General features: G+C 38.9%; 5 protein-coding genes across 10 annotated transcripts in view; 3 read left to right on the plus strand and 2 right to left on the minus strand.

Moving 5' to 3' along the window:
* The first annotated feature begins 14,677 nt into the window (after window positions 1-14,677).
* On the plus strand, window positions 14,678-139,783 carry Usp32 (Ubiquitin specific protease 32). Of its 3 annotated transcripts, none has more exons than XM_071695365.1 (32): window positions 14,678-14,872; window positions 29,456-29,583; window positions 30,994-31,099; window positions 37,362-37,483; window positions 40,214-40,373; window positions 44,646-44,827; window positions 45,687-45,852; window positions 49,167-49,330; window positions 51,532-51,699; window positions 51,835-51,977; window positions 60,451-60,651; window positions 69,278-69,413; window positions 72,244-72,384; window positions 74,417-74,561; window positions 74,747-74,925; window positions 80,798-80,963; window positions 86,432-86,676; window positions 86,975-87,148; window positions 90,026-90,200; window positions 93,791-93,942; window positions 97,061-97,244; window positions 107,037-107,158; window positions 109,389-109,553; window positions 115,180-115,278; window positions 118,602-118,693; window positions 121,700-121,907; window positions 122,023-122,202; window positions 126,165-126,389; window positions 126,536-126,642; window positions 126,792-126,966; window positions 131,461-131,553; window positions 134,804-139,783. In XM_071695365.1, exons 1-32 carry the CDS (start codon window positions 14,815-14,817, stop codon window positions 134,972-134,974), a joined length of 4,932 nt encoding a protein of 1,643 aa, XP_071551466.1. In that variant the 5' UTR covers window positions 14,678-14,814; the 3' UTR covers window positions 134,975-139,783. The 3 variants fall into 3 exon arrangements, with proteins under 3 accessions (XP_071551466.1, XP_071551467.1, XP_071551468.1); XM_071695366.1 differs by having other exon boundaries at window positions 60,454-60,651; XM_071695367.1 differs by lacking the exon at window positions 60,451-60,651.
* An 8,516-nt stretch (window positions 139,784-148,299) lies between these two features.
* ND-B8 (NADH dehydrogenase (ubiquinone) B8 subunit) lies at window positions 148,300-152,145 on the minus strand. Its single transcript, XM_071695369.1, has 3 exons — window positions 151,988-152,145; window positions 150,131-150,237; window positions 148,300-148,453 (listed from the first exon to the last, which is right to left on the minus strand). Exons 1-3 carry the CDS (start codon window positions 152,077-152,079, stop codon window positions 148,365-148,367), a joined length of 288 nt encoding a protein of 95 aa, XP_071551470.1. The 5' UTR covers window positions 152,080-152,145; the 3' UTR covers window positions 148,300-148,364.
* A 1,331-nt stretch (window positions 152,146-153,476) lies between these two features.
* LOC139766562 (FIGNL1-interacting regulator of recombination and mitosis-like) lies at window positions 153,477-194,664 on the plus strand. Of its 4 annotated transcripts, XM_071695371.1 has the most exons (17): window positions 153,477-153,633; window positions 154,823-154,948; window positions 156,842-157,054; window positions 160,044-160,186; window positions 162,351-162,505; window positions 164,088-164,305; window positions 167,197-167,342; window positions 169,495-169,621; window positions 172,246-172,399; window positions 174,082-174,310; window positions 175,218-175,390; window positions 176,232-176,380; window positions 179,441-179,553; window positions 181,297-181,405; window positions 188,114-188,252; window positions 190,337-190,434; window positions 190,992-191,698. In XM_071695371.1, the coding sequence occupies exons 2-17, from the start codon at window positions 154,832-154,834 to the stop codon at window positions 191,430-191,432; spliced, it is 2,724 nt and encodes a 907-aa protein (XP_071551472.1). In that variant the 5' UTR covers window positions 153,477-153,633; window positions 154,823-154,831; the 3' UTR covers window positions 191,433-191,698. The 4 variants fall into 4 exon arrangements, with proteins under 4 accessions (XP_071551472.1, XP_071551473.1, XP_071551475.1 ...); XM_071695372.1 differs by lacking the exon at window positions 154,823-154,948 and having other exon boundaries at window positions 153,488-153,633; window positions 156,808-157,054; XM_071695374.1 differs by lacking the exons at window positions 153,477-153,633; window positions 154,823-154,948 and adding an exon at window positions 194,501-194,664 and having other exon boundaries at window positions 156,407-157,054; window positions 190,992-191,082.
* Window positions 194,665-196,845: 2,181 nt separating this feature from the next.
* Window positions 196,846-208,155, plus strand: LOC139766563 (probable RNA-binding protein EIF1AD). The gene is made up of 3 exons (XM_071695375.1): window positions 196,846-197,064; window positions 198,328-198,448; window positions 206,334-208,155. Exons 2-3 carry the CDS (start codon window positions 198,329-198,331, stop codon window positions 206,739-206,741), a joined length of 528 nt encoding a protein of 175 aa, XP_071551476.1. The 5' UTR covers window positions 196,846-197,064; window position 198,328; the 3' UTR covers window positions 206,742-208,155.
* A 14,387-nt stretch (window positions 208,156-222,542) lies between these two features.
* The window catches only part of Edem2 (ER degradation enhancer, mannosidase alpha-like 2), a 96,929-nt gene continuing 31,113 nt past the window's right edge, over window positions 222,543-288,358 (minus strand). Inside the window, exons 5-17 of the mRNA XM_071695376.1 lie at window positions 287,714-287,930; window positions 279,786-279,901; window positions 276,166-276,291; window positions 275,939-276,043; window positions 247,611-247,798; window positions 245,142-245,301; window positions 242,546-242,836; window positions 240,598-240,795; window positions 239,914-240,033; window positions 232,609-232,831; window positions 231,183-231,319; window positions 230,965-231,066; window positions 222,543-230,791 (exon numbers count right to left, since the gene is read on the minus strand). Of these exons, the coding sequence (XP_071551477.1) occupies window positions 230,219-230,791; window positions 230,965-231,066; window positions 231,183-231,319; window positions 232,609-232,831; window positions 239,914-240,033; window positions 240,598-240,795; window positions 242,546-242,836; window positions 245,142-245,301; window positions 247,611-247,798; window positions 275,939-276,043; window positions 276,166-276,291; window positions 279,786-279,901; window positions 287,714-287,930 (2,556 nt within the window). The 3' untranslated portion in view covers window positions 222,543-230,218. The remainder of the gene's footprint in view (window positions 230,792-230,964; window positions 231,067-231,182; window positions 231,320-232,608; window positions 232,832-239,913; window positions 240,034-240,597; window positions 240,796-242,545; window positions 242,837-245,141; window positions 245,302-247,610; window positions 247,799-275,938; window positions 276,044-276,165; window positions 276,292-279,785; window positions 279,902-287,713; window positions 287,931-288,358) is intronic.

Genomic DNA, 288,358 nt, shown 5'->3' on the forward strand with positions numbered 1-288,358 from the left:
TTTTATAGATAATCATGAAGTTGGTCCCTGGTTCATCCAGCCCGGAAAACCTCTCTCTCTCTCTCTCTCTCTCTCTCTCTCTCTCTCTCTCTCTCTCTCTCTCTCTCTCTCTCTCTCTCTCTCTCTCTCTCTCTCTCTCTCCCTTGACAAAAGCCATCTTGTGATGATTATTTCAATGCTGCGTCTCGCCACGAGAGTCGAAGTGAAGAGGAAAACGAGCTGAATGACAGACAAACATACGAGTCACAACAGAGGACTTAACATATAAGCGTGCCCCGCCCCCCCTCGGGTGAATAATCCCACCGTTCACAGCAGTCATCTTGCCTGTGGTTCCACTCCAGCAGTGCCTGGCTGAAAATCTTGGGTGTTTGGTTGGGTTGATTTATGTCCACTCGTCCGACCAGGCGGAAGGAGCAGCCAGGCGGTCCTAACCACACTTTCCCCTGGCCTACCCTGAGCACTGGAGCAACCCTCTGTATGTGACCCGTCCCCTTATGGTCCTCCTTTTCATATTACATAACACATTTATCCCTACCCGTCCAGGCGGGCCTACGGTCACTTTATCCTCCCACCACACTGATACCACACCAGCCTCCCACAATGGTACTATATCGGCCCGCCACACTGATACCACACCAGCCCACCACACTCATACCACATTGGCCCACCACACATACCACATTGGCCCACCACTTGTACCCCGCACTCTGCCAGTCCTCTCACCCTTATACCCCGCACCTACACCCACCTCTATTTCACTTCACCTTTCTCATGTACACCGTTACTACCCTCATACACCCTAAGTCACTGTCACCAGCCCTGTATACCCTAAGACACTGTTGCCACACTCCAGTACACACCGAGACACCGTTACCACCCCAGCACACCCTAAATCACTGTTACCACAACAATGATTTTTTTTTCTACCAATGTACAACATAAAAAACTTTCGTCTCCATCATGAGAGGTACATGAAAACGCTATGCACCTTTCATGCCTTGCTCTGTTTGCTCGAGTATCCCTCCTGCTCACTCTGTCTCCTAACTTTAAGAGATCTATTGCTTTAATGTACACTCCTCCTGTTAAGGTATCATGTTATCCGCCTCTCAAGACCCAGTCAAACTTGAGAGCTTCCGATAACTGCTCTTTATTGCCTCATTCAAAGCACTCAGCACCTCGTTTACCATTAACCTCTTAATTACTCATTCGGGTTCCTGTTCCAACCCTATGAATTTCAGAAGCCATATCTGCACTTTCATTACAATAATGTCGAGTTAGTTCTGTTCACTACGAAGGACAGCTCTCTCATCCAGTTCCATTCATGCCTTTCCAGCATCGTCCCCTTCCAAAAGTTACCAGCCAGTACATCCCTGACAACTTCCTCTGGAAGAAACCAAACACCAACGCCGTTCAACTCTGCTTAACCGTGTCACCTGAATTAATGCTACATCCTCACAGTAAAAGTCAACTCTGTTCTTTATCTTGGAATGCTTAAGTAGTAAATGAAGTAAAATCAACATATATTGTAAAGATAGATGTTTACATAACAGAGTAAAGCATTCCATAAAAGAAGGTAAGAGTTTATTTCTGTAAATCATAAGGTTTCACAGAAGTTTTAGTTTATGCTACAATTTCATTTTCTTTGAGACGATGAAGTATACTAGAAAACGGAAACTGAGATGGGAATATGGCACCTATCTCCCTGAACCAGTGTATCTGTCATTAATAACCTCTCTGTCGATACTGGCTTATTCTACCTATTAGAATTCTACTGGCAGGTTTTAATAAGATGTATGTTAATAAGATGTATGTAATGTATCAAGGTATTTTTACATATGTAGACGTAATCTGTTATCCCTTATAGTCCGATACTTATAATAAAAAATCAATATTTTCTCTTAATAAAGTTGATTTTCGCGATATTTTTCCAACTTACTGACTTTCCATTAAAAATATATCAAAATCTTTAGCTTTATGAAGTCGTTGAACGATATTTTTGCTTTTACCAATGAGGGCTTAGTGTGTGTGTGTGTGTGTGTGTGTGTGCAAGATTCGCGAATACTAAGCTTACCAAGGAGCCTTTGTCATTGGCAGCCCATTCTCTAGGTGTGCCAATACCGACACAGGTCATGTGTGTGCCATTACTAGCACAGAGCGGCCCATGGTTAATTGTAGTGTAGCTGGTTCTAAGCTGGACGTATGTGTTGTATAAAATGATTCACGGCTTCATCGCATATAAATTCAGTTCATGAAAGATCAGGCCTTGGTATCTTATCTTTGCTACCACTACTGATGACATAGAGCAGATCAAAAGAAAAGAAGCGGATAAATGAAAATTAGAAAAGAAAAAATCGAGCAGTCACATCAGTGAAAGTGAAAGCAACTAAATTCATGGAGTGAGGTGCCTGGTGGGTTGAAATATTCATTCAAAAAACTCTTTCGCGTAGTAAACCATTATATAAGAGGAGCCCGCGTGTCTAAAGTTTTAAGGTAGATCTATAGACGAAATTTAAATCTCGTATAAAATAACATATTTACATAAGTCTGGTTTGGCCTTAATTCTAATTACTCGTGTCATGCGTTTACTTGATAATATAAATAGTAGAAACTTTAAAGGTTTGTCTACCTTTACATCGAAGTTGGGTCATCATGAGAATTTACAGACTCGTTTATATCCTACATCAAAAACTGAATACAGGTTGTCAGGGAGGTTTTATTCTGGACCAGCTTCTGTAATACCCGCAGTACCTCAGGGAGACATTGTGTGTGTGTGTGTGTGTGTGTGTGTAGAGTCGCCAGGGCCGATCCTGATACGAATTCTTATCATTGATAGCCTGTTCTCGGGTGCTGTTACTGGCACAGATCGGATGTGCGTTCTTTAGGGGAGCCATTATTGCCGGAGGTCAGGGTGTGTTCTCGGGGTGCCATTACTGAAGAAGGACGAGTGTGTCTGTGAATATATAGATGCTGTTTCAGTGATGCGGGTGTTGCATATGATATAGGTAACATTTTTGGACCTCTGTCATCTTTATGCTTTGTACAGATACGGGAATTAGTATGGACCATGACTGTAAATTCATTTCATCTAAAGATGATGGGTATATCTTATTTTCACATAAACCATGACTTTATTTCTACAAAACCTGACAGTCTTAGAATCAAGCTTTTCTGAGCTTGAAAATAACAAACTGTCTTATCATCTTGGTAGAACAATATTAATCACATGGAGCAATGAAAAAAAAAAAAAAAACAATGAAGGGCAAGCTTGAAACCTTTTAATATCTAGTATTGGTATTATCATATTCTCGACGATCGAATAGCACCACAAGATCTTAACAATGACAACTTTTTATCTACAGACAGTTGTTTACAATATCATTACAAATGTTTAATAATGTCAGGTGTAAATATTTGTACAAAGTGAATGACTTACAATCCGCTCAAGAATATTGTTCTTTTCGATGTCAGTTGAACATCAATTTGACTCATTGTTCATCTTGGTCTGATCTATTAGAACGAAACCTAAAGAAAAAATGCAAGTTACGCAGAACACGTTCGGTAGATCTATTGACAAATATAAACCGAAAACAAAAATGTCTTTTAATGGTTTACCATTGTGTTGGGAATGTTGAAAACAATCCGACAGCTCAGACTGAACCTTTGTTTTCAAAGTCTACTACAATAAACGTCCTCTTAATGGAAAGACCTTCACGGAAATAATATAAGGTCAAGCCAACCTGAACGTATCGTATCTCATTATCTGGATGTTAAAAAAATACACTCTTTTTCTTACAATGCTGCTCAAGGTTGAAACATATCATCTGGTGATAACATAGCAACATGCGACATTCACAGGAGAGACCCAAGATGCTGCTGTTAAGGGTTATTGTACGAATCTTTGTATATGTGAACACCGCAGTATCCAATGACTGATATAATATTGCCGTTTGATATCATGTGATGAACTGTATATCATGTTTTCTGTGGTAGTTTATTGGTAACTGGTGAATTCCTTCCTTTCTTAATAAGCATATGTAAATATAAGAACAATCTGTGATACTTTTATCTATACTTATAACTATAATCCTGTACTGTACTGGTTATCCTTGTACCAAGATATTAATCTCATTTCATACACGCAACTCAGTAAAAAACTGTTTCCTTGAGTTACCTCGCCAATGCGGGAGACAGCGACTAAGTATAATAAATATATATATATATATATATATATATATATATATATATATATATATATATATATATATATATATATATATATACACACACACGTAATGCCTTAAGGAACATAGACTGGAATGATGATAATTTAACTGGTTGAGCTGAGTAATAATGAATATATGAGCAAACAGTGGTGGGTTTTCTGTATATGCTAAACTTAAACATGTTTCTATCCCTGTGGATCATGCAATCTAAAAATGGCAACATAATTTTTCTATACTTCCACAGTAAAGTTGACAGAAGGTACTACACTGTTAAGGGAGAATTGTAAGTTTTCGTTTGTTGGCCAAACACAAAGAACATCATCTACATACCTTAACCAACTTGCCTTAGAGAGTAAGATATCCCTTGGTAATTTTGTTTCAAAGAATTCCAAGTAAAGATTTCTTGATACTGGTGAGAGAGGGTTACCCATCGCCATACCAAATTTCTGAGCATAATATTCTCCAATAAACTGAAATACAGAGTCTTGTATACACAATTTTATCAATTCAGTAAACACAAAATTTGAAAGAGGTTAATCAATATAACCCAAGACATAAACCAAATATTCTAAGAGGTCATCAACTAGAATTTTTGTGAACAAGAATGAAAAAAAAAAAAACATGTTTGAAATCAAAATAAATACAACGAAAATAACCATTTTGATAATTCATATGTAATGAAGCCTACTTAACTCACTATGGGTCTCGTTGTAAAATTTGGCTTATTTGTTTTGATAAGTCCATGCATATGAAGGGAATCCAAGTAAAAGCATCCCAGATCTTTCATCGATAAATCCCTTAAGTTGACAATCATTTTACAAAGTAAAACTCAAATCTCCCCTTGATACCAAGAATCCTTCAGTTCTCTCTTTTAGTGATAATTCTACATTACCTCTTAGGTTGCTGGAATCTTTTAATGTAAATGTAGCCTTCAGCTATATCAATACCATGATGATTGCTTTTAAAACTCACCGAAAATTCTGCGGGCTGTTTACAGAGTTCCCCGTAAAAACTGCACTGTTTTATGTTGAGCAGACTGGTAAGGATCTTTATGTTGGACTTAAGCAACATAAATATAGTGTAAGAACAGGACAAGAATCAAATGCTTTGGTTAATCATGTTAAAAAGTATGACCATTGTACTGGCTGGTGTAAAGCCAATTCAATCATTGACTGTAACTCCTTTATCACTATAAACATCACTGAATCTTCTATCATTAAATATACAAAGAATTGTAACATTATTAGTGAAGGTTTATAAAAATTTGGTAGTTTTGTCATAAGCAAAGTTTGTCAACAGTTCCCATTCCTGTCCACATAATAATCTTATAACATTATATATACAAAGAATTGTAACATTATTAGTGAAGGTTTATAAAAACTTGGTAGTTTTGTCATAGGCAAAGTTTGTCAACAGTTCCCATTCCTGTCCACAAAATAATCTCTAACAGGTATGATGCCAGACCCCAACACCACCAACCTTGGCGAACACCACCATCCGCTTGTTCACAAATGGCGTTCAGCTTAGCTACGTCTCTGGTTTGTATATCAACTGAATGTTCTACGTCTTCTTATCTCATCCTTGTATCCCTCCTGACAATGGGATCATTACAAAAATGTGAACTTTTTCAATCAAAAACGTATCATGTTTCAATTCCCCATGGATTAGGAAAAGATTATATATATATATATATATATATATATATATATATATATATATATATATATATATATATATATAATATATATATACATATAATTATCCCTAGGGATAGGGGAGAAAGAATACTTCCCACGTATTCCCTGCGTGTCGTAGAAGGCGACTAAAAGGGGAGGGAGCGGGGGGCTGGAAATCCTCCCCTCTCGTTCTTTTTTTTTTTTTATTTTGCAAAGGAAGGAACAGAGAAGGGGGCCAGGGGAGGATATTCCCTCAGAGGCCCAGTCCTCTGTTCTTAACGCTACCTTGCTAATGCGGGAAATGGCGAATAGTTTGAAGGAAAGAAATATATATATATATATATATATATATATATATATATATATATATATATATATATATATATATATATATATATATATATATATTGGAAAGGATCACAATTTTGCGCGTGATCAAGTATATTCCTAAGAGTCCACTGGGAAAATGAAACACAATAAGCTCCCAAGTGCACTTTCGTGTAATAATCACATCATCAGGGGAGATACGAGAGAAATATAACAATTAGTTGATATACAACGAAAAGACGTAGCTAGGACGCCATTTGGTAAACAGGTTTATCAAATGGCGTCCTAGCTACATCAGTTGATATACAACGAAAAGACGTAGCTAAGACGCCATTTGGTAAACAGGTTTATCAAATGGCGTCCTAGCTACATCTCTTGTCTATCCCCACGTGATTCTAGCGCTTTCGTGTATTAACATATCTTCAGATTGGAAAGTATCACAATTTTGCGCGTGATCAAGATATTCCTATGAGTCCACGGGGAAAATGAAACACGATAAGTTCCCAAGTGCACTTTCTTCTAATAATCACATCATCAGGGGAGGCACAAGAGAGAAATATAACAGTCAGTTGATATACACCGAAGAGACGAAGTTAGGGCGCCAAATGGTAAACATGCGATTGTCCAATCGCATGTTTACCAAATGGCGTCCTAGCTTCGTCTCTTCGATGTATATCAACTGTTATATTTCTCCCTTGTGTCTCCCCTAATGATGTGATTATTACACGAAAGTGCACTTGGGAAGTTATCGTGTTTCATTTCCCCAGTGGACAGGAAGGTCAAGAGAAAGGTGCAAGAGGTGAAAAAAAGGGCAAATGAGAGTTGGAGTGAGAGAGTATCATTAAATTTTAGGGAGAATAAAAAGATGTTCTGGAAGGAGGTAAATAAAGTGCGTAAGACAAGGGAGCAAATGGGAACTTCAGTGAAGGGCGCAAATGGGGAGGTGATAACAAGTAGTGGTGATGTGAGAAGGAGATGGAGTGAGTATTTTGAAGGTTTGTTGAATGTGTTTGATAATAGAGTGGCAGATATAGGGTGTTTTGGTCGAGGTGGTGTGCAAAGTGCGAGGGTTAGGGAAAATGAGTTGGTAAACAGAGAAGAGGTAGTAAAAGCTTTGCGGAAGATGAAAGCCGGCAAGGCAGCAGGTTTGGATGGTATTGCAGTGGAATTTATTAAAAAAGGGGGTGACTGTATTGTTGACTGGTTGGTAAGGTTATTTAATGTATGTATGACTCATGGCCAACAATGTTGTATGGTTGCGAGGCGTGGGCTATGGATAGAGTTGTGCGCAGGAGGATGGATGTGCTGGAAATGAGATGTTTGAGGACAATGTGTGGTGTGAGGTGGTTTGATCGAGTGAGTAACGTAAGGGTAAGAGAGATGTGTGGAAATAAAAAGAGCGTGGTTGAGAGAGCAGAAGAGGGTGTTTTGAAGTGGTTTGTGCACATGGAGAGAATGAGTGAGGAAAGATTGACCAAGAGGATATATGTGTCGGAGGTGGAGGGAACGAGAAGAGGGAGACCAAATTGGAGGTGGAAAGATGGAGTGAAAAAGATTTTGTGTGATCGGGGCCTGAACATGCAGGAGGGTGAAAGGAGGGCAAGGAATAGAGTGAATTGGAGCGATGTGGTATACCGGGGTTGACGTGCTGTCAGTGGATTGAATCAAGGCATGTGAAGCGTCTGGGGTAAACCATGGAAAGCTGTGTAGGTATGTATATTTGCGTGTGTGGACGTATGTATATACATGTGTATGGGGGGGGGGGGCCATTTCTTTCGTCTGTTTCCTTGCGCTACCTCGCAAACGCGGGAGACAGCGACAAAGTACAATAAAAAAAAAATGACTCATGGTGAGGTGCCTGAGGATTGGCGGAATGCGTGCATAGTGCCATTGTACAAAGGCAAAGGGGATAAGAGTGAGTGCTCAAATTACAGAGGTATAAGTTTGTTGAGTATTCCTGGCAAATTATATGGGAGGGTATTGATTGAGAGGGTGAAGGCATGTACAGAGCATCAGATTGGGGAAGAGCAGTGTGGTTTCAGAAGTGGTAGAGGATGTGTGGATCAGGTGTTTGCTTTGAAGAATGTATGTGAGAAATACTTAGAAAAGCAAATGGATTTGTATGTAGCATTTATGGATCTGGAGAAGGCATATGATAGAGTTGATAGAGATGCTCTGTGGAAGGTATTAAGAATATATGGTGTGGGAGGCAAGTTGTTAGAAGCAGTGAAAAGTTTTTACCGAGGATGTAAGGCATGTGTACGTGTAGGAAGAGAGGAAAGTGATTGGTTCTCAGTGAATGTAGGTTTGCGGCAGGGGTGTGTGATGTCTCCATGGTTGTTTAATTTGTTTATGGATGGGGTTGTTAGGGAGGTGAATGCAAGAGTTTTGGAAAGAGGTGCAAGTATGAAGTCTGTTGGGGATGAGAGAGCTTGGGAAGTGAGTCAGTTGTTGTTCGCTGATGATACAGCGCTGGTGGCTGATTCATGTGAGAAACTGCAGAAGCTGGTGACTGAGTTTGGTAAAGTGTGTGAAAGAAGAAAGTTAAGAGTAAATGTGAATATGAGCAAGGTTATTAGGTACAGTAGGGTTGAGGGTCAATTCAATTGGGAGGGGAGTTTGAATGGAGAAAAATTGGAGGAAGTGAAGTGTTTTAGATATCTGGGAGTGGATCTGGCAGCGGATGGAACCATGGAAGCGGAAGTGGATCATAGGGTGGGGGAGGGGGCGAAAATTCTGGGAGCCTTGAAGAATGTGTGGAAGTCGAGAACATTATCTCGGAAAGCAAAAATGGGTATGTTTGAAGGAATAGTGGTTCCAACAATGTTGTATGGTTGCGAGGCGTGGACTATGGATAGAGTTGTGCGCAGGAGGATGGATGTGCTGGAAATGAGATGTTTGAGGACAATGTGTGGTGTGAGGTGGTTTGATCGAGTAAGTAACGTAAGGGTAAGAGTGATGTGTGGAAATAAAAAGAGCGTGGTTGAGAGAGCAGAAGAGGGTGTTTTGAAATGGTTTGGTCACATGGAGAGAATGAGTGGGGAAAGATTGACCAAGAGGATATATGTGTCGGAGGTGGAGGGAACGAGGAGAAAAGGGAGACCAAATTGGAGGTGGAAAGATGGAGTGAAAAAGATTTTGTGTGATCGGGGCCTGAACATGCAGGAGGGTGAAAGGAGGGCAAAGAATAGAGTGAATTGGAGCGATGTGGTATACCGGGGTTGACGTGCTGTCAGTGGATTGAATCAAGGCATGTGTATGGGGGTGGGTTGGGCCATTTCTTTCGTCTGTTTCCTTGCGCTACCTCGCAAACGCGGGAGACAGCGACAAAGCAAAAAAAAAAAAAAAAAAAAAAAAAAATATATATATATATATATATATATATATATATATATATATATATATATATATATATATATATATATTCTCTATTTCCTCAAATTCCATTTTATAGTGATGCTCTACCTATACTACGTTTCATTTTGATTGTAATGTGTATATGAACACTTTGAAATGTCTGGACTTTGACCCAAAAGTTTCTATAGATAAATGAATGAACAGATATATAGAGGGGCAGATGAGATATGAACACAGTAGCGAGCCAACGCAATCTCTGAGAGGAAGTATCTCACTCCCACTTCTATTGCTGTAACATTTATTTACACCATCCGTTTTATTTTTCTGATTGTTTTAGAGCAAATTTCAACTCCACATCCTTACCTCATCCATATATTTTTCTCCATTTCTTTACCAAATTTGCTCCTTACACCAATACCTTCCGCCGAGTGAAACATCTTCCAAATATACGGAAGTCGTGCTGGCTGGTGTGGTCATCCTGGAAAAAAGGAGTGTTTTTACACCTACTCTGTACTGAAGTCACAATCAAGATTTTATCTCATTCAGAACAAGTACACTTTATATTCTTCCTATGACAGCATTATACCTCCCGTGTTCACGTTATTGTCCTCACAACTGGTAGCTGGATCCACTGGACACCAATTGTGATTATCATTCATTATGGCGTTGTTCTGATGTGTTGCTCGGCACATCTTGTATGAATGTACAGGGTAATGGGTGTTCTTGCTGGAGCAGTGTAGCTGTAGCCTACCCTACATTGGTCCGGATGGAGGTAATGAACGTCGGAAGGTATGCCAGCCTCATGCGCTGTCGGCAGACGCACTAGTTTGTCTGGCTGGCTGGTTATTTGGTGGCTGGCTTGTTGGCAGGTAAGCTAGGCGGGCTGGCTGGTAGGCAACATGGCAGGTAGTGTGGTTGGGTGACAGGCAAGCGGGTTGATTGTTGTCAGATGCTTACTGATGGGCAGCAGGCTACCTGGCTGGTTGGCGGATAGCGTGGATGGTGCAGCAGGCGAGTTGGATGGTTGACAGGTGGTATGGTTGGGTGGCAGGCGAGCTGGCTGGTTGACAAGTGGTATGGTTGAGTGGTATGCGAGCTGACTGGTTGACAGGTGGTATGGTTGGGTGGCAGACGAGCTGGCTGGTTGGGATGTGTAGTTGGGTGGTAGACGGGCTGGTTGGTTGACAGGTGGTGTAGCTGGTTGGCAGAGGTGAAGAACGTCACTGCTCGGATGCCACACAATTCTCCACGGTGGCCAGTGGTCACGTTCCGGACTCTTGTGTGTCACCATGTTCTTCTGAATCATCACCTTTATCTATCTTGCCTATTGTGCACTTCATGATGCCTTACATGTCTTATCATAAATCAAAATGTCTAATATTCGTTATCTTGTCTAATGTTCATGACTACGTTTTACTTGTGTCTTGTAGTATATCACATACACACGTGAAGCTCTGATTTAGTAAACTCGCGGGAAAAATAAACATAAGCTCCAGGCATTCGATTGTTTCAAGCTAATTTCAAAAATGGCTTGAAATACTGTCGAAAGCTTGAAGTTATATTTGTCTTATTCATGCACGTTATTTCGCCCAATGCTTTAGTTCTTGAATATTTGTTGAATAGATATACATGAAAAAAAAAAAAAAGCATCTAATGAGAGTATGGGTGAAGGGCACATCTAAGGGTAGGTGAAGGCGAGCACAGAGCGTACAGTGACGAGTGGTGCCCAGAGACCCCAAAGGGTCCTCCTCCCGTCAGGGGTGGAGGGAAGTCTAGGATATACCGAATCATGATATATAGTTATAGTGTTGTAAGTAAAGCTGGCGGTAACAATATCTGGGTAATGCACAGTGTCTGAAATGCCATACATATGCATATCTTGTTAACACTCAAATTACAGTGGATAAACAAAAATTACATATACACAGGTGTGTTTTTGAAACAGGACACAATATAGTGCATCATATCTTAATTTTCAAATCTATATTGTGATAAATTCTTAAATCTTTGTTCACTTTTTGTTCTCACGTCCTATATTCATTATCACATTCTATATTAGTTCCCATTCCTTAAGAGTGTTTGGGTAAGAAATTATTCAGACTACTAAATCTCATCACAACAGAGCTAACTAAAGAGGTTTAATGAGGAGTCCTTAATTATAAGATCACAAGATTGCCATTTCATAAATACGTGATAAAAAGAAATGCAAAAGTAAACTGCAGTAGGATAATGAGTTCAAAAGAATAGTGTATCTACTGAGACTTACATAATTTGGTAAATACTAGGCATTTCTCTTGCTTTTTTGCATGGACCTTTCCATGACTTTCCGCAGGTACACTTGCTCTTCAGCTGACACACCTCAAGGGCGGTGCCTTCGTAAGTCCAAAGAAACAGGGGTCATGGTCTGGAAGAGATGCCAAATGGTGTGTAACCCAGATTATTGCCTGCTATGGAACACCTGTTGAGCATGGGTATGTCACGCTTCGTGTGCTGGTGGCATACATTCCACATCCTGAGCTTCTGGGTAAACATGTTTATGTTTGGGGTTGCCTTCCCAGTATCGGATGTTGCATAAGAAAGTGGCACAGGAAATATTCACTCACCTCGAAATTACCTTCCTCTAAAGGCTGGAAAGGCCTTGGCATAATTTTTCAAATCTCTCTGGCATGGATATATCTCCAAGTTGTCCAAACAAAGTCACTTAACGCTGTCCTCATTCAAGCTGGAGGGCGATGCGTCACAAAAATGAGTTACTGTTTCCAAACCTATTTGCCCGACGAAAAGTTCATATATTAGAATCGATGGTCTCTACCACATTCAATATCAACTGTAGGATTTTGTCAGTAAACGCTGGAACCATCCCATGATAATGACAGTATGATTATCATTTGTTTTGACTAAAATGGAATCGTTTAAAAAATATCACACAACTACTAGTTATCGTTTGATATCATGTAAAGATTTTTTGTCGGGACAGTCGTGGTATTTCACGCCTTAATTTGATTTTCTATCTTTGAGGAACGTGTAAGAATCTAGTTCTATTTGTTTCAACCATTAAGAAATTTTGCCGAAGCACTTGCTTGTGGTATTCTCCCACCTGCAGCCTCAGTCCTCTCGTTTCTTTCTCTTCCTTTGGTGACCTGTCTCACACGGCGTCACGCCACTTTATTAATTCTAATAAGTACCGTAAGTGAAGACCAAACACCATGAAGATATGTAATAATCGAAAGTCAAAAAAGTTGGCCTGGGAAACATGATGCGAGTGTGAGCACAACCATCAAAAACTGTTGCTTCACTTTCTGGAAGGTGAAATATTGCTGCTATCGTCTTCCACTTGATTCTGGCTTACGTAAATGATACAGCGGTAGTCTTCAGCCTTGTGGTAAGTAGCATTCATTGCAGCGTGTTCATACAATGTGTTGACCAATAAAAGTATGTTTGTTTTGAATGAAATAAACTTTCAGGAAGCTGTCTTTTTCCACTGCTTATTGTACATGAGAGATCTCACAACTTATTTCTTCCGATCGAGTCTGCGTTTACGAATAGTTCCAACAGTTTTCGTTTGTCTTTATGTCACGCATTTCCTTCATCATAAGGGTATTCCAGTCAACATTTACCATCGCCACTTTATCGTGGTGCAGCCTGTCAGCAAATTCCATTGTAGTGTGCTTGATCATAGCACATTCATTCTTTTGTGTAATGTAAGAACATAGTTATGTCTCTAAAACATTTGTTTTATCAAAACATTCATTTTGATACCCAGCATTACTATTTTTGTTAATAACTGACGTAAGAACTCTGACAAAATTTTGTCAAATCCTAGCCAAGCTTGTCAAAACGCCACCAATTGTAGTAGTTGAGTGTTTGTCTTAAGCTGTTTATGTGGTAATAAATATGTTAAAGTTTAAAACTAAAAACTGACCTATACAAACTCTTACAGGTGTGAGCTGTTTGGGTTTACCTTCGGATTCTTGCTCCATGGGAGCAAATTAGTATGTTTGCTGAACAAATCCCTTTCACACGCGTAGTAGGTAACTCTGGTGTCCTTGACCCCTCCACTATCACCCACAGGATAAAAATGGGCGGCACAACGGCGGAAAAACTGAATTTGCGAAATGCTAAACGCCCTCCATATACGACTCGCACCACTTTTTTGTGTTTGGCCTCATGATGGACGGTCTCGGGTAATTGCAGTTTTAAATTTTACGCAAACGAATTTCTTAGAACCTGTTGCTGAATTTCATATACTCGACATGCTATTGAATATTTAGTTAATTTTTTCTTCTCTCTTTCCTCCTGCAGATCCAGTATGCTTTGCGCTGTTAAAGAGACATCATTTTCCATTTACATTTATAATCTATAAGGGTTCTCTCCATGCGTGTCATTGAAGATACTCTACACTGATCGTAACAAAAAAATCTACATGACTATTGCAAAATATACTCACTTAATGTTATTATATCGACAAAGTCTAATCTTATAAATGTATAGAAGAATTCTTGTTTCAATGGAATTATAGCATTGGGAACACACTTATCATTGCAGACACTGTTATTGTTGATTAAACATGAGGCGCCTAGTGATAAACATAGATTTTACAGTGAAATCTATGATGAATGCTTAATTTAATATTAAAGATATTATTGTATTAATCTAAGTCACATTATATAATTTTTGACGAATGATTTACGCATTCTTGAAAATGAATTAGAACAAAACATTGAAGCTCGTCAGGTATTGGTAAAAGATTCTACACAGTCGTCATTCTTTTGGTCCCCAACACTTTTCATGAAACTTACGAGTTTTTCAGACATTGCTAGAAAAATAAAATTATAAATACAAAAGACTTTAATGTAATCAGAAAATTATTCTAGACGTAATTTAGCTTGCACGATTCTAATGAATTGGCAATTTGTCTCATTATCCGATGATATTGATTACTAATCTGTGTGTCCGACTTTCGAGGATTGGATGAATAATGGATGCTTTTTAATGAATAACGAAGAAAATACCTGGAACGATATCTGGGGTTCCGACAGAACAATTATCAATGCCACTTATGCGTGCCTGGCAAACGCAGTGGCAGTAGGGTGGGGAGAGCCAGTGTCCTGTCTTCACGTAAACAGCGAAAGTTATCACGAGAATAACTGCGCAGGGTAAATCTGTGATGTTTAGTATTTCTTAAGACGTTACTAGTGATTGTTAATACTCAACTCTTCTGCAATGTCGAAATGGGTGGAAAGGAAAGCAAACCAATATCCCTTTCCTATGAAGAAGCAATAAAAAGAGGTAAGAATCTCCCTACTGATTTCTAATGTAGTGTAAGAAAACAGCGATGACATTAAGTGGTGAGAATTCCTCCCCTTGATTAGTAATGAACTTAATAACTCATTGATACCTTGTCGACTCCTGAGGTCTATTACTCCAAGTAACTTTTCATATGAAGGGAGAAATACTTGATTGCAGAATCGAGAAATATTGTTGCTCAATTTTCCTTAGGGTCTACCTATATGCTATACACTAGCCAGTGTGACCTTAGAAGAATGTGAGGTTCTGTTAATCACCATCAGGATTTCCTTCCATTAACTTTTATGCTTTCTTTAGATTGGGTTAGGTTATGATGGATTATGGAAGAGTAACCTGACCACACTTTTTTTTTTTTTTTTACCAACTGGTGCTGTGTATAACACATGGATCAGTATGCATTGCTGATATGTGGTAGTTGTCCAGAATAGCTTCACAGTGCGTTTAGCTTTAAATATTGACTAAATGTGTTCTGCAATGTGTGTGTGTAAGGCTTAGAGAAATAAGCAACAGTTGTGGAGCATGAATTCAAGAATTTTATTTCATTGAACTGTTTTGAATAAGACTAGGGGTTGTGTATATCAGGGAAAGTTTTGGATTGTTAAATGTAAAAGTATGGTAATATGTAACAGGGAAACTTTGGGTTTTATAAATGTAAAAGCATTTTAAGTAATATCATAACACTTGTTTAACTACGTCCAAACACGCAGTGGGAAATGGCCTACTTATGTTATAGGTATATAATATAGTGAATTTTGGTTACAGAAATACTAGTAGAATATGATATGGAGTATTATATTTTACTGAATGGTATTAGATCAAGCAACATTTGTATGTCTGGGGAAAATGTGAGTAACTAAAGTAATTGAGTACACTTCTAAAAAACAACAGAACTTATGAAGACCTCGCATAACCATTCTTGCATTCAAGATTTATCTTGATTTCCAATAACATAGTTGTGATATACCAGTCATTTATGAAAATGAATTGCAATTGTACTTATGGATGTAAATTTACATAAGACAGTGTAAGCATCACCATACGAATATAAAGTTGAAATATTTCTAATATTTTGGCAAATTGGTTCTTACAGGTTCTGACAGTATTTTACAGGTGTATCACTAACTTTTACAGTAATCAACCTCGCATTTTCCTGGGGACACTGAGTTAGCCATTTCTGAAAGCTAGTTTCAACTTGGAGATAAACTGATAGTGCACTCGTAGAATATCATTAGAACTTTTATGAACCAGAAATGATAGTCCAAATATTCCAAAATTAAATTCTCCTGCTGGGGATCATATAGTTGCTCACTGTGTTGTGTATGAAGACATAGATAGTTCCATATTAATGATGCATTTTCTTAAATGGGACTGGTATATTTCAACAAGAATATTGATTATTAAGGTATATCTTGATGCCTTGGAAGGTTGGGTTAGGTTTCCAAAGGTTCTTTTGATTTTTACATTTGCATTATAAGTATCAAAAGTAAGGCAGAGATTAATGGCTGTGTATCGCCTCCCACCCCCCCCTTTTTTTTTTTTGTCTTGCTTCATAAGGCTGTAATGGAGCTCAAATTCAGTTACCCTAGCATAAGCCTTCCAAGAGCATTAGTGCTCCTTGCATGGCTTCTTTTTCAGTTGCGTCTTTTAGGAATCGAAGTATAAGAAGGGAAGGGTTTCTAGCCCTTTGCTGCTGCCCCTCTTAGTCACTTTCTGTGACACACAGTTAGTACATGGGTATAATTCTTTCTCTCCTACCCTCAGGGATATGATGATATACATGAAAAAATAAAGAAACTTTCAGTATGATTTTCATGTGCCTCTTTGTTTTTTAAGTTTTTCTAATTTTTCTCTAGAAAGTTGCTGTTGGAAATCATAAAGTTAACAGGAAATTTGATTTTCATTATCTCCGATACATTTTCCATATTTACATTTTTAGCGTTTTATGAAAATATTTTACCATAGTTGGCTCTTTCTGTTTTATCAGTTTTGTTGCCATTTTATTGTCGACAATAATTTTTTTTTTTATGTTAACTGAGACATCACAGGGAACTGAGTACCTCAATCAAGGCTTTCCAATGACAGCTAGACTGAGTGTGAATGAATGTAGCCTTTTTTGTCTGTTTTCCTGGCACTACCTCACTGAAGCAGGGAGTAGCGATGCTTTTTCCTGTGGGGCAGGGTAGCGACAGGAATGGTTGAAGGTAAACAAGTATGAATATGTATATTTGATATATCTATGTGTGTATGTATATATATGTATATGTTTAAATGTATATGTATGTATATGTGCATATATGGGCATTCATGTGTATGTGTATATGAGTGGACGGGCCATTCTTCGTCAGTTTCCTGGGGCTAACTTGCTGACACAGGAAACAGTGATTATGTATAATGATAATAATAATAATAATATATATATATATATATATATATATATATATATATATATATATATATATATATATATATATATATATATATATATGGGTATGTTTGAAGGAATAGTGGTTCCAACAATGTTGTATGGTTGCGAGGCGTGGGCTATGGATAGAGTTGTGCGCAGGAGGATGGATGTGCTGGAAATGAGATGTTTGAGGACAATGTGTGGTGTGAGGTGGTTTGATCGAGTGAGTAACGTAAGGGTAAGAGAGATGTGTGGAAATAAAAAGAGCGTGGTTGAGAGAGCAGAAGAGGGTGTTTTGAAGTGGTTTGGGCACATGGAGAGAATGAGTGAGGATATATGTGTCGGAGGTGGAGGGAACGAGGAGAAGAGGGAGACCAAATTGGAGGTGGAAAGATGGAGTGAAAAAGATTTTGTGTGATCGGGGCCTGAACATGCAGGAGGGTGAAAGGAGGGCAAGGAATAGAGTGAATTGGATCGTTGTGGTATACTGGGGTTGACGTGCTGTCAGTGGATTGAATCAGGGCATGTGAAGCGTCTGGGGTAAACCATGGAAAGCTGTGTAGGTATGTATATTTGCGTGTGTGGACATATGTATATACATGTGTATGGGGGGGGTTGGGCCATTTCTTTCGTCTGTTTCCTTGCGCTACCTCGCAAACGCGGGAGACAGCGACAAAGTATAAAAAAAAAAAAAAATATATATATATATATATATATATATATATATATATATATATATATGTATATATATATATATATATATATATATATATATATATATATATATATATATATATTGTTTATTTATTATTTATTTTGCTTTGTTGCTGTCTCCCGCGTTTGCGAGGTAGCGCAAGGAAACAGACGAAAGAAATGGCCCAACCCACCCCCATACACATGTATATACATACACGTCCACACACGCAAATATACATACCTATACATCTCGATGTACACATATATATACACACACAGACACATACATATATACCCATGCACACAATTCACACTGTCTGCCTTTATTCATTCCTCTTTCTTTCTTTCGTACTATTTGCCATTTCCCGCGATAGCGAGGTAGCATTAAGAACAGAGGACTGGGCCTTTGAGGGAATATCCTCACCTGGCCCCCTTCTCTGGTCCTTCTTTTGGAAAATTGAAAAAAATGAGAGGGGAGGATGCCACCCGCTCCCTCCCCTTTTAGTCGCCTTCTACGACACGCAGGGAATATGTGGGAAGTATTCTTTCTCCCATATCCCCAGGGATGTATATTTATATTTATTTATTTTCCTTTGTCGCTGTCTCCCACATTTGCGAGGTAGCGCAAGGAAACAGAAGAAAGAAATGGCCCAACCCACCCCCATACACATGTATATACACACACATCCACACACACAAATATACATACCTATACATCTCAACGTACACATATACACACACAGACACATATACACACACCCATGCACACAATTCACACTGTCTGCCCCTACTCATTCCCCTATTCACCTGGGGATAGGGGAGAAAGAATACTTCCCACATATTCCCTGAGTGTCGTAGAAGGCGACTAAAAGGGGAGGGAGCGGGTGGCTGGAAATCCTGCCCTCTCGTTTTTATATATATATATATATATATATATATATATATATATATATATATATATATATATATATATATATATTGACAAAGAGGATAAGCATGTCAGAGTTGGAGGGAATGAGAAGTGGGAGACCACATTGGAGGTGGAAGGATGGAGTGAAAAATATTTTGAGTGATCGGGGCCTGAACATGCAGGAGGGTGAAAGGCGTGCAAGGAATAGAGTGAATTGGAACAATGTAGTATACTGGGGTCAACGTGCTGTCATTGGAGTGAACCAGGGCATGTGAAGCGTCTGGGGTAAACCATGGAAAGTTTCTGTGGGGCCTGGATGTGGAAAGGGAGCTGTGGTTTGGTGCATTATTACATGACAGCTAGAGACTGAGTGTGAATGAATGGGGCCGTTGTTGTCTTTCCTAGCGCTACCTCGCACACATGAGGGGGGGAGGGGGTTGTTATTCCATGTGTGGCAAAGTGGCGATGGGAATAAATCAAGGCAGACAGTATGAATTATTTACATGTGTATATATGTATATTGAAGTATTTTGAAGGTTTGTTGAATGTGTTTGATGATAGAGTGGCAGATATAGAGTGTCTGGGTCGAGGTAGTGTGCAAAGTGAGAGGGTTTGGGAAAATGATTTGGTAAACAGAGAAGAGGTAGTAAATGCTTTGCGGAAGATGAAAGCCGGCAAGGCAGCTGGTTTGGATGGTATTGCAATGGAATTTATTAAAAAAGGGGGTGACTGTATTGTTGACTGGTTGGTAAGGTTATTTAATGTATGTATGACTCATGGTGAGGTGCCTGAGGATTGGCGGAATGCTTGCATAGTGCCATTGTACAAAGGCAAAGGGGATAAGAGTGAGTGCTCAGATTACAGAGGTATAAGTTTGTTGAGTATTCCTGGCAAATTATATGGGAGGGTATTGATTGAGAGGGTGAAGGCATGTACAGAGCACCAGATTGGGGAAGAGCAGTGTGGTTTCAGAAGTGGTAGAGGATGTGTGGATCAGGTGTTTGCTTTGAAGAATGTATGTGAGAAATACTTAGAAAAGCAAATGGATTTGTATGTAGCATTTATGGATCTGGAGAAGGCATATGATAGAGTTGATAGAGGTGCTCTGTGGAAGGTATTAAGAATATATGGTGTGGGTGGCAAGTTGTTAGAAGCAGTGAAAAGTTTTTATCGAGGATGTAAGGCATGTGTACGTGTAGGAAGAGAGGAAAGTGATTGGTTCTCAGTGAATGTAGGTTTGCAGCAGGGGTGTGTGATGTCTCCATGGTTGTTTAATTTGTTTATGGATGGGGTTGTTAGGGAGGTGAATGCAAGAGTTTTGGAAAGAGGGGCAAGTATGCAGTCTGTTGTGGATGAGAGAGCTTGGGAAGTGAGTCAGTTGTTGTTCGCTGATGATACAGCGCTGGTGGCTGATTCATGTGAGAAACTGCAGAAGCTGGTGACTGAGTTTGGTAAAGTGTGTGAAAGAAGAAAGTTAAGAGTAAATGTGAATAAGAGCAAGGTTATTAGGTACAGTAGGGTTGAGGGTCAAGTCAATTGGGAGGTAAGTTTGAATGGAGAAAAACTGGAGGAAGTAAAGTGTTTTAGACATCTGGGAGTGGATCTGGCAGCGGATGGAACCATGGAAGTGGAAGTGAATCGTGGGGGGGGGGAGGGGGCGAAAATCCTGGGAGCCTTGAAGAATGTGTGGAAGTCGAGAACATTATCTCGGAAAGCAAAAATGGGTATGTTTGAAGGAATAGTGGTTCCAATAATGTTGTATGGTTGCGAGGCGTGGGCTATGGATAGAGTTGTGCACAGGAGGGTGGATGTGCTGGAAATGAGATGTTTGAGGATAATGTGTGGTGTGAGGTGGTTTGATCGAGTAAGTAATGTAAGGGTAAGAGAGATGTGTGGAAATAAAAAAAGCATGGTTGAGAGAGCAGAAGAGGGTGTTTTGAAATGGTTTGGGCACATGGAGAGAATGAGTGAGGAAAGATTGACCAAGAGGATATATGTGTCGGAGGTGGAGGGAACGAGGAGAAGAGGGAGACCAAATTGGAGGTGGAAAGATAGAGTGAAAAAGATTTTGAGTGATCGGTGCCTGAACATGCAGGAGGGTGAAAGGCGGGCAAGGAATAGAGTGAATTGGATCGATGTGGTATACCGGGGTTGACGTGCTGTCAGTGGATTGAATCAGGGCATGTGAAGAGTCTGGGGTAAACCATGGAAAGCTGTGTGGGGCCTGGATGTGGAAAGGGAGCTGTGGTTTCGGGCATTATTGCATGACAGCTAGAGACTGAGTGTGAACGAATGAGGTCTTTGTTGTCTTTTCCTAGCGCTACCCGCATACATGAGGGGGAAGGGGGATGGTATTCCATGTGTGGCGAGGTGGCGATGGGAATGAATAAAGGCAGACAGTGTGAATTGTGTGCATGGGTATATATGTATGTGTTTGTGTGTGTATATATATGTGTACATTGAGATGTATAGGTATGTATATTTGCGTGTGTGGACGTGTGTGCATATACATGTGTATGGGGGTGGGTTGGGCCATTTCTTTCGTCTGTTTCCTTGCACTACCTCGCAAACACGGGAGACAGCGACAAAGAAAAATATATATATATATATATATATATATATATATATATATATATATATATATATATATGTATATGTCTGTGTGTGTATATATATGTGTACATTGAGATATATAGGTATGTATATTTGCGTGTGTGGACTTGTATGTATATACATGTGTATGTGGGTGGGTTGGGCCATTCTTTCGTCTGTTTCCTTGCTCTACCTCGCTAACGCAGGAGACAGAGACAGAGCAAAATAAAATAATAATAATATATATACTGGAGGGAGTAAAGTGTTTTAGATATCTGGGAGTGGATCTGGCAGCGGATGGAACCATGGAAGCGGAAGTGAATCATAGGGTGGGGGAGGGGGCGAAAATCTTGGGAGCCTTGAAGAATGTGTGGAAGTCGAGAACATTATCTCGAAAAGCAAAAATGGGTATGTTTGAAGGAATAGTGGTTCCAACAATGTTGTATGGTTGCGAGGCGTGGGCTATGGATAGAGTTGTACGCAGGAGGATGGATGTGCTGGAAATGAGATGTTTGAGGACAATGTGTGGTGTGAGGTGGTTTGATCGAGTAAGTAACGTAAGGGTAAGAGAGATGTGTGGAAATAAAAAGAGCGTGGTTGAGAGAGCAGAAGAGGGTGTTTTGAAATGGTTTGGGCACATGGAGAGAATGAGTGAGGAAAGATTGACCAAGAGGATATATGTGTCGTAGGTGGAGGGAACGAGGAGAAGTGGGAGACCAAATTGGAGGTGGAAAGATGGAGTGAAAAAGATTTTGTGTGATCGGGGCCTGAACATGCAGGAGGGTGAAAGGAGGGCAAGGAATAGAGTGAATTGGATCGTTGTGGTATACTGGGGTTGACGTGCTGTCAGTGGATTGAATCAGGGCATGTGAAGCATCTGGGATAAACCATGGAAAGCTGTGTAGGTATGTATATTTGCGTGTGTGGACGTATGTGTATACATATGTATGGGGGTGGGTTGGGCCATTTCTTTCATCTGTTTCCTTGCGCTACCTTGCAGATGCGGGAGACAGCGACAAAGCAAAAAATATATATATATATATATATATATATATATATATTTATATATATATATATATATATATGATGTATATACATGTGTATGTGGGTGGGTTGCGCCATTCTTTCATTGTTTCCTTGCGCTACCTCGCTAACACAGGAGACAGTGACAAAGCAAAATAAATAATAAATGAATATATATATATTATATTATTATTTTTTTTTTTTTTTTTTTTTTTTTTTTTTTTTTTTTTTGCCGCTGTCTCCCGCATTTGCGAGGTAGCGCAAGGAAACAGACGAAAGAAATGGCCCAACCCACCCCCATACACATGTATATACATACGTCCACACACGCAAATATACATACCTACACAGCTTTCCATGGTTTACCCCAGACGCTTCACATGCCCTGATTCAATCCACTGACAGCACGTCAACCCCGGTATACCACATCGCTCCAATTCACTCTATTCCTTACCCTCCTGCATGTTCAGGCCCCGATCACACAAAATCTTTTTCACTCCATCTTTCCACCTCCAATTTGGTCTCCCTCTTCTCCTCGTTTCCTCCACCTCCGACACATATATCCTCTTGGTCAATCTTTCCTCACTCATTCTCTCCATGTGCCCAAACCATTTCAAAACACCCTCTTCTGCTCTCTCAACCACGCTCTTTTTATTTCCACACATCTCTCTTACCCTTACGTTACTTACTTGATCAAACCACCTCACACCACACATTGTCCTCAAACATCTCATTTCCAGCACATCCATCCTCCTGCGTACAACTCTATCCATAGCCCACGCCTCGCAACCATACAACATTGTTGGAACCACTATTCCTTCAAACATACCCATTTTTGCTCTCCGAGATAATGTTCTCGACTTCCACACATTCTTCAAGGCTCCCAGAATTTTCGCCCCCTCCCCCACCCTATGATCCACTTCTGCTTCCATGGTTCCATCCGCTGCCAGATCCACTCCCAGATATCTAAAACACTTCACTTCCTCCAGTTTTTCTCCATTCAAACTCACCTCCCAATTGACTTGACCCTCAACCCTACTGTACCTAATAACCTTGCTCTTATTCACATTTACTCTTAACTTTCTTCTTTCACACACTTTACCAAACTCAGTCACCAGCTTCTGCAGTTTCTCACATGAATCAGCCACCAGCGCTGTATCATCAGCGAACAACAACTGACTCACTTCCCAAGCTCTCTCATCCCCAACAGACTTCATACTTGCCCCTCTTTCCAAATCTCTTGCATTCACCTCCCTAACAACCCCATCCATAAACAAATTAAACAACCATGGAGACATCACACACCCCTGCTGCAAACCTACATTCACTGAGAACCAATCACTTTCCTCTCTTCCTATACGTACACGTGCCTTACATCCTCGATAAAAACTTTTCACTGCTTCTAACAACTTGCCTCCCACACCATATATTTTTAATACCTTCCACAGAGCATCTCTATCAACTCTATCATATGCCTTCTCCAGATCCATAAATGCTACATACAAATCCATTTGCTTTTCTAAGTATTTCTCACATACATTCTTCAAAGCAAACACCTGATCCACACATCCTCTACCACTTCTGAAACCACACTGCTCCTCCCCAATCTGATGCTCTGTACATGCCTTCACCCTCTCAATCAATACCCTCCCATATAATTTACCAGGAATACTCAACAAACTTATACCTCTGTAATTTGAGCACTGACTCTTATCCCCTTTGCCTTTGTACAATGGCACTGTGCACGCATTCCGCCAATCCTCAGGCACGTCACTGTGAGTCATACATACATTAAATAACCTTACCAACCAGTCAACAATACAGTCACCCCCTTTTTTAATAAATTCCATTGCAATACCATCCAAACCTGCTGCCTTGCCGGCTTTCATCTTCCGCTAAGCTTTTACTACCTCTTCTCTGTTTACCAAATCATTTTCCCTAACCCTCTCACTTTGCACACCACCTCGACCAAAACACCCTATATCTGCCACTTTATCATCAAACACATTCAACAAACCTTCAAAATACTCACTCCATCTCCTTCTCACATCACCACTACTTGTTATCACCTCCCCATTTGCGCCCTTCACTGAAGTTCCCATTTGCTCCCTTGTCTTACGCACTTTATTTACCTCCTTCCAGAACATCTTTTTATTCTCCCTAAAATTTAATGATACTCTCTCACCCCAACTCTCATTTGCCCTTTTTTTCACCTCTTGCACCTTTCTCTTGACCTCCTGTCTCTTTCTTTTATACGTCTCCCACTCAATTTCATTTTTTCCCTGTAAAAATCGTCCAAATGCCTCTCTCTTCTCTTTCACTAATACTCTTACTTCTTCATCCCACCACTCACTACCTTTTCTAATCAACCCACCTCCCACTCTTCTCATGCCACAAGCATCTTTTGCGCAATCCATCACTGATTCCCTAAATACATCCCATTCCTCCCCCACTCCCCTTACTTCCATTGTTCTCACCTTTTTCCATTCTGTACTCAGTCTCTCCTGGTACTTCCTCACACAAGTCTCCTTCCCAAGCTCACTTACTCTCACCACCCTCTTCATCCCAACATTCACTCTTTTTTTCTGAAAACCCATAAGTAAATTCTCGATTAATATGGGTAAAACTGAAAGTTGATGGAGAGAGATGGGTGATTATTGGTGCATATGCACCTGGGCATGAGAAGAAAGATCATGAGAGGCAAGTGTTTTGGGAGCAGCTGAATGAGTGTGTTAGTGGTTTTGATGCACGAGACCAGGTTATAGTGATGGGTGATGTGAATGCAAAGGTGAGTAATGTGGCAGTTGAGGGAATAATTGGTATACATGGGGTGTTCAGTGTTGTAAATGGAAATGGTGAAGAGCTTGTAGATTTATGTGCTGAAAAAGGACTGATGATTGGGAATACCTGGTTTAAAAAGCGAGATATACATAAGTATACTTATGTAAGTAGGAGAGATGGCCAGAGAGTGTTATTGGATTACGTGTTAATTGACAGGCATGCGAAAGAGAGACTTTTGGATGTTAATGTGCTGAGAGGTGCAACTGGAGGGATGTCTGATCATTATCTTGTGGAGGCTAAGGTGAAGATTTGTATATTATATTTATTTTCATATATATATATATATATATATATATATATATATATATATATATATATATATATATATGTTTTTATTTTTTTTTTTATTTGCTCTGTCACAACTTGGAGGTGTAAAGATGGAGTGGAAAAGATTTTGAGTGATCGGGGCCTGAGCATGCAGGAGGGTGAAAGGTGGGCAAGGAATAAAGTGAATTGGATCGATATGGTATACCGGGGTCAACGTGCTGTCAGTGGATTGAATCAGGGCATGTGAAGCGTCTGGGGTAAACCATGGAAAGTTGTGTGGGGCCTGGATGTGGAAAGGGAGCTGTGGTTTCAGGCATTATTGCATGACAGCTAGAGACTGAGTGTGAACAAATGGGGCCTTTGTTGTCTTTTCCTAGTGCTACCTCGCACACATGAGGGGGGAGGGGGATGTTATTCCATGTGTGGCGAGGTGGCGATGGGAGTGAATAAAGGCAGACAGTGTGAATTGTGTGCATGTGTATATATGTATGTGTCTGTGTGTGTATATATGTGTGTACATTGAGATGTATGGGTATGTATATTTGCGTGTGTGGACGTGTATTTATATACATGTGTATGGGGGTGGGTTTGGCCATTTCTTTCGTCTGTTTCCTTGCGCTATCTCGCAAACGCAGGAGACAGCGGCAAAAAAAAAGAATATAAAGATACATATACATATATACAGAAGAAGGAGTCACGCGGGGAGTGCTCATCCTCCTCGAAGGCTCAGAGTGGGGTGCCTAAATGTGTGTGGATGTAACCAAGATGTGAAAAAGGAGACATAGGTAGTATGTTTGAGGAAAGGAACCTGGATGTTTTGGCTCTGAGTGAAACGAAGCTCAAGGGTAAAGGGGAAGAGTGGTTTGGAAATGTCTGGGGAGTGAAGTCAGGGGTTAGTGAGAGGACAAGAGCAAGGGAAGGAGTAGCAATACTCCTGAAACAGGAGTTGTGGGAGTATGTGATAGAATGTAAGAAAGTAAATTCTCGATTAATATGGGTAAAATTGAAAGTTGATGGAGAGAGGTGGGTGATTATTGGTGCATATGCACCTGGGCATGAGAAGAAAGATCATGAGAGGCAAGTGTTTTGGGAGCAGCTAAATGAGTGTGTTAGCGGTTTTGATGCACGAGACCGGGTTATAGTGATGGGTGATTTGAATGCAAAGGTGAGTAATGTGGCAGTTGAGGGAATAATTGGTATGCATGGGGTGTTCAGTGTTGTAAATGGAAATGGTGAAGAGCTTGTAGATTTATGTGCTGAAAAAGGACTGATGATTGGGAATACCTGGTTTAAAAAGCGAGATATACATAAGTATACTTATGTAAGTAGGAGAGATGGCCAGAGAGCATTATTGGATTACGTGTTAATTGACAGGCGTGCGAAAGAGAGACTTTTGGATGTCAATGTGCTGAGAGGTGCAACTGGAGGGATGTCTGATCATTATCTTGTGGAGGCTAAGGTGAAGATTAGTATGGGTTTTCAGAAAAGAAGAGTTAATGTTGGGGTGAAGAAGGTGGTGAGAGTAAGTGAGCTTGGGAAGGAGACCTGTGTGAAGAAGTATCAGGAGAGACTGTGTACAGAATGGAAAAAGGTGAGAACAATGGAAGTAAGGGGAGTGGGGGAGGAATGGGATGTATTTAGGGAATCAGTGATGGATTGCGCAAAAGATGCTTGTGGCATGAGAAGAGTGGGAGGTGGGCTGTTTAGAAAGGGTAGTGAGTGGTGGGATGAAGAAGTAAGAGTATTAGTGAAAGAGAAGAGAGAGGCATTTGGACGATTTTTGCAGGGAAAAAATGCAATTGAGTGGGAGAAGTATAAAAGAAAGAGACAGGAGGTCAAGAGAAAGGTGCAAGAGGTGAAAAAAAGGGCAAATGAGAGTTGGGGTGAGAGACTATCAGTAAATTTTAGGGAGAATAAAAAGATGTTCTGGAAGGAGGTAAATAGGGTACGTAAGACAAGGGAGCAAATGGGAACTTCAGTGAAGGGCGTAAATGGGGAGGTGATAACAAGTAGTGGTGATGTGAGAAGGAGATGGAATGAGTATTTTGAAGGTTTGTTGAATGTGTCTGATGACAGAGTGGCAGATATAGGGTGTTTGGGTCGAGGTGGTGTGCAAAGTGAGAGGGTTAGGGAAAATGATTTGGTAAACAGAGAAGAGGTAGTAAAAGCTTTGCGGAAGATGAAAGCCGGCAAGGCAGCAGGTTTGGATGGTATTGCAGTGGAATTTATTAAAAAAGGGGGTGACTGTATTGTTGACTGGTTGGTAAGGTTATTTAATGTATGTATGACTCATGGTGAGGTGCCTGAGGATTGGCGGAATGCGTGCATAGTGCCATTGTACAAAGGCAAAGGGGATAAGAGTGAGTGCTCAAATTACAGAGGTATAAGTTTGTTGAGTATTCCTGGTAAATTATATGGGAGGGTATTGATTGAGAGGGTGAAGGCATGTACAGAGCATCAGATTGGGGAAGAGCAGTGTGGTTTCAGAAGTGGTAGAGGATGTGTGGATCAGGTGTTTGCTTTGAAGAATGTATGTGAGAAATACTTAGAAAAGCAAATGGATTTGTATGTAGCATTTATGGATCTGGAGAAGGCATATGATAGAGTTGATAGAGATGCTCTGTGGAAGGTATTAAGAATATATGGTGTGGGAGGCAAGTTGTTAGAAGCAGTGAAAAGTTTTTATCGAGGATGTAAGGCATGTGTACGTGTAGGAAGAGAGGAAAGTGATTGGTTCTCAGTGAATGTAGGTTTGCGGCAGGGGTGTGTGATGTCTCCATGGTTGTTTAATTTGTTTATGGATGGGGTTGTTAGGGAGGTAAATGCAAGAGTCTTGGAAGAGGGGCAAGTATGAAGTCTGTTGGGATGAAGAGTTGAAGTGAGTGTTGTTGTGCACTGATGATACAGCGTTAGTGGCGGTTATGTGAGAAATGCAGAAGTGGTGACGGAGTTGGTCAAGTGTTGAAGGAAAAATTGGTAATAATGGGGTTTTAGGTACAGTAGGACTGTGAAGAGTGTCAAGTTTAATGTCTGAAAGGCGATATTGGAACCTGGTAAGCGAGATACATAAGTATATTATGAATAGGAAAATGGCAGAGAGTGTAATTGGTTACGTGTTAATTGACAGGATGCGGGAGACTTTTGGATCTTGTGCGAGGATGGTCCAACTGGAGGATGCGACATTATCTTGGAGCTAAGGTGGGTTTGTAGGGTTGGATTATTAATATATTATGGAATTTTCTATGAATAATATGTGGAAGTAAAATTATCGAAAGCATAAATGTTTTATGTTTGAATGAATAGTGTTCCAACAAGTTGAGGTTGCGAAGGCATGGGTATGGAAAGAGTTTGTGATCAGGGGCCTGGATGCTGTGGAAATGAGATGTTGAGGACAATGTGATGTGAGGTGATTGATCGAGTAAGGTAACGGGGTAAGATGATGTGTGGATTAATCAAGAGCGTGGTTGACTTGAGAGAGTAAAATTGGTTTAAAATTGGTTTGGGCACATGGAGAAGAGTGAGGAAAGATTGACAGAGATTATTGTCGAGTGAGGAACAGAGAGGGAGACAATTGGAGGTGGAACAAATGGAGTTTGTAAAGATACATATATACATACATACACATACAAATGCTTATATACACCACATCAGCCAGAATGTAAATGAACAAAGGAACAACATGACACCTTGGTCCCAGCCCAAGCTTTTGAAGTTGAAGAATTCAAAATTTGTCATACAGTATATATAAGGTAATGTAAAGTAAGATATACTTCACAACCGTTAGTTGGTAAGGTTAATTAAAATATGAAAAAATATCTGAACTCATTTTCAGTCAGTGATGCAGAGTTCAATCGCCTGAAAGATGCCTACAAAAGAACTGCAACACTCAATGGTGCCATCACTAAGCAGGCTTTCATCAGGGAGGTTTTGGGAGAAGGAGTTCCTTTACAGCTGGCTGAGGTAAGAAATTAACCATATTTCATTTATTTTACACTTATAACATTTACTTACAATTACCTGGCAGCATGGTGTTCATTGTTGTTTGATGTAAGAGATTCATTTCAAATTAATCCAGCAAAATGATGCCTTCTACTATACCTCTAATGGTATACCAGCTATATAACTTAAGATATCTTGAGCCTGTATCATTAAATGCAGAATTATTGAATCTAAGAATACCCTGGAACATACCAAACATGATAGATAGAAATATATTAAAATCCATCCAGAAAGCTAGAACAAATTTTCAGTGTATGGCTAGGAGAAATAAGAAACAGGTATGTAAGAACTACAGAAACATTTGAAAAAAGACTTGACATGTGGTAGAAATCAGTAGATCAACCCAGAATCAACCACTTGAGGATTGACCATTGTTACCTCCTTTCCTCGAACAGCTAAGCTGTGGGACTCTTTTCCTCTTTTCTTTTTGCCCTCTTCCCATAACATTTCTGTCTGGACAAGCCCTGATTAAATTTTATATTCCTTTACTTTTTTCACCTGTGAAGGCATTGATTGGGGCATGTTTTGCAGAGCCATATCAGCCATTGTTGAAAAAGAAAATGGACTTGCTGATTATTAAAAGATGAATGTGTACATGTGTACAGATTGGAAAATGCCCCTTTTCTTCTGATACCTTTTGCCTCCTTTGTTGAATTTGGTTAAATCACCCAAAACTTTTATCATCCAATGTAAGTTATGTCAACCAGAATATTGATTACTCTTACTGTAAGCCACTGATATTCCCAGACTTTGTCTGCAAGTACTAACATCATAAGGGAAAAGTCACTTTTGATGAGGATGTAACATAATTAATGGACAAAAGAATAGTCATCAAGGAACTTCCTGGGTGAATTGTAGCTTTGAAGCTTTTGGAGCCTCATAAAAAGTGACCTAGAATAATAATTTGAGCCAACTCAGTTGCTGATGTACATGTTTTGACGTGCACTTTTTTTTTTTTCTCTGTATTGTTCTGCATTTCTCCTTATCACCTTAATGCTACATACATGCACCTTCATCCTGAATTAGATATCATATGGAAAAAACTTGGTTTTGTACAGAAACCTCTTGTTCTCACTCTCCTCATTGATGTCCTGAAAATGGATGAGCATTGGTTTTCTTTTGACCTTCTGAAGGGTCTGTAGTACTTGGACAAAAAGGGAGTTAGTGTTATCTTTCTGATGATGCATACCTTGTGTCTGATGGAATTTTTAATTCTGTTTATGGAAATGGCTAGGTAGCTCATTCTGGTAGACTTAAAACCATCATGAAAGTGAACTGCCATTTCTGACAGAGAAAATATCCTTTCCTTTCTCAAAACTGGTTTCCTTATTCACTGTAGTAGTATTTTACAATGTTGGTCTTTCATTCCAGCTTATATTTTTGGCTTGTGGAGGAACAGTAAAGGGCATTACATTTAAGGACCTCCTGTGCAGCCTGGTACTTTTGACACGTGGCAGTAAGGAAGAAAAGATCAAATGTGAGTTCCTTGTTTGTTGTTTGTTTGTCATACATTGTTTGAAAATGCAGTTTATTTACCTTTCATTATAGTTGTGGTGTAGTCCTCACAAAAACATAGGAAAACCTTACTGATGTATGAATATCTTCATTCATATCTTTCCTAGGTGTCTCACTCAGGTACATATAGTCAGTCATTATCTCCACATACATTATTCTCCCATGTCTATATTTCTTCAGTACTCTTATCTTCTACATCTTTCCATGATTCTGTATCTCATTTTGATATCTTCATGCTTCACGTACTCTCTTAGTTTTACCACTACTACTTTAAAAATCTTTCTTCGCTGATTGGACTTTACTAGGCACTGGAATAATATACATTCATCTTTGAGTAGTGTATAGAGGTGAAAGTTACACCAATCTTAATAACATATGTAGCCATAACAAGTAGGTATTTTCCCCATTTCATTGCTGTCTTAAAGTTAGAAACTGTCTTTTGATGCTCTGGTGCCTCTACTTCTTTTCTGTTGTCCTTTCTAAACTTACTTTGAATATTTTGAAAATATTCAGACTCTTGCAACCTCTCCGTTTCCATTCCATCTAATCATATTCTATGCTCATGTTGAATTTGAGAAACAACCTCCAGTTTACTTTTACTTTCATACCTAAAATTTTTTCTTCTCCCTGTAAGTGAGTCCCTTGAGTGATGACATCAAATGGATCACGTTGGGGTTAGATCTCTCTAAACTTGTTCCATTTTGGTGGAAATATCCATGTAGGAATCATACTGTTTTAAAATGTCTGTTTCACACACCTGCATATACCATATGTAGTTGATTAAAAACAGATGAAATATCCTTTGATACCCTTAGAAAAGGACCTGTGTATGGGAGGAATAGAGATGCATTCTCCACATCTTCCAAAGTCCCCCTTTTTTCATTCTTTTAATGAGAAAAAACTATGCACCAATTTTGCAGAGATGATTCACATATAGAGCCTTTGCACATGAAATGTGTATATTTCTGGCTTTAATTTCCTACTCATATCACGAAGTTTTACTCCGTATTGTCACTCAAAGGGTGTCTCACTTTTGTCATATTCCTAGTATTTGGTGTGCTTAACTAAGCCATGTTGTTTTCATTTTCTGTGCCTCCAGAACTGTCAGTATACTAGATATAGGATGGCAACAGACTCACTAATAGGCCATTTGGTGATCCCATATATTATTTTTGATAACAGTACGTTTTGGATCATTATGTTGCAAGAACATAATCCAGAAAGTGTAGTTTTAGTATTAGAAATGAAGTATTGAATTAATAAACAAAGATCAGAAAAGAAAGGTGAATGAATCTTTTAACTGGACCAGACTTCTCTATATAAGGAGTGTTTTTTTCTTTGACTGGCAATTTAGCTTTAACTTGAGTTTTTCTTTGGTGTCAAAAGCAAGCATGGGTAGTAGCTCATAGGCAGCTAGTGACCAGGGAGGTATATTACCAGTGCTACCTGCCTAGGTGTTGCGAAGGTTAGTGATGTCTTATAGTAAACCAGCACTTCAGCACTTGTCAAGTTGCACTTCATTGATCTAGGTAGCTGTCTTTTCTTTCTGCCTCATCCACATGTGGACTTTTGGCATACTGTCCACAAACATGCAGTCTCTCCTTGTCAGGTATAATACTTGATAACACTTAACTCATACAGCTCATTTTGTGTAACTCTAGATTTTTCTGCTGTGATACTTGACAACATTTAACTCACACAGCTCATTCTGTGTAACTAGATTTTCCTGCAGTGAGCACTATGTGCTAGCCCTTAACTTCGGTAAAATGTTAGGAGCAGTAGATAATATGTAGTAGGTAGCAACATTTAGGCAGGGGCATTAGGTAGAAACATTAAGTAGAAATAGTTTGTAGGAACATTAGGCCAGAGCATTAAGTAGAAGTATTCAGTAGGAACATTATGTAGGAGCCTTTGCAAACACTTTGCTAGGCTTGTCCTCTGCCATTGGCCTGTTAATGTTAAGGGACTAAAGGCTAAGAAGCTGCACTGGAGTTCACTACTTATGGAGACCCTATTGCTGTGGCCACCCCCATGAAGGCATTCCAGTTGGGAACAAATGTCAAAGATACAGAGAGATAGATAGATGCCAAAAGCAAGCAATTACATCAACTACATACTGACTAATAGTTATAAACAGTTGCAAGTAGCAGAGTAGCCTCGGGAACAGATGGACAGTGGCCTCACTTGCAGACAACGACAAGCTACATCTCCTGCATGATGCACTGAAACTAGAGGCTGCCATCTGTAGCCAAGTTCTGTAGATTATTCTTTCTGACTGCTTCATATGTAAAAAAAATTTCAGTCCACAGAAAAAGTCCATTCACATTTCTTGGCTTCAATGTGTTTGTTTATTAATTTGATGCTGCATCTTTTTATTACTGAAAAGGAGGCTTTGTTGGTGTCTTATGTGTGAAAAACGCTTATCCCTGCATTCCTCCAACCCCACCCCTTATCCCATGGCCCAGTCCTTGGCAAAATACCCTTCCCATCACAGCCCTCACCTACTTCTACATGGTCTTTTGTTTCATTTATTGGCAGTTCATAGAAGCACGTACAGCAAAAAACAGCATTAAATGAAGTTGATATATTGTAGCATACATACTGTACCCTCTTTCATCTGCTTTACAAATATAGGTTAGTACTTTAATAATGATCTAAAGAGTAATTGTTTTATGTTTGCTGAAAAGACATGGGGAGTTGATGCCCTTATCAAAATTATCAAACTAATTTTTGCAATACTTTTTGAGGTTTCCTACATTGTGAGTGGCACCAGGAACAAACAATGAATGTCCTCCAACAGTCATATTCACTCTCAATATGTCATGTACAAAGTGCCAAAACCAGAACCCCCCTATTCACATCCAATCCCCACAAAAGACTTCTTGCTGGTTACCATTGGGTGTTTCATATGCTGCATATATTTTTGTACAGGTTGAGCATCTCTAATCCGAAAATCCAATATCAGAAATGATCCAGAATCCGAAACTTTTTGAACTGCGACATAATATTACAAGTGGAAAATTCCACACATGACCTCACTTGCCTATGCTGGGCTCTGACACTTTGTTGGCGCCAGTTTGGTACAAACCATCGTCACCACCAGACCTATGTGCATTTTGTACTGTTTTTTGCTTAGTCTCTGCTCTGCATGAATATGTGTAAAAAAAATGATTGCTTATCAGTAGCATATAAATTCAGTCAGGAATGAAGGTGATGCTAAACAACTGCAGATTGTCCAAATGGCTGGTTGAGGTTGTGACACCTTAGCTTTCTGATGGTTCACAGTTACACAAACTTTGCTTCATATGCAAAATTTATTATTAAAGATATTGTATACATTACTTTCAAGCTCTGTGTATAAGTGTATATGAAACATAAATGTATTTTGTGTTTAGGCATGGATCCCATCCCCAAGATATCTCATCATCTATTATTCATCATGACATATATGGAAAACAGGATGGTATGGAAACAAACAGGTTAAAGCTGAGACATACCTCAGTGTTACAGTGCCTTGTCATGTAGTTGTCTAATTGGATCTCTTGTCCTGCTGTCTCCACCTGTTCACAGCGATCTCTGCTGCCTGATGTGACTAGCAGATGGACCCAGACCTTATTTTAATGTTGTTTTTAATCCTCTCCTCTGGGTAAGTTTTCACACTATCACTAAATGGTCGATGCCATGGCAACTACAGGCAAGTGACAAACTGTTTAGCGATAGTGTGAAAGCTTACCTGGAGGAAGGGATCAAGAACATTAACACTAGGTCTGGGTTCACCTGCTGGTCACATCAGGCAGTGGAGATCACTGTGAACGAGTGGAGGCAGTGGGAGAAGCGATCCAATCAGAGAGCAACATGCCAAGGCATCCAACCAGGTGACCATCACTTGTCAGGGAACATAGTCCCACCGAATGTTGGAATTAGTATCTCTTGAAGAAGACAGTTGAATGGTCAAAACATAGAGGTATGTCTCAGCTCTAATCCATTTGTTTCCATACCATCCTGTTTTCCACATATCTCATTATGTGTATGCAAATATCCCAAAATCTGAAAAAATCCAGAATGCCAAACACCTCTTGTCCAAGGCATTTCAGATAAGGGATACTCAACCTGTATTAGAATTCCCCAGTTTCTAATTTTACCATCACAAATGTGGATAGGAAGCCGTGGTTTTGATGTGTTACACATGGAAGCTAGAGAATGGACATGTGACCATTCTTCCTATGTTCCTGTTGCTAACTCACTCTCATGGGAAATGGTGATCAGGAAAAAAAAGATTTCATGAATTCTAGAAGAGATGAGAACGACATACCAAGAAATAAAATTCTCTGTATATTTTCCTTATGTCACCATACTTCATTGGCTTGAATTATTCACAGTGTGTTTTTGCTTACTTGGATATGCCTTTGCTATATTAGCCATTTCCATGGTCACAACTATGGTGATTTAAGAAAAATGTATCTTTAGTTAAGATGTTTGACTCTCTTGTTGTAGGTCTTGACAGTATAGTAGAAATGAAGTAGATATTCATTGGCATTTATTTTGAAAATAGTAATAGTTGACTGCAAGCTTGACAAGAAAATAATATTGGGTACTGGGGCATTGAAGGAAAGGAATAAGTAAGGAGTTCAGAATTGAGAGTAGCACAGGGACCCAAAATCTGTCCCAATCCCTGATCGTAGGTCAGGCTAGGGAAATGCACCTCACCTTCCCTAATGCTTACCATGTATAAATGAGACTAACCCTTTGTCTTCTGGAACATGATTAACAAAAATAAAACATGCATGGGTGAATCAGTGCAGGATGCTTGAAAGGTGTATTCAGAATATTTGAATGAATAAGTATTCTGCCTTCAACTTTGTTCATTGCTCAAGTGAAGCAGGTACTGTCCTACATTAGCTAAACAGAAGAAAGCAAAGTTAGCAGGTTGTATACAGCAGACACCAAGGGAAGCACAACCATCCTGACTTAGGAGTGCTGACCTAGTGTCTGGAACTGTCCCACACCTTCCTTGTTAGAAGTTCTGGCCTTACTCTCTTTCTCATTGATTAAGGCTGCTGAGTTAGTCTTTATGTCTCTCCACTATACACCTGTCATAATCTTTCAGTCCTCACATTTTCTTTTACCTACCTTTTTTATGTTGTGAATCATTAATTAAAGTTACTTTGGTAATGTAAGCACAGAGTGTGTAAAGAGCTAGCATGTAGGGGTAGTGGTCCTAGTGCTGATATATGGCTGTGAAACCCAAGCTTATATAGATCAGAATTAACAGAAAAAAAGAGTAGTAGAGGTAGGCAATGTGTATAGTGTGGTTAGACTTTAGAGAATGCTTAGGATAAAGATGTGAGAAGATTACTTGACATGAAGTCATCAGGAAGGCACATGGATGGGAAGTGTCTGAGGATAGTATATTCATTTATAACATATGATGGTCAGTCTTGTGATGGTTGTCTTTGTCACTTATGATATTGGTAATGGACTGCATTTTAAGGTATCTAAATTTGCAGATACTAGGTTGGGATGTAAATCTACAACTGAAATTGAACAGGTAGGGCTGTAGAACTTAATTCAAGGGAAATTATCTTAACTCCTTAAAAGTCATTGTTCTGTCCCCTTTTGAGTGTTGTTTTGTTTTGATCTCCCTACTTGAAAGAAGACATGGATAGAATGGAGAGAGTACATCGGCAAGCTACCAAGCTACATGGACTGAGAAACATATTCCATGAGAGCTATCTAAAAGAATGAAATCTATGTAGCATTAAAAAAAAGGTTAAGAGGTGTTCAGTATTATCATTGGCTTCAATAATCTCAATCTAACAAGATATTTAAAGAGGGATTCATCTTATTTCACTCATAGTAATGGTTACAGACGTGTGGGCAAACATTTTACCTTGAATACAGTAACACAGTAATCTTCATGCACAGAAATTACTTTACTTACCAGATTAGTTATTGTTGTTGATAACAAGCATGAGTTGCTTTGGAGTGTCATGAGATATATAGGACCATTTCTGATACCTCAGATAATATCCAACCAGGCTTTGGGGTCCCATGAAGCCAATATCTGATATTTACAGTGTTTGATGTAGTGAGGGATCTGTGAACTGTACTTGGAAGATAATATTAGCTGTTCAAGGGAAAACATTGAAAAATTAGAAATATAAAATGCCTTATAGTATATAGCATTCATTATACTTATTTGATTGTACCCTTGTACTTTTCAGTTATTTTTGGAGTATATGCCAATGAAAGTGGGACTCATGTTGTGCGAAGTGAAATGCTTCGGCAATTGCAAGCCACAGAGGGTGGCTACACACCAGAGATTCTGCACAAGTGTTTTGGTCAGGTGAGAAGTTGTTTTTGTAAACTTGGATTGAAATAAACATCTAAAACAATTTTTAGTCTATTTTCTTCATACTTGTTCACCATTTCCCATGTTAGTGTGGTAGAATTAGAATCTGATGAATATATGGCCTCATTAGCTCACATCCCCTGGCTGCCATGTATAATGTCCTGAAACCAAACCCCCTATCCATGATTAGGCAACTTTCCCCACAGATTTTTTCCTAGTTTCCCATAACCACTTCATATGACCTGGTTCAGACCATTCAGAGCTCATTGTCCCCCATAAAGCACATCTCTCCATTTAGCTCTATCCCTTGTATGCTTTGCACACTCTTGTATGTTTACACCCCAAGCCTTCATAGCATATATTTTTTTTTCTTATTATTATTATTATACTTTGTCGCTGTCTCCCGCGTTAGTGAGGTAGTGCAAGGAAACAGACAAAAGAATGGCCCAACCCACCCACATACACACGTATATACATGCACGTCCACACATGCACATATACATACCTATACATCACAACGTATACATATATATATGCACACACAGACATATACATATGTACACATGTACATAATTCATACTGTCTGCCCTTATTCATTCCCGTCGCTACCCTGCCACACATGAAATGACAACCCCTCCCCTCGCATGTGCACGAGGTAGCGCTAGGAAAAGACAACAAAGGCCACATTCATTCACACTCAGTCTCTAGCTGTCATGTATAATGCACCGAAACCATTAAGATGGGTAGATCAAGTGCATGGAGGTATACACCTTTTGAGGTAATTGATTTTGTAAAGCTGGGGTCTTCAACCCTAGTCATTTACATTAGCGAAGGGAAATGATTCCAGATTCCCTTGTTAGCTTTCTAGCTAGCTTCTTCCCACTTTTCGTAAATAGCAGTTTTTTAAGTCACACACCACCTGCCACATACTTTCACCTGGAACCACTGAAGCTCCTCTCTGCCCACTCACACATGCCTTATTCTCTGGTAAAATATCTTCATGGCTTTGAATATCTCTCATACCACTCTGTATTTATTATTATTATACTTGATCGCCGTTTCCTGCATCAGCAAGGTAGTACCATGAAACAAAGAAAGACCCATCCACTCATATACACACATAGAATGCACATAGAATTGAATGTGATAGCATATTTATAGTAATTAATCTTCTTTCTTATGTTCTCTAATTTTCTCTGTATTATTCTACCATTAGGTGAGTGCTCATACACCATTTGTCCATAGTCCATCATTTGATATTCAAACTTTTGCCTTCACAGTGGCAGCAACAGGAATCTACAAAAAGAGAAAAACACTGTCACAAAACTTGGAAAAGAAAAGTAAAATGCTAACAAAATCTGAAGACACTTTTAAAAACAGATTGTACATAAAAGTAAGGTAAACACTAAACAATTTAACACTTTCATGAAGAGTAGTACAATCTAAGTACAACATATTGAAACAGAAAAATAGAAAACTTACAATCAAGGAAAAACACACAGCAATATTACACAAGAAAGTCCATCAGTAAATATACTAAGAAAAGCCAAGCAGGACTGTTATGGATGTGAAACTCAGGTCAGGTTGGGCTTGTCTGATTCTCTCAGACCTCCGTAATGTTGGACCATATTCTTGACACCCAGCACTAGGACCATATTTAGTGTCTTCTCTCACAACTTTCTAATACATTTAGGAAACCTCAACATGAAGGCCCTTTCATATACATATGACCTCACAGTTACATCACAACTCCCTGTTACCACAGTAGCAGCGACAGATGTGCAACCATACATTACACAGTTAATACAGTAGCAGAGAATAGACTGTCTACATTGTTGGAGAAGTCTTCAGTTACTCTTTTAACCCCATCTGGGGAGTGTTGTTTCAGATGGATAGATGTCTGGTGGAGTGGTGTTTAAGACAGAGTTGGGAGGAGGATTGTTTATTGCTTGTCAGGCCATTTCATTGTGTAAGAATTTTCAGCTGCAGATCTCACTATTCATGGTAAAGTAGCATGAGGATGTGGGTGTAAAGGAGGTATCAGTCTATGGCCTCTGTCTGTATGGCTGGCTTCTCACATTGTTCAGCATTGTTTACTTTTCACTATCACTGCTGTCTTTTTCTTCTCTCTCAACCTCTGGATCTGATTAGTTACCAGTATCAAAGAGCTTGTTCTAGTCAATCAAATCATTTTTTGTAATGAATCAGGAACATAATATTTTAGTGTGGTACACTTTGACATATGATGAACACTGACTAGCAAAGACTAGATATACTGACCTAAATTATAATGGAGTTGGTGACATCATATTGAGCATCTTTGCTACTGGCATGGAAATTCAAATTTATTGTTTGTGTATCATTCACCTGAAGTGTACCAAAAAAAAAAGTTTCCTGTGAAAAGCTTAAATGAATATAAGGACAGATTTCACCTCTGTATTATCCCTGTTCTATTTCCAAATGCCTCACTTTTTTCTTCAGCTGCTGAGATCTTGCCTGACTCATATTGTAAAATCCCTTTACTGTCTTGAGCAACTTCCTCTTAACGCACAAATTTTAATCATGCAGCACAAACCATTACTATCACCTGCATCATATATTTTTTCAAATCCTTAAGTGCTGCACATGTACATTTTTATTTTCCAGCCCATTTTGTGATAAGTATCTGATTCATGTTTGAATTTATGAAAATGTGATGATAATGTTAAGTCTGATTTCTTTCAGAATGAGCGGGTTACATATGAAGAATTTAAAGAATGGCTTTTGATGTATCCTGATGCCACAACAGTCACATGCTGGCTGTTGGCTGAGCCATGCCATGTGTCTCTCTCAAATGACCTTGAGACTCCCACCTTCTATCAAACACTTGCTGGTGTTACACACTGTAGGTTTTGTTTCTTATGTTGATAAACAGCCTTTGGATTTGTAAGCTGAAAAAGGACTGGTGATTGAGAATACAGGTTTTAAAAGGGAGACATACACAAATCATATATATGCAAGTAGGAAAGATGGTCAGCAAACATTATTGATAAGCATTCAAATGGTAGAATTTTGGATTTGAATGTGCTGAGAGGAGCAGCTGGTGGGATGTGTGATCATTACTTTATGAGGGCAAGGGTCAAGAATTGTAGAGGTTTTTGGAAAAGAGGATACTTTGTGTGTGAGAAGATAGTGGTGAAAGTAAGTGAACTTGGAAAAAAGTCTTGTGTGAAGAAATACCAGGAGAGATTGAGTGTAGAATGGCAAAAGGTGAGAGTAAACAAAGGTTGAGGAGTGGGATGAGGAATAGTAGGCATTTAGGGAAGCAGTGCTGGCATGTATGTGGTATGTGTAAGGTTTGGGAGTTGGGCAGATTAGAAAGGGTAGTGAGTGGTGGGATGATACACTAAAGTTGATAGTGAAAGGATACAGAGAAGTATGTTGGCAGTACTTACTGGAATGGAATGCATATGGCTGGAAGTTGTGTAAGAGAAAGGTGACAAGAGGTATAGAGAAAGAGGGGTTCAAAAAGAAGGCTAATGAGTGGTAGGATGAGTGATTATCATTAAACTTCAGGGAGGATAAGATGTTGTGGAAGGAGGTTGATAGTGCGAGAAAAATGATAAGTAATGGGAACATTGTAAAGAAGGAAAATGGGGAAGCATTAGCAAGCAGTGATGCTGTGAGGAGGAGACATGATTAACAGTGTGAGAAGAACAAGATAAAAAATGGGAACATAATGAAGGAGGAAAATGGGGAAGTATTAACAGGTAGTGATGAGGTGAAGAGGAGACATAATGATTATATTGAAGGACTGTTGAATGTAGTTGATGATAGGATCACAAATGTAGGGAGTTTGTGTCAGGATGATATGCAGAGTGAGAGAGTTAAGGGGTGAAGAGAGAAGTGCTAGTGAAAGCCTTGCTTAAAATGAAATGTGGCAAGGCAGTAGGAGTGGAAGTTATTGCAGCTGAGTTTCCTAAGAAAGAGGATTTTGTGTTGTTGATTGGTTTGTTGGGATTTTCAGTGTATGTATGAATCATGATGAAGTACCTTAGGATCGGCAGAATGCTTGAATAATATCACTGTATAAAGGCAAGGGGGACACAAATTAGGTGTTTAGGGAAACATTTCTGGCATGGGCAAGAAATGCATGTGGCATGTGAAAGATAGGAGGTGGGAAGATTAGAAAGGTAGTGAGTGATGAGATGAAGTAAAGGGAAAGGAAAAAGCAATGCTTGTGTGTGTACTTAAAGGGAATTAGTGCATATGATTGAGGAATGTATAAGAGAAAGGTAGGAGCTAAAGAGAAAGGTGCAAGGGTTGAAAAAGAGGGAAATGAGAGTTGGGGTGAGCAAGTATCACTAAACCTTAGGGAAAATAAAAAAAATGTTTTGGAAGAAGGTTGCTAATGTGTGAAAAATGATAGAACAAGTGGGAACATTGTTGAAGAGAGCAAAAGGAAAGTTGCAGCGATGAAATGAGGAGATGGAGTGATTCCTTTTAAGGACTGCTGAATGTGTTTGATGAAAGGGTGGCAGATTTAGGATCTTTGGTTCAAGGTGTTATGTGAGGTAAGAGAGATATGGAGAGTGGTGTGGTGAAGAGAGATGTGGTGAAAGCCTTATGAAAGATGACATGTGGCAAGGTGGTTGAATGGATGATATTGCTGTTGAATTTATTAAGGCATTCTGCCTGAGGATTGGCAGAATGCCACTGTATAAAGGCAAGGGGAATCAAGGTGAGTTTTCTTATGACAGAGGTATAAATTTGTTGAGTGTACCTGGTAAGTTGTATGGGAGGATAGTGATTAAAAGGGTGAATGCATGTATACAGCATCAGATTGGGGAGGAGCAGTGTGGTTTCAGAAGTGGTAGAGGATGTATGGATCAAGTATTTGCTGTAAAGAATATGCATGAGAAATACTTAGAGAAATTGATGGATTTGCATGTGGCATTGGTGGATCTGGTTAAAGCATATGATAGAGTTGACACACATGCCTTGTGAAAGGTTTTAAGAACATATGGTGTGGGAGGAAAGCTGTTTGAAGCAATGAAAAGTTTTTATCAAGGGTGTAAGACATATGTACAAGTAGGAAGAGAGGAGAGTGAATGATACCAAGTGAAGGTTGGTCTGCGGAAAGGGTGTGTGATATCACCATGGTTTTATGATTTTCTATGGATGGAGTGGTAGGGGAGGTACATGCAAGAGCCTTGAAAAGAGGGACAAGTTTGCAGTCATCAAGGGATGAGAGAGCCTAGGAAGTGTCAGTTGTTGTTGCTGATGATTCAGCATCAGTGGCAAATTCAAGTGAGAAATTTAAGATAATGGTGACTGAGTTTGGAAGAGTGTGTGAATGGGAATAAAAGCATGGTTATTAGGTTTGGCAGGGTTGAAAGACAGGTTAGTTGGGGTATGAATTTGAGTGAAGAAAAATTGGAGGAAGTTTAGAGTTTTAGGTATCTTGGAGAGAACATGGGTGCAAATGGAACCATGGGAGTGGGTCACAGGATGGGTGAGGGACAAAGGTTCTGGGAGTATTGAAGGATGTGTGGAAAGAGTGAATTTTATCTGGTAAGGCAAAAATTGGTATGTTTGAAGGTGTAGCATTCCCATCGATGCTATATGGATGCAAGGCATGGGCTGTAAATAAGGCTATGCAGAGGGGAAATGAAATGTTTCTGGACAGAATGTACTGTGAGTGATTTGATTAAGTAATGAAAGGGTAAGAGGTGAGTTGATTAAAAGAGTGTTGTCGGGAGAGACGAAGAGGTTGTGCTGAAATTATTTGGACATGTGGAGAGAATGATTGAGGAAAAGTTGACAAAGAGGATATATTTGTCAGAAGTGGAGGGAGCATAGAGAAGGGGAGACCTAATTGGAGATGGAAGGATGGAGTGAAAAAGATTATGGGGAATCAGGGCCTGAACATGCATGAGGGTGAGAGGTGTGCATGGGATAGAGTGAATTGGAATGATGTGGTATACAGGGGTTGACACTGTTTCCTGTTTTACAGGGTAGTGCTGGGAATGGTTGAATGCAAGCAAGTATGAATATGTACATCTTTTCATGCTGTCCACCATTTCCCGCATTAAATATGTACATGTGTATATATATATATATGTGTATGTCTGTTTTATTTATTTATTTATTTTGCTTTGTCACTGTCTCCCGCGTCTGCAAGGTAGCGCAAGGAAACAGACGAAAAAAAAATGGCCCAACTGACCCCCATACACATGTATATACATACACGTCCACACACGCAAATATATATACATATGTCTGTTTATGTTTATATATATGTATGTATATGTTGATATGTATATGCATGTATATGTGCATGTTATGGACATTTATGTGTATGTATGTGTACATGAGTGGATGGGCCATTCTTTGTCTGTTTCCTGGCCTTACGACGCTGACTCAGGAATCAGCGATCAAGTATAATAATAATATGTATGTATGTGTACATATATGGTGGAGATAGATAGTCTTACATTGTGGTTCAGTTTTAATGATCTATAAAATAAGACCAGCAGTCCTGGCACAAAGGAAGTATAATGGTCACAGGCATCACTTTTACTTTCTTAAATTGGACTGGTAGTCCTTTGGATGGTTTTTACTGAGAGGAAAATATCATAGAGAATGAATTGTAAGATGGATGAAATATTAATATATCTTATGGTCTGGATATGAAAAATTTTTATTTTTTGAAAAGATGAAGAATAATTACAAGTGAAATAAAGGAAGGAGAAAAATTATGGTAATGAGGGGAAGGTAGAATGATAAAGTGAGGCATTAAGTAGGTTTATATGTGGAAAGTATGGTGGAATGTAATGTATTCTTCAGGGATATGGAAGTGAGGGAGAGAGATTCACCATGGATCAGATAGCAGAAGGCATTATATCTGTTATTTTCCAGAGTTAGACAGAAGCACATGTTCACTTTCATTCTTAATTGGTTTTGGAGTGGAAGCTCATGTCAGTATTCATGTCATAATAGAAATTTACGGAAAATCAGATTAACATAGTTAAACTTATACGTTACTGTAGAGAACTGGAATATCCTTTACTTTTTATGATAGTGTCGGTGATGCTTGTTTGACATGTAGCATCTTGATAACAAGTAACAAGGAAGTTTGAGAATTGATTTGCTGATTGATGTTCTTATATTTCAGTGGAAGAGACGGACATTTTGGAACTTGAGAAGCGATATTGGTACTTGAAAGGCTCTTCGCCAACAGGAAAACTAGATCCAGACACTCTTGTTCCCATGATTTCTCCACCTCTTCCTCCAATGTTGGCAAGAGGGGTATTCAATGCTTTTGATGAAAATAGGGATAACCATATTGATTTCAAGGTACTACTTATTGATTTATGTTGGTATATTTTTATTTTCTATCTCAAATATCCATTTTGGTTCTGTATGTTTATATTCACTCAGGTATCAGGGACTTGGTAAAGCACCAGAATAGAGTGAATTGGAACGATGTGGTATACCAGGGTTGATGCGCTGTCTATGGACTGAAGCGGGGCACATGGAATGTCTGGGGTTAACCATGGAAAGGTCTGTAGGGCCTGGATGTGGATAGGGAGTTGTGGTTTCGGTGCATTACACATGATAGCTAGAGACTGAGTGTGTGTGTGTGTGTGTATGTTTACATGAATGGGTGGCCCATTCTTTGTCTGTTTCCTGGCACTACCTCACTGACACAGGAAACAGGGGTTAAGTATAATAAATAATGATGGGTGTATGTGTAACTGTATAATTTTTATCAGAAAAGAAAGCTCTTTCAAGTGGTAAAGCAAGACACTATGTATTTTTTATTTTTTTATTTATTGAAACATGATGGGCAGAGGGCACACACTATATGTAGAGTAGATGCAGTCAGTGGGTTAACCTACCTTGGATCTCATATTTTTACTTCAGATATTTTCTATGATTATCAAATAAACTGGATACTAATTTCTTTTGAAGAAATGATATATGAAAAGATTTAGTGCTACACAAGTGGATATTTAGAAAGAAAAAGTTAATATCCAGAAACATGAAAGATAGCAGAGGAGATTAATTACTTTGAGTAGCTTTATGATGTTTCAAAATAATGTACCAAAGGATATTTGGAAAATGTTCTATTTGTTGGTGACTTAGGAGGTGCTTTAGTTGTTTGAAAAGGAAAGGAATTGGTGTAACAAAGACTTCTTAATATTTTTTTCAGGAAATGGCATGTGGGATTTCTGCTGCTTGTCGTGGTCCACAGACAGAACGGCAGAAATTTTGTTTCAAAATATTTGACCGTGATAGGGATGGGCGACTCTCAAATGATGAACTAACAGCTATGGTGCAGGCTCTTTTGCTTTTACGAGATGAAGAACAGGAAGAAGGTAAAAGTATGATTGTGGAGTATGTAGTTGTAATGCTTATTTTCTTAATTGTAAATACAGTGTTAATTAATCATTTATAAGATGAAACTAATGTCTGTCTAAGGTTTTGTGTTTATATCCATGGAGGTGAAAGAATGGTATAAGATATGCTAAAGGTGAGTATTATAGCTATAGAAACAGGAACATGATTATTATATAATAGGTACATTATTAAGACATAAACATATTTATTTTTAGGGAAACAGCAATGGCTTAATAAAACGTTTAGTGTACCATACAGAAATATTGATATGGTCTTTGTGGATACACTGGGTCCTCATGAAAAGGTAGGTTGGAGATTTGAAAGCTTTGTGTTTTAGTTAAAGATTTTATATTTATTTATTTTGCTTTGTCGCTGTCTCCCGCGTTTGCGAGGTAGCGCAAGGAAACAGACGAAAGAAATGGCCCAACCCACCCCCATACACATGTATATACATACACGTCCACACACGCAAATATACACACCTATACATCCCAATGTACACATATATATACACACACAGACACATACATATATACCCATGCACCCAATTCACACTGTCTGCCTTTATTCATTCCCATCGCCACCTCGTCACACATGGAATACCATCCCCCTCCCCCCTTATGTGTGCAAGGTAGCGCTAAGAAAAGACAACAAAGGCCCCATTCATTCACACTCAGTCTCTAGCTGTCATGCAATAATGCCCGAAACCACAGCTCCCTTTCCACATCCAGGCCCCACACAACTTTCCATGGTTTACCCCAGACGCTTCACATGCCCTGGTTCAATCCACTGACAGCACGTCAACCTCAGTATACCACATCATTCCAATTTACTATATTCCTTGCATGCTTTATACCCTCCTGCATATTCAGGCCCCGATTGCTCAGAATCTTTTTCACTCCATCCTTCCACCTCCAATTCGGTCTCCCACATCTCCTAGTTCCCTCCACCTCTGACACATATATCCTCTTTGTCAATCTTTCCTCACTCATTCTCTTCATGTGACCAAACCATTTTAATACACCCCCTTCTGCTCTCTCAACCACACTCTTTTTGTTACTACACATCTCTCTTACCCTTTCATTACTTACTCGATCAAACCACTTCATACCACATATTGTCCTCAAACATCTCATTTCCAGCACATCCACCCTCTTCCGCACAACCCTATCTTTACCCTCTGCCTCACAACCATATAACATTGTTGGAACCACTATTCCTTCAAACATACCCATTTTTGCTTTCCAAGATAATGTTCTTGCCTTCCACACATTCATCAACACTCCCAGAACCTTCGCCCCCTCTCCCATCCTGTGACCCACCTCCGCTTCCCTGGTTCCATCCACTGCCAAATCCACTCCCAGATATCTAAAACACTTCACTTCCTTCAGTTTTTCTCCATTCAAACTTACCTCCCAATTGACTTGTCCCTCAACTCTATTGTACCTAATAACCTTGCTCTTATTCACATTTACTCTCATCTTTCTTCTTTCACACACTTTACCAAACTCAGTCACCAGCTCCTGCAGTTTCTCACACGAATCAGCCACCAGCGCTGTATCATCAGCGAACAACAACTGACTCACTTCCCAAGCTCTCTCATCCACAACAGACTGCATACTTGCCCCTCTTTCCAAAACTCTTTCATTCACCTCCCTAACAACCCCATCCATAAACAAATTAAACAACCATGGAGACATCACACACCCCTGCTGCAAACCAACATTCACTGAGAACCAATCACTTTCCTCTCTTCCTACATGTATACATGCCTTACATCCTCGATAAAAACTTTTCACTGCTTCTAACAACTTCCCCCCCCACACCATATATTCTTAATACCTTTCACAGAGCACCTCCATCAACTCTTATCATATGTCTTCTCCAGATCCATAAATGCTACATACAAATCCATTTGCTTTTTTAAGTATTTCTCACATACATTCTTCAGAGCAAACACCTGATCCACACATCCTCTACCACTTCTGAAACCACATTGCTCTTCCCCAATCTGATGCTCTGTACATGCCTTCACCCTCTCAATCAATATCCTCCCATATGATTTCCCAGGAATACTCAACAAACTTATACCTCTGTAATTTGAGCACTCACTCTTATCCCCTTTGCCTTTGTACAGTGGTACTATGCAAGCATTTCTCCAATCCTCAGGCACCTCACCATGAATCATACATACATTAAATAACCTTACCAACCAGTCAACAATACAGTCACCCCCTTTTTTGATAAATTCCACTGCAATCCCATCCAAACCCGCTGCCTTGCCGGCTTTCATCTTCCGCAAAGCATTTACTACCTCTTCTCTGTTTATCAAATCATTTTCCCTAAACCTCTCACTTTGCACACCACCTCAACCAAAACACCATATATCTGCCACTTTATCATCAAACACATTCAACAAACCTTCAAAATACTCACTCCATCTCCTTCTCACATCACCACTACTTGTTATCACCTCCCCATTAGCGCTCTTCACTGAAGTTCCCATTTGTTCCCTTGTCTTACGTACTTTATTTACCTCCTTCCAAAACGTCTTTTTATTTTTATTTGGTAGACACTGTTATTATTATTATTAATGATAATCAAGTCTTGGGGGTTAGGCAGGTCACCCTCAGATGTAAATCTTGCTAGTGGCTATGGTATATGTATGCAAACCAGATTTGCAGTCACAGACTTCTGTAGGTGGTATGATGGGATTAGGGAAAACCTAGTATTTATGTTAGTATTAAGGAAAACGAAGTTGTTATAATGGTATAAGGAAAACCATGGTTGGCATGATGGTATTAGAGAAAGCAAAGGGTAATAGGGAAAGCTGCCTAGTTGGCTTGATGGTATTAGGGAGAGCCTAGTTAGCATAATGGTATTAGAAAAAGCCAAGGTGGCATAATGGTTTTAGAGAGAGCTTTGTTGGCATAATGGTATGAGGGAAAGGATAATGTGAATCATGAGGAATTTGTCTACTGTAATGGTTTCTATGATTATACCAGTTGTTCCCTGGATTTTGGAATCAGACAAAACCTTAAAGTTGCTCTTAAATTAAATTTTCCCTCATGAGGTCCTACGTCTTCTCTCTAAAATTTTAGTAAGCAAAATATTAAACTCGTTTTTTTATGAGTATGAGTGTGATTAGGAGCATCTCCTGAGTTTGTGTAAAGACTGATAAAGGAGTCATTAGAAAACCATGACCCAAACAACTCGGGATTCATCACACAAGATGTATATAAGAAAATTTTTTTTTATGAGTCTGGTACTGATAATGGTCTTGTTTAAACAGATGATGTGTGTTTGGGTGTTTCTCCTGAGTGTGTGCAAAGACTAGTAAAGGAGTTGTTAGAAAATCATGACCCAAACAACTCAGGATTCGTCACACAAGAAGAATATCTTATGTGGACACTGCACAATCCACTTTCCACAGCATTACTCGATATCATATTCCAGGTCAGTTTTTTTGTGATTTTATTGATGACTTAGATCATGCTCTTTAGGGATAGACAAGCAGTTCTTCTTTGTTTGAGCATTTTATTTTAGCTTTAAGTGCTTGTCATTACACTTAGATCATCTGCTCAATATCATGTTTAAACATTAATTTACCCAGAAAAAGAAGTATAGTACTTTAGGATTCATCCCCTTTGACCATTATATAGCATGAAATTGGCATATACTCATTGACATTACAGCAGCATTTCCAGGCCTATGACTGTGGCTTGAAGATGAGATGGTCATAGCAGTCACTTATTAACATTAATTACTCTTACTTACTGGTACTGTTAGAACATGTGTAGCATCAGTTTGCTGTGCCCTTGCATCTGTTTCTGGCTTTCAGAGTACAGGCCAGATGGGTATTATTGTTTTTAATGTTGGTTTTCATGAATTAGGTTTTAATCACTTTTTTATATCTTGAGAACCGGAGTACTTGGAGACACCCATAGAGTCAGCTGCCTCAATATGATATTTTGTTTGCTTTATTTTTAGAATTATTCTAGGTATCTTGATTTTGGATAAGCAAATGTAAACCAGAAATTAGAATTGATAACAGTGGAAGTAGTTGTGATAGCATGTAGAGAAATTTGAGGACCGAAAGTTAGATTTGAAGGAAGTTATTGTCATTATGAATTGTGGGCATTAGTGTGATGCTGGCCACACGTCAGGCTGGGACTAGTCATTACCTGTAGCAGCGGACACTGATTGGCATATACCTATTCATTCAAAAGTGCAGACGGTCTAAAATGAAAGTAAGGCAAGAAGACTTGACAGTTCAGAGTGAAGCTATGTGGCTAAGCATTTTTTCTTCATACTTGATCACTGTTTCTTGGTCGTTAGTGAGGTCATGGATATTATTACAAATTTTTGCCTTATAAATTTCAGCCTTATTAACCAGATTGACAGCATTAGAGTGTGCACTCTTTGCTGATTTTGAAGATATTTTTTTTTATGGGAGATTCAGAATGAGGAATTGCTGGGCCAGATCACTTACTCATGGGTGTTTCTTCCAGAAAGTAGGATTTTTCGTAATATGGAAAATCTGAGATTGTTTGAGAATGCAGGCATAAACTTGATGACCTGGCATGCTTAGGACTGAGACCATACCAGATTGCTGAAGTTTTCTGTTGTGTTACACAGATATATGATTTTTTGGACATAGAAACCACAGATACATATTTTATGGTAGAAGTTAAACAGTTGGATATTATCCCTTACACTTAGCCAACATCATTTATGATTTGACTATGCTGACTTCTTTTTAGATATTGACTTATCATACAATTAGTAGCTTATAGAGGTCTCTTTCATTGCTAGGAAGGCATGAGAAAAAGTTTGCCCATTACCCCTACAAACCACCATTACAAGTGTGCTGCTGTTGACCCAAAGGTCTTTACAGCTACTCCTTGACTTGTGCCTTTTTGAGTGAGTTTGAACTGGCAGCTAGTTATGAAGTTGACTTTTGATATTCTGTGGCTGTTGTGGAGTGTAATGTTGAGTATCTTTCATGTGGGGATGTGTCTGGTTGCCGGTGCATAATTCTTTGTTGGTATCTGTTCCTTAATACTTTGCTGGAGGAGGTTTAGGTTATTTCAAGCCTTCAGGATGTGTTAAGGGAGCATTGTTTACAGTGTGGTAGAAGAATGATTAGGTCCAAAGCCATGGAGTGAGAGTGGGATGTTTTGGTTGACTCTGTTGTGGATCAGTTTTCAAAGAGCTTGAATTTTGACAACTGCATAGATATAGGGCAGGTGGGTTTGGGAGTAGAAAGTGCATGGAATGTTTCAGGATGGGCATTGTATTGGCATGTTTCCAGATGTTTGCCAACTCTCAATGTCTTTATAGTGCTAGGAGTGGTATTTTTTTTTTTGTATGATCCTTAAGTATTTCCTATTGCCAGATAAGATTTTTTTTTAACCTTCTGTCTTAGGGACCCCATCAAAGTTTTCAGGTTGTATACTGAAAGAGTATAAGCATTGAGACAGTAGTTCACACCCGCTGGCCTTTTCTTCAGTCACAGTCAGTCAGTTTGCTCATTTCTGTGTAGGGAATTTTTTTTTCCACTAAGCAACAGCAATCTGCATAATAAAGGTCGTGCATATTTTTCTCAGAACAGATCTGTTTATAGCTTGTCAAGGAAAACTTTTCATTTTTACCAGGTTTGCCATATTGTACTTGGCTTGAAGCCCAACAGCCGTGCAGAAGAAGGAGAGATTGTAATAGGATGGTTGCGGAGAGCAGAGACTAAGTCACTTACAATTGGCCAGTTTTGGTACATCATTAATATGGAATGGTGGAATCTTTGGCATGAGTATGTTAATCATCAGGTAAACTCCATATAATTTTTCGTCTTTAATGCATTCCATACTTCTTTGGCATATCTCAGCATAAATGAAATATTTGATTGTTAATGATATTTGTCAGCTTGATAGATGATTACTTTGATTTGATATCTCTCACAGTCACCTGGATCAGATAGCAGTTCTCTTAGTCCGTCTTCACATAGCAGTTCTCCTGCCAGTTCTCAGTGTGGCTCACTCAAGCGTACCAAACTACAAAAGAAGTCAGCCAATTCTGAGGGAACTGTTGCCTCTGATACAAACAAGTTAGTGTGGTATTTTGGTGATTGAATACATGAAGTGATAATTTCAACAAATGTTTTTTGTGGATTTTGAAAAGGGCCATGTATTATGCATGAACGTTTGGTTTGCAACCAACTTCATGATGAAGTTAACAGGATCTTATATTATTAAGGACATAGATGAGATAGAATGTAACAAAGAAAACATATGATTTAAGTGAAATTTTAGCCAGATTTATATGTGTATAGAGATAAGTTGCAATTCAAACTTAGAAGTGTCTTTGCACAAATATATGTGCTGTAAAAATGGATAGCGTATCCCTGAGGTAGGGGAGAAAGAATTCTACCCCTGTATTCCTTGCATGTCATAGAAGGCAACTAAAAGGAAAGGGAGCAGGGGGCTGGAAATACCTCCCTTCCAGTTTTAACTTTTCCAAAAGAAGGAACAGAGAGGGGGGCCAATTGAGGATATTCCTTCTAAGGCTCAGTCTTCTGTTCTTAACGCTACCTTGGTAACATGGGAAATGGCAAATATGTATAGAAAATTTATATATATATATATTACTTACATACTATTGGCCATTTCCTGCGATAGCGAGGTAGCATTAAGAACAGAAGACTGGGCCTTTGAGGGAATATCCTCACCTGACCCCCTTCTCTGTTCCTTCTCTTGGAAAAAAAAAAAGAAAAACGAGAGGGAAGGATTTCCAGCCCCCCGCTCCCTTCCCTTTTAGTCGCCTTCTACAACACGCAGGGAATACGTGGGAAGTATTCTTTCTCCCCTATCCCCAGGGATAATATATATATATATTTTTTTTTTTTTTTTTTTTTTTTTTTTTGTACTTTGCCGCTGTCTCCCGCGTTTGCGAGGTAGCGCAAGGAAACAGACGAAAGAAATGGCCCAACCCCCCCCCCCCCATACACATGTACATACACACGTCCACACACGCAAATATACATACCTACACAGCTTTCCATGGTTTACCCCAGACGCTTCACATGCCTTGCTTCAATCCACTGACAGCACGTCAACCCCGGTATACCACATTGATCCAATTCACTCTATTCCTTGCCCGCCTTTCACCCACCTGCATGTTCAGGCCCCGATCACTCAAAATCTTTTTCACTCCATCTTTCCACCTCCAATTTGGTCTCCCACTTCTCCTCGTTCCCTCCACCTCTGACACATATATCCTCTTGGTCAATCTTTCCTCACTCATTCTCTCCATGTGCCCAAACCATTTCAAAACACCGTCTTCTGCTCTCTCAACCAAGCTCTTTTTATTTCCACACATCTCTCTTACCCATACATTACTTACTCGATCAAACCACCTCACACCACACATTGTCCTCAAACATCTCATTTCCAGCACATCCACCCTCCTGCGCATAACTCTATCCATTGCCCACGCCTCGCAACCATACAACAGTGTTGGGACCACAATTCCTTCAAACATACCCATTTTTGCTTTCCAAGATAATGTTCTCGACTTCCACACATTCTTCAAGGCTCCCAGGATTTTTGCCCCCTCCCCCACCCTATGATTCACTTCCGCTTCCATGGTTCCATCCGCTGCCAGATCCACTCCCAGATATCTAAAACACTTTACTTCCTCCAGTTTTTCTCCATTCAAACTTACCTCCCAATTGACTTGACCCTCAACCCTACTGTACCTGATAAACTTGCTCTTATTCACATTTACTCTTAACTTTCTTCTTTCACACACTTTACCAAACTCAGTTACCAGCTTCTGCAGTTTCTCACATGAATCAGCCACCAGCGCTGTATCATCAGCGAACAACAACTGACTCACTTCCCAAGCTCTCTCATCCACAATAGACTTCATTCTTGCCCCTCTTTCCAAAACTCTTGTATTCACCTCCCTAACAACCCCATCCATAAACAAATTAAACAACCATGGAGACATCACACCCCTGCCGCAAACCTACATTCACTGAGAACCAATCACTTTCCTCTCTTCCTACACGTACACATGCCTTACATCCTCGATAAAAACTTTTCACTGCTTCTAACAACTTGCCACCCACACCATATATTCTTAATACCTTCCACAGAGCATCTCTATCAACTCTATCATATGCCTGCTCCAGATCCATAAATGCTACATACAAATCCATTTGCTTTTCTAAGTATTTCTCACATACATTCTTCAAAGCAAACACCTGATCCACACATCCTCTACCACTTCTGAAACCACACTGCTCTTCCCCAATCTGATGCTCTGTACATGCCTTCACCCTCTCAATCAATACCCTCCCATATAATTTACCAGGAATACTCAACAAACTTATACCTCTGTAATTTGAGCACTCACTCTTATCCCCTTTGCCTTTGTACAATGGCACTATGCACGCATTCCGCCAATCCTCAGGCACCTCACCATGAGTCATACATACATTAGATAACCTTACCAACCAGTCAACAATACATATATGTATATATTATGTTATTCATTTTTCATAATTGCTGTTTCCCACATCAGCGAGGTAGCATCAGGAAACAGACAAAGAATGGCCCATCCACTCATATACACACATATATACATAAATGCCCACTTATGCACATATACATACATATACATCTCAACATATACATACACATATGCAGACATATACATACACACACATGTACATATTCATACTTGCTTGCCTTCATCCATTCCTGTCGCTACCCCACCCCACAGGAAACAGCATCGCTACCCCCTGCTTCAGCAAGGTAGCGCCAGGAAAACAGATAAAAAATACCAAATTTATTCACACTCAGAGTCCAGCTGTCATGTGTAATGCACTGAAACCACAGCTTCCTATCCACATCCAGGCCCCACAGACCTTTCCATGGTTTACCCCAGATGCTTCACATGCCCAGGTTCAGTTCATTGACAGCACATCGACCCCAGTATACCAAATCATTCCAATTCACCGTATTCCTTGCAAACCTCTCACCTTCCTGAATGTTCAGGCCTCAATTGCTCAAAATCTTTTTCACTCCATCCCTCCACCTCTAATTTGGTCTTCCATTACTTGTCCCCTGCACCTCTGACACATATATCCTATTTGTCAGTCATTCCTCACTCATTTTCTCTCTGTCCAAACCATTTCAACACACCCTCTTCTGCTCTGTTAATCACACTTTTTATTTCCACACATCTCTCTCACCCTTTCATTACTTAGTCAAACCACCTAACACCACATATTGTCCTTTACATTTCATTTCCAATACATCCATACGACCATATCTATATCCCATGTCTCGCAACCATATGATATTGTTGGGACTACTATTGCTTCAAACATGCTCATTTTTGCTCTCAAAGATAATGTTCTCTCCTTTCAAACATTCTTCATCACCCCCTCTCCCACCCTGTGACTCGCTTCCGCTTCCATGGTTCCATTCACTGCTAAGTCCACTCCCAGATATCTAAAACACTTCTTTTCCTCCAGTTTTTCTCCATTCAAACTCATTTTCTCTCTGTCCAAACCATTTCAACACACCCTCTTCTGCTCTGTTAATCACACTTTTTATTTCCACACATCTCTCTCACCCTTTCATTACTTAGTCAAACCACCTAACACCACATATTGTCCTTTACATTTCATTTCCAATACATCCATACGACCATATCTATATCCCATGTCTCGCAACCATATGATATTGTTGGGACTACTATTGCTTCAAACATGCTCATTTTTGCTCTCAAAGATAATGTTCTCTCCTTTCAAACATTCTTCATCACCCCCTCTCCCACCCTGTGACTCGCTTCCGCTTCCATGGTTCCATTCACTGCTAAGTCCACTCCCAGATATCTAAAACACTTCTTTTCCTCCAGTTTTTCTCCATTCAAACTCGCATCATAACTAACTTGTCCCTCAACCAAGCTAAACCAAATAACCGTGCTCTTATTCACATTTACCCTCAACATTCTCCTTTCACACACTTTTCCAAAATCAACCACCAACTTCTGCAGTTTCTCACTTGAATCAGCCACAGTGCTGTATCATTGGTGAACAGTGGCTGACTCACTTCCCAAGCCCTCTCATCCCAACAGACTGCATACCTGCCCCTCTCTCCAAAATTCTTGCATTTACCTCCCCAACCACCCCATCCATAAACAAATTAAACAACCATAGAGATATCATACACCTCTGCCACAGACCGACCTTTACTGGAAACCAGTCACTTTCCTCTCTTCTTACTCGTACACATGCCTTACATCCTTGGGAAAAGCCATTCACTGCTTCTAGCGGCTTACCTCCCACACCATATACTCTTAAGACCTTCCACATTGATTTAGTTCATTCTGTTCCATGCATGCCTGTCATCCTCCTGCATGTTCAGGTAACAATACCCCAAAGTTTTCACTCTTCCTTTCCTCATTCTTCTTAATCTCCCTTCTCCCCTCCACTTTTAACATGTAGATCCACTTAGTTTTTCTTTGATCATCGTCTCCTTATATCCAAGCCACATAAGCACGCCCTTGTCAGGTCTGTCATTCTGACTCACTACTACATCTCAGAGCACAATGCACTATCCGTGCTACCAAGGCAAAATCTTGTATGTGTATAGGTAGGTTCTCTTACATTAGCATTCCTTGCACAATAAACTTGTGTAACATCATATTTCATCCTCAGAAATTTTATTTCCAACATGTCCCCCCCCCCCCACTTTTTTTTTTTTTTTTTTTTTTGGCATCCAGGATCCAAGACTCACATCTATACAGCAATTTTGACTATTATACCTTGAGACTTATGTAAACAAGATTTTTCATACTAGTTTGTCATTTCCTGTATAGCACTATAGTACTAAGAACAGATGAGGAATTGTCTCATTTGCTCACATCATTTCTTACGTTGTCATGTATAATGCACCAAGACTAGGGTCCTGAATCTAAAGCCAAGCTCCAAAGACCTTTCCATGGTGTACTCTGACCACTTCAAATACCTTATTACAGCATGTCTTCCCCTGTATACTGCATCATGCTAGTATGCTGTGTGCCATGCACTTCTCATACTTTCATGCATGTTCACACCTCAGTAACTCAAAGCATTTCATCATCCTTCTATCTCTCTCTCATCTCCCTTTCCTCCTTCCTCTTCTGACACATACAACTTCTTAGTCAGTCTCTTTACACTCATCCCATCCATATCTCAAAACCATTTCAGCTAACCCTATTCAGGTCCCTCAGTCACACTCAGCTTTTAACTGTGCTGCTCTCTCACATTATCCCTGACATGATCAGTCATGCTCACAGAGAAGAGGATACAGTGTGATTGCAGGAGATAACAGAAAAATGGGCCCATCACATAAATGAGGAAAGTTGTGGGGGGAAGGTTATTCGTCTCAAGATCATAATCTCTGGGCTGGAAGATTAACAGTATCCTTCAAGGAAGAAAAAACATGAAGGAACAGGACCAAGTCAGAAGGGACCAGGCCAAGTTAGAAGGTTACTCAAGGTTATAGAACAGGCATTCACTAATTTAGGAAAGTATGGGAAGAGAGTCATGCTGGCAGGAAACTATAAGGCCACTAAAGGTAACAATTTACTTGGAGACACATAGGCAGCAGGTGCTGAAATAGTCATGCAAACTTGGTAGAAGAGAGGTATTCAAACAAATGCTTGTCTGGAGTGACAAAGCAAGAGAAGAGTATCTACCTACTGAGGAGTGTCTGCATCAAGATTTTGCTATTTTGGCAGGGCAAGCGAGAAGCACACACCATACATTTTGTTTGATGAATTTGACTTTTCCTCTCAGCTGCCACGTGCATTAGATAGATATCTATTCTGTGTTCATATGGGATAGATTTCAACCAAATGTCAAGTTTTCTTTTAAATGCTTCTGTAGTTGTTCCATGCATTTTTCCTGTTTCTCCTTGTAATATATTAGATAGTTGTAGTGCTCTGGCTGTCATTTCATATATTTTTGTTTAATTGATTTTTGATATGTTCCATAATATTCTTGAGGATTTAATAAATCAATACCTTCTATGTTGAGAGGGTTTCAGGATCAGCACATTACTGCCACACATATATTAAGAGAGTGAACATGAGAAAACTGGCTAAAGGCTAAAAGATGAGAGGAAATTTATTAGATCAGGCTAAGGGGGGAACATTATTGGGGATAGAACTAATTGATAACAAATGCCATAGACTTAAGGTTTTGTATAGTAATGAAGACAGACTAGTGACAAATGCTAAGAAAGTAGAATTCAGAAATCACGTTAGAGAGATTGTAAGCCTACATCATTGGAGAGGTGGAGACTAAACTCACAAAAGAGTTAAGAGGTGGAGACTAAACTCGCAAAAGAGTTAAAGTATAACCTATTATACCTGGAGGGATACATGATAGCAAGGAGGGACAGAGAAGATAAAGGAATAGGAGGATTGGTCCTCTTGATGAGGAATACCTTTAAATTCCAGGAAATATCAGTGGATAGCAAATTTAAGTAGTACTAAACGTATAAAATCCAAATTCAAACAGTACTTAACAGGTAAGATTATGATGGGAAGAAAGTGTACGGTGATGTTCTTAGTCTGCAATCCCCCAAGGAAATAAAGTGACCTAGAGCAGATGTATTTTGATAACATTAAAGCAGTAGTCAAGATGGTGAGGGAGGTAATGAGACACTCCTTAAAAGAAAATGGGAAGTTACTGTTAACAGGATACTTTAGATATAGGGAGGTAGATTGCTATAACATAGGTGCAAATGTCAGTGTAGCCAGCCAACTTTAGAAAGATATGGGAGAACAAGAAGTGAGTATTGCAAGGTAAAGAGGTTAGAGCAAAGTGAGATTTGAAAATAGTGTTTTAGGCTAAAGGACTTGAAAGGGAGATCTCTTGAAGAAGAGGAAGAATTTTTTTTTTTTTTTTGAGAGAGAGAGAGTACCAAGAATGGATGAAGGCAAGCAAGTATGAATATGGACATGTGTATTTATGTATGTCTGTATCTGTGTATGTATATGTTGATATGTGTATGTATGTGTGTTTGCGTGTTTGGGCGTTTATGTATATAAATGTGTATATGAGTGGATGGGCCATTCTCCGTCTGTTTCGTGGCACTACCTCGCTGGTGTGGGAAATGGCGATCAAGTATAATAAGAATGTAAAATAAATGTTGATCTAAAGCATTTCATTTCCAAATCTTCCACCCTTCTCTGTTCTTTAGTATTTTAGGAGCCATGACTCATATCCATACAACACCGCTGGGACTGCTGTACTGTGAAACATACCCATCTTTACTTTTCTTTCTACACATTCCTCAGTGTACCTGTGACCTTTGCCTCTATGCCCACTGTGATTGAATACTGTTCCCATACAGTTGTCACAGAAAGAATCGGATGGTTACCATTTAGATAAAGCTTTCATGTGTCTGGTTTATTTGCAGAACAGATCCTTATGGTGGTATATCATGTGTCAGGTAGCATGGTGCAGTCTTTGAAGTCAGATGACATGACTTAGCTTTTCAGTTACCCATGGCATTTAGAGTGGAGGGATGCAATTTTTGCTCAATTTCCCTTTTTGTAGTGGTACTTTTGCTGTTTCTGCTCCAGGTGATACTTTTTCTACTAGTAACTAACCATGAGTTGCAAGAAGTTGTCTGTGGAAGAAAAGGCCTATATTCTTGCAATGATGCAAGAAAATGTGTTTGCAAGCAAGATTTCAAGATGTTCTGGTTGGGCTTTTTTTTTCCTTTCTTCCAAGATCAATCCCTTCCAAAAAAAACTGGGTTTTTGAACTGGGAAGACTATTAAGGAAAAAGTTCATTAACTTGTGTTTCTTCAGGTTATCTGTGGCCTTGTTTCTAGGGTGACCAGACCCAGCTTTTTGGGTAGGTAAGGGTGTTAGAAGGAAGAAACAATGTAGGTGGACGGTGATCTTGGCCCAGTTTAGCTTGAAATCTCACAGAAACATCTTTTATTGCTTCCAAGCAAGAATACAGGCCTTTCTTCCAAGGAAAGCTTTTAAGGACTGTTTGGTTAGTTACTAGTGAGGAAAAGTATCACCTGGAATAAGAATAGCAAAAAATATCACAAAGCTTGCAGACAGCAAGCAAAAGTTGCATCTCTTCAATCTTGATAACACAAGGTAACTGATGCAGCAAATCACATCATCTGACTTCTAATACTGTACTTTGCTGCTAAACATACAGTATTTCCACCATATGCAAGCGATTGGATTTGTTTTTCAAATGAAACCTGATGCATGAAAACTTTATCTTATACGGTAGTTGCTGGATCATGTTGTGATTACTGTTGTTCTGTCTGCTTCTATGTCCACCACCCAGTATTGCAAACACTCCACTTCCTCCATGTTCTCTCTTTTCAAACTCATTCTCAAACATACTGGACCTCCTCATGTTAAATCTCAAATGATTTTTTGAAATTGCTAATGTTTTTTATTTTCTCTGCTTGAGGCAGTCCATCTTCTGTTACCAACCAGTGAAAGGTTATTTAATTCAGTATCTTTTATTTTTTTTCAGTAGTGTGTTAGTGACAAGTATAGCCAGCTTAGGTGGTGGTGACTCCATTTCTTTAACAAGCCTAGAAAGTGATGGATCTGGCCGCTTAGATCAGTCAGGGTCTCGTCAGGGAACACTCCAACGTCATGGGCATGCTACAGCCAGCCCACGTAAAAATTTCAGTTCAAGCAATCTTTCTGTGTATAATTATGAAGCGAACAGGTATATCATTAGTTATGTATTTTTGAATGCATTTATGTATTTATATATCTCTTTTTCTCAATTCATATTTATGTGGGCTAGATCAAGTGCATGCAACCTTTAATGTATCTCAATCATGCAATTAACATATATCCAGTATGCTCAACATAATATGGACATCTACACAGTTACAGGTGTTTTTTACTTTTTCACTCTGCATGCTAAGTTTATTTGTCATTTGAGATTAAATTCTCTAATTAAACCTTATTTTCACTTTTGAAATGGTTCTCTTACACTTATTCACAAGTAATTACTGTTGCCTCTTCATTTGAAATATATATTGCCCTCATCATACCTCTCACAGCTCTATCCTTTTCTTTGATGGTCTGCCTCTTCTTGTACCTTCAGCTAAACTGATACACCTGGTAGCTAGTGAACCATATATCAGATAACCAAAAGTCTTATACCTCCATATCTTGAACCCCTGTCACATAAAGTTCTTTTCATGTATATGTATCCCTGTACAGCAGTAAAAAGTAACAATTAGGAATATAAATCTGATCCCATGCTCAGTCTTGAACCACTAGATGACAAAATAATTTGAAAACAGTGCACAAAAGTCAGATATTCTCTTTTATTTTTGGACTGATAGATTGGCAACCAGAAATAAAAAAAACAAAATTGATATTATTGTTATCTATTTATTTTTTATTATACTTTGTCGCTGTCTCATGCGTTAGTGAGGTAATGCAAGGAAACAGACAAAAGAATGGCCCAACCCACCCACGTACACTCATATATACATACGCGTCCACACACGCACATATACATACTTATACATTTCAACATATACATACATATACATTTCTTTCTTTTCTTTCATACTATTCGCCATTTCCTGTGTTAGTGAGGTAGCGTTAAGAACAGAGGACAGCCTTTGAGGGATCCTCACTTGGCCCCCTTCTCTGTTCCTTCTTTTGGAAAATTAAAAAAAAAAACGAGAGGGGAGGATTTCCAGCCACCCGCTCCCTCCCCTTTTAGTCGCATTCTACGACATGCAGGGAATACGTGGGAAGTGTTCTTTCTCCCCTATCCCCAGAGATATACATGTACATACACAGACATATGCATTTATACACATGTACACATTCATACTTGCTGCCTTCATCCATTCCCGTTGCCACCCCACCACACATGAAATGGCACCCCCCTCCCCTTGCGCACACACAAGGTAGCATTAGGAAAAGACAACAATGGCCACATTCGTTCACACTCAGTCTCTATCTGTCATGTGTAATACACCAAAACCACAGCTCCCTTACCACATCTATGCCCCACAAAACTTTCCATGATTTACCCCAGACGCTTCACAAGCCCTGGTGCAATCCATTGACAGCACATCAACCCCGTTATACCACATCGTTCCAATTCATTCTATTCCTTGTACGCCTTTCACCCTCTTTTATGTTGAGGCCCCAACCACTCAAAATCTTTTTCACTCCATCCTTCCACCTCCAATTTGGTCTCCCACTTCTCCTCGTTCCCTCTGCTTCTGACACGTATATCCTTTGTCAGTCTTTCCTCACTCATTCTCTCCATGTGACCAAACCATTTTACTACACCCTCTTCTGCCTTCTTAACCACACTCTTTTTATTACCACACATCTCTCTTACCCTTTCATTACTTACTTGATCAAACCACCTCACACCACATATTGTCGTCAAACATCTCATTTCCAATACATCCACCCTCCTCCGCACAACCCTATCTATAGCCCATGCCTCGCAACCATATAACATTGTTGGAACCACTATTCCTTCAAACATATCCATTTTTGCTCTCCGAGATAACATTCTCGCCTTCCACACATTCTTCAAGGCTCCCAGAACCTTCACCCCCTCCCCCACCCTTTGACTCACTTCAACTTCCATGGTTCCATCCACTGCTAAATCCACTCCTAGATATCTAAAACACTTCACTTCCTCCAGTTTTTCTCCATTCAAACTTACTTCCAGTTGACTACTCCCTGAACCCTACTGAAGCTAATAACCTTGTTCTTATTCACATTTACTCTCAGCTTTCTTCTTTCACACACTTTACCAAACTCAGTCACCAGCTTCTGCAGTTTCTCACCTGAATCAGCCACCAATGTTGTATCATCGGCGAACAACAACTGATTCACTTCTCAAGCCCTCTCATCCACAACAGACTGCTTACTTGCCCCTCTCTCCAAAACTCTTGCATTCACCTCCCTAATTACCCCATCCATAAACAAATTAAACAACCATGGTTTGGTGTAGCAATGAGTAAGTGAGTGGAAGGGGTTTGGTTGACACATCTGACGGCTCAAGATAAGAGGGAAGGATGTGGAGGTCTTGTTTCTTTCTTTCTCTTGAAGGTGTATCACACTCTAATAATTATATATTTGTGCACAAGGATATCTATGATGGAGATTAATGTGAATTTGTTTAGAAAGACTGTATTACAGTGAATATACTAAAAATGGGTGGAATGATGGTGTGCTGGCATGGTTGGGGTGATCCTTCTTAACCTTGAAATAAGATGGAAGTACTTGGAAGTCCTATTTTTATAATACACTCCACTAATATTTCTTACATGTGGACAGAATTTGTCGTGAATAACTTGAATATATGTAGAATTGCTTAACCTGCTACTCTATAAGTAATACTTAGTCAAAATGTACTTAGATAATCTAGTTTTTTACAGTCATCTGTTACCAAAGTTCTGTCTCCCAAGATTTCATCCATGAAAATTTAGAGCACTTAACATTTAAACTGGTCTCTGTGACTACACAAAGTCCAGTCTCATTAATAGTTGAGTCCTGTGCTAACTTACCCCCTTACTCCCACTAAACTCACTATCTTAATCACTTAGTTCTTCACATTACACATGTTATTTACCTTCTTCACCATCTGATAGATATTGTGTGAGGTCACAGTCAACATAACCTGAGAAGTCAACAGATTTTCACTTACGATGGTGAGTGAAGGGGTTTTGAGGAGAGTTGAATTTCTCCCATTCCTGCCTAGCAACAGAAGAAACCTGTATAGAATACTGATGGTATGATGAATCATCTTGATATTTAAACATAAGATGAGATGAGTGATTTAGGGATACTGTATACACTATATTCTTACAAGATAGACATTATTTGATATGACCATTAGCATCTAGTGTCATAAGGTAACAAATGTCTCTAGGTACAGTGACTCAGCTGTGTGTTCTGGCATGATGCCTTCCTTCTCACATAAGGAGGGAAGGATGGAGTCATATCATGATGTGCAAGCTATGTTTGTTTTTTGTTATACCTCATGTTGGTCAGCACACTGCTGTCATCACCCGTTTTATCTTCAGAAAGCGTTCTTGAAACTTTAAAGATCAACAAGTGGGTATTCTGGTGAAAAGCTTGCTTCTTCTAAATGAAAATGTGTTTAGTTATACCTAGATGAGAAACTATAGGTGATAAAACAATTTGGAAATGTTGTGTGCACTTGAATGAATTATGCAAATGTAAGAATAACCTTATAAGGTTTCAGGATATTTGTCAGGTATGCCTTGATGCTCATTTGCAGAGTTGCATACAAGTGATTTAAGCAAAGTTTTGCTGAGCTCAAAAGTGTTAGTGAAGCAGTGGATGTGGGCAAGGCTTATTTTGGTCCAATGGTTATGGCTAAGGCAAAATTATTTCATAACCATTTGGAAATTAATGAATTGTGTGACTACACCACTAACTGATATTGCTGATATTGCTTAAAAGACTCTTAGAAATATAGTGCAGATAGTGCTGCCAAGCAAGCTCATGTTATTGACTTCAGTAAGAGTTTCATTGAGCTTGACCTCACCCCAGAACAAGTATACAGTGTTAATGAAACTAATCTGTTTTAGGGACAAGTTAGGCAAGAAAGATTACAATGAACCTATCTTTAAGGTAATAATGGACATTGCCTATGGCTGCTAATGCCTCAGGTGTTTATCATCTTCACTCTGTAGTTATTAGGAAGGCAATAACAGATATTAAAATTTTGTCATTTCATTATTGCCACGAGACAGGTGAAAGAAATGGTCTTATTCACTCACTCACATTCTCTAGCTCTGTTGTTTTATGCCAAAACCACAGCCCCCTGTGCACAACCAGGCTCCACAAATCTTTATGTGGTTTCCTCCAGCTGCTTCATATGCCCTAGTTCAGTCCATTTACAGCACCTTTTTATCCAGTATGTAATTGTTTTGAAATTTTTTGGCAAAAAGAATCATCTAATGTAAACTTATGTTTCGTGAGTTCTTATTCTCCTAAACCTGAAATCACTTGTGAATGAGCCTCGTTACATTTTCTGTCAATAGATCGCAGCACGAGCATTATTGACAATCCTTTGCAGACCCAGCCATAAGAAAGAACTGTTATGAGAGTAGCATTTCTAACCTTTTCATAAATTGTTTCTACGCTCTGTCATCCCACTGAATGATAAGTGCTAATGAATGTGAAGGTACTAAAGAAACTACTTGTGACACCATTGAATATGAGTTCTTGTCTGATGAGATGAGTACCAATTCTGACAGTGCTTTCATATCTTAAAGGGTGGACCAAATAAAAGCCACCCTTAAGGTTTTTCATCAAGTTGTATATCTTTATTTATTGATATTGGTATTTGTATATTCTTTGCAAATATACAAATACTGAACTGCCTTTTTTACAAAATATTATTTTTTTTATATTATACTTAGGGTGGGGGAGGGGGCGAAAATCCTGGGAGCCTTGAAGAATGTGTGGAAGTCGAGAACATTATCTCGGAAAGCAAAAATGGGTATGTTTGAAGGAATAGTGGTTCCAACAATGTTGTATGGTTGTGAGGCGTGGGCTATGGATAGAGTTGTGCGCAGGAGGGTGGATGTGCTGGAAATGAGATGTTTGAGGACAATGTGTGGTGTGAGGTGGTTTGATCGAGTAAGTAATGTAAGGGTAAGAGAGATGTGTGGAAATAAAAAGAGCGTGGTTGAGAGAGCAGAAGAGGGTGTTTTGAAATGGTTTGGGCACATGGAGAGAATGAGTGAGGAAAGATTGACCAAGAGGATATATGTGTCGGAGGTGGAGGGAACGAGGAGAAGAGGGAGACCAAATTGGAGGTGGAAAGATGGAGTGAAAAAGATTTTGAGTGATCGGGGCCTGAACATGCAGGAGGGTGAAAGGCGGGCAAGGAATAGATTGAATTGGATCGATGTGGTATACCGGGGTTGACGTGCTGTCAGTGGATTGAATCAGGGCATGTGAAGCGTCTGGGGTAAACCATGGAAAGTTGTGTGGGGCCTGGATGTGGAAAGGGAGCTGTGGTTTCGGGCATTATTGCATGACAGCTAGAGACTAAGTGTGAACGAATGGGGCCTTTGTTGTCTTTTCCTAGTGCTGCCTCGCACACATGAGGGGGAAGGGGGATGGTATTCCATGTGTGGCGAGGTGGCGATGGGAATGAATAAAGACAGACAGTGTGAATTTTGTGCATGGATATATATGTATGCGTCTGTGTGTGTTTATATATGTGTACATTGAGATGTATGGGTATGTATATTTGCGTGTATGGACGTGTATGTATATACATTGTGTATGGGGGTGGGTTGGGCCATTTCTTTCGTCTGTTTCCTTGCGCTACCTCGCAAACGCGGGAGACAGTGACAAAGCAAAATAAATAAATAATACTTAATTGCCATTTCCTGCATTAGCAAGGTAATGCCTGGAAATTGATGAAGAAAGATGCATCCACTCACCTTTACATATATTCACTTATACACATATATACATACATATATGTGAATATGTACACATACATACATATACATATGTAATGGTTTTGGTGCATTACACATGACAGCTAGAGACTGAATGAACGAATGTGGCCTTTTTTTTGTCTTTTCCTAGCGCTGCCTTACTAGGGGGGGAATGCTATTTCATGTGTGGCAGGGTGGCGATGGGAGTTTATGAAGGCAGCAAATATGAATATGTACATGTATATATATGTAAATGTATGTATGTATATGTGCTTGTATGGGCGTTTATGTATATATATGTGTGGGTGGGTTGGGCCATTCCTTGTCTGTTTCCTTACACTTCCTCGCTGACACGGGAGATGGCGACTCAGTATGATGATGATAATAATGATAGTACATACATATACTGTACATACACATACACCTACATATACATATATACACCTGCACATATTCATACTTGCTCATCTTTATCCCTTCCCGGCATCACCCCATCCTACAGGAAACAGCATTGCCACCCACTGTGACATTGAGTTAGCACCAGGAAACAAAGAAAGGCCACATCCACTCACATCCATTCTGTAATACAAGTGTTTATCATATTTTTATAACTTTTGTATATTTTTATAACGTGCAAAATGTCTCAGGATGATAAAGATAGTCTTTCTTTTGTTGAAAATGTGCTTTCTGAAGTAAGAGCTTTTTGTGAAAGTACTTTGTGTTTTCCCATTCCTATATGTGAATAATTCAAATTAGACATAAAAGGAATTGTATGTGTTTTGGCCCATAATAAGGGGCCAATAAAATTTAGGTGGGTCCCCAGGTTGGAGAGTTATCAGAAAACTCAAATAGATATTTTAGTCCTATCAGTTTATAGGTAGTATAAAGGAAAGGAAAAGAAAAAAGATAAGATAAATCAAACTAATTTATTGCTGTACAAGCATTTAATCTTGGCATGTTGTGAGCTCCAGTTCAGTAGTTATGGAGACTTTATTGCCATGGCCACCCTCTTGAAGGAGTTCCAGAAGGGAACAGGTGTTAGATAGATAGATGTTGTGCATGTTTGGGATATTGCTGGTGGGTTGGCACTTCCATCTTGGTCTCCTCTTTGCCACCACCATTGAATAGCTGATACACAGAGAACTTTCCCCAATGCTAACAATTCAGTATTCACAGAATCATTGTTACAATCATTAGTGCCCAAAAAGTATCTCTGATTTTCTTGGAGTAAACTGAGAACACATTTTCTATTGTGTTTTATGGGTAACTAATGGAGTAGGATTCTTTCCCAATGCTAATTTTATCTGCTTTTGAGATAAGTTATCTCTTCATATGAATGAAGCTCACATTCCATTTCTAATAGGGATTGGAAAAGTCGAACTCCACAAATACAGCAAGGGTACCGACACCATTGGCCATGCAACCCCAATTTTGTTATATTGTTAACTGACACTTGAGTATTTTTTCTTGGTGTTTATTGTAGTCTTTTGTGACATGACACATCTCTGCTTAGTACTATAGTGCATCTTCCAGTAAAAATGATGATGGGAAGAGACATATTGTACAAGGAGGGCTTGAGTACTGACTCCATACACAATTCAAGTATAGATAGGTTCCCTTGAAGGCTCATGTAACTTAATATTTTGGATTTTGCTCAGTAGAAATTATGAATAGCTTACTTGCAGTAATATTTTAGTGTAATCAGGGACATCATTCTTCATGGATAAGAAGTATTTAACGTGGTCAGTTTCTGTTGATTCAGGTGTAATGATTTGAATTCATCATATTCATAATGTATCTGAATCTTCAGATGGCTCACATTTTTTACTGCTTATATGATAGTCTTAAGTTTGAAAGTCACATAAACTTAAGTTTGAAAACTAAGTATCTACTGTTTACTTTATTCTTATGTAGGTGGGGAGAATTGATTGCTTAAAGGCATGCACCTTGTATAAGATTGAATTTTGCATAGCTAGAGTTCCCGGTTGCAGCTATGCAGTTGTAAGGTAATGATCAGAGTTTGCCATGGTTAATGACTGTACTTATCAGTGAGGGTTTTTTCCCCCTGGATGTAATATGTTTGAATTGCTAATGGAAAATGATAGTTTTTGGATGAATTCATGTCATCACATAAAGGATGGAAGTAGAAGGAGACTTTACTGCGGCATACTGATTACATCACAGAGATTCCTATGTTTCTACAGCTCTTGCTTGACACACAAAAAGTTTACCTGAAAAGAAATATTTCTGTCAAACCCCTTTTAGTTGAAAGTAATATGACATTTCTTCCTCCTTTCTACTTTATTCATTTAATCTTGGACTTTGGATAACAGCACAAGAAGGCTACCCTGGGGAAATGGGCATCCGAGCTCTTTACCACCCTCTGGGGTTAGGGACCCCAGTGATTCACCCACAAATGGTATATGTCTATATGCACATGATTCATCCCATGGAAATGGGAACAGAATCAGTTGTAATTAAAAGAAAATATATATATCTGAAATGTATGTCTCTCTCTGTGTGATTACTCTCGTGAACTCATTATAACAGCCTCTCAAATTGCTTTACCCTTCCTCAACCCATGTCCAGTTTGTTAAATTGAAACATGAACTTCCATGCTTATGTAAATGCTTTAACTTTTTCACTTTGAGGTTTAAGTTAATTTGTCAAGTGACTCCAAAGACTTCGTTTACAACAGCTTCATAAACAAAACATTTTCAATACTTCCAATCCAAAATCATTCCTCTGGCACTTTCATCTGAATTATCTGTTGCCTTAAGTAATCATAAATTCTTTATAGTGATTAAATAACTTAACATACAAAGATTAAGAGGAATTCTGTGTTTATCATTTTGTTTATGTCATTAGATGCAGTAGTACATCAAGTCCAAGTCATTCACCTCGTCTAACCCGTCGTGCAGCCACCAGTCCAGGACAACTTTTAGCTCCTTCACGACCACCTGCCATTGACAATTCTCCATTAGTTGAACCCAACACATCAAAAGTAAGTTTTTCAACTAATGAATATTATTTTTTTCATACCTGATCGCCATTTCCTGCATTAGCGAGGTAGTGCCAGGATACAGATGAAGAAAGACACATCTGCTCACATACACACACATATCCCTGGGGATAGGGGAGAAAGAATACTTCCCACGTATTCCCTGCATGCTGTAGAAGGTGACTAAAAGGGGAGGGAGTGAGGGGACTGGAAATCCTTCCCCCCCTCCCCCTTTTTTTTTACTAAAAGGAACTGAGATGTCGGAGATGTGGGCCAGGACAAAAGTTTCACGAGAATCTCTGAGAGATAGGAGTAACATAGGGAAGACACCGGTAGATCTAGTATTGTAATACATATATTAATGATCAGAAAGATGGGAATGGGATTCTAAGTGTTTGTTAAAGTGACTCAAGAAGAATTTCAAAGATTGTGGAAGTGGCAGAAGTGAGAGCAGGGGGATGATAGTTGGAGGGGTAGAGCAGTCTCCTTTCTTGGGTATTGGCTGCAACAAGGTATGCTCCCGCTAGGAAGGAAAAGTCTTATTCTTTGAGGTGAAATAGGTGAACAAGGATTGGAACTAGCTCAGAGGCACACTCCTTTAGGAATTGAGGAGTATGCTAACTGGGCCATGTTCCTTGACCACTCGGAGGTGTAAGGGTACTTGAAGACCTTACGCAAGGAAAATATAGGAGATGGCATAGATTAAATGGGAGGCCATGGTAATGGAGGACTAGAAGTAGAATCATTCGTTTGAAAAAAGAATAGCTTTGTCATTTGGAGAGTTAGCTACAGACTGATTAGGTCAGAAGAGAGGGTGGGTGTGAGTGGGTAATTACATTAGTTAGCGGAGATTTTTTGTTTAAAGACCAGAAAGATTTTTCAGTTTAAGAAATCAGATCTGCACACACCTTTTTTTTCTGAATGTGTGTTTCACTTTATGAAGAACAGTTTTGCAGTGATCCTAAGTAAAAATTAAAGCAGAGTGGAATTCAGGGGAAGGGAAGAGTTTCATGGCATGGCACACCCTGCTCCTGATGCAGCAGTGGAGCAATATCTGTGAATACCAGTGACTTAATCATAAAGGTGAGCATATGCTATTGCATTTATACCTGAGCATGAGGTAGACTGGGTCTAACTGGTGTAACCTCAAGGAATAAATTTTATGCTAGGTGGACTACCTTCAAGAGAAAAGGTCCTTTATCCTTTAAAGCCATCTCTTTTTACCCCTGCAAAGCACTTAGAGGATGATTTTCATCACTGCTACGTGTAAGTCAGATTTATTTGTTTTGTTGGTTTGGTTTATTACGTTTTGAAAGCTGCATTTTTATACTGTGTATAGCTGTTATCTAAATTCATTTATGATTCATTGTTTTCTAGCTGAAAGATAGAGGAAGGTGGGGAGGGATCAGAAGGGTTTGTTTGAATGTTAATGTAGATAAATAAAGCAAATTTCTGTAAATAGGTTGATAGGAAAGTACAAGCAGTGGATGTTGATTTTAAGATTTTGATATGGAGGGAGAAGAATGAGTAATGGGAATGTTAGAGAGAGAGAGAGAGATCTGGAAGATAGAGATAAATGGTTGAAAAAATAGAGAATGGAGGTTTGAGGTCTATCTGTCTATCTATCTGGAACTCCCTCGAGGGGGTGGCTACGGCAGGAGAATCTTCATAACTAGACTCCATTACCACTTCTTAGCCTTTAGTACGTCACTTTTAACAGACCACAGGCAGAGGGTAACTTTAGTACAGTGTTTGCAGAGGCTCTTGTCTTATGTTCCTACTGACTCCTAGTTAATGCTCCTGCCTAATGTTTGTACCTACTACTTCTAATGTTTCTACCTAGTGCTCCTGCCTAAATGTTCTTCCCTGCTGCTTCTGTCTATTGCTCCTATGATTTTGTCAAAAGGCAGGATGAGTGCATAGTGTTCATCACGGGAAAATATAGAGTTATGAAGAATGATCTGTGTGATTTAAGTTTTGTCAAGTATTATGTTTGACAAGGAGGGATTGGATGTTTGTAGACAGAATGCCAATAGTCCATGTGTGGATGAGGCAGAAAGAAAAAATAGCTACCTGTGTCAGAGGAGTGCAACTTAACCACATCAGTGCTGGCTCTCTACTCAGCTGTCACTACCTCTCTTGATATCCAGGCAGGTAGTCTGGTAATATACCACCCTGGTCATTAGTGGTCCAGACATATTGAAAGGATGATGGAGAAATTATGTGTTTGGTTTGAATGAAGATGAAATTGACATTAAGAGTTATGCGGAAGGAATAGTGAGGTAAATTATTAGTATGGAGTGTTGTGGAAAGTTTTGCATAGAAAGAGCTTCATTGAACTTGAATGAATCACCTTGTTTAATAGTGGAATGATAAGAATTAAAACAAAGACATAATTGCCCTACATGTTTGACAGTGGACATGATAAGAATTAAAACAAAAGATGTAATTTCCCAACAAGAAAGTAGATTGACAATATTTTTGGTCAACTCCTTTTGCTAACGATTGTCATACAAAACTGAGAATTCCATCCCATTATTATTAACTTTCCAAGATGTACTTTGTAACATTTAGTACTTACAATTCTTGGAAGTTTTTCCTTGACCAAGCAGAAACTTGTACTGAAGTTTACTTCACATTATTTTTTTTCTTGAACTATCAGCATCTGTTAAGAAGGTTGCTGTGCTGCTGGAAGGGAAATATTTTGAAGTATTACATTATAGTTTAGGCATTGGTGCATGATTTAAGAGGAGATAGATGAGGAAAACTCACAGTTTACCAATTGATTTTATACCTGACAGCCAATATATCTTTTATAACTTTTTCTCTTCAGGTAATGCTCTTAACAGGTGAGGGGGGTCGATTAAAGCGAAGTGTTCCACTTGTTCAAAGTCGTGACTTTGTGCTAGTCCCTGATTCCCTGTGGAAAGCCCTTCAGCAGTGGTATGGAGGAGCACCTGCCCTTCCTAGACAGGTGAGATATAAGAATGGAGCTTTTGTATTGTGTTACTTGAACAGACTGAGTAATATTTTTATCTGTTACAGTTACCCCAGGACCAGTGTTTAAGAGAGTAATAATGTTACCCAGGATTACTTCCCAGAGGCTCATACAGCCCAAGGTAGCACTGCTTACAATATCAGGGAAAGTGAGAAATCCTTTGATGAGACCATACTCCCAGTGATACTGCCATGACAAAGGTGACTTTTCACATGCAGTGTATCTGTGAGCAGGTAGAGTTTGGTAACACCAACTATGTAAAATACACCATTTCAACACACTGTCCTCTGCTGTCTCTCATCCACACTCTTTTTATTTCCACACATCTTTCTTACCCTTTCATTATTCACTTGATCAAACCACCTCACACCACATATTTTCCTCGAACATTTCATTTCCAACACATCCACCCTCCTCTGCACAACCCTATCTATAGTACATGCCTTGCAACCATATGATATTGTTGGAACTACTATTCCATCAAGAATACCCATTTTTGCTCTCCAAGACAATGTTCTCTTTTTCCACACATTCTTCATTGCTCCCAGAACCTTTGCCCCCTCCCACACCCTGTGACTCACTTCCACTTCCATGGTTCCATATGCTGCTAAGGCCACTCCCAGATATCTTAAACACTTCACTTTCTCCAGTTTTTCTCCATTCAAACTTACATCCCAACTAGCTTGTCCCTCAACCGTGGTGAACTTAATAATCTTGCTATTATTCAAATTTACCCTCAACTTTCTCTTTTCACACACTTTTCCAAAATCAGCCACCAATCTCTGTACTTTCTTACTCGAATCAGCCACTAGTGCTCTGTTGTTAGCAAACAATAGATGACTCACTTTCCAGGCCCTCTCACCTGCCACAGACTGCATACGTGACCCTCTCTCCGAAACTTATATTTGCCTCCCATACCACCTCATCCATAGACAAATTGAGTGATCATGGTGACATTACACTACCCTGCTGCAGACCAATATTCACTTGAATCTGTTCACTCACCTCTTACATCTTACACCCTCAGTAAAAACTTTTCACTGCATCTAGCAGCTTTCCTTCCTTACCGTATATTCCTACAACCTTCCACAAGGCATCTCTCAACCCTGTCATATGCTTTCTCTAGATCTAAAATTGCCTCATACAAATCCATCAGTTTCTCTAAGTATTTCTCACAAATATTCTTTAAAGCAAACACCTGTTCCTCACATCCTCTACCACTTCTGAAACCACACTGCTCTTCCCTGATCTGGTGCTGTATACATGTCTTCACCCTCTCAATCAGCACCCTCCCAAACAACTTGCCAGGTACACTCAACAATTACTGAAGGGAGAGAAATAATAGAAGAATGCATGGAATGGTGTTTGTGAGTGAGGCATGTAAGGACCAGGATATTAAGAAGGGTATGAGGTACCAGTAAAAAAGGGCAGGTGGGATGGTCCTCCAGTGTTACCCTGTGATGGCATCCCAGCATTACACATATTCCACATCTCATCGCTATATGATAACTATATGTCAGGAAGTCACTCAACCATGGACTTCCTTTGTATGTCCTCTTCCTAATGAGTTTGTATTTGGCTTTTCCTTTTATCATGTCCCACATGATTAGATGTTTCTAGTGTCATGCTTTTCATATCCTCACGTTAATTAGACACTGCTGCTTCTACCGTATTCTGAATGTTTAGTTGCTGCTTCCACACTTCATGTGGCTGCAGTGTGAAAACCAGAGAGTGTCCTTGTCTGGTCCATAGTCAGTAGCACTTAATGCACCATGTTTAGAAGGATGCAGTGTTAAAGTAAACAGATATTTAGTGAACTTGTGTAACTTCTGTTCAATTGGGACAAAAATAATTCTGTATATAAAAAACTTTTTATATGTATTAGTCTAATCTTGATGACTTAAGGTTATTCATGGACGCTGTGTAACTTCTATGAGATTGGGACAAAAATAATTCTGTATATTAAAAACTTTTTGATATGTATTAGTCTAATCTTGATGACTTACAGGTTATTCATGGACGCTCTAGTGGAGAAGTAGAATTAGAATTGTATCCTGTTACACTTCGTCTGTTCCGCCATGTTCAACAGCAGACCAGAACACCAAACAATTCCTGGGTTGGTGTTGTCGGAGGCTATGGGGCTGCAGCTCTAAGTAAGCTTGCATTTCATTTCTTCTTGAGCTACTACATGAGAAACTGTCTGTTGCTTCTGAGGATATTAGAAATCCTTAAAAAAGTATAATGTTTATATTATTTTGAAAAATGATAAACCTGATTTTGATCATGTGGTGTATTATTACAGTAACTACAAACTGTATCATTGGTTTGATTTCACCAGATTCAGCTCCGTATTATGTGACATCCTTGCCCAACTCTACAACATCCTCTCCTAAAAGATACTTGGCCTACCTCGCGGCATTTAGTCGTTTGGCAACCCTACGACAGGTATATGATTACCTTGCTACAAAGTTACGATTACGCATTGAAGATATGAGGCTCTGGTATGTACGTGATGAGGTAAGGAGAAAACTTTTTTAATTTCAATATTTTCAACTAGAGGAGTTTAGAAGATATAGCAGATTACTTGTATGTTCATCACTACCTGACTAGCCAGACCCCATCTGTTTGAAGCTACTGCAAAAAGGAGAAAAATTGTGAAAATCCAGAATAGCATAATTCATCACATTTTTAGACTCCCAAGGCATGTTTTCCCTCATTGTCACCAGGTCCTTGCACCTACATTGAGGATACAAAAGATACTTGATTGTTTTTTAACGGCAGGGGTGGATCTTGTTCTGATTTAGAAGACACTTCGGTGAAGTAGGTGGCAAGCAGGCACTGCTCAGGGAGTTCCTTCCACTTGAGTTTGGGATAAGTGGTGAAATCAGGGCAGTGAACCAACACTGCAGTGGTTGTCATATTTCCGTACCCTCGGTGATTTCACAGTATTTATTTTTCTGCTTTATGTATACTTGTGGGTTTCAGGAACTCAGTCCATAGGCATGTACCTCCTTTCTGTCTTTTGCTTAACACAGGACAACTCATAACTCACATGAGTCTTTATCCTAAACCCAGTATCCTCTATCCCTCGAAATAGTGAAGTGAGAACACTATCCTTGTATCTCCTGCATGTCACAGGAGGTAGTTAATTGGGGCTGGAAGCCATCCCCTCGTTTTATGGTCATTTGCCAAAGGTGATAACAGAAAGAGCCTTTGAGGACAGCACCCCAAAGGTTCTCGCTGGGAATCTGAATGTGTGTGGATGTAACCAGGATGAGAAGAAGAGAGTTATAGTTGCTATGTTTGGGGGAGGTGACCCTGCATATTGTGGCTCTGAATGAAACAACTGTAGGAGAAGGGGGGAGAATGTTCTAGGAATGCCTGAGGGGTAAATTCTTGGGTAAGTGTAAGAGTGAGAACAAAGGAGGGTATGGTTTCTTTGATGAAAGAAGAGAATACATTAAAGAATGTAAGGAAGTGATTTCTTGCATGAGGTGGGTTAAAATGAGGATAAGTTATGAGATTTGGGTAACTGACATTATTCACAGACCTGGTGTTAGTGGAAGGAATGAAGGAGAGAGGCAAGTCATTTTAAGGGAGATGAATAAGTGCTGTAATAATTTTTATGCGAGAGATCGAGTCTTAGAGATGGGAAACTTCAGCGCAAGAATGCATGATATGGCTGTTGACAGTATAATTGGAGAGCATGGGGCGCCTGGTGTGCATGAAAACAGTGTAAAGCATATCAAGTTTTGTGATGAAACAGGATTGGTGATTGGGATTACCTTTTTTAAAATTAGTTGCATGCATAAGTTTACTTTCTTGAGATAGGTTAGTGGGCATTATTGGATATGTGCTTACTGATATGCATGCAGAGGAAAGACTATTGGATGTGAACTTGCTGAGAGGGTAGTTGATGGGATGTCTGATAATTTTTTGGATGAGGTAAGAGTGAAAGATTCTATTGGCTTTAGGGAAAGAGGGAACATGGGCAGGAAGAAGGGGGTGAATGTGAGTGAGCTTGTAAGAGGGGCATGTGTTCAGGGATTTCAAGGAAGACTCAGTGAAGAGTGGCATAAGTTGAAAGTATATGAAACAAGGAGAATGTTTGAGGAGTGGAAGGCATCTAGGGAAGCACTGCTTACATGTATGTGTGAATTGTATGGTGTATGGAAGATAATATAGCATATGAGAAAGGGCATTGAGTACCTGCATGTGTACTGATGAGCATCATAGAGAAGATTTTGTTGATCAGCATCGCCAGGTGACCTGATTACTTTAAGCTTTTAAAACAGACCAGTGACACAAATAGTGAACAAGTCTTTGAGAATTGTAGGGATGGAGCAACCATAGGAAATTATCCAAAATCAAGCTAGAGACTTGTTAAGATAGATATACAGAAGTACTTTTATAGTATATAAGTTGTGGGTATATGGAGTAAAATGACTGAGGATGTGATTAATGGAAACAGCAAAGTACATCAGTTTATGAAATTGTATGTCAGTGGAAAATGGTCAAGAGGTGGGGCACCACAAGTAAAAACTCCCTTTCTGTGCATTACAAATAGATAACTACAAATAGTTAATTACTTGACCTGTGTATTGATGAAAGGCATATAAAAGTCATTTCTCTAGACTGCAATCCCTTGATGGGAGTTCCCATAGATATGGATAGACAGATAGATAGATAGATATTCAGTTGACAAAGGAGGATGGGTTTACAGTATGCTGATGATGGGAAGGAGCTAAGAGGTAGGTCAGTTGCTATTTGCAGATGACACATTTCTAGTTGCAGACACATTAGAAAAACTTCAGATGCTTGTGTCTGGAAGGAAGATGAGAGTTGATAAGAAGAAAGATAAGTTAGAATGGGAAGGAGATGGAAAAAGTAGAGTGCTTTAGGCACTTTAGAATGGACGTGGCAATGAATGGAGCCTTGAGGGCTTATGCAAGTCATAGGGTGGGAGAGGAACTAAGACCATGGGTGCATCAAGGAGTGTGTGAAAGGAGAGGTCATTGTTTATTAGAGCAAAGATATATTTGAAAGTGTAGTAGTCCCCATGGCATTGTATGAATGCACGTATGAGACCCTGAATAGAAAGAATGAAAGAGGTTGGATGTATAGGAAATTTAATCCATGAGGAGGAAATATATTGTGATGCAGGTTGACTGTAAGAAATGACAGTATATGGGTGAAATGTAAATGCAGTCTGTTTGAAGGAGTTAACCAAGATGTGCCAAAATGGTTTGGACACATGAAGAAGATGAACAAAGAGAGATTATCTAGAAGGACCCAAGTGACTTAAGTAGAGGGAGCTTTGTGGAGTACCTGCCTACAATGAGATTTTGCCAAAATGGCAGGACTGACAATGGCACTAACCACACAAAATTCCCAGATGATTGATACTGTTTCAGTCTTCTGCCATTTACATAACATGATTATCTAATCTGGTTTCTTCTGGGACTGCTTTCAACTACATGTCACATTTCTTCTAGATGTTTCTTTAGTTTATATGTGTATGTTTCTTATTTCTCCTGGTAGTATAGTGAATAGTTGTTTTAGCATTCTGGCTGGGTTTTCATGTATTTTGGATGATATTGCAGTGGAATTTATTAAAAAAAGGGGTGACTGTGTTGTTGACTGGTTGGTGAGGATATTCAATGTATGTATGGTTCATGGTGAAGTGCCTGAGGATTGGCAGAATGCATGCATAGTGCCATTGTGCAAAGGCAAAGGGGATCAAGGTGAGTGTTCAAATTACAGAAGTATAAGTTTGTTGAGTATTCCTGGGAAATTATATGGGAGGGTATTGATTGAGAAGAGCGGTGTCAGAAGTGGTAGAGGATGTGTGGATCAGGTGTTTGCTTTGAAGAATGTACGTGAGAAATACTTAGAAAAATAAATGGATTTGTATGTAGCATTTATGTATCTGGAGAAGGTATGGAGAGCAAAAATGAGTACGTTTGAAGGAATAGTGGTTCCAACAATGTTATAAGGTTGTAGGGCGTGGCCTACAGATAGGGTTGTGCAGAGGAGCGTGGATGTGTTGGAAATGAGATGTTTGAGGACAATATGAAAGGGTAAGAGCAGTGTGTGGTAATAAAAAGTTTGGATGAGAGGGCAGAAGAGGGTATTTTGAAATGGTTTGTTCACATGGAGAGAATGAGTGAGGAAAGATTGACAAAGAGGATATATGTGTCAGAGGTGGAGGGAACGAGAAGTGGGAGACCAAATTGGAGGTGGAAGGATGGAGTGAAAAAGATTTTGAGCGATCGGGGCTGAATATACAGGAGAGTGAAAGGTGTGCAAAGAATAGAGTGAATTGGAATGATGTGGTATACTGGGGTTGACGTACTGTCATTGGATTTAACCTTAGAATGTTTTGTAGGGCTTGGATGTGGAAAGGGAGTCGTGGTTTCGGTGCATTACACATGACAGCTAGAGACTGAGTGTGAACAAATGTGGCCTTTATTGTCTTTTCCTAGCACTACCTTGTGTGCATGCGGGGGGAGTGGGGTGGCGAGACAGGAATGGTTGAGGGCAGCAGATATGAATATGTATTTATTTATGAATATGTACATGTGTACAGTAGAGTTGAGGGTCAAGTCAATTGGGAGGTGAGTTTGGATGGAGAAAAACTGGAGGAAGTGAAGTGTTTTAGATATCTGTGAGTGGATCTGGCAGCGGATGGAACCATGGAAGCGGAAGTGGATCATAGGGTGGGGGAGGGGGCGAAAATTCTGGGGGCCTTGAAGAATGTGTGGAAGTCGAGAACATTATCTCGGAAAGCAAAAATGGGTATGTTTGAAGGAATAGTGGTTCCAACAATGTTGTATGGTTGCGAGGCGTGGGCTATGGATAGAGTTGTGCGCAGGAGGATGGATGTGCTGGAAATGAGATGTTTGAGGACAATGTGTGGTGTGAGGTGGTTTGATCGAGTAAGTAATGTAAGGGTAAGAGAGATGTGTGGAAATAAAAAGAGCGTGGTTGAGAGAGCAGAAGAGGGTGTTTTGAAGTGGTTTGGGCACATGGAGAGAATGAGTGAGGAAAGATTGACCAAGAGGATATATGTGTCGGAGGTGGAGGGAACGAGGAGAAGAGGGAGACCAAATTGGAGGTGGAAAGATGGAGTGAAAAAGATTTTGTGTGATCGGGGCCTGAACATGCAGGAGGGTGAAAGGAGGGCAAGGAATAGAGTGAATTGGAGCGATGTGGTATACCGGGGTTGACGTGCTGTCAGTGGATTGAATCAAGGCATGTGAAGCGTCTGGGGTAAACCATGGAAAGCTGTGTAGGTATGTATATTTGCGTGTGTGGACTTATGTATATACATGTGTATGGGGCGGGGTTGGGCCATTTCTTTCGTCTGTTTCCTTGCGCTACCTCGCAAACACGGGAGACAGCGACAAAGTATAATAATAAAAAAAAAAAATGTGTATATATGTATTTGTCTATGTATGTATGTATGTGTATGTATACATTGAAATGTATAGGTATGTATATGTGCATGTGCGGGGTGTGTATGTATATACATGTGCATGTGTTTGGGTTGGGACATTCTTTCGTCTGTTTCCTTGCACTACCTCGCTAACGCGGGAGACAGCGACAAAGTATAATAAGAAAAAATATATGTATATTTTATCATTATTATTATTATACTGAATCACTGTTTCCTGCGTTAGCAAGGTAATGCAAGGAAACAGACAAAAGAATGACCCAGACCCACCCACTTACACATGTACATACATAGACGCCCACAGATACACATATACATACCTATACATTTCAACGTATACATACATATATACACATGTACATATTCATGATTGCTGCCTTCATCCATTCCCATCGCCACTCCTCCACACATGAAATAGTACCCCAGGACATTCTTTAAGTTTTATTAACTCTGCATCTTCCTTTGTTAAGAGGCATTCAGGTTCAGCTGGAAAGATAGAGTGAAACATTCAGGAGGGAGAGAGACATACATGGGATAGAATGAATTGGATCATTGTAGTATGAGGTGATTGATATGTTGTGAATCATCCACAGCACTTTAATGTGGATGTTGGGCTCTGGTTTCATTATATTGTATATGACATTTAGTTTTCAAATAAAAGCAAATGAAGCCGTTGTTCATTTGTTTCCACCATTAGTCTCCCAAGGTAGGAACAGTGAAGAGGTATTAAAAGAAGGTAATTGGTAAGTTCGGATGTTTTCAAGTAATGTTTTTGAGTGAACTGTTCGTCTTCATATATTTCACATTGAATTCCTTCTGTTGAGTGATATTTGTTAAAGTAGTGTGAAGCAGTAGGTTTTGTGTAGTTTTTTTTTATTTTCAGTCGCACTGACATTTAAATAGTTTGTGAATCAGTTATTTTATTTTCGACAGCCTGCAGGCATGATTTTACTGGAAGAAGAGGACTTAACTCTTGAAGATGTGGGTGTGACAGATCTTGCACAGGTATTGATTGAAGTTAGAAATAAAGACCTCACATGGCCAGAAGAGATGAGTCAAATTGCTTCCACCAAACTGATGCGTACACAGTCCAGCCAAGGTTTGTATTATGAATCATGCTTTTTTCCACTCCAGTGGGCAGATTAGCTGAATATGCAAATGCTTCGTCCATCTGTTTGTATGTTTACATTAATCCCATGCAATCCATTTGGCAAGAATATTAAAAAAAACTACACACACACACACACACACACTCACACATCACAAATTTCTACAATGTGTACAGGAAAATTTCTTATGCCAGCATGTTAGTGAACACACTAGGATAAGAGGGACTGATTCACCCTCATTACTAGATCTTTACACAAACTAGTATGCTTATTGAAAATATGCATGATACACCTCATGGAAAAAGCGATTTGTGATGCTTAAGTTTGACTATAGGGTAAACAAGAAAGTTAAAAGAGCAGAGGTGAGGTAGGACTAGAGGAGGAGATATAATCATGGAAGCTACAGAGAACTTAAGAGTTTTATGGTAACATAGATTGGAATATGGAGTGCAGTAACCAGGGACCAGGGTATTGTGATGGAAAGTTTATTAAGTTTACATTAAAGGAGTGAAAACATGTGAACTTCTAGCATTAAAGGGTAAAGACTTAGAGAGGTTTAATCAAAGATGTGAAAAGTAAGGGAGCCTAGAGATTTATAGTGGCAAAGATATACAAGTAGGCAACTCTCCAGGCAGCAAGAAGTGAGTATAGCATGATAAAGAGCAACAGAAAAAGTTAAAAAGAATGTTGTGGATAAGGCAGGTGAAGATCCAAAACTTTTGTATAAATTCATCAGAAGTAGATTGTCAGTTAAAGAGCACCTAATCAGATAAGGGATTCAGAGGGAAGAATAGAAGAAGTTGATGTAAGGATATATGAGGAAGTGAATGAAAAGTTCAAAAATGTTTTCACAGAGGAAAACACTATAGCCCCATCACTAGTAAGATGGGATGGGGAGGAAGTTTTAGAAAATGTTGAGACATCTAGAAAGACATTAACAAAATACTTAAGGCCTTGAACCATACAAAGCTCATGGTCCCAATGAAATTTCACCTTAGTGCTGAAGATGTGTGTAGAAACATTAGGCAGACCACTTGAATACCATTCAAGATGTTGCTAGAGAAAGGCAAAGTGCCAGTGGAGTGGAAAAGAGCAAATGTCATACCCATCCATAAGAAAGGAGACTGGGAAGAGTTCCAAACTATAGACCAGTCTCCTTGATAAGTGTGGTATGTAAGGTACTGGAAAAGTTTATATGAAAGTAAATGGTGACGTTCTACTAAGGAGAAATTACCTAAGTGAGAGTCAACATATTTTTAGGGAAAAGTCATGTGTAACGAACCTCTTAGATTTCTCTGACAGAGTGAGCTCTGTCTTAGACAAAAGTGAAAGCTGGGTAGATTCTTTATATCTTGACTGCCAGAAAGCATTTGATACAGAAACTCAATGAGAAGCTGATTAAGAAAGTGCAATACCAGGCAGGAATAAAGGGGGACACTCCATCTGTGTATTTATCTTATAGTGAAGGGGAGCAAAGGGAGCATGTCAACTATGTGACCATAAATATTCCTGATTACTCTGTTTCTGTTATTTTGCTTGACAGCATCATTCAAACCCTAGGGCTCCTCTTTTATAGTATCCCAGGATCATGTTCCACTGTATCACTCATCATATTCAGGGTCTGTTGAGCAGTCCCAGAAACTGCTCCATGTCCCACTCCCAGCCAAATAATTTCAATAGTTTCTGTATCTTGTGCTTTGGGCAATTTTGCCTGTTCAATGTTCTTTAGGACATTTAGAAAGCCCCTTCTAACATTTCCTGTTCATAACTTTGGTTATGCACCCCCTGATCTCCCTTGCCTGGTACATATTTGAGTTCATACCCTTTTACTGTATTCTTTAATTCCTTCAGTTCCTCTCTCATTTTATGACACCTTTCATAATCCTTGAATTGATAGACAGTTTCTTTAACTAATCCTCAAGCTGTATTCATTTTGCTGGTGGGGTGGGGTAGGATAAGTCAGCTGCTGTTTTCAGATGACATGACTTTTGTGGGGGACTCAAGGGAGAAGCTTAAGAAGCTGGCTTCTCAGTTTGGGAGATTGTGTTAAAGGAGAAATTCAGAGTTAATGCAAACACAAGCAAGGTAATAAGGTGGAGCAGGGTGGCAATACAGGATGGTTTAGGTGTGAGTTTGATTGAAGGGAACTTGGAGGAAGTGGAGTGCTTTTGGTACCTGGCAATGGACATGGCAGTTGATGGATTTGTAGCTGAAGTGGGTCATAGGTTATAGAATAGGAGAGGGGGCCAAGAGCTTGGGTGCAACAAGAAGTGTGTGGAGAGAGTGAGTTGTTTGTCAGGGTAAAAATGGGTACTTCTGAAGGTTTAGAAGCCCCAGCAGTGTTCCATGAATGTGAATCTTGGGCCCTTAATGGAAAAGAATAAAAGAGGGTGGAAGTGTTGGAATTTGAATGCCTAAAGACAGTATCAAGTGTAAGATGAGTTGACATGTAAGGAATGAGAATGGAAGAGGACGTGATAGTGAGTGCAGTCTGATGAAGAGAGTTGACCAGGGTTTTGTGAAATGGTGTGGATATAAGAAGAGGATAAGTGCAGAAAGGAAGGTGAAACTGAGAAAGAGGTGGAAGGATAGAATTAAAGAGGGTTTCAAATGTCATGACGTAAACATTCAGGAAATGGTAGGCACAAAGGGAATATAGTGAATTGAAGATTATGGTATATGGAGGAGTAGTGCCATCAGTGGGCTGAATCAGGGCATACTTGATGACCAGGGATAACTGCAAGGTGGTTTGGGGGCTTAACTGTGGGTGTTGACTAATGGTTTCATGGATTATACATGACAGGTGGAGAGAGAATATGAGTTGATGAGGCCATTGTAAGTTCTTGGCACTACCTCACAAAGGCAGTATATGGCACACAAGTATGAAGAAAGATATATTTTAACTTCAACCATAATGTATTCATGTAATTAGCTTATTTTTCATTCTCTTTACTTAAAATTAAGTCCTTATCATTCTTTCAAGAAATTTTTCAGTTTTGCTTTTCACTACTTTGATCATAATTTTTTCATGCTTGTTTAGTTTGCTGTTTCTTTTGTTAGTGAGGTAGCATCAGGAATTGACAAAGACATGGGCCCATTCATTCACCTCCACTCTGAAGTTGTCACATGTGGTGTACTGAAATCGTAGCCCCTTTTCCACAGTCAGACCCAATAGGCTTCTCCATTGTTTTCCAATTGCTTCACATACCCTTGTTTGTTTTGTTGACAGCATCTTGTTCCATATGTACCACATCACTAAAATTCACTATGTTCTGTGCATGCCATACACACTATTGCTTGTTCAGGCTTTGAACACTCAGAACCTTTTTCACCCTATCCTTTGATCTCCAGTTTGTTCTTCCCTCTCTGTTTGTCCCCCACTTTTGACACATACACCTATTTATTCAACCTCTCCTCATGTTCAAAACATTTCAGCACGTGCTGTTCAGCTCTTTTAGCCATACTATTATTATCACTCCTCTTTCTAATCCTATCATATCTTACTTGATCAACCCATCTCACACCACACATTGTCCTCAAACGCTTAACGTTTCAACTCTCCTCTGTATGTGCATTTATAGAGCTTGCATCTAGACAACTTCATGAAGACCACCATACCTTCAAGCATACCCATCTTCACCCTCCCAGATAGTAACCTCACTTTCCACATTACTTAATGCTTAATGCTCCCAGGACCTTTGACCCCTCACCCACCCTATGACTTATGTAGCTCTTATCCTCATACTAGCCTCTGACTTTACAAGTAAAACATTTTCAAACCATTCATCTCCTTTCTCCTTTAGCTTTGTTTAACTTAGAGCCAAAACTTTTAGGGTATGTAATTACTTGAATTACACACATTGCATTATTTAGCACAAGTCCTTGGTATACACCATTTTACCTCAGAGCTCTAAGTTATAAGCTTCTACTTTTTACCTTGGATTGATTTTGCGTGAGCCTCTAATTTGTTCTCAATTTCTTCATACTTTTTCAATAGAATAATTACTTTTCAACAAAAAGTATGAAATATGGTTATATTTATTTATTTATTTATTTTGCTTTGTCGCTGTCTCCCGCATTTGCGAGGTAGCGCAAGGAAACAGACGAAAGAAATGGCCCAACCCACCCCCATACACAATGTATATACATACACGTCCACACACGCAAATATACATACCTACACAGCTTTCCATGGTTTACCCCAGACGCTTCACATGCCCTGATTCAATCCACTGACAGCATGTCAACCCCGGTATACCACATCGATCCAATTCACTCTATTCCTTGCCTTCCTTTCACCCTCCTGCATGTTCAGGCCCCGATCACTATACATCTCAATGTACACATATATATACACACATAGACACATACATATATACCCATGCACACAATTCACACTGTCTGCCGTTATTCATTCCCATCGCCACCTCGCCACACATGGAATACCATCCCCCTCCCCCTCATGTGTGCGAGGTAGCACTAGGAAAAGACAACAAAGGCCCCATTCGTTCACACTCAGTCTCTAGCTGTCATACAATAATGCCCGAAACCACAGCTCCCTTTCCACATCCAGGCCCCACACAACTTTCCATGGTTTACCCCAGACGCTTCACATGCCCTGATTCAATCCACTGACAGCACGTCAACCCCAGTATACCACATCGATCCAGTTCACTCTATTCCTTGCCCTCCTTTCACCCTCCTGCATGTTCAGGCCCCGATCACACAAAATCTTTTTCACTCCATCTTTCCACCTCCAATTTGGTTTCCCACTTCTCCTCGTTCCCTCCACCTCTGACACATATATCCTCTTGGTCAATCTTTCCTCACTCATTCTCTCCATGTGCCCAAACCATTTCAAAACACCCTCATCTGCTCTCTCAACCACGCTCTTCTTATTTCCACACATCTCTCTTACCCTTACATTACTTACTCGATCAAACCACCTCACACCACACATTGTCCTCAAACATCTCATTTCCAGCACATCCACCCTCCTGTGCACAACTCTATCCATAGCCCATGCCTGGTAACCATACAACATTGTTGGAACTACTATTCCTTCAAACATACCCATTTTTGCTTTCCTAGATAATGTTCTAGACTTCCACACATTCTTCAAGGCTCCCAGGATTTTCGCCTCCTCCCCCACCCTATGATTCACTTCCGTTTCCATGGTTCCATCCATGGTTATATAGTATATAAAATTTTGATGCTTGATCAATTTATATGTTGTTTTTTTATATTTTCATGTATGTTATCTTTGACAGTATTCACATTTGTTTTGGGTGGATCATGTAAGCACTTATACCTTTTATCAGAAATGATTGAGAAAACCTAGGGTCTCTGATCCCAACCCGAGAGGCTGGTGAAAGGACAAGGTTGCCCATGTCCATGAGATGTACATGCTACTCCGCTACACTTACATATAAATGCTCGTTATTATGATCTGTTGCAGGTGTCAAAGAGAAGGGAGTGACAGGGCTGAACAACCTTGGCAACACATGCTTTCTTAATGCTGCCCTTCAGTGCTGTTCAAACACTTATCCCCTCACCACATATTTCATCAACAACATGCACCTGTATGAGCTAAATCCTGACAATCCATGTGGGATGAAGGGTCACATGGCAAGGCAATATGGAAATCTAATGCAAGAGCTATGGGGTGGTGGGGCAAGAACTGTGGCTCCACTAAAACTAAGGGTTTGTTATAATGTTTTGATATTTCTCTTCCCTTTAAAAATAAACCAAAGATTTGGTAAAATATTTATTTTGCTCTTTGTGAACTTTAAAACTGATTTCATAACAAAAGTGAATTTATTTTGGATAATCTTTCAGTCAGTCTATCTTTTTGTTGCCTCTGACTCCAGTCCTTTTATATAGGATGGATCAAGTGGATGAAACCTTTCAGTTAATTGACACACATTCTCAACTGTTCAGATTATGAGGTTTGATTTTTTCAGCAAATTATTGATAAGCAGTATTATTCTTTTATCAACAGTGGACAATAGGGAAGTATAGTGGCAACTTCACTGGGTTTCAGCAACATGACTCCCAGGAATTGCTTGCCTTTCTCCTTGATGGTTTGCATGAGGATTTGAATCGAGTTCACAACAAGCCATATATTGAACTCAAGGATTCAGAGGGGCGCCCTGATACTTTAGTTGCACAGGAGGTTAGTTTTCCATTTATTATACTAATACTGTACTTGATATTTACAGGTACTTTTCCTCTACACTTTTCTAATCTCTTTGTCATGTTTTGATTTTTTATTGCATGTATAACCCTCACTTCCAGGTTTCATCATATGACTTACTTAGCAGGCTCTAGGAATCATATAATGAGTGCAATAACTTGGAGGCATTTTTTAGGTCCCCTTCCAATCTTTTGATAATTGCATGGCAGCAAAATGTTGCCTTCGTTATAGGTGCTGCTTTTGTCAGAGATTACCACTGTCCAGAAGTAACTGCTGAGCTCAAAATCTTTTTCACTTCAGCCTTCCATCTCCAATTTGGTCTTCCCTTTCTTTTCCCCCTCCATTTTGACCCATATATTGTCTGTGTCAACCTCTCCTCACTCATTCGCTTCATATTTCCAAACAATTTCAGCACGCCCTCTTCAGCTGTCTCAACCACACTCCTTTTATTACTACAATTTTATGTTAACCCTTTTATTACTTAATCAGTCAAACCCCCTCCCACCACATATTATCTTTAAACATGTGCATCTGTTAAGTTAGGTTGTAGAACATATCCCGTTGTATCTGTGATGTTGTGTCATTTAGTTATTGATAGAACAAGAAAAATCAAGGTCTATGCAGCTTACTACTTATCAAGGGAGCCAGTTTTGGGACCACTTACCTTTTGAATAAGTGTGAACTAACCAAATTTGTGACACTTCCCTTTTTGTGTGATTTCTTAACAAGTAACAGCAAAGTTCCTTATTCAAGTGAAAAATTTCATTGACATGGCAAGCTTACTCTCTCTCTTCAAAGTACCAATGCAACTGTAATTAATACATTCTTAAAAGAGGGTATTTTATTGAGCAAACACAACAGGTGGCAATGTTTGAATTACTCCACAGCTTCAATGTTTTGCTGTGACATCATCTTGAAAATCACATGGGTGGCAGTGGTGTGAACTAAAGCACTACCTCATGATTACTGGCAATCAAAAATGAAAGTATGAAGAGATAATGGGATTATCATGAATAAATTTTTATGATGCAATTTACACCAGCCTTGTGTTTTTTATTTCTAGAGGACAGGTGGGAATGTGGGTAATTCCTAATTACAGCTTTTTTTGTACACCAAAGTTGTTGCAAATAAGCACACTTGAAAGATTTACTTTATATGGTTGTACTTTACTGTAGGCCTCTTTTTATCTCAGGCCCTCAGTCCATGCCCAATTGCTCAGCTGCTCAGTCCACCATTGGGTGCAGTGTTATCAGTTGTACCGTAATACCTGCAAAGATATTTAGAAGTTTCAAACGAAATTACTTATCTTGGTCACAGCCTGCCAGTGAAATGAATACCCACTCCATCAACCCTTAAAAAAATTGGTTTATGTGTTTTTTGTCTTTTCTTGGTACAAAGGCTTGTTGTCTTGAATTAATTTTTTTTTTTTTTCGCTGTCTCCCGCGTTTGCGAGGTAGCGCAAGGAAACAGACGAAAGAAATGGCCCAACCCACCCAGATACACATGTATATACATACGTCCACACACGCAAATAAACATACCTACACAGCTTTCCATGGTTTACCCCAGACGCTTCACATGCCCTGATTCAATCCACTGACAGCACGTCAACCCCGGTATACCACATCGATCCAATTCACTCTATTCCTTGCCTTCCTTTCACCCTCCTGCATGTTCAGGCCCCGATCACTCAAAATCTTCTTCACTCCATCTTTCCACCTCCAATTTGGTCTCCCACTTCTCCTCGTTCCCTCCACCTCTGACACATATATCCTCTTGGTCAATCTTTCCTCACTCATTCTCTCCATGTGCCCAAACCATTTCAAAACACCCTCTTCTGCTCTCTCAACCACGCTCTTTTTATTTCCACACTTCTCTCTTACCCTTACGTTACTTACTCGATCAAACCACCTCACACCACACATTGTCCTCAAACATCTCATTTCCAGCACATCCACCCTCCTGTGCACAACTCTATCCATAGCCCACGCCTCGCAACCATACAAAACATTGTTGGAACCACTATTCCTTCAAACATACTAATTTTTGCTTTCCGAGATAATGTTCTCGACTTCCACATATTCTTCAAGGCTCCCAGGATTTTCGCCCCCTCCCCCACCCTATGATCCACTTCCGATTCCATGGTTCCATCCGCTGCCAGATCCACTCCCAGATATCTAAAACACTTTACTTCCTCCAGTTTTTCTCCATTCAAAATTAATTGTGGAATATAAAAGTTCTGTTAGTATTGAAATTAGTGATTGATCCAGGTAACACCTCAGCATAGCTGAAAGACTGCTTTGATTGAGCTTCTTGAGCACTGGAAGGCAAGCCCCAGATGACTCAGGAGACTCCAGGTGTCCCTGGAGCCATGTCCTTCTGATTCAGAATAGCCTTAGTTCCTCCATGAACACCTCCATCCCTGAATGAATGAGGATGATTTCCATTACTTGTTAATATTTCATTTATCAACATTCCTTGGAAAAATTCAGGATGTAATAGAGTTTGGCTTCTGACGAACCACACTTCCCCTCAAATTAGTCCATTAGATTGGGGAATTACAGTACCTCATAAAGATCTTTATATCTTTTCATAGTTATTGCCATTTATTGTGATTTATTTAGTTTTCTTAGACTTTTTCTTTATATTTTTTATTTTCTTCATTTCTTACATAGGTTATGATAAGTTGTTCCACAGTCTTTGCATTTAGTTATCAAGTCATCCATCCATTACTGTATAGTATATCTAAAGATGACAGTAAGCTTTTACTGACTGTTAGAGAAAGTGCACTAATCATCTTGTTTGGATCTATCCTGAATTATAATATATTAAAAGATATTCTCCAATTTTTTACAGGCGTGGGAGAATCATATTTTACGGAACAAATCAATAATTGTGGACCTCTTTCATGGTCAGTTGAAGAGTAAAGTTACTTGTCGAGTGTGCAGCAATGAAAGTGCAAGATTTGACCCATTTACATACCTCACATTGCAGCTGCCCATGGAAAGCTTTGTTTATTTAGAGGTCATAGGTAAGCAGTCTGGTGATATAAACTGTAAATTTGTGCAGAAAAATTCCTGAATTTTTCTTCTCTCTTGCAAAAGGTCAACAGACAATAAAGGTAGGCTTTCACTTAATTTTTGTATGTAGTAAATAAGCACCTGGGTGCAGAATATCTTTGTAGTTTTTATAATCTTTTGAATAACAGGATTATCTCTAGGGATAGGGGAGAAAGAATACTTCCCATGTATTCCTTGCATGTAGTAGAAGGCGACTGAGAGGGGCAGGAGCAGGTGGCTAGAAACTCTCCCTCCCTGTATTACTTTCCAAAAGAAGGAACAGAGCAAGGAGCCAAGTGAGGAGTTCTCCCTCTAAGGCTCAGTCATCTGTTCTTGATGTTACCTCACTCATATGAGAAAAGGCAAGCATGTAAAAGAAAAGAAAAGAGAAGTACAGTATTACCAGATCAGCATGTTAGTATTAAAAATTCAAACCTTGCATGTCACACAACATCAGTTGATGTTCTCATGAAAAATGATAGCAGACATCAGTTGATGTTTTAACTTTCCACATCTTTGTATGAATATTCTGCTTACTTATTGCAGTAGCATACAGAGATCTCTTCTGTTGCTAGAAAGTGAAGGAAATATTTTCATTGTATCCACAGTCACCATTATGATTACATGGCTATTGCTTACATGGTAACCCTCTGAAAAAACATAAATTGTTGGATGACTAAATGTTTGAGGGAAACTTATGGCAATTTATGTGTTTCCATTTATGAGGAAGTGAAGAAGAATGACAAGTAATATGAAGAAATAAGTGACAAAGATTTTAGCAGGATTATGAGAATATGTAAAGAGGAAGGAGGCTTTCACTGACAGACGAAGAAGGGCTGCATTTGCTTAACCCTTTCGTTATCTGTCATGTGCAGTACACGCAAACACATAGATGTTATTGGACTCTGCCTGCACAGAGTTACACTGTTTGGGAAACATCTTCTCAAAGATCCTCTCACACCAAAGGTGTCTAGGTATTCCTAGCTACTGGAAATAGAACAGTGTTAGGCTACAACAACCTTTAAAAAGGTCTTGGGTAACACCACAACTCGTTTGTAGAATACAGTTTCCCTTGTCAGTGAGGTAGCACCAGGAAATAGACAAAGAATGGCCCATCCACTCATGTACATTTATTTATTATTCAATATACTTCTCAGTGAATGTAGGTTTGCGGCAGGGGTGTGTGATGTCTCCATGGTTGTTTAATTTGTTTATGGATGGGGTTGTTAGGGAGGTGAATGCAAGAGTTTTGGAAAGAGGGGCAAGTATGAAGTCGGTTGTGGATGAGAGAGCTTGGGAAGTGAGTCAGTTGTTGTTCGCTGATGATACAGCGCTGGTGGCTGATTCATGTGAGAAACTGCAGAAGCTGGTGACTGAGTTTGGTAAAGTGTGTGAAAGAAGAAAGTTAAGAGTAAATGTGAATAAGAGCAAGGTTATTAGGTTCAGTAGGGTTGAGGGTCAAGTCAATTGGGAGGTAAGTTTGAATGGAGAAAAACTGGAGGAAGTAAAGTGTTTTAGATATCTGGGAGTGGATCTGGCAGCGGATGGAACCATGGAAGCGGAAGTGAATCATAGGGTGGGGGAGGGGGCGAAAATCCTGGAAGCCTTGAAGAATGTGTGGAAGTCGAGAACATTATCTCGGAAAGCAAAAATGGGTATGTTTGAAGGAATAGTGGTTCCAACAATGTTGTATGGTCGCGAGGCGTGGGCTATGGATAGAGTTGTGCGCAGGAGGGTGGATGTGCTGGAAATGAGATGTTTGAGGACAATGTGTGGTGTGAGGTGGTTTGATCGAGTAAGTAATGTAAGGGTAAGAGAGATGTGTGGAAATAAAAAGAGCGTGGTTGAGAGAGCAGAAGAGGGTGTTTTGAAATGGTTTGGTCACATGGAGAGAATGAGTGAGGAAAGATTGACCAAGAGGATATATGTGTCGGAGGTGGAGGGAACGAGGAGAAGTGGGAGACCAAATTGGAGGTGGAAAGATGGAGTGAAAAAGATTTTGAGTGATCGGGGCCTGAACATGCAGGAGGGTGAAAGGCGGGCAAGGAATAGAGTGAATTGGATCGATGTGGTATACTGGGATTGACGTGCTGTCAGTGGATTGAATCAGGGCATGTGAAGCGTCTGGGGTAAACCATGGAAAGTTGTGTGGGGCCTGGATGTGGAAAGGGAGCTGTGGTTTCGGGCATTATTGCATGACAGCTGGAGACTGAGTGTGAACAAATGGGGCCTTTGTTATCTTTTCCTAGTGCTACCTCGCACACATGAGGGGGAAGGGGGATGGTATTCCATGTGTGGCGAGGTGGCGATGGGAATGAATAAAGGCAGACAGTGTGAATTGTGTGCATGGGTATATATGTATGTGTCTGTGTGTGTATATATATGTGTACATAGAGATGTATAGGTATGTATATTTGTGTGTGTGGACGTGTGTGTATATACATGTGTATGGGGGTGGGTTGGGCCATTTCTTTCTTCTGTTTCCTTGCGCTACCTCGCAAATGCGGGAGACCGACAAAGCAAAATGAATAAATAAATAAATATACTTAATTGTCGTCTCTGCATTAGCGAGGTAACGCCAGGAAACGGATGAGAGAATGGCCCAACCACTCACATACACATGTATTTGCATAAATGCCCACACACGCACATATACATACCCATACATTTCACTGTTTACGTACATATACATTATTTATTTTATTTATTTTATTTTGCTTTGTCGCTGTCTCCCGCGTCAGCAAGTTAGCGCAAGGAAACAGACGAAAGAATGGCCCAACCCACCCACATACACATGTATATACATAGTCGTCCACACACGCACATGTACATACCTATACATCACAACGTATACATATATATACACACAGACATATACACATATACACATGTACATAATTCATACTGTCTGCCTTTATTCATTCCCATCGCCACCCCGCCACACCTGAAATAACAACCCCCTCCCCCCTCATGTGCACAAGGTAGCGCCAGGAAAAGACAACAAAGGCCACATTCGTTCACACTCAATCTCTAGCTGTCATGTAATGATGCACCGAAACCACAGCCCCCTTTCCACATCTAGGCACCACAGAACTTTCCATGGTTTACCCCAGACACTACACATGCCCTGGTTCAATCCATTGACATCACGTCGACCCCGGTATACCACATCGTTCCAATTCACTCTATTCCTTGCACACCTTTCACCCTCCTGCGTGTTCAGGCCCCAATCACTCAAAATGTTTTTCACTTCATCTTTCCACCTTCAGACAGACATATACATTTATACACATGTACATATTCATACTTGCTGCCTTCATCCATTCTCATTGCTACCCTGCCACACATGAAATAATAGATAGATAAATCAAAATTGCACATTTTCACACATCTATGAAAACTCTAATCCTGAATTCTTGTTATTTTTTAAAGTTGCTGTAACATACATTTTATGATTTTAAACTTTTATGCATTTTATAATTCAACTCTTAAAGAATTATTTTGTTTAGAAAATATAAGAATTTTTCTCATGAGTAAAACATTTTTTTTTTTCTATTTCCAGTTGTTAAACTTGATGGTAGTGTTCCTGTGAAGTATGGGCTCCGTTTAAACAGTGATAGTCGGTACTATGATGTAAAGCAGCACCTTCATATTCTCACAAGTATACCCCCACATCAAATAATGCTCAGTGAATTAGCTAATGCTCAGATCAAGGTAATACTGAAGATAGAACTATGCATATTACTTATTGATATTGTTTTGATGTATACTGTGATTTATATAACTTTGTTTTTGTATGTAGAATCTTAGTATTTTTTTAGATGAGCTTTCATTACAGTGAATATTCTAGTAATTTAAGATATTCTTTTCCTCATCCATGCTACATTTTCACTGTAATGTCTAGCTCAGTTTTAGCAAAGCTTTAGTTTCCACGAGGAGGGATACATAGACCATAATTGTAGGTACAGTTGTTCATGTATGCCAACCCATCCCCAACTCATGAAGCATTTCCGGCCCATTTCAATGATATCCTTTCTGTCAGAGAATCATAAGAATACTCATGAAAAATCTTCATAGAATCCATCCAGAAACAATTACTTGCCCACCCTTTACTCCAGCTGATATCAGCACGGCAGTTGAAACTTTTAACAAACTCGCCTTCAGCATTCCCTGAACATTCAGACTTTCACATGAAGTGCTTTGGCCCCGTTGCAGCCCAAGTACTGACAGACATCCTCACTCCTGGCTACACAGTAAAATACTTTAGAAATCAAAACTTGCCAACATATCCTAAAAACCCTCCAAACCACCCAATTCCTTTCCTTGTATTGTCTTATGTGTTCAGTATCCAACTTTTTAAAAAAACTGATCCAAAGCAAAGTATCCCACCTTGCTGATCCAACTTCATAAAACTTTCACCACCACATTACACACAGACATTATACAACATATCCTAGATGGTTTCAGCAACGACAACCACTTAATGGACAATGTTATTGCCAATAGATATCACCAAGGCATTTGACAGTGTCCCCTACAGATCCTCACACAGAAGATATTTGACACAACCCTCATTAACAGTAGAAATGATTGGCCGTCTTCATAGCAGCTTGCTTAAGCTCTACATTGGAGTTTTCCAATGAGCATTTCTTGCTCCAAGCCTCTTCAGTCTTTTCTTACATTATCTCCCAGTGCTTCAAGCAAACTATTTGCAGATAACCTCCCAGTGCTTCCAGCAAACCATTTGCAGAAAACCTCACAATCACATCACAGCACCAACACCACAGTAGCAACAGCACTTGTGCTGCTGCATTGCATTACACAGTTGGAACAACAGTTCACTCAGAACAGAATATCTGCATATCTGTAGAAGTTTTCAGTTGCCCTTTTAACTGCAGACAGACATGACTCCAACTTACAGCTTCAGGTGACTGTGAATATCATATACACACATGTCATTCTCTCCCCATTCCAAAACAACACAAAAGCATCTTACAAACTAAATACCCATTGGTACCAGATTTAGGCAGGAAAAAGAGTTCATTAGTATCTATACAGACAGTGTGTCTGCTAAACCATAAACTATGCTTCACCTACTTGGTCATCCATCCCATTGAAGGCAAATATAGAAAGACTACAAATCACAAAGAACAGAGAACTTAGAACAATCATCAGGTGCCTAGCAACTGCAAATGTTAAACACCTGTATCATGAAACAAAGATCTTCCCACCTCAGCATTCTCAGCACGTAGTTGATTGCAACAGCACAAGTTCCATTCCATTCACACCACTCCATAATTAACCACCATCCAAGTAGAAATAAAACCCAACCCATGCTTCACATGGTAATAGTGAATATATTCACTATGTATTGTGCCTATCACAGTAAAGTGATGCAGTCTGAGTCTTCATTATTTCTTAAACCACTTCACATATGTAGTCCAAAATTCGTTAATGGTGAATTATGCAATATCTACAGTGTTCATTGTGAATTACAGTATTCCAAGCATTTCCTTGACTCAGTTTTTCAGTCTTGTTAGAAAGTCTTTTTACATTGTTCATCCTAAAGAACCATTTTTGAAGAAAACATTCATGGTATCACCTTATTGTGAGAACTTGCTTAATGTTCCTGTTTTGATAAAAACTTAAAATTAATGGAGTTGTCAGTAGTAATGATACAGTCAGAGAGTCTCATCAGAAATTCTTTAACTGCTCAAAATGGTTGTTTATACAATATCCCCTATAAAGAGTATGATCAGTTGTACATTGGCCATACTGGTAAGGTTCTTAGTATTGTGGTTAAACAGCATTAGAGTAGTGATAGGTATGGTCAGGAATCAAAGAGAATATTTGTTTTCCTTAGAGATTTTGATCATAGAATTGATTGGAGCAATGTTATGACGTTATTGATAGAAATATTGATGACTTGTCCAGTATAGTAGAGATATCAGTATGAATCAGAACATTAGTTTATATAAATTTGATAACTTTGTAAGTGTGAATATCTTTCCCAGAACATAGGTTAGCTTTATTTTATAACTTGGTTATTCATTTACCTGCCTCACCAAGTGTTGACTGGTATATTATAATCTGACTCTCTGACATTGTAATATGTGAAAGTGTTTTACTTTTGTAATTTGTTTTCTCGTGTTTTTTCTGAATTTTTTATACACATGCTTTTTGTGTACTTTTTGTATATATAGTGTCCACAAAAAAAAACTTGGCCTCCTCCCCAAACATTTAAATACATTGTCATCTCTCCTTTGGCCTTGATTACTGTCTGCATATATCTTAAGTATGGAATTAGCAAGGTTTCTGAAGTATTCAAGGTCCATGGTTTAGGTCCATTGGGTCTTGATCTGAAGGAGATGAGGCACTGGTGATAAGAATAAACACAATGACTGCCTTGTCATATTGATTATACAGATATCACCCCATTCATTGCATGTGTTGCATGACATAATGATCAGGTTTTGAGAGTGATATGTGAAGTAAGGAAGGGAATGTAAAATTCTCAAGGTATGGAAAATAATGCCTCCAGTTGGAAAAGCATGATTAGTAGGAATGATGTAGTTAAAAGAATTGTGAACTTAAGTGAACAGGGTAGTCAGCCATAATTAGAATGGAGACAAAATGTGTGAGAATGTATGTTAAGTTACAAGCACTTATATGTAAGAAAGTGATTTCTTTGTTGCACAATTTTTTGCGCTTAACATGTGCACATATGGTGTTAATTCCCAACAGTTTGTTATGAATATAGAAATGTTTTCAGAAGGTCTTCCCAGCTGTTTTACATGATTACAGTAACATTTAAGATTTTTCAAATTTACAGTATATTCCCATGGATGAGGGGCGTGTTAGAGCAGTATCTGGAAGTGCTTTATTTGCATATGAGTTGCCCTCACCAACGTCTTGTCATACAAATGAAGTACGATCAGCAAGCCGCAGTGCCCGAGATCGTCATGTATTTACTCACATACAGCGTTCTACTCATCACAGTTCACCATGCTTAAGAGGTTTGTATACTTCATGATGCCTTATATGTACCTTATGATAAGCTGTTTAGACCTGAATATGTGACCTGTACATTCCCCTGAAATAGCTTTTCCAGTTGTAAAAAAGACTGATCTCTCATAGTGTAACTTGCTAATTTCACATTTGGGGAATTTATAAGTCTGAGGCAGTCACATATAAACTCTCCTAGTCTGGTCTTGCAACTTGACCCACAAGCCAGTGCTGAGGTTTTGGTTCACTTTCCTCTGTAGATACATATAGGTTGTGATATAGCATGAGATAGTTACTTTGAAAGTTTGTAATAAATGAAATTGTGCTGTACTGTGACATTAGTTTCCATGTAAAGAGAGGATTAGTGATGATAGGCCAAAAATAAATGAAACAATGCTCAAAATGTTATGCAATCAGTGGAAACAATGTGCCAAAGGATACTCAAAACCCTAGTAGATATCAGTTCATGCACTAGGGAAAAACCTACCCATGAGAATTGTGTAGAAAAATAAATGGTAATCATAATTTACCTTATTCACCAAATGTATGGGGTATGTGTTGAGCAGAAGAGCGACTGGGACTCTGGGAGCTAGTTGAGGTATTTTTCTACATCTTTATGAATATATAGATTATTGTTTGTTCAAGTATTAGTGGAGAACCTGTTGTAAAGAAATGTTTTGAAAAGTATGTAAAAAGACACATTATACCGTATCATTCATCAGGTAAATGATGAATGCTTTGAATGAAATGATGCATCACTTGCTTTTTTTCCAAGTGCACCACTTTTTTATGTAATCTGTTTTTAGTACATGAATTGTGTTAAAAACGAAAGTCAATGACTTGGAAGGTATATTACCAGTACTACCCACCTGGATATCAGGAGGGTCAGTAACATCTGCTTAGTGATCCAGCACTTTAGTAGCTGTCTTTTCTTTCTGCCTCAGTAACATGTGGACTACTGGCATTCTGTCCTCAAGCACAATCTCTGCTTGTCATTGCAACACTTGACAACACTTAAACTCCCACAGCTCATTCTTTGTAACTCCAGATTTTCCTGCAGTGAGCACTATGTGCTAGTCTTGCCTTTTTGCAGAATGGTAGGAGCAGTTGATAGAAGTAGTAGGTAGGAACATTTAGGCAGGAGCATTGGGTAGAAACATTGGGCAGAAGTAGTAGGTTGGAGTATTAGATAGAAGTAGTAGGTAGAAGCATTAGATAGAAGTAGTCATTAGGAACATTAGGTAGGAGCCTCTGCAAACGCTGCACTAAACTTGCCCTCTGCCATTGGACTGTTAAGGATGAGGCAATAAAGGTTAAGAAGCAGTAATAGAGTTTTTTAGTTATGGAGACTGTTGCTGTGGCCACCCCTTTGAGGGAGTTCCAATTGGAACAGGCATCAGAGATAAAGATAGATAGAATCTTTTGAAAGCAGAACGATTTGGACTCCAAGATAGACTATGTAAGGTATATCCTACATTTTTTTTTTTTTAGATATGTGGAGAAAATGAGTTCATTCATTAGGTAAAACCTAATGAAGAAAACTGAATGGAGAAAATGTATTTGCCCATGTGATTCACTGAGTAAACTATGAATGTTTTTAATCAAACAATAGATCATTCACTTATGTGGATGCATCATGCATTTTTCCATTTGCTTTCCTTTTATGTATGAATACTTCCCACGTAATCCCCGTGTGTCATAGAACGTGACTAAAGGGGGTGGGAGTGGGGGGCTAGAAACCCCTCCTGTCTCCTTGTATTTTGATTTCTGAAAAGGGAAGCAGAAGAGATGTGGTATATTAGGGTCAATGTGCTGACAGTGGACTGAACCAGGGCATATGAAGCATCTGATGTAAACCATGGAGAGGTCTTTGGGGCCTGGATGTGGATAGGGAGCTGTGATTTTGGTGCATTACACATCATAGCTGGAGACTTTGTGTGAGCAGATGTGGCCATTTTGTTGGTTTTCCTGGCACCACCTCGCTGAGGCGGGGGATGGCGATGCTGATTCCTGTGGGGCGGGGTAGCAACGGGAATGGATGAAGGCAAGCAAATATGAATAGGTACATGTATATATATGTATATGTCTGTGTATGTGTATGTATGTACATTTTGATAATTTTTTTCATACTATTTGCCATTTCCCGCATTAGCGAGCGCTAAGAACAGAGGACTGAGCCTTTGAGGGAATATCGTCACTTGGCCCCCTTCTCTGCACCCCTTTAGGAAAATTGAAAAAAAAAAAAAAGAGAGAGGAAAGGATTTCCAGCCCTCCGCTCCCTCCCCTTTTAGTCGCCTTCTACGACACGCAGGGAAAATGTGGGGAGTATCCTTTCTCTCCTATCCCCAGGGATAATGTTGATATTTATATGTATGTACATGTGCGTATGTAGGCATTTATGTATACATGTGTGTGTATATGAGTGGATGGGCCATTCTTCATCTGTTTTGCTGGTGCTACCTCACTGACACAGGAAACAGTGATTAAGTATGATAAATAAATGTAATGAATGAATAATTTGTAATGCATTGATTAGTCAAGAAACTGCCAGAGAGAATTGTATAGAAAAAATACACAGATAAAAACAGTTAACTATTATTCACCAGTCCCATTCCCTTCTTTCAGATCACCAGTATGGGTTTTCCAGTGTTAGGTCTACTGGTGATCTCGCCCATATGACTCACCTCCAGTTCTCCTCTCTCAGGGATTTTGTTGAGACTTTTGTCAAAGCCCTCGACATTCCAGAGCATTTGACAGGGTGTAGCATGTCTTTGTTTTCTAAACTCCCTGCCTTTGGTTGTACTGCTTCTCTCTGGTCTCAAATGCATAGCTTTCTCTCAAGCTGTTCTATCAGTGGTGGTCGATGGGGCAACTTTCCCCTCCTATCAGTCAGTAGCCATCACTAACCCTTTTGATACCTAGGTGGGTAGTGCCAGTAATATACCTTCTTGGTTGGTGGCTGCCTACCGACTACTACCTATTGACCTAACTTTTTTTCCAGTTCTCCTTCATTCTTTCACTGCCTTTGATCTGTTACTCATATGATACACTCTTTTGAACTTTTCCTCTCTGGCAAGTATATATTCCTGTTTAAATACATATGATACACTCTTTTGAACTCTTCCTCTCTGGCAAGTATATATTCCTGTTTAAATATCTTGTGGCTACTTACCTCCATGTCATATGTTACCCTAAGTGGTTTTCTCATGGTGTCTTGTCTATATTACCCCTTTCTCCTAACTTCTTTGATTTCTCTTCTTGTTAATTTTATAGCCCGAGGTCATTCCTAGACCTTCCTTTCTCTGGTTGCTCTCTCTCCTTTCTTTGGTAGATGATCATCCTCCTGCCCAAAGACCATTCTGACTTATGCTTTGTTACCTCCCTCTGTACAGCATCCCTTAACTGCATAGTGACCCATCTTTCTATTATTTTCAGCTGTCTTTTAACATCCTCCCCTTTATCTCATACTTTATCTAAATTTTTATATTTATTCCTGTACAGCTGTCCTAGACACTGTTTGCACTCTTAATTCTTTCTAATCTCCCACATCCTTCCTTAACTAATCTGTCTCAGACAGTAACGACTGCCTCCTCAGTGGCCCAATATATTATTTTGTTCTGTGTATCCATTACGAGATTTCTAGCCTTGAACTTTTCATTTACCTTGACTTCTTCCCATTGAGTAGTCATTGTCTGTTCTGAAATCCTGTGTTAGTTTCCATTTATTGTCTTCTACTTGTGTACCTATGCTTAGCACATCCCTCATTTTTTTTATTTTGCTGTTATGCTCTACCATAATTCAATGATTCTGCTTATTTTGTCTTACTTTATTTCTCTCTGGCATTTCTATCTGTCTTTAGCACAGTCCTCTAGCTTCTTCAGTTTGTCCTCTTGACCCTTCTTTAGTAACTTTTCTCTTTTAATGGTCCTTAGCAATGCCCTCCAGCTTCTTTACCCTCTCTTTCAAGCTTTTTCACTCCCACATTTTCTTTTAAGTACAAGTTATCAAATATCTGGTACCCTAGGCACCTTTGGGATTGTTAGTCTCCCTTGGAAAGCCCTCAAAATCAAATTCAGAGTCTTTTTCTGCTGTCTCATATACCTTTAGAATACCCCTATCTACTCCCATGTCGTTTAAGTTTCCCTTTGAATTTAGTCGGACAAGCTGCCTTTGGGCTTATAGAAACAGGCTTCTCGTGGTTAAGTCTGTTCTCCCTGTTCTGACTTAGAGAACCTTGTCTGCTTGTTTCTGTAGTATTGTTATCCATACTTTGCCCCAAAATATTTGGAATGGTGGTTTGATAGCCATGTTCTTCAATATTATTCAAATGTTAAGAATATGCCTCCACTAGAGGTTCTTTAGTAGATACTAAAAGTTGCCAATTAGTGTTAATTTTGTCCGTTTCTCTTCCTCTTATTTTCATCTTATTTAGTTTTCTTCATTGACCTGTGAAATTCTGCCTTATCTCTCAGCATTCTAAGCAGTTTTATTTAGTGTGGTGTGCAATCAGTTGAAGAAGAATTGAATAGTTGGTTTCATAGCCACCAAAAATGGCAACTGCTGTTTAGTGTGATTTGTTCAAATATCCTTTTGTAATGCTGGTATTACAGAGGTATAAGTTTGTTGAGTATTCCTGGCAAACTATATGGGAGGGTATTGATTGAGAGGGTGAAGGCATGTACAGAGCATCAGATTGGGGAAGAGCAGTGTGGTTTCAGAAGTGGTAGAGGATGTGTGGATCAGGTGTTTGCTTTGAAGAATGTATGTGAGAAATACTTAGAAAAGCAAATGGATTTGTATGTAGCATTTATGGATCTGGAGAAGGCATATGATAGAGTTGATAGAGATGCTCTGTGGAAGGTATTAAGAATATATGGTGTGGGAGGCAAGTTGTTAGAAGCAGTGAAAAGTTTTTATCGAGGATGTAAGGCATGTGTACGTGTAGGAAGAGAGGAAAGTGATTGGTTCTCAGTGAATGTAGGTTTGCGGCAGGGGTGTGTGATGTCTCCATGGTTGTTTAATTTGTTTATGGATGGGGTTGTTAGGGAGGTGAATGCAAGAGTTTTGGAAAGAGGGGCAAGTATGAAGTCTGTTGGGGATGAGAGAGCTTGGGAAGTGAGTCAGTTGTTGTTCGCTAATGATACAGCGCTGGTGGCTGATTCATGTGAGAAACTGCAGGAGCTGGTGACTGAGTTTGGTAAAATGTGTGAAAGAAGAAAGTTAAGAGTAAATGTGAATAAGAGCAAGGTTATTAGGTACAGTAGGGTTGAGGGTCAATTCAATTGGGAGGTGAGTTTGAATGGAGAAAAACTGGAGGAAGTGAAGTGTTTTAGATATCTGGGAGTGGATCTGGCAGCGGATGGAACCATGGAAGCGGAAGTGGATCATAGGGTGGGGGAGGGGGCGAAAATTCTGGGAGCCTTGAAGAATGTGTGGAAGTCGAGAACATTATCTCGGAAAGCAAAAATGGGTATGTTTGAAGGAATAGTGGTTCCAACAATGTTGTATGGTTGCGAGGCGTGGACTATGGATAGAGTTGTGCGCAGGAGGATGGATGTGCTGGAAATGAGATGTTTGAGGACAATGTGTGGTGTGAGGTGGTTTGATCGAGTAAGTAGCGCAAGGGTAAGAGAGATGTGTGGAAATAAAAAGAGCGTGGTTGAGAGAGCAGAAGAGGGTGTTTTGAAATGGTTTGGTCACATGGAGAGAATGAGTGAGGAAAGATTGACCAAGAGGATATATGTGTCGGAGGTGGAGGGAACGAGGAGAAGAGGGAGACCAAATTGGAGGTGGAAAGATGGAGTGAAAAAGATTTTGTGTGATCGGGGCCTGAACATGCAGGAGGGTGAAAGGAGGGCAAAGAATAGAGTGAATTGGAGCGATGTGGTATACCGGGGTTGACGTGCTGTCAGTGGATTGAATCAAGGCATGTGTATGGGGGTGGGTTGGGCCATTTCTTTCGTCTGTTTCCTTGCGCTACCTCGCAAACGCGGGAGACAGCGACAAAGCAAAAAACAAAAACAAAATTGCTGGTATATTTTACATCATATTTACTCTGTCTCCCATGATCTAAATGGAGTTGAGGGACTCTCTGAGTATTCCTCTTTCTCTCAGCCCTACAATATAGGTGTCTTCTTCTGGCATCCAGAGTGATCTTGAAATTCCTGGATAGTTTTCAGTGTTAACTAAAGCTTACCTGCCTGCCTTCTTCTTTGTCTGTCCATATGGATTATAATGAGGTTTCTTAAGATTGGCAGAATGCATGCATGGTGCCATTGTATGAAGGCAGGGGGATCAAAGATGAGTGTTTGAATTACAAAGCTATAAGTTTATTGGGTGTACTTGGTAAGTTGTATGGAAGGCTTGATTGAGTAGGGACATGTACATGGCATCATAGTGGGGAGTAACAATGTGGTTTTGAAAGTGGTTTATGTTTGAATCATGTAGTTTCTCTGAAGAATGTATATGAGAAATACTTAGAGAAACAGAAGGATTTGTGTGTGGCATTTATAGATGTGGAGAAAGCAAAAGATAGAGTTGCTTTTTGGAAAGTGTTATGAATATATGATGAGGGAGGAAAGTTATTAGATGCAGTGAGGAGTTTTATCAGGAGATTAAGGCATGTGTGTGGATAGGTGGAGAGGAAGGAGATTGGTTCAAGGTGAAGGTGGGTTTGTAGCAGGGATGTTTGATATCATCATGGCTGTTTAATCTCTTTATAGATGGAATGGTGAGGGAGATAAACGCAAGGGTCTTGGAAAGAGTGACAGGTGTGAAATCTGGTGTGTATGGGGGTGCCTGGAAGGTGAGCCAGTTTTTTTTTTTCTGATGACACTGAACTGGTAAATGATTCCAATGAGAAACAGCAAAAGTTGGTTTCTGAGTTAAGGGTAGTGTGTGAAAATTAACCTTCAGGGTAAATGTGAGTAAAAGCATTGTTTTTATATTTATTAGCCCAAAGAGATAGGTTAGTTTGGTTGTGAGTTTGAATAGATGGAAATTGGAGGAAGTGAAACATTTTAGATACATGGTAGTGGACATGGCAGTGAATGGAGCCATGAAAGCTGAAGTAAGTCCAAGGGTGGGTGAGAGGGGACGAATGTCCTTAAAGCATTGTGGAAAGAGAGGTCACTCCCTGGGAGGGCAAAGATAGGTGTATTTGAATGTATAATAATCCTGGCAATGTTGTATGGATGCAAAACATGGGCTATAGATGAGAATGTGTGGAAGAGAGGGAATGTAATGGAAATGAAATATTTAAGGATGATATGTTGTATGTTTTAAGGAGGGTTGTTGAAATAAGCAATGAAATTATATGAAGAGGTAAGAAAAGTTTGGTTGAGAGAGCTAAAGAGGGTGTGTTGATGTGGTTTGGGCATATGGAGAGAATGAGGGAGGAATGGTTGACAAAGAGTATATATGTGTCAGAAATGGAGTGGACAAAGAGAAGTGGGAGTCCAAATTAGTTATGGAAAGATGTAGTTGATAAGATTTTGAGTGTCCACTGCCTGAACTTGCAAGATGGTGAAAGGTGTGCCCAGGCTCAAGTGAAATGGAGCGATGTGATACCCATGGAGTAATATGCTTTGAGTGGACTGAACCAACTGGGAAAGCTACAGAAAGGTGTGTAATGCCTAATTTTGGATGGGGGTATGTGGTTGTGATGCATTGCACATGCCAGCTAGAGAATGGCTGTGAATAAATATGGCTTTTTCTTCATCTGTTCTTGTTGTTACCCCACTGATCCAGGAAATGGCGAACAAGTATGAAAGAAAGAAAAGAAAAGAAATTGAAGTCGTGTTTGATACATCTTTTAGTCACTCCTGTCAGTCTGTTTATCTATATGGAACTTCCTCAAGGGGATGGCCATAGCAAAAGTTTCCATAACTTGTGAACTCCAGTGCCACTTCCTAGCCTTTAGTGCCTTACCCGTAAAGGCCTCTGCCAGAGGGTAACTCTGATTCAGTGTTTTCAGAGGCTCATGCCTAATTTTCCTACTGACTACCTCTACCTAATGTCTCAACTTAATATTAAATTCCTACATAATGCTCCAACCTGCTTCTTCTACTAACCAATTCTCCCTCCTAATGTTACCATTTACCACTTCTACCTAATGCTCTTATCTAAGATTCCAATAAACTTCTTCTAGCTATCATTCCAACAATTAAGTCAAGAGGTAGGGCTAGTGCATAGCGCTTGCTAAGGAAAATCTAGATTTACGAAGAACGAGATGTGTGAGTTAAGTGTTACATGCGACAAGGGGAGATCATATGTTTGTGAACAGAATTCCATTAATCCATGTGAGGGTGAGGCAAAGAGAAAAGACAGCTACATGGGTTAGAGGAGTGCAACTTGACAACCACTGAAGTGCTGGCTCACTACACAGCTGTCTCTAACCCTCCCAATACTCAGTCACATACTACTGGTAATATACCTGTCTTTGTCTAATTCTGCTTCCTAGTTTATAGACAACCCTTATAATGTTATGATCTGAGATGCTCATATTATTAAGTGTCTGTAATAAGTGTTTTGTAATTTTAAAGATTAAATTGATGGTGTTATTATTTCTTTTTGATCTGTGCATAACTTGAATTATGCTGAATATCTCATACATGACTCTAATATTTGTTTCTGATTTGTAACCCACCTTTTTCCTACTCAGTGAAATTGAATTTAGTGTCCTGACAAATTATTGTTGTTTCTGATTTGTCTATATTCTTCATTATCTCCTTTATTTATGTTTATGATGCACTTCATTGAAATCTTCTATTTTTGGTTTAGGTGTTCTGTAATCAGTGTTCATTGTGTTGGGAATGTTTTCTCTGATGGTGCAAATTCTTTGTGAAATGATTTTAAAATCTGATTAGCTTCAAACTTTCTGTGGACTTAGATTAAGGGTTACTTGAAAAAAAGCATGTTTTTGATGAAATGTGAATGAATGATATGTAGTAAGCTAGTCTGTCATAACCAAGTAACCAGTTTGGTATGAATATGATTTGAATCTTTCACTATGCTTTGAATGCAGATGAGTATGTGTGATGTCGTAGAAGAAAGGTGTCATAAATCTCAGTCCTTCATTTCTTATAAGGGTATCCTTCCACTTGAGTAAAAACAAGCATAATCAATTGAGAGTATCCATTGACTGCTGTACCTATTTGCAGTAATATCCTTATCTCTTGTATCCCTTTTGTATCCCACAAGTGGTGTTACTGAACACCACTTGTGGGATACAAAAGGATAGACATGGATAGACCATGGGTGAAAAGTCACCTTTGGTGATCTGTATCATAAGGAGTACAGTCTAATTAAAGACCCTTTGACCCAAAAGGAATCCATGATTCCTCTGCTACTGGAATTAGTGCAACATCAGATCTCCAGGAAAGAGGTTCTAGGTACCACCAAGATTCTTTCTAATAAGAGTCCCTGGGCACCTTTTCATAAAAAAGTAGATATATCACAACTACAGTTGATGAACTCATTTGATTGGAAATTTTTTTTTTTTTTTTTTTTTCAAACTATTCGCCATTTCCCGCGTTAGCGAGGTAGCGTTAAGAACAGAGAACTGGGCCACTGAGGGAATATCCTCACCTGGCCCCCTTCTCTGTTCCTTCTTTTGGAAAATTAAAAAAAAAAAATTGAGAGGGGAGGATTTCCAGCCCCCCGCTCCCTCCCCTTTTAGTCGCCTTCTACGACACACAGGGAATACGTGGGAAGTATTCTTAATCCCCTATCCCCAGGGATAAAATGGAAATTGGAAATTGGAAATTACTTCGATATTTTATCATACTGTGTCTTATTCACAGAGGCAATTAGCAGTGCTTCTCCCAGCAATGGCACTACTGAAAGTATTATCTCCAGTCCAAGTAGCCTTGAGTTCAACACTAGTAAATCAAGTTTGCAGTCTAGTCATCCATCATCACATCAGGTCAGTGCATAATGATATGTTTATATGAGTTCTTCTGCAGTGAAGTGGTTTTACTATTTTTAGTGTCAGGAAAACAGTTGTTAGGGAGAGTGAAAGAATGATCTTGTGGTTGTGATGTTGTTGAGAGTGCTTGTGAATGTATGTGTAATTGCCAGTGTGGCCCTTTCTCAGGAACTTTTTGAACCATCAGGGAGACCTTTAAAAAACTTAGTAAGTTGCTGACATTCACTGTCTCCTTGTTTAGATCATTCCAGCCATTCACTACCTTATCACTAAACCAGCATTTCTATACATCCTTCATAACCATCCTCTTTATCATTTTCTAATCATGGCTTCTTGTAACTCTGTTACTGTACCTTGTTAAGATATGTTGACTCTCAGCATCATCCACTTGATTTAGGAATTTAGATGCTGTTATCAGGTCGCCCCTCTTCCTTCTTTCCTAAGATGGACAGCTGTGTAATCTTCAGCCTTTCATTGTACCTCAGCTCTTTTAACTCTGGTATCATCTTGTTTGTTCTTCTATAGACCTTCTTAATCATGTCTCTGTCTATCTTTAAGTGTGGTGAGCAGACCTGAGAGGCATAATCCAGTTTCAGTCAAGTATATGTTGTGAGTAGCTTACCCATCTTTTCCTGATACATATACATAAATGCAGTCTTAATAATCTTTCCTTTTCAAACAGAACACTTGCCAACATTTAACTCACACAGCTCATTCTTCATAACTTTAGATTTTCCTATGGAGAGCACCATGTGCTAGCCCAGCCTTTTGGCAAAATGGTAGGAGCAGTAGATAGAAGTAGAGTGTACGAACATTTAGGCAGGAACATTAGGTAGAAGTAGTAGGTAAGAGCATTAGTTAAATGTAGTCATTAGGAACATTAGTAGGAGCCTCTGCAAGCACTGCACTAGAGTTGTCCTCTGTCAGTGGCCTGTTAAGGGTGAAGCATTAAAGGCTAAGAAGCAGCGCTGGAGTTTACTAATTATGGAGACTCTGTTGCCATTGCCATCCCCTTGAAGGAGTTTCAGTTGGAACAAGCATCAGAGATAGATAGATAGACAGACAGTGTACTTCTTTTACAATGCTCTTGATATGAAACTCTGATGACTGATTAGGGACAGTGTTTACCCCTAAATCTGTTTCACAAATTCTTTTTTGTAAGTTATTCTTACTAGATAATACTCATGCTGAGGCCTTCTCTTGCTGTATCTCATCCTTGTTGCCTTACACTTATTTGGATTGAGTCTTATCATCCATTTGTCAGACCAACAATTGAGCTTGTCCTGGTTCCCATGTAAGCTGATGCAATCATTTTAATTCCATATATTTCTCATGACCATGATATCGTATGCAAACATGTTTAGTTATGAAACTAGTCTTTGTAGCAAGTCATATACATACACCAAGAATAGCAGTGGGGCCAAGACCAAGCCCTGTGGCATAGTGTTTGTTATCTTTGCCCATTTTTAGAATGTGCCTAATGTTTACTACTGCATAAGAAATATTAATCAACCTCTGATGGTGATAATGTTTCAAAGTCTTTCTAGCCATCTAAAAACACACAACCTATCTATTCATCTATTTGAGCCAAGACCAAGCTTCAAGTATATCTTGTCATAGGAGTCTAGTAGGTTCATGACATAGGATATCCTTTCTCAAGTTGTGTTGTGTCCCTTTAAGAAATTTTTCCTTTTCAAGGAATCATTCATTTGTTTGATTATCCTTTCCAATGTTTTACAAACAACACGCATCAATGAAACAGGCTTGTATTTCAGAGTGACTTCACTATCTATGATCTTTAAGATAGGGATGACATTAGTCCACTTTCACATCTTTGGAACTACCCCTTACTCTTGTGTCCTATTGAATAACATTATTTCAAGAGACCTGGCAAAGGTTATGACTAAACCTCTTTTCTAGTAGATAACAAAGACAGTTTGACTGTATAATCCTCATCCCAATATGCATCATGCATATGCGAGTGAATGCATTAATTTTCAAAAAAATTATATTTTCTTAAGTATGTACTGGACTTGAGAAATAAGCATTCCTTTTTTTTCTACACCTACAATTTAAAATTTTGTATAAAAGGTTTGTATGAGGAATACTGTATCATGTGTTGAATCCCATCAGAAGTGCTGCATGTTAGAATTACGATGTTTGTGGATATACCGCTCAGTAGTTGTTTTTTTTTAGAGTAATTATCGTTATTGGTTATATTATACAGGACACAATAAACAGTAGATTGGGTGAGCGGAAGGATAGCAACAGTAGCTTGGCATCATCCAACTCCTCAGGACCAGCAGCTTCATCCACAAACTCATCTATTCAGCATGACAATGACCTTCATAATACTCAAAAAGGATTCATCATTGCCTTTCATAGGAAAATGGTAAGAAGGTCCAACCTGATATGTTAAAACCATGCCACATAGTGCTTGTTGTTTCATAGTAATCCTTGTCTCTTCCTTTATATATGCATTATTCATTGTTCCTATTTTTTTCTTCTCTTCCACATTGTCTCATTATTCCAATTTTTATTGATTTTTTCAAAGGTATAGTATTTTCATGCAAACTCATTTTCTGCCACTGCATTTTGTGTAAGCTTGGAAGTGAAGATCCGAAAGGAAAAGATGAGAGCCTATTTTTAGAAAATAGAATTGTATTCTGAATTAACTATAATTATTTTGAAGATATAGAACATATTTTTACCATCTAATGTGGGAAATGGCAGTCAAGTATGAAAAAATCTTCATTAATAATTTTTCAAGATTGCTAAGGAGAGAAAAAGAAAAGGCCTCAGCTCCACCGAGGTCATCCTGGTTGAAGCCTAACCAATCCTAATATTGTACATTGAAGTCCCCTGCCACAAAGTATAGCTTTGTGGCAGGAAGTTAAAGGGTTATATATAGTTAGAGGAACTGGAGAGAAATTAACAAGGCATGAAAGCTTAGTAATAAAGGGTAGAGAGATTTTGTACCATATGGTATCAGAGTTAGGAAACTCGAAATCCATGAGGCATGTAGTATGTATCTTTGTACTGTAGTAGGCACAAACTCCACCCTTGGAGCAGAAACAATAATACAGATTATAGTTAGAGATTTGTTAGTGCAAAGGAGAAGCAGCCTTGAAGAGTTGGATTTCAGAGAGAAAAATATCAGGAGGAGGCAAACAGGTGGTGTTCAACAAAAGGAAAGTTAGAATGAAAACCATGAATGTTTCAGAAATGAAAAGAAAAGGAACCAGGTCCAGGAGCTGCATCTGTGGAAGTGGGGTGGAACCCAGAATTATGATGGTTGCCAAGTGGGCCCTGGGATCCACTCGCCTTTTCACAGCCAGTGGCACCACCCCGAATTGGCACTGGAGAATTATTTGAAGGTTGCAATGTCATATTTTGAAATCTTGAAAACTAAGGACAGAGGTAGAAAAAGAAATAAAGAAATGTGTGAGGTATGTTTTGTTTAGTGTTGTATATGAGGAAGAGGGGTTGTGGGGTTGGGATTGAATACCAGTAACCCACATATGGATGAGAGAAGGGAAAGATGACAGCAACCTGGGCCTTAAAGGTGACTGATAAAAAACACCACAATGCTGGCTCACTGTGTCCCTCTTGTAACCCAGGCAGTAATATTTACCCAGTCAGTGGATGCCTGCCACCCACTATTACTTCAGAATAGGAACAGCAACAGTAGGTGTTACCTACTACTCTTATGATAATGAATGTCCAGAATGAGCCTACTACTCTTATGATAATGAATGTCCAGAATGACCCCCTGTGGGCTTTGCTTGCTTTCTCAGGTTCTCCCTAGAACCCATGAAGGCAATCTCTCTCATGTACATGGTATATTTCATATTATTATTACCATTGCAGAGATTCATAGTGGTTTGTCACATATCACATTTTTAAGGGTTGGATTAATAGATGCTGCAAATCAAGAATACAACAAATGGGCATGCAAAAATAAAAGAAAATAGTAAGATAAGATTGAAATAGATCTTTTTGATGTTGCAGAATTGTTCATTTATTTGAATATTTAAGTGTGGAGGTAAGGGTTGATTGCTTAAGCCATGCTTCCACTTTTGTTGTTTGCTGTTTAGCTGTGCTTTAATTTAAGAGGGAAAAAGAGTGGATGATATCACACCTTCTCCCAACATCAGTTTGTTATTTATGAATTACATATATTTTTAGAATTATGTGCACGGTCCATTTACACCTGTTATATATGTGGACTTGTTGTAGGAATAACATCATCATTATTGAGCTGACAGCATGGTGATGTGATATAGGTATAAAGCTTCTCACTTTGCAATCCTTAGTGCACAGATACAGTAGTTTGTGCTGACGTATACTGTATATTGCATGTGTCTTGCCCCTTGCATTATGCCACAAAAGTGTCTTAATTTCTCCTGGTAGCACTGGTGCTAAACAGCATAAGGCCATCACCACTAGGGTTAAGATAGATGTGCTCAAATGTTTTGAGAGAGATGAACGAACAGCTGAAATTAAGTATGCCCTTGGACTTGGTGAATCTTTTTTACAGACTATTTGTCATAATGCAGAGATCAAGGAGAGTGCTGAGAGTGGAACATTAATCAGTGCATCTAAGACCTCACATTCTCAGAGTTTGATTATGGAGAGAATCGAATGAATGTTGAGTACATGGATCAAACATCAAACTCTTGTAAATGTTCCTGTCAGTGTACTTTTGATACAAGCAAAGGCCTGGAGTATATATTGATGACTTGGCCATGGAAGAAAACACCAAATCCTTGAAAATGTTCCTGTCAGCATGCTTCTGATACAGGCAAAGATTTGGAGTGTGTATTGATGACTTGGCAGTGGAAGAAGGAGCAGCAAAGACATTTCACTCAAAGTCTAGTTGGTTCACAAATTTTAGGAAATGCTTCATTTAACACATCAAAATGACTGGTGAGGCTGGTTCTGTTTATGTTATTGTTACTAGAAAATTCCCAGGAGCTCTTGAGACCATTATCAAGGAAGTTGGTTATTCTTTTAAGTGGATTTTTAACATGAAGAAGACTGGATTATTTTGGAAGAGAATATCTTTGAGAACATACATTTCCTCTAAAGAGAAGACTACATCAGGATTCAAAGCTGCCTTGGATTGCTTCATGCTGCATGTGGTGGGCAACACTGAAGGTGATTGCAAGCTTAAACTTTTAATAGTCTGCTGTTTGGAATATCTCAGGGATCTTTAAGAGATATGGGAAGTAATTTTTGCCAGTCTGTTATTATTCTGATCAGAAGTGGATAACCGGCTTAGTTTTCTGCAATTGTTTTGCTTCAAAGTTCCATTTATAACCGAAGAAGCTCTGTACAAAGGGGAATATAAGTTTTAAGATTGTCCTTTGTATCAATAATTCCCCAAGGCATCTGTGTTCAATACAGGATGTTCGTGAGAACATCAAAGTAGTCTTTCTTCTACCCAACACTACACTTCTAATCCAGTCAGTGAACCAGGGATTAATAAATGCATTCAAAGCCTACTGTTTACAGAGAACATTTGCAAAGCCCAAGAAGATTACAGAGAATGATCAGATGACTCTGAAGGAACTCTGGAAGTCCCTCATTAATTGTGATGCCATCATGATTATCATTGAGGCCTGGAAGGAAATCTTCAGTGTTTGTATGAACAGAGTGTTGCAGAAGCTTAGCCCTCAGTTTTGTCATAGATTTTAGGGTGTTGATGTCAAACACTGATGTATCAATAACACTTGCATACATTGTGGAAATGATGAAAGAAGTCAGTTATTATGAGGATGAGGAGGGTAATGTGAAAGAGTTGATAGAAGTGCATAAGGAAGAGCTTTCGATGGAAAATCTTTTTCAGTTGGAGAAGGAATGACAGAAAGAGGTGATAGCAGAAGAAGAGGTTGAGCAAGAGGTTACCTGAAGCATTTCACTACACTGACTTTGCTGTAGCTACATTAGATGAGGATGACCCAAACACAGAATGCCGTTCAAAGATAGCCTGAAATGACATTGCTGATGTTAGGTGTAAGTAAGATGCCACCATGAGAAGACATTGAAGGTTACACAGACAACACTAAATTTCTTTTTGAAGAAATAGGACACTCAAAAGGAGGACCCGCCATCTACATCTAGCAATGTAGTAGCTGAATTCACTTGACCAACATCACCACCTTCACCAACTACATCATCTGACCTAAATGACCACCATCTTCAAGAACACCTCCACTCACCACTTCCTCAGCATAAGCAAATAGTTCTGGAACAGCTGTAAATAAGTGGTGGAATTAAGTTTGTTATTTTGCTTTAATTTTTAGAATTCTTTATGACATATATGTCTTTTAGTATTTTATATTTTCTGGTATGTGTATACTAAAGTTTTTTCTGGTTTGATATTTGGTCCTATCTTTTTGATAAAGAAAACCCCTAATCACCACTATTTACATTCTTTGCTTTATGCATTATTTATTTACTGACTCTTTTCAAGAACATGATTAATACATGAATTAAGAAGTTCTTGTGTGTGTATACCAAAGATCCTGTAGATAAAAGATGCATAACTTCAGTTTTGTCCCATAAGGAATATTGTACCTAGTTTAGCCATCTGCTGACTGTAATACCATGATGTCACTGAGGCCAAGAAATGTTGCCATGGCTACTCTTTCATTTGCTAGTGTATGAAATGTTCCAGGAGTTCAGTTGACCATAGAATGTTTAATTATTGATGATTGTCTTTAACACTGTATATTCGCCATTCAGTTATTCCTTTCCTTGCAAATGATAATGATCTGGGGAGAAGAGAAATACCTCATTTACACGATTATCTACAAACTGTACAGAGTATGAAGGAAAAGAATTATAAATGTACAACCTTCTTATATTTCCTGTTCCCTGAGGGAGCCTGATCCTTGTATTTTATTGTTTCACTCATTATCTTGACAGTTCTGTAAATTCTAATTTTGCATTAGTTTTCAACAATTAGTCAAGGATATTTTGGCATTCTGGAAAAATTACATGACACTTATTTGTTTTAAAAATATTTTTGTCTCTCCATTACTTTCGACATGTGGAACACTCTTGCAAATGTCTGTTCAGATTTTCTTTGCGTAAAAGGCAAGGCATTAAAAACGCTCTGTGATGGTTTATATAAACCATGCTGCATTTTCTTGTGCTTTTAAATATATATCATCAATTTATTATATGAAACCACAGGAGATGAATTGATTACAGTATTATGGCAATTTTTGCAGTTTACTTTCTTTTTAGCTTTTCTGACAATGAACCTTTCAATATGATTTGAGAATGTTCTCTATAACAACACAAGCTGGTTTAGCTATTTCCTCAGGCTCATCTCTTGCTTCATCAAAGCTATCAATTGCACAGCTAACCTTTGGACTTTCTTTGGTATTACCTTTCACTGTTTGTTGGAAAACAATGAAAATGAAGGCTTGGATCTACATGTTTGCTTGTTCAGTAAAAAGGAACACAACAAACATTGCCACCACATACTGTAGAAGGCCCCATGACGACTGTTTTTCATTCATTTGTGTTCGAAACATCAAAGCGTGACCTTTTTTGTGAGCTTGTGCTTATAATGTTGAGTTTGTGCATTTTGTCGAAAGATATACACATGGGGAGCACGTAACATTCCAGCAACATCAAATACATTTAAGAATATACGGGAAATTAGGTGGAGGTACACTGTCTTGAATTTAGTTATCCCAATGAGTAGAATAACGAAGGTTTCGGATGTGACAAAAACAAAGCCTTTGATTAGTCAGGTGCCCCTTTGACGTCATAGACAATTATTACAACCATCAGAGTGCACTAGTGAGGCCAGCGGGAATGTTGAATTTCAAGGGCTTAAACATCTTTTAGTTATAGGATCTTTGGTATGTACATAATTATTTTTGAGTCGAGGAAACCTTTCAAAGTGAACTCTTTACATATGTAATTTAAAAGTTTCAGCCTGCTTGAGTTTATTGTGGAGTGAATTAATTCCAACAATGATAAAATTATTTTTTCAGATGAGACAAGAAGTCTATTTTCTGTCATCACAAAAGACAAGACCAAGTTTATTTGGGCTACCTCTTGTTGTGCCCTGCAGTACTTTAACTACACATCAAGTAAGTATTTCATTGCAACATAATTTTCATTTGAACAAAAACTAGCATAAGTCATGTGTGTTGCCCATGTGTAAAAGCAAAGGGGCAAAAGTAGGTGCTTGAATTACAGAGGTTTAAGTCTGTTAAGTAGGAGGTCTTAGAAATATATGATGTGTGAGGTGAGCTGGTAAAAGCAGTGAGAAGTTTTTATCAAGGGTGTAAGGCATTTGTATGAGTAGGAAGAGAGGAGAGTGAATGGTTCCCAGTGAAGTTTGGTCGGCAGCATGGTTGTTTAATTTGTTTGTGGATAGGGTAGTGAGGGAGGTAAATGCAAGTCTTGGAGAGAGAGGAAAGTATGCCATGTGTGGGGAATAAGAGGTACTGGGAAGTGAGTCAGTTGCTGTTTGCTGATGGTACAGCACTGGTGGCTGATTCGAGAGCGAAACTGTAGAAGTTGGTGACTGAGTTTGGAAGAGTGTGTGAAAGGGGAAAGTTGAGAGTGATTGTGAAGGACTCCCGTGGTGTAGAGGTTAGCGTTCCATATTATGATGCATTCAAGGGCCGCCCAGGGTTAAGCGCATAGGTTTGAATCATGGTTGTGGCAGTCAGTCCACAGTTAGCCCAGCCTTTTTTGTCTGTTCCTGGCACTGCCTTGCTGGGGGGGATGCTATTTTGTGTGTGGCGGGGTGGCAACAGGAATGGATGAAGGCAGCAAGTATGGATATGTACATGTGTATATGTCTGTATATGTCTATGTATGTATACGTTGTTTCCAAAAGAAGGAACAGAGAATTGGGCCAGGTGAGGGTATTCCCTCAAAGGCCCAGTCCTCTGTTCTTAACGCTACCTCGCTAATGCGGGAAATGGCGAATAGTTTGAAAGAAAAAAGAAAAAGAATGTATACGTTGAAATGTATATGTTTGTATATGTGCATGTGTGGGTGTTTATGTATATCCATGTGTATGTGGATGGATTGGGTCATTCTTTGTCTGTTTCCTTGCACTACCTCGCTAATGCGGGAGATGGCGGTTAAGTGCATAAGACAAGAGAGCAAATGGGACCTTCGGTGGAGGGGGCTAATAGGGAGGTGATAACAGGTAGTTGTGAAGTGAGAAGGAGATGGAGTGAGTATTTTGAAGGTTTGTTAAATGTGTGATGATAGAGTGGCAGATATAGGGTGTTTTGGTCGAGGTGGTGTACGAAGTGAGAGGGTTAGGGAGAATGATTTGGTAAACAGAGAAGAGGTAGTAGGGTCGAGGGACAAGTTAATTGGGAGATAAGTTTGAATGGAGAAAAGCTGGAGGAAGTGAAGTGTTTTAGATATCTGGGAGTGGAATTAGCAGCGGATGGAACTATGGAAGCGGAAGTGAGTCACGGGGTGGGGGAGGGGGCGAAGGTTCTGAAAGTGTTGAAGAATGTGTGGAAGGTGAGAACGTTATCTTGGAAAGCAGAAATGGGTATGTTTGAAGGAATAGTAGTTCCAACAATGTTATATGGTTGTGAGGCATGGGCTATAGATAGAGTTGTGTGGAGGAGGGTGGATGTGTTGGAAATGAAATGTTTGAGGACAATATGTGGTGTGAGATGGTTTGATCAAGTAAGTAATGGAAGGGTAAGAGATATGTGTGATAATGAAAAGAGTGTGGTTGAGAGAGAAGAAGAGGGTGTGTTGAAATGGTTTGGACATATGGAAAGAATGAGTAAGGAAAGATTGACAAAGAGGATGTATTTGTCAGAGGTGGAGGGAACTAAGAGAAGCGGGAGAGCAGATTGGAGGTGGAAGGTGGAGTGAAACAGACTTTGAGCGATTGGGGCCTGAACATACAGGAGGGTGAGAGGTGCAAGGAATAGAGTGAATTGAAACAATGTGGTATACTGGGTTCGACATGCTGTCAGTGGACTGAACCAAGGCATATGAAACGTCTGGGGTAAATCATGGAAAGGTCTGTGGGGCCTGAATGTTGATGGGGAGCTGTGGTTTCTGTGCATTGCACATAACAGCTAGAGACAGTGTGATAGGATGGCCTTGATTAGGGCTTTGGCTGCCTGTGCCATCTCACTTAACATAAAGAAATAAGATACAAACAAGGTTATTAGGTTCAGCAGAGTTAAGGGACAAGTTAGTTGAGATGTGAGTTTGAATGGAGAAAAATTGGAGGAAGTTTGGTGTATTAGGTATCTGGGAGTGGACTTGGCATCAAATGGTACCATGGAAGTGGAAGTGAGTCATAGAGTGGGAAGGGGGTCAAAGTTTTGGGAGTGCTGATGAATGTGTGGAACTGAATCTTACTGGCAGATCCCGGCTGGCACTGGTGGTATTGACCATCCTGATGATCACTGCTGGAGTGCCATTTATATCTTCACCATTGCACATCTTGAAGCTCCTTTGCTATTTAACATCTTTTATTAAACCATTCTTTTCTCTTTCTTACCATTTCTTCTGTATTTGAGGTTAGAGGTATCCATGTTCCCTTTACCCATTTGTGTGCATATGTGCGTTTTTGTAATTACCTTTTGGAACCGTATAGAGAGGGAGTCCTGCTCTCATGGGGCTCCATCTCTTGATCATTCTCTGCTATCATATGTCTTATTATGTGTGCTCTCAGCATTAACCATGTCCTCAATTTTTCTATTCCAATCTCTCTCTCTCTCTCTCTCTCTCTCTCTCTCTCTCTCTCTCTCTCTCTCTCTCTCTCTCTCTCCCTCTCCCTCTCTCTCTCTCTCTCTCTCTCTCTCTCTCTCTCTCTCTCTCTCTCTCTCTCTCGTTAGTTAGTTACACATACCTCCTTTAACTAAAACCATCTGTCCCTCACTTAGGAAATTTCTTCCTCATAGAAAATCATCCACTTGCTTTCTAATAATCTTTTCCAGAACCAGTCTGTAGTTCAGTGCCTGTTTTTGGTCTACTCTCTTTTATATAGGTATGACATTTGCCCTTTTCCATTCTCTTGGCACTCTGCTTCTCTCTGTGCATGGTCATTCATTTATTGTACTCTCAGATTTTGTAGCCAGAATCTTTTAATGTTTAATGCCCTTGACTCCACTTTCAAGAAATATTGCCAGCTCATCCAGTCTCCACTGTACATATATATTTTGTTCCTTGTCATCTTTTGACTTGACTTTCTTTCATTTCTTTTAACATTCTCATTTTATTTGTATCCTTTCTAAGATTGTTCATTACAAATAAAGACCTGGATGTTTTGTGACTAGTTTTTAGGCCTGACTTGACACACTGGCTAATTAGTTTTGGGGCTGGCCTTAGTACACTTCTGCTGCATTCCTTGGTATTTTGTATTACAGCTAAGATAAATTTCATGAGATGGTCCAATGATGTATTATTTCAGGATTTATATCAAGATGTATGGACGCAGGTATCAAGATTAGTGTCACCACTACCTCCAACTGAAGCTGCTGGACCCAACCATGCTCATGATTGGTAAGCACTCCCACTACCATCCTTAGAATATATTAATTTCTTGACCATCTTTATCCTGTATGAATTATCTGAAAACATGTGTGGGTCATACAAAAAGAATTTGTGCTGGTATAGTAAAATGTAAAACCTTTTGACCGAATCTCTTCCCGCTGAAAACCTCATAGTTAAATTGGTTATGGAAATGAAACTTTTTGCTTTTGAAAATCAGAATAAAATATCAGCTCATCAGAAAAGATTTCATTTCAGCTAGCTTTATCAGTTGACAAAAGTCCAGCATTCCTCATTTTCATGAAGAATAGAAACATTATTTCTGTAAATTAAAAAAAGCATTGAACTGGATATTTTCTTTTGGTAAAAGAGGAAAACTTTTACCTCCAAATGCCACTTAACCAAAACAGTCAAGCACATTTTGTAGTTGTGAGGTTTTAGTGTATGATTTTTTTTTTTTTTTTTTTTCCGCTGTCTCCCGCGTTTGTGAGGTAGCGCAAGGAAACAGACGAAAGAAATGGCCAACCCACCCCCATACACATGTATATACATACACGTCCACACACGCAAATATACATACCTACACAGCTTTCCATGGTTTACCCCAGACGCTTCACATGCCCTGATTTATTCCACTGACAGCACGTCAAGCCCGGTATACCACATCGATCCAATTCACTCTATTCCTTGCCCTCCTTTCACCCTCCTGCATGTTCAGGCCCCGATCACACAAAATCTTTTTCACTCCATCTTTCCACCTCCAATTTGGTCTCCCACTTCTCCTCGTTCCCTCCACCTCCAACACATATATCCTCTTGGTCAATCTTTCCTCACTCATTCTCTCCATGTTCCCAAACCATTTCAAAACACCCTCTTCTGCTCTCTCAACCACGCTCTTTTTATTTCCACACATCTCTCTTACCCTTACGTTACTTACTCGATCAAACCACCTCACACCACACATTGTCCTCAAACATCTCATTTCCAGCACATCCACCCTCCTGCGCACAACTCTATCCATAGCCCACGCCTCGCAACCATACAACATTGTTGGAACCACTATTCCTTCAAACATACCCATTTTTGCTTTTCGAGATAATGTTCTCGACTTCCACACATTCTTCAAGGCTCCCAGGATTTTCGCCCCCTCCCCCACCCTATGATCCACTTCCACTTCCATAGTTCCATCCGCTGCCAGATCCACTCCCAGATATCTAAAACACTTTACTTCCTCCAGTTTTTCTCCATTCAAACTTACCTCCCCAATTGACTTGACCCTCAACCCTACTGTACCTAATAACCTTGCTCTTATTCACATTTACTCTTAACTTTCTTCTTTCACACACTTTACCAAACTCAGTCACCAGCTTCTGCAGTTTCTCACATGAATCGGCCACTAGCGCTGTATCATCAGCGAACAACAACTGACTCACTTCCCAAGCTCTCTCATGATATTGTTTTGTTGGAAGAAAAATGTTAAGTAAGTGAATTATATGTTGATTGATATGATAGCTTGCCTTCTAGTACACTGGTGCACAAAAGTGCCTTCCCAACCAGCCACATTATGAGTCCAAATCACTTTAAGTTTAATCACTTAAGCAGCTAAGGGAGGTTCCTTGATGGCGCAACAGATGTTCCTCCATATTGCGTGTATGAGGGGTGCGGAGGTGTGACATGTGCGTTGACATTGAAATGTTCAGATTTTGTTTTTTCATTCCTCTCCATCATTCTTACCTTATTGAGGTAGCACCAAGAACTGATGAACCACCAAGAACTGATGAACCAGTCCCCATTGGTTTACATCCACTCTGAATTTTTTGTTTAATAAACCAAAAACCAGATTACACAATCCATGCCCAGGCTCCATTGACTCTTTTTTGGTTTCTCATACCCTGGTTCAGTTCATTGGCAATGTATCACCCCCTCTATGGCACATCAGTCCATTTCAATCTGTCCTGAATGTTTATGCCATGATACCTTAGTCATATGTGTGTGTCGCATGTGATACCAAGAATGGTTGGTGATTTGTTCTGTACAAGTGAGTGTCCTTTCAAGGTGAACAGAGGGTGTTGCCAGGATTCATGTCTACATGAGGTTAAAAGAGTGACTGAAGACTTCAGTCATTCTTTTCTGGGTGAACCATTGTTCCACATATGTACTGCTGTATGTATGTAGTTGCTTCTGTGGTGTAAGGGTTTTGTGATGTATTTGTAGTCATATGCAATTACAAGGAATTTCTTGTATTTAATGAAGGTAATAGGAGTTCATGAAGGAAGAGATTGAAGAAGATTGGAAATAGAGCTGCTCCTTGAGGATTTCTGTTATAGAGTTTAGGTGTTAGAAGTGAAACCATTGTGAGTGACTGTCATGGCAGCCAGATATGAGACTGACCAGCCACTTTTTGTAATTGTAAATCGTGATGTCAAGTATCTTCTATGAGGATGCAGAATGCTTTGTTGATGTCTGTTGCCACTAATACTGTGGCTGTGTTTGCTTGGAACAATCTAGGATATGTTATGTGAGAGTAGAGTGTTATGTTATGTTGGAGTAGCTGGGTCTGCACTGAACTATGTAGGTTAGAGTGGGATGATGTTATCTGATTCTGTTGTGGATTAGTTTTTCACGGAGTTTGGATACTGAAGACAGGAGTAGCAGTAGGAGGAGGGGGAGTTGGATGGTTTGGAGGGTTTTAGGATTGGTGTTATGTTGGCAAGTTTCCAGATACTGGGGATTTTGTTGTGTAGCCAGGAGTGGTTGAAGATATTTGTAAGTTCTTGGATTGCAAAGGAGCCATATTTGTTTATGTGAAAATTTGATATGTTGTCAGGCTGTAGTAAGAGAGTTCTTTTAGGTTTTAATTGCATAAATTGTATCATATGTCATAGATTATAATGTTATCATATTCATTGATCATATTCATTAGAATGTATCATTTATAGGTTGTAACAAACTAAACACAACTTAGTTTAATTTTTTGTAACTTAGGTTTTTAAAATATTTTTTTTTCTTGAATTTCAGTGATGACAGCCTGGGTTATGAGTTCCCATTTGTTTTGCGTGTTGTTGAACGGGAAGGATTGCAGTGTGCATCGTGCCCTTGGTATAGGTTTTGCAGAGGTTGTTATGTGCCATGTGATGACATTCCTTTCTCTCAAAATGCTGCTTTCCTTGCTATTGATTGGGACCCAACTGCACTTCATTTACGTTATCAAACAGCATTAGAAAGGGTAAGTAATGAATAAGTTATCATAGTACAGTATTTTTATCTATGCTTTATAACTAGAAAATTTATATATTTCTTGTACATAAATGAAGTAATATTAATTCAGAATTTTATGATAGGTATTTATGGAACACAGCAGTGTTGAAGAAATGCGTCGGAAGCATGTTGAGCCAATAGCTCTGTCTGACTGCTTAGAAGCTTTCTGCTCTGAAGAAACTTTGGAGTATTCTTGTGACAAATGCAAAAAAGTCCAACAGGCATCAAAAAAATTACAAATATGGAGATTACCTCCAGTGTTGGTAGGTACATTTTACTTTAACTAATAAAACACTTGACTTATTGATTAATAGATACTATTTGCTGATGATATGGGTTAGCTCTGATGGGATGTAAGTGCAAAATTGCAGAAACTGATTTTTGAGTTTGGGAATGTGTGTAAAAGGAAGAAGCTTGGAGGAGAGGTGTTTTAGATGTCTAAGATTGGACATAGCAGTTGATGGCACCATGGGAGCTCAAAAAGCATAGGGTGGGTGGGGGCTAAGATCCTGGGTACATCGAGGAGTGTGTGGAAAGAGAGGTCACTGTCTGTGAGGGCAAAGATTGGTATTGTTGATGATATAGTAGTCCTGACAGTGTTTGTATGGATGTGTGGCATGGACCCTAAATGAAATTAAAGGTATGGAAGGAGACGAATTGTGTTGGGAATTAAATTTTTGAGGACAGTATGTGATGTGAGGAGAGTTGGTTGAATAAGAAATTATAGTGTAAGAGAGATGTGCAGTAGTTGGAAGAATATGCTTGAGAGAGCTGAAGAGGGTGTGCTGTAATGGTTTAGAAGCATAGAGAGTTTTATTAAGTGAGTATACATGTCAGAAGTGAAGGAACAAGGAAAAAGGGAAAACTAAGGAGGCATCTACATAGTGCCTACAAAGTATCTGTAATGAGATTTTATCAAGATGGCAAGGCTAGCTTATTTGCACTCACCCCTTGACTTTAATGTTGACAAAAGACATTTTTTTTTGACCACCTCCGCTCATCCCATCACTTGTTTTGCTTGATATATAATGCTATTTTTACAGCAACTTCTCTAGCATAGTTATCTATTCTTCGTTCGTCTGATGGTGTCAGCCGTGAGTAATCTTCATTTGTATGTTTCTGCATTTGCTCCATTTGAATTTCTCAGGTCACCCCTTATCACATAAAATTAGCATTCCAACTTCTTTTCTGAGCATTCTTTTAACTCTGCCTTTTGTATTTTTGGTGTGTTTCCAGGAATTCATCTTGACAATTATTCTGTTTTGTCCTTGCTTGGTTGCTTTCAGGTTCAAAACTGTAATTCATTTCCTCTATTTTTTTGCCTGGCATATAGTGTCATATATCTCTCCAACATTTAAGACTCTAGAATTCTGTTTCTTTTAGTAATTCATATGCTCCATTCCAGTTATTTTACTTTATGCTCAATTCCATTTATTTTACTTGTGAAATTTTCTTTATTGTCTTCTTTTCTTTAGTCAACTTTACTAGTGACAATACACACACACAGTAATATTCAGGTTTACTTCTAATGTATGCATTAAACATTTCTATTATTGGTAGTTTGTCTCATGCTGCAAATGTTCTGTTTGGCTTGAAAGTATTATCTTCTCAATACATTTCCTGAATTTATGTTTTTCATGTAATTATTCCCAAATCTTTGATATTTGTTTCTTTTTCTGTTTCTTTTCCTGTAGAGGCTCTTACAGGAATGCAGTGTAGAGGTGATAGGCAAGGACCTCTTACAGAGATTATAGAAGGACCAGATTTTTTATCAACAAACTTCATTTTTTCCGAGCTCTAATTTTTCTCGCCTGCATCCAATTTCTTGATTTTCCTTATCATCATTTTAAGGTTTTTCCCCTCATCTCTTTCATCTTTGTCTTGTACCCTATCTTTCTCCTTTCCTTTCATTTTCGTTCTGTCTGTCTTGCTAGGAACTGTTTTTTCTCACGTATCATAGTGCCATACATAGTATAACTTTTGTCATGTTTACATGCTTCAGCTGTTTGAGTCATGCCTCTCATGATTGCAGCTCATTTAGCACATTTCATGTGCCATATCTCTTACTTACATTTTGTGTATTTGTTTGGGGATTGGATAATCTTTTATTTTTTCCATTATTATAGGAAGGTAGCTGTCTTTTCATTTTGCCTCACCACACATGGACTGCTGGCATTCTGTCCACAGACATACATTCTCTCTTTGTCACACATTTCACTTGACAAGTCCTAACTCACACAATTCATTCTTCGTAACTCTACATTTACTTGGGGTGAGTGCTACGAGCTAGTCCAGCCTTTTGGCAAAATGGTGGGAGCAGTAGATAAGGTAGTGCATAGGCAGGAGCATTAGGTAGAATCATTACATAGAAGTACTCAGTATGAACATTAGGGAGGAGCCTCTGCAAGTACTATGCTAGATGTGCTTTCTGCTAGTGGTCTGTTGAGGGTGAGACACTAAAGGCTAAGAAGCAGCATTGGAAGTATGGTTATGGAGCCTATTCCCATGGTCACCCCCTTGAGAGAGTTCCAGTTTGAACAGGCATCAGAGATATAGATCAATAGAGATAAACCTGTTAACACAAAGCCTCACAATAGTATTCATTCATCATTCACACATAAATATACTTTCTAGATATCAAATTTAAGAAAATTTTGGTGTCTTGGAGATGTGTTTCCGCTACCTATGTTGATTAACCCTGCGTTTCTTCAATCTTTATGACCCTCACCACTGTTGCCTGATCTGATATCATGGAATGAGATATACTCTGCTGCATGTTTTCTAAATACTACACTGCCATTATGAAATAAGATTATTTATTTTTCAAAGTTGTTTGTGTTGTTGATAAAGACTACTAATTTACCAACTTATCTTTGTTTGTTGTTGTTTTAGTTGAAATGTATTGTTTCTGATGCATGTCTCATTACTTTGCATATGTCTAATTAGTTTTTATAGCCATATTAGTTTCTTAAACTTGTCAGCATAAATTATTTTTTTTATGTCCACCTTTAAGTTTGTTGCCATATTCATAATTGAATTCATTGTATGACTTACGTCTGTCACTTCTGATTCAGTAATTTCTTTCCATGATAATGTGCTTCTTTAACTGTCTTAGATATTTCTAATGATGTCTGAGAATTCTCAACTTTAAATGTTTATTACCATTTTGCTTTTCTTTATTGTATCTTGATTTCACTGCCTGTGCTCCTTTATTTTTGTTTTGCCTGTTTATTATAGCAGACACTTATAGATCATTTTGTCTGTCATTGGCATCCATCTGTCCATTCATCATTCGTCATTAGGAGTCACAATTTAACCTGCACCGTAGTCTTGGTCATAACATGAAAAATATAAATCAGATGCTCATAGAAATTCATTAATATTTTTTAGCATCTGAAGAATTGAATAGCAAAAAACAGAAAGGCCTGTGTGGATTTTGCTTGAGTTAAGTCCCCAGTAAGATTGTTTAACCTGAAACCTTGCCTTGTTCATAACAAGACAAAAATTCAGATTTTGACTGTAACATACTGAAAATGGTTTTGATATTTTTCAAATAGTATTTCAATCCATTATTAAAACGCTAGTAATAAGTATGCAGCTTTGTAGGTGACAAGCGTTTCATGGAATGCCCTTCTTGTGTATTATTCATAGTCCAGATGGCTGTTACTGGTATGTATGAGTTACTAGGTTTGCACTGACTCTTTTTTTTTGTTTGTTTGTTTGTTCCTTTCTGTCCTAATTTGATATTTAGTTTTGATAAGTATATTCTGTTTTAAGCATTGTCTTATTTTCACCTCTATTCATTCTCATTTTCATATTGTTGAACCTCACACCATGTTCATACTCCTACTTCACCTGCATGGATAGAAGTAAATCTCTAATCTTGTCACACTTAAGTGTTATTTGGTTGATTAGAATTTTACTGACATTACCACACATAAAAGCAATTTTAAGTTGAAGTGTGGAGGTAGGCATGGAGAAAACACATTAAATTGATGTTAGATAAATGGGACTAGGTATGGGAGAAAGCTGATGATAAGTTTAGATAATGAGGTGAGTGAATAAGACTGTCATTTGTTTGAGAAGTTTTGCTCTGGTTATCCCTCATAGTTTATTTGGGGTGATGTAGTGCATTTATGTGGATTGATTGACTTATTGATATAAAAAAGAATATCCCATGTTCAAGTATATTTTCATAAATGTATTTTTTCTACAATTTATTTAGATTGTGCACCTGAAGAGATTTCAATTTGTGGGGAACAAGTGGATCAAGAGTCAGAAAATAGTGAATTTTCCCTTAAGAGACTTCGATCCTATGGAGTACTTGGCTTCTGTTCCCCGGCAAACTATTTATCTTCATAGAGCAGAGCTTGAGGGCATTGATCCTGCTGTATACCTGGCAAACCTTAAAGATAAAGATAATATATTAGAAGTGGTGCCAGAGAATAAGGTGAGACACATTTGCTTTTTTTTTTATAGGAGTAGTAGATATATGTATATGGTCATTGGTCAGAACACTGTAACTTTTTTTTCATTATATGTTGGTAATGTTCTTAAATACTTTCTGCTGTAATATGTACATTTTTTTATTTACAGATAATTGAACATATTAAAGGTAATTGTGATGATGAATTTATGGTGAAAAATGGAAGGCCATCACTCAATGGTTCATTAAATGGCAGCATTCCTAGCAGCACAACCAGGTAAATAGCCCTTTTTTCTGAAAGAACCATATTTTCTAGTTGTTCACTCTATGTGGTTTAATCAGTATTTTGCTTACCTTTCTTTAAGAGTTGAATATATTAGACAAAGGGTTGCATATTTCATGAAAAACTGTTTCTTCTACTCACAGCCCTTGCCCAGGTACTCCTCGTGATGGGTCACTTGGAGGTATTGAGGGGGGAAGTAAAAGACGGATAAGGAATGGTTCAGTCTTGTATGGGGATACTCTTCAAGACTTCCACCAGCACCGCTTGCTGGAAGGTTATGACCCACTTGACCTAAAGTATAGCTTGTATGCCATTGCTGTAAGTATCTTTTCTTCATATGTATTAGTTTGTATATATTATATGCTCATAAGCATAAGCTTGGGAAGTGAGTCAGTTGTTGTTCGCTGATGATACAGCGCTGGTGGCTGATTCATGTGAGAAACTGCAGAAGCTGGTGACTGAGTTTGGTAAAGTGTGTGAAAGAAGAAAGTTAAGAGTAAATGTGAATAAGAGCAAGGGTATTAGGTACAGTAGGGTTGAGGGTCAAGTCAATTGGGAGGTAAGTTTGAATGGAGAAAAACTGGAGGAAGTAAAGTGTTTTAGATATCTGGGATTGGATCTGGCAGCGGATGGAACCATGGAGGTGGAAGTGGATCATAGGGTGGGGGAGGGGGCGAAAATCCTGGGTGCCTTGAAGAATGTGTGGAAGTGGAGAGCATTATCTCGGAAAGCAAAAATGGGTATGTTTGAAGGAATAGTGGTTCCAGCAATGTTGTATGGTTGCGAGACGTGTGCTATGGATAGAGTTGTGCGCAGGAGGATGGATGTGCTGGAAATGAGATGTTTGAGGACAATGTGTGGTGTGAGGTGGTTTGATCGAGTAAGTAACGTAAGGGTAAGAGAGATGTGTTGAAATAAAAAGAGCGTGGTTGAGAGAGCAGAAGAGGGTGTTTTGAAATGGTTTGGGCACATGGAGAGAATGAGTGAGGAAAGATTGACCAAGAGGATATATGTGTCGGAGGTGGAGGGAACGAGGAGAAGTGGGAGACCAAATTAGAGGTGGAAAGATGGAGTGAAAAAGATTTTGTGTGATCGGGGCCTGAACATGCAGGAGGGTGAAAGGAGGGCAAGGAATAGAGTGAATTGGATCGATGTGGTATACCGGGGTTGACGTGCTGTCAGTGGATTGAATCAGGGCATGTGAAGCGTCTGGGATAAACCATGGAAAGCTGTGTAGGTATGTATATTTGCGTGTGTGGACGTATGTATATATATGTGTATCTGGGTGGGTTGGGCCATTTCTCGTCTGTTTCCTTGCGCTACCTCGCAAACGCGGGAGACAGCGACAAAGCAAAAAAAAAAAAAAAAAAAAAAGCGTAAGCACAGATTTGATATTATTATCGTTTAGTATTGTTGATGATGATTAAATATTTTGTTATATATATTTGATATTGTAGATCTCTGAGACATAGCTTTATATGCCCAAACAAAAGTTAATAAATATGCTGTGTTTTGACCTCAAGCCTGTCATTATTATTCATCAGGATATTTGTATCAGTTGTTCTTTTTTATTTTAGTCACTACTTTCATGTATACTTATAAGAATGTGATTAAAGAGATGGAGGCCTTTTTGTTGGTGATCTGACAGTGACTTAGGCCAATTCTCTCTCTCTCTCTCTCTCTCTCTCTCTCTCTCAAAAGCACTTCAGAAACAAAATTATTGAAAGAACAGTAACAATATAGCCATGAGAGAGGAGAAAGATGTATGATAATCTGTAAATGACAACAATTTGAAAGTATAAAAGAAAATGTGTTTAACCCGAAATCCTCTGTTAAGTCTTCAAGAATACCATGGAACATACCAAAGGTAAATCAGACAAAAATATTTGACAGCCTATCCAGGAAGTTAGAATGATTATTTACTCTACTATCAAGGGAAGTAAGAGCCATTCTTGTTTTGCTTTTCCAAAAGAAGGAACAGAGAAGGGAGCCAAGTGAGGATTTTTCCTCTAAGGCCCGTCTAAACTAAATGATTACTTAGGTGTGTGGAGATGGAACCTTCTTGTGGGCATAGCTTGATAGTAAAACACAAATGACCTGTGAATTTATTTTCAAATTATACTGCCAGCGAGAGGAAGGGTTCAGGTAGTAGAGTAATAGCCCCTTTCACAGCCCCTGCAAATTTAAGGTATACTCCTTTGACTACACGATCTTTTGTGACTCTGCTACCTGAGAGGGAGGGTTCAAGTGGTAGTGTATCGGCCTCTCCCAATACCCCAACTAACTCAAGGAGTATCCACTACCAAGAGCAAACCATTAGGTAGGCTGTTGACAGCAGCCATCCAGGGTGGTACTACTGTCTTGACTAAGGAGCATTAAAGTGGTGCCCATAACCACCTTATACTCTCCATGTTAGGATTGCTGGTCTTATTTCTTGTCTCATCAAAACGGGACTACCAGACTAGTCCTGCCATCTTCCAAGCACCATACATGCTCGATTCTTGCTTAATTTCTTCACATAAGTACTCTAGCCAACTCTTTTCTGCTCAAATGTTCTTAAGTTTAATCATGACAGAGTCTAACAAATCTGTGGCCCTTAACCCCCAGCATCATGGGGTGCTAGGAATCTCCACATATCCTCCTGACTCTACTGCCAATGGGAGGGAGGGCTCAGGCAGTGGTATTACTGGTCCCTTCCATTACCTTTCCCTCTCCATTAGACTTTCCTCTTTTTATGTTCACTGTGATAATGTTCGTAGTTTTGATAGTAACCCCTTTTTTTAGTTGAACATCTGTCTAATTCTTTTGGTATACTTTACTTCTCTCAGAGACACAGTTGTATAATGATGTTCTTACTAGCCCCTTTTTCATATCAAAGTATAATCTCTCCTTACAATGCCAGTACGTGCAAAGGTGGTATTTGTGCTTATTCCAGCATCAACTTGTTGCATGCCTCAAAGACCTTTTTATTTGCATCTTGTCTTGACACAACTTCTTCAGTAAACTTAGACTTTGAAAGAATATTCCAGTGGGTCAGAGGAAATCTAGTTGAGTTTAATGCTTCCAGGATCCAGTTTTTACCAGTCTCCTTATCAGAAATTCTTACAACTCTCGTCTCTCCTTTGACGGTTCCATAATTCCAACACTTGACTTTCTGAACATACTTGGTATTACTGTAACATCCACTCTTTCTGGGAAACCCCACATTAGTGAAATAGTTAAGTCTACCTCGAAGAAACTGGGAGTCTTATTTAGATATCAAAATTCCTTTCCTTGTGGGCAGTTGCTCTGTTTATAGAAAGGATTTATTCATCCTTGTATGGAGTACTACTCTCATATCTGGGGTGGTTCTAGCTCTGCCTTCTTCCTTGACAGAGTTGAGTCAAAAGCAGTCCAACATATAAAATCTCCCAGGCTAACTTCAAAACTTGACCCACTTGTTTTGTGTTTTAGCGTTGTTTCATTTTCCCTCTTCAATAGGTATTACTGTGGTTTTTGCTTCCAAGAGCTGGCTGCTTGTGTTCCCCACTACTTGCTAGACCACAACATACTTAGCAAGCTGCTGCATCACATGATTACTGTTTGGCTGTTGACAATTCAAGGATGGGCCATTCTAATAAATGTTTCTTTCCCTACAACTTGAAGCTTTGGAACTCTCTTTCTTTTCATGTCTTTCCCAACAACTAAGACTGGCACATTTTAAAAGACTGGTTTTTCACTTCCTTCAGAATTTGTATATACTTTCCTTTGTTTCTTTTTTTTTTTTTTTTCTTTCAGAATCCTCTCAATATTTCATTCAGTTTAGGCCTGGCCTTGATGTGGACTTTTGTCCTTGACTAGAGCCATAAAAGAATTAACTATACTTGCTTGTAGTTCATTTTATATGTAAAATGTACCATACTCACTTGTGCTAGGAAAGAATAGTTGTATAGTGTGTGGTGTTATTCCAGTGATTCCAGGGGCTCTTGCAGCTCTTAAGGCTCCATTCCACTCAGTTGTAGGAATATGATGGACTCCTTGGAAGTCAGAAGTTCTTTGACAAGTCTGTTAACTGTGTCAACTTTGTCTTAACAGCCTGATTATATCTATCTATCTACAGATAGAGAGATTATATCATTATACGATTAATCATATGAATTGACATATTTTCTATGTTTGTTTGCAGTTCATTTTTGTATGTGAAATGTACAGTGCCCCTTGGGCTAAGAAGGAAAATAATGCATGAAAGACAGTTTTTTCATAGACAGGTAGAGGGACAAAATAAAACATTATCTAGATACTATTTCATGTAAAATCGAGTATAATCACAGATTTAACCTTAAGACTTAAATTTTCCCCCAGGATATGTTATCAGAAAAGCAATCATGACTGTTCATATTCTTACATAGAGCAGTGAGATGCTGTATGATCTTGTATATCAGTTGTCATATATTTTGATTATCTGTCCAGCAAAGTCCTCTTCCTGCTCTTATTCTTTAACCAAACACAATGATGATGTGGATGCTGATGCTGCCCCTATACATTAATTTTTTCTGAGAACATATTGCTCATGGTTTCTGATCTCCAGTGTGCATTAGTTTCAATGTTACCTACGAGAAAACTTTTTGGAACATCTTCCAGGAGCCCTTTTCCTCTCCCAAACACCAAATCCTATTGCGCAATATCATTAGTGTAAGCTCCCTAGTAGAAAAACATCTTATGTGCTGTACATCTGTAAGCACACTAATGTGTTTCTGTAAAACAGCTTATTTTTGTTTAATGATTTTTCGCACTTTTTAACCATTTATCTACTATGTGCACTTTTTTCTGCAGTGTCACACAGGAATTATGGAAGGAGGCCATTATGTCTGCTATGCCAAGAACCCACAGGGAAAGTGGATATGCTTTAATGATAGCAGCTGTAAGGTAAAGATATTTTTGTTGTCATTACAGACTGTTGTATTTGTGAACATCAGTAAACATGAATGCAGCAAATACATAGAATACTTTAAACCTTTAGATAATCACAGATACGCATAGAACTGACTTAGGGAAGACATGATAGACAATATAATGAATGTGTTACTAGTAGGAAAGAATATGATTGGTAGTGTATATGATTTGCAGTCTAGGAGTGTTGGGGTTTGGCTGATGATTTGATAGTAATATATGAATTAGCTGATACATGACTGGAACCTTTAATGATAAAAGACAAGTAGTTAAGGGCTGTAAAAGTAGAATAAACACTTCCAAGAGAAATTAAATGAGAAGCAGAAAATCAGAGAAGTACAATGTGAGGCTAAGGTGAGGAGGAGGCAGTTCAAGAATATGTTGGAGATATATGGCGTGTAGATATTACTAATGGAAAGATTGATACATATTAGTGAAAAGAGGGTTTAAGAAGTTCATAGACAAGAGAAAGAGAGAGAAAACAGGTTGGAAGGAGAAGCAGAGTGTACCTTAAAATAGTAATACTTTGGTGGCAGTTAGTGTGAAGTGTTAAGATCCAAATAAAAAAGTTTAGATGGTGGTGGATATAAGTGATAGAATACCAAAGAAGGATCTTCAGAGATAAACGTACACTGTACACCATGAGAGTAAGATGGATAGATGTAGGAGATGTATGTTTAAAGACCAAGAGTATATTGAATTTGTCAGGGAGAAAAATGTCGATAACAGAGGATGAAAGTTATAAAAGGTGGAGAGAAAGCTTTTAAAAGACTGAATAGAAATGATGCCAAATGAGATTACTATTGGTTTATTAGGTAAGGAGAGAAAGGAGTAGATTAGTGGTAAAGAATGATACTTCAAAGGAAGAAGTAAAAAGGTCAATAATGCTCTTGAAAAGTATTAAAGCAGGGGGTACACGTAAAGTAATGAATGATTAGTGGATATAGAATGTTTTTATGGAAGTATGGAAAAGTTCCTGTGCCTGTTGACTGGATGAAGGCAATAGATGTTCCATTATGTAAACATCCTCTAGTATCCTTCCCAGACAGCCACTCCTTGACCTCACACTTGTAGTGTGAAAGGTGTATTATTTCAAAATACAGTGATGTCATTTAGTACGAATGCAGTGCTTAAGTGTGGAATGAGAGTATATGTGAAATAAGAGTGTATAGGAAATAAGAATAGAGTGCTCATTATGAAGAAAAAATCCTTCATTATCTTCCCCACACTTGCCAGCCAATCTCTCTCACACTGATCATTAGTGTAAATGAGATAATATTTCTAAATATGCAAGAAGAGCACAGTGGGAAAGCAATTTCAAAAGAAAGAAATAGCTCTAGGTCCTCCTTAATGAAAAAGGAACATCATCTCCACATCTTACTTTTGTATTAGAAGCTGTCAGACATGAATTCACACACCCTCTGTCCACTTACCCAACATGAACCAGGCCAACACAAAGATAACAATATATGTATCTCTCTGTTGCTTTTGAATGTTAACCTGTCATTTCATAGAGAAAAGGGATTATTTCCATGCACATTTACATATGATGTCTGTTCTAACTTCCTTAACCATATTATGTTTGTATGTGGATGGTTGAATGTTACTCAGATTTTTTGGATTTATTTTCTGACAGGTAGAACATTTACTATATTTTGTAGAGCCTTGGTCACTCCTCCTTTTCTTGTCTTTTTGAAGTGACTTGATTCCCTAGGCTTATCACTTTTTCATTGTATTTGCTGTCAAATTCAACTTCTTTTAAATACATTTGATAAAAGAACATGCCATTTATGTAAATACTTAAAATGTTCAATAAGATATTAAACTCGAACAAACTATTTTGATTTATATCATTATTATGGAAGAAATTTAATTACATTCTTAAAACAGCCAAGGTGAGTTTAAATTTCCAACTCTTAAAAACAGCAAAAAAGTTTGGCAACAGGAGTTTGTTATACATGTTATCATATGGGTTTCAAAATCAGGTCATTTTTTAACAAAGATGGATCATCACTTCAAGGCTAATTTGCACACATCCAGTACTAGTTAGTCTGTTGACAAGGCTATGGACCTGGATGTTATTTCTATGTGCAAATTGCATTTATATATTACAACCTTTTACAAGGAACCAAGTCTATTTTTTAAAAGATGTGTTTTTGGTGTTTGTAGTAAGATTATCATTATGTGCCACTAGAAAGAGGGAGACATTTTTCACAGTCTTTTCCCATCATATGCTTTGAATACCTCTGTGAATTCCAGAGTCAACAATTCTGGAAATCATTTTATCTCTTCCATCACCAAACCCCTCGTTTTAATAACAGATATTGCCACACAAAGGAAACACTTCATCCTCGAGTACCAACCTATCTCAAGCACCCATACTCATAACATCTGAGAGGTTGCCTCAACTCTAATCTGTCAAGCCTATCACAATATTAGAGGGCTGTGGAGCTCTACTGTCACTTTTATTAACATTTAACGGTTTTGATTTACAAAGCTCTCCCTTGTGTGGTACTTTGAGGTCTGCCAGGTACCTGTGCTTATTCCATTGGAGACTTTCATTTCTGCTGTAAATTCAAGACTTTCCCATTGGGCTCTATTGATTTGCATGATTATTTACCTAGTTCACTTGCTTACTTCTGTCAGGAAGAAATGGGTTTTAAACTCATGAAAAGATTTCACTTCCAACAGATGTGGCTGATGAGCAAGCCTCTGTTAGTTCTTTCCTTTCTTGTTTCCCCTCTTTACTCTCCTATATTTTCTCTTTTGTTGTTTGGGGTTTTGTCAAATTGAATGGTTTGATTGTAAGTTTATTATACATAAGCCTTTTTCATTCAGGAGAGGTGATAGTGAGTTGTGGTTCACTTAAGGTGATCCTGATCATAGGGACAGATGGTGAGGTTATCCTAAAAGTTATTATTTGGATTAGTCCTAGTATTCCCAAAGTGTGCAGGGCTCTCATTTTCCTTGGTTTATTAGCCTCCAATAAAGGATTTATTAAATACCTAGATACCTGAATGGTTATTGAGAACATTTTGTCAGAGGGGTATTTAATAGTGTGAATGATTGTGGATGTGCATATGTAAGGAAATCCTGCATGGGTCACCTTTTTCTTTTGAGAAACATCACTGCAGGATAAAGATAGTTAGGAAAAGATATTGGTATTGTAAAACCCTTTGGAGATGTCTTATCATATTTCATGTATATCTCTTCTTCCCTTTTGCAGGAGGTGAGCGAGTCCCAGATTGATCTTAATTCTGCTTACATGTTGTTTTACCAGCGTGATGGCCTCAGTGTGGACAAATACTTACCAAATGTTGAGGGTAAGGTACCTTATCCAAAGGAGTTGGATGAGGAGGGTGAGGCTGAATACAAGAAACAGTGCATGATCATGTAAATTCAAAAGGGAAGTCAGAAACTTCAAAAATCAATATCACTTAGATTTTTTTAATGTGTGTGGAGCCAGAGCTTGCTCAGCACATAATGGATATATGAATTGTAAGGCATGTGATTTTTAATTTGAGATAACTGTAAGAGTGAATAGTTAAATGCTATTTAAGTGCTGTTGTGTTGCATTTTTCATGTGATAAGAATACACTGATGGCAGTTCTCTGCTTTTATCATAGTCAGAGAAATTTCATTCTTAGATATTTTTAATAATATCACTCATCTTTTACAGGAAAAAATACTCTGTATTTACCTGAAACATCTGTATAGGATGGATCTAGAAAGAAGTTAAAGGGGTTGCAAAAGAAAATCATTGATAATATCTTAACTAGTCTAAACATAATACACCAAATTCAGACCTAAAAAAGAATTAATGATAAAGCTAATGTTGTGTTCACTTAGATTATCATGATACTGTGTACTTTTGTATTTATCATGATTTTGTAACCCATTATTTTGTCCCATTCTGTCCTTCTTGAGTGAAAAGATGAATATGACACAGTTGTGTATTGAGGCATAGATTCAAAATGCCCATGATATATGTGCGCTTAAAAAAAAAGACACTTAATGTAAAGGTCAGCTAGATATACTAAAAATTCAAAAATCAAACTCCCGCTAACGTGGGAAATGGCGAATAGTCTGAAAGAAAGAAAAGAAAGAAATATATATATAATGTTTTTTGGCATTGGTTAGCTGTTGTATTTATTTAGTATTCTTTTTATGGACTACCTTTATGCAACCATTCTTGTTTGATGGGAGAAGATTAATGGAAAATGTGATTGGAAAATTGATATTTTGATCTTACAGATGGAGGTTTCTTGTGAAATGTGTGGTGGCAGTCCCTCAGGTAAATAGGAATTCACTAGTCAGAGACTCAGATGGCGAGTCTTTTTTCAGCTTGCCACTCAACATGGTTAGCAAGATGCTGAATAACTGTTTCAAATTAGAGCTGAAATCTGATCCATCACTTACTAATTTCCAGCATTATAGATGTCAGGTGAAAATCCACTGAATACATAATGGTTAATATCATAGAATTGAAAGAACTATGAAACACACATTCAAAATTTGTAGTGTTTTTTATCTGCATTGATTGCTGAGGAATTTTTCCTTTGGCCTGGAAAAATTTATGAGAAAAATTCACAGTATTTCAAATATAGTTGGTATGCCATTGATGAAAACAGATTGATTATTTTTCAGTAAGCCGCTTTCCTTTTAGTTACTGCATATTCAGTATATTTATCTTTGAAAAACTTAATTGTTCTTTAAAAAGTGTTTAAACAAAAGCAATCATCATACAAGGTTTATCAATCTGAAATCAGGGCAAAGCTCATTCAGAGGACTAAATTATATTTACAGCCTGTTACATTAGACAAAAATCTCATTTCCCTGACATATATAGATATTTATTCTTATAAAATAAGGCATTAAGCAAACCTACATGATTCTGGTTTGGTGGATGGAAGATAGAAGAAGCAGATACACTTGTATATACATAGACGCCCACACACGCACATATACATACCTATACATTTCAACATATACATACATATACATACACAGACATATACATATATACACATGTACCTATGCATACATGCTACCTTCATCCATTCCCGCCGCTACCCCGCCACACATGAAATGGCACACCCCACCCTCCCCTTGCGAGATAGCACTAGGAAAAGACAACAAGGGCCACATTCATTCACACTCAGTCTCTAGCTGTCATGTGTAATGCACTGAAACCAGAGCTCCCTTTCCACCCAAGTGTCTGTTTTGAGACTTACTTTTTTGATCTTTGTACATGACTTGCCTGATGATGCAAAAGTCATAAGGGAAGTGAAAGTGAGGAGGATTGCATTAGCTTACAGGTGGACCTAAAGTGACTGGTTAGTGAAATTCGTCCTCAGCAAATGTAAAGTAATAAGGATAGGATAAAGTGAAAGAAGGCTTCAATATGATTATGATGTAGCAGGAAATAAACTTCTGGATTTTGTGCATGAGAAGGACTTGGAAGTCTGCATCATCCCTAACATGTGTCCAGAGTTCCACATCAGAATAGCAAAGGAGTTAAACTGCCCTCTGGCAAATATCAGAATAGTTTTCAAACATATGAATTAGGAAATGTTTAGCAAGCTGCTTATATCATACATAAGGCAAAAATTAGAACATGTTTCTAAGGTTTGATCACCTCACTTAAAGAAGCACAAAGAGCTAATAGAGAAGGTCCAGAGGAGAGCAACAAAGATGGTACCAGAATTAAGAAAGTTAAGTTACAGGAAAAGGCCAAACACTAAATTTCTTGACCTTGGAAAAGAGAAAAGTGAAAGATGGATTGATCAAGGCCTTTAGATTTTTTAAAACAGATCAGTGATGTGACAGTGAACAGTTCTTGAGGAGATGCAAGGATAGAGCAACCAGAGGAAATTACTTGGAATTAGGAAAGAAACTTGTTATCAAGGGTGTAAAGAAGTACTTTTACAGAAGTTCCTTACTAACCACTGGGGTAATGTTCCTAGAAGACCCCTTGGCTGGCAAGGTAAAGAGCCTATGGGAAATGGTGGGATTATGGGAAACAACTCGTACAGCACATACCTTAAGTCCATAGTGAACTGTAATCTGTAAAAAAAAACTCTCCCCAAACAGTACAAAGAGGTAATTACATGTACACTCATATGGTCCTCAAGAAATTTCACCTCTTGAATGCTGTTCAAGATGTCACTGGAGAAAGTCAAAGTGCCAAAGAAGTGGAAAAGGGCAAACATCACACCCATCTATAAGATGGGAGACCAGGAATAGGCACTGCAACTAGAGACCAGTCTATTTGACAATTGTTGTCTCTAAGGTAATTGAATATATTAGATAGCAACTAGAAAATCTTCCACAAAGAAATTATCTTTGTGAGAGTCAACACGGTTTATGGAAAGGTCTCATTTAATGAACAATTTAAGATTTTTACAAGAGAGTGAGCTCTGTCTTAGACAAAAGAGAAGGCTGGGTAGATTGTTTCCATCTTGACTGCCAGAAAGCTTTTGATATTGTATTGCATGGGAGACTAAGAAGCTGGAATACCAGACAGGAGAAAGGGGGAGACTCCTCCGATGGACAGATGATCTTAATGGAAGGAAACAAAGGACATCAGAGGAGCCTTTTCCAAATGGGTGGAGGTCAGTAGTGGAGTGCCCCTAAGTTCTTTTTTAGGACCAGTAATCTTGATCTATGTGAATGACTTGCTTAAAGGTATGGACATCTACTTGAATATGTTTGCAGATGATACTGAAATCATAAGGGAAGTAATAAAAAGCGAGAAGGATTTCATAATTTTACAAGGGTATGTAAACACTCCAAAGTTGTTCATAAACATGGTTGATGAAATACAGCCTGAGCAAATGTAAAGGAATATGGATAGGCAAAGTTAAAGAAGGCCTCAGAATGATATTTTAGCAGGAAAAACTTCAGAATTCTGTGTGTGGGAAGGACTTAGGAGTAACCATCATCCTTTACTGTATTACGAGAGTGATACAGTAGGAAAATAGTTAAGGAGACAAACTGTTTGCAGGCAAATATTAGAATAACTGTCAAGTGTAAGGCTAAGGAAATTTTTAGCAAGCTGTTCATATTCTGCGTAAGGCTAAAACTAGAATATTATTCTCAACTTTGGTTACCACACCTAAAAAAGCACAGAGAATTAATAGAGATGGTTTAGAAAACAACAAAGATGGAACTAGAATTAATTTAGTTGAGCTGCAGGGAAAGGCTAGAAGTCTAAAATTTACACACTTTGAAAGACAGAAGAGTGAGGGGTGATTTGAACATAAACTTTTTTTAAATCTGATTGATGATGTAGACAGTGAATGGTTCTTCAAAAGATGTGGAAATAGCACAACTACAGGGCATAATATGAAATTGATTAAAAAGATATATAAAAGATGTAAAAACTTACTTTTATAGCATAAGAATTGTGAATGAATGGAATGAAGTTACTGAAGACATGGTAAATGTGGAGTGCATACATAAATTTAAAAGTTGTGTGATAGCCAAGAATGTTTCAAGAGCTGGACCCAACCCCACTAGTGTAAAATTCCCTTCTTGTTTTGTATGAATTAGGTAATTACTAACTCATACGTAATGGCAAAAGAAGGGGAGACGTAGCCATCTTACCATAAGATAGCTTTAAGTTTCAAGAAATAGTGGCCCATTCAGGTAATAGATAATGAAAAGATCAAATGTAGGAAAGAAATGTTTAGTGTTGGTGATGTTTTATAATTATCCAAAGAATTACAACTACCCAGAACAGGTATACAATGACAACAATGAGAGAACAAGCAAGATGATGCAGGAAGCAGTAAAACATACGCTTCTCAGAGATGGTAAAATACTAATAATGGGGATTCTCATGGAGACAAGTTTTTAGCATACAGGAAAATTTCTTATGCTAACAAGTCAGTGAATGGACTTGGAGAGAGGGATTGGTGTACTGGACCTTCTGACATATTAGCATGGATATTAAGAATGATGTACGTGATACACTTCTTGGAAAAAGCAATCATATATTTCTCATGTTTGACTGTTTGAAAAATGAGGAACTTAAAAAGAACCGGGTTGAGACATGACCTGAATTGGAGCTGTAGTTGTGGAAACTATAAACCTCTAAAGTTTCTTTGGGAAATTGAGTTCAGTAGCCAAGGACCTCAAAATATGGGGAGATGGTAAAAAAAAAAAAAAAAAGGAAGAATGATATATTGAAAGATGTCAAAAAGCAGAGGAGCTTCAAGATGTGCAGTGGCAAGGATAAAGGTGACACTTCAGCCAGCAGCTTTTGCAAGGTAAAAGAGATCAAGGAACAAGTATAGCAAGTGAGAGAGGAGGAACAAGGAAACTTTGAAAAGAATGTTTTGGGTAAGGCAGGAGAAAACCTGAAACTTTTATAAATGCATCAGGAATAAATTTTTAATAAAAGAGCAGCTAATGAGGAAAATGAATTCTGAGGGAAATGTTGAGGATGATATAAGAATATGTGATGAAATTTATAAAAAGTTCAAAAGTGTTTTCATAGTGGAAGATTGTATAGCTCCATCACTAGTGAGCTGGAGTGGAAAAAAGACATTAAAGCAATACTTTAAGATTTAGACACATGAAAAGTTCAGGTTCAAATGACATTTCACCACATGTAGTGAAGATGTGTGCTGATACATTGGACAGACTTCTTTTAAGTGATTCTCAAATTGTCATGAGAAAGACAAATGCCAAGGAGATGGGAGAGAGCAAACTTTATACTTGTCTGTAAAAAAGGAGGCAGAACAGGCACTGTACTACAGACAGGACTTACTACCTATGGCATTTTGATTACAAAAGATAAATTATGGTTATAATCAAAATGTAAGGGAAAGCGACCAGTTGTGGTTACATTTGACTTGAGTCATCTAGCCAGGAAGTACTAAGGCAAGCTGCACTAAGACAAGGTGCACGTCAATATTCTCTTCATTTTATGTGATAAATTCAAAGAAGGGAGGGAGAAAAGCAAAGTATATTAAAAAATAAAGCTGGTAACACCTAATGAGGAAAGAGGGCAGAGATGCCACACCAACATTGGGGAGAGGGCAGGAGTGCTAAATGATAACATCATATTGAAAGTAATGTGCTCAAATGTTGATGGATTGAAAGGTAACATGAAAAAGCTAGATTTCAAGGATCATGTAGGGGATACTGATATTGTTGTAATTTTGGAAACAAAGCTTATTGAAAGAGATAAGATCTCAATTGTTCAGCCTAGAGGGGGTACATGATGGGAAGTACAAAAGAGAAGGCAAAGGAGGGGTAGGGTTAACCCTCTTGATAAGAGATAGCTTTGTTTCAAGAAATAGTAGAGGGTGGCCTCTTCATACATTACATAATGGGAGAAGTAACTTTTGGGAATCCACCCCACTTCCATAGCTGCAGCTTCTAGTTTCTTTTTCTATCCATTTCTGTAACAATGGCTGTTTTAATTCTAACCTTTCCTCTGTTGAACACCGTCTCTTTACCTCCAACACAGATTCTTTTCTTCTTATGAAACCCAAGTGTTTTAGGCTGCTTCTCCCTTGCTCCTATTTGCTGCAGTTTCCAACACCATGTAACTGAAACAGTCCACTTCTTTCAAGATCTCTCCATTCATACTCGCACTCTAATTAATCTTCTCTCTTCCCTGCTATACCTAATAACCTTGCCTTTAATCATGTTTATTATCTACTTTCTCCTTTCATACACTATCCTAGACTCAGAAACCAGCTTCTGCAGTTCCTTACATGAAGTTGCTAAGCCTGCTGTGTCATTATCAAAGAGTAACCAACTCACCTTCTAGCCACCCCCAACCCCAACAGATTGCATACCTGCCCTTCTCTCCAAAATCCTTGTGTTCATCTCCTGAACTACCCCATCCATTAACAGGTTGACAGCCATGATGACATTTCACACCCTAGCCACAGACCCATCTTCACCTAGAAGTGCTCCCCCTCTTGTGCTTCTACTTCCACACATCCATTATTCTCATGGTAAAAACTCTTCTCCACTGCTTTTAGTAGCTTTCCTCCTACACCATATATTTGTAAGTCTCCACAAAGCATCTCTATCAACCCTGTCACACTTTCTCCAGGTCCATAAATATCATACAGATTTTTCTCTCTTAAGTATTTTAACATATTCATCAAAGTAACAAGTAATTGGGCTCTTGCAGCTTTGAGGTTGTGCTCTATTTAGAAACAGTGTAAAGTGGGCTCCTTTAGAGTGAGAAGTTCCTTGACGACAATACAGCATTGTCAAAGGTGATTTCTCACTTATGGTGTTACCACTTGCACTAACACCCACAAAATATTCTGATCTTGTATATAAGACTATTCAGAATAATTTGCCTGGAGATGATCAACTTATACCTTAGTGTCCAGTTGCCATCTCTCTGATAATGTCAGATAAAATCAGTAAATAAGTTTGAATTACAACAAGCAGCAAGTTGTTGGTTTGATTTTTCATTTGTAAAGGTTATTCATATATGTATTTTTCGTGGTACATTGGTTGAAAAGAATTCATAAAATGTTACAAACATTTAGTTTAACTCTAGTTCCCACCTTCATAACTAAGTTATATATATATATATATATATATATATATATATATATATATATATATATATATATATATATATATATATATATATATATATACATATATATATATATATATATATATATATATATATATATATATATATATATATATATATGAGAGAGCTTGGGAAGTGAGTCAGTTGTTGTTCGCTGATGATACAGCGCTGGTGGCTGATTCATGTGAGAAACTGCAGAAGCTGGTGACTGAGTTTGGTAAAGTGTGTGAAAGAAGAAAGTTAAGAGTAAATGTGAATAAGTGCAAGGTTATTAGGTACAGCAGGGTTGAGGGTCAAGTCAGTTGGGAGGTAAGTTTGAATGGAGAAAAACTGAAGGAAGTAAAGTGTTTTAGATATCTGGGAGTGGATCTGGCAGCGGATGGAACCATGGAAGCGGAAGTGGATCATAGGGTGGGGGAGGGGGCGAAAATCCTGGGAGCCTTGAAGAATGTTTGGAAGTCGAGAACATTATCTTGGAAAGCAAAAATGGGTATGTTTGAAGGAATAGTGGTTCCAACAATGTTGAATGGTTGCGAGGTGTGGGCTATGGATAGAGTTGTGCGCAGGAGGGTGGATGTGTTGGAAATGAGATGTTTGAGGACAATGTGTGGTGTGAGGTGGTTTGATCGAGTAAGTAATGTGAGGGTAAGAGAGATGTGTGGAAATAAAAAGAGCGTGGTTGAGAGAGCAGAAGAGGGTGTTTTGAGATGGTTTGGGCACATGGAGAGAATGAGTGAGGAAAGATTGACCAAGAGGATATATGTGTCGGAGGTGGAGGGAACGAGGAGAAGTGGGAGACCTAATTGGAGGTGGAAAGATGGAGTGAAAAAGATTTTGAGTGATCGGGGCCTGAACATGCAGGAGGGTGAAAGGCGGGCAAGGAATAGAATGAATTGGATCGATGTGGTATACCAGGGTTGACGTGCTGTCAGTGGATTGAATCAGGGCTTGTGAAGCGTCTGGGGTAAACCATGGAAAGTTGTGTGGGGCCTGGATGTGGAAAGGGAGCTGTGGTTTCGGGCATTATTGCATGACAGCTAGAGACTGAGTGTGAACGAATGGGGCCTTTGTTGTCTTTTCCCAGCGCTACCTCGCACACATGAGGGGGGAGGGGGATGGTATTCCATGTGTGGCGAGGTGGCGATGGGAATGAATAAAGGCAGATAGTGTGAATTGTGTGCATGGGTATATATGTATGTGTCTGTGTGTGTATATATATATATGTGTACATTGAGATGTATAGGTATGTATATTTGCGTGTGTGGATGTGTATGTATATACATATGTATGGGGGTGGGTTGGGCCATTTCTTTCGTCTGTTTCCTTGCGCTACCTCGCAGATGCAGGAGACAGCGACAAAGCAAAATAAAATAAATAAATAAATATATTTTTGATCCATCACTTAAAAGAGTACATATATCTCCTGCTGTATTGTAGCTTTTGTGGTCATGGATTAGAGCTACAAACTGAAAGCAGTGATTGCATAAAGCATGTTCCCATGATAACTATATTTTACATAAAATTTAAATTTTTTGTTGTTTTATTTGTGTGGTTAGAATCATAGGAATATTCATTTGCTAAGAATACATTTGTATTGAATATGGTATGTACTTTGTATAGTTTCTCTAGTCAGAATCTTAAAAAACCTTTGAAAATGATTTTTTTACATTCAAATAGGGTTGTCCAGAGTTGAAATCATTATCAAGGCAAATTGAGCAAATAATTGCTCAACCAGATGACTTTGCATGATATATCCTCAAGAAGATTTTTATGTTCTTTATACCGGAGGGTTTTGTACACACTGAAAGCGAAGAATTATTCACCAGAAGTGCAAGATTCACAGAATTTTATAAAATTTAGAGTGGACATGTAGACGAGTGTTTTCATAGTATCTAAATAATATTTTCTTTCACAATTTATAGTGTAGCTTCTCTGTTTAGATTAGGAATATTGATGTTGCTCAACTACAAACATAGCTGCTTCTTTTGACAGAGATGCATTATCATTCATATCCTTTTTTATATAAGCAATGTAATTTTCATTCTTATTGTTATCAGTGGCACCCTGATGAAATTGACGTCATTCCATAAAACAAGTGTTATGCTCCATTATGCCGATTGTTTAATACTTGGTGATTGTAAGTGGTAAGAACTATTAGGTTGTTGACATTGCCAGAGTATTCAGCTGTTTGTAAGTGGAAGTGTTTGCAATTTTCAGTAATATTTGGTAATGTTCTGAATGCAAATGTTGTTAAGAGATCACATATGTATTATTATTATTATTATGTTTGTATTTGTTTGTGTTTTTACATGAATATGTACACACACTGTCTGTCTGTCTGTTTACTTACATATTCACACCTTCAAAAGAGTCAGCACATTCCAAGACCAGTTCTTGCTTTGAAGGAGAAACAGACTACAGCTTGTTTAGGTCACTTATTACAAGGAAAGGGAGAGAGGAGGTTTTATTATATTATTGATTTCATTAATAATCGTATTAGAGCTAAGCTTTGGCCCTTTCTTCAAGATATGAGAAAAGAATGTTGGAGTGAAGATTTGTTGAGGATTTATAGTGATTTTTGGTACTGAGCATTTTGTTAAAGAACAGATTGCTCAAACAGGGATTTCTATCATACTCATATTTTCTTTTTCATACATGTTTGCCATTTCCTGCACAAGCAAGTTAGTGCCAGATACAAAGAAATGGCCTCATTTGCTCACTTTTACACACTAACTATCATGTATAGTGCCCTGAAACCAGAGCCCCCTGTCCATAACCAGGTTTGACACAACATATCCATGATTTTCTCTTACTGCAATTTATGCCATAGTTCAGAACATTACAGCACCCCATCTCCAGTATACCAACATCACTCCAGTTCACTCTATCCTGTGTATGCCTCACACCCTCATGCGTGTTCAGGTCCCAAACCATCATTGCATCCTTCACTCCATCCTCCCACCTCTTCTTGGGTTACCTGATTTTACCTTCTACTTCTGAGATGTATACCTTCTTAATCATCCTTTCCTCATTCATCCTATCCATATTACCAAAATATTTTAGCACACCCTCTTCAGCTATCTCTCATGTACTCTTAATATCACACCTCTCTTTTACCCTATCATTTCTTATTCAAACAACCCTTCTCACACCACATATTGTCCTCAGAAATTTTATTTACAAGACATCCACCCTCTTTACATATTTACTTAAGGCTCATGCTTCACATCCATACAGCACTGATGGAATAAGCTCCTATCCGTAACCAGTCATGACAGACATTTCCATGGTTTCCCACAACTGTTTCAGATGCTTTAGTTTAGATCATTGATAGCACATCATCCCCTGTTGGCCACATCACTCCAGTTAATTCTTAACTCTTGTATGCCTAACCCTCCTGCATGTTCAGGCCTTAAACCTTCACAGCACCTTTCTTTTCATCCTTCCAACTCTTCATGAGTTACCCCCTTTTCCTTGTACCTTCCACTTCTTATATATGTATATACTTTCGTAGTCATCTTCTCATTCAGCTTGTCCATATGTCCAAACCATTTTGGCACACCCTCTTCAACTCCCTCATATGTAATCCTCTTAATATCTCACCTCCCTCTTACCTAGTCATTTCTTATTCAAACCTCAGAAATTTTATTTCCAAGACATCCACCAGCTTTACATTTTTGCATCCAGTGTTGATAGGACTGCCCATGTCCATAATCAGGCATGACAGACAATGCCATGGTTCCCCCCACCACTTGAGGTGCTCTAGTTCAGGACATTGACAGCACATCATAACGTGTAGACCACATCACTCCATTCCCCTTATCCTTTGCATGCTTCACACCCTCCTGCATGTTTAGGCTCCAAACCTTCATATTATCTTTCATTCCATCTCTTTTTAGCTGCAAAACAAATAAAAACTTCATACATACATTGCTTCATCACACACTTTCCTCCCCCCTCCCACCCTCTCTCTCTTGTGCCATTTGATGAATTTCTTTTTTTATTTTTAAAATGTTATAACAGCTACTGAATAGATAAAACAGTACAGTAATAGTGTGAAGTAGTCGTAATTTGCACTGGATAGTAAACTTAGGGCCAGGCCCTCCAGGTTGTAAGCTTGCATTCCAGTAAAACAGAAAATGAAGACCCATGCACACACCCATCTCACTAATCTTCCACACTGTTGCCCTCTCCTTGTGTCACCTTCTTCCTCCCCCTTTCACTCTTGATGCTTGATGAGAAATTATTTAATGTCATTATTATATTTCATTTGTACTGTAGTATGACTACTGTATTGTGACACAGTACAGCAACAGTGCAAAGCAGTGCAACAATAGAAGTGTACGTGTTTATCTAAGTTTCAGAATTACATTAAAATGAATTTTAGCCTTCCATTGGATGAAAATGTTCCTTGATTTTTAAGCTATTTATGGCTAAAGTCTGGTAAATGATTTGTTGTATTGTTTTATAAAGGTTTTACAGAAATGTTATCCAATTAGGAGTGCTTCTGCACAGTGGTCTATACATTCACAGTATAACAAAATTTGCTTCACATTCCAACATTGGATTGTAAAGTACATTGGCAGAGTATAGCCAGACATTTTTTATAACAACAGTTTTCTGACTTTGCAAGCCTTACTAAGACATGTGAAGCAGAAATTTAAAGAATTTTCTGTTATGGCGACTTCATCTTAGCCATCGGCCAGTAGATTTATCTTTAGTTATTATACCTCTTCATGTGTAGCAGTGAAGAAAGCATTAGTTATTAGCCCTCAGTTAGTAGGATTATATCTGCTAAATCTACAAATTTCATAATGTAAAAGTATTGGTGTTTTTACATTTGAAAATTCTTCCATATCTAGATAGAAATAAAAAGTATGTCTAAACAATACATACCAATAAATTAGTTGAACAGTAACATTTTTATGTTTAAATCAGTTAAGGATGCATATTCACTAATGAGACAAGTAGACATTTTAAGTCATATATGGTAAGTTTACTTTGTGTGATAAATGTAGAAAATTTCAGGGTACATATTTGATAATATAGTACAGGCTGTGGGGAGAGAGTTATTTGTTTCACTTTTATAATGCTTTCAGTAATGCAAAAGGACCATTACCAGTAGAAATTTTGATACATGTGTAAAGACCTTTTTTGAAGCTAATTAACATGACTTTCTTGATACAGATATTCTCATTGTGCTCAGTGTCAGCTGCATTTTGCTTAATATACTTGAAGCAATACAGTTTGTCATTTCTTCCAAAGAACTTTTTGCTGTATTAAGAATGTAAACATTTAAATGTCATTTATACTCAGCATTTGTTTGTTTTCATTGTTCATTTGATATTTGTTATTGTGTGCATTTATAGCTATAGAATGAGAGTGCACTATCCTTTAAACAGTACTACAAGAGAATTCATATTTGATTATCTAAGTGTTCCTAATACTGAATGAAATCCCTGAGTGCAAGACTGAGTGCTATACTTCTCTTTTAAGAATTAGCTTCAGTGCATTGGTGTTTAGAAGGTTTTGGGGATGGGTTGTGAAATACCAAACTTTGTTGTCCTGTCTGCAACAGCTACTGTTTAACTGGTGCTCACTGTCCTGCCCCAATTCCTTTCACTTGATGCTTTATTGTGATATTGATAATTTTTAAGTACTACTCATCATATCTTGATGCCATATTTCATACTGTACATTTATCATTACATTGTTTATTATAAAGATGATTTTTGCAAGAAAATATATTTGGAACGTATATATATATATATAAATATATATAGATATAAATACTGTACTGATATACTGTATATTGTGTTATCTTCTGTTATCAATTGTCAAGTTTTGTAATTTACAGTAAAGGCTTCTTGCTGGTATACTGTATTTACTGTTAACTGTTATGTACAAAATATAATGGCCATGCATACCCATTGTATTATAATTATTATCCACCATACTCAGTAATTCATTAAATTTTTTTCTCTCAGTTTGAAAAGATTTTTCTTCATAAGTATTAAAAGACATCTCCCAGTTATTTCCACTTGAGATTCCCTTTCACATGTGATCTAAAGTAAAATGAAAAAAAAAAAAAGGGGGGGGGGCAACAAATGTTCAGAAGGGATAACAGAGAAGAAACCATATATTTTAATTTAACCTTTAATTGAATATTCTAAATACATATATATACATACTATACATATACATTTTACTGTGAGGCATTCAGCTTTGCAACAGTATCTGCAACTTGATGAGCAGAGAGTCCATCTAATACAACACTTGATTCCTCGCCCATTTCTGTAAAGAGATATTGATTAAATATAAAGCTCTGGAAATTTATGGACTGAACAACAATGCAATTTTATGTAAAATTACATTGTGTGTACAGCTGGTGGTGTGTGCTGATGGTATGATGTGGCAAATGACTACAAAATGAAATGGAAATGATGATGAATGTGGGGTAGTGGTGATGGCATGGCATTTGGAAATGGTGGTAGTTTTTTATGGAAGAGTGCAAACGGAAGGTGGGGAGTAATTCAATGTAATATGTGAATGAAGAAGCTGATGGACTCTGAAGGTGAGACTGATGGTAAATAAAGGTAGCAGAACTGATTCTATAGGACAAGGGAATGATGGTAAGGGATGAAGAGACCCATAGGAAACAGAAGTTTAAGGGCTGATGATATGTGGAGGTATGATGTCTGATAATGCATTGGGTTGAAGTGATCAGCTGAGTACTAAGGTGGAGGAACTTATGGTGTGTGGATGTGGTGAGAAAGCTAATGTGCAAAGACAGGAAGGGCAAGCAATGGGAGTAGATAAACAAACTTAATGAAAATTGTAGGCCTGGCAAACTGTTTATGAAAATTGTAAGGGCCAATTGTAAAAGTAGGTGGTGTGTTGAAGAGGGACTAATTCTCCATACTTAGGAGTACATGGGAAGGACTGATAAAAGGAGACCTGAAAGTCCATGATATGGTTATCTGCATGCTAACAAAAACCACAACAGTAACAGATTAGAAGTCACTTCCCAACCCACTTCCTCTGGCCAGGGAAAAAATGTAAAAGCACTATGAAATATGGGGAAAATCATACTGCCAAGGTAATTATATAAAGTATTAATAGGAAAGTACCCTACCAATGACAAATGGTACTTTGGATAGACTCCAAAAATAAAGACAGCATTAAATACCTCTTCTTGAATTAATTAGGGGAAACAGAATTTCTTCTATCATGATAACCGTTTCCCATATCAGTGAGGTAGCACCAGGAACATAGGAAGAAAGGTCACTTTTGCTCACATCCATTCCCTGTCGTATGCAATGCACTGAAACCACAGAACCCTCCCACAACCAGTCCCCAAAGACCTTTCCATGGTTTACCCCAGCCTCTTCAAATAACCTGGTTCAGTTCATTAACAACACATCAATGCCTCCATACCACACTGTTCCAATTTACCCCATGCATGCCTCTCACCTTCGTGCTTCTTCAGGCAGTCACTCAAAATCTTTTTCACTCCATCCTGCCATATCCAATTTGGTTTCCCCTTTCTTGCCCTCTCCACTTCTGACAATTACTTCCTCTTTGTTAACCTATTCAAACTCAATCTCTCCATATCTCCAAACCATTTCTGCACACTTTTTATCATCACACCTCTCTCATACCCCTTACCCCTGGGTAATCTCCTGACCTTAACCCAAACGAGAACTGGTGGAACCAGATGAATGTCAAGCTTGCTTCCCCTAACATCTCTCACCCCATTCAGATGAAGATCCTGTGAACCTAAGATACTAAAGGAACCTTGCCAGTTCCATGCCCTGATATCTGCAGATGGCAATCAAGTTCCAAAAAAGGGATGATAAAGTACTAAAATATATGACATCACCTTTGAAAACATACAGGGGGGTGGACAAGATGTTTTCTGGGCACTGCATATATAAGCCAATACATAAGAAAAAGAAAGAGTATACATACCATATCTAGCCCAAATCTTAGGCTGGACACCAGAACACTCTCTTATTAAGATGGGGAACTTGGGGTTGGCCTTCTTTAAGGTAACATAATTTTCCTCAATAAATTCTCTGTAAAGTAAGAACATTATTAAGGCAACTACAGAGGCTTATCTCTTGATATTATGTTACAACATCAAAAAATAATTATATATAATCTGAACATCACTCAGCTACTTTCTACTTTACACAAATGGAAATTCCATGCGTCCTTCCCCAAACAGCTAACCACAACTGCATTCGAAGAATTCTTTCATATCAAGAGTTGTTACTGGATTCTGCCAGCTTAAGATTACACAGTACATGATAAGTCAACTTTTGCGAGACTGTTACTGTTCCTACTCATAAACAGAGTACTGCCTCATCAAGGAACTTCTTGGTCCAAAGGAGTATATCCTATCCCTGATAGAGTGTTGTGCAGCCTTGAACCTGCATGAGCCAATGAATCAATAAGAAAAGGTTCCCAGTGCTATATTCTTTATTTATGATTACCTAAGGCCAAATTCTATGAAAGAGTCCTACAAACATGGACTATTTCAGAGAAAACTCTATTTTGTAGAAAAGTTGTATAGAGCAGAACTATTAAAATATGGACATACTTATAACGAACTAGTTGATTTATCATGTGGAGAACCTATAGTAAGAGGTCTTGGTAAAAGTTCTAAGCATGATGGTATAGTTTTGTGAAATAATCTTCCGCAATTAGTCAAACAGTGTCATACTAGAGATGTTTTTATGAAACAAGTAAAATCGCTTTAATGGAATAAGTTATGTATGAATAATCTTAATGTGTCTGTCACTAGTTTTCAATTCTTCTCTACTGGTGCTAATAACTGCAGTCCCCATCCATATTAAATTTCAGTCATTACGAAATTCTATTTTGTATTGTTCAATTGTATTTTTGTACTCTTATTATTCATTATCTTGAATGCATTATTAGGACCACATTAGAAATATGTATATGTAATTATGCTTTCTGTAATATCCTTGGTGAAATTAAAATGTAGCTTTTACCTAAAGAATTCAGTCACTTATGTGTACTTTTTCACTCCTTCAACATAAAAGCTTGCAAAGGACACAATAGTCTGATGCAGTCTGATTTTCTGTCACCAAAGTTCTCACACTAAATCACATACACACATGAAGCACTGATATAAGTAAACTCGGTGAAATATAAACAGAAACTCCAAGCTTTCAACCGTTTTCAAGCCTTTTTCAAAGATACTGAGTAAACATGAGCAAGAAAATATATGCAAAACCAGCCTACACCACAGCTGAGGAAACAAGGAACGGTTGGTCTGAGAACCACAGAGAGATTGACCTCAATGGTAATATGACCAGTCCTTCTCCTCTTACCAAGGAAGGAGTTATATTATGCAACAAACATAATTAGCCATTTCTTAAAGCTAGTTATGATGTAGTTGAAATCATTTCATCATACCAACTCTGCTTGGGAAGATGGGTGAGATTTCCATAAGTTAACTTCTAACATGTTTATTTCATGATTATATAATATCTAACCCCACAATATCCGTAATATACTTTACAGCCTCAATTAATCATTCGATAAATTATAATGCTCCAGCTCATGCTCTCTTACTGCCAATCATTCTTGTAACACTACAATAACAAAGCATAACACATTCAATTAACATTCAAGCACAGAAGTAATATAGAACTATTCCTGATATTTATCGCTGTATAATGGTTAAAAAAAGAAAGAAAAGTGTTTTATTGGCAACAATAAAACAGGTTTTCCCAAATTACTTATATGTAGTGGATATCACTACTCATAAAACGAAACCTAACACTTATGCGTTACCTAACGCCTTGACTCGCAGCACTTCGTTGGCATAAGTGGATACGAAGTTCCCGAAGATGAGGAGCAAACTTTAACCCAATACTTCCGGCCATTTCTGTAGTCTGTGTTAGTCAAGATTGATGAATCCAGCGAACACTCTGGCGGCGCAAACACACTACCAACGAACACTTGTAGCAATGAATACTCCTAGCGAACACACACACACACACACACACACACACACACACACACACACACGTACTACCAATGTTTCATATAACTGTACATTAACTTACGCTACATTCCATGATATTCGTAGTCCATATCAACATCACCATAATCAATATATTATGGTAAAATAATGCTCCAAATCACATATGAATGGAAAAAATCCCAAGCACTGAAATCTTTCCCTGCTGGGTCAACAACAATTTCATAAAAGTAGAATAGTGATTATAAACTTAGAAAATGCACGCCCTCTTTCATATACATTACTTGTTTCTATTCTATCACCAATTGCAAAGACTCTCCTGATATCTAGAGCTAGTTTCGGGGCATGGCAAAGCCATTGATATGCTTCCAAAAGATTCGACACGTATACACTCATTCACGTGCCTGAAGGAAATATATTTGTAAAACATAATGTCTGCTATTGGGGACAACACAGAGCTGTTGCTACCAAGTTGGTGGAACAGTAGGGTAAACAGCTAGCTGCTCAATGTGTCATATACTGAGTATAATTGTGGACAGTTAGCTTTATGTATAATTGTGGGCATTATTCATTGAATATTGAGAAGAGTCGGCACTAGGGAGAGTTAGGTGAAGTTTTCATAGTTTCTATTGATTTTCTTCCACGAAAGTTCTCTTACTATATTGGTAATTGGCCCTACATTTTTCTTGGTCTTCATAACCCCCTCCACTATCAACTTACTTGATATGATAAGAGGTAAAAACCAAGAAGACAGACGAGCTTTGAAGGTGATATAATTTTAAGAAATTGGTACCAATAAATTCCTTACAATGTGTATAGCTGATACATTGTTTTGGGATCTAAGTTGCAGCACCTCATACTCCATCAATTTTAAGGTTTTATGAAGTAGGCATGACTTTGAAGCAGGGAGAGAAATTATGGAGTAAAAACACACAATCTGAACAACTTAAAGTGTAATTAATTCATTGTTACTCGTCCCAAATCTGGTAAATAGTAAAGGAATGTCGTGTCGGAAGATAACAAATAACATTCACCTGGCGCTGGTTTCGATGCTGTAGAGTATTGCTTGAATCTTATCTCAATATATACAAACCAACTGAAGCTGTATTACAAAAAAAAGAAAGACTAATCCTGTAAGGTCTAGAAATCTCTTTCTTCCTGGATTATCCATTAATTCCACGAATGCCACATTTTCCGCAAAAAAAAGAACGAATCAGAGCAAATCCGATTTAATCCGTGTGGTGACTGTGTTACGTGAGTTCAGTTAACTATATGGATTCAGTGCCTGAATTAAAGCAATTGAGATCTGGGCCAAAAGCAGTTAGTTCCTATATTTCCATAGCCTTCTGAACTCACTGTTTATCTTCAAGCCAAACGAATCATGGCGCACTTTATGTTTGTGATAACTATGAAATTTCAATAGTAACGCACAAAGACAACTGAAGCGTTACAATAAGTAGGTTATCGTTATGTTTTCATATTTATTGGTATGATGCATTACTTGTTCGTTATCTCAGCAGACCATTTGTCTCCTAAATTCTCCTTTTGTGGGACTATGGTGAGAGATTAGGGACAGCGTCAACTCCCAAGTCCCTCTCGCACAGAATCTTGGAGATTAGTTCATGCTAGATAAGAATAGTATTGACCTTTCTCTTTCTGTGTCTCAACTGCATTCTCTACATTTACTAGGGTTGAATTTCATCAACCGTGTATTAGACCAACTTTAAAGTCTGCCTTTATTGATGCAATCCGGCTCTCTTTTCGCTTGTCTCATAACTTTTTTTTTATCAATTACAAACATACTTAGGCAGGAGTCCATATAGTCTAACTCTTTACCAGTTATTCTTCTCAAGATGTTAGGCATATACAATATAATACCTTAGTAGTACTCACTTGTTATGTATGTTTGGTACACATAAAGTTGATTTAAGGGCCATTCAGCACCTAAACAAACTTGATGCCTTTGTTCTCATACAATTGCATTTTATTTGTGGTATAAAGTCCTGTCTTTTTATATTAAATCATGGCAGATATAAGTGCTGTAAATAGTACATGTTCTAAGTGTCCAGGAAACACCTCTGCTTTGCAGAAAAGTTGAAAATTATTGAACATTATGAGAGTAGGGGGAATGCCCCATTTCTGAATAGGAAGTGACTTAAGGTGACCCTAAAGGTATTTCCTTCTGACTCGTAGTAGTCTTTGTTATTCTCTGAATATACAAAATTTACAAGGCAAATAGTCGTTGAAGGAATAAGATATGTTGAATTCAGGATGTAATATAGTTTGGCTATTAATGGACCTCACAATCTCCAATAAAGTCATTTGTATGGGAGTTTACGTACAATAAATGGTCATGATATAAGGTGCTTATTCATTTTCTTATCTCTTCAAAGTCATGTACATAAATGTGTTTAGTATAGATAGGTGTTACTTCATTTCCATGCTCTTGGTTTACTTTAAGTTCTCGGTGCATGTGATGTTTCATTAAATTCAGTTTGAGGTGCCTTTGTTGCACTGGTAATGATTTAGTATTTGACATTTGATTAATATTTGAGTGATTGTAATACATGTCCAGATTGTGCATGGTTTGATTATATCTTCTAGTATAAAGATATTCACAAATAATTTTTTCTTTTCCACTTTAGGAGAAAAGTATGGAGTGTCAGGAATCTCAGACAGAAGTTAATGTCTTAAGCTTGCTTGCAGAAGCAGCTGAATGGACAGATGAGGAAACGCTCCAAAATCTTTCTAAAACATTGCCAATTGTCAATATATCCTTTTAAATGCTCAAAATTACTGGTTTTTCTGTGTGAAGATTGTTTGAATATTTTGTACTAATAGAATAAGAGTGTTCCATCTGCTTGCATATAGTAGTAAATTTTCTGAAAGCCAGTTTTCCTTTATCATATTTTTTGTTACTTTATAAAAGCAATTGTCCAGTTTCTGGGATATTGATAACTTTTGTAAGATAAGTTTTGAGTGTTGAGTCATGTGAGAATTTGGTTATACAAATAGATACATGTTAGTGTATCCTGTAAAAGTGCATGAATGAATGGATAAGATTAGAAAAGAAATAATGAAAGGAGCTAAGGTGATCATGTGAGAGAGAGAGAGAGAGAGAGAGAGAGAGAGAGAGAGAGAGAGAGAGAGAGAGAGAGAGAGCTGTGGTTGAAATACTAAAGAGGTATTACACAAAGACCAGAGACTGCATTACATGTTGATTGAATAAGTGAATCATTGTTTTGATTTTTAGATTTTTATTTGATAAAAGTATAGTGGATCAGGTCACCAGATCGTAGTTACAACCGGATTACAACAGGCTTGTAGAGGAAGTGCCTTTGGTGACAAGGAAGAATTCTCCCCATTATTGATTTGTTTACAGGATTTTTTGTAAGAATGAAATGCAAGCCAGAATCAATATCATTCATGTTTTAGATCTGATTTGTGTCATGAAAATGGAGAGTGATATACAAAATATGTTTAAACCATTAGATACAGCAGTAAATGTCAAGGCAGTTTCCCTTGATGCCAAATGTATTTCATATGTATAGAATTTCATTATATAGATGAAATCATAACAACCAAAACTCTTCTGTACTGTACCTTATCTTACTTAGGTGTCCTTTTTGTCCCAGTGAGGCTCCTGCATCCCTCAGAAAGCTGGCCATGTCCACTGTGTGGGCCCATAAGATCATAAAGTGTGTAGAAAGTGCAATGTAGTGAGTAGTGGGTGCTTAATGTCTTCTTAATAGTAATTGCCATTCACCTTGTGTGTTTAGGCCCCGATCACTCAAAATCTTTTTCACTCCATCCCTCCATCTCCAGTTTAGTCTCCCCGTTCTCCTTGTTCCCTTCACTTCCAATACATATCTTCTCTTTGTAAACCTTTCCTCACTCATTCTCTCCTTATGTCCTCACCATTTCACTGAGGAAAGATTGACAAAGAAGATATATGTGTCAGAGGTGGAGGGAACAAGGAAAAGCAGGAGACCAAATTAGAGGAGGAAGGATATGTATATGAGTGGATAGGCCATTCTTCGTCTGTTTCCTGGTGTTACCTCACTGACACGGGAAACAGTGATTAAGTATTATAAAATTAATAAAATGATATATATATATATATATATATATATATATATATATATATATATATATATATATATATATATATATATATATATATGTATATATTTTTTTTTCTTTTCTTTTCTTTCATACTATTTGCCATTTCCCGCATTACCAAGTTAGCATTAAGAACAGAGCACTGGGCCCTTGAGGGAATATCCTCACCTGGCCCCCTTCTCTGTTCCTTCTTTTGGAAAATTAAAAGAAAACGAGAGGGGAGAATTTCCAGCCCCCCGCTCTCTCCCCTTTTCGTCACCTTCTACGACATGCAGGGAATACATGGGAAGTATTCTTTCTCCCCTATCCCCATATAATGTTGATAATGCATTTTTGATGATATGTTTTTATGGATGAGTTCACATGGATAAGTTAACTTCGGTGTATAGATGTTCACAGGTACAGTAGGATGTTGTAAGAAACTCATTATTGAGAATATTTTCGTTTTGTTGATTTACACATGCTGTATATACCTTCACCATGCTCAAGATAATTTGTATGTAAGCAGAAATATGGTTTATAAGCACCTTAACAAGAAACACGACTTTCTGCGGATGACTCCTTCTCCTGAAAATGGGTTGCAAGTAACAAGATTTGCGTTTGGGTCATTTCTGCCACATCTTGAGGTTGATAAGAATGCATTTGATTTCTTTGATGCTGCTGTTCCTTGCCTGAAGACTGCTTTTGATGAATTTTTGCAAGACTGTAAAAGAAAAGCAAAGGAAAATGTGGATCAGGTCAATGAGTTACTTCAGGTAAGTAATATGCTGCATCTTGGCTCATTTTATATTGCACCAGATTATGGTTATGGGAATATTGCATGTCAAAAGTTGTAGTTTTCTGAGATTAACAAACTCCACCTTGTATGAAAAGCTGGGAAGTGTTTCATGAATATTACTCATTAACATTCTAATTTGATTTTAATTGCTTTCTCTTTACAGGATCTTTAAGCTGTGTTGTGATATTTTTGTGTTGGCATCAGTAGCAAATTAGATGTAGTATTGTAATTAGTGATACAGCTGAAAAAAATGAGTTCAGAAAGTTCAACACATGACAGTGTATATAAAAATGAGTTTATGGCCGCCATAATATGCTCATGATATGTATACACAAAGCACATACTTTCATAAATTATACAACTACATAAATGACTAATCCAGCATGACATAATTTTTGTGAAAATTTATTTATGGCCACCATAATGTCATACAAATATTTTTTGTGTGTTTCAAATAAATACAAAGTTTCACTTTAATTGACTGATAACTGTGAAAGAAAATGTTTGTAGTCAATTACTTTCTGTCGATACTGTTAACTTTCATTCTTTGATAATTACACAAGTTGTCAAGTAGCACTCCTCTGACCCAGGTAGCTGTCTTTTCTTTGTGCCTCACCCACTCACGGATTGCCAGCACTCTTTCTTCAAACACAATCTCTCCTTGTCACTCGTAACACTTGACAACACTTAACTCACACAGCTCATTCTTTGTAGCTCTAGATTTTCCTGTGGTGAGCGATGTGTGCTGGCCCTGCCTTTGGCAAAATGTTAAAAGCAATAGATAGAAATGTTAGGTAGGAGCATCAGGTAGAAACATTAGGTAGAAGGAGGTGGGAACATTAGGTTGGAGCATTAAGTAGAAGTAGTCATTAGGAACATTAGGTAGGAGTTTGAAAGGAGGAAGTTGAAAGTAAATGTGAATAAAAGCAAGGTTATTAGCTTAAGCAGGGTTGAGGGGCAGGCTGGTTGAGGTGTAAGTTTAAATGGAAAAAACCTGGAGGAAGTGAAGTATTTCAGATACCTGGGTGTGGACTTGGCAGTGAATGGAACTATGAAAGTGGAAGTGAGTCAGAGGGTGGGAGCACTGATGAATATTTGGAAAGAGAGATCGTTATCTGGAGGGCAAAAATGGGTATGTTTGAAGGTACAGTAGTCCCAGCACTATTATATGGATGCAAGGCATGGGTTATAGATAAGGCAGTGCAGAACAGGGTGGATGTGTTGCAAATGGAATGTTTGAGGACAACATGTGGTGTGAGGCATTTTGATTGACTCCAGTGATGTGATTTTTACAGTCTTCTTTCTCTTCTGTAGGTATTATTTCAGGAACTGCTCTCTTGATGTGTCTGCATATGTTCCTGCTGTTAAGGCCAAGACCCATGGCATGTTGCTTTCCTTGCTTCTGTGTGGAAACCAATTGCTCATGGTATAACTCTTATCTTTCCTTAAAACAGAAACACCTTAGGAACTCTCATTAATTGCATCTTTCTTATTCTCATACCCTGTTTCCTCTTTAGTTAGATGACCATGATTAGGGATTGTATTGCCTATGCCATGTTAGTCACTTGAAAAAGAAAAAGATCCAGTGTCAACTTATGTATGTTAGAATCTTTTCATTTGATTTTTTTTCAAAGAAATGCTCAAAAGAAAGTTTCAAGAACACTGAACAAATGATCTTGTACATAATTTTGGCCCTTGCATACACTACCAAGCAATTTGGTTGCCCATTCAGGCATTTTTGTTAGATTTTGACCAGTCTGTTGTGACTAAATCTGTAGCACTATTGCTTCATGTAAGAGTGAATCACAGAAGCCTTTATCCATGGCACTTTACATTATTTTTAACCTGGGAAGCAAGTTTTTGTGATACTATTTTTTAAGGACACCTGTAGCTTCCTAATGTCACAGATATCAAAGGTTTGGATTTTTCACTGTCTGTTAACCTTTTATTAGAAATATGGTTCCAGAATGTTTTCTTAGGAAAATTCTACTCCTTAAGCTTTAAGATTATAAAAGAATGGTTGATAAAATTCCCTTACTTTGGGCACGAGAATGAATGAGAATTGATGTTCATCAATTTTGGGTAAGATTAATGCAAGTCCAAAGTTTCTCATACAAATTTTTTTGTTCTTCAAGGTATGTTTAAACCTTTATCAACAAGATACTTTCTTCATAAGAAGTACCTCCTATTTCATTTAGGGATATTTTCATTGGTCATAGGCCTCTATCTGCAGGGTAGAAATGTTGCTTTGGAAGGGTGAAAAAATGCTTCTTTACTTTAGAAAAAGGCCCATAAATATCCATTTACTGTTGCTTATCTTACTTTTATCTTTTCTTTGCAATTTTTTTTTTTATCATTCTATACAGTAACATGCCAAAGGCACATTCTCTAGCAGTTAGTGAAAGAATGTCAGAAAGAGGTCATTAGGTCCCCTTCCTCACCTCTGTACCATGATTTGTTGCTGTATGGCTGTTGGAGTCCTTTTATCAAGCATCTGTTGGCCTTATATGTTTTATGACTGTCAGATTAGAGGGATTATGCCTTATTTATTGAGATGAAATTGGTGTTTTAACCTCTCACTTGGTAGTTGTTCTCTCAGATGCCCATAAAGTAAAGTACTGTCTACAATAGGGAAATGTTTTTTAGAACCTACATATTTTTTTTTATGTTTATTATGTCTGTAGTTTCCAGGGAATCATGTGAATTAGAACACTCGACAGATGAATTAATTACCCATATGGGTTACTTTTGCTCTTCAAGCTTTAGTTAGAAAGGTCGAAGAGCAGTGGTGGGGCAGGTTTTGATATCTATAAATTTGTGTGAATGTGGAGTATTAACTTCACTTTGAAAGTGCTTCTACAAGCTATTTTATGCAGAACTATGTTACTGATTTCACATTTACTGTATTTGAATGTATAGTTGTTATTTAGAAATTTCTAATTTGTGTATGTTTTTTCCTCCTACAGCAATGCATTCTAGTGGTAGAGTGCAGTAACCTGGCAATGCAGTTTTTGCTACAAGCAGAAAGAATTACTATTGAGAATGTGAGGAACCTGCCACAAATTGTACAGTACATCATTAATCTCTCTTTGGACCACTGCAAAGATAGGTTAGACGACAGAGTTTACAGTAAATGCAACAGTTTTGAATGCTTCTCATATGATGATTGAAGTCCTGATTTGTAGGTTTAGTGAAGCCCTTGATTGCTCTCCTCAATAAGTTGCTTGCTACAGGAAAAGTTCCAGAGGAATGGAAGTTGCCAATGTAACATCAAAAGTCAAGAAAGTCAGTAAATCATGGTCCAGAAGTTATTGTCCAATAAGCTTAATGTCTATAGTTAGAAAACTTATGGAAATCAATATTCAAGACAAAATCGGTAACCATTTAGAGGACCACCACTTGATAAACATTTCTCAGCATGGTTTTTTCATGGGAATTGCTCATGTCTGACAAATCTAAGTACTTGATTCTTTCTATGATATAATCAGCTTGCATGATGAAAGTATAGCCATTTATGTCACATTACTAGATTTACAAAATGCATTCTTTAAGGTTCTGCATCAAATGTTACTAGCAGAAGTTTTATGGTGTTGATGGGGTTGTACTTCTGTGAATAGGAAAGTGGTTGACTGGCCATAAACAAAGAGTTGTGATTCATGGTCAAGACTCAGAATAGTTAAATGTAAGAAGAGGTGAGCCGCAGGGATCAGTCTTGGGCTTGGTTCTAGATCTCATATGTATTAATGATAATGTGCTGCATTGTAAGATACCAAAATTCACAGAAGATTCTAAGGGAATGTATGGAAAGAGAGGTCAACCTGGGAGGGCAAAAATGCCTGTGTTTAAAGGTATGACAGTCCCTTTAATGTTGTATGGAAGTGAGACTTGAGCTATAGATGAGAATGTATTGAAGAGGGTGAATGTGTTGCAAATGATGTGTTTGAGAACAGTTCATGGTGTGAGGAGGGTCGATTGAGTAAATGATGATTAGGTAAGAGAGAGATGTGGTAATAAGAAGACTGTGGTAGAGAAAGCTGAAGAGAGTGTGCTGAAATGGGCTGGACATGTGGAGAAAATGTGTGAGAAGAATTTGACAAAGAGGTTATGTGTGTCAGAATTGGAGGGGACAAGGAGAAGGCGCAGACCAATTTGAAGATGGAGGGACAGAGTGAAAAGGATTGTGAGTGTTTGGGGCCTGAACGTACAGGAGGGTGAAAAACAGTCATGGGATAGAGTGAAATGGAGTGATGTGGTAAACAGGGTGTGATGTGCTGTTATTAGATTGAATCAGGGTGTATGAAGCAGCTGGGGAAACATGGGAAGGTTTATGAGGCCTGGTTGTGGATAGGGGGTTGTGGTTTTAGTGCATTTACCATGACAGCCAGAAAATGTATGTGAATTTTTTCTTCATCTGTTCCTGGCACTACCTCGCTTATGCAAATGGCAAACAAGTAAAAAAATCAGTATAAAACTTATGTTAGGACTTCACAAAATAATCTTAAATGAATGACCATTTTTGTTGTAGTACAAGCCATATAAATAAGGATTTGGGGGATGTGAATCTTAAATTTGATATTTTGGTTTCTTGTGGTAACAGTTTTGTGGATGCAATCTCAGATTTAATTCCTACAGTTGAGAAAGTACTTACCTATTGGTTTACACAACTAGATTGAGTGAAAATAACAGGCTAGGGGTAAAAGTATGCAACATATCCACAGTTATTCCACATTGTGATGGGTCTAGAAGAGGAATAAGGAGCATATGGCAGATACCAGCTTGTCCAGTATATCCCACAAAAGTTTGGGTTGACTTATACATGAGTTTTATGAAATAATCAGAAATTTTTGGTTGAAGGTTAAGGGTCAACTTATGTACAACATTGAAGTGTACATGAGTATATATGCATAGATACATACCATCATATCAGCTCCATTGTGATGTCGTAAGCCTGGGCAGATGACAATATGATTGTAAAGTTCCTGTAAATATGCATCAATTGAGTTGATGTATTTTGTCATGGTCAGTTGGGATGAAGTATTGTAAGTTCATCTCATTTAGGGAGTGAGTTGGTTTTTACCCCTTCTGAGCAAGTGCTTTCTTACTTGCAGAGAGCTTTGCTTATTGTAGAGAAATAGTTTTTCATCCCTCAAAACCTACATTTTTTTATGTGTCCATACAGTTGCAGTTTTGATAAATTATTATGCTTGAAATTCTGTTTTGTGTGTCTTTACATTCAATAAACATAATAATTTACTATTTTCTCAACTTTCTAGTGAACACACCTATGGAAGTCATCTTCAACTCGTTAAGGATTCCTTATTTACCCTTTTTCGTCTGACTGTTGAGCTTTCTACCCAGTTTGCTCATATTTTGTCAAAGCTGACTTTTGACTCCTTCTCTGAAGATGATATGGAAATCCTTTTAGGGGGTAAGGTTTTTAAGTACTGCCACAATAGTGTACTCGATTTTCTTTTGTGATATTTAATTTTTGTGTTTTTTTAGTTGCCATATTTATCTGAACCTGTCAAATGAATTGTGGGTACAGATATATATGTAGAGCTTGGTTTTTATCAAGGTGTAGAAATAAATATTTACTCAGAATTGTTGTGTACCTTATAATTGAACTGTGGGTATAACAGATTGTAAGACCTATTCGATCAAATATTTGTAAAGGAGACACTAACAAAGTGTAATGCACTGAAACCACATCCCCCTATCCGCTACAAGGTCCCACAGACCTTTCCATGGTTTCCCCTGGCTGCATCACATGCCCTGATTCACTTTTCTGATAGCACATCACCACCTGTAAACCACATAATTCACTCCATCCTGTGCATTCCTTTCAACCTCCTGCATGTTCAGGTCCTAGTCCTACAAAATCTTTTTACTCGGTCCATCCATCTCCAATTTGGTTTCCTCTTCCCCTTATCCCCTTCACTTCTGATGCAGATATCCTGCTTGTCAACATTTCCCCACTCATTCTTTCCATATTTACAAACCATTTGAGCACACACTCTTCAGCTCCTTCAACCACACTCTTTTTACCACACCCACCTCTCTCCCTTATAGTATTTACTTGATCAAGCCACCTCACACCACATATTGTTCTCAAGCATTTTATGTCTAACACATCAACCCTTCTCTGCACATTCTCATCTATAGCCCATGCCTTGCATCCTTGCAACATCTTTGGAACTACTGTCCCTTCAAACATACATTTTTTGCCCTCCCAGATAACAACCTCTCTTTCCGCAAATTCCTCAGTGCTCCCAGCACCTTTGCCCCTCACCCAATCTGTGACTCACTTTTGTTTCCATGGTTCCATTCACTGCCATATCCATTACCAGGTTTCTGTATAGTCCTTAAGTGACATTTATGAAAAGCACCCGTAAGCCTTATGTGAATTGTGATAGTCGAATGGAATTAATCCTCATGAATAGATCCCATTCTGGGGCAAAACTGTTTTATTCCCCCACCAAGCTATCAGATACTGATAGGGCTCTGCCTCTGATAAAAAAAAAATGGCTTTTCATATATTCCCTCAGAAACAAAGTTGTATGTATTAAAGTTTATTTGTCCCAAGTGTAATATGAAAATGTTTTCAAATTTTGATTGTTTCTGACATTCAGAGAGGATTCAAATGGAGAGGATACATTGTGTTACAGGTATATTTTTCATATCAAATTACCTCTGAATTTCTTTCTAAGAAAGTCTTGATGTTACCCAGGACATCTTTCAGAGAGAGTTTTGGTGTTATGCACGACCTCTTTCTAGAAACTGCTGCCTAAGGCTGCACTACCTCCAGTAACAGGGAAATATGGACTCCTTTGGAGTAAGAATTTCTTTGACCTGACTGTCTTTCCAATGATACAACCTTGCCAAAGGTGGTTTCTCACACATGGTGCAACCTCATGCAGGCAGAGTGTGGAAACACCTCTTTTGATGTATATGTGAGAGTATGGCCACAAAAGTTTATTTATGTTTATACTGATAAATGCCCTACTTTTCAGTGTGTGAGCAGCTTTGTGCAACAGCATCAAGCTTATCACAGTTGTCAGAAATTCGTGGGTGTGTTGTAGTGTGGCGTGCCTACACGAGTTTGGTTAACCAACATTGTGGAAATTTGATCACTCGTATGGATCTGAGAACTCCACTTGTTGCCTTGACTGAGGAAATAAGGGATGGACTCCTCCTTTTAGCTTCCATACCTGTCAAGAATGCCACAATGGTATAGTAATTTCTTTTTGTAGATGATAAGATAGGGTTCTCAGGGATTCATCATGGTACTACTAGAGGTTTTTTATTAGCCCCATCTCTAGTTAAGAATATGGCAGTTTTCCTTATTTTAATGAAAAAAATCCCTTTGGAAGCTGTAATTTGAAATAGATTTTTATTGTTACAGACATGATTGAAATACTTTCCTGAGTTAGGAATTTATTCTTAACAAATTCAACAAAGTTTTCTCCTGGAGAATAATGATTTGTGACAAGTACAATACTGGTGGATCAAGGAACTAGATGTTGCAGAAATTTGTTACCACCTGATTGTTCCATTACTGGTGCTTGCTTGCTGTCAGCTATCTAATCACAGCTCCATTTCTGCCACTGCCAAGGCCCAAGTGAATCTAATTGCTTTGGAGTTACTGTTTCTTTTGATAGCAATGCGGGCTGCCTCTTTCTCACTCCATCCTTCCACCTCCAATTCGGTCTCCTACTTCTCCTCGTTCCCTCCACCTCTGACACATATGTCCTCTTTGTCAGTCTTTCCTCACTTATTCTCACCATGTTTTCCGTTTCCTCATTTAGAAAGTTAAATAAAAGGGGGGGAGCGTTTTTAGCCCCCCACTCCTGTCCCCTCTGTTCGCTTTCTATGACACGCGGGAATGCGTGGGAATTATTCTTTCTCCCCTATCTCTAGGAAAAGTGTATGCAAGAATATTGATTGACTGATTGACATAGTGATGGGGTTGACTGAATGCAGAACAATTGAAGAGCAAGGGGATTTTAGGAAAGGTAGAGGATGTGTGGATCAGATTTTTGTAGTAAAGATGACCATGGAAAAGTATTTAGTGAAAGGTAAGCAGTTTTATGCAGCTTTTATGGATCTGGAAAAGCATATGAGAATCGAGTGGAATTTGTTGTGGGATGTGTCAAGGATATATGGTTTAAAAACCTTCTATAGAAGAGCAAATGCATGTGTAAGAGTGGATGGAGAACTGAGTGAAAGTTTTGGGATACATGTAGGTGTGAGGCAGGGCTGTGCGATGCCACCATAGCCTTTTGATATATATATATATATGGATGAAGTGGTAAGAGAGATGAAAGCAAAACTAGGGAAAAGGGTTGCAGAGATGAAGTGTAGCAGTGAGATATGGTGGCTAGTGGCAAGACTGTTTACAGATGATACTGTGTTGCTTACAGAGAGTGAAGAGGAGTTGAAGAAAGGTTGTAAGTGTATTTTATGATGTGTGTAAGTGGAGGAGATTGAAGGTAAATGCAAATAAAAGTAAAGTCATTGTGTTTGAAAGGAAACAGAGTGAGAGTATAAGTTTTTTAAAACCATATAGAGTGAAAGAAGAAAGTTTACTAAATTGTGCTGTGGATATGGGGGAAAAAGACTGGAAGAAGTGTGGGAATTCAAGTATCTGGGAGCTGTCTTGAGTAAGTGTGGTGATATGGAAGGAGAGATAAGGTAGAGAGCATTACAGGGTAGAGTCATTAGGTCCCTTAATAGAATAATGAAGGGTAGAGGTGTAAGTATGGAAATGAAGGGAGGATTAAGGACAGCATATGCCTCCCTACCCTGACCTATGCAACTGAAACATGGACATGGAATGAACCTCAGAGGACAAGAATCCAGGCTGTGGAAGTAAGCTATTTGAGCAGAGCATGTGGTGTGACTAGATTGAATGAAGAAAGAAATGAAATGGTGGATGAGAGATGTGGTATGGCAAAGATTGCAAAAGGAATGAATTGTGGAGTGGTAGAATGGGTGAAACGTATTCCTTTGTCATGGTTTGGGCACATGGAAAGAATGTAAGACTGGGAGTTTACAAGGAGAGTGTATGATACTACAATTAAAGGGGTTGGTGTGAATGGAAGACCACCTTTGACATGGGCAAATAAGGCAGAGGTATACTGGAGGGAGAGAAACAAAGGAAGAATGTGTGGAATGGTTTATGCGAGGGACGCATGTAAGGACAGGGATAAGTGGACTCTTGGCATGGCCGCCCCTTGATGGGAGTTCACGGAGGGAACAGGCATCAGAGATATTGATAGATAGATAGCAATATAGAGAGGTTTAATGTTGATTTACATGAACAGCTTATTGAGTTTTTGCATGCACCTCTTTCTATGTATAGCATGTAGTTATGTATGTATGTGAGTGCTTTGTTGCATAAATTATGGTATCATTTTACTTTTGAGTCAGCCCTGGTATTATTAGAATGCCCTGGGAATTAATAGTAGTATTTTCCATGATGAATGAGCTCTCCACTCAGGAGTCAGTGCACCAATTTTAGAAAAAATGTTTTCAAGTGATTGGTTGCAACACCTTTGTTCATTATGAAATCAGCCACATACCCAGTGAGCTTAGCATCGATCATTCTTAAGAAATTCAACTGCAATACCATTGTCTCCAGGTTCCTTGCCACATTTCGTCTTATGCAAAGCTCTTATCCCTTGATCAAACCATTTTCCATGACTCTTTCTGTGCATACCTCCCTGACCCAAGCAACCTACATCTACTACCCTACTATCAAACACATTTAACATCTCTTTACCTCATTGCTTCATGTTACTACTTTTCCATCTGCCCCCTTCACCGGTGTTCCCATTTGTTCTCTTGTTTTCTCACACCTTCTAAATCGTCATCTTATTCTCCCTAAATTTATTTATACTTGCTCATCCCAGCTCTCTTTTGTCCTTCTCTTTTAACCCTTCATCATCCTCTTGATCTGCTCCTGCTTTTTCTTGTACATCTCCAAATCATATTTTTTCCTGCTCTGTAAGTACCACCCATACACCCCTTTTGTCTTCCAGGCCCATATCTTACCAGTATGCATCACATATTTTAGTGTTGTACCTCATTTACTGTATTCCTTGTTCTTATGGAATCCAGGATGAGAAAGACCAGAAGGTTGTTCAGCGAATCATCAAGATGTCAAGTTTTTGCCTGAAAGTCATCATTGCATTATGTGAAAAGTTCCAAGGATACCTCCGTGGTGCTCATTCAGCTTTGGTGTCACTTTTGCTTCTTTTATTCAGGTAATTGTTTGTTTGGTCAGTGATTGTATGTTTTGTTAGTTATCAGATTGTTAGATAACTAATACTTTTTTTAATATTTTTACAGATGAGTTATTGACTATTTGATGAGACCTCACACTTCAGTCTTCCTTTCATTCATTCTTCCAAGCTCAGATGCCAAATTCTGCAGTTTCTCACATTAATCTGCCTTCAGTGTGTGTCATCAGCAAACAACAACTGACTCACTTCCCATGATGGCCCCTTACCCCTACAGACTGCATACTTGCCCCACTCTCCAAGACCATGGCATTTACCTCCCTCACCACCCCAACCATAAACAAATATAACAGCCATGGTAACATCACACACCCCTGCCACAGAGCCACCTTCATGTGAAACAACTCACTCCTTCTCTCTATGTACTCAAACACATGCCTTACACTTTTGTTAAAAATTTCTCTGCTTTTAGAAGCTTTCCTCCCATACTGTATATTCGTCCTCTACCACTCCTGAAACCACATTTTACTTCCATAGTCTGATGCTTTGGACATGCCTTTACCCTCTCAGTCACCTAATCAGGGCAAATTAGAGTTGGGTTGAGTGAATATCAGGAAACTTCAAGGAGATTGAGAGGATAGTGAAGAAAACAAATGAACACATGGGAACATTGGTGAAGGGTCCAAGGGGTAAGTGGTAACAGGTATTGTTGAGGTGAGGAGGAGATGGAGTGAGTATTTTGAGGATTGATGAATATTTTTGACGATAGGATGGTAGATGTTGTTTGTTTTGGTCAGGGAAGTATGCAGAGTGAGAGTCATGAACAGTGAAGAATCTTAAAACACCATTGCTTATGTGAAAGAAATCTGTGTTGAGGTGAACTTTCTCACAACCATGCTATAAATGTAGGAAGATGTATTATGAGTTGCCATCATCTTAAGTGTTGAGGTGAGTTTTTTTTGAAAGGATGATCTATCATAAGCAGGCTAAACTTGGTAGGGAATGAAGAAGTTTAAAGGAGTTAGTAAAAGAAAAACGGAGAAGTTTGTAAAATTTCCTTGTTTGCTGGAGTAAATGCTTTAAAATTTGTCACACTATGGACACAGTTTATCGCATGTTTGTTGACTTTACTGATTCATACTTCTATGTCTCTTCTCCATCACCACCAATTGAGTTTTGTTACACCAGAAACATTCCCAAATGCTAATAGTTCAACATCTGCCAAATTAGTATCGCCATAATTAGTGCTCAAAAGACTGTTACTTATTAGCCACTAATTAGCATAGGGTATGCTGAACATGCACACTGGTGCTGTACCATTCCCATCATGTTATATGGTTAACTAAGATGATAAGAGTCTTTCCTTGTGCTAATTGTAGATGCTTATTATATAAGATGTATCAGTAAAGCACACTTTCTAGTTTAGATAATGGCAAGGAAAGGCAAGCCATACAAAGACAGCCAGAGTCCCTATAGGTGACTGACACTCTTGCTTTTTTTTTTAAGGCTCTATTCACAGACAAAAGTCCACTTCAAGGCCAGGCCGTAATTGTAATAAAGGTGGAATTATGAAATGGAAAAAGAAAAGACAAGGGAAAGTATTTATGAATATTTGTGGACATGAAAGACCTGTCTTTTGAAATGTGCCAGGTTATAGGTATTGGGAAAGACATAAGCAGGTAGAGAGTTCCAAAGCTTCGATGTTTAGGGGAGGAAGCAGATATCAAAATGGCCCATGTGATGCAGCAGCTTGCCAAGTACTGCATGGTCTAGCTAGTGGTGAGGGCACACAAGCAGCTAGCTCTCGGGATCAGAAACCAGAGCAATACCTATAGAGGAGGGCAAGAAGCTTGTGACATAAGGCACCTCTACGTACCATTAAAGTGTGCCTTTGAACTTGAATGAGATTGGGTAAAGGCAGCCCTTAAAGGTACAGATATATGGATAGAGTCCTTTAGAGTGATGAAAGAGGTTCCATTTTCTTCTGTAAGGTAACTTCAATAATATGCTGTTTTCTTAATGGAATTTTGAAGATAGGAAGTGAGAGGTAGGAAATGTATGGTGACTAGTTTTTGGAGGATGTATTTCACAGGTAAACTTCAATCCATAATTCTACTTTTTGTTATGAATAACCAGAGTTGAAATGCTGATGTTATTATTTTGTATGTTTGAACAGATTTTCTCCAGAGAACATGACTCTCCAAAATTATCCTAGCATTGTAAAGAAAGGAATAGAACAGCAAGTGATATTTGGAATAGCACCATTATTGATACATCTCAGGGATGATGAAGAATTTATCAAGGTAAGAAGACATGGATATTATAAAGAGTTATAATTTGGACAGTCATTATTAAGACTATTCAGTTGATTATGAATTGAATTCTGAAATGTAGTCTTTAAATGGTTGGGCTGAATTACATGTAAAATTTCTATCTTAGACTCAGCAGGATTTCATATCTCTCCCTGAAAGTTCTCTTTGGTCAGTCATTTAGCATCATAAAATGTAGTTGCCACACTTGTGTGTGGTACATAGAGCTTACCACTTTCCCCTGACACTTTCTCACCCTGAGAAGGCATCCACCCTTGTGTAATTCAAGACAGCTGTAGGCCATGGTACTTGTTCACTAAAAGACTGTTTGTACAGGATTATTTCCCCATTGAGAGGTGACTGGAAGAGAACTCCACTTGGTCTTTGTGTGACCAGCTCTACTTGGGGATCCTTACTGTTCAATTTTTGTCTTCTTTTTTTGAGGCAGTACCACTTTTGTGTTTGTGTAAATAGTTTTTTCTTTCCTGTAATGAGTTTATAACCCCTGAGTGTAGGATCTATTCCCATTACCATAGACAACCCTAAACCATCTATCTCCATAGGATGGGGATGTTGGAAATCACTGACCTCCATTCAGTATTCACCTTGCTAATACCCAGTTTGTGACTCTAAGCTTAACAGGACCAACTCCCTTGGCATCCCTCTCCTTTATGATATGTAAAATGATTGATGGATGCTGTGGGCAGGTTGAGAATATTAGGACACTGGCAAGTGGAGAGCTTTAGAACAGCTACCCAAGTGAAAAACCACCTGATGTTCACCTGCTCCACTCTGATGAAGTTCTGGCTACCATTCCTGTTAACGTGAATTCCTGTAAGGGTGCCATCTTTTCCAAGGATCTCATGTACATGGAGGACAGTGACATCATGGCAAGATTGGCAACTGAAGATGTAATTGCTGCCCAACACATCACATATTTTGTTTATGGCAAGAGATAATACAGCCACCATTGTTTTGACATTTTGGACGAGCAAGGGTATCAGACAAAGTTCCATTGGGATACGAACATTGTTCTGTAAGACTGTAAATTCCAAATCCTCTGCCAGAGATATGGACATGGGGAATCAACCTGCTGTACCCCTATTCCCATTTGTGCTAAATGTGTGGGAAATGGTCATAAGGCAAGGGAAAGTACATCAGTGACCATCAACTGCAGTAATTGTGAGGAAGATCATTTTAGTTCTTCCGGCAGTTGCCCTCATTGGGTGAAGGAAAAGTAGATCTGCACAGTTACAGCAACTGAGTACATTTCCTCTGCAGAAGCAAGGAAGAGAGTTTTGGTATCACAAATAACACCATAGTCCAATACATCTTTTGCAGATGCATTAAAAAAGAAACCCCACATATGTGACGAGGAAGGTCAGGCTGAACCTTTCCTTGTAATGGATACCATTCACATTTCTTCTGATGAAAATGTCAGGTGTTTCCTTGCCTGTCCTTGACGTGTCAGCACAACATAAAGATGCCATCCTATGCCAGAGATACTGGCTTTCAGCATGTTGCTGAAAAACCAAGGGAAAGAAAAAACTATTAAGGAGCTTAGTGAATACATTAGCATTTTTGATGTAAGGGATCAAGTAATAGTGATGGGTAATTTGAATGCAAAAGTGGGTGACATGACAGTTGAGGGTGTAACTGGGGCAGGGGCATGGGGTACCTATTGTGAATGAAAATGACATATAGCTTGTGGTGTTGTGTACTGAAAAAGAACTGATTGGGAATACCTGGCATAAGAAAAGGGACATACATAGGTATGCATGGATGAGTAGGCGTTATTGGATTATGTTGTCAGTGATAGATGTGCTAAAGAAAGACATAGATATGAATTTGCTGAAGGCAGCAGATGATGAGATGTCTAGTACTTCTTGGTGGAGGCATAGGTGAAATTTTGTGGAGGCTTTAGGAAAATAGAAAAGGGTTTAGGTTGGAAGATGGTGAAAATGAGTGAGCATGGAAAAGAGGCTTGTGTGAGGATATACCAGGAGAGAATGGGTAAAGAATGGCTGGTGAGATTAAACGAAACTAGGAGAGTGGGTGAGGACTGGGAGACATTTTGGGAAGTAGTGGTTGCATGTACAAAAGAAGTGAGTAGTGTGTGAAAGGTGGCTTTTTTTGAGATACCCATTTACTTTTCATTTTTTACTTTTATATGATGACTTATCACTCTTTTGTTGATAACTAAACATACTACAGTCTGGAAGATCAGCTTCTTCCAAACTTAACTTTTCATCATGTCTGAAAAAGATATAGATGTACTGACAAGTCACAAGTTTTTTTTATACTTGAGTGCAGTTTTCTTCATTTGTGAGATAGTGCTAGTAATAGACATAGAAAGGCCATATTCACACACATCCATTCTCTAGCTGTCTTGTATAATGCTCCAAAACCACAGCTTCTTGTCCTATACCTGTCCCTACAAATGGTTTTCCCTGGACACTTCACTTTCTCTAGTTCAGTACATTGGCAGCATGTTGGCCCATGTATACCACATTGTTCCATTTCATTCTATCCTGTGCAAACCTTTCACCTTCCTGCATGTCCAGGCCCTGATCACTCAAAATCTTAAGTCTTCTTATATAATATTCTCTTGTTTACAGATGGTTTTAGAGATAGGAGAAGATGAAACAAGGATTGACATAGAGTGGGGAAGTTACCTGCAGTTACTGATAGCAGTTTGTGTTCCTCATAATACCGTAACTATGATGCACACCTGCTCTTTCCTCACCAGGATCTTTCAGACCATGGAGAAAAGTAAATTAAAAAGACTTATGCAATATTTCATTGTTTAGCAATAAAATCATAACTAATTATAAAAATCAGACCTCAGATATATGTTGATATATTTATCTGTCTATATCTAAGATGCCTGTTCCATTCTGAAACTCCCTCAAGGGGGTGGCCATGGCAATAAAGTCTCCATAACTAGTTAACTCCAGTGCTGTTTCTTAGCCTTTAGTGCTTCATCCTTAACAGGCCACTGGTAGAGGGCAAGTCTAGCGCAGTGTTTAGGGAGGCTCCTACTTTGTTCCTACCAACTGCTTCTACCAAATGCTCCTTCCTAATGTTCCTCCCTGCTACTGCTACTTAATGTTTCTATCTAATGCCTCTAAGACCCTATTTCTGCCCATCTCTCTATCAAAAACTCCTCACAAATCTCGTGTGTCCTTTGACGGTTCTGTAATTCCACTTCTTGACTCAGTGAACATACTTGGTATTACTATAGCATCCACTCTTTCTTGGAAATCCCACATCACAGGAATAGCTGAGTCTGCATTTAAGAAACTGGGTGTCCTGTTTAGATGTCAAAACTTCTGAACATTGCTCCATTTATACAAGGTATTGATTTGTACTTGTTTGGAGTACTCCTCTTACATTTCCGGTAGTTTTAGCTCTGTATCCTTACTTGACAGAGTTGAGTCGAAAGCGGTCTGACGTATAAACTGTCCCAGGCTAACTTCCAAACTTGACCACCTTGCCCAACACTGCAGTGTTGGTTCACTATCCCTCTTTTATGGGAATTACTTTGGTTTTTGCTCCCAAGAGCTAGCTGCTTGTGTGCCACCACCACTAGCTAGACCTTGCAATAATCACCGGGCTGCTGCATAACATACATATTGTGTAGCCATCAGCAACTCAAGTGCGGACCGTTTTGATACATGCTTCTTTTCCTTCACGTCAAAGCATTGGAAAACTCTACCTTCTCATACCTTTCCCAATAACTATGATGTAGCACATTTCAAAAGACAGACACATGCATGCATGCATGCACGCACCTCCTCCTTGGTTTACCCATTCTTCTTGTTCACTCCAGTTCTGACATGTATACCCTCTTAGTCATTCCCATCTTACTCATCCTTCCCATATCTGAAAATTGTTTCAGCACATTCTCTTCAGCTCTCTCATACATACTTCTGTTACTACCACCCCTCTCTCTTACCCTATGACTTCTTATTGGATCAGCTCTCTACACATTATGTATTGACAGATGTTTTATTTTCAGTACATACTCCTTATCTTTACATTTTTTCTTGAGACCCTTGCCTCACATCTATGCAGCACCAGTGGTACTGTTATACCATCAAATATACCTATATCTTTGCCCTTAAAGAAAGTTACTTTCTCTTCCATTCACTTGAATTTCATCACTTTTTATTAGATAAATCTACCATTTAGTTAAAGGTAACATTTAACTAATTTACTACAGTTTTAATATTAGTAAAACTTTTATAAACTTGTGGATTTTTAAAAAAGCTTCATAGGTAAAGTTATTACTTATTCCATCAGCTTTTAGCTCCCTTTAGCAAAAATCCTAATTTGGCTATTGCTTGGCGACAAGATTGCTGGATTAGACATTAAAGTATAGTGCTCATATTGTCAGCAACATGGCTTGATCACTCATTAGATTTTTTGTTTTTGTTTTCCTTCCTATACAGGTCATGCAAGTTTGTCTTTTCCATGTATGATGAATGGTGTGATGTTTGGTGGGCGACCCCAGAGTAATGTTACTTTATATGAACATGTGTTGACTCATGTATGTGCTCTTGTGGGTACGTTAGAAGCTATTCACTTTGAGATTTTGGAGCAACTTCTTGTGGAATGGTTGCTGAGTGGAAAAACATGGCCTGCTCTTTTGTCTGCAGATATTTGGTGTTTTGTTGCAAGGTAAGATATTGTTTCCACTTTATTCCTTACTCAACTAATTGTAGTCTTTCTCTTTTATATGCTTGCTAGGCCTTCCTTTATCATTTCAACTTTCATATTTGTATGTCCCTCCATTATAAGATTGCAGTTACCTACATGTAACTACCTGCTTGAACTGTATGATGAGGGAATTTTACACTTGTAGGGCCCCATCTCTTTAACAATCTCTGTCATCATACAGCTTCATGAACACGTGTATTCTGTCTGCATCAACTGTGTCAATGAGAGCAAACATTTACTTGTTTAATCGTATAGTAGTCCTGACAGCATTTTGTGTATGCTAATCATGGGCTGTAGATGAGAAAGCACAGATGAGGGTGAAAGTTTTGGAATTGCAGAAGTGAGTCACAGGGTGGAGAAGGGGGTGAAGGTTTTGGGAGTGTTGAAGAATGTGTGGAAGGAGAGAGCCTTATCTCAGAGAACAAGAATGGGTATGTTTGAAGTAATAGTAGTTCCAACAATGTTATATGATTGTGAGGCATGGGCTATAGATAGGGTTGTACAGAGGAGAGTGGACGTGTTGGAAATGAAATGTTTGAGGACAGTTTGTGGTGTGAGGACAATATGTATCCCAGGGGATAGGGTAGAAAGAATACTTCCCACATATTCCCTTCATGGCGTAGAAGGCAACTGAAAGGGGAGGGAGCAGGGGCTGGAAATCCTCCCCTCTAGCATTCTTAAGCCCCAGTCTGCCATCCAGGATATTTGGGACAACCTTGACCCTACATACATGTATTAGGGCCAACAGACTTCATACAAAGTACTAAGGGGGATAAGTACTTGTTTTATCTTGTTTATTGATATTTTTATGTGAAGCATCACACTGTAAGTAGGGCACATCAGTTTTTTCAAATGTTATATTTTTCAGGTATGGATCAAGCGAATTGTGCAAATGTCATTGCCTTGTGCTGATTGACCTGCTGTCATGTATCCCTCCACCTTCTCATCAGCACCTTGTAACTGCATCCCTTCTATCAAGGCTCATTCCTAAGCTTTGTTTGAACCATAAACAGGAGGTCTTTTCAAATTTTAAGTGTGTAGGTAAGAATAGACTTTTAGAATTACTTATTTACACCGAATTGCTTTAAATCTTTCATTATTTACAAAGTTTATAGCATCATTGGTAATTTACTTTGATTTCAGTCAGTTCTTATTTTCCTATGAATTCCTCCATTGATAAGATTTTTCCTTGAGGCAACTACCAAGAGGCAAATACCCTCCTTACACAACAAAGACCCACAAAAATATTCTTTGGTTTCCACTGACCACTTCATATGCCTTGGTTCAGCCCATCGACAGAATGTCACCCCTGTATACTACATCACTTTATTTTGCTCATTCCCATTTGCACCTCTCAAAATCATCCTACGTACATTATCAAAGTGACACCTGATTTTATTTTACTCTAGTTAGCCTGCTCCCTTTTACGTTCCTCAGTTGTACACCAGTACACAGGAGTAATCTTACCTCATGTCACTCTTTTCATTTAGCCTTTATTTCCCCAGAAATATCTTTAATATATGCACGAGTTCAAACATCAGGGTTACACATCCTTCTTTTCTTCCTTAATCCATCTTGTTCTTCCTCAGCATGAGGTTCAGTAATCCATGTAGCATAATTCATACCATAAACAAAAACTAATTCTGGTAAGAAGACTTATTCACCTGTAACAGTTATATCATTTATTTTTCCCTTTCCTTTTCACATCATAGTAATCACTGCCTTCATCCAGTCTTTAGCTTTTGAAAAGCTACATGCTACATGCATTCTTTAAAAGCACTGAATTCTTTCTTCGTTGTCACCATCTCAACCAGTTCTCTAAATTATCTACATCCTCAGCTGTTCCAACCTCTCCCATTAGCAATTTTTTCATATTTTTCAGGGCATAGTATTCCAGCTTGGTACAGCATAATGCAAGGAGAGGCAAATGATAGTGTGGAAGAACTAACAAGAGATGTTTTACAAGCTTGCACAGAGAAAGTTAATGTATCTCTGTCTCGGAAAGCCACAGAACAAACTATAGTGAGCCTTGTAAGTATCCTGTTGTTTTATATAGATAGTTATATTTGAGTTATGCTTGTATACACTTATTTCAAGTTGTAGAATTCTCAACTAGATACACTTGCATCCATTTATCACTTGAATTCTTGATTTTCCATTTTCCAAGAGTGATGAGTGCAGCAAGCACTTCAGAATCTAACATCATCAGATTATATGATAGTTACAGGTCTAACAATTTTACAGAAAAAATTGACTGAAAAATTTTTCTTGTAGAATTTTGTGGCTTAAATGCTGTTTACATCTATCTTGTGTGACTAAGACTAGAATGTGTTGAAGAATGATGACACCTCAAAACCCAAAAAGCAATTACAACATTGCAGACAAAGTATTTTACTGTATTTATTTATCATCAGTATCCATTTACCTGTTTCTATAGTTGTGCTTTCAAATCATGGTTCAGATACCTTTTCCAGGCTCAAAGCTTTATTTGCCATACAGGTCAGGTTTTTGTCTTCATAGAAAGGTCTGTGGTGCCTGGTTTTAGATAGGGGACCTTGGACTTGGTGCATTACACATGACAGCTAGAGAATGGATGTGAACAAATGAGGCCTTTTCTTTATCTGCTCCTGGTTTTACCTTGCTAATGTAGGAAACGGCAAACTAGTATGAAAGAGAAAGCTACAGCAAAAGAAATTAACTGTTATGATGTGCAAGGAACCTGTATTTCTCCATCTGATAGGGTAATTAGTAATGAAGGTGTTGAGAGCAAGAATAATATGAACCAACAAATATTTATGGTAAAAAAGCCTGCCTGACTGTATGTATGTAGACTTGCCACATTAGTTGCAAAGTATACAGTGACTAACCCTGTATATGGTTACCATGTATGGAGTTAATCATTTCTGTTGTTGGCTGAACAAAAATTGTTGGCTGCTGGGATGAAATGTTTTTGAAAAATATTATGCAATATTATTCTACAGTTGAGTGGGAAGGTTGTGCCAGCAATATGGATGGATTGAAGAGGAAGATACATACTACCCAGCTTATGAATGGGATATGTTCCTGGATCCTGTTTGCAAGTTGAGTTTTTCAATGGTTGGAAAATGTGAATGATTACTGCATTGAAAATTCATATAAGATTACATTATATACTTATCAGTAATCGTATCTGATAATGTTAAAAACATTGTACATCTGTTAACCATTTTCTGGTGATCCACTGCCCTGTATTCCATATATGTGTGCTGCTCCAGAACAGTAAATTTAATAATGTAGACACAACAAAGATAAAAAGAAAGTTTCATAAACTGCTTTTGGCAGTAGTTGGAGATTGCTGTGGTAATTCATGGGGTCCCATCTCTTGAACATTCTCTACTATTGTGTAACTTTTAAGATTTATGTATGCTGTCTGCATTAACTATGTCTTTAGGCATTTTATTTTTTCATCCACCACTCTACTACTAGAAGATAGATGATAGAAGATATAGATGATGAGGGTAAATTTAAATGACATTAACATGAGAAATATTGATTAGGAAAAAGTTTGCAGAAGTACTAAGTTTCCTACAGATGGTTCTCTTTATTGACATACTGGCACCTACAATATTATTATATATTATTATTATACTTTGTCGCTGTCTCCCGCGTTTGCGAGGTAGCGCAAGGAAACAGACGAAAGAAATGGCCCAACCCCCCCCCCCCCCCATACACATGTATATACATACGTCCACACACGCAAATATACATACCTACACAGCTTTCCATGGTTTACCCCAGACGCTTCACATGCCTTGATTCAATCCACTGACAGCACGTCAACCCCGGTATACCACATCGCTCCAATTCACTCTATTCCTTGCCCTCCTTTCACCCTCCTGCATGTTCAGGCCCCGATCACACAAAATCTTTTTCACTCCATCTTTCCACCTCCAATTTGGTCTCCCTCTTCTCCTCGTTCCCTCCACCTCCGACACATATATCCTCTTGGTCAATCTTTCCTCACTCATTCTCTCCATGTGCCCAAACCACTTCAAAACACCCTCTTCTGCTCTCTCAACCACGCTCTTTTTATTTCCACACATCTCTCTTACCCTTACGTTACTCACTCGATCAAACCACCTCACACCACACATTGTCCTCAAACATCTCATTTCCAGCACATCCATCCTCCTGTGCACAACTCTATCCATAGCCCACGCCTCGCAACCATACAACATTGTTGGAACCACTATTCCTTCAAACATACCCATTTTTGCTTTCCGAGATAATGTTCTCGACTTCCACACATTCTTCAAGGCCCCCAGAATTTTCGCCCCCTCCCCCACCCTATGATCCACTTCCGCTTCCATGGTTCCATCCGCTGCCAGATCCACTCCCAGATATCTAAAACACTTCACTTCCTCCAGTTTTTCTCCATTCAAACTCACCTCCCAATTGACTTGACCCTCAACCCTACTGTATCTAACAACCTTGCTCTTATTCACATTTACTCTTAACTTTCTTCTTCCACACACTTTACCAAACTCAGTCACCAGCTTCTGCAGTTTCTCACATGAATCAGCCACCAGCGCTGTATCATCAGCGAACAGCAGCTGACTCACTTCCCAAGCTCTCTCATCCCCAACAGACTTCATACTTGCCCCTCTTTCCAAAACTCTTGCATTTACCTCCCTAACACCTAACACCTAGCACCTACAAATTTCTAGAAATTGCTACATCTTTTTGTTCTTAAATTTTTCTCTGTACTTTAATTTATTTCTCTTGTTTCTTCCTTTTTCTGTGTCCTTCATGTATGCCATACAACTGAAGTAACTATTTGTCCTTTTTTTTCCATGCAAACTCACTTCAGTTGTTTTTCATGTTGCGCAGCCAAATCTACACTGAAATTTTTCTTCAGATGTTGTATGAGTTTTGTAGTTGTGTCTTTGAAGTTTTAGTGTGTAAGTATGGCCTGTAGTTGAAATGTTTAGGGAACATTTGAGTGTGGAAAAAGGTTGCATGGTTATGGAAACTAACTCATTTAAGGATTCTCGTCACGGATTACATGAAATACCCTTGCAAGTGTATTCATGGTATATCTTCTTTTTACAGTTGGATGAATTGGAATATTTGACTCCATTGTTTTTAGTCTTTACATGTGCAAGAAATGCAGCTGCTCCTTTTGTGGAAGATTTCACCAAAGCTCTTCTTCAGCTATGGATCAGGTCAGATGTTAACAGTATTTTTTTTTTTTTCAGTTTTATTGTAAAAGTTTTAAATATTTATTTTTTCCTTATTCAAACTAAATTGATAATTCAGACATTTTTATTAGAATTGCTGGTATATTCTTAGACTTAAAAAGGGACACTCAAAGTAGTTTGTAATAATGTTAGTTTACTTATATTTTCTGACTCTAGTGGAGAAAATATGTGGATACAAAGAGTGGAAGAAGCAGGAGACAGAGGAAGAAGGGAAAAGGGAAAGCAGAGGAGGAGGGAGGCGAGAGAAATGGAGGGAAAAGAGGGAGTACCTATTTACAAGGTTTTGCCGAAAGGCTGGGCTACTATATAATGCTTTCTGTATATCTTGTTTGATGATAATGTTGTTTTTCCTTTATCACAATGCTTATTACAGAAATATCGGTCCTAGGTTTACATGGGACTGACTTACCAAACATCATGAAAGAGAGAGCGAAAATATTTGGGAAATGATGTTTGCACATATATAAAGGTTTAATGTTTCTTGTTCCTCAGGTATTGATGAGGGAGGCAAAAAGGCTTTTTCTTGTTCCTCAGGTGCTAGTGGGGGAGATGAGGAGTCTTGTTGGTTAGGTGCTGGTGTGGAAGCCGTGGAACCTTGTTCCTTAGGTATTAGTGGGGTTAGCAAGGAGAATTGTTCCTCAGGTACTGGTGAGGAAGGTGAGAAACCTTTTTCCTTAAGCACTGGTGGGGGAGACAAAGAGCCTGTTCTGCAGATACTGGTGGGGGAGACAAGGAGCCTTGTTCCTCAGATAATGAAGGGAAGTGTGGAGCATTGTTCCTCAGATACTGGTGAGAGAGGTGAGGACCCTTCTTCAGGTACTGGTGAGGAAGGCAAAGAGCATTTTTCTTCAGATGCTGGCAGAGGAAGCAAGGAGCATTGTTCTTCAGATACTGGTGGGGAAGGTGAGGTAGCCTTTTGTTTCTCAGGTACTGATGGGGGAGGTGAAGAACCTTGTTCCTCAGATAATGGCATGGGAAGCTAGAAGCATTGTTCTTGAGATACTGGTGGGGGAGGTATCTACAGTATTATATTGTCTTTGTGGCATTACCAATCCAAAGATAACTCCATTGTTTAAAATGAATTATTCAAGATCATTTACAAGATACCGAAATATTAAATACAGAGGTTGTGAGATCCATATCATATAATAGCACTTGAAATTTGGTTTGATACCTGTGCTATAGCCATTCTAGCCCCTACATTCTGTAAGGATTTTTGCAGCTTCAAGTCTGTGCTACATTCAGTAACAGGGAAAGGATAGGCCCCTTAAAAGTGAGAAGTTCTTTGACAAGATTGTACTATAACAATACAACCTTTCCAAAGGTGACTTTTCTCTTGAAAGCAAGTCCAGTAATCTCCCATACTGTATGAATGGATAATCAAATGTAAATAGTTATGTGGATAAACATGATATAGATAAAAAGATGATGTTATGTTGAGTGAGATAGGAGAAAGAGGAAAAATGGATTAATACTAAAAAATGGATTAATATTAATCCTGAAATACTAACTTTTAGTTGTGCTGTATTTTGTTTTGGTTCTTATAATAATGGAATTGTACTGATTCAACATGTGCTCTTTTTCAGAAATTTAATGAAGCTGTCATTTGAATATTCTTTTCCAGAAATTTAATGAAGCTGTCATTTGAATATGAACTGTTAGATTTTAATTGTGTTTTGTAAAGTAATTATGTTTTTAACATCACAGAATACCAGTGGACCATATTGGGTGTTCAGTAGTGGATCTGATGATCTCTAGTCTTCTGAAAGCTACAACCTCTGTCCTAAGTTGCTTCTCTAACAACCAACTACTTCAGGTGAGTTTAGGTGAAGTTTTAGATTCAGGATAGATATTGAATTTAGAGGTGGTTTGTAAATTGATTATCATCCTACCAAGCAGAAGTCTTGTTCTAGATTATGTTTAGTGCTTAGCAGTAGACCTGCTGTACTCAGGTCTTCAGCAAGCTACATGTTATTGATATATGGGTCTCATGGAATGGCCTAAGTATGGGTAGGTCACAATTGCACTTTATCAAAGATTCTTTGTCTCCTTTAAAAGTGTGGAGATTTCATGTCATACTCCACTTGATGTAAGGTACCATTTCTTGTACAACTCTTATTTTTGAGATTGTAAAGGTATGAGGAGTAAAGTGAGATTAAGAATTATGGAGGAGTAATTCTCCTCAGCATAGTTGGTAATTTACAGGATAAGACAGTGATTGATTATGTTAAAAGGATCAGTGAACTCCTCATTAGAGAAGAACAGGGTAGGGTAGTGCCAGGAAACAGACGAAGAAAGACGCATCCTCTCACATACACATTTTTTTTTTTTTTTTTTTTTTTTTTTTTTTTTTTTATACTTTGTCGCTGTCTCCCGCGTTTGCGAGGTAGCGCAAGGAAACAGACGAAAGAAATGGCCCAACCCCCCCCCCCCCCATACACATGTACATACACACGTCCACACACGCAAATATACATACCTACACAGCTTTCCATGGTTTACCCCAGACGCTTCACATGCCTTGATTCAATCCACTGACAGCACGTCAACCCCTGTATACCACATCGCTCCAATTCACTCTATTCCTTGCCCTCCTTTCACCCTCCTGCATGTTCAGGCCCCGATCACACAAAATCTTTTTCACTCCATCTTTCCACCTCCAATTTGGTCTCCCTCTTCTCCTCGTTCCCTCCACCTCCGACACATATATCCTCTTGGTCAATCTTTCCTCACTCATTCTCTCCATGTGCCCAAACCATTTCAAAACACCCTCTTCTGCTCTCTCAACCACGCTCTTTTTATTTCCACACATCTCTCTTACCCTTACGTTACTTACTCGATCAAACCACCTCACACCACACATTTTCCTCAAACATCTCATTTCCAGCACATCCATCCTCCTGCGCACATCTCTATCCATAGCCCACGCCTCGCAACCATACAACATTGTTGGTACCACTATTCCTTCAAACATACCCATTTTTGCTTTCCGAGATAATGTTCTCGACTTCCACACATTTTTCAAGGCTCCCAAAATTTTCGCCCCCTCCCCCACCCTATGATCCACTTCCGCTTCCATGGTTCCATCCGCTGACAGATCCACTCCCAGATATCTAAAACACTTCACTTCCTCCAGTTTTTCTCCATTCAAACTCACCTCCCAATTGACTTGACCCTCACCCCTACTGTACCTAATAACCTTGCTCTTATTCACATTTACTCTTAACTTTCTTCTTCCACACACTTTACCAAACTCAGTCACCAGCTTCTGCAGTTTCTCACATGAATCAGCCACCAGCGCTGTATCATCAGCGAACAACAACTGACTCACTTCCCAAGCTCTCTCATCCCCAACAGACTTCATACTTGCCCCTCTTTCCAGGACTCTTGCATTTACCTCCCTAACAACCCCATCCATAAACAAATTAAACAACCATGGAGACATCACACACCCCTGCCGCAAACCTACATTCACTGAGAACCAATCACTTTCCTCTCTTCCTACACGTACACATGCCTTACATCCTCGATAAAAACTTTTCACTGCTTCTAACAACTTGCCTCCCACACCATATATTCTTAATACCTTCCACAGAGCATCTCTATCAACTCTATCATATGCCTTCTCCAGATCCATAAATGCTACATACAAATCCATTTGCTTTTCTAAGTATTTCTCACATACATTCTTCAAAGCAAACACCTGATCCACACATCCTCTACCACTTCTGAAACCGCACTGCTCTTCCCCAATCTGATGCTCTGTACATGCCTTCACCCTCTCAATCAATACCCTCCCATATAATTTACCAGGAATACTCAACAAACTTATACCTCTGTAATTTGAGCACTCACTCTTATCCCCTTTGCCTTTGTACAATGGCACTATGCACGCATTCCGCCAATCCTCAGGCACCTCACCATGAGTCATACATACATTAAATAACCTTACCAACCAGTCAACAATACAGTCACCCCCTTTTTTAATAAATTCCACTGCAATACCATCCAAACCTGCTGCCTTGCCGGCTTTCATCTTCCGCAAAGCTTTTACTACCTCTTCTCTGTTTACCAAATCATTTTCCCTAACCCTCTCACTTTGCACACCACCTCGACCAAAACACCCTATATCTGCCACTCTGTCATCAGACACATTCAACAAACCTTCAAAATACTCATTCCATCTCCTTCTCACATCACCGCTACTTGTTATCACCTCCCCATTTACGCCCTTCACTGAAGTTCCCATTTGCTCCCTTGTCTTACGCACCCTATTTACCTCCTTCCAGAACATCTTTTTATTCTCCCTAAAATTTACTGATAGTCTCTCACCCCAACTCTCATTTGCCCTTTCTTTCACCTCTTGCACCTTTCTCTTGACCTCCTGTCTCTTTCTTTTATACTTCTCCCACTCAATTGCATTTTTTCCCTGCAAAAATCGTCCAAATGCCTCTCTCTTCTCTTTCACCAATACTCTTACTTCTTCATCCCACCACTCACTACCCTTTCTAAACAGCCCACCTCCCACTCTTCTCATGCCACAAGCATCTTTTGCGCAATCCATCACTGATTCCCTAAATACATCCCATTCCTCCCCCACTCCCCTTACTTCCATTGTTCTCACCTTTTTCCATTCTGTACACAGTCTCTCCTGGTACTTCCCCACACAGGTCTCCTTCCCAAGCTCACTTACTCTCACCACCTTCTTCACCCCAACATTCACTCCTCTTTTCTGAAAACCCATACTAATCTTCACCTTAGCCTCCACAAGATAATGATCAGACATCCCTCCAGTTGCACCTCTCAGCACATTAACATCCAAAAGTCTCTCTTTCGCACGCCTGTCAATTAACACGTAATCCAATAACGCTCTCTGGCCATCTCTCCTACTTACATAAGTATACTTATGTATATCTCGCTTTTTAAACCAGGTATTCCCAATCATCAGTCCTTTTTCAGCACATAAATCTACAAGCTCTTCACCATTTCCATTTACAACACTGAACACCCCATGCATACCAATTATTCCCTCAACTGCCACATTACTCACCTTTGCATTCAAATCACCCATCACTATAACCCGGTCTCGTGCATCAAAACCGCTAACACACTCATTCAGCTGCTCCCAAAACACTTGCCTCTCATGATCTTTCTTCTCATGCCCAGGTGCATATGCACCAATAATCACCCACCTCTCTCCATCAACTTTCAATTTTACCCATATTAATCGAGAATTTACTTTCTTACATTCTATCACATGCTCCCACAACTCCTGTTTCAGGAGTATTGCTACTCCTTCCCTTGCTCTTGTCCTCTCACTAACCCCTGACTTCACTCCCCAGACATTTCCAAACCACTCTTCCCCTTTATGCACATACACTTACATAGAACATACAAACCTCCAACAGGGGTCCCGGGTTCGATCCTGGCTGTTAGAGGTTTGTATGTTCTATGAAGGTGCGTGTTCATATGCACTTTATTCGTATACATTTTTTTTTTTTCCGCTGTCTCCCGCGTTTGCGAGGTAGCGCAAGGAAACAGACGAAAGAAATGGCCCAACCCACCCCCATACACATGTATATACATACGTCCACACACGCAAATATACATACCTACACAGCTTTCCATGGTTTACCCCAGACGCTTCACATGCCTTGATTCAATCCACTGACAGCACGTCAACCCCGGTATACCACATCGCTCCAATTCACTCTATTCCTTGCCCTCCTTTCACCCTCCTGCATGCTCAGGCCCCGATCACACAAAATCTTTTTCACTCCATCTTTCCACCTCCAATTTGGTCTCCCTCTTCTCCTCGTTCCCTCCACCTCCGACACATATATTCTCTTGGTCAATCTTTCCTCACTCATTCTCTCCATGTGCCCGAACCATTTCAAAACACTCTCTTCTGCTCTCTCAACCACGCTCTTTTTATTTCCACACATCTCTCTTACCCTTACGTTACTTACTCGATCAAACCACCTCACACCACACATTGTCCTCAAACATCTCATTTCCAGCACATCCATCCTCCTGCGCACAACTCTATCCATAGCCCACGCCTCGCAACCATACAACATTGTTGGAACCACTATTCCTTCAAACATACCCATTTTTGCTTTCCGAGATAATGTTCTCGACTTCCACACATTCTTCAAGGCTCCCAGAATTTTCGCCCCCTCCCCCACCCTATGATCCACTTCCGCTTCCATGGTTCCATCCGCTGCCAGATCCACTCCCAGATATCTAAAACACTTCACTTCCTCCAGTTTTTCTCCATTCAAACTCACCTCCCAATTGACTTGACCCTCAACCCTACTGTACCTAATAACCTTGCTCTTATTCACATTTACTCTTAACTTTCTTCTTTCACACACTTTACCAAACTCAGTCACCAGCTTCTGCAGTTTCTCACATGAATCAGCCACCAGCGCTGTATCATCAGCGAACAACAATTGACTCACTTCCCAAGCTCTCTCATCCCCAACAGACTTCATACTTGCCCCTCTTTCCAAAACTCTTGCATTCACCTCCCTAACAACCCCATCCATAAACAAATTAAACAACCATGGAGACATCACACACCCCTGCCGCAAACCTACATTCACTGAGAACCAATCACTTTCCTCTCTTCCTACACGTACACATGCCTTACATCCTCGATAAAAACTTTTCACTGCTTCTAACAACTTGCCTCCCACACCATATATTCTTAATACCTTCCACAGAGCATCTCTATCAACTCTATCATATGCCTTCTCCAGATCCATAAATGCTACATACAAATCCATTTGCTTTTCTAAGTATTTCTCACATACATTCTTCAAAGCAAACACCTGATCCACACATCCTCTACCACTTCTGAAACCACACTGCTCTTCCCCAATCTGATGCTCTGTACATGCCTTCACCCTCTCAATCAATATCCTCCCATATAATTTACCAGGAATACTCAACAAACTTATACCTCTGTAATTTGAGCACTCACTCTTATCCCCTTTGCCTTTGTACAATGGCACTATGCACGCATTCCGCCAATCCTCAGGCACCTCACCATGAGTCATACATACATTAAATAACCTTACCAACCAGTCAACAATACAGTCACCCCCTTTTTTAATAAATTCCACTGCAATACCATCCAAACCTGCTGCCTTGCCGGCTTTCATCTTCCGCAAAGCTTTTACTACCTCTTCTCTGTTTACCAAATCATTTTCCCTAACCCTCTCACTTTGCACACCACCTCGACCAAAACACCCTATATCTGCCACTCTATCATCAAACACATTCAACAAACCTTCAAAATACTCACTCCATCTCCTTCTCACATCACATATACATAAATGCATATACATGTATATATGCATACATGTACATATTCATACTTGTTCACCTTCATCCATTCCTGACGCCAACCTGCCCCACAGGAAACAGCACAGATACATAAAGAAAAGAAAAGAGATAACATATACATTATCTTCCCCACACACCTGATCACTGCTTCCTTTGTGAGCGAGGTAGTGCCAAGAAACTGATTCAGTCCATTGACAGCACGTGGATGTGTCTTTCTTTGTCTGTTTCCTGTTGCTACCTCACTGACACAGATAACTGCAGTCAAGTACAAAATAGAAATATACATTTATATGTACGTATATATTTCTTTTCTTTCATACTATTTGCCATTTCCCGCATCAGCAAGGTAGCATTAAGAACAGAGGACTGGGCCTTTGAGGGAATATCCTCACCTGGCCCCCTTCTCTGTTCCTTCTTTTGAAAAAGAAAAAAGAAAAGTATATATATATATATATGTATATATAATCTAACTTAACCTAACCAGCTTAACAAAGGCTAGAAAAATGTTGGCTTGGGTTACAGATCTTCTGGTGATTTGTGAAAGATTCTTTGATTGACTAGGAACTGAACATGGAGGAGGATATGAGATGTGCATGGGGTACAGGAATTGTTGTGTTGTTAGAGGGCAGAACCAGGACATATGAGGTGGTCAGGGGAAAGCCTCGAAATGTCTGTAGGGCATATCTGTGGACAGGGGTACTGGATTTTATGCGTTATTTTTTTTTTTCTTTTCATACATATTCGCCATTTCCTGTGTTAGTGAGGTAGCGTTAAGAACAGAGGACTGGCCCTTAGAGGTAATACTCTCACTTGGCTCCTTTCTCTGTTCCTTCTTTTGAAAAATTAAAAACAGGAGAGGAGGATTTCCAGCCCCCTGCTCCCTCCCCTTTTGGTCACCTTCTACGACGCTTAGGGAATACATGGGAAGTATCCCCAGCTGGAGAGTGGATGTCGGTGAATGAAGCTATTCTTTGTCTGCTCCTAGAACTACCTTGCTGTGTAGGACAATGTAATTGATTATGAAAAATAATAATGATGATAATAGTAAATATAGTCATTATTTTGCCTCTAACGTTCAGTCGTCTGTTCTTGACTCTACTATGCTCACATGGGAAATGGTGAGCTTTTATGAAAAAAATAGTAATAATAAGGTTATTCTCTTATGTTTCAGATAATCTCTTCGTGTGAAGACTGTTGCACCAAAGGGTCAGCTGTGGTATGGGTTAGTGTATGTGACTTATTGGCTACCCTTGGTCGGTGTCACCTCTCTCAGTCTTCTGAACTCAGCAGTATCCTCTGTCTCATTTCAAGTAAGGACATTATAACTTTTGTCTCCATCACCATGATTCTTTATCATTACCCATTTATGTAAGAGAAAATGATTACATTTTCAAGTATTTAACCGTTTTACTGAGTAAGGTTTTTTGACTGATGTATTGCACAGCACTCAAAAAAAAAGATAATACTTACAGAATATCTTTATTTTTGTTTTATACATAGTCACCTTTCCCGTATTAGTGTGTTAGCACTAAGAATAGTTGAAAAAATACTTACAGAATATCTTTATTTTTGTTTTATACATGGTCACCTTCCCCGTATTAGTGTGTTAGCACTAAGAATAGTTGAAAAAACTGCTCAATTTACTCACGTCTATAAAAAAAAGTATACTTTCCTGCATATTGGCACATTGGGGGAAGGGGATGTTGAGATGACAGGGTCTGGCTCTGATTGTGCCATGGGTCATTATTTATATAAATCTGTGATGATTATGGGTGTTTCTTAGTTGTCATTTTGTTTTACATACATCTGAACACATCGTGCACTGTATGTTTGTTTTACCAGACATGAGTTCGCACATTCCAGCTGTTTATTCTCCCGGAGGGTTTTGATGACAAATTGGATACATGGCTTAGGAAGGTGTTATGAATATGTAATGTTGGTGGAAAGCTATTAGAAGCAATGAGGAATTTTTTTCGAGAGTATGGCTTGTGTGCCAGTAGGTAGCGAGGATGATAAATGGTTCCAGGTGAAGGAGAGTCTGTGACTGGGTATATGATGTCACCATGTCTGTTTGATTTATTTATGGATGGAATGGTGAGGGAGGTAAATGCAAGGGCCTTGGAGTGAGGGGCAGATGGGCAGTCTGTAAAGGATGAGGTGTCCTGGGAAGTGAGACAATTGTTACATGCTAATAAAATTGTGATAATGACAGATATGAGTGAGAAACTGTAGAAGTTGGTGTATTAGTTTGGGAGAATGTGTGAAAGGAGAAAGTTGAGAATGAGTAGTGGATAAAAGCAAGATTAGTAGGTTTAACAGTACAAAGAGACAGATTGTTAGGGGTGTGAGTGTTTGAATGAGGAAAACTTGCAAGGAAATGTTGTGTTTTAGATACCTGAAAATGGATATGAATGTAAATTGAACCATGAATCAGAGGTGAGTCATAGGATGGGTGAGGTAGCAAAGGTTTTGGGAGCATTGAGAAATGTGTGGAAAGAGATGTCACTATATGGGAGGGAGAAAATGGATGTGTTTGAAGGTATATTAGTCCCGACATTGTTTTGTGGTTGCAAGGCATGGCTTATAGATGTAAATGTTTAGAAGACGATGAATGTGTCAGAAGTAAAATTTTTGAAGGAAATATTTTGTGTGAGGGGGTTTGATTGAATAAATTGTGTTAAGGTAAGAGAGAGGTGTGGTAATAAGAAGAGTATGGTTTGAGAGAGTTGAGGAGGGTGTGCTGAGAATGAATGAGGAGAGGTTGACAGAGAGGATATATTTATCAGAAGTGGAGCGGACAAGGAGAAGGGGGAACCAAACTGGAGATGGATGGTTTGAGTGTATAAGATTTTGAGTGCTTGGGACCTGAACACTTAGGAGGGAGAAAGTCATGCACAGGATCGAGTGAAGTGAAGTAATAGAAACTGGGGGCAATGTGCTGTCAATGGACTGATCCAGGGCATATGAAGCAGCTGGGGGAAACTGTGCGACCTAGTTTTGGATAGGGGGCTGTAGTTTTGGTGCATTACACATAACAGCAAGAGGTTGGATGTGAGGAAATTATTTGTTTTTTCCGTTGCCTCACTTATTCTAACTTTTCTTAATCTTTATTAGGTTGAAGATGAAATCTTAAATACTACAGTAAAAGGTTTATCTCTGATTGATATGGAGTTTAAGTAGCATCATTAGAAAGGAAAATGACAATAGGAGTGATGAACTTGCAAAAAGGGAATGTAAACTAAATTTCCTTGTGAAATTCAAAATTACCGAAGAGATAATAAAAGAGGAAAAAGGTGTGCCTCTGCACAAGTTCGGTGGTTTAGGAGGGTAGATGTAAGGATTGTACGACTTCATACATGAGACTTGAAATTACTTTCTTCTGTTTTATTTTCAGATGAATTATCACTTATGCTAAGTAGTCCAAATCCATTAGTATATCAGTGTGCCCTTGATGCATTCGTTGCATTTGGTCAACACACAGCGCATGAAGAAGTGAGTATTTATTGAATTACCATATAGTACTTCTCGTGTGTACTCTGATCCACACATCCCCTACCACTTCTGAAACCATACTGCTTCTCCCCTATCTGATGCTCTGTACATGCCTTCACCTTCTCAGTCAGTGCTCTCCTATACAACTCACCAGGTATATTCAACAAACTTTAACTTATATAGTTTGAACACATCTTTATCACCCTTGTCTTTATACAATTGCACTATACATGCATTTTGCCAATCCCTAAGCACCTCACCATAATTCATACATACATTGAACATCCGTACCAACCAATCTACAACACAGTCACCTCCTTTCTTAAGAAGTTCAACTGCAATACCAACCACTGCCTTACCACATTTCATCTTATGCAAGGCTTTTCACCACTGCTTCTCTTTTCACCAAACCCCTCTTGAAAACTCTCCTTCTCACTCTATTTTTCTTATGTAACTTAAAAAATCAAATGATTTTAATTAAGACATGTTTTGCTGGTGTAAGAAATGTTCATTGATTGTGTAAATGTCTCATGGAATGTATGGCATTTATATTTCAGGTTTTATCAGTGTGTCTTGAGAGATGTGAAGAGGGATTGCAGGAGAGAGTGACCAACTATTTGCAGCAGGAACCACATGTATTATTATATGGTCAGTCAAGGAACATACTTCTTCAGAATCAAAATATCACATGTTCTTTCAGTTATAAACCAAAATTGCAAAAAGATTTTAAGCCAATTGAAGACCTTATTTCTCCAAACAATAAATGTCATGACATGCTTGTTGAGAAGGAGAGACCATCTAAAAGATGTAGAGAGGATGAAGATTCATCCCCAGAAAAACCAACCAACATCAAAAGTCTTTTGGATTCTCTATATGACTCTTTTGGTGTAATGAAAAAAATTAAAGATTGTAATATAATGATGGAAGAAACAGAGATAGACAGAGTTAAAGATCTCTTACAGGAAATGGTATGTACATGGGAAATGAAGGCTAAATAGTGATTTATGGACTGAACTAAGATTAATTCTTGTGTTTACATTAATGGGAAATTTTTGTACAGGTTTACCTTATTTCCAGTATGGTCCCAAAGACGTCCTCTTTAGATCAATAAATTACTTGGATTATTGAAGAATAATCCCATGGCTAGCATTTACATTAATGGGAAATTTTTGTACAGGTTACCCTTATTTCCAGTATGGTCCCAAAGACGTCCTCTTTAGATCAATAAATTACTTGGATTATTGAAGAATAATCCCATGGCTAACATTTGCTTTTTATACTCCTTCAATTTACTGATGCGGTGATCTTGGAAAGTATCTATGCCGATTTTTTCCTTTCTTTTTTATACTTGTTCGCTGTCGTCCACGCTGGTGAAAAAGTGCCATGAACAGATGAAGAAAGGTTTCATTTGCCTGCATCCATTCTTTAGTTGTCATGTTTAATGCAGTGAAACCACAGCTCCCTATCCACAACTAGGCTCCATGGACCTTTTGTGTGGTTTCTCTCTTCTGCCTCACACACCATAGTTCAGTCTATTGACGGTACTTCACCCTCTGTATAACACATTGCTTCATTTCATTCTATCCCATGCATGCCTTTCACCCTCCAGAATGTTCAGGTCCCAAGCACTCAAATTTTTTTTTTTTTCAATCCTTCCATCTCCAATTTGGTCTTCCATTTCTCTTTGTCCTATCCATTTCCAGTGTGTATATCATCTTTGTTAACCTCTCCTCACTCATTATCTCCACATGCCCAAACCATTTCAGCACACTGTCTTCAACTCTGAATCACACTCTTCCTATTACCTCAACTTTCTCTTACACTTTTCGTACTTGATAAAGCTACCTCACACCACATAATAACCTATTATTATTATTTTTTTTTTTATTATACTTTGTCGCTGTCTCCCGCGTTTGCGAGGTAGCGCAAGGAAACAGACGAAAGAAATGGCCCAACCCCCCCCCATACACATGTATATACATACGTCCACACACGCAAATATACACACCTACACAGCTTTCCATGGTTTACCCCAGACGCTTCACATGCCTTAATTCAATCCACTGACAGCACGTCAACCCCGGTATACCACATCGATCCAATTCACTCTATTCCTTGCCCTCCTTTCACCCTCCTGCATGTTCAGGCCCCGATCACACAAAATCTTTTTCACTCCATCTTTCCACCTCCAATTTGGTCTCCCTCTTCTCCTCGTTCCCTCCACCTCCGACACATATATCCTCTTGGTCAATCTTTCCTCACACATTCTCTCCATGTGCCCAAACCACTTCAAAACACCCTCTTCTGCCCTCTCAACCACGCTCTTTTTATTTCCACACATCTCTCTTACCCTTACGTTACTCACTCGATCAAACCACCTCACACCACACATTGTCCTCAAACATCTCATTTCCAGCACATCCATCCTCCTGCACACAACTCTATCCGTAGCCCACGCCTCGCAACCATACAACATTGTTGGAACCACTATTCCTTCAAACATACCCATTTTTGCTTTCCGAGATAATGTTCTCGACTTCCACACATTCTTCAAGGCCCCCAGAATTTTCGCCCCCTCCCCCACCCTATGATCCACTTCTGCTTCCATGGTTCCATCCGCTGCCAGATCCACTCCCAGATATCTAAAACACTTCACTTCCTCCAGCTTTTCTCCATTCAAACTCACCTCCCAATTGACTTGACCCTCAACCCTACTGTACCTAATAACCTTGCTCTTATTCACATTTACTCTTAACTTTCTTCTTCCACACACTTTACCAAACTCAGTCACCAGCTTCTGCAGTTTCTCACATGAATCAGCCACCAGCGCTGTATCATCAGCGAACAACAACTGACTCACTTCCCAAGCTCTCTCATCCCCAACATACTTGCCCCTCTTTCCAAAACTCTTGCATTTACCTCCCTAACAACCCCATCCATAAACAAATTAAACAACCATGGAGACATCACACACCCCTGCCACAAACCTACATTCACTGAGAACCAATCACTTTCCTCTCTTCCTACATGTACACATGCCTTACATCCTCGATAAAAACTTTTCACTGCTTCTAACAACTTTCCTCCCACACCATATATTCTTCATACCTTCCACAGAGCATAAAACATATAATTTCCAGCTTGCCCACCCTCCACTGCACATTCTCATGCCTCACATCCATACAAAATCATTGAGACTACTATATCTTCAAATATGCCCATTTTCACCCTCCTATATAACAACCTCTTTTTCTTCACATTCCTTAATGCTCCAGAACCTTTATTCCCTCACCCAACCTATGACAATTTTGCTTCCATGGTTCCATATGCTACCATGTCTACTCTTAGGTATCAAAAGCACTCTGTTTCCTCCTAATTTTACTCCATTCAGACTGCCATCCCAACTCAGACACCAACTTCTGCAGTTTCTCTTTCAAATCTGCCCCCTGTGCTGTTATCAGCAAACAAATGACTCACATCCCAGGACCTCTCACCCCATCCAGACTGCATACTTGCCCTTCTCTACAAGACCCTTGCATTTACTTCCTTCACCATTCCATCCATAAACAAATTAAACAGCCATAGTGACATCAAACACCACTGACACACTCACCTTCACAAAGCAGTGCAAGAGAAGAGTCACTGGCTACCTAGCAACCAAAAACACTCAACACCTATACAAAGAAACTAGGATCCTCCCAGTAGAGTCCCACCTTAACATGTTTGGCATTCTACTCTATGCAACAGCACTAGATCCCTCCCACCCAAACTACACAACTAACCACTAACCCCCAAATAGAAATAAAAAGCTTACCCTTGCCTTGCACAAGTATCCTGTACTCACAGATCCCATCACCCTCAACAAATATATCACTGACAAAACTTGTGACACTGAAATAACTTGACAATCACAAAACACATGACCTCCCAACTCAGTCTTAAACTCCAACCCACCTGATGTACATCAGTCAGAAACTACACTCCCCAGACAAAAAGGAGTTGCACTCTACTTATGCTCTGGACGTCACCCATCACTACAACAGTACATGTATCATTATATCCCTAGATCCTTCATGCTCATGATGCAACAACCATAAAGAAGACACCAAGCACTCACTTCCTGATTGCTCTGCACTTGGATGTGCACACAACATCAAAATACTTTTTAACCTTTGGTCCCAACTGATGGATGGGGCCAGCTTCTTGAATGCTGCAGGAGCCTGACAAAAGGGACTCCCAGGGAAGTAAGTATATTATAAGGTGTTACTAGACTGCCTTCATGAGGTTACACTGTAATTGAAAAATTCTATTTGATAAATTGTAAATTGGGATTACGGTCTTGTCAGGACTGAACTGCAGAAGACTCTTGAAAATTGGTCCTAAGGTGAGTATACAAATTTATATAAAATGATGATTGTGAGTGTCAGTTTTTCGTCTGTATGACAGCCATAACTCTAAGAGGAAATAACCTTAATTGAAATTTTGCACACATATGTGGATCCTAAAGGCATGCACCATGGTATAATTACTTATCTTTCCTGTGTGCTAGTGTCTTTGCAAAAAACACGGAAAGCAAGTGGTTCTTTTTTTTCTAGAATAGAATTTACTGACAGATAGAAAGAGACGCAGACCAAGTGAATATTTTTCCTCTGAAGCTCAGTCATCTGTTCGTGACGCTACCTCGCTGACACAGGAAATGGCAATATATGTTTAATCTGTTTATGGATGGGGTTGTTAGGGAGGTGAATGTGAGAGTTTTGGAAAGAGGGGCAAGTATGCAGTCTGTTGTGAATGAGAGAGCTTGGTAAGTGAGTCAGTTGTTGTTCGCTGATGATACAGCGCTGGTGGCTGATTTGGGTGAGAAACTGCAGAAGCTGGTGATTGAGTTTGGTAAACTGTGTGAAAGAAGAAAGCTGAGAGTAAATGTGAATAAGAGCAAGGTTATTAGGTACAGTAGGGTTGAGGGACAAGTGAGCTGGGAGGTAAGTTTGAATGGAGAAAAACTGGAGGAAGTGAAGTGTTTTAGATATCTGGGAGTGGATTTGGCAGCAGATGGAACCATGGAAGCGGGAGTGAATCATAGGGTGGGGAAGGGGGCGAAAGTTCTGGGAGTGTTGAAAAATGTGTGGAAGTCGAGAACGTCATCTTGGAAAGCAAAAATGGGTACGTTTGAAGGAATAATGGTTCCAACAATGCTGTATGGTTGCAAGGCATGGTCTATAGACAGAGTTGTGCGGAGGAGGGTGAATGTGCTTGAAATGAGATGTTTGAGGACAATGTGTGGTGTGAGGTGGTTTGATTGAATAAGTAATGAAAGGGTAAGAGAGATGTGTGGTAATAAAAAGAGTGCAGAAGAGGGTGTTTTGAAATGGTTTGATCACATGGAGAGAATGAGTGCGGAAAGATTGACCAAGAGGATATATGTGTCAGAGGTGGAGGGAACGAGGAGAAGTGGGAGACCAAATTGGAGATGGAAAGATGGAGTGAAAAAGATTTTGAGTGATCGGGGCCTGAACATGCAGGAGGGTGAAAGGCGTGCAAGGAATAGAGTGAATTGGAACGATGTGGTATACCGGGGGTCGACGTGCTGTCAATGGATTGAACCAGGGCATGTGAAGCGTCTGGGGTAAACCATGGAAAGTTGTGTGGGGCCTGGATGTGGAAAGGGAGCTGTGGTTTCGGTGCATTATTACATGACAGGTAGAGACTGAGTGTGAACGAATGGGGCCTTTGTTGTCTTTTCCTAGCGCTACCTCGCACACATGAGGGGGGAGAGGGTTGTTATTCCATGTGTGGCGAGGTGGCGATGGGAATGAATAAAGGCAGTGTGAATTGTGTGCATGTGTATATATGTATGTGTCTGTGTGTGTATATATATGTGTACATTGAGATGTATAGGTATGTATATTTGCGTGTGTGGACGTGCATGTATATACATGTGTATGTGGGTGGGTTGGGCCATTCCTTCGTCTGTTTCCTTGCGTTACCTCGCTAACGCGGGAGACAGCAACAAAGCAAAATAAATGAAATAAATATATAAATAAATAAATAAATATATATATATATATATATATATATATATATATATATATATATATATATATATATATATATATATATGTGTGTGTGTGTGTGTGCGTGTGTATGTATATAATACTGAGGTATATGACTTTAAAGGAAGGTCAAAGTACTTCATATATTAAGCATACAATATGCACAGATCCACTTTCAATGACACTAAGAACACATGTACCACTTAATCACGACCATGGAATCAATCACAAAGGTGTGGCCGTTAACTATTAGTAGTAGAAGTAGTATCATTATCATTATTATTATTACTATCAGTATTAATATCAGTATTTTTATCATTATTATTGATATAAAAAAAAAATAGTTTCTCCTTCGCGAGAACAGGTGGCAGCACTGGTTGCAACAACAATGAGCTAAGGTGAACGTGTTCCTGTGGCTCTTCCATTCGCAGTGCACGTGTTAAAACATTTGCATACTTAGAGATATGTAACTTGATGTGAACGCAATACAGTTGTGAAAGATACGAGCAAGAAGTGAGTTTGGGTAAACTGCTCATGAAAAACCAGCATTAGCCTTCGTGTTATTCATGATTTGAAGGTTTGTATGCAATAGTTGTAGATATATTTTGATTTTTTTTTTTTTTTGTATCGATGTAGATAAATGATGTGGGCCTTATAACTTGCAATACCACTTGTTCTAGGAGTCAAACACGCCACTGAATCACTCGCGAAAAATGATAAATTTTGTATTTGTGTCAAGTAATAAGTAGAAAGTTGGAAAGGACTGTTAAACCTAACACAGAATGTGGTGATAAAGTTCCTGTTTACAGACACCACAACAATATCTTTTGGATTTAGATGAAATGCATATTAGTGAGCCCTATATAGTAGGGGAAGTGATTCAGACCAGGATAACGTTGGATTGGAACATGATTGAACACATTATTGAATATGACATATAGAATATGACAGTAGGGAGGTTTGTGATGATTTGGGAAGATGTACGTTAATGTTAAGGAAAGCACTTTCAGAGATCATCAGTTTTTTTTTAAAGGAGATGCACGTTAATGTTAAGGAAAGCACTTTCAGAGATCATCAGTTTTTTTTTAAATGCTTAACTTTTCCTGACGACCTAACCTTACTGTGTTTATGTTGCCACTTTTAAGGAGAAAAAAAAAATTAGTTAAATGTTTGCCTTCAGCGTATGGGAAGTTTGTTCACTCCTACCACATGCATTCATTATGGTAGGAGGAAGATGAAGGCAATGACTTTGGTATCATATTTTTCCTCTGTCATACAAAAAAATGAAGATAAAATCATATCTTGGCCCCTGGCTGAAGTTAGGGGAGCTTTACCTAGGTTTTTATTGATTTTTACATGTTTCAGTTTTATGTCATTTCACTAGTCAAGTCAGACAGTGTCAAACAAGACATTATTAAGAAAAATGTAAGACCATTCATATGGAGTAAGTTAGGTACTGATGACTTTGATATGTTTTTAGTTTTGCTTTGGTGCTCATAATAGTAGCCATGCAGTCATGAAGTTGTAATTTTGTATTTGGCACAATTATATTTTTGTCCATTAGTGTAATAGATGATGGATACTTTTCATTTTATATGAATAAGAGGACTACAATGGAAAATGTGCTTTTCATTACCTCATTATAGACTGATTGTAGCATTATCTGAAACTTCTGTTTGATATTGTATTTTTTTATATTTTGTATGGTGCCAATACATGAAAAAAAAGATACATTAGGTTCTCAGTGTAGTGTTTTGCTCATTGTGTGGTTAGTGGGGTTGCAAAGCTGATAACGCAAAATTCGTATTCAGTATTTATCTCTAAGTATTGTAAATTTCAGAATGTCTGTAACTACAAAAAAGAAGCATGTAGAACGTGAATTATGGGAAGATTTCAGTCTTCCAGAAGAACACCAGTCTATTGTGAGAGTTGTCAGACCTCGAGGCAATAACCTACATCAGGTAGGTGCGATAATTGTGACATATTTTCTAGCAATTTTTTGTTTCTTTAGTGACCAACATAGTACATGCAAAACATGCCCTAATTAAGGACAACTGGGATAAAAGAGGAATGTGAAAGAAATAGAAATCAAGCAGAGTCTACAGGTGTTTATAGACCTGACTCTACAAGCACAAACTCATTCTCATATTGGTTTTTTAACATTAGATTGCATAGATGATAGAGAACACTCTGGTACAAGGACTGTCTTTCAAATTCAGGAAAGTCTTTGTTAATAGCCAATGTATTTTTTTAATGACACATAGGTGTTATAATATTTGATTATGGTTTCCAATGTCTCATAATTTGATTGAATATTGATTACTGTTTTTGTAGTTTTATCACGCTCATACCATTTGACCATGTCATCATTCATTGTTTTAGCATTTTACATAAGAGTTGAGCAGTTGTTCATGTACACCTTCTCATCCAAAGTATTTGCTCGCCCAAAAGTTACATTTGCATGTTAGATAAATGTGAAATGAATTCTCCGTCATTAAGTCTTACTTTGCTCATTTTTGATAAATCATATAGAGATCAACTTGATATTGTGTCTTTTGATGACTTGATTTTGGACAATACATGAATCCACGAATGATTTTTCAGGTGAGGAGTTGCTGCATTCTGTTCACGTTCAGTATTGCTCTTGGTTGCACCTTAACACCAGCTATTCATATGTTGGGTATTTCTTTAATAGCCTATTTCTGCTCTTGGAGATTTCTTTGGCAGGTTTTATTCATCATAGGCCATTGTCTTGTTTTCTTTGTCTTTTTTGAGTGCTTTAGTGAGGGTTGAATCTTGTCAACTTTCAACCCATGTAAACCCTGATTTACTTGTCCCAGAATACTTTACAGTGACACTTCCATTAACCAATCTATATGTTATTAGCCTTTTCACTGTTTCCTGCATAAAAGATCTTTCAGTATCTGTTACTGAAGCCATATCCAATTAAAAAAGAGTAATGTATGTATGGAGAATTTTATGTTTAGCATGGTCTTTTTAGATTTTCCAAGCTTTTTGGTATCGTAGGTTGGCAACCACTCTTAGGACATTTACTAAAGATTGTTGTAAATAGGCCCAATCATTGCAAATTATTGAATTAATCATATATAATGTATTTTGTTATTTTCATTTTGTTTGGTATTATTTATTGTATTAAAGCACTCGTTTTGTGCATCCCACCATTTAACGTTTCTGTAGAAATCAGTTTACTTTCAATAATCATGGCATTTCATGGGTAGTATGTAGATAGTAGGAAGCCTCTGACCTGGGAGGTATATTACTGGTACCACCTGCCTGTGATCTGGAGGATCATTGACACCTACACAGTGAGCTAGCACTTCATTGGTTAAGTTGCGCTCCTTTTACCCAGGTAGCTTGTCTTTTCTTTCTGCCTCACCCACACATGAGCTACTTTCATTCTGTCCATTAACATACAATCTCTCCATGTTACACATAACACTTGACAAACACTTAACTCTTTCCTCCTAACTCTGGATTTTTCAGCAGTGAGTAGGAATAGTAGATAGAAGTAGTATATAGAAACATCAGACAGGAGCTTTCAGTAGAAACATAGGTAGAAGTAGTAGGTAGGAACATTTACCTTGGAGTGTTAGGTAGAAATAGTAGTCTGGAACATTAGGTTGACACATTAGGTAATATTAGTTGGTGGAACAATAGATAGAAGCCTATGAAAACTCTGCGATAGAGTTGCCCTCTGCCAGCAGCCTGCTAAGGGTGAAGCACAAAAAGTTTAGAAACAGAGCTCACCGGTTATGGAGACTTTTGCCGTGGCCACCCCATTGAAGGAGTTCTCTAAGGGAACAGACATCAGAGGTTTAGATAGATGGAAAGCCATGGCATTTAATGATTTTTCTGTTACTTATTTAATTTCTTGTCGTGGTCATACCTTCCTTTTATTTTATGATCTTTTGAAACTTTCATTGAAAGCTGTGCCTATGTAGACAGTCTCTTGTAAATATTTTTTTTCCTCACATAATTGCCAAGCTCACCTTCATTTTCTGGAACAGGAAATGAAAAGTCTCATTTGCATACATCCCATCACTAGCTATTATGTTTTATATACTGAAACTTGTCCACTATCAGCAACCAATCCATAAAGTTTACCTTTGCTTGATATGCTTTGGTTCATCACTAAATAGCATATTACCCCTATATACCACTTTCCTCCTGTTCTTTCTATCCATGCATGTCTCATTTCCTACTTGCATATTCAAGCCCAGAAGCCAAGTTTATATGCCTGAACCACCACCTAATGTGGCATTTCTTCTCAGTTGTTTCCCTATTGGGGAGGTGCCTTTTGCTATACTATCCTTTCTTTCTCAGATCTATTACTTGTCATTCCCACATACCCCCTCGCCCTTCAACTTTGTTTAACTCATAGCCAGAACATTCAAGTTTCTCTCAGCATGCATTGCACCAATTTCTCCCATGTTTTCTCCTTGGTTACAAACACATGCATTCAGACAACCTGACATGAATCTTTGTGGAAGTTTTCTTGCTTCTTTCCATTCCTTGTTCCTCCTTGCAGAAAGTGATAATACGTGAAAGGAAGATTTTCATTTTACTTCTCCAGTTCCTCAAAGTCATCTACAGATTTGTGAGCCTGAGTCTTTGAGGGGAACTTCTTGAGTGGTTCCTTCCTTTATTCCTTTTTGTAGAAAGTGATAATTTGGGATAGGTGGATTTCTATTCTCCTGCTCCTAACAGTTATTATCTAAAGACTCCTCAGCCTGAGCTATTGAGGAAAACTTCCTGTTTTGTTCTTTCCTTTTGTTCCTTGAATTTCTGATTTCATGCTCCTGCTTCTCTTAATTATCATCAGTAGGCAGAAGATGCATCGGTAGTAGTTTTTCAACCCTGTTTGTGCAATGTATCTCATGTGATGCATTTTAGATGATCAGTTTATGATTCTTTTCCTCTTCCCTGATTGACTGAAGGTGCAGAAGCTTTGAAGGAAGATTGACTGAAGGTGCAGAAGCTTTTAAGGAAGAGGTGTATAGGATGATTGTGGATGAGAAATATAAGTGATCTTAGAATGTTTAAGGTAGGCTAAGCTCAGCTATGATGTTCAGTAGGTTAGATGTGCAATACTAAATGTATTTTCGACAAGGAATTTTCTACTTATGCCTCTCTCTCCAAAACTCTTGCATTCACCTCCCTAACAACCCCATCCATAAACAAATTAACCATGGAGACATCATGCACCCCTGCTGCAAACCGACATTCACTGGGAACCAATCACTTTCCTCTCTTCCTACTCATACAAATGCTTTACATCCTTAATAAAAATGTTTCACTGCTTCTAGCAACTTACCTCCCACACCATATACTCTTAATACCTTCCACAGAGCATCTTTATCAACTCTTATGTGCCTTCTCCAGATGCATAAATGCTACATACAAAATCATCTGTTTTTCTAAGTATTTCTCTCATACATTCTTCAAAGCATACACCTGATCCACACATCCTCTACCACTTCTGAAACCACACTGCCCTTCCCCAATCTGATGCTCTGTGCATGCCTTTACCCTTTCAATCAATACTCTCCCATACAATTTCCCACGAATACTCAACAGACTTATATCTCTATAATTTGAACACTCGCCTTTATCCCCTTTGTACAGTGGCACTATGCATGCATTCTGCCAATCCTCAGGCACTTCACCATGAACCATATATATATATATATATATATACCTCGCAAACGCGGGAGACAGCGACAAAGCAAAAAAAAATATATATATATATATATATATATATATATATATATATATATATATATATATATATATATCCCTACTAACCAATGGGGAAACGAAATACGATGAGTTCCCAAGTGCACTTTCATGTAATGATCGCATTACCAGGGGAGATTAAAGAAAGAAATATAACATTTGACATACAAGGAAGAAATGTACCTAGGATGCCGTTTGTTAGACAAGTCACTTGTTAACCAAATTGCATCCTAGCTATGTCTTTTCTTTGTATATCAACTGACTGTTATATTTCTTTCTTGATGTAAGTATTACATGGAAGTGCACTTGGGAACTTATCATGTTTCATTCCCCATGAATTAGAGGGAATTTTCTTGACCACGCTGTCAATGGATTGAACCAGGGCATGTGAAGCATCTGGGGTAAACCATGGAAAGGTCTGTGGGGCCTGGATGTGGAAAGGGAGCTGTGGTTTCAGTGCATTACACATGACAGCTTGAGCCTGTGTGAATGAATGGCCTTTTTTGTCTTCCTGGTGTTACCTCTCTGGAGGGGGTAGGGGGAATGCTATTTCATGTGTGGCAGGATGGTGAGAGGAATGGATGAAGGCAGCAAGTATGAATATGTACACGTGTATATATGTATATGTGCTTGTATGGACATTTATGTATATACATGTGTATGTGGGTGGGTTGGGCCATTCCTTGTCTGTTTCCTTGCACTATCTTGCTGATGTGGGAGATGGCGATTAAGTATAATAATAATAATAATGCCCATGTATTCCCTGCGTATCGTAGAAGGCAACTAAAAGGTGAGGGAGCAGGTGGCTGGAAATCCTCCCCTCTCATTTTTTTTTTAATTTTCCAAAAGAAGGAACAGAGAATGGGGGTCAGGTGAGGATATTCCCTCAAAGGCCCAGTCCTCTGTTCTTAATGCAACCTTCCTAACATAGGAAATGGCGAGTAGTATGAAAGAAAAAAAGATATATATATATATATATATATATATATATATTTTTTTTTTTTTTCATACTATTCGCTATTTCCCGCATTAGCGAGGTAGCGTTAAGAACAGAGGACTGGGCCTTTGAGGGAACATCCTCACTTGGCCCCCTTCTCTCTTCCTTCTTTTGGAAAATGAAAAACGAGAGGGGAGGATTTCCAGCCCCCCGCTCCCTTCCCTTTTAGTCGCCTTCTACGACACGCAGGGAATACGTGGGAAGAATTCTTTCTCCCCTATCCCCAGGGATAATATATATATATTTTTTTTTTTATATATATAAAAAAAAATATATATATATATATATATATATATATATATATATATTTTTTTTTTCTTTTTTTTTGCCGCTGTCTCCCGCGTTTGCGAGGTAGCGCAAGGAAACATACGAAAGAAATGGCCCAACCCACCCCCATACACATGTATATACATACGTCCACACACGCAAATATACATACCTACACAGCTTTCCATGGTTTACCCCAGACGCTTCACATGCCCTGATTCAATCCACTGACAGCACGTCAACCCCGGTATACCACATCGATCCAATTCACTCTATTCCTTGCCCTCCTTTCACCCTCCTGCATGTTCAGGCCCCGATCACACAAAATCTTTTTCACTCCATCTTTCCACCTCCAATTTGGTCTCCCACTTCTCCTCGTTCCCTCCACCTCCGACACATATATCCTCTTGGTCAATCTTTCCTCACTCATTCTCTCTGTGTGCCCAAACCATTTCAAAACACCCTCTTCTGCTCTCTCAACCATGCTCTTTTTATTTCCACACATCTCTCTTACCATTACGTTACTTACTCGATCAAACCACCTCACACCACACATTGTCCTCAAACATCTCATTTCCAGCACATCCATCCTCCTGCGCACAACTCTATCCATAGCCCACGCCTCGCAACCATACAACATTGTTGGAACCACTATTCCTTCAAACATACCCATTTTTGCTTTCCGAGATAATGTTCTCGACTTCCACACATTCTTCAAGGCTCCCAGGATTTTCACCCCCTCCCCCACCCTATGATCCACTTCCGCTTCCATGGTTCCATCCGCTGCCAGATCCACTCCCAGATATCTAAAACACTTAACTTCCTCCAGTTTTTCTCCATATTCAAACTTACCTCCCAATTGACTTGACCCTCAACCCTACTGTACCTAATTACCTTGCTCTTATTCACATTTACTCTTAACTTTCTTTCACACACTTTACCAAACTCAGTCACCAGCTTCTGCAGTTTCTCACATGAATCAGCCACCAGCGCTGTATCATCAGCGAACAACAAGGGAGCATTCACCTCCCTAACAACCCCATCCATAAACAAATTAAACAACCATGGAGACATCACACACCCCTGCCGCAAACCTACATTCACTGAGAACCAATCACTTTCCTCTCTTCCTACACGTACACATGCCTTACATCCTCGATAAAAACTTTTCACTGCTTCTAACAACTTGCCTCCCACACCATATATTCTTAATACCTTCCGCAGAGCATCTCTATCAACTCTATCATATGCCTTCTCCAGATCCATAAATGCTACATACAAATCCATTTGCTTTTCTAAGTATTTCTCACGTACATTCTTCAAAGCAAACACCTGAGCCACACATCCTCTACCACTTCTGAAACCACACTGCTCTTCCCCAATCTGATGCTCTGTACATGCCTTCACCCTCTCAATCAATACCCTCCCATATAATTTACCAGGAATACTCAACAAACTTATACCTCTGTAATTTGAGTACTCACTCTTATCCCCTTTGCCTTTGTACATATATATGTATGTATCCCTGGGGATAGGGGAGAAAGAATACTTCCCACGTATTCCCTGCGTGTCGTAGAAGGCGACTAAAAGGGGAGGGAGTGGGGGGCTGGAAATCCTCCCCTCTTTTTTTTTTTTTTTTTTAATTTTTAATTTTTCCAAAAGAAGGAACAGAGAAGGGGGCCAGGTGAGGATATTCCCTCAAAGGCCCAGTCCTCTATTCTTAACGCTACCTCGCTAATGCGGGAAATGGTGAATAGTTTGAAAGAAAGAAAAGATATATATATAAGAGAGAGAGAAAGAGCACTCATAGAAGCTTGTTACCACATCCAAGTAGGATATATGTTTCAGAAGTGGAGGGAAGAAGGAGAACAGGGATACCGAAATGGAGATGAAAGGATGGATTGAAAAAGATTTTGAGCATGCAGGAGGGTGACAGGTGTGCAGAGGATAGTGTGAATTGGAACTGTGGCATACTGTGGTCAGTAGGCTCTCAGTGGACTGAAACGAGGCCTGCGAATAGGGGGCTGTGATTTCAGTGCATTATTCATGATAGCTAGAGAATGGATGTGAGCAGATGAGGCCTTTCTTTATCTTTTCGTAGCACTACTTCACTGACACAGGAAAGGCAATCAAGTACATAAAAAAAAAATTAAGTACTTATTTAGGTGTCAGGGCTTTGCATTTACAACTTATGAGAAACTATTTGATTCTGAGGAAAGGCAAGGCTGTATGTGGACTGGTTTAAACAAAGGTAGCTCTGAATTAAAACATTTCCTCTGACATGGAAGAATACTTCATTAAGAGGGAAGTGAAATATATTTTCTCTTTATTGACAACAATCTCTTTGAATGATCTTGTGCCTCAACACAGCATTCCTCTCTCACTTTTGTTGTGATTCCTCAAAACCCCTCTACAGGCAGCCCCTCATGCTTTTTAATTTTGTTTTTAGTAGCATATTCCCTTTCATTGCTTAGAGTGAAAGGGAATAGTATAACTCATAGTATCAGCTGGTATGTAATCATTTTGAGTGTATTATCATTTTCACAGACACATACTTTCAGCAAGATTATCAAACCTTCCTCAGCCGTGCATGTTGTCATGTATGTTTCCAACGTGCAAATCTGTTTTTTTGGTCATTTCCTGTACTTCATTGTTTACAGTTAGTTTCATTTATGATGAATCAGTTATTGTCATAATACCTATGTATTGTTTTACATTTCCTGCAATATTTGTTTTTTATTCACATTCCATGCTCAGTAATTAGTATAGTAAATAAAGTACACTGAAATTCTGGCCATTTGACTTTTTTCCTTGTTTTTCAACAGGTTACAACAGCTGATGGAGAGGAGTTCTTGGCTTCCATGCCTCATAAATTCCGCAAACATGTTTGGATCAAACGAGGAGACTATGTGGTAACAGAAGCAATACCTGAAGGGAATAAAGTGCGTGCAGAAATTGTCCGTATTTTGTTGAAAGATCACATTCACTACATTATGCAAAATGATAAATGGCCCCCAGCTTTTACTCAGCGTAGTGAAGAAGAGGAAGAAGCTGTCAGTGATAGACTTGAAGATCTCAAAGTGAGGGAGGCAGGTGAAGCTGAGATAGAGAGTGATGAAGGTGATCTTTTGATGGAAAATCCAAATAGGCAAAGAATTTATGTTGAGGAATCTGACTCCAGTGAGTCCAGTGATGAGAGCTATGATGAAGACAGTCAAAATGAAAAAGACTAGGAAAGGATTTTAAGAAATACATAAAGAAATGTATGTGATAAATGTAAGCTCAACTTTGTCTCCATATTACCTGTATTAACACTAATGTCATTATCATAATTTGATATGAACATTTTTGATAGTTTATTTTCTGTGCTAATTATTTATATATTTTATATGAAGTTTTAGGAATCTGTTTCAAGAAATTGATGTTTTGTAATTTTTAAAATCCTTTAAACAACTATATTGTGTGTAATGATTTTCTTCATAATGCTATACTTGGGTAATTTACTTTTTGTTAAATCTGTTAAAGTGCAGTTAAAAGGTACTGTGAAATTAAGAAAATTAAAGCACATTGCCTGGTTTCAGTTTAAAAAATTAATCATATCTATTTATGGTGGATATCTTGCTTTCCTAAATTGATGCATGCGTTTGGTATGCAGTATGAGTCATAAGAGGCCTGATAAAACAAGAGGAGGTAGTGAAAGACCTGAGCATAATGAAATGTGGCAAAGTGTTGAGAGTGAGTGGATTGCTGCAAAGTTGCCCAAGAAAGAGTTGACAGGTTTGTTGATTGATCTGTCAGTCTGTTTGACACAAAAATATCCCAAGGTGAGGTGCCTGAAGGATGGCAAAGTGCATGTGTAATTGCACTTGTTTAAAGGAATTTAGGATGAAAATTATTATAGAGTAATTTTGGGAAGGTGGTGATTGACAGGATGATGTCATGCACAGGGCAGCAGCTTGGAGAGGAGCATTGAGGTTGCAGGAGAGTTAGAGGATGTTTGGACCAGATGTTTGAAGATATGTGTGAGAATATGGTCCACACTGAGGAATATGTGCAAGAAATACTTGGAGTGATTTGTAAATGACACTTTAAGATCTGGAGAAAGCATATGTTGGAGTTGACAGAAATGCCTTATGGAAATCACAACAAATCCTTAGGGTAAATAGAAAGCTACTAATTCCATAGAGGGGGACTAAACCATGGATGCAAGTAGAAAGGGAAGAGGTGTGAGTTGTCTTGCAAAAGTGGGCCTGTGTTAAGATTTTGTAGTTTTGCTTTGACTTTTTAATCTGTTTATGAATGTGGTAGAGTAAGGTAAATGTGAGGGTTTTGAAGCAAGGAGCAATTCTTGCAGTATGATGGAGGTAAAGAGGCACTGATGGCCACCTCTGGAGTCTCGATCTCTGATAGGATTTTGGTACAAACCGAACGAGGTGATCGGGTCATCATGCTTGCACTTGCCACAACATATAAAATGAGGATATGCAATATTAATAAAACAAATGAATTGTGAAAGTATGTTGGAGGTAACCCCTCAGGAAGGATATGTGGTACCTTAGTGAGTTTACATTGGCACAAAGTATTGACAATAGTCAGATACATGAACTGTATTTATTACTGCAAATTTGAATATTCATTGTAACACTGCGATCTTTTTCTTTCATCAACTTCCTCGGAGCACTACCTAACACCATATTTGGACAAGAAAGAATCCCTTTATATCCTTTAGAAATAGATGATCCACTATATCCTAACCTACCCCCCAGCCTGTCAGAAGCAAATATAGCAAAGCTGCAAATGTCACAAAACAGAGTACTTAGACAATCACTGGATGCCTTTCACTGTAATTATTCACAAGCATAAACATTCACCACCTGTATGACAAAAGAGATACTCCTTATTCACTCATACCTCATATGCTTAACACAATTCTTTCCAACAGCAACAGACCCTTTTCATCCAAACCATTCCATAACAACCATCAACCTCTACAGTAGAAATGTAAGCTTACCCTTACCTTATACTTCAACAAAATACACTCACAGATCCCTTCTTTCCCAGCAAACACACCACTGATGAAAGATATCCACATCAAAGTGACTCATCAAATACTGACAGAATTTTCATTCATCTTTTATTTTATTTATTTATTTGCTTAGCTTTGTCGCTGTCTCCCGCGTTAGCGAGGTAGTGCAAGGAAACAGACAAAAGAATGGCCCAACCCACCCACATACACATCCACACACGCAAATATACGTACCTATACATCTCAACGTATATATATATATTCTTTCTTTCTTTCATACTATTCGCCATTTCCCGCGTTAGCAAGGTAGCGTTAAGAACAGAGGACTGGGCCTCTGAGAGAATATCCTCACCTGGCCTCGTTCTCTGTTCCTTCTTTTGGAAAAAAAAAAAAATATATATGTATATATATATATATATATATATATATATATACATATATATATATATATATATTATATAAATATATATATATACATATACATATATATATATATATATATATATATATATATATATATATATATATTTTTTTTTTTTTTTCATACGATTCGCCATTTCCCGCATTTGCGAGGTAGCGTTAAGAACAGAGGACTGGGCCTTAGAGGGAAAATCCTCACCTGGCCCCCTTCTCTGTTCCTTCTTTTGGAAAATTAAAAAAAAAAAAAAAAAAACGAGAGGGGAGGATTTCCAGCCTCCCGCTCCCTCCCCTTTTAGTCGCCTTCTACGACACGCAGGGAATACGTGGGAAGTACTCTTAATCCCCTATCCCCAGGGATAATATATATATATATATATAATATATATATATATATATATATATATATATATATATATATATATATATATATATATATATCTTCTTTCTTTCATACTATTCGCCATTTCCCGCATTAGCGAGGTAGCGTTAAGAACAGAGGACTGGGCCTTAGAGGGTATATCCTCACCTGGCCCCCTTCTCTGTTCCTTCTTTTGGGAAAAAAAAAAAAAAAAAAAAAGAGGGGAGGATTTCCAGCCACCCGCTCCCTCCCCTTTTAGTTGCCTTCTACGACACACAGGGAATACGTGGGAAGTATTCTTTCTCCCCTATCCCCAGGGATATATATATATATATATATATATATATATATATATTTTTTGTTTTTTTTACTTTGTCGTTGTCTCCCGCGTTTGCGAGGTAGCGCTAGGAAACAGACAAAAGAAATGGCCCAACCCACCCCCATACACATGTATATACATATGTCCACACACACAAATATACATACCTACACAGCTTTCCATGGTTTACCCCAGACACTTCACATGCCCTGATTCAATCCACTGACAGCACGTCAACCCCGGTATACCACATCGATCCAGTTCACTCTATTCCTTGCCCTCCTTTCACCCTCCTGCATGTTCAGGCCCCAATCACACAAAATCTTTTTCACTCCATCTTTCCACCTCCAATTTGGTCTCCCACTTCTCCTCGTTCCCTCCACCTCCGACACATATATCCTCTTGGTCAATCTTTCCTCACTCATTCTCTCCTTGTGCCCAAACCATTTCAAAACACCCTCTTCTGCTCTCTCAACCACGCTCTTTTTATTTCCACACATCTCTCTTACCCTTACGTTACTTACTCAATCAAACCACCTCACACCACACATTGTCCTCAAACATCTCATTTCCAGCACATCCATCCATCCTGCGCACAACTCTATCCATAGCCCACGCCTCGCAACCATACAACATTGTTGGAACCACTATTCCTTCAAACATACCCATTTTTGCTTTCCGAGATAATGTTCTCGACTTCCACACATTTTTCAAGGCTCCCAGAATTTTCGCCCCCTCCCCCACCCTATGATCCACTTCCGCTTCCATGGTTCCATCCGCTGCCAGCTTACCCTTACCTTATACTTCAACAAAGTACACTCACAGATCCCTTCTTTCCCAGCAAACACACTAAAATGGGAAACAGAAGAAGGAGTCATGCGGGGAGTGCTCATCCTCCTCGAAGGCTCAGACTGGGGTGTCTAAATGTGTGTGGATGTAACCAAGATGTGAAAAAGGGAGAGATAGGTAGTATGTTTGAGGAAAGGAACCTGGATGTTTTGGCTCTGAGTGAAATGAAGCTCAAGGGTAAAGGGGAAGAGTGGTTTGGGAATGTCTTGGGAGTAAAGTCAGGGGTTAGTGAGAGGACAAGAGCAAGGGAAGGAGTAGCAGTACTCCTGAAACAGGAGTTGTGGGAGTATGTGATAGAATGTAAGAAAGTAAATTCTCGATTAATATGGGTAAAACTGATAGTTGATGGAGAGAGATGGGTGATTATTGGTGCATATGCACCTGGGCAAGAGAAGAAAGATCATGAGAGGCAAGTGTTTTTGGGAGCAGCTGAATGAGTGTGTTAGTGGTTTTGATGCACGAGACCGGGTTATAGTGATGGGTGATTTGAATGCAAAGGTGAGTAATGTGGCAGTTGAGGGAATAATTGGTATACATGGGGTGTTCAGTGTTGTATATATATATATATATATATATATATATATATATATATATATATATATATTTATTTTTTATTTATTTTGCTTTGTCGCTGTCTCCCGCGTTTGCGAGGTAGCGCAAGGAAACAGACGAAAGAAATGGCCCAACCCACCCCCATACACATGTATATACATATATGTCCATGCACACAAATATACATACTTATACATCTCAATGTACACATATATATATACACACACAGACACATACATATATACCCATGCACACAATTCACACTGTCTGCCTTTATTCATTCCCATTGCCACCTCGCCACACATGGAATACAATCCCCCTCCCCCCTCATGTGTGCGAGGTAGCGCTAGGAAAAGACAACAAAGGCCCCATTTGTTCACACTCAGTCTCTAGCTGTCATGCAATAATGCCCGAAACCACAGCTCCCTTTCCACATCCAGGCCCCACACAACTTTCCATGGATTGCCCCAGACGCTTCACATGCCCTGATTCAATCCACTGACAGCACGTCAACCCCGGTATACCACATCGATCCAATTCACTCTATTCCTTGTCCGCCTTTCACCCTCCTGCATGTTCAGGCCCCAATCACTCAAAATCTTTTTCACTCCATCTTATTATGGACAAATTATGTTCAAAAATCTTCCCCCTCAGGAAAAGAACTCGCCACCATCCCATTGAATCCTAAAGTTAAATGTGATCCAATATTTGGTGTTTCTATTAGGCTGAGTTTTCCGTGAATAATTCCCAACTTACAAGGAACAGATGAAGTATTATTTCATACAAAAGCATAGCTCTGTGGTGAATAACAGAAGTTTAGAAATATTAAACCTTTCACACTACACCAAAAACCTTATTGTAACAAGGTTACGTTTCTGGACAACTTAATTGAAATCCGTTATAAGGAGGGTTGCATTATAGAACAAACATTTTCCCAATCAGCTTCCATGAATAGATAGAAACTGAAACAGCTTAACATCAATATCACATTGTGTCATGTAATAAAGATATTTAATAAAATCTTTAAAAAAAGATAATGAACAAGGTGATGTGGGCTAGAGGTGTTGGTGGAGTGACAGTTACTAATGCTCGTTTCCTCCAGGAAATCCCCCAAAGAGGGTGACCACGGCAAAAGAGTATCCATAACTGGTGAAATCCTGTGCCTATTCTTAACCTTAGGTACCTCACCCTTAACAGCCCATTGGCAGAGGGCAACTCCAGAGGCTCTTATTAACTGCTTTTACCTAATGTTCCATTGTACTACTTCTACCTAACACTCCTGCTTAATGTTCTTTTCTACTACTACCTAATGCTCCTGCCTGATGTTCCTACTTACTACTACCTAAAGCTGCCAAATGTTCCTACCTACTGTTTCTATCTATTTCTCCTATCATATTGCCAAAAGGCTGGTCTAACACATGGTGCTCACTGCAGAAAAATCTAGGGAGGCATAAGTGTCGTCAAGTGCTTTGTGTGACATGGAGAGATTGTATGTTAGTGAACAATGCCAGCAGTCCATGTTTGGGTGAGGCAGAAAGAAAAGACAGCTACCTGGGTCAAAGGAGTACAACTTTACAACTACTGAAGTGCTGGTTCATACCTCCCTTGTTGGTGGATGCCCACTATCTACTACCTTGTCACCACCCTGAAAGTAGATTCAGGAATTGCTGCCTTATCACAAGGACTGCAGATATTTAACAGAAACTTTCTGATTAACAATGATAGGGCAACAGGTATTTGAGGATTGAGACCTTCCACAAAGCATCAATATCAACCCTACCATATGCATTCTCGAGCCAAAAATGCTACGTACAAATCCATATGTTTTTCTCACATACGTTCTTCAAAGCAAACACCTGATCCACACATCCTCTACCACTTATGAAACCACATTGCTCCTCCCCAATCTGATGCTCTGTACATGCTTTCACCCTCTCAATCAATACCCTCCCAAGCAATTTTCCAGGAATACTCAACAAACTTCTGTAGTTTGAACATTAACCTTTATCCCCTTTATCTTTGTACAATGGCATTCTGCCAATCCTCAGGCATTTCACCATTACTTATAAACATTTACATACATTACCAATATGCAGTATATCTATTCTATCTATTTATCTATATCTTTGAAGCCTACTCCCATCTGGAATTAACTCAAGGGAGTGGCCACTGCAATAGAGGCTCCATGAGAGTAAACTTCAGTACCACTTCTTAGCCTTTAGCATTAAGCCTCACCCTTAACAGATCATTGGCAGAGGACAAGTCTAGTGCAGTGTTTGCATTGCCCTTACCTAATGTTTGCTGATTACTACCAAAAGCTTCTACCTAACATTTTACCAAAAGGTAGGGCTAGCGTACAGTGCTCACTGTAGGAAAACCTAAAGTTACAAAGAATAAGCTGTGTGAGTTATGTGTTGTGAAGTGTTATGGATGACAATGAGAGATTCTAAGTTTGTGGCCAGAATGCCAGTCGTCCATGTGTGGGTGAGGCATAAAAAATAAGACACCTACCTGGGCCAGAGGAGTGGAACTTGGCAACCACTAAGGTGCTGTCACATTATGCAATCATCACTAACTCTCCTGATACTCAGATAGAAGGTACTGGTAATATACCTCCCGGGTCATTGGCTGCCTACCTACTATATACAGTAAATTATATATATTATCCTTATACATTTTCTTTACTGCCTGAAGTGCAAAAATTATGTATCATCCTCCACTCTCTTTTAAAGCTTAATGACCAGCTGAGTTTAAAAATAAGGGCAAAGACTGTATAAACATTGTTTGAGCTGCAGTCAATTGTTTCCTGACTAATTACTCGGCTATTCATTGCACCTAGGATTATTAAATAACCCAGTACATATACAGCCCACTTATGTTTAACTGCCAGAGGATTCTCGTAACAGTGGGTTAAATTGTGATATGTAGAAAAAAAAAATTAATATCCTGATATGTTCTATTATAAAAATATTTATTCAGTAGGGTTGAGGGTCAAGTCAATTGGGAGGTAAGTATGAATGGAGAAAAACTGGAGGAAGTAAAGTGTTTTAGATATCTGGGAGTGGATCTGGCAGCGGATGGAACCATGGAAGCGGAAGTGAATCATAGGGTGGGGGAGGGGGCAAAAATCCTGGGAGCCTTGAAGAATGTGTGGAAGTCAAGAACATTATCTCGGAAAGCAAAAATGGGTATGTTTGAAGGAATAGTGGTTCCAACAATGTTGTATGGTTGCGAGGCGTGGGCTATGGATAGAGTTGTGCGCAGGAGGGTGGATGTGCTGGAAATGAGATGTTTGAGGACAATGTGTGGTGTGAGGTGGTTTGATCGAGTAAGTAATGTAAGGGTAAGAGAGATGTGTGGAAATAAAAAGAGCGTGGTTGAGAGAGCAGAAGAGGGTGTTTTGAAATGGTTTGGGCACATGGAGAGAATGAGTGAGGAAAGATTGACCAAGAGGATATATGTGTCGGAGGTGGAGGGAACGAGGAGAAGTGGGAGACCAAATTGGAGGTGGAAAGATGGAGTGAAAAAGATTTTGTGTGATTGGGGCCTGAACATGCAGGAGGGTGAAAGGAGGGCAAGGAACAGAGTGAATTGGATCGATGTGGTATACCGGGGTTGACGTGCTGTCAGTGGATTGAATCAGGGCATGTGAAGCGTCTGGGGTAAACCATGGAAAGTTGTGTGGGGCCTGGATGTGGAAAGGGAGCTGTGGTTTCGGGCATTATTGCGTGGCAGCTAGAGACTGAGTGTGAACGAATGGGGCCTTTGTTGTCTTTTCCTAGTGCTATCTCGCACACATGAGGGGGAGGGGGATGGTATTCCATGTGTGGCGATGGGAGTGAATGGGGGCAGACAGTGTGAATTGTGTGCATGTGTATATATGTATGTGTCTGTGTATGTATATATATGTGTACACTGAGATGTATAGGTATGTATATTTGCGTGTGTATACATTGTGTATGGGGGTGGGTTGGGCCATTTCTTTCGTCTGTTTCCTTGTGCTACCTTGCAAACGCAGGAGACAGCGACAAAGCAAAATAAATATATATAAATAAAATATATATATTTTTTTTTTTATTATAAGAGTTGTGGAAAGAGGGGCAAGTATGAAGTGTGTTGGGGATGAGAGAGCTTGGGAAGTGAGTCAGTTGTTGTTCGCTGATGATACAGCGCTGGTGGCTGATTCATGTGAGAAACTGCAGAAGCTGGTGACTGACTTTGGTAAAGTGTGTGAAAGAAGAAAGTTAAGAGTAAATGTGAATAAGAGCAAGGTTATTAGGTACAGTAGGGTTGAGGGTCAAGTCAATTGGGAGGTAAGTTTGAATGGAGAAAAACTGGAGGAAGTAAAGTGTTTTAGATATCTGGGAGTGGATCTGGCAGCGGATGGAACCATGGAAGCGGAAGTGAATCATAGGGTTGGGGAGGGGGCGAAAATCCTGGGAGCCTTAAAGTATGTGTGGAAGTCGAGAACATTATCTCGGAAAGCAAAAATGGGTATGTTTGAAGGAATAGTGGTTCCAACAATGTTGTATAGTTGCGAGGCGTGGGCTATGGATAGAGTTGTGTGCAGGAGGGTGGATGTGCTGGAAATGAGATGTTTGAGGACAATATGTGGTGTGAGGTGGTTTGATTGAGTAAGTAATGTAAGGGTAAGAGAGATGTGTGGAAATAAAAAGAGCGTGGTTGAGAGAGCAGAAGAGGGTGTTTTGAAATGGTTTGGGCACATGGAGAGAATGAGTGAGGAAAGATTGACCAAGAGGATATATGTGTCGGAGGTGGAGGGAACGAGGAGAAGTGGGAGACCAAATTGGAGGTGGAAAGATGGAGTGAAAAAGATTTTGAGTGATCGGGGCCTGAACATGCAGGAGGGTGAAAGGTGGGCAAGGAATGGAGTGAATTGGATCGATGTGGTATACCGGGGTCAACGTGTTGTCAATGGATTGAATCAGGGCATGTGAAGCGTCTGGGGTAAACCATGGAAAGTTGTGTGGGGCCTGGATGTGGAAAGGGAGCTGTGGTTTCGGGCATTATTGCATGACAGCTAGAGACTGAGAGTGAACGAATGGGGCCTTTGTTGTCTTTTCCTAGCACTACCTCACACACTTGAGGGGGGGAGGGGATGTTATTCCATGTGTGGCGAGGTAGCGATGGGAATGAATAAAGGCAGACAGTGTGAATTGTGTGCATGTGTATATATGTATGTGTCTGTGTGTGTATATATATGTGTACATTGAGATGTATGGGTATGTATATTTGCGTGTGTGGACGTGTGTGTGTGTGTATACATTGTGTATGGGGGTGGGTTGGGCCATTTCTTTCATCTGTTTCCTTGCGCTACCTTGCAAATGCGGGAGACAGCAACAAAGCAAAATAATAATAATAATAATAATAATTTATTCATCAATTTCATACGTATTCACCATTTCCCGCATTAGCGAGGTAACATTAAGAACAGAGGACTGAGCCTTAGAGGAAATATCCTCACTTGGCCCCCTTCTGTTCCTTCTTTTGGAAAATTAAAAACGGAAGGGGAGGATTTCCAGCACCCTGCTCCCTCCCCTTTTAGTCACCTGTGACATGCAGGGAATACATGGAAAGTAGTCTTTCTCCCCTATCCCTAGGGATAAGAAAATAGAAAAAAAAAATTCTATAGATCTGTCAAAAGTATGAAGCATATGTGTTGGAAGTTATGTAACGTAATTCTTAAGTGTCATGTCTCAAGTTGAAACCCTGCAAGTTGGGGTATGGATGTACAAATAAATGTGAGAGCAATGAGTGGCAGACGTATGTAGGGAGGATATTGGTGTTGTTTTTTTGAAAATATTCTAGCTTTTTCTGTGTGTAACTAAAATCCCCAAATACCTTAGACTGTAGAAAGAGGAGATGAAGTGCAGTTTTTTCATAATTTTTTCCATAAGCTTGAGGTCTATGTGATTGCTGTACAAGCCTTCCACTTATGTAATCTATCTACAATCACTAAGTGACTTGTTTCTTCAAACCTCTCATTCTTCACTTTCTTCAAAAGCTGATTCATATCAGAAGTGTTCCTTCTCATTACTTAATTCATCCAACAATCTGTGTTTTCATTGGAGTCACTATGTACTAACATCCTGTACCTTCCTGGGGCTTGAAGAGACTACTTTACGAAGTCAGCTTGAATATTTAACACTCATCTGCCAGAAGGCCCAACACTGATGACTGTAAAAGAATTGACTGTAAATGTAATAGTTGCACTAATTTTTGCAGCTTTTTCCCCCTAATGATATTTATGTGGTTACTAGCTGTTGCCTTGGTTTCCTGACTATGTGTGCAGAGTGAGTAGTGACTCAATGACACCTTTGTGACAGTGTCAGACACACCCCCTCCTCCATTACCCCGTCACTCATCTGGGATTGATTGATTATTTAGAATTATCTGCCATCTCAGTAACATGAGAGAGAGGCATTTATGACTATGGATAAATGGAGACTCTTGCCATTGCCACCCTCTTGATGGTAATTCCCAGAGGAATGGGTGTTAGAGCTACAGATAGACAGATCGCTCAACATTGGATTTTCTTTAACAAAATATCTATAATTGCAAAGGAAAAATTTAAAAAATTCCCTATAGAGTTATTAGCAATGGATCTTCAACAGTTGAAATATAAAACCCTTATATTTGCAAATAAAATTATATAAAATATATTTTGTGTCAGTTTGCGGTAGGGGTGCGTGATGTCTCCACGGTTGCTTATCTTGTTTATGGATGGGTTCGTTAAGGAGGTTAATGCAAGAGTTTTGGAGAGGGGCAAGTGTGCAGTCTGTTGTAGATGAGGGCTTAGGAAGTGGCAGATTCGGGTGAGAAACTGCAGAAGCTGGTGACTGAGTTTGGTAAAGTGTGTGAAAGAAGAAAGCTGAGAGTAAATGTGAATAAGAGCAAGGTTATTAGGTTCAGCAGGGTTGAGGGACAAGTTAATTGGGAGGAAGTTTGAATGAAGAAAAACTGGAGGAAGGGAAGTGTTTTAGATATCTGGGAGTGGATTTAGCAGCGGATGGAACCATGGAAGCAGAAGTGAGTCACAGGGTTGGGGAGGGGGTGAAGGTTTTGGGAGCACTGAAATATGTGTGGAAGGCAAGAACGTTATCTTGGAGAGTAAAAATGGGTATGTTTGAAGGAATAGTGGTTCCAATAATGTTATATGGTTGCGAGGCATGGGCTATAGATAGGGTTGTGCGGAGGAGGGTGGATGTGTTGGAAATGAAATGGTTGAGGACAGTATGTGGTGTGAGGTGGTTTGCTCAAGTAGGTAATGAAAGGATGAGAGCTGTGTGGAAATAAAAAGAGTGTGGTTGAGAGAGCAGAAGAGGTTGTATTGAAATGGTTTGGTCACATGGAGAGAATGAGTGGGGAAAGATTGACAAAGAGGATATATGTATCAGAGGTGGAGGGAATGAGGAGAAGTGGGAGACCAAATTGGAGGCAGAAGGATGGAATGAAAAAGATTTTGAGCGATCGGAGCCTGAACATTCAGGAGGGTGAATGGCATGCAAGAAATAGAGTGAATTGGAACAATGTGGTATACTGGGGTCGATGTGCTGTCAATGGATTGAACCAGGGCATTTGAAGCATTTAGGGTAAACCATAGAAAGTTTTGTGGGGCCTGGATGTGGAAAGGGAGCAGTGGTTTCGGTGCATTACACATGACAGCTAGAGACTGAGTGTGAACAAATGTGGCCTTTGTTGTCTTTTCCTAGCACGCATGGGTGTTTTTTTCATGTGTGGTGGGGTGGCAACAGGAATGCATGAAGGCAGCAAGTATGAATATGTGCATGGGTATATACATTTATGTCTGTGTATGTATATGTATGTATACATTGAAATGTATGGGTATGTATATGTGCGTGTGTGGGCGTTTATGTATATACATGTGTGTGTGGGTGGGTTGGGCTATTCTTTCATCTGTTTCCTTGCACTACCTCACTAACGCGGGAGACAGCAACTAAGTATATTAAAATAAAATCATATTTTGTGTAAAACATTGATTTCCTTTACGACTGCCCTGCGAGAAATGTGCCTTAGTTTCAGCATCATACCACAGCCATACATGGTATGTTAGCTCATTTCCCTTTAGGAACTCCCATGAAGTGGGTTGTGATGGCAAGTCCCCACCTATCCCTGTCCCTACATGCCTCCCTCACCATTCCAACATTCCTCATCCATTTCACTCCATTACTCTTCCATGCTATTTCCTCCTTTCACAGGTGGTCTTCCTCTCACACCAACCTTTAATTGTACTACCATACCCTCTCCTTGTGAATCCCCATTTTTGTATTCTTTCAACATACCCAAACCCCCTCAAAGTTTTATGTTTCACCCACTGTACATCACAATTCATTCCCTGCCAAACCAAATCTCTTGAACAGATTCTGTACGTTTACATGTATTTCTTTCATGTTGTAATGGATAACAGAAAATCTGAATGATGTGCCTTAAGTCTGGACCTGTGACATTTTTAGGCTCAGAAAAGCACCCTGACAGACTAAGGTATTTTATTCTGACTACTTTGTCCGGCTGCCAGGACACCCCCAGGTGCAACAGGTCCAGACCCGTGGCAATTTTAGGCTCAGGAAAGTGCCCTGACTGACTCGGGGATTTTATTCTGACAATTTTGTCTCCATGCTGACACACCTTCAAACACCACAGGTCCAGAACTGTGTCATTTTTAGGCTCAGAAAAGTGCACCGACCATCTCAGGTGTCTATTCTGACAACTTCGTCTGAACTGAGACATCCCCAGGCTCCACAAATCTGGACTTGTGGTGTTATTTGGCTCAGAAAAGTGCCCCAACTGACTCTGGTATTTCAACTTCATCCATCCAATGAGACACCTCAGGTGCCACAGGTCCAGACCTGTGGCATTTTTAAGCTCAGAAAAGTGCCCTGAATGAGTTGGTGGTGTTATTTGGCTCAGAAAAGTGCCCCAACTGACTCAGGTATTTCATTCCAACTTCATCCATCCAGCTCAGAAAAGTGCCCTGAATGAGTTGGGTGTTTTATTCCAACATCTTCATCTGGCCGCTAGGATACCACAGATATTGTTTTTATGCTCAGAAAAGCACCCAATCAACTCAAGTATTTTTTTCTGACGACTTCATCCGGCTGTCAAGACACCCCAAGGCAACACAAAAGGGGTGGGATTGGGGTGCTGGAAATCCTCCCATCCCTCCAATCTTTACTTTCCAAAAGAAGGAACAGAGATTGGGGTCAAGTGAAGATTTTCCCTCCAAGGCTCAGTCCTCTGTTCTCAATGCTTCCTCGCTAATGTGGGAAATGACGATTAATTTGGAAATAAAAAATGTGGGCAAGATCAATATAATACAAGGAGGGTGAGGTTCAGGTTTTGGTTGTGCAAGAGATTAAAGGTTCAGTCCAGGTGAAAACTGATCTGACTTGCTTTTATCTTTCATAGTCTAAGAGGTTACTAGTGTCCAGTCATCTGGGGTGCTGGTGGGAATTTTAATTGAGGATGACACTGATGAAGAGGTTCATGTTATGGTTGTGGTTGAGATCATTAGTGAGTATGATTAGTAGTTTAAACTCTCTTCACCTCCTTTGCAGTAACTTGGTGACATTGAGAGAGGATCAGGGTGAGGGTGATGTAACATAGCATGCGTGAGTTTGATAAAATATAATGTGGGTAAGGTTAATGTATGATAGCATGGGTAAGTTTGATGTAATATAATGAGGGTGGGGTTCAGGTTGAGGTTAAGCATGAACCTGATGGTTCTGGTAGGGTGAATATTGGTCTGAATTGCTTGTTTTCTATCATAGGCCTGTTGGGGATTGCTATCCTGTTCTCAGGTTCTTGTAGAAATTGCTGTTGTTAAGGACGAAATTAAGAATGAGGTTGATGGGAAAGTTGTGCATAATGTTATGGGGGATTATGTGTTAACTTGGGCATTTTACTATGAGCATGTCAGGTATGCTACCTAATTTTCTACATACATGCATACTTTTACATCAATTTATTTACAACTACCCCAGAACTCCTTTCTTAAAGACTTTGGTATCACCCAGGGCCTTTTTCCAGGTACCCCTTCTGCTCAAAGACTTCACTGCACTCAGTAGCTGGGACAGAAAAGACTCCTTTGAAGTGAAAAGTTCCTTGACAAGACTGTACCCTCTTTCATCTGCTAAAGATGACAGCATTGCCAAAGGCAACTTTTTGCCTGCAGTGTAACTTTGAGAAGGTGGAGCCTGGTATTGAGAAACAGCATTTGCATGAAAAGCACCCTTCAAACCTCATTCACCGCCTCCCTGTAGTATCCACATGTAGGCTTCAGCATTACACAGCCATGCAAAATAAGCTAGCTCTATTTTATATATATCCTTTACTTTACAAATATATCTTTCATAATATTGAATGGGGAACAAAATTTGAAGACTGTTTTTGTTCATGCTGCTATCAACTATATACAGATCACCTGTCATGTAAGGATTAAACAGAGATGAGAGACATTAATTATATGATGGAAGCAGTTTTCTATGGATTGTCACATGATAATGGAAACAGTTTAAGGTATAGGCAGAACTGATTTACATTTCAACCAAAGCAAAAGAACTGAGACGCTATAAACTTTTAATGTTAGTTATTCTATGCATGTTAAAACTTTCCTAATCTTGCTTATATGGCCTATTTCATCAAATATTCACATAGTAAAGGCTTATGTGAGCCTTTAATTAACATTCTCATCTTTGTTCATAGACCAGCACATTTCGGCAAGTTTCCTTCCATCACAATGAAACAACTTACCTCTGTCAGTCAGCATAAACTTGTTGATCTTCATCATGTATATATATATGCATCATGAGTGGTTGGGCCATTCTTCGTCTGTTTCCTTGCACCACCTCACTGATGCGGGAAATGGCAGTTAAATACAATAAATATATAAATAATAATAATTTTTTTCCCATACTATTCACAATTTCCCACGTCAGCAAGGTAGCATTAAGAACAGAGGACTGAGCCTTAGAGAAAAAATCCTCACTTGGCCCCCTTCTCTGTTCCCTCTTTTGGAAAAGTATATATATGGATGAAGGCAAGCAAGTATGAATGTGCACATGCATATATATGTATATGTTGATATGTATATGTGCATGTAAGGGTGTTTATGTGTATATATGTGTATTTGAGTGGATGGGCCATTCTTCATCTGTTTCCTGGCACTACCTCGCTGATGCAGGAAACAGCTAAAAAGTATAATACATTAATAAATAAATAAACATCTGACTTTTTCAAATAAAATAGGAGGCATCTTAATAGAAAGCTTGGTTAACATGGTAGATTTGTAGTTTACATACATCTACTCAGAAGTCTTATGGTTTGCACATTTAGCACTTAGTAGTTAACAGTATAAACATGAAAATACTTTAAAATAACATGTATAAAGTTAATATCTTTAACAATTCAAGAGTCCATTTATAACCACTGCATAAAATTCCCTCTCCCTCATGGATCAAGACATACAACAATTAATTTCATATATTTATTACAAACTTTGTCACATTAACCCTACCACATAATGATAGAAACACACCAGTGTACACACACACACACACACACAAACAAAACAGATCCAGTCTGTATAGCACCCATACCTGACATGCGATCATAAAATGAGATCCCATGTTCTGGCTGATTGCTTTATTAAAAAAGAAATAAAATCTAGCAAAAAAAAATATCAATAACTTTGATATTATGTAATGGTAAAAAGAAAAAAAAATTATCATGCATTTCTTCCTCAATTTAAAGTAAAAACCACACACACACATAGCATCTCAAGTTTGGTCACACTTACAGAAATGTAACAGAATTTCCAGAAAAGGGCAATGAAGATAGTACCTGAAACATGAAAGCCAAGTTATAAGAGAGGTCAGAGGCAATAAAGTTTCCCTACACTTAAAAAAAGAAATAAGAATAGTCTTTATTACTACCCTCTAGTTTCCGATTCAGTGTGGCAGTGTAGACTGTGAACTAATCTCTGAAAGAGCAATCAAAGGGATGCCTAGCTTTGCCCTCACAAACCCCAAACTTTCCTTCCATATGCTCCATAATGCATGCAAGACCTTAAGCCCCCTTCCATTCTTTGACTCACTTCAATTCCCATGGTTACACCTGCAGCCAAATCTAGTCCCAGATACCTAAAGCCCTCCACTTCCACTATCCATCACATTTACACAAACCATCCTGTCTCCCTCCTCACTGCATCTCATTACCATACTTACATTGACAATTACTTTCTTAAATACTCTTCTAAGCTCTTTGTCACCAGCTTCTGAAGTTTCTCTTTGGAGTCTATCAAAAGAGCCATGTTTGTTAATGGGAAATGATTCACCTCTCATCAACATACTGCAGACCCACCCTTTTCTGCAAGACCTTCACATATACTCCCTCACTACCCTGTCCATAAACACCGAACAGCTGTAGTGATGCTGTTCATCCTCGACACAGACACACCTTCATCAGGAACCACTTACCCCTTCCTTCTTTACAAAAAAACATCATTACATTTAGTAGCCTTTCCACTCACAGCATATATCCAATGAACCTTCTATAAGACATCTATTAACCTCATACACCTCAAGATCCATGAATGTCACATACCATTCACTCTTTCCTAAAGCATTTCACTTACAATTTCTTCAGAGCAAATATCTAATTCACACACCCTCTACCTCTCTTGCAACCATATTGCTTCACCTCAATCAGCTGCTCTGTGCAAGAGACTTCCCCTTTCAAACACCAATCTCCCATATACATGTGTATTATGAGGTACTCTAATGACTTATATCTCTATAATTTGAACATTTGTTTTCGAGAACCTTGCCTTTCTAAAAATGAACTATACATGTACTATGCCACTTCTTAGGTACTTCACTATAGCCATAACTACATCAAATACCCAAACTAAGAAACAAAACTTGTCCACTCTTTCTGGAAAAAAATTGCCAGCAACTCCATAGATTCTGGAAATTTTTCATCTTGTATGCAACTTTCAGGTACTTCCTATCTTTTCATCATCACTTTTGCCATGACCTCTCCCATTCATTTACCCCAAACACCCCAGTTCCTCTCTGTAAGTCTAGTAGTGTCATAAGACATTTTTTTTACTGCATCACCTTTATCTTCAAACCGATGTTGCACTGCAGCATTCAGAAAGCTGGCCATGTTCACTGGTCAGGATCACAGATCATAAAGTGTAGTGAATTGTGTGTTTGTCTATTTGCAGGGAATGGAGAGCAACTGGGAAGTGCGTGCTCAATGTCTTCACTGCAGCAGTTACATCATGGGTATGAAGGGTCTTGGGATATGATGAAACAGGGTTTGTTCTGTTGTAGGGATGGGTGATATATAGATTGTAGACATGAAGTGTGACTCATGTTTGTCCGGGTATGTGCGTGTGTGTGTGTTACCTCTGAAGGGTGTATGTCGGGTGAAGTGGAATTTAAGATGAAACTGGGAGGGCAAGTGTTTAGAGCTTGACAGATAATTTCAGTGTGCTTGGGGATGAAGGGATGTGAGTAGATGTTGCTGAAGCACGAGGCAGTGGGTAAGCTTTTTTTATTTCAATTTGGAGGTTAGTGGTAAGTTACTGAGTGGTTTGGGTGGGAGAGGTCTAGAGCTGTCATACAAAAGTGTTTGCCAAATGCACCGACATGGTTTGTAATGGAAGGACCTATGTTTCAATGTGTAGGTGTTGACTGGTTGCTAAGCAGCCAGTGATTCTTCTGAGTGCATTATTTTGTATGGTTTGCAATTTTGTTCTATCTATCTGTATTTCTGATGCCTGTTCCTTTTTGAAACTCCCTTAAACAGGTGGCCAAAGCTAGTGAACTTTGGTGCTGTTTCTTGGCCATTAGAGCCTCACCCTTGACAGGCCACTGGCAGAGGGCAAGTCCAGTGCAGTGTTTGCAGAGACTCCTACTTAATGTTCCTAATGAGACTACTGCTACTTAATGTTCCTGCCTATGTTCCTACCTACTACTTCTACCTACTGTTTCTACCTAATGCTTCTACCTCTTACTTCTATCTATTGCCCAAACCATTTTGCCAAAAGGCGGGACTAGCACATACTGCTCACCACAGGAAAATCTAAGAGTTATGAAGAATAAGCTGTGACAGTTGAGCATTGTTAAGTATCATATATGAAAAGGAGAGATTGTATTTTGTGGACAGAATGCCTGTAGTCCACAAGTGGGTGAGGAAGGAAGAAAAGACAGCTACCTTGGTCAGACAAGTGCAATTGACTTGCTTTTCAGTGAGTGAAAGAGGCAAGTATGGCATAGTATAGCATGGAACAGATGAAGTGTTTATAGAGGATATTACGGGATTCTTTTTCTTGCCCAAATTTCATGCCAGTGTGAGCATAAGTACATAGCAACTGGGTTGTAAGTGCTTGATGTTGCATTATGTGCATGAAGGCTCTTGGAATGTGTTGATATAGTGTTTGTAGTATTACCAGGATGGGTGATGTCCAGAGCACTGACAAGAAAGTGTGACTGGAGTTTGTACGGGGAGCATGGCTTCTGATGGGTGCATGGCTGGTGGGATAGAGTTTAAGAATGAGCTGGAAGGGCAGTTGTTTAGTGCCTGTCAAGTTATATCAGTGTCATATTTGTTTGGGGTAGGGGAATCTGTGACCAAAGGTTACTAAAGTGTAAGACTTTAGACTCCTTGGGGCTGAAGGTTAGTTATGGTTAGTTTCTGCGTGGATTGGGTGGGAAGGAGTCTTGTGATGTTGCACAGAACTGAGTGTTGGGCATGATGAAATGGAATTCTAAGCCTATATATATCCTTTGGTGGAACTGTATTGCAAGAAACTTTGCTTCACTGTGTAGTTGTTGAGTGTTTGTGGTCATAAAACAGCCAGTGATAGTTGAAAAAGCACCATTTTGTGCAGTTTGCAGTTTTGTTATATTTGCCTTTGAAACGATAGAAGACCAGGCAGGAGAGTTACAGTTTAAAGTGGAGTGGATGGATTATTTGCAGAGGATGTTGAGGAATTCTTTTGTCCAAATCTGGTGCCATTTAGTTTGTGAGATGCTTCTTTTATATTTCATTGTTGTAGGGAGTGAATACCATGTATGTGTTGTATATGATACCTAGAAATAGTTAGTTTTTGTTCAGTAGGGGTAACTGTCAATTCACAGTGACTGGTGGGTGTGAACTGGATTCGCATCTCTGGAGTAAAAATGCAATACCTGTCCACACTTCCTTTTCTGTTGAATCTGAAAACCACGTTTTCATTCACAGAACTTAGGCTTTAAAAATGCAATGTTTGTCCACACTACCTTCTCATTTAACACTGAAAACCACGATATGAAAACTGCCTTGCTGTGGTATCAAATGGGAAAACCACAAGAAAAAATTTTCCTGTACCAGCTAGCTGACATGATTTGTCTGATGTATAACATCCTTTATCTTTTTTACTACAATCACTAATCACTTTAGAAATTCAATGATGATTTACATCATGGTGCAATGTTGTTAAAAATATTACATCTCTCACTGAATACATTTTAGAGACATAACACCTCCCACTTTAAGACTCAGTGGGATGGAGACAATCTGACAAATGTGGGTTGAATATTGGAGGATTTGTTTCTCCCTTAAATCTTGACCTTAGTTTTACCCTTAATTCATATTTTATGCACAGGTGCACACATGGCGATGAATAACATATATATATTTCAAAATATCGTATTACATGCTCATTACAACTAAGTGTGGAAGTAACAAATGGCAGGCATATATGTGAGAATGATATTGGGGGTATTTTTCTTTAGAAATATTCTAATCCTTTACCTATCATCTATTACCAAAATCCTTTGTTGCCCCATGATCACAGTGACAGAAAATCAGGCTCACCTTTTATTTAATATCTATCACAAGCACAAGGTTGGTGAGAACCCTTCCCTTGCAGGCTCCCCTCCTTCTTACTGAATTCTGCTAAAAATCACTCTCTCGGTCATTTATTTCTTCACATTCCTCTAGCTATTCTTCTTCACTTTCCTAACTGATATATATATGTTTGTCTTCAACACTTTGGTCATCCAACAACCTATGTATTTTCCACTAAGAATATGTGAACTGTAACTAAGAATGTGTGAACTGTTGGTCAATGGCCAAGCATTTATAATGGTGGTAGTAAGGGTAATGAGGAGAGTAGAAATTTTCCTGCACCTTCATGGTGAAAGAAAAGGATAATAATGGCACAATAAATCAGCTGGATATCTAACTAGTCTGGAAAAGTCAGCACATCAATTATTGTGGGCCAATGTTCCCTTAGGGAATATCAATCGATGCAGACTGCTGTTTAAGAGTTAAACAAGTGATATATGCAAAGAGAGGTATGTGCTTACCCTGCCTTAGGGTAAAATCCTATCATAAGTACTTGAACATACACACATAAACACACACACACACACATATGGAAAGGTATGTGAATCCATGAACTAAATATAATTCTAAATGAAAATAATGTTTCTTCAGAAGGTGCAAGCATTTTATAAAACAAATGATAGCTATAAAAATATCAATACTTCTGTAATAAACTGTATAATAAGGAGTTTGTATTATCTGTGCACCATAAACACACAAACACATGCTACCACATGCACAAACATACAAGTCAATATGTTTGTCAAAGCAATTGTGTTTGACATACTCATTCCATGTCTTATATTTGTATTTTTAGCTATGTACATGAATATTTTGTATGTGTACATGATACTGTACTACCTGCAAATAAATTTCAGAAAGGATAGTGGAGGAAAACTAAAGTTGACAGCAAAGTCTTTCAAGGGAGAACTATGCGTAACCTCCATAACCTCCAATGCAGCAAGATTATTTAGAGTGAAACAGGAACAGAGAAGTGATATTGTTTGGAATTTTTCAAAAACTAAGCACTATGGTTTATGGTTTAATTTTCTTCAAATCATGAACCAGATTAAACCATTTCATAAGGATTCTAACTCAGGCAAATCCAAACTAGTTACAGGTCTCGTACCATTCAATTTTTTAAATGTTCCAAAACAACTGTACAAGTAAACTGGGAATAGCGTGTGTGTATGTATGTCTGTGTGTGTGTCAGGTAACAGATTAGTTATAATTATAAGAGGAGTATATATATGGATAACTTGCGTTATGTAGTTAGAATAATGAGGATGTCTAAGATAAAAACATAAAGATGCCTGGATATGTGATGGGAGAAATTAATAGAAATGCACAAGGATTTTCTTTTTAAATGCTTGGTAATTAAGGTATACTGGAGCACAACTAATAGTACAAGGAGAAGAAGCAGACTGAAGAAGAGATGGATCGATGCAGTAAAAAACTCAATTAGGACCAAGGATAACAAGGATGAATACCAGGAGAATGAATTGGAAATGAACACACTGTGAGATTATTTTGTGCGTAGGTTGTGTCAATGATGTTGGTCTCTCTTGATGAATTAACTAAAGAGTGTCAAGTGCAAATCTTGAAAAAGCTTACGTAAGAGTGGAAATTCAACATGAGTTAAGGATATGTCTGAGTGATTTGAGAGGCTCTACAAAAAAAAGGAAAAAACATTCGGCAAAACTAGGACTGAATTTAACAAAATATAAACAGATAGAGTAGCATTATGTATGATCTGTGTACATGTATGCCTACGTGGTGTGTGTACGTGTGAAGAATACGAGTGGGTGCAAGAGCATAATTTTTGTGGTCTATATGTATCTGCATGTTTTTAGTTTGCATGCATGGGTTTATTTTTTTCATTCATGTGTGTATGTGATATAAATGCACAAAAACATATGTATCTGAACAAAACTATCATTCCGGAAGCATAAGCACAAGTAAACGAATGACCATGCATGAGTGAATGTGAGTGAGTTTGTAAGTTATCAAAGTTATATGTGCATGCATGTGTGTAAAATTATAAATTCTAAGTTTTCACATTATTGACTAATGGATGAAAATGATCTCAAATGAGACAAACAATACCTTCAAATGAAACAGAATATGGTCACTGTTAACTACATGCATGTCAAAGTACCTGAAAATAGTTTATATTTAGAGTAAATGATTCAGGACCAACATAGTTGCCGGCAAGTGAAACATTTTTACTGAAGAAAACAAAAGTAAAGCAGAAGTTGGTTTAGTATGGTATAATATAATGTATATGGATCAAAGAAGGGTATTTCTCAAATACCACATACTAAGCTGATCATGAATGTGAGGAAGTGCAAGGAATGATAATAGAAAAATCAGCCAGGACATAAAATCTTAACTTTTTAGGAAATGTCCCAAATTGCAAATCATCCCAGGATGGATTTGTTTAAAACTGCACGTATTCAAATTACAGAATGTGACATTTATACAGTATGTTACAAAATTAAATAAATATATGTGGATGAAAAGGAAATGGCATTCTAATTTGACCTTCCATGGTGTAGCTTTGAATGAACAACTGTTGCACAGCTTGGAAGTAATCAAACAATGCACTTTAAAAACAATATAAAAAAAATTCAGGTTTATATGTTGGTAAATTTCTGGCCATATTTTGTCATGGAAAAGAAGTGTTAGGCAAATACACCATATACTGTTGACAAGTTCAACAAAATGTCATTAACAAAGATTCAAAGCCATAATCTATCAACAATTAGCTTTTAAAATTATCTTGAGCCAACTGTATTTAGTGTCACTGGTTATCCTAAACATAGTTTTCCAGGACTTTGTTGGAATGCTTTCAGCCACTTTCAGCCAAAAAATCTTAAGCACATCATCTGCAAGAGGCATATACAGATGCTTGTTCTGGAAAACTGAAAATAAAAAATGAATTATGAGCAGTGCTATGTTTGAAATAATAACACTAAATGAAATATGAAATATGCAAACCACACAATCTGACTGCTCCACTAATGTCAAATATCACAGTGACAAGCAGCTCCCCTGAGCATCCTCCAGTCAGTTTCTGTGCAATATATTCTATCTAAATAATAGCATTCAGTCACCATCAAAATTTTTTATCAATCAACAATAAACTGTAAGTTTTCTTACAATATAATGCACCTGTTCCAAACATACCCAAGTAGGAAGAAAAAATTTAAATGATATAATCTATTCAGTTCTTCTATTCGTAATTTCACAAATTATTATTGCTTTATTATAGTTCATCTTTCTTGCTGGAATCTTTGGTTTGAGATGTGGCGATGCCTTGAATATCACTAAGTACATTTTCTATAATTTCTGGTTTAATCCCATATTTTTTCTTTATTTTTCTGATTTTTTCCTGAAACTTTTCAGTTAAATGGTCAAGTTTGTTATTTCCATTAAAGTCTCCTTTCTGTGATGTTCCCTGAACCACTGATTGTTGGGTGGAAGCAGCATTCTTAATATCATTCAGTGATGCTGATGACTTTATAGTTAGTGCTGAAAGCTGGTTCAGCAGATGATATAGTGAGGCATCCAGGTCAGATGGAGTGGGTGTGGCCTGCTGAAGCACTGCCATCAGCTCCCGTAAGTGGACACTGAGTAAAGATTTCAGGACACTAGGATTAGAGGCAGTTTTCTTAATCAGGAAACCTTGTAAATCTGTAATGATTGAGGATGAAGGATGGTCTATCATGAGAGGGTTTCCTCTCGCTCCTTCTTGTTCTAACCGCACATTGACATAACGAACAGCAGCAACAAGAATTTCTTCAGCAGTCTCAGCCTTTTCAAGTTCTTTGAATATTTCCTGATAAAAAAAAAACATATCAGGTTGCATTGACATTAAAATGAAATACACATATCAGTAAGTCAAATGTATTTTCTGAAAATCTAATCAGCTTCCTTAAATCTTTTGTAAGAAGAAGAATCCTCTATGCTAGTTTCAGAAATTACTATTTGTAAAAGATGTGCCAGACTAACCTCATGTTTCTCTAAGTCTTCATGCTCAGGCTCCTGTGCCTGAACTACCTGTTGTCCCTCTACAACTGTTACCAAATCATCATCAGCCAAACTCTCACTTCCCTGTGTATACAAACCCAAAATTTATACACATCATTCAAAAAAAAAAAAAAAAATCCTGAAATAAAATCAGTAATTATCCACTACCTAAGATAGAAAAAAATATCATCCTCTCTCACCTTTTGTCTATTGTTAATGATAGATATGACATGTGGCAATCCACCATCTTCAGGTCCCATAGCCAATGTTTCTTCTTGACCTTCTGCTGATCCCTTTACCTCCAAGTGTACCTCTTCCACTGAACCTTTGCCAATATCTGGAATATCGTGGTAGCATTCTAAGGAATGCACTTGGAAGCAGCAAGCTGTATACTTCAAACTATGCAGATAATAGCATCAACAGAGAAAAACATAATTTCTTCCAAAATTCAAGAACTAAATGATAGAATAATGAATAATTAACTGAATAATTTAATCATAAACAAGTACCAGGACATAATTAACATCAAAGATTACCTGCCTTGCAATATAAGATGCTTTTTACAACAAAGCCTTCCAATTAACATCTCTGATAAGTACTAGTATATCGTAGCATTAGGAAAATCTTAGATACTTTTTCAAGAATACTTTTCACCATGAGTGAAAAGTCACCTTTAGCAAGACTGTATGATTGGGTAGTACATTCTCCTCAAATAATTTTCACTCCAAAGGAGTCATCACACATTGTCATCAGCAAACAGGAATTGACTCACTACCCATGCCATTCCCCCCTGACAGACTGCATCTTACCCCTGCCAAACACTTTAACAACCTACACTCATAGATATCTCCTTCCCAACAAATATAACAATGACATAACATACACACACCAAAGTGAACTGACAAGCACTAAATAACTGCCCTCCCAAGCAAGTTTTATATGCCATCCCACTAGACATACCACCCATCTGAAACTACACATTCTAGACAAGAGAGACTTACCCTTTCTCATCTGCCTTCTGGACACCACCCATCTCAACAACATTACAAATACTGTTTCAACATATCACAAGAACCATCATACCCAAGATTCAACTTCCACACTAATGACACTGAACACTCAGTCCTAAGTCGTCCCATGATCATCCCACAAAGACAAACACACTACATCATCACACTTCTCAACCTGTGGCGTGATGAGATACTGGCGTGATGAGATTGGCTAAATGTAATCAATACACAGCAAGTAAGATTCTAAGATCAAATCTTTTAAAATACTTTAGAAATCACGAAAAATACAAAATTTGGTAATGTCCAAGGCCCAAGCATATCAGATTTTTTATATTATATCCATACCAGTTTCCAAAACACATTTCAACTATTATAAAACTCAAACATCTCACACATTCTTATCCCCTGGCAATGCTCCCTGGCTGAAAACAATGTAAACAGCTTTAGTTACCAGGGAAGCATGGATGCTTTAAGAATTCAGGATATCATTTCATACAAGTCACTACATCATATAAGCAGGATATTGGTTGGCTTATGTGACACTGCAGTTAAAAGGATTAATACACTAATTTCTAAAGAATTTTCCTAAAGGCTAGCATTTGTAAGAATTCCTTACCTTTTTCAGCAAAGTCTGATAACACAACTTCAAGCTCTGGATGATCATCAAGAGCCTTAAGCAGAACTTCAGCATCACCTGAGAAGAGGAAAACCAGCGGTATGTTTACATCATCTGTTCCATCACCAGACATTGCAAACATTGGGGAGCTTTTGGCAGATGTTCCTGGAGTATTATCCAACACAATACCTCCAACCGCGCCTAATGCTTCTAGTCTGCGAGCCTGACAAAGTAAGATTAGGAAAATTAACATGTATACAAAGGAGATTCCTGATGCTTGCACTTAAGATAAAGAAGAAAATAATCACTCAAAAATCAGAGATGGCTTTTAAGAAATAGATAAGGAACTTTGTATCTGGAGAGTGAGTATATCAAAGGAAGATACAGTGTTACAAAAGGAGTGGCCAATATCCACTAACGCAAAAGAAATCAGAAATTTATTGAGATGAACGTGAAAAGCAAGAATAATTCTTAAAAGTGTATATGAAGAAATAAAAAACTAATTTTGATGAAAACAAGAAGAAAGAAAACAGGGAAGGAATAAGTATGTATAAGGTGTTCCAGGGAACAGAGTGGAGAAGCAAGTATGCTAAAGGTGTCAATATAAATGTAATGGTCATGATGCAGAGTTTCTGTGATGAAATTGGTTACCATAATGTATAATAAAAGAATGAATATAAAAAAAGATTAGTGTTAGTAAAGTACATGGGGAAAAAGTGAGTTCTGATGAATGAAAAAACATTTCTTTCCATGTTCATGTCCTGTAAGCTGAAAGATCTTGTGATCCCCAAGGATCAGACTTCTTTATCCCTGAGCCTTCTGGTTAGGTTAAAAGCCCTTCATCCTTCCCTAAACATCCATTCAGCAGCAATAGTCTAGTTCACTGTTGGTCTACCTTATACCAACTGAAGTTCACTAGCTGTGGAAACTCTACTGCCTTGGCCACCCCCTTGAGGGAGTTCCAGTTTGGAAAAGACATCAGATATATAAACAGATATATACCAATCATCAACCCCCTACAAGCAATGACATCATCATCCTGCTGGCGTTCATTGAAAGAGAGAGGATGGGAAAAACAATCACAAAATTTGCTAATTGGGACACCACCCCAGAGAATTTTTCATTATTCAAAACTCACTTTTCTCTTCTGGGCTGGTCTGTCCCACAAGCTGAAAATATAACAAATTGAAGGAGATGCTTAGAGAAAAATGTCTTAAGTGCAATGATGATTAACACTATTTCTTAAAGGTTATCCTACTGCCCTAAGGAATTATCTCTCAAGTAGGTGGCAGGCATGATGCCATATATGGAAGACCCTTGATTATGATGCCCCTAAAATTCTAAGCCTTACCACTTAACTGCAAACAACAAGTTAAATTAAAAAAATAAGGCAAACTTACATTATTTAGTGCTGCAGAGAGATCTAAGGTTTAGGAACATGCTGATGCACTATCTGCATTATTGCTGCTGATATGACAAATTAAGTCATAACTCACTCAGCCCCCAACCACAAACAGTTTTATGTAACTCAATCATACATTTATTTTCATTTTCTAATAATAACGCTTTTCATAATTTTGTAGACTATTTGTAACATGATATACAGTGAATAAAAGATAATGATTAAGTAAAATGTTTCACAACAAACTAGAGGTATTTTACATATTTCCCATAATTTTTTAGAAATATACCTATTCATTACATTTCATTTACATAATATTCTGACACCCACCTTATTCACAGCTTCATGTGCAACATGACCTGAGCAATCTACATGTATACATGCCATCGAATTTTCTCGAACATTCCAATTATATTTCCCCTACAACATAGTTAAGATCATTTTCCTATTATGATTAAAATCATGTTCAACATCCACTGAATCAATATCACTATCATAAGTGCTTCACAGACAATGACTTATTTGCTAGGCCAAGCACACACAGATGCATGGCCAAGTTGCTGAAACAGGGAGTGAGCACGCTCAGAAAGAGCAAAACTGTGCCATCTTCCTCTCTCATAAGTGCAACTAACACAGAAGGGTTTTTCCCAAAGCTAATCATACTTGCTTGTGATTTAAAGCACCTCTGCATACCAAAAAACACACCTTTGAATGTAACTGAGAATGGGATGAGGCAATTTATGTAAGAATGCTTGCAGCAGTTGTGTTGGGCATGTCATTTCAAATTAGCTCAAAGCTGTGTCAGGCATGTCTAAATATGCTTGAAGAAATATTCCTTGCAGAGAGAAGTTTCAAAGTACCTGGGCAAACATACAAGCTTTGTCCACTGATAATATCTAGCGTTCTCAAGAAAGTCTGATATTTAATCAGGTATAATGCATAATGTGTTGGAAATGAGATGCTTGAGGACAACATGTGGTGTGAGGTGGTTTGATCGAGTAAGTAATAAAAGGGTAAGAGAGATGTGTGGTAATAAAAAGAGCGTGGTTGAGAGAGCAGAAGAGGGTGTTTTGAAATGGTTTGGTCACATGGAGAGAATGAGTGAGGAAAGACTGACAAAGAGGATATATGTTTTCAGAGGTGGAGGGAACGAGAAGTGGGAGACCAAATTGGAGGTGGAAGGATGGAGTGAAAAAGATTTTGAGTGATCGGAGCCTGAACATGCAGGAGGGTGAAAGGCGAGCAAGGAATAGAGTGAATTGGAGCAATGTGGTATACCGGAGTCGATGTGCTGTCAATGGACTGAACCAGGGCATGTGAAGCGTCTGGGGTAAACCATGGAAAGTTTTGTGGGGCCTGGATGTGGAAAGGAAGTTGAGGTTTAGGTGCGTTATTCATGAAAGCTAGAGACTGAGTGTGAACAAATGTGGCCTTTGTTGTCTTTTCCTAGTGCTAACTGGCGCGCACGCAGGGGGAGGGGGTTGTCATTTCATGTGTGGCAGGGTGGCAACAGGAACGAATAAAGGCAGCAAGTATGAATTATGTACATGTGTATAAATGTATATGTCTGTGTAGGTATATATATGTATGCATTGAAATGTATAGGTAAGTACATGCGCATGTGTGGATGTGTATGTATACAACATGTGTATGTGGGTGGGTTGGGCCATTCTTTCATGTTTCCTTCGCTACTTTGCTAACGTGGGAGACAGCGACTGGGGATAGGGCTTTAAGAATACTTCCCACGTATTCCCTGCGTGTTGTAGAAGGCGACTAAAAGGGGAGGGAGCGGGGGGCTGGAGATCCTCCCCTCTCGTTTTTTTTTTAATTTTCCAAAAGAAGGAACAGAGGGGGCCAGGTGAGGATATTCCAAAAAAGGCCCAGTCCTCTGTTCCTAACGCTACCTTGCTAACGCGGGAAATGGTGAATCGTTTAAAAGAAAGAAGAAAAAGAAAATAAATAATGCATGATATTCTTCAGTAGTAATTTTCCATGAAGCAATTGTAATTAGGATATCTATAACTCATTTGTTTCATTCTTTCCCAGACATCCCAAATTCTAATTGAACTTATTAACCTCTCATGTATTCTCATAAAAAATTCACTGATTATGTTTTGTTATGGTGTGCAACTCACTCTTCTCCTGGCAACAAGGGCTATCAAAAAAGGTGTGATTACTATTTGTGTGTTACGAGGAAAGAGGTGTCAGGAAAAACCTTTACTAACTCTCAATTTACATGCACTGGGGATGTATCAGGTCTCAAGAACCTGAAGAGCTTGTCCTAAATAGGTTTGAAGAAATTAATACTGAGCTGATAGGCAAAGGATCCAACATAGCACTCTTGCACAAGACAGATGTATTACGAGCCTTGTCCTGATCGTGAAATTGGCTAAAATAAAATGATAAACAACCTTCAATAGGTTCAAAATCTGAATTTCAAGAAATAGTTAAAACATTTTCAAATATTGTCTCTAAGTAGACACATGAACATTATGAATCAAGTCTGCAGAAACACATTCCCCAAATTTAGGCTGTAAAAATGTTTGAGAAAATCCAGACGTGCAAATTCAAAAACCTGGGTTTCAAAATCAGCCATGGGGACATGCACGAGTGAAGTTTCTGGCACGAGGTTCTTTTTCCCACTTGGGGTTACTAAGGACAACAAATCCTGAAAACCAATCAATTTAGGATGAACTCCCCCAGGAGATTTACAGAGGGAATGAGGTAACTCTAGTTCCAATACAGAATTGGGGCACCTGTAACAACTGCAAGTCTGTCAAACACTGCAAACGCATATGTGGGTAAAAGGGCATTCACTTTGGTGGTGATAAGGTCAATGCTCCTAGGAAGAAGATTCAGATGAACGCCTCTCTGCATACAAACATTTGGTTGTCATGAAGACTGACAAAAGAGCCTCAGCCCAAATATTTCTGACTCCTTGAAGTGAGGCCTGAATGTGTAAACTAGTTCTTTTCTAGTGTCATGGAAATAATCCTCTACATCAGCTCTAACAGAGGGAAGGCTCTGCAAGAACCTTTGTTCAGGAGGCACTGAACTGCAACTTTGTCATCTTAGGATAAAAAAATCTCTCTAAGACATTCTGGGAGATGAATAACTATGGAATGCTCACTTCTTTATGTTAATGTGTACAGACTTCAGCTCCTCTTCCTCATCATTGGCTTGAGGCGTCTGTGTAAACCATCAACAGAGTTGGCGGAACCCTTCCAGTAAAGTCTCCATAACTAGCGAACTCCAGTACTGCTTCTTAGCCTTTAGTGCCTCACCCTTAACAGGCCACTAGCAGAGGGCAACTCTAGTGCAGGGTTTGTAGAAGCTCCTACCTAATGTTCCTACTGACTACTTCTACCTAATGTTCCTACCTACTATTTCTACCTAACGCTCCAGCCTAAATGTTCCTACCTACTACTTCTATCTACTGCTTCTAACAATTTGCCAAAAGGCATTGCTAATGCACAGTGCTCATAGCAGGGAAAATGTGCTGTCATGTGTTATGTATGACGAGGAGAGATTGTATATTTGTGGACAGTATGCCTATAGTCTATATGTAGGTGAGGCAGGAAAAAAAAACAGCCACCTGGGTCAGAGGAGTGCAACTTGACAACCACTGAAGCGCTGGCTCACTACACAGGTGTCACTAACCCACCCGATACCCAGGCAGGTAGTACTGGTACTGGTAACATACCTCCCTAGTTGTTGGCTCCCAGCCAACTGCTATCTACCATATGCTAATATCAACCACAAATAACACTTTCCAGAAAATTGTATCACTTGTGACAAAGTGATTTTTTTTTACCGAAGACTGCAGTCCTGGTATGTTTGGTACATGTTATAATAACAAGCTATAAGAATTAATGTTAAAAATAATCTTAAATACCAATAACATCTAATTTTGAAACAAAATATATAAATGTAACAATTAATGAAGTCAAGTATACTGAAAACATTTAATTCCTAACAATATATATATATATATATATATATATATATATATATATATATATATTTTTTTTTTTTTTTTTTTTATACTTTGTCGCTGTCTCCCGCGTTTGCGAGGTAGCGCAAGGAAACAGACAAAAGAAATGGCCCAACCCCCCCCATACACATGTACATACACACGTCCACACACGCAAATATACATACCTACACAGCTTTCCATGGTTTACCCCGGACGCTTCACATGCCTTGATTCAATCCACTGACAGCACGTCAACCCCTGTATACCACATCGCTCCAATTCACTCTATTTCTTGCCCTCCTTTCACCCTCCTGCATGTTCAGGCCCCGATCACACAAAATCCTTTTCACTCCATCTTTCCACCTCCAATTTGGTCTCCCTCTTCTCCTCGTTCCCTCCACCTCCGACACATATATCCTCTTGGTCAATCTTTCCTCACTCATTCTCTCCATGTGCCCAAACCGTTTCAAAACACCCTCTTCTGCTCTCTCAACCACGCTCTTTTTATTTCCACACATCTCTCTTACCCTTACGTTACTTACTCGATCAAACCACCTCACACCACACATTGTCCTCAAACATCTCATTTCCAGCACATCCATCCTCCTGCGCACAACTCTATCCATAGCCCACGCCTCGCAACCATACAACATTGTTGGAACCACTATTCCTTCAAACATACCCATTTTTGCTTTCCGGGATAATGTTCTCGACTTCCACACATTTTTCAAGGCTCCCAGGATTTTCGCCCCCTCCCCCACCCTATGATCCACTTCCGCTTCCATGGTTCCATCCGCTGACAGATCCACTCCCAGATATCTAAAACACTTCACTTCCTCCAGTTTTTCTCCATTCAAACTCACCTCCCAATTGACTTGACCCTCAACCCTACTGTACCTAATAACCTTGCTCTTATTCACATTTACTCTTAACTTTCTTCTTCCACACACTTTACCAAACTCCGTCACCAGCTTCTGCAGTTTCTCACATGAATCCGCCACCAGCGCTGTATCATCAGCGAACAACAACTGACTCACTTCCCAAGCTCTCTCATCCCCAACAGACTTCATACTTGCCCCTCTTTCCAAAACTCTTGCATTTACCTCCCTAACAACCCCATCCATAAACAAATTAAACAACCATGGAGACATCACACACCCCTGCCGCAAACCTACATTCACTGAGAACCAATCACTTTCCTCTCTTCCTACACGTACACATGCCTTACATCCTCGATAAAAACTTTTCACTGCTTCTAACAACTTGCCTCCCACACCATATATTCTTAATACCTTCCACAGAGCATCTCTATCAACTCTATCATATGCCTTCTCCAGATCCATAAATGCTACATACAAATCCATTTGCTTTTCTAAGTATTTCTCACATACATTCTTCAAAGCAAACACCTGATCCACACATCCTCTACCACTTCTGAAACCACACTGCTCTTCCCCAATCTGATGCTCTGTACATGCCTTCACCCTCTCAATCAATACCCTCCCATATAATTTACCAGGAATACTCAACAAACTTATACCTCTGTAATTTGAGCACTCACTCTTATCCCCTTTGCCTTTGTACAATGGCACTATGCACGCATTCCGCCAATCCTCAGGCACCTCACCATGAGTCATACATACATTAAATAACCTTACCAACCAGTCAACAATACAGTCACCCCCTTTTTTAATAAATTCCACTGCAATACCATCCAAACCTGCTGCCTTGCCGGCTTTCATCTTCCGCAAAGCTTAAATATACTATTTCCTGAACATGTAAAGGATCTTTGTCAGTAAAACTGAAGCCATCTTTTTCATTTTACATTTTCCATTGACTTTGGTAATCTTTCTCTTTACCAATCTAAATAGGTTATCTTAGTACAGAAAAAATCTCATACTTTAATTAACAAAGCTGAGCAACTCACCTTTTCAATGAACATGCAATCTCCTCGTTCTATGATGACAATTTTGCCCCGTATTTCATCTTCATTGTCAAGCTGCTCACAAGCGCGGAGTGGAGTAGCCTTCATTACAGGTCCATTTACCTTTTGTATGTAAATCAAACATAAAAATTACTTGTCTTTTAAAAAAAGGTTAAAAAGCATTATCTTTTCCATTAAAAAATTCCTCAGGTAAGTCTGAAAAACTTTTTCTCACAGTAGTATTGTAAAAATGGAAGTTCTGGAGAAACTTGAATCATTGATTCTGTAAAATGTATGTTAAGAAAGTATGGCCTTTTCCAAGAGAAAATTTCTTGGATAAGTTTGAACATTTTTTTTCAATATAGCATTGCTAAATTGTAAGTTTTGTTGAATGAAAAACCACTTCTCTCCAAGGAGGTATCCCACAAGTCAATAGAGAATCTAAGATTCCCATGTGGTAAAAACCCTTAACCCCCTACCTTCTGGTAAGGTTAAAGCATCTCACCTCTTCTTACCAACCTATTCAGTACTAGCAGCCAACCAGCCCACTAAACAACATAAACAAAAATAAACACTTCTTACATAGTATGATGTAATTCACCGTGTACTAATAACCATCCGCAAATCCCTCAAGAAACACTAAAGAAAATTAAACAAATAGTTGAAACAGTACACAAAAAAATATACCTGAACATCTCCTTTTAAATCAAGACCAAACTGGGCTGGACCAGCCTGGATAGTAGTGGTTGTAGGATGGCCATCTACCATTAGTACGAAGGATACTACACGAGGAGGGTTTTCAGGCTGTTCTTGCTGCAGTTTGCTTAATTCTATCATCTCCTGCATGAACAGAAGCCCTTCCTCAGCATCATCTGATGATTTCGCCTAAAAAGATAAAATGAAAGGTATATAGAGGGATTCTTGTACAGTGCATACACAACTGCTGTTAAAAAAGAAGAGAATACAATGCACACAATTTCAACCTTATCTATCAAGTATACAACAGTCTACTTGAAACAGGCATAATAATCCTATGCTTTCTATATCATATTCCATTTGCAGCTTCAAATACCTTCAAATACACATGCAGTGAAATATTACATTTATATATGTAGCATGTGTTAGACCCATAATTAAAGTATAAATCATCCCTCATAAAGAATCATATATTTGCTAAAGATTAAAACTTGGACAACAAAATCATATCTAAAGTAAGAGAGAAAACTAGCAACAGCCTTAAGTAAGTGTGAAGATAGAAAGTAAGGAAAGACTTGATGTGTGGAAATAAAAAGTGTCGTTGAGAGAGCAGAATGAGGCGTGTTGAAATAGTTTGGGCATATGGAGAGAATGAGTGAGGGAAGATTGACAAAGAGGATATATGTGTCAGAGGTGGAGGGAAAAAGGAGAAGCAAAAGACCAAATTGGAGGTGGAAGAATGGAGTGAAAAAGATTTTGAGTGACTGGGGCCCAAACATACAGGAGGGTGAGTGGCCTGCAATAGAGTGAATTGGAACGATATGATATACTGGTGTTGACGTGCTATCAATAGACTGAACCAAGGAATGTGAAACTTCTCGGGTAAACCATGGGTCTGGACGTGGATAGGGAGTTGTGGTTTCGGTACATTACACATGACAACTAGAGACTGAGTATGAACGAATGTGGCCTTTCTTGTCTGATTTCCTGGTGCTACCTTGCTGGAGCTGGGGGTTGCAATACTGTTTCCTGTGGGAAGGGGTAGCGCCAGGAATGGATGAAGGCAAACAAGTATGAATATGTACATGTGTATATATGTATATGTCTGTGTATAAGTATGTATATGCATGTATATGTATATATATGCATATGTGTGTGTATGGGCATTTATGCATGTATGTGTATATGAATGAATGGGCCATTCTTCATCTGTTTCCAGGTGCTACCTCGCTGATGCAGGAAACAGTGATTAAGTATAATAATAATAGAAATAGGGGAGAAAGAATACTTCCTACGTATTCCCTGCATGTCATAAAAGGCGACTAAAAGGGGAGGGAGCAGGGGGCTGGAAATTCTCCAGTCCCATTTTTAATTTTCCAAAAGAAGGAACAGAGAAGGGGGCCAAGTGAGTATATTCCCTCTAAGGCTCAGTCCTCTGTTCTTCACACTACCTTGCTAACACTGGAAATGTGTGTGTGTGGGGGTCAATTTTATGTGTGGCAGGGTGGCGACGGGAATGGATGAAGGCAGCTAGTATGAATATGTATGTGTCTGTGTATGTATATGTTGAAATGTATATGCATGTATACGTGAGTGTGTGGGTGTTTATGTATATACATGTGTATGTGGGTGGGTTGGGCCATTCTTTCATCTGTTTCCTCATGCTACCTGGCTGACGTGGGAGACGGCGATTAAGTATAATAAATATAAATAAATATACATTCATTCTTCAGTTTTCATTAATATAAACATTTAAACATTTTCAGTATATTACATTCCATAGCCACATTCCCCTATTCCCATTTATCCTGTAAGGTACCATATTAGGCAAGCTCAAAGCAGTTTTGCCCAACACCCATGCCTTGTAGAGGGATTCACTGCACCTGTACGATTGTGTATGTGCATGTATCTACAATATGAACTTGAACAAGAGGCTTACATTAGAAGATGTGTGCAGCAACTGGACACGACCATCTGGTAGAGCCATAATTGTTATGCCCATATCTCTCAGAAGTCCCATGTGTCGGTTATTCCCAGCTTGAAACTCTGAGGCTCGTAACTTTCTTCGTATTGTCTTCCGTGAGGGGCATACATTATTCACAAAATTCTTAAGAGGACGTCTTATGTTTTCAGCAAATTCATGACGACCCGGGAAGAGAAAATGAGCATTTGGGCAGGACCGGGCATACTCTACATCACTGTCTTGAGCACTATCTTGATTGTCAGGACCCTGATATACATAACCTGGATTAAAAAAAATACTTCACTACTGTCTATAGCTTTTACAAAAGAAAAATGATCTCAAATACACCTATAATGTTACTGCTTTATGCTATTCCCTGAAAAAAAGGCTAAGATGGTTGGATATCATATTACTGCTCTTCATCTATTTACAACATTAATAGAATGCAAATACACTGTCAGCAATTTTTTGACAATAAAACACATACCTATCAATCAAACTTTAACTCTGTTTACAAATCTCTTGGCATAAAATATCTCTTGCACATCATTCTTAAACTACATTCCTAATTTGAACTACACTATAAACATTTCAATCTCTACTGATCTTTCTGATCCACCTTTTTGCGATTTGCTTCACATTCTCGTACCTTCGACTACACTGTAAGACACTGTATCTTTTCAATCAACCAATTATCTCAAAACATTCTACAAGACCATACTATTCCAAAAGACTTTCATGCATGTGCCTTTCTAATGACTTCACAACACACAACCATACACTTCTAATATCTTCATTCTTAACTGTCAAACATCCAATACCAAATCATATTACATAGGTCATCCATCTATATCTTTTCAGCCAACCTATTATCTGTAAAACATTCTACAAGACCATACTATTCCAAAAGGCTTTCATGCAGGTGCCTTTCTGATGACTTCACAGCACACAACCATACATTTCTAATACCTTCATTCTTAACTGTCTAACATCACACATCAAATAATATTACATAGGTTATCTATCTCTGCTGCTCTTCTCTTTGTGTACCCTAACCTATATGAACTTGCATTTCACATCCATCCATCAGAGTTGGGACAAGTACTCTCTCAGGCAAGGTTACTGCACACACTACACTTTAATTTTTCTATTTATCAGTTTTCAGAGCACCTCATTTTTCTCTCCTATATGATTCTACTCTCTGATTCAACCTTCCTGCTTCTACCCTTAATGAACTTTAATCCCAATTGCCAGCATTCTTGCCCTGCTTCTAGTTTTTCACAAATCAAATTGATATCATATGGTGATATCCTATTATTTTCAAAAGTTTGTCTGACTTGCATTCACTTTTAGCTTCCTCCTTTTACTTAATCATTAAAGCAGTTCACCATTCCATCCAACTCCTACTATGATTCACCTAACAGAAGAGAATCATCAGCATAAAGCAAATGTGGTAGCTAACATTTTCATTTACCATGATTCAGCAGTACACTATTAGGCCCCTTCTCCTAACTCACATTTCATGTTCCATCCACAAAAACAGTTAACAACAACAAGGAGTAAAGAGTTTTCATTGTGAGAGTAAGGCATAAGTACAGGCAGGAAGGGAGGAGGGTGGGTGATTACAGGTGAATGTGGGTCTGCATCATGGATGCAGAATAATGGCACCATGGCTGTTTAACATGTTTATGGATGGGGTGGCGTGGGAGGTAAATATGAGAGTCCTGGAGAGAGAGAGAGAGACAAACAGACAGAAAGGGTCTACAGCATGCAGGGGGTGAGGGGGCCTGGGAGGCAAGTCACTTGCTGTTTCAGATGGCAGGCTCTGATGGCAGAATCAAGTAAGAAACTGAGTTAGCAATCAATGTGAGCAAGAGAAAGTTGAAAGGTCATGTGAATAAAGGCAAGGTTATAGGTTTAGCAGAAGAGGAAAGACAGGTTGGTGTGAGTGTGAGTTCGAATGAAGAGAACATGAAAGGGGATGAACTATATGTATGAGGGTGGAGAGGTTTCCCAGACATATACTGTGTATACATAGATATGTGCAGTTACCATACTCTTCCCCACTTTCCACAACCTATTCTAATAGTATTAATGCACTTTTTTACAAGCCTCCACATAACCTCAACCTCACTCTGTATCATCATTATACTTCAGTTTTTCATCAAAATTCTCTTAAAGGTTAAATCTTACCCTTAAATTCCTTGTTTTCTTTCTCATCCTTTTCACTTTTCCATGCATATTTCTCATCCAGAGCAACCTCAACTAAAGAGCCTGATGTACCTTGCATTATCATTTAATCTGACAAATCCCATCCAACCCTTTCATAGAAAGCTAGCAATCATATCTTTCACTTACTACAAACATATCAACCTATGATTTCATCTTATAATCACCATCTACTCCACTTTCATTCTTTATTTTCAAATGCTTCAGTATATAATGTTGAAAGCAGATACATGTATGCTACTTTTGCCCATAACCATATGTAATTTTTGTGGGAATTCAGTTAGAAACTTTACCTCAACCCTGCACAACAGTTAATGACAGGGATACCTTTGGGACTACTTACAGGAACAACTGTCAGGTTAGAAAGTCGAGCAAGGGACAGAGGCAGAAGATGGGCTTCTGTCGTGAAGATAAACTGGTCAAGGTCAAATATCAGGTCACTTGGTTTTGCAAAGAGCAGGTAAAGGTATTTGAAGGTTTCTGACAGCACAAATGAATCCATTCTGTAACAGAAAAAAATACATACAATCAATTCATCTCTTTCTTAACCAGTAGTTATATGATATGATGTAGAAATGCCCACAAAAAAAACAGTTATCAAACATCTCAAGTCATTATATATTGAATCAACTATGAGGATCTGGCCAAATCAAATTACTGAATATCACTAATCATGCCAAAATCATGCATGTCTTTCCAAATTCATGATTTTTCCACACCTCTCCTATATTGTGTGTGTGTGTGTGTGTGTGTGTGTGGAGGGGCTTGATCATAAAATAGTTGGTTGAAATACTGTAGTAATTCTATACATCTACAAACCAAATGGATACTGTATAGCTATAATACACATCAATAACCTACCTGACCATTTCATGATTTTTGTTTAGTTTCACAAAACTGGACATGGAACAGTTCTCATAAAATGTACGAGGAGAGTAACCAAGGGACAAAATTTCAAGCATGAACTTGTTAAAAGAGATGTAAATGAGTAATTTTATAGCATAAGAAAGGGGGATGAATGTAACTGAGGCTATGGTTAATACAGACAGCATGCATAAATTTAAGACTGTATAAAAGGAAAAAAATTCTGAGAAGTTAAACTTCCTCCCCGTACAGTATAATCAAGGAATTACACTCATACAGCACTGCGAGGACTACTATACCATTTAACAAACCCATTTTATTCTAACACATCATCACCTCTCTTTCTACAAAATCCTCAATGCATCCAGAACTCTTAACCCTTAGCCTACCCAAGGTTCACCTTAGCTCCCATTGTTTCATTCATTGCCAAGTCCACTCCCAAATATCTAAAATGCTCCACTTCCTTAGAGTTATCAAAATTCAAAATGCACTCACACCAATCTGACTTTTCCTAAAGCTCCTTTTGTACAGTCTCTCAAACTCAGACACCAGCACCTGCAGTTTCTCACTCAAGTCTGCCATCAGAGCCATGTCATATGCCAATAGAACTGACTTACCTCCTTTCTCCCTCAAGTCTGCCATCAGAGCCATGTCATATGCCAAGAGAACTGACTTACCTCCTACCTCTAACCCCCCTTTTGCACAGTCTCTCAAACTCAGACACCAGCACCTGCAGTTTCTCACTCAAGTCTGCCATCAGAGCCATGTCATATGCCAATAGAACTAACTTACCTCCTTTCTCCCTCAAGTCTGCCATCAGAGCCATGTCATATGCCAAGAGAACTGACTTACCTCCTACCTCTAACCCCCTTTCCCATGCACAATGTAGACCTGTCCCTCTCTCCAATAACCTTGCAATTACCTCCTTCATCAACCCATCCATAAACTGATCAAACATCCACAGTGACAACATATACACTTGATACAGACCCATTTTTGTCTGGAACCACTCATCTTCCTCCTTCCTCCTTGCACACAAACCTTGCTCTGTTGATAAAAACTCCTCAGTACATCTAACAGCTTACTCCCCACATAACTGCAGCACCTTCCATAAGGGATTCCTTTCAACAATATGTTTCCTCCAGATCTGTAAATGCCACATACAAATTCTTCTCTTTCCCACACTATTTATCCAAAGCAAACATCTGGTAAACACATCTACCACTCTGAACGCTACATTGCTACTCTTAGATCTGATGTTCTGTGCATGTCTCACCCCCTTAATCATCATTCTCCCATACAACTTACCAAGTATAACTCAACATATGCATACCTCTGCAATTTAAACATTCCCTTTCGTCCCCTTATCTTTACATAATGGCACTATACAGGCTTTCCACCAGTCCTCAATCATCCGATACCCACCATCCTATCATCTGAAACATTCCACAGTTCTTCAGAATACTCACTCCATCTACTCTTTACCTCTTCTTTGCCTGTTAACATTATACAGTCTGCACTCCTTACTAATACTACAATTTGTTCTCTTGTTCTTAAACTATTCAACACCTTCAAAAGAATTTTCTAATTCTCTCTGAAATATGCCAGTAGTCTCTTATCCCATTTCTTATCTGCCCTCTTTTTCAGCTCCTACATTTTTCTCTTGACCTCCAGTTGGTTTCTCATGTGCATCTCCCAATCACTTGCATTCCTTCCCTACAGGTAATACTCATAAACCTCTCTTTCCTTATTCACTAGCAACTTACAGTTCTCATTCCACTACTCACTTACCTTTCTCAAATGCCAAACATTCCATCCTCTATATGCTATACAATTTATCAACATTTGGAAGAAATGCTTACCTTAATACCTTAAATCTTTAATGAATCTATTTACTACCTCCATAATGAACTAAATGAATGTTCTTCATCAAGTGACTTTTTATTACCTGTCTTCATGAACTCCAGTCCGAACATCCTTGACCGCAGCATATCCACAGGGAACCCAAGCATGTTTCTGCAGTGAGCGAAGGACTTGTTCCCCAACTTTCAGGTAGTATGGGTCATCTGTGGCCAGGTACAAGAGGTATGTAGACTCTAGGAACTCAGGTCGTAATGGATGTTGGCCCCAGTGAACCTGAGAATTAAAGAAATAATTTTTTTTTTTTTTTTTTTTTTTTTTTTTTTATACTTTGTCGCTGTCTCCCGCGTTTGCGAGGTAGCGCAAGGAAACAGATGAAAGAAATGGCCCAACCCCCCCCATACACATGTACATACACACGTCCACACACGCAAATATACATACCTACACAGCTTTCCATGGTTTACCCCAGACGCTTCACATGCCTTGATTCAATCCACTGACAGCACGGGATACAGAACATATATTAATCATATCATACGAGAAGTTGTGAAAAGTCAATGAAACACCTAGGTTAGGTTCTGGTTCTCTGTATCCACATAAAGAGTGCATAGTTTGTGGAAATACAGGAAATCCTGGTGGAAAGATGAATGACAATTCAATCATCAAACAACGGGAGCTACCATAAAAGGACTCATGGAGCAAAAGCTGGGAGTCATCATTTGAATGTTAATTTTCATGGGCTGAACAACTCCCAATATTCTGACACTGGTATGGCTGCTAACTTTCTTGGACACTACAGGTGTTTATGCAAAGAGATCACACAGCTCTGGAAGCAACTGTTAAATGCTTAAGCAGACATTTGGCATTCCAAAGCTTTCTGAAAAATGGGCATTTTTCAAATAAAAGAAAACAATTATTCTCTCACAAAATGAAAGATCATCATGTAAGAATAACATGACAGAGAAACAAGTGAAATCAGCCTCAAATTTCCCCTAAGGGAAAAAAAAGAAACATGAGCTTCTGACGGTAAGTGCTACACACACTGGCAATGATATATCTCAACTATGATATATCTCAACTATCACCACCTCATTAATATAATGTTTTGTGGCATTTGGTTCATTACAGCATCACCAAATACAATTTCATATCATTCTTTAAAACTCACTTTTCTCTCCAGAGTTGAGAGAGAGAGAGAGAGAGAGAGAGAGAGAGAGAGAGAGAGAGAGAGATATTATATATATATGTATGTATATACATGTGTATGGGGGTGGGTTGGGCCATTTCTTTCGTCTGTTTCCTTGCGCTACCTCGCAAACGCGGGAGACAGCGACAAAAAAAAAAAAAAAAAAAAAAAAAAATATATATATATATATATATATATATATATATATATATATATATATATATATATATATATATATATTATCCCTGGGGATAGGGGATTAAGAATACTTCCCACGTATTCCCTGCGTGTCGTAGAAGGTGACTAAAAGGGGAGGGAGCGGGGGGCTGGAAATCCTCCCCTCTCGTTTTTTTTTTTTTTTTTTTTTTTTTTTCAATTTTCCAAAAGAAGGAACAGAGAATTGGGCCAGGTGAGGGTAATCCCTCAAAGGCCCAGTCCTCTGTTCTTAATGCTACCTCGCTAATGCGGGAAATGGCGAATAGTTTGAAAGAAAGAAATATATATATATATATATATATATATATATATATATATATATATATATATATATATATTCAAGTCAGGAAAAAGATGACCATAAATACAACCAATCTTATGATACCTGACTGATCCTTTACCTCAAAAGAGGTATTCTTGGAAAAGCTTCCTCACCAAGGGTAGGAGTGCTAGAACTTGCTGACACATTTGTAACAAAAAGGCCTGAATAAGCGTACAAAACCAGTCAGTCCAAATCGAAAAATTTTCCTTCAGAGAAGGTTCAAACTGCCTGGGCACACCAGAGAATGAGTGGTCTGCTGCTAACCTCTGAACATTTCTAGGTATTCCCAGATATCTAAATGAAGACAACATATTCTGAAAATCGTGTCTTGAAAAGGGCAACATATGGATATTTCAATTTTCATATGCTTAACATACTGAAACCCTGTGATGGAAAAGGCAACCCCATATATGCTATGATAAATGAGAGGACTCTCATGTTTGGACAGTTTGGACAGGAGACATTTCTTGACTTCACAGCTTTAAGACTTTTACAACCCCACACAAGTCATTAGGGGGAGAATATAATGGTCCTCCAGAAAAGTAACCTGAATATCAATCCCAAGTAGGTCCCAAAATAAGTTAAAAGGGATGGGAGATATTCAAGGAATAAGAGCTGACATGTACAAAAGATGCATGTGGCAAGCATAAGGTGAGAGATGGGCAGGTTAGAAAGAGTAGTGAGTAGTGGGATGATGTAGTGAGTGGTGGGATGATGTAGTAAAGTTGCCAGTGAAAGAGAAAAGAGAGGTATATGGGTGGTACATGGAAGGAGTGCATATGTATATGAGAAAGCAGCAGGGAGGTCAAGAGCATCTGGACCTGCTACACAAACACTGGGAACAACAGAGATGCAAATTACAAAATAAAAGCCAGTGCTTAGTGAAGAGCTACATACACAATAAGAACATCTCAATAGCAAAGGATGTTTAAGATTTTTGATTGGTGGTGATGGCTGGGACTGTTAATGGGATGATTGGTGAGCAATGACATGAGCAATAGACAGAAGTAGTACGTGGGAACATTAGGCAGGAGCATTAGGTAAAAACATTAAAGAGAAGTAGTAATAGGAACATTTAAGTGGCAGCATTTAGTAGAAGTGGTAGGTTAGATTATTTAGCTGGAACATTAGGTAAAAGCATCTGGAAACATTGTGCAGGAGCTGCCCTCTCTTTAAGACCTGTTAAAAATGAGGCACTAAAGGCTCAGAAGCAGCATTGGAGTTCACCAGTTACGGAGACTCTTTTGCCATGGCCAACCCCCAAAGGAGTTCTCAGAGGGAATGAGCACCAGAGATATAAACACACAGATAGACCTTGACACTAACAGTCTTAATGACCCTGAAAATTAATTGGACTAAAGCCCAAATAATTAAAACACCAACCAGTGCTCAGGATTCTACATATTAAAGTAAGTGCTTAAAATGAGTCTCAGGGCCAGCGTGACAAAAAATTAATACAGACTGAGTAATGTTATGGATATCTATTGAATACTACAGACAGAAAGTAAAATACAATATAATGGCAATAAAACTGATGAAAGTGATATTAAGTACATACAGATATGAAAGTGATTCACAAGGTAATAAACAATGATAAGCATATAAAAAAATCTTTTATATCAAGGGGGAACTAGACTAACTAATACCAATGACTGGGCACTAGTTATTGCAAATAGGTCACAAAACATTATAAATACCAAATAACAGCAGAGGCAAATAGGAACACAATTCTTAATTATCTTAAGAAATCAAATGTGTGAATAAGGAACAAATGATTATAGAGAAGAAACTATCATATCACATTTGAGAGAAATAGATTAAGTCAAAATGACTTGATATAAGGTATGTAGTATCTTGTAGGCAGCCATCAACCAGGGAGGTACATTACAAATACTAACTGCCTAAGTATCAGGAGGGTTAGCAACAGCTGTGTAGAGAGCCAGCACTTCAGAGATTGTCATGCTGCACTCCTCTGATCCAGACAGCAGTCTCTTCTGTTTACCTCACTCACAAAGACTGCTGGTATTCTGTCCAAAAACATAATCTCTCCTTGTCACACATAACACTAGGCAACACTTAATTCACACAACTCATTCTTTGTAACTCTAGACTTTCTTGCAGTGAGCACTATATGCTAGCCCTGCCTTTTGGTAAAATGGCTGGAGCAACAGATAGTAGTAGTAGGTAATAACATTAGACAGAAACATTAGGCAGAAGTAGGAAGGAACATTAGGTGGGAGCATTCAGCAAAGTAGTAGGTTGAAACATTTGGCAGGAGCATTAAGTAAACACATAAGGTGGAAGTAGTTAGTAGAAACAATAGGTAAGAGTCTCTGGAAACACTGCACTTGAGTTGCCCTATGCCAATAGTCTGTTGAGGGTGAGACACAAAAGGGTAAAAAGCAACACATAGTTCACCAGTTACAGGGACTCTTTTCCCATAGCCACCCCCTTGAAGGAGTTCCCAAAGGGAACAAGCATCAGAAATACAGGCAGACGTGATATAAATATGCGCATGTGTCTTGCTGCCAGGTCAGTGACCTTTCTCTGCCCCTCTAACACTCCCTATTAATAATCTTTCTTTTCTAAAAATCTGACAAATATATTCTTTATTTGCTTTCAATTAGACATTCAATGACAAAAGTTCTGCTGAATAATAAACATAAGTTAAAGTACAGAAATGCCACAAATTCATTCTGCCTAATTGTTGTTTAGATCAGTCTGGGAAAGTTTGGATAGCTGCTTAGGGTCTACTAATGAGTCTATGATGGCTGAATACTATAAGGTGCATGAAAATTATTCAGTCTTCTCATTTCTTCATATATGCTTCTGACTACACACAAAAAATTTCTACCTTGCTAAATCTGTTGTACTGCATCTACTTTTTTCTCTAAGATGAGCACCTTTTTCTCTTCTTAGCAGCTGACTGGGAACTTATGTTAGTTTTCCTCTTTGTCACTGTGAAGGGATTGAGCCAGTTTTTGAAGATTTAATCCAAAGTAAGATTGGGGGCAACTCATACAGTGGTTTGATGGCATCAACTGTAAAGTTTCTGTACTTTTTCAAGAGATTATAGGAAGTATTGAGCTCAATTTCTGCTATGTTAATAATTTTGGAAAGCTGGTTTTTATCTTTGCAATATTTCACGTGTATTGTGTATTTAGAGCTAACAATTTTTTGATTAGTATGGTAACCACTTCTAAAACATAAAACCAAAAGCCTTTCTATGTTTCAGAGATGTGGCTCATATCAAAGGAACATGCCACAAAATAAGCACTTTCTAAAATCAAGTGCTGAGGGCAAAACCCATAGAAAATACCAGAAAGAATCATCAATGGTTAGTGATCCAAACACAGGTAACCAATATATAAGTAATCCATGCCATAACCAGTATATGAACAAGACTCAATAAGCAATCACTTACAAAAACAAGTCAATAAGCACTCACTTACAAAAACAGTCCTCACAACTAATGGAAACTTTCATTGAAACAGGACCTACCTATTCAAACCCAGGAATCATGGAAAAAGGGGAAATCCTAATTACTACAGACATGAAGTGATAACTTTACTACAAATGATCTTTTAATGCACACTTCAAATGGTCTAATATTAAAAAATTGCATGAAGGGATGATAATCTTTTTATTTCATAGCTGGACTCATGGAACTGCTAATTAGCAAAAAAAATTATGCCAATATGAACAAATAAGAAAGAACTATAAATGGAAAGACAGCCCACAATGACAGAGGAGTCAGTAAGGAGAAATGAGTGAAAGAAAGAAAAGAAGGTATATGTGATAAACAGGAGGTGTCCATATTGACTGGAAAACTAAGCTTTCATTTATAAAAAACAATAATAAAGAACTATAAATTGCAGGTTATTTAATGTATGTATGACTCATGGTGAGGTGCCTGAGGATTGGCGAAATGCGTGCATAGTGCCACTGTACAAAGGCAAAGGGGATAAGAGTGAGTGCTCAAATTACAGAGGTATAAGTTTGTTGAGTATTCCTGGTAAACTATATGGGAGGGTATTGATTGAGAGGGTGAAGGCATGTACAGAGCATCAGATTGGGGAAGAGCAGTGCGGTTTCAGAAGTGGTAGAGGATGTGTGGATCAGGTGTTTGCATTGAAGAATGTATGTGAGAAATACTTAGAAAAGCAAATGGATTTGTATGTAGCATTTATGGATCTGGAGAAGGCATATGATAGAGTTGATAGAGATGCTCTGTGGAAGGTATTAAGAATATATGGTGTGGGAGGCAAGTTGTTAGAAGCAGTGAAAAGTTTTTATCGAGGATGTAAGGCATGTGTACGTGTAGGAAGAGAGGAAAGTGATTGGTTCTCAGTGAATGTAGGTTTGCGGCAGGGGTGTGTGATGTCTCCATGGTTGTTTAATTTGTTTATGGATGGGGTTGTTAGGGAGGTAAATGCAAGAGTCCTGGAAAGAGGGGCAAGTATGAAGTCTGTTGGGGATGAGAGAGCTTGGGAAGTGAGTCAGTTGTTGTTCGCTGATGATACAGCGCTGGTGGCTGATTCATGTGAGAAACTGCAGAAGCTGGTGACTGAGTTTGGTAAAGTGTGTGGAAGAAGAAAGTTAAGAGTAAATGTGAATAAGAGCAAGGTTATTAGGTACAGTAGGGTTGAGGGTCAAGTCAATTGGGAGGTGAGTTTGAATGGAGAAAAACTGGAGGAAGTGAAGTGTTTTAGATATCTGGGAGTGGATCTGTCAGCGGATGGAACCATGGAAGCGGAAGTGGATCATAGGGTGGGGGAGGGGGCGAAAATTTTGGGAGCCTTGAAAAATGTGTGGAAGTCGAGAACATTATCTCGGAAAGCAAAAATGGGTATGTTTGAAGGAATAGTGGTTCCAACAATGTTGTATGGTTGCGAGGCGTGGGCTATCGATAGAGTTGTGCGCAGGAGGATGGATGTGCTGGAAATGAGATGTTTGAGGACAATGTGTGGTGTGAGGTGGTTTGATCGAGTAAGTAACGTAAGGGTAAGAGAGATGTGTGGAAATAAAAAGAGCGTGGTTGAGAGAGCAGAAGAGGGTGTTTTGAAATGGTTTGGGCACATGGAGAGAATGAGTGAGGAAAGATTGACCAAGAGGATATATGTGTCGGAGGTGGAGGGAACGAGGAGAAGAGGGAGACCAAATTGGAGGTGGAAAGATGGAGTGAAAAAGATTTTGTGTGATCGGGGCCTGAACATGCAGGAGGGTGAAAGGAGGGCAAGGAATAGAGTGAATTGGAGCGATGTGGTATACAGGGGTTGACGTGCTGTCAGTGGATTGAATCAAGGCATGTGAAGCGTCTGGGGTAAACCATGGAAAGCTGTGTAGGTATGTATAGTTGCGTGTGTGGACGTGTGTATGTACGTGTGTATGGGGGTTGGGCCATTTCTTTCGTCTGTTTCCTCGCGCTACCTCGCAAACGCGGGAGACAGCGACAAAGTATAAAAAAAAAAAAAAAAAAAAAAAAAAAAAATTGCAGTCAGATTAAATAACTACATATGGTAAACCCTTGATTTAATGGACTAATCGAGGGGAGGGTGTGTCCATTAATGCCGAAAGTCCATTAAATCGAATGTAACCTAAGGGCCAATCTTTAATACAAGATACAATAATACAGTATATAGTTCACATGCTTTCTTTTAAGTCCTGTATCACTTGATGCCATTTTGAATTGTAAGGACTTCAAAATTATTTAGTAAATAGTCACAATTCTCTGTATACAACCTGACCACATGATAGACTGAGGCAGAGACCAAAACAAAGCAGATATACCCCATGCTACCAAAAACAAGTGCAATATCAAATGCGTATGGTGTGGCGTTTGATTTTTTCAATTATCATCAATTAATGTATCATTATTTGCCCAGTCTGTTAAATCCAAAATCCATTACATAAGAGATCCATTAAATTGAGGGTTTACTGTATCTGAAAGCCCTCTGGGAAGAGATTTGGAATGGTGCACAACTACTGCCACATCTTTTAAGGGATACGACCCAATGCAACATACAAAAACAGTTTTGGAAAGATTTGTAGACATTAACAACCTTGTATACCATGATGCAATTGTTGCAACAATTTCAAGTTTTGTGCAATTTGCACCTGAGATCACTACTGCATCACTTACATGAAAAAAATCATTAAGTAATTCCAAATGAAGCGTGAAATTTAGCATGTTAATACTCGAAGCCTGCTCTCTCATGGTAATCAAACTCTATTACATGGCAACCCTAGACAGCATTCATCACAAGTCCATCAGTTACCTCCTTGCAACTATGCTGGAAAGTGCTGTATGTGAGCTCTTTTGAAAAGTTTCTCAAGTCCCTCTCTTACACTTCTAACCTCCACTGTCCTGTAATGTTCGACTGTAAAACTGTTTGTAAAGCATAGATAAGAGTATTTTACGATGTCTCACTAATTCAAACTTGTAACCAACACCTGAGTGGTTCATGAACTGCCACTGTATCTCAATAAGTGCCCCTTTATGTGCATGCAATAAATGTCTCTTCCCTCCGTAAATGTAATACAAAGTGTTATGCTATAAGATACTTATGTTTTCATTACATAACTCATCGCTTTTGTTCAACCCCATTACAATGCCCTTCTACATGTGCATGTGGTTAATGTCTGATTGTTGCCTTAACACAGACTAAATTAAACCCTGAATGTGAAAATGTCCACCCTGAACCCGATGGCAGCAACTATATGTCCAAGTCCATTTTGTGGGTTTCTGGTCACTTAACACAGGCATAGGGATATTGCAAAGCAGACAAGCAGCATCTTGCAATATGACTTTCTCCTGCTGCCTCTTCTTCCCAGCCAACACAGGCAACCACCTACACTTTCCGTTGCCATCAGTGTTGCCTACCCTACCGCACCCTTTGCAACTCCCCCAATCATTTAATATTGCATCAAAAGGTAAAACTGTTATAAAATACATTTTTAATCTATTAGCATATTACAACAATGATTATATTGTTGTATACTTCCAGTATGCTATATAACAGTACACTACATGGGGATGGGTTTTATCCTAAAATTGCCAACAGCTAAAACGTATATGCTAGCAAAATTGTACAATCACCATAACATACCCTGACACTTATAATAGCCAATGGAATAATAAAAAATGAAAAAATATAAAAGTAAAAATAAAAACTAAAAAGAGAGGGAACAGTTTTTTGAAAAATTTCTTGATATTCCATTTCTTTTAATCTATCAGCCTAGTTTAACTCATAGCCAATTTTGGATTTCATCAATAAAAAGCTTAAAAATATTTTCATTTTTTGTTATGTAAGACTTACTGTGCTTAATAATTTTTTGTTGGTAAAAATATGAGCAGATTGTACTGAAATATCAAAATACATGACTTCACATCAGAATTTATTCTTGCTTTGTCTGAAAGAGCAACCAATTTTACATAAAATGTAGTGAGTTTCATTAAAAAAAAAAAATGAATTGGTTGAGAAAAAGTTTATCAAAAGAAAAAATACAGCTTGGTTCTTCCATGCTAGGTTACAACTAATCCCATGTGTGGGAGGGGATAAAGTTAACAGTAAGGCAGTGACTATCATCTTGAATGGGTGTGCACAAGCATTCATGAAGATCTTCCTCTAGCAATATTCTAGTGTAAGAGTGTCATTAATGGTACAAGAAATATGTGCTTGAAAGGCTTTAGTTCCACATAATTCGGCAACTTTTAGGCAAAGAAAGTGACTTTATCAAAATTACTAATCTGAATTAAAATCTAAGACCACTTTCCTTGTGGTGTAAAGTTGTTTCTCCCTTGCTCTTTCATGAACATAATTTCAGTTTCTGCTTTAGTTAGCAGACAGCTTGCATACCTCAGCACTGAGTACTTGGAAGGCCACTGCAACACATTTTTGCTGGGTGGCCACTGGCAACCCAAAAGTAACACTGTGATGTTTGTTTCTTTAACCTACTGCTAAGCTTTAAAACTCCTTACTTTATTATGCTTTCAGTATCAAACAGGACATGACATGTCTCTTTTTACAGGGGAAGTATTCCACTTCATCAGATCCTCAAAAACAAAATTGCAAATATAAGTAGGTAGCTGTTGAGCAATCATTTTCATTCACTATTTCTATTACTGTTTCATAGAACTGAAAATATGAGAATCAGTGCAATGAGTTTCACTCACCATATTCAAACTACTCCAGAACCTTAACTGGAAAAGAGTCTTTGGAACTTACATACCAATAATTACAAGAGAAACTGAAACGAGTCAAATATTACATAAATGTAATACCTTTTAGAAATAAATGTAGTAATGTGTACAACAAAAACTAGAACTAGTTCAAGTATCAAATATATGGAAGATCTATCATGCACTGCTATATATGTCATTGTTGGGTGAATGAATACAATATTTATGACACTAATTCTTATGTATCTTGAAAAGAAAAGCCACACACCGCAACTAATACAGATGAAAAAACTTCACTAGCATAAATTTTTTGATGGGCATCAAGTAACAACATTCCTGTCAGGATTAATAATCAACTAATCCATGTAAAAGAGATTCATGGCAAATACTATGAGCTTTGCATGCTGTTTCTGACTTCAATCACTTTCTCATCTGCATAACAATTAAAAAAGAGATTATCTGGTTCTGATAGGCTTTTTGGATGAGACCACTGCTTGATAACCTATGTACTTCCTCAAGCATGCTATAATCCTAATGAGTTCCAGGCTATTAAGTGCATATAAATTCAATGTCAGTAGCTCCATTAAATAATACATGCCTCTGAAGCCCTTCAGAGAAGGCTACAAGGTATGGGTACAGGCTTACAGCAGTGGTTATGTGTGCCAATTTGAAGCATGTACAGGTCAAACACCTGGAACTATTGGAGCAGGTCTAGGCCAAAATGTTGAGTACTAATTGTCAGCAATACTGAATTACAAAGCATTCAAACATCTGGTGGAAAATATATTTTCCTCAATTTTACTGGTAAAATCTATGGCTGATAAGGATTCAGACAGATAATATGAAACAATTAGTACCAATTAATGAAGACCTCCTGATTTTCTCTCTGACAAAGATCCCAGTTCAGGGCATGCAGATTGGCAAATGGAGCCTTCCATTATCTCCAGTAAGATATGAATGGAAAACAAGGTAACCCTTATGCATGATCCACGAAGAAACAAAAGCAAGCAGTCATAACAATAAAGACAGCAACAGTAATGACCTTCAGTGCTCTAAGACCATTGTGCTCACATGGGTTGTCAACTGGGCAGATATGTTCAAGTTGTTGCATTTAATCAACTTGAACCAAGGTCTCATAAATAGTGGCACCAAATCTCTTTCCATTTAATGGATATAACTGTGGTGTCTGGCTTTATAATGTATCAACACATTCCCCCAAAAGAGAAAATCAAGGTAAGAGGTTTCAAGGCCTATGCCAATGCTGCTATGATTTGTACAGCCGGAATGCCTAATTGGAGGGACAGTGAGCAGAATATAGCAAGTGCACCAAGACAGCACAAACAAAACATTCCAAATGAAATATGGCGTGATCAGTCAAAGCATATGCCAGAATTTGGACTGACCTTCCAGTGATGCAACCACTGCAGCACAATATAGGAACCACACAGGACAAGATGGTAGTGCAGTACATGCAAAGTTCCTCAGTTTAACAGCTCCTCACATGCTTGTTTTCCACTGTAACAAAGAGTTATTAAATAACAATTTGTGTATTGACATAAAGAAGCACCCAGAGCAAGAGGGATGTGCATTACACACCATTTGTTTAAAAAAAGTTGTCAGGCCATGGACATACTTCTGGTTTTGAGGAATTTAATTTTTGTTTCAAAATGAGGATCATATATATACTGTGCATCATTTCTTTCTATGTCAATCTCAAAGAAGAATTAATCACCAATCAAAAAAAAATTAACCAACTGACTGAAAATGTAAAGATCAACATAAACAAACGTCTTTATTGAAATTTACAGTGGTCAACAAAGCTAACCATGTTATCATGCCTTTACTAAAAAGAATAAAACATTCTTATCACCCACTTTCCTTCCATCTGTTTCCAGCTAGTTTCTCTCAACCTTGAAAATACTTTCTCTTATACACAACTGATTCTGCTTGAAAAGCCCAAGCAAAGCATCAACAGGAAGAGACAAACAACAGCCTACTTTGCACACATCCACTCTCAAGCTGTCAGGTATAATGCAATGAAAGTACCCTAGAACCCACAATCTAGCCCTACAAACTATTCCAAGGTTTACCATTAATGCTTCTTTTGTCTTGTTTCAGCCCACTGACAGCATATCATCATCCTCCACACAACACATAAATCCAATTCATTCTATCCCAGGCATGCTTTGCACCCTACTGAGTTCAAACCCTAACATCCCAAAACCTCACTTCTCACACAGATATCTTATTAGGCAGTCTTTCTTTGCTCATACCATTTCGGCATATCATAATAAGCTTGTAAATCATACTCGACTTTCTACCACAATGCTCTATCTTATGCTGTCATTCCTCACATGTTCAGCCCAACTCACACCACATACTGTCCTCAGGTGATTCACTTCCAGTCTGTCTGCCCTCTTCTGTTCTTTTGCATTTAGAGCCTAAGACTTACATCCATTCAACAATGTCGGAACTACTATACCTTCAAACACACCTATTCATACTGTGCTTAATGCATCCTGGGCCTTTGCCCCCTCTCCCACCCTTATGTTCACTTCCACTCCCATGGATTCATGTAAAAAAACTTCACTCCCACGGATCTAAATCATTCGACTTTCTCTAAGTGCTTCTGACTAAAATTTACTTCCAAACAATCCTGTCTTATCTCCCTTCTGCATCTCATTACCTTACTTTTATTCACATTCACTCTCAACTTTCTTTTTTCATACATACTCCAAAACTGTCACCAGTTTCTGGAGTTTCTCAGTAAACCACCAGACCTGTGTTATCTACAAACGATAGGTGATTCATCTTACATGCTCCCCAATCCCCAGCATGATGTAAACCTGCCCCTCACAATAAAACCCTTAAATTCACCTCCCTCACCATCCCATCCGTAAAATGATTAAAAAGCCATGATGACAACACTAATCCTTGAGCAAACCCACCTTCACCAAGAACCATTCACCCTATTCGATTCATAATCGCGCACATGCCTCAATCTTCTGTTAAGTTTTATTGGACTTCCCCTGCTGGGATTATGCTGGGAGTATAATCTTGGCAAAGAACTTCTCACTCTAATGAAGTGTTCTTTTTTTTTTGTTGCTGGAAGTTGTGCAGTCTTGGGCTGCTGGAACCTTTAAAAAGGTCCTGGATAACACCAGGACTCTTTCACAATCAGTGGTCTTTGGGTAATTGTAAATAAAACTAAATAAAACCTGATAAACACTCCTCACAGCACCTACCAACTTCCTATTTAGCCCATATATTCATAGCTCATTCCATAAGGTATAGATGTATCCTATCATACACTTTCTCAAGATCCATAAATGCCATAACACAGTTCACTCTCCAAGAATTTCTTAAACAAATTCTTCAAAGTCAACTCTTGCCCCACACACCCTCTATATCAACTAAAGCCACAGCACTTAGCACTTCTCTCATCAGGTATTCTGTGTATGCATCAACCCTCTGAATCACCTCTCTCCCATACAACTTACCAGGCACTGCATACTCACAAAGCTATACCTCTGTAACTCAAGTTTTCACTTTTGTCCCTCTTACCTTTCTAAAAGGAGCACGGTACATGCATTCTGCCAGCCCAGGGGTATTTTTACTTGGGCAATACAATTGCTGAATGGCCTGAATAATCAGTAAACAACAGTGTCACTCCTTTAACTGAGAAGTTCACAGGCAATTTTAAAAATTCAAACAAGCATATGGAAAGGATTTATAAAAATCCTTAACCATGTGTATTAGCTTTCTAAGATGATAGTAATTACTTACTCTACGGTAATTCTGATACTATTCAAGTAAAGATTTTAACAGAAAAAGTTCTCAATGTCTACACAACAAAAACCAAAAAACAAGAGAAAATAAAGAGACAGCAAGCTAAAAGAAAGAGTGAATATCCACCCATTGCTTGAAAAATGCCAATAGAGTCTTACTCCAATCGTTTTTTTACTAAAGTGAAAAATTATGAAAAGAATTATATCCAGAGATAACAATTTAGTAAACTGGCAGCACAACACAATCAGCCTTACAAACTGTAAAAATAAAAGTAGAATATCAAATACATAGCTGTTAGGATTAAAAATACATAGTTTCATTCCAAGTTATCATCTTTGCAAGGTACAAAAGAGTTCAGGAAATTTTTAAATTTCATATCTAGATGATCAACATGTGTCATGTTTCCATTTTCTAGTCTATCTCAGTAACTGTTTCTAAGAATAATATATATATAGGTTTTGAAAACAGAAGAACCTTTTCTCTTCGAGGCAATGTCCAGAAAACATGAAAAAATATTCTCTAAGGAATATAAGGATCAACCTTTCAACCCTTAGTATTTCTCATGAGGATGCACTAGTCTTCACTCACCCTTTGCTAACCTCGCAATCATAACAGGAGCAACTTAGCTCATTTTAAACCTGCCCTCGATCAATCAGCGACTGCCCCTTCAAGCTGTTCAGAGCTCATGTTTTGCAGATTATGGGTGCCGACCTAAAGTCAGTCACAGTAAGTATATAGAAAAAGCCTTTCATAAAAAGAGAAGAAGGAATGGTAGGGTTAGTAAATCAGAAATAATGTTCACAGGACAATGTCTCACAGCAGGAATGTTCTTGAATTTTGAAAACCTACATTTCTCTTCTCTGCAGTCTGTACTGCAAGCATGAAAGCATACCAACATGAAATAAGAAGGTTTAGAGAAAAAGTTTCAGATATGACTGATCCCGAAAGCAATTATAAGTACCGATACGTTCAATGGTGACATGAAGGTACACTAGAATCAGACTCTCCTAAAGGATTAATTCCAAGTGAATATTTAAACTAAGATACCCTATGATGAGGGTGGAAGTGCCAAAGTTCCTTTTTACTGGTTTTCTTCAACAAAAGATCTCTAAGGAAGACTAAGGTTCAGGCCACCATTCTCACAGACAGACATTCTTCATAAAAGGAGTTTCAAGATTTCATAGTGAATAAATAATTTCTCTATGTTAGCTGAGATGGCATGGGCAACTGAATGCCCTAATCAAGGCCATCTCATTAACACATGGAGACATCATGCATCCCTGCCGCAAACCGACATTCACGAAGAACCAATTACTTTCCTCTCTTCCTACTCATACACATGCCTACATCCTTGATAAAAACTTTTCACTACTTCCAGCAACTTTCCTCCCACACCATATACTCTTAATACCTTCCACAGAGCATCTCCATCAACTCTATCATATGCCTTCTCCAGGTCCATAAATGCTACATACAAATCCATCTGTTTTTCTAAATACTTCTTACATACATTCTTCAAAGCAAACACCTGATCCATATATCCTCTACCACTTCTGAAACCACACTGTTCTTCCCCAATCTGATGCTCTGTACATGCCTTGACCCTCTCAATCAATACCCTCCCGTATAATTTCCCAGGAATACTCAACAAACTTATACCTCTGTAATTTGAACACTCAACTTTATCCCCCCCTACCTTTGTACAATGGCACTATGCATGCATTCCACCAATCCTCAGGCACTTCACCATGAACCATACATACACTGAATATCCTCACCAACCAGTCAACAACACAGTCACCCCCTTTTTTTAAAAAATTCCACAGCAATACCATTCAAACCCGCCACCTTGCCAGTTTTCATCTTCCGCAAAGCTTTCACTACCTCTTTTCTGTTTACCAAATCATTCTCCCTGACCCTCTCACTTCGCACAACACCTTGACCAAAACACCCAATATCTGCCACTCTATCAGCATACACATACAACAAACCATCAAAATACTCACTCCATCTCCCTCTTGTTCTCTTGTCTTACACACTTTATTTACCTCCTTCCAAAACATCTTTTTATTCTCCCTAAAATCTAATGATACTCTCTCATCCCAACTCTCATTTGCCCTCTTTTTCACCTCTTGCACCTTTCTCTTGACCTATATATATATGTGGTTTCGGTGCATTATTACATGACAGCTAGAGACTGAGTGTGAACGAATGGGACCTTTGATGTCTTTTCATAGCGCTACCTCGCACACATGAGGGGGGGAGGGGGTTCTTATTCCATGTGTGGAGAGGTGGCGATGGCAATGAATAAAGGCAGACAGTATGAATTATGTACATGTGTATATATGTATATGTCTGTGTGTGTGTATATAGGTATACATTGAGATGTATAGGTATGTACATTTGCATGTGTGGACGTGTATGTATATACATGTGTATGTGGGTGGATTGGGCCATTCTTTCGTCTGTTTCCTTGTGCTACCTCGCTAACGCGGGAGATAGCGATATACTTTCTTTCTTTCATACTATTCGCCATTTCCCGCGTTAGCGAGGTAGCGTTAAGAACAGGACTGGGCCTTTGAGAGAATATCCTCATCTGGCCCCCTTCTCTGTTCCTTCATTGGAAAAAAAAAAAATAAGAGGGGAGGATTTCCAGCCCCCCACTCCCACAGCGATATATATATATATATATATATATATAAATATATATATATATATATATATATATATATATATATATATATATATATATATATATATATATATATCTTTTTTTTTTTTTAAACTATTCGCCATTTCCCGCGTTAGCGAGGTAGCGTTAAGAACAGAGGACTGGGCCTTTTTTGGAATATCCTCACCTGGCCCCATCTGTTCCTTCTTTTGGAAAATTGAAAAAAAAAATGAGAGGGGAGGATTTCCAGCCCCCCCCTCCCTCCCCTTTTAGTCGCCTTCTACGACACACAGGGAATACGTGGGAAGTATTCTTAATCCCCTATCCCCTCTCGCATTTTTTTTTTTCTTTTTTTTCCAAAAGAGGGAACAGAGAAGGGGGCCAGGTGAGGATATTCCCTCAAAGGCCCAGTCCTCTGTTCTCAACGCTACCTCGCTAATGCGGAAAATGGCGAATAATATGAAAAAAAGAAAAAGATATATATATATATATATATATATATATATATATATATATAAATATGGTTTGATCGAGTAAGTAACTTAAGGGTAAGAGAGATGTGTGGAAATAAAAAGAGCGTGGTTGAGAGAGCAGAAGAGGGTGTTTTGAAATGGTTTGGGCACATGGAGAGAATGAGTGAGGAAAGATTGACCAAGAGGATATATGTGTCGGAGGTGGAGGGAACGAGGAGAAGAGGGAGACCAAATTGGAGGTGGAAAGATGGAGTGAAAAAGATTTTGTGTGATCGGGGCCTGAACATGCAGGAGGGTGAAAGGAGGGCAAAGAATAGAGTGAATTGGAGCGATGTGGTATACCGGGGTTGACGTGCTGTCAGTGGATTGAATCAAGGCATGTGTACAGGGGTGGGTTGGGCCATTTCTTTTGTCTGTTTCCTTGCGCTACCTCGCAAATGCGGGAGACAGCGAAAAAAAAAAAAAAAAAAAAAAATATATATATATATATATATATATATATATATATATATATATATATATATATGAGTGGTTTTTTTATTTTTTTTATTTTAATTTTCCAAAAGAAGGAACAGAGAAGGGGGCCAGGTGAGGGTATTCCCTCAAAGGCCCAGTCCTCTGTTCTTAACGCTACCTCGCTATCGCGGGAAATGGCGAATAGTATGAAAAAAAAAAAAAAAAAAATATGAGTGGTAGTGAGTGGTGGGATGAAGAAGTAAGTGAAGAGGTGAAAAAAGGGCAAAAAACGTAGGGTGATGAGATGTGTTGGAAATAAAAGAGTGAGGTAAGATGAGCAGAAGAGGTTTTTGAAATGGTTTGGGCACATGGAGAATGAGGAGAAAGATGACGAAGATGGATATAGTTGTCGGTGGAGGGAACGAGCAGAAGAGGTGACCAATGGAGGGCAGAAAGATGGAGTGAAAAAGATTTTGTTGATCGGGGCTACTGCTGATGGGAGGGTGAAAGGAGGGCAAGAAATGAGTGAATTGGAGTCATGTGGTATACAGGGTTCGTAGCTGTCAGTGGATTGAAGCCAAGGCATGTGAAAGCGACTGGGTAAACCATGGAAACTGTTAGTATTATATTTGCTATTGTAAGTTGTATGTACTTGTTATGGGGGGGGGTGGGTCATTCTTTCGTCTGTATCTGCGCTACCTCGCAAACGCGGGATCACAGGCCAGTCATATTAAAACAAAAAAAAGAAAAATAAAAAAAAAAAAAAAAATATGAGTGGTAGTGAGTGGTGGGATGAAGAAGTAAGAGTATTAGTGAAAGAGAAGAGAGAGGCATTTGGACGATTTTTGCAGGGAAAAAATGCAGTTGAGTGGGAGACGTATAAGAGAAAGAGACAGGAGGTCAAGAGAAAGGTGCAAGAGGTGAAAAAAAGGGCAAATGAGAGTTGGGGTGAGAGAGTATCATTAAATTTTAGGGAGAATAAAAAGATGTTCTGGAAGGAGGTAAATAAAGTGCGTAAGACAAGGGAGCAAATGGGAACTTCAGTGAAGGTTGCAAATGGGGAGGTGATAACAAGTAGTGGTGATGTGAGAAGGAGATGGAGTGAGTATTTTGAAGGTTTGTTGAATGTGTTTGATGATAGAGTGGCAGATATAGGGTGTTTTGGTCGAGGTGGTGTGCAAAGTGAGAGGGTTAGGGAAAATGATTTGGTAAACAGAGAAGAGGTAGTAAAAGCTTTGCGGAAGATGAAAGCCGGCAAGGCAGCAGGTTTGGATGGTATTGCAGTGGAATTTATTAAAAAAGGGGGTGACTGTATTGTTGACTGGTTGGTAAGGTTATTTAATGTATGTATGACTCACGGTGAGGTGCCTGAGGATTGGCGGAATGCGTGCATAGTGCCATTGTACAAAGGCAAAGGGGATAAGAGTGAGTGCTCAAATTACAGAGGTATAAGTTTGTTGAGTATTCCTGGTAAATCATATGGGAGGGTATTGATTGAGAGGGTGAAAGCATGTACAGAGCATCAGATTGGGGAAGAGCAGTGTGGTTTCAGAAGTGGTAGAGGATGTGTGGATCAGGTGTTTGCTTTGAAGAATCTATGTGAGAAATACTTAGAAAAGCAAATGGATTTGTATGTAGCATTTATGGATCTGGAGAAGGCATATGATAGAGTTGATAGAGATGCTCTGTGGAAGGTATTAAGAATATATGGTGTGGGAGGCAAGTTGTTAGAAGCAGTGAAAAGTTTTTATCGAGGATGTAAGGCATGTGTATGTGTAGGAAGAGAGGAAAGTGATTGGTTCTCAGTGAATGTAGGTTTGCGGCAGGGGTGTGTGATGTCTCCATGGTTGTTTAATTTGTTTATGGATGGGGTTGTTAGGGAGGTGAATGCAAGAGTTTTGGAAAGAGGGGCAAGTATGAAGTCTGTTGGGGATGAGAGAGCTTGGGAAGTGAGTCAGTTGTTGTTCGCTGATGATACAGCGCTGGTGGCTGATTCATGTGAGAAACTGCAGAAGCTGGTGACTGACTTTGGTAAAGTGTGTGAAAGAAGAAAGTTAAGAGTAAATGTGAATAAGAGCAAGGTTATTAGGTACAGTAGGGTTGAGGGTCAAGTCAATTGGGACGTGAGTTTGAATGGAGAAAAACTGGAGGAAGTGAAGTGTTTTAGATATCTGGGAGTGGATCTGGCAGCGGATGGAACCATGGAAGCGGAAGTGGATCATAGGGTGGGGGAGGGGGCGAAAACTCTGGGAGCCTTGAAGAATGTGTGGAAGTGGAGAACATTATCTCGGAAAGCAAAAATGGGTATGTTTGAAGGAATAGTGGTTCCAACAATGTTGTATGGTTGCGAGGCGTGGGCTATGGATAGAGTTGTGCGCAGGAGGATGGATGTGCTGGAAATGAGATGTTTGAGGACAATGTGTGGTGTGAGGTGGTTTGATCGAGTAAGTAACGTAAGGGTAAGAGAGATGTGTGGAAATAAAAAGAGCGTGGTTGAGAGAGCAGAAGAGGGTGTTTTGAAATGGTTTGGGCACATGGAGAGAATGAGTGAGGAAAGATTGACCAAGAGGATATATGTGTCGGAGGTGGAGGGAACGAGGAGAAGAGGGAGACCAAATTGGAGGTGGAAAGATGGAGTGAAAAAGATTTTGTGTGATCGGGGCCTGAACATGCAGGAGGGTGAAAGGAGGGCAAGGAATAGAGTGAATTGGAGCGATGTGGTATACCGGGGTTGACATGCTGTCAGTGGATTGAATCGGGGCATGTGAAGCGTCTGGGGTAAACCATGGAAAGCTGTGTAGGTATGTATATTTTGCGTGTGTGGACGTATGTATATACATGTGTATGGGGGTGGGTTGGGCCATTTCTTTCGTCTGTTTCCTTGCGCTACCTCGCAAACGCGGGAGACAGCGACAAAGCAAAAAAGAAAATATATATATATATATATATATATATATATATATATATATATATATATATATATATATTATCCCCTTTGCCTTTGTACAATGGCACTATGCACGCATTCCGCCAATCCTCAGGCACCTCACCATGAGTCATACATACATTAAATAACCTTACCAACCAGTCAACAATACAGTCACCCCCTTTTTTAATAAATTCCACTGCAATACCATCCAAACCTGCTGCCTTGCCGGCTTTCATCTTCCGCAAAGCTTTCACTACCTCTTCTCTGTTTACCAAATCATTTTCCCTAACCCTCTCACTTTGCACACCACCTCAACCAAAACACCCTATATCTGCCACTCTATCATCAATCACACATTCAACAAACCTTCAAAATACTCACTCCATCTCCTTCTCACATCACCACTACTTGTTATCACCTCCCCATTTGCGCCCTTCACTGAAGTTTGTTGAGTATTCCTGGTAAATTATATGGGAGGGTATTGATTGAGAGGGTGAAGGCATGTACAGAGCATCAGATCGGGGAAGAGCAGTGTGGTTTCAGAAGTGGTAGAGGATGTGTGGATCAGGTGTTTGCTTTGAAGAATGTATGTGAGAAATACTTAGAAAAGCAAATGGATTTGTATGTAGCATTTATGGATCTGGAGAAGGCATATGATAGAGTTGATAGAGATGCTCTGTGGAAGGTATTAAGAATATTTGGTGTGGGAGGAAAGTTGTTAGAAGCAGTGAAAAGTTTTTATCGAGGATGTAAGGCATGTGTACGTGTAGGAAGAGAGGAAAGTGATTGGTTCTCAGTGAATGTAGGTTTGCGGCAGGGGTGTGTGATGTCTCCATGGTTGTTTAATTTGTTTATGGATGGGGTTGTTAGGGAGGTAAATGCAAGAGTTTTGGAAAGAGGGGCAAGTATGAAGTCTGTTGGGGATGAGAGAGCTTGGGAAGTGAGTCAGTTGTTGTTCGCTGATGATACAGCGCTGGTGGCTGATTCATGTGAGAAACTGCAGAAGCTGGTGACTGAGTTTGGTAAAGTGTGTGGAAGAAGAAAGTTAAGAGTAAATGTGAATAAGAGCAAGGTTATTAGGTACAGTAGGGTTGAGGGTCAAGTCAATTGGGAGGTAAGTTTGAATGGAGCAAAACTGGAGGAAGTAAAGTGTTTTAGATATCTGGGAGTGGATCTGGCAGCGGATGGAACCATGGAAGCGGAAGTGGATCATAGGGTGGGGGAGGGGGCGAAAATCCTGGGAGCCTTGAAGAATGTGTGGAAGTGGAGAACATTATCTCGGAAAGCAAAAATGGGTATGTTTGAAGGAATAGTGGTTCCAACAATGTTGTATGGTTGCGAGGCGTGGGCTATGGATAGAGTTGTGCGCAGGAGGATGGATGTGCTGGAAATGAGATGTTTGAGGACAATGTGTGGTGTGAGGTGGTTTGATCGAGTGAGTAACGTAAGGGTAAGAGAGATGTGTGGAAATAAAAAGAGCGTGGTTGAGAGAGCAGAAGAGGGTGTTTTGAAGTGGTTTGGGCACATGGAGAGAATGAGTGAGGAAAGATTGACCAAGAGGATATATGTGTCAGAGGTGGAGGGAACGAGGAGAAGAGGGAGACCAAATTGGAGGTGGAAAGATGGAGCGAAAAAGATTTTGTGTGATCGGGGCCTGAACATGCAGGAGGGTGAAAGGAGGGCAAGGAATAGAGTGAATTGGAGCGATGTGGTATACCGGGGTTGACGTGCTGTCAGTGGATTGAATCAAGGCATGTGAAGCGTCTGGGGTAAACCATGGAAAGCTGTGTAGGTATGTATATTTGCGTGTGTGGACGTATGTATATACATGTGTATGGGGGTGGGTTGGGCCATTTCTTTCGTCTGTTTCCTTGCGCTACCTCGCAAACGCGGGAGACAGCGACAAAGTATAATAAAAAAATAAAAAATAATATATATATATATATATATATATATATGGTAAATTATATGGGAGGGTATTGATTGAGAGGGTGAAGGCATGTACAGAGCATCAGATTGGGGAAGAGCAGTGTGGTTTCAGAAGTGGTAGAGGATGTGTGGATCAGGTGTTTGCTTTGAAGAATGTATGTGAGAAATACTTAGAAAAACACATGGATTTGTATGTAGCATTTATGGATCTGGAGAAGGCATATGATAGAGTTGATAGAGATGCTCTGTGGAAGGTATTAAGAATATATGGTGTGGGAGGAAAGTTGTTAGAGGCAGTGAAAAGTTTTTATCGAGGATGTAAGGCATGTGTACGTGTAGGAAGAGAGGAAAGTGATTGGTTCTCAGTGAATGTAGGTTTGCGGCAGGGGTGTGTGGTGTCTCCATGGTTGTTTAATTTGTTTATGGATGGGGTTGTTAGGGAGGTGAATGCAAGAGTTTTGGAAAGAGGGGCAAGTATGAAGTCTGTTGGGGATGAGAGAGCTTGGGAAGTGAGTCATTGTTGTTCGCTGATGATACAGCGCTGGTGGCTGATTCATGTGAGAAACTGCAGAAGCTGGTGACTGACTTTGGTAAAGTGTGTGAAAGAAGAAAGTTAAGAGTAAATGTGAATAAGAGCAAGGTTATTAGGTACAGTAGGGTTGAGGGTCAAGTCAATTGGGAGGTAAGTTTGAATGGAGCAAAACTGGAGGAAGTAAAGTGTTTTAGATATCTGGGAGTGGATCTGGCAGCGGATGGAACCATGGAAGCGGAAGTGGATCATAGGGTGGGGGAGGGGGCGAAAATCCTGGGAGCCTTGAAGAATGTGTGGAAGTGGAGAACATTATCTCGGAAAGCAAAAATGGGTATGTTTGAAGGAATAGTGGTTCCAACAATGTTGTACGGTTGCGAGGCGTGGGCTATGGATAGAGTTGTGCGCAGGAGGATGGATGCGCTGGAAATGAGATGCTTGAGGACAATGTGTGGTGTGAGGTGGTTTGATCGAGTAAGTAACATAAGGGTAAGAGAGATGTGTGGAAATAAAAAGAGCGTGGTTGAGAGAGCAGAAGAGGGTGTTTTGAAATGGTTTGGGCACATGGAGAGAATGAGAGGAAAGATTGACCAAGAGGATATATGTGTCGGAGGTGGAGGGAACGAGGAGAAGTGGGAGACCAAATTGGAGGTGGAAAGATGGAGTGAAAAAGATTTTGTGTGATCGGGGCCTGAACATGCAGGAGGGTGAAAGGAGGGCAAGGAATAGAGTGAATTGGATCAATGTGGTATACCGGGGTTGACGTGCTGTCAGTGGATTGAATCAGGGCATGTGAAGCGTCTGGGGTAAACCATGGAACGTTGTGTAGGTATGTATATTTGCGTGTGTGGACGTATGTATATACATGTGTATGGGGGTGGGTTGGGCCATTTCTTTCGTCTGTTTCCTTGCGCTACCTCGCAAACGCGGGAGACAGAAAAAAAAAAAAAAAAAAAAAAAAAAAAAAATATATATATATATATATATATATATATATATATATAGGTACACCACCGAATTTCTGGCAACTGATGGCTTGCACGGCCGGCCACCAGACTAGTTTACTGGGTGGCCATAGATGGTATTGTGTGTAGGGCGCACTTATTTACACTTATTTACCTGTCGGTGGTGCCACTGCAATTCTGTGAGATTCTTAGTTTACTTTGCTTAAATCTAACTCTAGTTATGGCTTCTAAGACATATGAGAGTGTCAGTCGTGGTGTCAAATGTAAACACCAGTCCATATCGATCCAAGATAAAGAAGAACTGTTGAAAAAAATGGACCGTGGTGTTTTGGTGAGTAAGCTGTGTGACATCTACAGTATCAGATCATCAACTGTTTATGATATAAAGAAGCAAAGGGAGAACATATTGAAATTCTATGCAGACAGCGATTCCCAGAAGCAAATGATGATTAGAAAAACTATGAAAGATGGTAAGAGTACTGAGCACAATCAAGTGATGATGGAATGGTTTCGACAGCGTCAGAGTGATGAAGTGGACTTGTCAGGGAGCATGATAATGGACCAAGCTAAGTTGTTCCATAAAGAACCTGAATTACAACATGAGTGTGACTATAATGAAGGATGGTTTCAAAGATTCAAGAAGCGTCATGGAATTTCCATTAATAAAGTGTGCGGAGAAAAGCAGTCTGCAAACAATGAAGGAGTTGCCGGGTACATGGACGAATTTATGAAACCCGTAGCTGACGAGCACCTCAGTCCTGAGCAGGAGTGTAATGCTGATGAAACTGCATTACTCTGGCGATGCACACCTTGGAAAACACTTACAACAGAAAATGAAGAAGACCCCACAGAGTTCAAACAATCTAAGGACAGACTTACCATCTTAGGTGCTCAAACATTTGATATTTGTTTAATATAGATTTTTTAGCAGTCCATGTTATACTTTAGACACATGGGAGATGTACTGTGGTTATCAGCAAATACTGGATTATGGACACCACTGTAACCTCTTGCAATATACACACATATAATATCATACTTGATCACCGTTTCCCACATTAGCGAGGCAGCACCAGGAAACAGACAATGAAAGACCCATCCACTCACATACACACATATATGCATACACACACATACATAAACATACATATACATATAAGATGCTTACTGACTTATGACCAATGTGACTTACAACCATCCATACACACGACCGGAAAAATTATGAATTAAAAAATATACATAAATATAAAAATTATGCTTGGTCGTGCATCTGCCAGTGCTAACAGCTGCATGCATACAATAGTGAATGTCAGACGATCCTGGCATTGTGTACATCACAGCATCTCTCTCAGTTCTTGCTCTTAGTTACCATTCAGTAAGCGCGCATTATTCAAGTGAATAGAATTTCATGCTGGAATAAATAATTTTTGTATTAAACCCCAAAGAAAATGAAGAGCAAGAGGAAAAACCCATCACATGCTGATATATCTGGCAAGAAGCCGAGGAAGATGGTTGATTTGGAATTGAAAATAAAGGTAATCACCCAATATGAAGGAAGAAAAAAGTTAATGCGATTGCACATGATCTACAGTGGTCCCATTTGATGGTCTCCACAATTTTCAAGGACAAAGAAAATATACAAGGAGCAGTGAAAGGTTTGGCAAGTATGAAGTCTACGATAATAACAAAGCAAACTTTGTACAAAGGCCTATCCACGAAATGGAAAAGTTGCTGATGATGTGGACGGAAGATCAAATTAAAAAACATGTATCACTAAGCTTGCTGACAATAAAGGAAAAGGCTAGAAGTCTTTTTGAGACTTTGGAGGAGTGAGCAGGAGAGAAACACATCGAGAACTTCACAGCAAGTCATGGTTCGATTTAAAAGCTAAGACTGACCATCAAAATTTAAGAAAGGGGATGTTTAACTCCATTCCATGACAAAGTAGCATCTGAAAAGACTACTGGAGCTGATTCATTATATGTAACATTCAAGTCAGAGTCCTCTAGCCAAAAGTACAGGAAAGGTAACCTGTGGGTTGCTTGGATATAGCAGGGGCTTTTGACCAGAGGAAGGGAGCCACAAATATTCACTCTGAAGGAAGGAAAAGGGGAATGAGGTACATCAGCAGAGCCCTACAGCTGTAAAATTGGATCCTGATGAGATGTACTATTCTTAAAGTGTACTCATTCCAATGGATAGTTCTTGAAATTGGTAAAAAATTCGAAGTGGCCTCCTTTTCCTTTATAGAGGTATGGGCTGAAAGAAGGATGCATGGTAAGCCTGTAAACAGGCTGAAGAATCACTTGAAGTTCAAAGCTTAAGGTCCTGGACCATTCATATGGGAAAAAAAAAAAATTAGGGGACCCTACACATATTTTGCTTGTGTCTCGAACAACAGCCTCAAAAAAGATCTGTCATTTTCTTAAAAAAGCCAAATTGAGGATGTTGCTAATGTTAAAAAAGTAATCCACAAAAACTAGATATGAAATCCAATTCTGACAAATCGAGCACTTCTCAGGGAAAGAAGCATATTGAAAAAAAGAAAAAAAATGCACCTCTTGTGGTAAACACACTGCATGTGAAGGTCTCATCACCTCCAATGCAATCCTCACAACTGGCAATACTACAAAATTAGGTCTAGGATACTAAAGAAACTTCACCCAAAAGGATGCCCAGATCCTCTAGTAAGGTAGAGAATGATGTAATGGCTAAGTTTCCGAAAACAACAGATCTTTTTCTTTCATACTATTCGCCATTTCCCGCATTAGCGAGGTAGCATTAAGAACAGAGGACTGGGCCTTTGTGGGAATATCCTCACCTGGCCCCCTTCTCTGTTCCTTCTTTTGGAAAAAAAAAATGAGAGGGGAGGATTTCCAGCCCCCCGCTCCCTTCCCTTTTAGTCGCCTTCTACGACACGCAGGGAATACATGGGAAGTATTCTTTCTCCCCTATCCCCAGGGATAAAAAACAACAGATAATGCAATAAAAACCAAAACTATTCCAGGGCCTCCCTACATCAAGGTGTAAAGCTCCCAGTGGTTACTTGACTATCAATTAATTGAGTGGGCAGATTAATCTTTTTTTTCATTTATCTAGAAAAAAGGAGCCACAATGTGACACCCAAAAATTATTGTAAAAACTGCCTGAAGTAAATGTTAACAAGAGAAAAACAGTCTTGGCTACAGGAGTCAATTCCCATTCGCAGTTTCAAATCAAATGTAAAGCTTTAGGGGTGAAGAAAAAGAAGTTTTCTCAGCCCTCCATGTGGAGCTCCACCATATATATCTACTAGACATGATATGGGACCTGAATGATAAAATACTTCTTCATTAGGACCCTCACATACTATTGGTGGGCTAGATGGGTAAAGTCAGCTTAAAAATAAATCATCCAATGATGACTCAGGAATTTGGAATAATCTTGTCATAAGAACTTACCTAGCAACATTATCCCATCAAGGCATTATGAAGTTTATGTTCTAATCACTACAAATTCATAAGCATCATGGCAGAAAGATGATGAAGGTCTAAATCTACCTCAGTAAGGGTCAGCCATGATGAAAAATTAACTGGTGTAACAACAGTATTCCAGGCAGGGTAAGGGGACTCTCCAGTTACAAGTACGACTTACATATCTATCAATACACATCCCTGTGGATGGGGGAGAAAGAATACTTCCCTTGCATTCCCTGCATGTTGTAGAAGGTGACAAAAGGGGTGTAGGTGGGTGGCTGGAAATCCCTCCCTCCTGTTATATTTTCCAAAAGAAGGAACAAAGACGTGGGCCAAGTGAGGATTTTTCCCTCTGATGCTCAGTCTTCTATTCTTGATACTACCTCGCTAACGCTACACCTGTCATGCTATCATCAAACACAATCAACAATCCTTTAGACTACTAACCCTATCTCCTCTTCAAATAATCAAATCATGTTACCACTTCCTCATTCACTATTTCCCATTCCCTTTACCAATGTTCCCATTTGTTCTCCTTTTTCTCTCACACTATCAACCTCCTTTGAAAACATCCTCTTATTCTCCCCAAAGTTTACTGATACTCACTCACCCCAACTTTCATTTGCCCATTATGTACAGGAAGGAGTGCCAGTTCTCAGTCTGTTTTTCAGTGATAAGGTTATAAATGGTATGCTTCAGAGTGTGGATTTGTTCTCTGACTTGTACTGATGGTATGTGCTTGTGTCTGAGCTAGTTTCTTTGCTTTATGAGGTATGAAACTTATGCGGAGAAATCTGGGTTATCCTTCTTTTTGTGCCAATGTGCTCTTTGCTAGTTTGGTTGAAGATGATGATAAGGGTGAGACTGCATGATCTTGGAATAAGTTTAGTGGGAGAACTGGCCAGTATGCTTTCCTTGGGGACACTACTGATGGTAAAATACATCAGGAGAATGTTCAAATGGGTGGAAAAACATCAATGATGTTGGCCAAGGTTTCCTATGAGAACATCAACTGTTGCTTAATTGTCAAGAGCTCAGAGTGAAAAGTTCATGCTCAAGAACATAACCCTCATTATATAATGGGTTTCTACAGTTCATGTACCATTCCGTATTATGCTGGATTTTTAGGGAAATAATCCTGTTGTTTTGAGGGGATGCTGATATACTATATACAAGCATATCATATGATTAGAAGAGGATATTTCTTAAACTCTACATAATAGAGAACTTGGGGGGCTTCTGATGCAGAAAGTCTAAATATACTTCAACCTTCTGAGAGGATTAATGTGGTAAAATGCAAACTCCTCTGACCTGGAAGTCCGTAGTGAATGCTTCAGGCAAGAAGTTATGGCGTTGAATCACTTGATACAGCATCTCATGTGTCTCAATGGCTGGCTTGATATCTCCCTTTAGAACCTGAAACAAAAGATTTTAAAAATGAACATTAAAGATAGAAATAAAATAATTTTCTTCAGACTAAACTGAGAAAGACAACTTATGAACTAAGCTAAACAGACAGTTTTTCATTATTTCCTTACCTGAAGTCCAGGCCAAAATGCAAGGAGAGCATCCATAAAGTTTCGTGAAGTGGTGTGGGGACGGTGCATGTGGACATCAAGCAGCATAGGACCTTGACTGATGTACTTCATTACGGCACTGTAATGCTGCCAAGGAATACAAAGATAAGACAGCAATACCTATAAATCATTTTCACAGCTGTTGATACACCTTTTCTGTGTTAACTCTTTCCACATTGTGTAAGGTACTTTAAATATTTGATATTTTGACAAAAAATCCTTGCTTAGCTCCTTCTTACTTTTAGAGAGTGATAATAAAAGAGTGTGTTCCAATCAAGATTTACTTTTATCACAGTCTTGTAATTATAAAAATTTTCATTTTGAGAAGCTTCTCAGGAGGTTGATAGAGGAGACTGAGTCAGCTAGCACAGATGATGAATATTAATTTGTTATTAACCATATTCCATAATGGATAAGATTGCAACAGTGGAATTTATAAAATAGTCTTTCTCTTTGTAATCTGAGAGAGACTTCATATTTTTTGGTTTTGAACATCATATTTCTCGTTCTTTCTTATAAAGGACTGTATGTACATGTTGCAGTAAATATAGGGATGAAAACAACATTCTCTTAAAGAAGTAATTCCGAGTGACACCGATGTGATTTCTCTATAGATGAAAACACATTTATTCATATTCATCACACTTAGTCGCTGTCTCCCGCGTTAGCGAGGTAGCGCAAGGAAACAGACAAAAGAATGGCCCAACCCACCCACATACACATGTATATACACAAACGCCCACACACGCACATATACATACCTATACATTTCAACGTATGAATACATATACATACACAGACATATACAAGTACATATTCATACTTGCCTTCATCCATTCCCGTAGCCACCCCGCCACACATGAAATGGCACCCCTTCCCCCTGCAGGCATGCAAGGTAGTGCTAGGAGAGGACAACAAAGGCCACATTTGTTCACACTTAGTCTCTAGCTGTCGTGCGTAATGCACCAAAACCATAGCTCCCTTTCCACATCCAGGCAGTACAAAACTTTCCATGGTTTACCCCAGATGCTTCACATGCCCTGGTTCAATCCATTGACAGCACATCGACCCTGGTATACTACATCATCCCATTCTCTCTATTCCTTGTATGCCTTTCACCCTCTTGTATGTTCAGCCCCGACTGCTCAAAATCTTTTTCACTCAATTTTTCCACCTCCAATTAGGTCTCCCACTTCTCCTCGTTCCCTCCACCTCTGACACATATATCCTCTTTGTCAATCTTCCCTCACTCATTCTCTCCATGTGACCAACCCATTTCAATACATCCTCTTCTGCTCTCTCAACCACACTCTTTTTATTTCCACACATTTCTCTTACCCTTTCATTACTCAATCAAACTACTTAACACTACATATTGTCCTCAAACATTTATTTCCAACACATCCATCCTCCTCCGGACAACCCTACATATAGCCCATGCCTCACAAACATATAACATTGTTGGAACCACTATTCCTTCAAACATACCCATTTTTGCTCTCTGAGATAACGTTCTCACCTTCCACACATTCTTCAACGATCCCAGAACCTTCACCCCCTTCCCCACCCTATGATTCGCTTCCACTTCCATGGTTCCATCCACAGCTAAATCCACTCCCATATATCTAAAACACTTAACTTCCACCAGTTTTTCTCCATTCAAACTTATATCTTTAAATTATGTGAATCATATTTTACTATTTGGAGAACATGGGAGCACTTGTAAGAATCATTAGTAAGTTACCACATACACCTGTGTAACCGTAAAATTTTTGACACAAGCATTCTAGGCTGAAATGGGGGGGGGGGGGGCCTCTTCCGCAAATAACATTTCCAAAAGACTGAAATGCATGGCTAGTGAGAGTCCACATAAAAATCAAGAGACATCAAGTTGATAAAACATAATAAAAATGGAAGTACAAAATACGTTGATCATTATCAAACTTTATTCACAAAACAACTATGGCCATTTGTAGCCTAAGTTTGCCTACAAAGACCTCACAGATAGTCCTCCAAGAAACTTAAACCACAGTTGATTTCAAATACAATAAGAAAGATGTTTAGTAATCTGATTACCAGAACATAAATGTAATGTGGAAACTTACATATTCACCATTAAAATACTATAGTTTTGTTTAATGTTTCGAGGAGAACAAGTACTGAGGTGTTCTGCAAATAGCTGGCACTGGCACCAGTGAGGAGGTACTGCAGATGAAGGATTTATAAAATTACTTATGACATGAGGCCAATGCCTCCAAGATATAATGGATGAACAGTGGTAACTAAAGTGCACAAGTTCTAACTACCCATGATTCAGACATATTCAGGTGTGCAAGACACATGGTGCATGAGTTAACATATACCATGATGTATGAATAATGCAGTGAAGTGGTTACAGCAGTGTTGACAAAATATAACCTACGTTTAGCTCTGAAAGCTTACCAACAGTTTTATCATACTGCAACTGGAACACTGCTTATTTGAGTAATTAAAAGAGAAGTGTACTTCAAGAAAACCTTAGGCCTGTAACTGGTGAGGAAGTAGGGTCCCTTGGCAGGAAGTGGTAGTGGTGTGCACCGCTTCACAGACAGCAAGTGTGTGTGATGAAAGATGTACGAGTTCAAATGTATCATAATGTATGAGCAATGTTGTAAGTGAAGTGGTTACAACGGTGCTAAGTTTATCTTCAAAAGCTTGCCAATAATCTTCACCTTATCGTTATCACATGGCTTATCTGATTCAATAATGGAGTAACGTACTTTAGAAAAAACAAGAGGCCTGTGGCTTCTTTGACGTGCACCAGAGTTCATTGCTGTGTACCTTGTGGTTCACTGTGGCAAGGAAGGAGAGCCAATTTGTAGTATGCCCTTCAGAGACTAGGTTGGTTATGGTGTTATTTAGAGTTTGGATTGGCTCTGATTTTTACTGATTATGAGTGGTTCCGTCAGTGCCAGTCTGTTTTATGAAACATGTAACTTGTGGGGAGAAGTTTGGCTTAAAAATTCTTTTTATGTTCTTGTGTTACGTGCTTTTTTGCTGACCTGGATGGAGGCAATGACAAGCTGTGATATAGCATGATTTAGAGACAGTAAATCATCTATACTGAAGTTCTGAGGCTTTGTTTCCATGTACTGTGTGAAGCCTGGCCAGACAGCCTTTCTGAAGGTTGTGTAATTCTATCTGATGGTTATGTAGATTTGGCAATTTAGGTAGAGTGCTTTCAGGATGGGCAAGTGGTCAGAGGACAGTTAATATTGCATGTTCCTGGCAATCCATGTGTGTAGGGCTGGTGAGAAGAGGGTGATGTTAGGCAATATCAGCTACAATCTTTTGAGTGAATTGGAGCAATAACGTATACAAGGAGTGACATGCTATCAATGGATGGAACCAGAGCATTATAAAGTAGCCAGGAAACCTTGGGAAACCCATGAAAAGGTCTGTTGGGTCTGATAAGGACATGCATCTATTCACATAAACACTTATCACCGGACTGCATAACCATAAGAAATCAATAACTATGAAAAGATTATGAAACTCTAAATAAATGTGACAAATACACTGTTTATTTTCAATATACATACCCTGTTAAACCTCTCCAAGTAGCCTTCATCACCTAATAAGACATAAGCTTTTAGCAGGTACTCATAGTAGGAATCTATGCCAGCTCCTACACCAGAATCTCTTCGCACCCAGTCACCTGATGAGAAAAATATGTCATTTTTTTCTTCAGCTTGTCAAATTTGACAAAGAGCTCTTGTCGTTCCAGCATCATGCACCTGAACAAACATGCATTCACAAAGAGAGAAGGATTAAAGTAATCAAAACACTTGTTAGACATGGCTCTTAACCAATGACACATCAAAATGTAGCATCAATAGCCTTTTTGTGCCTGCTTAGGCTTCCACAAATTTCATCCTTTCCTCTTTCATTACTTCTATCATATACAATCCACTTATTAACCATCTTCAGCTGTGGATTCTATGGGAGAACTGTTTCAATCCAATAAACAAATATAGTGAAGAAGGAAAACCCTCGACACATGCTTTCTCCAATATGTAACGTGAAATTGGACCAACAGCCTTAATAAGATAAGGAGAGAGGGATTTAAAGAATGAGAAACAAAAACAAAGTAAAATGAAAGGAAAGCATAAGGATGAGGAAAAGAAGAGGGAAATTGAGTAAAGAAATGATAAAAATACATTGCCCAGAAAAGGTATACTCATGTCTTTATCTACACAATACAATTCACGAATATTAGTTCCATAGTTCCAATACACGCTAAAGCAAACACTTCCTAATAAATGTGTTTTGGCTATAAAGATTTACAATCAATTACATAAGTAACCTTAGCACAGATCTGCCCACAGTAGCTGTGAATATTTCTATCTATAATCATTACTCAATTCCTAATTCAATGGGTGGATCAAGTACAAACAACATCTACAACATAACTATCTAGTTATCTATATCTTTGACCCCTGTTCCCATCTGAAAACCCCACAAGGAGGTGGCCATGACAAGTCTTCATAACCAGTGAACTCCAATGCTGCTTCTTAGACTTTAGTGCCTCACCCTTAACAGACGACTGACAGAGGGGTAACTCTATGGCAGTGTTTGGTGAGGCTCCTACCTAATGTTCCTAGCCATTACTTCAATCTAACTTTCCTACTGACTACTACTTATTGCTCCTGCCTAATATTCCTACCTACTATTCTTCGTCTGTTTCCTGGCGCTACCTCGCTGACGCAGGAAATGGCGATCAAGTATAATAAATATGTACATAATATATATCTTATTATACTTGATCGCCGTCTCCCACGACAGCAAGGTAGTACCAGGAAACAAAGAATGGCTCATCCACTCATACACACACACACACATATATAATATATATATATATATATATATATATATATATATATATATATATATATATATATATATATATATATATATATATATATCCCTGGGGATAGGGGAGAAAGAATACTTCCCACGTATTCCCTGTGTGTCGTAGAAGGCGACTAAAAGGGAAGGGAGCGGGGGGCTGGAAATCCTCCCCTCTCTTTTTTTTTTCCCATCCAAAAGAAGGAACAGAGAAGAGGGCCAGGTGAGGATATTCCCTCAAAGGCCCAGTCCTCTGTTCTTAATGCTCCCTCGCTATCTAGGGAAATGGCGAATAGTATGAATAAAAAAAAATATATATATATATCGTTTTTCTTTCTTTCGTACTATTTGCCATTTCCCACATTAGCGAGGTAGTGTTATGAACAGAGGACTGGGCCTTAGAGGGAATATCCTCACCTGGCCCCCTTCTCTGTTCCTTCTTTTGGAAAATCAAAAAAAAAAAAACGAGAGGGGAGGATTTCCAGCCACCTACTCCCTCCCCTTTTAGTAGCCTTCTACGACACACAAGGAATACATGGGAAGTACTCTTTCTCCCCTATCCCCAGGGATATATATATATATATACCAGGAGAGACTGAGTACAGAATGGAAAAAGGTGAGAACAATGGAAGTAAGGGGAGTGGGGGAGGAATGGGATGTATTTAGGGAAGCAGTGATGGATTGCGCAAAAGATGCTTGTGGCATGAGAAGAGTGGGAGGTGGGTTGATTAGAAAGGGTAGTGAGTGGTGGGATGAAGAAGTAAGATTATTAGTGAAAGAGAAGAGAGAGGCATTTGGACGATTTTTGCAGGGAAAAAATGCAATTGAGTGAGAGATGTATAAAAGAAAGAGACAGGAGGTCAAGAGAAAGGTGCAAGAGGTGAAAAAGAGGGCAAATGAGAGTTGGGGTGAGAGAGTATCATTATATTTTAGGGAGAATAAAAAGATGTTCTGGAAGGAGGTAAATAAAGTGCGTAAGACACGGGAGCAAATGGGAACTTCAGTGAAGGGCGCAAATGGGGAGGTGATAACAAGTAGTGGTGATGTGAGAAGGAGATGGAGTGAGTATTTTGAAGGTTTGTTGAATGTGTTTGATGATAGAGTGGCAGATATAGGGGGTTTTGGTCGAGGTGGTGTGCAAAGTGAGAGGGTTAGGGAAAATGATTTGGTAAACAGAGAAGAGGTAGTAAAAGCTTTGCGGAAGATGAAAGCCGGCAAGGAAGCAGGTTTGGATGGTATTGCAGTGGAATTTATTAAAAAAGGGGGTGACTGTATTGTTGACTGGTTGGTAAGGTTATTTAATGTATGTATGACTCATGGTGAGGTGCCTGAGGATTGGCAGAATGCGTGCATAGTGCCATTGTACAAAGGCAAAGGGGATAAGAGTGAGTGCTCAAATTTCAGAGGTATAAGTTTGTTGAGTATTCCTGGTAAATTATATGGGAGGGTATTGATTGAGAGGGTGATGGCATGTACAGAGCATCAGATTGGGGAAGAGCAGTGTGGTTTCAGAAGTGGTAGAGGATGTGTGGATCAGGTGTTTGCTTTGAAGAATGTATGTGAGAAATACTTAGAAAAGCAAATGGATTTGTATGTAGCATTTATGGATCTGGAGGAGGCATATGATAGAGTTGATAGAGATGCTCTGTGGAAGGTATTAAGAATATATGGTGTGGGAGGCAAGTTGTTAGAAGCAGTGAAAAGTTTTTATCGAGGATGTAAGGCATGTGTACATGTAGGAAGAGAGGAAAGTTACTGGTTCTCAGTGTGTGTGTGTGATGTCTCCATGGTTGTTTAATTTGTTTATGGATGGGGTTGTTAGGGAGGTGAATGCAAGAGTTTTGGAAAGAGGGGCAAGTATGAAGTCTGTTGTGGATGAGAGAGCTTGGGAAGCGAGTCAGTTGTTGTTCGCTGATGATACAGCGCTGGTGGCTGATTCATGTGAGAAACTGCAGAAGCTGGTGACTGAGTTTGGTAAAGTGTGTGAAAGAAGAAAGTTAAGAGTAAATGTGAATAAGAGCAAGGTTATTAGGTACAGTAGGGTTGAGGGTCAAGTCAATTGGGAGGTAAGTTTGAATGGAGAAAAACTGGAGGAAGTAAAGTGTTTTAAATATCTGGGAGTGGATCTGGCAGTGGATGGAACCATGGAAGCGGAAGTGGATCATAGGGTGGGGGAGGGGGGCGAAAATTCTGGGAGCCTTGAAGAATGTGTGGAAGTGGAGAACATTATCTCGGAAAGCAAAAATGGGTATGTTTGAAGGAATAGTGGTTCCAACAATGTTGTATGGTTGCGAGGCGTGGGCTATGGATAGAGTTGTGCGCAGGAGGGTGGATGTGCTGGAAATGAGATGTTTGAGGACAATGTGTGGTGTGAGGTGGTTTGATCGAGTACGTAATGTAAGGGTAAGAGAGATGTGTGGAAATAAAAAGAGCATGGTTGAGAGAGCAGAAGAGGGTGTTTTGAAATGGTTTGGGCACATGGAGAGAATGAGTGAGGAAAGATTGACCAAGAGCATATATGTGTGGGAGGTGGAGGGAACGAGGAGAAGTAGGAGACCAAATTGGAGGTGGAAAGATGGAGTGATAAAGATTTTGAGTGATCGGGGCCTGAACATGCAGGAGGGTGAAAGGTGGGCAAGGAATAGAGTGAACTGGATCGATGTGGTATACCGGGGTTGACGTGCTGTCAGTGGATTGAATCAGGGCATGTGAAGCGTCTGGGGTAAACCATGGAAAGTAGTGTGGGGCCTGGATGTGGAAAGGGAGCTGTGGTTTCGGGCATTATTGCATGACAGCTAGAGACTGAGTGTGAACGAATGGGGCCTTTGTTGTCTTTTCCTAGCGCTACCTTGCACACATGAGGGGGGAGGGGGATGGTATTCCATGTGTGGCGAGGTGGCGATGGAAATGAATAAAGGCAGACAGTATGAATTGTGTGCATGGGTATATATGTATGTGTCTCTGTGTGTATATATATGTGTACATTGAGATGTATAGGTATGTATTTTTTGCGTGTGTGGACGTGTATGTATATATATGTGTATGGGGGTGGGTTGGGCCATTTCTTTCGTCTGTTTCCTTGCGCTACCTCGCAAACGCGGGAGACAGCGACAAAGCAAAATAAAAAAAAAAAATATATATATATATATATATATATATATGAAGTGTTTTAGATATCTGGGAGTGGATCTGGCAGTGGATGGAACCATGGAAGCGGAAGTGGATCATAGGATGGGGGAGGGGGCGAAAATTCTGGGAGCCTTGAAGAATGTGTGGAAGTCGAGAACATTATCTCGGAAAGCAAAAATGGGTATGTTTGAAGGAATAGTGGTTCCAACAATGTTGTATGGTTGCGAGGCGTGGACTATGGATAGAGTTGTGCGCAGGAGGATGGATGTGCTGGAAATGAGATGTTTGAGGACAATGTGTGGTGTGAGGTGGTTTGATCGAGTGAGTAACGTAAGGGTAAGAGAGATGTGTGGAAATAAAAAGAGCGTGGTTGAGAGAGCAGAAGAGGGTGTTTTGAAGTGGTTTGGGCACATGGAGAGGATGAGTGAGGAAAGATTGACCAAGAGGATATATGTGTCGGAGGTGGAGGGAACAAGGAGAAGAGGGAGACCAAATTGGAGGTGGAAAGATGGAGTGAAAAAGATTTTGTGTGATCGGGGCCTGAACATGCAGGAGGGTGAAAGGAGGGCAAGGAATAGAGTGAATTGGAGCGATGTGGTATACCGGGGTTGACGTGCTGTCAGTGGATTGAATCAGGGCATGTGAGGCATCTGGGGTAAACCATGGAAAGCTGTGTAGGTATGTATATTTGCGTGTGTGGACGTATGTATATACATGTGTATGGGGGGGGTTGGGCCATTTCTTTCATCTGTTTCCTTGCGCTACCTCGCAAACGCGGGAGACAGCGACAAAGTATAATAAAAAATAAAATATGAATAAATATATATATATCTTTCTTTCTTTTCTTTTAAATTATTCGCCATTTCCCGCGTTAGTGAGGTAGCGTAAAGAACAGAGGACTGGGCCTTTTTTGGAATATCCTCACCTGGCCCCCTCTGTTCCTTCTTTTGGAAAATTAAAAAAAAAGACGAGAGGGGAGGATTTCCAGCCCCCCGCTCCCTTCCCTTTTAGTCGCCTTCTACGACACGCAGGGAATACGTGGGAAGTATTCTTAATCCCCTAACCCCAGGGATAATATATATATATATATATATATATATATATATATATATATATATATACTTAGAAAAGCAAATGGATTTGTATGTAGCATTTATGGATCTGGAGAAGGCATATGATAGAGTTGATAGAGATGCTCTGTGGAAGGTATTAAGAATATATGGTGTGGGAGGCAAGTTGTTAGAAGCAGTGAAAAGTTTTTATCGAGGATGTAAGGCATGTGTACGTGTAGGAAGAGAGGAAAGTGATTGGTTCTCAGTGAATGTAGGTTTGCGGCAGGGGTGTGTGATGTCTCCATGGCTGTTTAATTTGTTTATGGATGGGGTTGTTAGGGAGGTAAATGCAAGAGTCTTGGAAAGAGGGGCAAGTATGAAGTCTGTTGGGGATGAGAGAGCTTGGGAAGTGAGTCAGTTGTTGTTCGCTGATGATACAGCGCTGGTGGCGGATTCATGTGAGAAACTGCAGAAGCTGGTGACGGAGTTTGGTAAAGTGTGTGGAAGAAGAAAGTTAAGAGTAAATGTGAATAAGAGCAAGGTTATTAGGTACAGTAGGGTTGAGGGTCAAGTCAATTGGGAGGTGAGTTTGAATGGAGAAAAACTGGAGGAAGTGAAGTGTTTTAGATATCTGGGAGTGGATCTGGCAGCGGATGGAACCATGGAAGCGGAAGTGGATCATAGGGTGGGGGAGGGGGCGAAAATTTTGGGAGCCTTGAAAAATGTGTGGAAGTCGAGAACATTATCTCGGAAAGCAAAAATGGGTATGTTTGAAGGAATAGTGGTTCCAACAATGTTGTATGGTTGCGAGGCGTGGGCTATGGATAGAGTTGTGCGCAGGAGGATGGATGTGCTGGAAATGAGATGTTTGAGGACAATGTGTGGCGTGAGGTGGTTTGATCGAGTAAGTAACGTAAGGGTAAGAGAGATGTGTGGAAATAAAAAGAGCGTGGTTGAGAGAGCAGAAGAGGGTGTTTTGAAATGGTTTGGGCACATGGAGAGAATGAGTGAGGAAAGATTGACAAGAGGATATATGTGTCGGAGGTGGAGGGAACGAGGAGAAGAGGGAGACCAAATTGGAGGTGGAAAGATGGAGTGAAAAGGATTTTGTGTGATCGGGGCCTGAACATGCAGGAGGGTGAAAGGAGGGCAAGGAATAGAGTGAATTGGAGCGATGTGGTATACAGGGGTTGACGTGCTGTCAGTGGATTGAATCAAGGCATGTGAAGCGTCCGGGGTAAACCATGGAAAGCTGTGTAGGTATGTATATTTGCATGTGTGGACGTGTGTATGTACATGTGTATGGGGGGGGTTGGGCCATTTCTTTCGTCTGTTTCCTTGCGCTACCTCGCAAACGCGGGAGACAGCGACGAGGTATAAAAAAAAAAAAAAAAAAAAAAAAAAAAAATATATATATATATATATATATATATATATATATATATATATATATGTAAATAAACACCCATACATGCACCTGCTTTGAGAAAGAAGTTAGTTAAGAAATATTGTAACATTCATCAACATCAGGAATAATATAGGCATGGTAAACTGAGAGGTTAGACCTTAAGTTTATCCTTAGTACTGTCTTTATAAGAAAAAGTGAAGGGATGCATGCATGTTGTTTGTGATGGGATGCATGATTCATGTTCATTCTACCTTATATCTTTCCTATTTCAGGCTCAGTGATCCTGCAAGGTATTTTTTTCTACCTGTTTTCCTGCTGGCATTTGCTGGAGGGTAGGGATGGAGCCTTTGATTTGCTATCCTTTTCTTGTACCACTTACAATTTCTTTTTTGTTGTGTGTGTGTGTTCAGGCCAGACCACCTTACTTGGACCTTAGGTCTGTGTATCTATGTAACTCTCTCTCTGTTTATGAGGACAAAAATGGGTATTTTTGATGGTGCAGTAGTCCTAATACTGTTGTATGGATGTGAGGCATGGGTAAAGAAGAGGGTAGGTATGGTGGATATCAAATGCCTGAGGGTAGTATGTGGTGTGAGGAGGGCTCATCACACAACAAATGAAAGGGTAAGGGAGAGAAAAGAAGTATAGCAGTAAGAAGAGTGGTTGAGAGGGGCAAAAAGGTTTGAACACACAAAGTGAGGGATGGTTGATACAAAAGGTTTAAGTTTCAGAATTGGAGGACACAAAAATGGTATCTCCTTCCATGTTATTCCTCCATGTGTTGATTTTTTAGCAAAGGACTGAAGACTTTGTGGTTTAAAATGGTATTTCAACCCTCCCATAACGAGTAAGGGCCTAGCATCCATTAAGTTGTGAGAGCAAGATGGGAAATTACTAATTCTAACAAAACTTGAAGTGCAAATGTACTATTTCACAATATGAAAAATGATATTACAGAAATCGTCATTCCAGTGGTTTCTCATTATTGGTCTAACAGAACTATTCATAACTTCATGTCCTATGAAGACCATACCTGAATGCACGTTTAAAACAGTTCCCACGAGGTCACTTCCCCGGTGTCTCTGGCTCCATAAACAATCCATGGCCTGACGAGCTTTCTCCTCAAAGATGGAATCACCTGTAAGCCGTGAAAGGGCGGCAAACTCTAATATTATTGTTCCAGCGCAAGCAGTACAAGTGTCTCTGGAGCTCTGCAGTTTTGGAGATTTCATACCATACTTCAGGTTAACCTGGAAGAAAAATTCTTATTATTGTGCTGTCCACTAATATTTCATATCTACTTTGAAATTATTTCCACAGTCTTTGATCACTCTTCAACTCCCACATCCTTAGACATCTTAAATCTAAGTCCTCTTTCTAATCATCAGTATAGCTTTCATGAGGCAAGATCCATTGGTGGTATTCTTTCCTATCCTACTAATGTCTGGTCTTCATCCCTGAAAGACTTTGGGGAATCCTATGTAACTGCACTTGACAAATCCAAAGTTTTCATTAGAGTGTGGCATCCAGGGCTTAATTATCTCTAAGCTCTCCTCTTTTGGCTTCCTTCCCTCACTTCACTCCCTCATGCCTAGCTTCCTCTCTAGCTGATCTACCACTTGGGTTTTTGAAGGATCAAACTGTCCCCCTTATAAATGCACTCATATGCTGATGACTC

This window comes from Panulirus ornatus, chromosome 58 (genome assembly GCF_036320965.1).
Source record: "Panulirus ornatus isolate Po-2019 chromosome 58, ASM3632096v1, whole genome shotgun sequence".
Classification (NCBI taxonomy): Eukaryota; Metazoa; Arthropoda; class Malacostraca; order Decapoda; family Palinuridae; genus Panulirus; species Panulirus ornatus.

Excerpts from the sequence above, each read along its gene's own strand:
- Usp32 (XM_071695365.1), top strand. The coding sequence starts at position 14,815 with ATGGGTGGAAAGGAAAGCAAACCAATATCCCTTTCCTATGAAGAAGCA. Across the intron at positions 49,331-51,531 it reads TACTCGATATCATATTCCAG|GTTTGCCATATTGTACTTGG; the intron begins GTCAGTTTTTTT and ends CATTTTTACCAG. Across the intron at positions 51,700-51,834 it reads ATGAGTATGTTAATCATCAG|TCACCTGGATCAGATAGCAG; the intron begins GTAAACTCCATA and ends TATCTCTCACAG.
- ND-B8 (XM_071695369.1), bottom strand. The coding sequence starts at position 152,079 with ATGGCCGGAAGTATTGGGTTAAAGTTTGCTCCTCATCTTCGGGAACTT. Across the intron at positions 150,238-151,987 it reads GCTGCGAGTCAAGGCGTTAG|AGAATTTATTGAGGAAAATT; the intron begins GTAACGCATAAG and ends CTTACTTTACAG. Across the intron at positions 148,454-150,130 it reads TAAGATTTGGGCTAGATATG|AAATGGGCGAGGAATCAAGT; the intron begins GTATGTATACTC and ends ATCTCTTTACAG.
- LOC139766562 (XM_071695370.1), top strand. The coding sequence starts at position 156,689 with ATGTTCACAGGTACAGTAGGATGTTGTAAGAAACTCATTATTGAGAAT. Across the intron at positions 157,055-160,043 it reads AGGTCAATGAGTTACTTCAG|CAATGCATTCTAGTGGTAGA; the intron begins GTAAGTAATATG and ends TTCCTCCTACAG. Across the intron at positions 162,506-164,087 it reads TATGGAAATCCTTTTAGGGG|TGTGTGAGCAGCTTTGTGCA; the intron begins GTAAGGTTTTTA and ends CCTACTTTTCAG.
- LOC139766563 (XM_071695375.1), top strand. The coding sequence starts at position 198,329 with ATGTCTGTAACTACAAAAAAGAAGCATGTAGAACGTGAATTATGGGAA. Across the intron at positions 198,449-206,333 it reads GAGGCAATAACCTACATCAG|GTTACAACAGCTGATGGAGA; the intron begins GTAGGTGCGATA and ends GTTTTTCAACAG.